Source organism: Primulina tabacum, chromosome 3 (assembly GCF_025594145.1).
Source record: "Primulina tabacum isolate GXHZ01 chromosome 3, ASM2559414v2, whole genome shotgun sequence".
NCBI classification, from domain to species: domain Eukaryota; kingdom Viridiplantae; phylum Streptophyta; class Magnoliopsida; order Lamiales; family Gesneriaceae; genus Primulina; species Primulina tabacum.
The window spans coordinates 16,909,733-17,169,841 of NC_134552.1; the positions used below are offsets into that span (position 1 = coordinate 16,909,733).

At 36.1% G+C, this 260,109-nt stretch overlaps 15 protein-coding genes and 4 long non-coding RNA genes across 27 annotated transcripts; 13 read left to right on the forward strand and 6 right to left on the reverse strand.

Moving 5' to 3' along the window:
- Positions 1–212: 212 nt before the first annotated feature.
- On the forward strand, positions 213–2,184 carry LOC142540861 (two-component response regulator ARR5-like). The gene is made up of 5 exons (XM_075647288.1): positions 213–578; positions 727–803; positions 1,137–1,214; positions 1,329–1,399; positions 1,708–2,184. The coding sequence occupies exons 1-5, from the start codon at positions 449–451 to the stop codon at positions 1,976–1,978; spliced, it is 627 nt and encodes a 208-aa protein (XP_075503403.1). The 5' UTR covers positions 213–448; the 3' UTR covers positions 1,979–2,184.
- Positions 2,185–8,177: 5,993 nt separating this feature from the next.
- On the forward strand, positions 8,178–10,783 carry LOC142540862 (formin-like protein 8). Its single transcript, XM_075647290.1, has 2 exons — positions 8,178–9,190; positions 9,279–10,783. Exons 1-2 carry the CDS (start codon positions 8,211–8,213, stop codon positions 10,570–10,572), a joined length of 2,274 nt encoding a protein of 757 aa, XP_075503405.1. The 5' UTR covers positions 8,178–8,210; the 3' UTR covers positions 10,573–10,783.
- LOC142540864 (uncharacterized) lies at positions 10,626–34,454 on the reverse strand. The gene is made up of 3 exons (XR_012819170.1): positions 34,342–34,454; positions 34,104–34,167; positions 10,626–10,811 (listed from the first exon to the last, which is right to left on the reverse strand). It is a non-coding gene; the product is annotated as an uncharacterized LOC142540864 (long non-coding RNA).
- On the forward strand, positions 16,217–36,377 carry LOC142540863 (protein EDS1L-like). The gene is given in 4 exon segments (XM_075647291.1): positions 16,217–16,723; positions 34,454–34,981; positions 34,983–35,231; positions 35,471–36,377. Coding segments are annotated over 4 exon segments (1,812 nt in total). The 5' UTR covers positions 16,217–16,393; the 3' UTR covers positions 36,176–36,377.
- Positions 36,378–47,509: 11,132 nt separating this feature from the next.
- On the forward strand, positions 47,510–50,808 carry LOC142540865 (TORTIFOLIA1-like protein 3). Of its 2 annotated transcripts, none has more exons than XR_012819171.1 (4): positions 47,510–48,518; positions 48,615–48,723; positions 49,257–49,854; positions 50,168–50,291. XR_012819171.1 is itself a non-coding variant. In XM_075647292.1 (4 exons), the coding sequence occupies exons 1-4, from the start codon at positions 47,709–47,711 to the stop codon at positions 50,486–50,488; spliced, it is 1,746 nt and encodes a 581-aa protein (XP_075503407.1). In that variant the 5' UTR covers positions 47,519–47,708; the 3' UTR covers positions 50,489–50,808. The 2 variants fall into 2 exon arrangements, 1 of the variants encoding a protein (XP_075503407.1); XM_075647292.1 differs by having other exon boundaries at positions 47,519–48,518; positions 49,257–49,762; positions 50,168–50,808.
- Positions 50,809–51,211: 403 nt separating this feature from the next.
- On the reverse strand, positions 51,212–54,655 carry LOC142540866 (uncharacterized). Its single transcript, XR_012819172.1, has 2 exons — positions 54,468–54,655; positions 51,212–51,508 (listed from the first exon to the last, which is right to left on the reverse strand). It is a non-coding gene; the product is annotated as an uncharacterized LOC142540866 (long non-coding RNA).
- Positions 54,656–55,040: 385 nt separating this feature from the next.
- On the reverse strand, positions 55,041–58,544 carry LOC142540867 (serine/threonine-protein kinase AtPK2/AtPK19-like). Its single transcript, XM_075647293.1, has 6 exons — positions 57,640–58,544; positions 56,560–56,642; positions 56,360–56,480; positions 56,052–56,225; positions 55,751–55,858; positions 55,041–55,541 (listed from the first exon to the last, which is right to left on the reverse strand). The coding sequence occupies exons 1-6, from the start codon at positions 58,318–58,320 to the stop codon at positions 55,245–55,247; spliced, it is 1,464 nt and encodes a 487-aa protein (XP_075503408.1). The 5' UTR covers positions 58,321–58,544; the 3' UTR covers positions 55,041–55,244.
- A 6,755-nt stretch (positions 58,545–65,299) lies between these two features.
- On the forward strand, positions 65,300–93,027 carry LOC142539043 (uncharacterized). Of its 2 annotated transcripts, XM_075644341.1 has the most exons (7): positions 65,300–65,402; positions 65,955–66,055; positions 90,373–90,435; positions 91,665–91,727; positions 91,811–91,858; positions 92,658–92,720; positions 92,807–93,027. In XM_075644341.1, the coding sequence occupies exons 3-7, from the start codon at positions 90,382–90,384 to the stop codon at positions 92,855–92,857; spliced, it is 279 nt and encodes a 92-aa protein (XP_075500456.1). In that variant the 5' UTR covers positions 65,300–65,402; positions 65,955–66,055; positions 90,373–90,381; the 3' UTR covers positions 92,858–93,027. The 2 variants fall into 2 exon arrangements, with proteins under 2 accessions (XP_075500456.1, XP_075500455.1); XM_075644340.1 differs by lacking the exons at positions 65,300–65,402; positions 65,955–66,055 and adding an exon at positions 89,943–90,043.
- Positions 65,827–66,206, reverse strand: LOC142539044 (uncharacterized). Its single transcript, XR_012818789.1, has 2 exons — positions 66,127–66,206; positions 65,827–66,095 (listed from the first exon to the last, which is right to left on the reverse strand). It is a non-coding gene; the product is annotated as an uncharacterized LOC142539044 (long non-coding RNA).
- LOC142538526 (uncharacterized) lies at positions 79,250–79,708 on the forward strand. The gene has a single exon (XM_075643840.1). The coding sequence runs from the start codon at positions 79,250–79,252 to the stop codon at positions 79,706–79,708; it is 459 nt and encodes a 152-aa protein (XP_075499955.1).
- A 1,674-nt stretch (positions 93,028–94,701) lies between the features above and the next one.
- LOC142539045 (uncharacterized) lies at positions 94,702–95,807 on the forward strand. The gene is made up of 4 exons (XM_075644342.1): positions 94,702–94,867; positions 94,992–95,164; positions 95,271–95,496; positions 95,597–95,807. The coding sequence occupies exons 1-4, from the start codon at positions 94,786–94,788 to the stop codon at positions 95,713–95,715; spliced, it is 600 nt and encodes a 199-aa protein (XP_075500457.1). The 5' UTR covers positions 94,702–94,785; the 3' UTR covers positions 95,716–95,807.
- An 11,507-nt stretch (positions 95,808–107,314) lies between these two features.
- Positions 107,315–115,084, forward strand: LOC142540868 (DDT domain-containing protein DDR4-like). Its single transcript, XM_075647294.1, has 12 exons — positions 107,315–108,346; positions 108,449–108,559; positions 109,317–109,403; positions 109,506–109,543; positions 109,661–109,742; positions 110,571–110,677; positions 110,861–111,017; positions 112,381–112,473; positions 112,662–112,785; positions 113,104–113,146; positions 113,241–113,429; positions 113,521–115,084. The coding sequence occupies exons 1-12, from the start codon at positions 107,768–107,770 to the stop codon at positions 114,275–114,277; spliced, it is 2,367 nt and encodes a 788-aa protein (XP_075503409.1). The 5' UTR covers positions 107,315–107,767; the 3' UTR covers positions 114,278–115,084.
- A 1,042-nt stretch (positions 115,085–116,126) lies between these two features.
- On the reverse strand, positions 116,127–120,534 carry LOC142540869 (hydroxyproline O-galactosyltransferase GALT6-like). Its single transcript, XM_075647296.1, has 7 exons — positions 119,352–120,534; positions 118,658–118,890; positions 118,296–118,586; positions 118,082–118,210; positions 117,833–118,006; positions 116,631–116,738; positions 116,127–116,550 (listed from the first exon to the last, which is right to left on the reverse strand). The coding sequence occupies exons 1-7, from the start codon at positions 120,283–120,285 to the stop codon at positions 116,341–116,343; spliced, it is 2,079 nt and encodes a 692-aa protein (XP_075503411.1). The 5' UTR covers positions 120,286–120,534; the 3' UTR covers positions 116,127–116,340.
- A 2,682-nt stretch (positions 120,535–123,216) lies between these two features.
- Positions 123,217–138,843, forward strand: LOC142540870 (bifunctional riboflavin kinase/FMN phosphatase). Of its 4 annotated transcripts, XM_075647300.1 has the most exons (12): positions 123,217–123,294; positions 133,178–133,272; positions 134,987–135,076; positions 135,649–135,835; positions 136,523–136,653; positions 136,725–136,794; positions 136,897–136,962; positions 137,254–137,408; positions 137,479–137,574; positions 138,036–138,187; positions 138,287–138,370; positions 138,556–138,843. In XM_075647300.1, the coding sequence occupies exons 3-12, from the start codon at positions 135,007–135,009 to the stop codon at positions 138,694–138,696; spliced, it is 1,152 nt and encodes a 383-aa protein (XP_075503415.1). In that variant the 5' UTR covers positions 123,217–123,294; positions 133,178–133,272; positions 134,987–135,006; the 3' UTR covers positions 138,697–138,843. The 4 variants fall into 4 exon arrangements, with proteins under 4 accessions (XP_075503415.1, XP_075503412.1, XP_075503414.1 ...); XM_075647297.1 differs by lacking the exons at positions 123,217–123,294; positions 133,178–133,272 and adding an exon at positions 133,282–133,374; XM_075647299.1 differs by lacking the exons at positions 123,217–123,294; positions 133,178–133,272 and adding an exon at positions 133,440–133,552.
- An 886-nt stretch (positions 138,844–139,729) lies between these two features.
- Positions 139,730–180,654, forward strand: LOC142538527 (transcription factor bHLH79-like). The gene is made up of 2 exons (XM_075643842.1): positions 139,730–140,082; positions 180,481–180,654. Exons 1-2 carry the CDS (start codon positions 139,795–139,797, stop codon positions 180,652–180,654), a joined length of 462 nt encoding a protein of 153 aa, XP_075499957.1. The 5' UTR covers positions 139,730–139,794.
- A 7,138-nt stretch (positions 180,655–187,792) lies between these two features.
- On the forward strand, positions 187,793–188,326 carry LOC142538528 (uncharacterized). Its single transcript, XM_075643843.1, has one exon. The coding sequence runs from the start codon at positions 187,793–187,795 to the stop codon at positions 188,324–188,326; it is 534 nt and encodes a 177-aa protein (XP_075499958.1).
- Positions 188,327–189,131: 805 nt separating this feature from the next.
- On the reverse strand, positions 189,132–191,216 carry LOC142539046 (uncharacterized). Its single transcript, XR_012818790.1, has 5 exons — positions 190,799–191,216; positions 190,603–190,705; positions 190,442–190,465; positions 190,212–190,259; positions 189,132–189,498 (listed from the first exon to the last, which is right to left on the reverse strand). It is a non-coding gene; the product is annotated as an uncharacterized LOC142539046 (long non-coding RNA).
- A 22,895-nt stretch (positions 191,217–214,111) lies between these two features.
- On the forward strand, positions 214,112–223,118 carry LOC142540871 (uncharacterized). 4 transcript variants are annotated; one of them, XR_012819175.1, is made up of 4 exons: positions 214,112–214,327; positions 214,925–214,972; positions 215,691–215,798; positions 222,850–223,118. XR_012819175.1 is itself a non-coding variant. In XM_075647301.1 (2 exons), the coding sequence occupies exon 1, from the start codon at positions 216,336–216,338 to the stop codon at positions 217,410–217,412; it is 1,077 nt and encodes a 358-aa protein (XP_075503416.1). In that variant the 5' UTR covers positions 215,805–216,335; the 3' UTR covers positions 217,413–217,464; positions 222,850–223,118. The 4 variants fall into 4 exon arrangements, 1 of the variants encoding a protein (XP_075503416.1); XR_012819173.1 differs by lacking the exons at positions 214,112–214,327; positions 214,925–214,972; positions 215,691–215,798 and adding exons at positions 221,257–221,484; positions 222,084–222,131; XM_075647301.1 differs by lacking the exons at positions 214,112–214,327; positions 214,925–214,972; positions 215,691–215,798 and adding an exon at positions 215,805–217,464.
- A 214-nt stretch (positions 223,119–223,332) lies between these two features.
- LOC142538529 (transcription factor BHLH094-like) lies at positions 223,333–242,145 on the forward strand (the record flags this gene model as incomplete). The annotated part of the gene is made up of 5 exons (XM_075643844.1): positions 223,333–223,482; positions 223,572–223,637; positions 232,390–232,458; positions 232,547–232,668; positions 241,639–242,145. Coding segments are annotated over 4 exons (315 nt in total), but the record flags the coding sequence as incomplete, so codon positions are not given.
- Between the last annotated feature and the right edge of the window lie 17,964 nt (positions 242,146–260,109).

A 260,109-nucleotide genomic window follows, 5' to 3' on the forward strand; every position in this document is an offset into this window, starting at 1 on the left:
TGGGACAATCTTCATTTCATGTACCTAACCAGGTTATATCCATTTTACTCTAATTTGTAATTTTTCTTGAGTATTTGTATTGTAATAAGATTATTATTATTAGTAGAAGGATGGAATATATTTTGGTTTGAAAAAGCACATGGTAGCAACAGGACATCATTGTCTCCTACATTAATAATCGAATCGAATAATCAAGAAATATAATGGCAAAGTCAGGTAAAGCGACAAGTCGGATACAATGGGGAGTAGATTTGAAAAGATCGCTCTGTCCCAGCTTTTAACCTTTCCTCTTCCCTAAACTAGATTTCCTTTTCTCTCTCTGTGATCTTACACAATAACCCAGATCCCAACCGACCCTATATATCCCTTAATGCTCACCGAAATGGGACATGTTAGTCCAGGATTTGGAATTGAGCATTTTTTTTGGAGCTGACCCCGATAGAGTCAAATGGCGATGAGAGATTTGGGTGGGGATTGTTCTGCGATTGATGCTCAAGAATTGCATGTTCTTGCTGTGGATGATAGCGTCGTGGATAGGAAGGTTATTGAGCGGTTGCTGAAAATTTCTTGCTGTAAAGGTGTGAGATCTTTTTTTGAACTATTGAGCTGTTTGCTGGGTTTAGGGGATTCTGGCGATCTGTTTCTTTGTTCTGTTTTCTATGTGTTTGCTGAAATGTTTATGTTGGTGGGTTTGTTGAGATTTTATTTGATTTGTGAGATTTGCAGTGACTGCTGTGGAAAGTGGGAGGAGGGCTCTGCAGTATTTGGGGTTGGATGGAGACCGAAGCTCTGTTGAATTTGATGTGAGAAATTTATCATTTTTCTCCCTGTTATTGGTGTCAGCTGAAATCTGAAAGTTGATCGTGTTACTGTTTTTAGACGGATGAAAAATCGAGAGAAAAACGCTTATTTTGTGCCTGTATCAGTTTAGGTGTCTTTCGTAAAATGGATTTGATATCTGTTGATGCACAAGTTTTAAGGCCTCTGGTTTTGTTTTGTAATTTAAAATATTGCAACAAATCAGGAATGAAATTTTATAGATTTAAGTTGGAGGGGCTCTGGTGATCAGAATTGTTGATTACATCACGATTCTTGTTTGTGGTTTGAATGATACAAATACAAGAATTTGAATGCAGGGAATGAAGGTGAATCTTATTATGACAGACTACTCCATGCCTGGGATGACAGGATACGAGCTTCTTAAGAGAATCAAGGTTGGTTTTCCTGTTAATTAAACAAGATTTGGAGATCTTCTTGGATTCAAGCTGCGATTCTTTACTTTTCGAATGAAAAGTGGTAACTTTTTATTCCTTTCCTGATTCGATCAGGGTTCCTCCAAATTGCGAGAAATACCGGTGGTGATCATGTCTTCTGAGAACATATTGACCCGCATCGATAGGTAATTTCTTGTGTCTCCTTGCATTATATTGCTTACTAGCTGCTACGGTGTTCAGGATTTTTTTAATTAGAGATTTTGATTATGTTGAATATATATCGAATCATGACATTTCCGGTTTATAATTTACTTATTAAGAATCCACAGCAGTAATTTTTTCTGAACACTGCATCATTTGAGGTAACATTGGAATTTTTCAACTCATGTTCTTTGAAAAATTCATTAGAATGATCATTCCACTCTGTATTTCAGCAACATTATCCGATTATTACCACACTTGTCTGAATTTACTCACCCGACCGATAAAACAGGTGTTTAGAGGAAGGAGCTGAAGAGTTTCTGGTGAAACCAGTAAAGCTATCTGATGTGAAGAGATTGACAGATTTTATACTAAGAGGCGACGATAACAGCCAAAGGAAAGGTTCACGGAAGAGGAAAACACGTGATGACTTGTGTTCGTCGACACCTCCTTCTGTGACATCTTCTCCTTCGACTCTCGGCCGTGGTGAGCTTCAGCTACCACCGAAGTCCATATCACCACGACCACTTGCCAAGCACCCGAAAGTGCAGAGCACAAATTGAACCATTTCCTAAAGATTCAATTTTTGGCAGCCATTTTTGTTTCATCTCGTGGCGACGACACCACATGTGAAGGAAATAGTAGTAGCTTAGAGCTTGTACATGTTTTTACATCGACGATTCAACATTTTGATACACCTGAGTGTGTGGCACACACAGGTAAGGGACACCACAAAAATCCGAGTCACTATATATATGATATTTCAACACACCTTTCACTTGTGTAAATCAACATAAAAACCATCGTCTCAGACCAAGTCCTGAGCTCATAGCATGAAACCATCACCTGAGAACCTGATCCGCCGAGCCCATACTGTTGTTCCTCTTCGGCATACTTAGAGCTCGGCATTTCGATTAAAATCGAACCGACTAAATTTTAATACTACAGTCGAACCGAAAAAAGAACTGAAGAAGATATATTTTTTATTTTTTTTTAAATGATTTTATTATTTAGAAAATTTAAGCTTGAATTAAAAAACAGTAAAGTGCTGTTTGACATAAAAAAAAATATTAAATAGATTGAGTTCGTGTAAATTAGATGTAGTTGTATAAACTCGTAACATTTTAATAAAACATAAAATGGTTATACTTTAATTAATTAAATAAGATAAAATTAACTTGTTTGTTGTTTTAAGTAAAAGATTCGCTCATTTTACAAAATCAATATTAATGAATAAATAATAACTTTTTTAATGAAATAAGAGAGCGGAAGTGCATTTAAGATATTTATTAAATCACATAACTTAAATTATGGATGCAAAGTCCGTGAAGTCGAAATTATGTTTGATGAATAACACACAAATCAATATTGTGATTAAGTGTTGTGTTTGCGTGTCATCAACACCGTCAACACAACAACAATACGTTTTGGTTTGAGTGGTTTGAGCGCTTGATTTCTTCCAAGTAAATAATCAATTCTCGTGATTACTTTCATGATGCATCTATATTTCTATGTTAATCCCATCATATATCTTTGATTATTTATAAGTTCATTTTTTTTTAATAGAATGATATAAGATATGAAAACTAGAGTTTTATTAAAAAATAAATTTTTTTAATTAAATCTATCGTTTATCAAAGATAATTTCGAAAAAATAAAACTTTATAATTTGATATGGTCGATGTTATCAAAAATAAAATTAAAGAATAATTATATTCTTTTCAAAACATAATATAAAAATTAAATTAAATAAATTTAAATTTTATTAATTTAAAAACCAACTATGACAGCAACAAACTCCAAGTCTCCAACTATGACAGCTTGACAGAGCCGTACCTATTGCGAGACGAGAGAGGCCATCGTCTCAGGGCCTGACCATCACAGGGGCCCAAAAAAAAATCTCATGTTGTTGAGCTCTGCACCTAAATAGTATGTGCATTGGACATTTTAAAAAAAAAATTGGACATTGACCCATTGAAAACATGATTAAATATGATGATTGTGTTCATTGATGATTTAATCAAATTATGTAGAGCCCAAACAATAAAACTCCCATTAATTAAATTTTTAAAAATTTTGTATGCATAAAATTAGGGATGGCAATGGGTAGGGTATAGGTCGGATTTCATACATCCATCCCCATACATATTTATTAAATTCATCCTCATACTCATCCCCATACCCATCGGGTATTGAATTTCATCCCCATCCCCATACCCATCGGATTATCGGATACCCATACCCTACCCAAATACCCTATTATCATATACAATTGAATTTTTTCAAATTTAAATTGTTTCATTGAAGTTATGAATATTTAAAAAAATATTTAAATGAACAATGAGAAAAATTATTAATGATAAAAATTTGCAAAATAAACTTTATAGGAAAAATAACAAAATATTAAAAATAGTTTATATTAGTTTAACAAAATTACTTGGATTTGAGAAGATGAATATTTAATAAATATAATTTATATATATATATATATATTAATTTAAACGGGTATTCGGGTCGGGTGTGGGTCGGATTATATCAAACCCGCCTCCATACCCAAACCCGAAAATCCTCATACCCGATTACCCAATTATTTAATCGGGTCTAAAAATCCCTCCATACCCTCTTCTATTCGGGTCGGGTATCGGATCCTCCAACGGGTTCGGAGTAAATTGCCATCCCTACATAAAATGGTAATGTTTGTCCAATATATTTATTATTTTATTCTGTGTCAATTCGTGTGTTAAACTTTTATATTTTACTTGTCGATTATTTGACCTTTTTTCTTAAATTTATGTAGTTGGACACATTTCAAAAAATAAAACACAAAAAATTATGATACTTACCTATTTTACATATCTTTATTTTTATTTTCTTGAATAAAATATTATATTTACTATTTAAAATAAATCATATATATTTACAATATTGGTTCATTATATTTATCATTTTGTATTTGGATAGTTTATATTGATCAATTTCAATTTTAGCAACATATCTTACAATTTTTGTCAATTTCAATCTTTTTCCAATATAATTATTCATATGACACTGCATTACGTTAGAGTTATGTTGATGTTGTGGCGCACGAAGAAAAAAATCGCAAAAAGATAAATATATAACTCGTAAATTATATTTTCCTTATATCTATTATTTGGTTATTTTTAATTTGAAAACTGAGCTTTACGGTTATTTATCACAACAAGATTTTTTTTTAACATATTGCCTCAGGCCCTGTGAACCAGAGGTACGGCTCTGCACCTTGATATATATGATTCCAACAAAAGAAGAAATCTCACGGAGAATTTGAATGGATCCGACTATACCAGAAGGCATAGAGTCAATGAGCTTAGCAGATACTTGTATGTTTCTTGTTCATAATATTTTTTTGTGAGATTATCATATACTTATTTCTTATTTATAAAATTTTTGTTAGACGGTCTCACGAGTCAATTTTGTGATGCGAATATTTTATTTGTGTCACTTACGAAAAAATATTACTTTTATACTAAAATTATTACTTATCATAGTAAATATGAGCATGGTTGATCCGTCTCATGGATTACAACATGGATATGATTGACCCGGCTAACGAATAAAAATTCGTGAGACCGTTTCACAAGAGATATATTATCTCTCATTTATATTATATAATTCATGGAGTAAGTCTCTTGTGAGACAGTCTCACGAATCTTTATCTGTGAGACATGTCAACCCTACTGATATTCAGAATAAAAAGTAATACTATTAACATAAAAATTAATACTTTTTCATGGATGACCCAAATAAGAGATCCGTATCACAAAATACGACCTGTGAGACCGTCTCACACAAGTTTTTGTCTAATTCATGCCACATTTCGTTTTTTCTCGATCTTTATATATTGACATAACAATTTTAAACTTAAGTGAGGGATGTTTATATATGTCATCATCAAATTTCATTAAAAAAGGTAAATATTACATAAATGCATCATGTTTATCTTCGTATTATTTATATTATATATAATATTTGAGTTACAATCGAAACAAAATAGAGTCTTGATGTAATTTATAGAATCATCAAAATATTCTTCCTTTTTTCATGAAAAATTAAATCTATGTTAAAAAATCATAAAAACTTATTACAAATAAAAAAAATAAACTAAATATTATTTTTTTAACGAAATACTTTTGAAAAATCGACTAAACATGCCCACAACGTCACGAGAGATAATTATTATTTCAGCGAAAGGCATCAACTCTTCGCCCTTTTAATGATACCATATAAAATTCAAATACTCAATTATAAGACAAAATTATTTGTGAGAAACATATCATCACACCTCGAAAACGTAAACACTAATTGCTATCCCAAATAATTTTCAACCAACCAAATTAATTCACTTAAATTCTTCTCACTTTAATGAACGAAAATAAAAAAAGAGTGTAAGCTTTTGATCGGCGAACTACTTTAAAAAAATGTCTGAAAACTTGTGGTTAGTGGTCCTTACAATAGTAAGTCAACATTAAATTGGACAGTTGTTGCACTTATCTTCGCCATGATTCACTCACTATTGGTTTATAAAATAACAAATGTCAAGCTTTACAAAATTAATTAATTTTGTAATACTTGATACTTCTCGTTTTACCAAAAACAACGGCTATTGATAATGATAAAACTCTAATATTTCAAACCGTACATTAACTCAAGTGTTTCGGTTCGATAACTCTCTAAGCAGAGTTGTATTTTTTGCGATCCATCAAAATCGAACTCGTGACCTTACCTCTGATATTGATTGTACGATTGAGCGATTGACGATTTACTAAAAGTTATATCGTATATTTTAAATCTTAAAAATCATACGGGATCCGATTGTTATTTGATCGAGAATAATTTTGCACCCAACAAATGCATCTGGGCAATTTTATTTTTCGCCTTTGATTATATTTTAAATTACTATTATTATCATCATTAATATTATTACATACTTTTTTTAAAAACCATTTCATTAAAATAAACATTCTAAATTTATTCCTAAAATTAGGCTAGTCTATCCCGTAGACTCAACCCCTAAAATATGATAACAAACCGAGATTGTGTAAAGTGTCATTAATAACATACTATATATTTCAAACTTTTATTTATTTATTTATTTTAGTAGGTAACAATAGCTCTATTAATTCTTATTAATATTTCCAGCTAATTGTTTTCATGGTGCCCTCAAATTCATTTTTAGTATGTCACAACTACCATATTTGGTCCCTCGGCAACTCAATAAATTTTTCTCAATTTTTATTTTTTTTATATAATAATACTGTCATGCGTTTAGGACTGTTTTTCTTTTTGCAATGTAATTATTTGTAAAATTTAATAAAAATTAAAAATTTGAAAGATAATATTATCCATTTCAAATAAAAAAATTATATAAAAGTCATTACTATGTTTTTTCTTCCCCGAAACAATGTTACATTTTTACATAGAAAAGTATTCTTGTCTAATATCCAAAATGAAATAAAAACCGACAATATTCATTATTAAATCTGAAAAACAATTAATATATGAAAATGACATATTAAAACTGCTGCAAATGGAATGAAGTGCTTTAGTTTGCTGACTTCCTAAGTTTGTACGCACGGTCGTATAGTAATTCACATATTTTAATCTTAAAGTTACGTCAATATTTAGCTTTTTAAGATGTATTTGAATTGATGGATTAAGCAGATGTTTCATAATTAATTAGAAGTTTGATTTTCTCTACCAATATTTTCTCAAACGAATCCATCGTACTTGCACTGAGGTTTGTCTAGTACGATTTACCTTGTTAACGTGGTTTAGATGTTACTGCGTTGACCCGAAGCTTAACCAATGTGCACCGAAGAGTGCGGTTGCAAGTTTTACAATCATACAAAAAGTTACGTCAATTTTTATGCATATATAGGGTATAATTTTAAATTATGCAAGTTTTACTTAGCAAGACATACAGATAACTAAGGCCGACTACGAAATCAGACCAACCAACCCTTTTGACTTTCCACTGCAACTGCTAGTTCAATGACATGATATGTATGTATTTTCAAAAACTGGGTTAAATTACGGGAAGCCCCTCGAGTTTCTGGATCACAGTATTCCTTGGCGGGGGACGTAGCGGTCATTTCTCAGCTTAAGAATTGACTCCAACCAGCTACCGTCAACTACTGCTTTGAAACTGTCAACAATTCTTTATGACTTTGATTATATCAAACACAGCAAAGACAATGATAATAATAACAACAATAAAATCTCATGTATGTTTATTTTCGATTGCTCAAAGTTGAAAGGTGGTTGGTTGTCTTTGCCAAATTCCCACTTGATTTGCTTCATTGGATCCCGCAAGAGAAGGCCAAGAATTATCCAGTCCTGGTCTTTCACACCGATTTTTCGATTTTCTTGATAGAATTCTGCAGAGAAACCGATTGTCATCCACTTCTGAGGTTCGGTTTTCTTATTGAAGTTCTGCAGGAGAAGCTAGATATCATTCATAACCGAGGTTTAATTGTATCGAAATATCGATTTTCTTGATAGATTCCTGCATGAAAAGCCAAGAATCTCTCAGTTCTGAACCTTAAATCTCGACTTTCTTGCGGGAATCCTCGATTCTCAGACCATGTAAGTGTATATCGAATGCTTTTGGTCAATGAGTCTCTGTCGTCTTCTTTAATCTCCCATTTGATTTCTTCATTAAATACCGCAAGGAAAGCCAAGAATATTTCATTTCTGAGGTTCCAACCCATCAAGAAATTAATGACAAAAAGCTGAAGTTCAGTATTTTAGATAAGTATGGCCACAAAGACAGTCGTTCAAGCAGTAGTAATCACAGCAGCTATTAGTCTAATACTAGCTGGTATACTAGCCTACGTCGTGTATAGATTCATGATAACTCGACGAACCGAGAAAAATAAAATGGGCTCTAGTTTTCGAAGAGAGGCCACCATTGGTTTGCCGTCCATAGAATTTAGGCAGCATGGTAGAGCATTGAAAGGAGTTATACTTGATGAAGAAGGATTGGATGTGCTGTATTTACGGAGACTTGAAGAGGGGCATTTTACGGGTTGTTTCTCAAAGGTTTGGTGTAACCCTTTAGATGAGGAATTTAAAAGATTGGAGAGTAGAGGGGATAAGGCTAATACATGTGAGCCAATTCAGGAAGTCCCATTGCTTCAAGAAACAAGAAGTGGATATGATTTTACAGTGACTAGTACAATTCGAGTGAGTTCGAATAGTTTACCTGTAGCATCTGAATTGGTTGCATCAGGCCCCGTTTCAAAATATGAAAATACAACACAGCCGCCGTTTCCAACACCACCGACAATAATGGGGCCAATCCCTCCACCAGCAACCCCACCAACACAGCCACAGGCTCCACTTCCACCTCAAACACCAAGAATGAGACCAAGCTCTCCACCACCACCACCTCCATCACCACCGCCACCACCACAGCTGGCGCCACCTGCTCCGCCACCCCTGCCACTTCTACCTAAAAAGGGATACCTTAAGCCACCACCAGTACCACCAGGTCCACCAAAGTTAAAACCTGTGCCACCACCTCCACCAGCAAACAGAAAGGGCCAAATTGCACAACATAAACCACCAGTTCCCCCAAAAGAAACGGGAAGCAGTCATGTGATAGGTAAAACTTCATCCATAAAACAAGAAAATGGAGGGGTTCAAAAGAAACTGAAACCATTACACTGGGACAAGGTTACTGCTAATGTGGATCATTCAATGGTCTGGAATGAAATCAATGATGGATCTTTCAGGTTAAGTGTTTCTTGATTCGTTCTTCTGCTTTATTATTACACGAACAATATTTATTGAAATTTAAAAGATTCTGTGCAATTTTATCAGATTTGATGATGACCTCATAGAATCACTCTTTGGTTACACAACCACCAGCCAGAAATCAGATGATAAAAGTAACAGAACAATGAGTAAAGCCGGTTCTAACACCGTAACATCAGCTCAAATTTTCCTGCTTGATCCTAGAAAATCCCAGAATACAGCAATTGTTCTCAAGTCTCTAGCAATATCTCGCCAAGAAATCATAGATTCTCTATTGGATGGCCGAGGACTGAACCCGGATACCCTTGAAAAACTAACCAAGATTTGCCCGACAAGAGATGAAATAACCAAAATCCTTCAATTTGATGGAAACCCCACAAAACTAGCTAATGCGGAGTCTTTCCTATATCACATCTTGAAACCTGTTCCATCTGCATTTCTTCGTTTCAACGCCATGCTTTTCAGGTCATCCTATGATTCCGATATACTGCATCTCAAGGAGTCTCTGCAGACTCTTGAATTAGGATGTAAGGAGTTGAGAACTGGAGGGATTTTCTTCAAACTCCTTGAAGCCATTCTCAAGGCTGGCAACCGAATGAATGCGGGAACTGCTAGAGGAAATGCTCAGGGATTCAATTTAAGTGCCCTTCGAAGATTATCCGATGTGAAAAGCTCAGATGGAAAGACTACTCTTTTGCACTTTGTAGTTGAACAAGTTATGCGTTCTGAAGGTAAACGACATCTGATCAGTAGGAAAAGTAAAGGAGACAGCTCCGATCATGAATCAGATTCCAAGAATTCAAGAGAAGACAGAGATGGGGAGAATCTAATGGCAGGATTATCAATAGTAGGAAACTTGAGTGCTGGGTTTGTTAATTTCAAGAAAGCAGCCACAATAGACCACGAAAACTTCATCAACATGCGTTCGATTCTTACCTCCAAAGTTGAAGAAAACAAACAACTTTTGGCACACTGCAGGGATGAATCAGGAGGATTCTTAAAGGAAATGAAAGTGTTTTTAGAGGATTGTGAGGAAGAGCTTAAAGTGGTGAGAGAGGAAGAAACAAGAATAATGGAGCTCGTGTTGAAAACAACGGTTTATTTTCAAGCCGGAGCTTCTAAAGACAAAGGAACAAATCCGCTTCAATTATTTGTCATTGTAAAGGATTTCTTGGTTATGGTCGATCAAGTTTGTGCTGAAATCACAAAGAAACTGCAAACAAAGAAGGCAATGACCACACGTTCATCGCCTCCATCATCACCTACACCAAGGTCTCCTATGAGATTTCAAAACTTGCAAGCATATTTGATGTCACAAAAGCATGGAACCAGTTCAAGCGATTCAGAGGATGATTTCTAATAGTGGCTGAGGGATCATTTTAGAAGATCAGCTAGATATTTTCAGAATAGTCCCAACACCATGTTATTAGATCGGTGAATTTCTGAAGATTTTGTACTTCATTTTTATTCTTTACTGTAATTACAGCGCATGTTGCATTATATATACTTTCAGCCCTTTGATTCTTTACTCATCCCAGCATTAAAGCATGATCACGTGAACGACACATCTTCGCTCGTTGTCATTGGCCGCCCAAGCACCTGAGATTCAAACAAGGAAAAGAATGTCTAAAGTCCCATCCGTTGATGCATATTCATGCATAAATATGTGCTCAAGCAAAGATGAAGCGTGACAAACGAAAGACAAGATTCAAGACAAGATTCACGTGAAACTCGATTCCTTCTTTGTCAACAGATTGTTAAGGAACATTTTGATTGAAACAGGCCCTTTCCATTCAAGGAGACAATCCTAATCTATTACTTGAGTAAGCTTTTACAGATTTCTATGCTCCAAATTCAGCTGCGTTACTTGTTTTGTTTGGAGCCAAGGTGTTAAAGTTGAGTAAATTCATTAATAGTTAGAAGCGTGTTTTCCATTCTTGTATTTTAGTCCTGTAGGCTTTAGTATAAATACAAGGTAGTTGTATAGTGGTATTTTGGATTTTTCCAGAAAGATTTTTCCTTCTCAGTTCAATGGAATAACCGGAAACTTCCCCACATTTCTCTTCCGTCTTCTTCTTTCCCTACTCGTGATTTCTGATTTCAACATGGTATCAGAGCTATGCATTCCTTCTGATCCGCGGATCTGATTACACACTTAAATTGTGTAAACTCGATTGCATAATTTCGATCGCATTCTGAATTTTTGATCGCATCCATGGCTTCTGCTTCCGGAATTCCCACAGCGGTGTTTGAGATATCTGATCCACTGTATATTCTTCCATCCGACACACCAGGTATCAACTTAATCTCTGAGCAATTGATTGGAGGCGAAAATTATGGAATTTGGAGTCGCGCCATGATTATAGCACTGCGAGCTAAGAACAAGTTAGCATTCGTTGATGGGAGCTGTCGTAGACCTGAATCGAGCTCGAATACACTGATGCAGTGGGAAAGATGCAATGCAATAGTTCTGTCTTGGATTATGAATAGTGTTTCGAAGGAAATCTTCAGTGGAATTGTCTACTCTACCGATGCAATGGTAGTATGGGCGGATCTAAAGGAACGTTTTGACAAAGTCAATGGTTCTAGAATTTTTATCTGCACCGAGAGATTGGGAAGTTTACGCAAGGGCAAAACACTATATCTACATATTATTCGAGCTTACGATGATTATGGGACGAGTACTCCTCACTTGTGGTTCTGCCTTCATGTTCTTGTGAATCAGCCAAGAAATACTTAGAACATGATCAACAGCATAAGCTTCTCCAATTTCTCATGGGGCTAAATGAAAGTTATGTGCACGTCAGGAGTCAAATTCTAATGATGAATCCATTACCATCGGTTGGGCAAGCATTTGCTCTTATCTCACAAGAAGAATCTCGTAGAGGGATGCTCAATATGGGTTCTATCCTCGGTGAAGCTCCTAATGCAGCCTTTTATGCATCTCAAGACAAGAAAAAGAAATATCCCTTGCATTGTGATCACTGTAACATGTCTGGGCATACCAAAGCAACTTGCTACAAGTTAGTAGGCTATCCAGAAGGCCATCGATTCCCTAGAATGCAGGGGAGAGGATTTGGCTACAATCCTAACAGAGACCTGCATCAAGAGAAGGGAAAACCGAGAAGAAATACAGCTAACATGACCGTTTTGGAGAATGAAGCAGCAACTCCGAAATGTGTACCTGAGTTCAGCTTCACACCAGAGCAATATGCTATTATTTTGAAGCTGCTGGACAAGGAAACAAGTCCTACTGCCTCTGTGCTCCCCTCCGCAAATATGGCAGGTACTTTTCATCCGTCTCTATGCTCAGATTGGATTGTTGATACAGGAGCTAATGATCACATGGTTGGACGAGATGCCCACCTATATAATGTTGTCTCTTGTGCTGGGTCCAATGGGATTGTCCAACTGCCTAATGGTAATAAGACTAGAGTCACACAATTAGGTTCAGTGAACATTACTCCCACAATTGCACTACATAATGTGCTCTATGTGCCTAGCTTCCACTTTAAACTGTTGTCAGTATCCAAATTTACCAAAGACCATCAATGTTTCATCACTTTTCATCCCACCTTCTGTTTTTTTCAGGACCTATGCACTGGGAAGATAATGGGGACTGGTAAAGTGAAGAATGGCCTCTATCATTTAGACACTTCCTGTTTTGATTTCAGAGATGTTAGATCTTCTCCTTTTCCTCCACGTTCTTTTGATTCTCATTGTAATACCTTAGTTGCAAACTCTGCTCTTGTAAATGAATATACTTGGCACCAACGGCTTGGTCATATTTCCTTATCAAGAATGAAATTGTTACCCTTTCTGTCACATGAGTTCACATTCTCGCATTGTGATATCTGTCCCCAATCGAAACAAACTAGGCTATGTTTTCCTCAAAGTACATCCACTGCTACCACACATCCCTTCCAGATAGTTCACATGGATTTATGGGGTCCATTTCATTCTACAACATACAATGGTGAGAGATATTTTCTCACCATTGTGGATGATTTTACACGAGCAACTTGGGTTTATTTGATGCATTCCAAACTAGATACGCTTTCCATGCTTAAAGCCTTCGTGGCTCTCATACGGACCCAATTCTCTACACCCATTCAAATCATTCGAACTGATAATGGCACTGAATTCTTCAACACTCAATGTACCTCGTTTATTACCTCCTTGGGCATCATCCACCAAAGTTCTTGTGCCTATACACCCCAACAAAATGGGGTGGTTGAGCGCAAACACAGACATATTCTGGACATTGCCAGGGCCCTCAAATTTCAAGCTTCAATGCCTTCCAAATTTTGGGGTGATTGCATCCTTACTGCTGTGCATTTGATCAACCTGCATACCCACTCCTCTTCTCTCTAATAAAACACCTTTTGAGCTGTTATTTCATCGCCCCCTTCTTACTCACACCTTCGTGTTTTTGGATGTTTATGCTATGCTTCCATCCTTCCTCGAGTTCATAAATTTGCTCCTCGGGCTACAAAATGCGTTCTTCTCGGTTATTCAAACACTCAAAAAGGGTACAAACTTCTTGATCTCACTAGCGATAAAATCTTCATTTCTAGAGATGTTTCTTTTCATGAAACAATTTTTCCTTTCTCTCAACAAGTGCCTCAAACCCATGTTTTCCTTCCCCAATCTTTTCTTGATGACCCTGCTCCTGTTCGTCCCTCTTCCCCTCATCAGTCCCCTTCTCATTCTGGTGCTAGTCCTTCCTCACTTATCCCATCATCAGCTCCTCAGCCTAGGCATTCTTCTCGGCTGTCTCGACCACCCATTTGGACACGTGACTATGCCTGCCCCTCCATTCGATCCCCTTCTGCTTCAATGCATCCTATTGCCAATTACATATCTTACTCCCATCTTTCTTCATCCTTCCAAGCCTTTTTAACTTCCATTTCACATATTAAAGAACCTAGTACTTACCATGAAGCAGTTGGTGATCCTCGTTGGCAATCAGCTATGGACGCTGAAATTGCTGCATTGGAGGCAAATAATACTTGGGAACTTGTCCCCTTGCCTCCTGGAAAATCTGTCATTGGCAATAAATGGGTTTACAAAGTCAAGTATCACCCTAATGGGAGTGTGGACAGATTTAAGGCCCGCCTTGTTGCTAAAGGTTACACTCAACTCCCCGGGATTGACTATCATGATACCTTCTCTCCTGTGGCTAAGATTGGCACGGTCCGCTGCCTTTTAAGCGTCGCTGCTATGTTGCAATGGCCTTTGTACCAAATGGATGTCACCAATGCCTTTTTACAAGGTGATCTTGAGGAAGAAATTTACATGGCTCTTCCCCAAGGATTTGGAAATCAGGGGGAGACATATGTGCGTCGATTACTCAAATCCTTGTATGGGCTTAAACAAGCCTCAAGACAATGGAATATGAAATTTGCATCCATTATGAAGTGTTCTGGTTTCAGCCAATCAAAACATGACCATTCGCTATTTGTCAAGAAAGATGACTCTTTCATTACCTTGTTATTGGTATATGTAGATGATATTGTCATTTCAGGGAATCATGAAGAGTCAATTCAAGCGCTAAAAAGGCACTTGCATGCAGAAATTCATATCAAAGATTTGGGAGAATTAAAGTACTTTCTTGGAATAGAGGTGGCTCGTTCTAAGAGAGGGATCTGCTTGAACCAAAGAAAATATGCAATGGAATTAATATCTGATTCGGGATTATCAGGAGCTAAGGTTGTTGATACACCCATGGAACAATTATCTGAGATTAACCACAAAAGAGTATGATGACAGTGCCAAACAAGATGAATCCGTTGATGAAGTATTGAATAATCCAGGAGAGTATAGAAGATTAGTGGGAAGATTGCTGTATTTAACCATTACAAGGCCAGACATATGCTTTGCTGTTCAAGCACTGAGTCAGTTCATGAGTAAACCCAAGAAATCTCACATGGATGCAGCCATCAGAGTTTTGAAATATTTGAAAGGGGCACCAGGACTAGGAATTCTCTTGTCATCGAAAAAATCATTTGTGCTTGATGCCTACTGTGATTCCGATTGGGCAACCTGTCCAATGAGTAGAAAATCTATTACATGATATTGCATCAAATTTGGGGAGTCCTTAGTGTCATGGAAAACAAAGAAACAAACTACTATATCTAGATCCTCAGCAGAAGCGGAATACAGAGCCATGGCTACAACAACGAGCGAGGTTATGTGGATCGTTGGCATACTGAAAGATATGGGAGTGCAGCTTGATCTTCCAATAACACTTCACTGTGATAGCAAGGCAGCAATGCAAATTGCCGCAAATCCGTTATACCATGAAAGGACAAAACATATAGAAATAGATTGTCATTTGGTAAGAGAAAAGATTCAAGAAAAACTCATAAAGACGAGTTACGTTTCGACGAACAAGCAAGTAGCGGATGCTTTTACAAAGGCTCTAGGAAAAGGACAGCACTGCTATTTATTGTCCAAGCTTGGTATGTTGAATATATACCAAACTTGAGGGGGAGTGTTAAAGTTGAGTAAATTCATCAATAGTTAGAAGCGTGTTTTCCATTCTTGTATTTTAGTCCTGTAGACTTTAGTATAAATACAAGGTAGTTGTATAGTGGTATTTTGGAATTTTTCCAGAAAGATTTTTCCTTCTCAGTTCAATGGAATAACCAGAAACTTCCCCACATTTCTCTTCCGTCTTCTTCTTACCTACTCGTGATTTCTGATTTCAACACAAGGTGTTCTAAAAATTACGATATATTATCAATAATTAAAAGATGATGTACCAAAGAAGTTATTTTAAATCATAAATTTTAATATTACAGCAATTGTTAAAGAAGACTGCATTTTAAAAAATATCGTTAAAAAAATGCCAAGAAATTTAAACAGCAGCTGCTCTCTAATTTTTTTGTCAATAATATAATATAAAATATAAATAATTGGTTGGGGAAAGTAGTCTCAATGATATAATGATACTTTCTAAATTCCACAGATTTCGTATCTCTTTCCAAGCCTTCCTTCCACAGCCAAGTCAAGAAACACTCAAGTCAATGAGGCATACACATTCCACACGACTCTAATCATGTATAAACCAAAACTTGATCAACTCATTCTGTCTCTGAAAACAAGAATTACACCAGAAAGCAAGCAATAAATAAATAACCAGTAGCAGATTTAAAAACAGAACCACGGCACAAAAGATGGCGGGAGGGAAGCTCGGAGAAAACATAGGGCTAAGCGAAGAGCTTATCCAGAAAGCTGCAAAATTGGCCATGAAAGCTCATGATACTTTCCCTGGAAAGCCATACATTCATGAAAAAGCTCGTGGTTCGACAGACGCTTTTTTCGCCTTTCCAGGATCATGGTGTGTGAAACACTGGTACAGCAGAAAGCCCTTTGGTGAAATAAAGATCGATGTTTCGAAATTTCCGTCCATGAAGAGTGTTGGCAATGATGAAGTTGCTCTGGTGAATGAAGCATTTAGTAGGAGATTTCAAGAACTCTTGAGCAATTCATCACTGGAAATTGAGGTGTTTCCAATATTGATTCCTATTCAGTTAATTTTTAATTTATCAAGTATGCTTTTTGTTTCTCAAGATTTTATTTGGTCAGTTTAATTCCGAAGCTATCCTTTTTGGTATTTGTGATGGTATGCTTTTCGTGTTCTAATTGCAAAAGCTCATGAACCTGTATAAACTTAGTCATAGGGGTGGGCGCGGGTCGGGTTTTCGGGTTCGGGTATCCGAAATTACGGGTACCCGACAAGTCGGGTAAGTGAATTTTACTGCCCGACACCAACCCGATCATGGGATTTTCGGGTACCCGGAAAAAAAATTAAATTTTTATTTTTTATTTTTTTGAAAAAATATATATTTTTTTTCACATTTCACCAAAAACCACGTCATTATATCGAGTTATGGCTAGTCATTATATCATATTATGACTAGCAAATTAAAAAAACACATGTACTTTTCACATTTCACAAAATATCATGCATTATATCATTTTATAATTAATTATTTGTTATTATATCGGGTTATGACCAGCCACAAAAAAATACATGTATTTTTTAAATGAATAGACGGATAGACTCATAATTTTTTTTTAAATTTTCGAGTACCCGATACCCGATCGGGTATCGGTAAAACCCGAATCCGAACCCGAAAATTATTTTCGGGTATCGGGCACCCGGCATACCCGATTCCCGAAAATAATTTTCGGGTTCGGATTCCGGTATTTTACCGATACCCGATCGGGATCGGGTAGTACCCGATTCCCGAAAATAAATGCCCACCCCTACTTACAGAGGACCCCAAAATTTCATAATGCCTACAACCAAGAATGTCCTCTCTAAAGAATAAAGCTACTCATTTTCATAAGCACGAGTTAATATAAATATACAAGAAATTTATTATTTCCTCGTTGATATTTGTTGGTATCACTTGCGGTAATTTGAGATAATAAATGTGAAAATAAAGAATAAACTGGACACCGAGATTTACTTGAAAAACCCCCAAAAATTATTAGGGTAAAAATCACGTGCAAGATGAAAAGAATTACACTATAATACTTTTATGGTGTACAAGTCACTCACTGTATTTCCAAAGAGAACACACTCTCTTAATACAAGAGAACAAAACACCTCAAATATTATAGAACTAAACACTCAAATGTTTATAAGATGAAAGAAAATTCGAAGAAGGGATAATTGAATTATGAATGAATGCATCTATTTATAGATGCAATTCATCGTCTGAACGCATCCTTCTGTTTCAAAATTTTTTTCGGCCATTCTGACAATCATTTAAAATGTGCGTCGACTTATTTTGACTCATTTAATGCACAATTGCCGACATTTCTCTCACTTGGAGATTTGATTCATAATCAAACACATCATTTCAATCATGCCATTACCTGCTGCTTATGTTTCTGCTAGGCCACATGAGTATCTACACCACTCAAACTTTTCAATGTTCACTAGTTTGGTCAAAAAATCAGCTATGATATCTTTGATATGGATCTTCTGCATATCCACGCTTCCTTTTTCTAATACTTCCTGCACAAAGTGAAATTGAACTCCAACGTGTTTCGTCCTAGAATGAAAAGCTGGATTTCTTGCGATATGCAAGGCGCTGTGACTGTCACAAAACAAAAGAACATTCTCTTGTTTGTGTGTGAACTCCTCCAATGACATTTTAATTCATATTGCCTCCTTGCAAGCTTGAGTAACTGTCATGTATTCTGTCTCTGTTGTAGATAACGCCACAACTGTCTGCATTTTTGAAACCCAGCTTACAGCTCCTCCTGCAAGTGTAAACACATAACCAGTAGTAGATTTCCTCTTATCTTAGGATCACCTGATTAATCTGAATCAACATAGCCCCTGAGTGTAAAATTTGATCATCCATAACATAATGCAGCATTTGAGGTACCCTTAATGTATCTAATTATCCTCTTGACAATGCTCCAATGCTCTCGTCCACGATTCGCCATACAACGACTAACTGCTCTCACTGCTTGAGCAATGTCCGGTCTTGTACAGATCATGACGAACATCAAACTTCCCACTGCTGATGCATATGGTACTCGAGACATATTCATCCTCTCTGCTTCACTGCTAGGACACATCTTGGAGGATAACTTGAAGTTAACAGGGAAGAGGGGCCGAGATTAGTTTGCTATCTTGCATGTTGAAGCGTTGCAAGACTTTCTTCAAATAATTTTTTTGGGAAAGCCAAATCTTTCTGTTACTTCTATCTCGATGAACTTGCATTTCTAGAATCTTGTTTGCTGGTCCTAAGTCCTTCATATCAAATTCTCTAGCAACTGTGCCTTCAATCCTTGGACCTGATCTTTGTTGGGGCCTAGATGTCGGTAATTGTGCATTAAATGAGTCAAAATAAGTTGACGCACATTTTAAATGATTGTCAGAATGGCCGGAAAGAATTTTGAAACGGAAGGATGCGTTCAGACGATGAATTGCATCTATAAATAAATGCATTCCTTCATAATTCTAAGCATTCGAGTGCTTAGTTCTATAATATTTGTGAGGTGTTTTGTTCTCCTGTATTAAGATAGTGTGTTCTCTTTGGAAACACAGAGAGTGAAGTCGTACACCATAAAAATATTATAGTGGAATTCTGAAACGTCTGCTTAATCGTTTTCTTAAAAAGTACTAAATTTTTTTTTTCCAAACCTCACATAGCATCCGGCCGAATCATAAAATATTTTGGAACCATTTTAAAAGTAAACAACCAACTATTCTATCAACCCAAAAACATTATTTGAAAAGTATAGCCCATACTATAACCTCTCAAAAATCTCTCATAACATAAATAAAAGTCGTAAAAACATCTTTAACATAACTTAAAATCATGAATCATAGCTAGTGCGGAAAACTAGCGTCGGTCCTCGGGTTATGTGCACCTCCAGTCCAGTCAGATCAACCATCAAGACCTCCATTAACATTATCATAATCACCTGCATCAATCACACCTAGTGAGTCTGAAGACTCAACACGTCATATCCTTGATAACAAGTAATACGTAATACAGTTAACATATAACAGTGAAAAATACTTGTACTTAAGATATCGTTTTCATGAAGATGCATAAACTTAAAACATAACATTTTCGTAAACATTTTCATGATGCATAAAAATATTTTCATAAAAACATAAACATACCCATATTCATATTCGTATTCATATGCATATCCATATTCGTATCCATATTCATATTCGTATTCATGTTCATGTTCGTGTTTGTTGAATTCAGATCGTGATTGTGACTCGTATTCTTGATCGTATTGGGTGATGGATCCATCTAAAAAAAACCACAGTACTGGGCGGCGGGGACACCAGCGACACTCTCACCCGTCAACTGGGCCTTGGCCAACGTATTAACATATTCGTATTCGTATCACGTATTCGTATTCGTATCCGTATCCAAGGAAACACGATCGTCGGGCTCCCACTGGGACCATAACTGTGGGGCCCTTAGCTCCTAATCGTTATTACAATGCAATCTGATTAGGGTTAACTAATTACAGAGGAAAACGAGTTTAAAATTTCTTTACAATGAGCCCGAAATATTTCTTCTATAATTTAAATACTAAAAATAGTATTTAATCTCATATCATAAACATGCCAACACCAATTCATAACCACTCATATACAAACAACTCATATCCTCGGGACATGCCCCGGTATATAGATACATATAAATATATACTGGGAACAAGACAAAACATAAAACCTCAGCCCAAGCTGTGGCTCCCTCCAGAAGTACCCTCTCCGGTCTCCTGATATCCTGGAGTACCTGCCATTGTCCACACACAAAGACAACAACAGCCCCCCTTGGGGGTGAACAAAGCTCCGTATGGAACAACCAATCATATATACCACATATATCTAAACAATGATATATGGTATGCAATGCATGTATGTCCGTGGAGGTATCAGGTCAAATGCCCATCCACTGAGCACATGTCAGAATCAATCGAATCGCTATCAAATCAATGCTCGAGCTGGCACACCGGCCAATATGGGATACTCGTATGATAGCGTCGGCAAAGCGCCATCAAATCCCAAATCTCATATCCAATCATATGGGGCCACAGTTGTCTATGCTTTACGGGTCATATAATACCGGCATAGCGATTGTGTTCACAAACCCCGGAATCCAATCCAATCATATCAAGGTATCCAAGGATCATAGCTCAATGTGCATGTCATGTATCGATGTATGCATAAAATGATGTGTGTTAACAAAACATTTATTTTATACATCGATATCTCAATCTCAATGTCATGTATGCCACATCAATCAACAAATAAGGCATATAGACACATAATCTCATTCCAATCAATCCGACATATATCATATAATACAGATACCTGTCGTATGTTACCCGGTCGCAACATACCTCAATTCTTCGTTTCCAGTTGATGTAGCCTGAAGATATTGATATTACACTTTATCTACATCAATAACATACTCATTCCAATCAATAACATACTCCAAAATCATTAATATGAGTTTCAAATATCATTTGAAACTTCAAAAATTCATATCAAATCAAATTCATATCATAATTCAATCCCGACTTTGAATACAAGTTTCTTGTCGGTTATTCTACTACATATCAAAAATTCAACTTCAAATACATGCTATTCCAGCACTTTGATATTTAGAACTGCTGGAACTAGAAGAAAATTACCTCAGTCAGAAGCTCTCGACGCGACGATCACAAATATATAATTTGTTTCGCGTTTAGACAGCGTTTCGAAGTCGATTTGGAAGAAAGAATTTCGAAATCTCTCGAATTCCCTCGAAGTTATCGTATAAGAAATGAAGAAAGAAAGAACAAAATTCTCATTCTTATCCTCATCCCTCTCGCGCTCGGGCGGTAGAATTCTCGCGCCCGAGCGCGAGACATTCTGCCCCCGGCTTTCAGTAGTACCGCGCTCGGGCGGTCACAAACTACCGCTCGGCGCGGCATGTTCTGTCCAAATGCCCCTTGCTTCGCGCTCGGGCGGTCATAAACTACCCTCGGGCGCGAAGTGCTCTGCCCGAACACAATTGTCATATACCCTGGCGCTCGGGCGGTCACTTTCTACCGCCCGGGCGCCACACGTTCTGTACAAATATTTATGTTTGTACTAAATTGGCGTCCGGCCTCTCCACTCGAGCTCTTACAAGGTCAATTCATATTCAATATTCATTTTCTCAATTTCATTGTCATAATATACATCAAATGTATAATCACATATCAAATTCCTGAATTATCGATAATCATATAAGATTTACGATAATACGATACACGGTCCTTACATTTCTCCCCCTCTTAAAAGATTTCGTCCTCGAAATCTCAAACATCTTATATACATAACATTGGCAAACATACATATGTCACCAGTTATAGTACATATCAAAGCTAAAATCAGTAAGAGGATCAGAATACATCGAATACAATGGAACAGATGGACTAGCATCAAATAAATGCGGATATGATTCTCGCATTTTGCTTTCCAATTCTCACGTCGAATCTTCAACACCATGCCGTGTCCATTGCACTCGTACTAAAGGAATCGATTTATTTCTCAATATCTTTTCCTTTCGATCCAGTAATACGAACAGGTTGTTCGACATAGGAAAGAGAAGGATCCAGTTTAACCTCGTCAGGTGCAAGTACATGTGATGGATCGGGTTCATATTTCCTCAGCATAGAAACATGAAACACATCATGAATAGTAGATAGAGCTGGTGGCAATGCCAATCGATACGCAAGATCACCAACTCGATCAAGAATCTCGTATGGACCAACATATCGAAGGAGATAACTTCCCTCGCATACCAAATCGAACCGTACCTCTAAAGGGAGATATTTTCAAAAACACTCTGTCACCTTTCTGGAATTCCAAGGGTCGTCTTCGTTTATTCGCATAACTCGTTTGACGATCCTGAGCAGCTTTCATCCGCTGCCGAATCAACTGAACCTTATCGTTCATTTCCTGTATCATTTCAGGTCCAGTCAATTGTCTCTCACCAATTTCATCCTAGAATAACGGTGATCTACAGCGTCTCCCATATAGAGCTTCAAACGGTGCCATACCGATACTCGTCTGAAAGCTATTATTATAAGAAAATTCGACCAATGGTAAGGCATCTTGCCATCCCATTCTGAAGTCCATCACAATCGCACGCAACATATTCTCTAGAGTCTGAATCGTACGCTCGGTCTGGCCATCAGTTTGAGGATGATAACCAGTACTCATAGCCAAACGCGTACCCATCGCTTCCTGAAAACTACCCCAGAATTTAGAAGCAAATCTGGGATCACGATTAGATACAATCGAGACTGGCACACCATGCAGTCTCACAACATTCTCAATGTATAAACGGGCCATTCTCTTATAAGGATAAGTCCGTTCATATGGAATAAAATGCGCAGATTTCGAAAGCCGATCAATAATAACCCAAATAGCATCACAGCCCTTGGGCGAACGAGGTAAATAAGTCACAAAATCCATAGCGATATGTTCCCAATTCCATTTCGGGATTTCAAGACTATGGAGCAATCCTCCCGGTTTCATTCTCTCGGCTTTTACTTGCTGGCAGACAAGACATTTCGAAATAAACTCAGCAATGTCCTTCTTCATATGTTTCCACCAGAATTGAGGTCTCAATGTCAAATACATCTTTCGACCTCCAGGGTGAATACTGTATTTGCTACAATGTGCTTCACGAAGAAGAACAGATTTCAAATCAGAATCATTAGGGACTACCAGCCGACCATTAAGTCGTAAAGAACCATCAGAAGAAATCTGGAATCCAGATTGATGTCCTGCCGATACCAGTTCTTTCGACTTTTGGATCTGAGCATCGCTTCGTTGGGCCTTTCGTATCTTCGATATCAAATTCGGCTCAATTTGCAATGCTGAGACAGTAACAGAATTCCAATTCGAGTGAAAAGTCCCGCCAGAAGTACAAATATCCTCATGTACCTTGGCGACACAAACAGAAGTTAAAACAGAATCATAAACTTTCCGACTAAGGGCATCTGCAGTAACATTCACCGATCCAGGGTGATATTGAATCTCACAATCAAAGTCCTTCAAGAGATCCATCCACCTGCGTTGCCTCATATTCAAATCAGATTGAGAAAAGAGATATTTCAGACTCTTATGGTCCGAATATATAACAAACTTTTCTCCGTATAAATAATGGCGCCAAATTTTCAGAGCAACCACAATGGCGGCCAATTCGAGATCATGAACAGGATAACGTGTTTCATGAGATTTCAATTGACGAGATGCATAAGCAACCACTTTTCCATGTTACATCAAAACACAGCCCAAACCTTTACCAGACGCATCTGTACATACCACAAATCCTCCGGTACCTGAGGGAATAGTAAGCACAGGTGCTGTGGTCAATCTCGTCTTCAATTCAAGAAAACTAGCTTCACATTCATCTGACCAAATGAATCGCTGATTCTTCTGTGTCAGTTGAGTAATAGGTTTAGCTATTTTCGAAAATCCTTCAATAAAACGACGATAATATCCAGCCAAACCCATGAAGCTACGGATCTCAGGAACATTCGTAGGTCTCGGCCAATTCAATACAGCTTCGACTTTAGCAGGATCAACAGATATGCCATGTCTTGAAATGACGTGGCCCAAAAATACCACTCTGTCCATCCAAAATTCACATTTGGACAATTTGGCATATAAATGACTAGTACGAAGAGTTTGAAGTACCAGTCTTAAATGTTCAGCATGCTCCTTTCTCGATTTCGAATATACAAGAATATCATCGATAAATACAATAACGAATCGGTCCAGATAATCTCGGAAGACACGATTCATTAAGTCCATAAAAATAGCAGGAGCATTCGTAAGACCGAAAGGCATAACCAGAAATTCATAGTGGCCATACCTCGTACGAAAAGCAGTTTTGGGCACATCTTCGTCTCGAACTCGTACTTGATGATACCCAGAACGAAGATCAATCTTCGAGTATACAGAAGTACCTTGAAGCTGATCAAACAAATCATCAATACGAGGAAGTGGGTACTTGTTTTTCACAGTAGCCCGATTCAATTGCCTATAATCAATACACATTCGCATCGTACCATCTTTCTTTCGAACAAATAAAACTGGAGCTCCCCAAGGTGATACACTCGATCGAATATATCCCTTATCGAGAAGATCTTGTAATTGTTCTTTCAATTCTTTCAATTCTAATGGTGCCATGCGATAAGGAGCTTTCGAAATATGCGCAGTTCCCGGTACAAGATCAATACTAAACTCAACTTCTCGATGAGGAGGAAAATCAGGAATCTCATCGGGAAATACATCCGGGAATTCTTTCGCAACAGGAATCTCAGATAAAGAAGACTCCTTCTTCGAAATATCAATAGCGTAGATAAGATAACCTTCATCTCCGCTAGTCAACAATCGGGACATTTCCAAGGAAGATACCAATGGAATTTTGGCTTGGGAACCCTTGCTATAAAAATTCCACTTGGGTCCATCAATCGGTCGAAATCGAACCACTTCATGACAACAATCAACAGTAGCTCGATTCGTCATCAAGATATCCATGCCAACAATACAATCAAAGTCGTGCATTGGGAGGACAATCAAATTCAAGAATATCACATTGTCCTCATATATCAATACACAATTATGCACAACTTGCTCAGACAAAATAATCTTTCCTGCTTCTGGGACGCAGGGCAGGCTGCTGAGCTGACACTTAAGGTGGAGGAGTATACTGTGGACCTCCTCGCCTAAGTCCAGCCTCGGCTGCCTTGGCTCGTTCAACTGCCTCTGCGTAGCTGGTAGGCAATCCAGAAACAATATAAGTATATATAGCAGGATGCAATCCATTCACAAATCTGTTATATTTTGCCCTCGCATTCCCAGCTACGTGAGGTGCATACTTCAGTAAAGTAGAAAACTTCGAAGCATACTCTGCAACAGACATCGTTCCCTGCTGCAGATTATTAAATTCATTCTCCTGTGCAGTATAATAATATGGAGGAGAATACTGCTCCAAAAACTGGGCCTTGAAGACATCCCATGTGACTTCAATCCCGGCTTCCTTCAGTCCAATCTCAGCGGCTTCCCACCAAGATTTAGCTCGGTCTTTCAGCTGATACAAAGCAAGTTTCAGTCTCCGAGCCTTAGAATACTCAACAATATTAAACAGGTGCTCGATATCCTTTAGCCAAGCCTCAGCTCTTTCAGCACTCTCAGTGCCAAAGAACCTCGGTGGTTTCAGATCCTGGAATCGAGCCATCACTACATCCATGGACAATCCTTCAAATTGCCCAACAATCCCATCAGTACCGCTACTCGCAGTTTCATTTGTGGGATCCATCTACAAATCAAAAGATGAATATCACAATTTCATAATCTCATCATCTCATATCATCAATCTCATCAGATACTTACTCGAATCAAATCAAGTAGGAGCAAGTAATACAAATAATTCAAACACAAGCGCACAATTCATTTGTGCCTATTCAAGTGTACACAAAACTCAATCGAGCATTCCCAGCTATGCTCTGATACCACTCTGTGTGGGGCCCTTAGCTCCTAATCGTTATTACAATGCAATCTGATTAGGGTTAACTAATTACAGCGGAAAACGAGTTTAAAATTTCTTTACAATGAGCCCGAAATATTTATTCTATAATTTAAATACTAAAAATAGTATTTAATCTCATATCATAAACATGCCAACACCAATTCATAACCACTCATATACAAACAACTCATATCCTCGGGACATGCCCCGGTATATAGATACATATAAATATATACTGGGAACAAGACAAAACATAAAACCTCAGCCCAAGCTGTGGCTCCCTCTAGAAGTACCCTCTCCGGTCTCCTGATATCCTGGAGTACCTGCCATTGTCCACACACAAAGACAACAACAGCCCCCCTTGGGGGTGAACAAAGCTCCGTATGGAACAACCAATCATATATACCACATATATCTAAACAATGATATATGGTATGCAATGCATGTATGTCATGGAGGTATCAGGTCAAATGCCCATCCACTGAGCACATGTCAGAATCAATCGAATCGCTATCAAATCAATGCTCGAGCTGGCACACCGGCCAATATGGGATACTCGTATGATAGCGTCGGCAAAGCGCCATCAAATCCCAAATCTCATATCCAATCATATGGGGCCACAGATGTCTATGCTTTACGGGTCATATAATACCGGCATAGCGATTGTGTTCACAAACCCCGGAATCCAATCCAATCATATCAAGGTATCCAAGGATCATAGCTCAATGTGCATGTCATGTATCGATGTATGCATAAAATGATGTGTGTTAACAAAACATTTATTTTATACATCGATATCTCAATCTCAATGTCATGTATGCCACATCAATCAACAAATAAGGCATATAGACACATAATCTCATTCCAATCAATCAAATCAATCCGACATATATCATATAATACAGATACCTGTCGTATGTTATCCGGTCGCAACATACCTCAATTCTTCGTTTCCAGTTGATGTAGCCTGAAGATATTGATATTACACTTTATCTACATCAATAACATACTCATTCCAATCAATAACATACTCCAAAATCATTAATATGAGTTTCAAATATCATTTGAAACTTCAAAAATTCATATCAAATCAAATTCCGACTTTGAATACAAGTTTCTTGTCGGTTATTCTACTACATATCAGAAATTCAACTTCAAATACATGCTATTCCAGCACTTTGATATTTAGAACTGCTGGAACTAGAAGAAAATTACCTCAGTCAGAAGCTCTCGACGCGACGATCACAAATATATAATTTGTTTCGCGTTTAGACAGTGTTTCGAAGTCGATTTGGAAGAAAGAATTTCGAAATCTCTCGAATTCCCTCGAAGTTATCGTATAAGAAATGAAGAAAGAAAGAACAAAATTCTCATTCTTATCCTCATCCCTCTCGCGCTCGGGCGGTAGAATTCTCGCGCCCGAGCGCGAGACATTCTGCCCCCGGCTTTCACTAGTACCGCGCTCGGGCGGTCACAAACTACCGCTCGGGCGCGGCATGTTCTGTCCAAATGCCCCTTGCTTCGCGCTCGGGCGGTCATAAACTACAGCTCGGGCGCGAAGTGCTCTGCCCGAACACAATTGTCATATACCCTGGCGCTCGGGCGGTCACTTTCTACCGCCCGGGCGCCACACGTTCTGTACAAATATTTATGTTTGTACTAAATTGGCGTCCGGCCTCTCCACTCGAGCTCTTACGAGGTCAATTCATATTCAATATTCATTTTCTCAATTTCATTGTCATAATATACATCAAATGTATAATCACATATCAAATTCTTGAATTATCGATAATCATATAAGATTTACGATAATACGATACACGGTCCTTACAATAACCTTCACGATATTTCCAACATATTTAGTAGTCACAATCCCTTCACGTCCTTTAACACGTTGTCATCACTTAATAAAAACATGCATAATATCATTTTTATTTTGAAACCAAGCATGCAACGTATCTTTTAAATGTCCAATTTAACCTTAAAATTCATAACATTTAAAAATCATAATTTAACATATTAAAATCATAAATATCCATAAACATTTTAAAATAAACATTTTTAACAGATTAAAAATCCGTAAACATTTAAAATAAACGTTTTAACGTATAAAAATCATAAAAAGCCATAAACATTTCAAAATAAACATTTTAACATCAGTAAACGTTCAAAATAAATATTTAAATCATAAACATTTAAAATAAACGTTTTAACATATTAAATCATAAAACATTTAAACATATTAACATCTTTAAAAATCCTATAAACATTTAAAATTGACATATTAACATATAAACATTCATAATCATTGAAAATAATCATATTAGCACATAAAACAGCATTCAGGACACTGCCATGACGTTTACTAATTTCTAGGTGTAAAAAGACCATTTTACCCCTGGACGTATAATTTCTCGTTTTTGATATTTTCTTAATTTCATTGACTCTAACATGTCCCAAATAATTATTTAAGCCTACATAAATTTTCTCATATTTTTATTTAGCCTAATTCGATGACTTTTAAATTAATCTTTAAATGTGACGTATTAATGCGTTTTAATCCCGAATTAATCCAAACCTTAATATAAAATTCCCAAATTGAAAACTTAGACTTTTAATAATTATTTAAGCTTAAATATAATTTTCCATAATTTTATAAAGCTTAGAACTAAGTGTTTCAATTAACTCGTTAATTAGCGTTTCGTGCGGCGATTAAATCCCGAATAAATCCAAAACTCGTTATTTTGATCCCAAATTTTAAACATAACATTTTTATTATTTATTCTACCCTTCCAAGTCATGAGCCACACCCGTGGACCCATGGTTTCAATTTTTGCCTTTTAATTTTCGTTTTTGACACCTTATCGAACATACCGAGCCATCTTCTAATTTACCCGAGCCACGCCCGAGCCACCTTGAGCCAAAACTTAGCCAACCCATCTAAGGACCCTACTGTGCAAGCTCAGCCCGAAAAACCAGCCTATGCTCGCTCAGAACCTGCTGAAACTAGACCCCATTATTCTGCATGTGTGCGTCAGTTAGTATCCTTGGTGTATTAGGTTCCCTTGTCAACTAGGACACCTCCAAGCCCTAACCACTCGACCCCTCACGGCACTAACCCTCCCTGGACCATGCCCAGCTCATACCCAGACCAACCCCAAGCTCCAACACCCAGCAGCGAAGCACCTAAATCAGAAAACCCAGCTGCGCACATGCTGCCTCCAAAGTGCTTCCCTCACGTTTTCTTGAACCAGCCGCCACAGCCCCTGCCCAGGCCCTTAAGCACCCTCCTAGGACCCTAATGACTCACTCAAACCCAGCCCAGGCCCCCTGGACCGAGCCCACAAGCCTGCGTAAAACACAGAACCTGCGCGCCCCTCCCTAGCATCTCTCGGGTAGGAGTCCTTGCTGTCAAGGACTCCTCCCAAGCCCCTTAGCTCGAGTCCTAGCATGGCTAGGACTCTTCCCTTGACTCCCCCATGACCCTGGCTAGCCCCTGGACCAAGCCAAAGCCCAGCCGGACCATGAAGAACAGAAAAACGAACCTAGACTCCATAAGACAGCAACCTAGCTTCCAGCTTTGCGTGTTCGGTTTTGTGCATTGTTTGTGGCTTATTTTAGGACTCTAAACTCATGTAAAACAATGTCTAAACCTGTCCTGATCATGGCAGCCCCTTTAACACATATAAAACATGGTTTTGGAAATTAAAAACACCAATTTAGAACACATAAGCATGTAGTTACGAAAATTTAACTTGTGTGCTGTGTTTTTCCTTAAAATTCATGCATAAACAAATACTATGATCTGATGATGTTTTGAAGGAAAGAATAGGCGTGTCCTTTGCGTTTTAAACGCACGAATAAACGTTGACGATTTGCGAAGAATGGGGCAAGACCTTGGCTAGACTTTTCCTTGCAAAACTCTCGGTTTTTCCCTTCAGTTATTGTAGATGTGTGTGTCGTGTGTTGGGGTGGGGGAGAGTTTTCTGAATTTTTAATGAGTGTGGGGCGTGAGTTGAGTGTGGGGAAGGGTTTTTAATATATTTTATAGTTAATTAATTACTAATTAGGCTTAGGCCCATTAAGCATATAATTAGACCCATTTAAGCTCATTAGTGATTAATTAAAATATTAAAAATAATTTTGCTTAAATAAGTTTGTGAATTTATTAGCCGGGTTGCCAAAACGTTTGCATTTTTGTTGAAAAACCAACACCGATAAAAATTACGTCCCGACGTATAAAATCACTGCAAAAACCCCATATTTTCAAAAATAAGACAAAGCATCACCCATATTTTAAAAAATAAAAAAACAATTATTTAATAAAAATATTTTCTATTTTTCAGCCCTCGGTCTCCGTTCCTCGATCGCAACTCGAATAACCTTTTAAAAATACATTTTAATGCGACCATGTAGAAAAATATGTTTTAAACATGCAGAATGCACAACATAATTAATTAATGCAATTAAAACAATTAATTAAAATACACAAGGAATTTAATAATTGTATGCATGTGGTTCGCGTGGACTCTTAAATTTTCGGGGCGTTACAAATTCTTTTCATCTTGCCCATGGTTTTTACCCTAATAATTTTTAGGGGTTTTCCACGTAAATCTCGGTTTCCAGTTTATTCTTTATTTTCATATTTATTATCTCAAATTACCGCACGTGGGACCAACAAGTGGTATCAGAGTCTTGGTTTAAAATTTCTTAAAATTCTGAGTATGCTCTGTGGTTGCAGCCTAGACTGATCTTCCACGTCAGAAAATATTTTTTTTGAGATTTTTTATTTAAGGCGGAATTATTTTGTCCAGTCTACTAAATTGTTGTATGCATAATGACGAGCAGGATATGAGATAAAAAAGTTCAATGGAAGCAATTTTATGCTGTGAAAAATAAAGATAAGAGCAATTTTAAGAAATGAGAATTGCTTGGCAGTTATTGGAGATAGACTGGTGGAAATTGCGGATGATGGAAAGTGGAATGAGATTAATGATAATGTTGTTGCCAATTTACACTTGACTATAGCAGACGAAGTATTGTCAAGTATCTCTGAGATAAAAACAACAAAAGTTATATGGGATACTCTGACAAAGATGTACGAGGTCAAGTCGTTACACAACATGATTTTTCTAAAGAGAAGGCTTTATAATCTTCGAATGGCAGAATCATCATCGATGACCGACCATATCAACACACTAAATACTCTATTTGCCCAACTCACTTCCATGGGGCATAAAATAAGGGAAAATGAACGTACAGAGCTTCTATTTCAAAGTCTACCAGATTCATATGATCAATTTATCATCAACATTACCAACAATATTCTTACTGGGCTTTCTAAAATTCAACGATGTCTTAACTGCGGTTCTCGGAGAAGAAAGCCGTCGTAAGAATAAGGAAGATAGGTTGGTAACATCAAAGCAGGCAGAGGCTTTACCAATGATAAGAGGAAGATTTATGGACCGTGACTCTAGTGGGAGCCAAAGGCGAGGTAGATCAAAGTCGAGAAGTGAAAAGAAAAATATTTACTGCTTTAAATGTGGCGGTAAATGGCACTTCAAGAAAGTGTGTACGAGTATCGAGAAAAATTCTCAAGGAAATGTGGCTAGTACTTCAGGCAGTTGTGAAATATTATTCAGCGAAGCACCAAATGTTGCAGAAGGCAGACACAAATTTTGTGACACGTGGATTATAGATTCAAGAGCAACGTGGCACATGACATCTCGGAGAGAATGGTTTGATCATTATGAACCAGTCTCAGAAAGATCTGTATTTATGGGAAATGATCATGCCTTGAAAATGTTGGGGTCGTTACTATCAAAATTAAAATGTTTAATGGCACCATTCACGCCATACAAGAGATATGACATGTGAAGTGACTGACGAAAAATCTTTTGTCCTTGGGGCAATTGGATGACATCGGGTGAAAAACTCGTATCGAGAACGAGATCATGAAAATTGTGAAGGGTGCGCTTGTGGTTATGAAGACGAAAAAAGTTGCTGCAAATCTATATGTACTTTTGAGATAAACACACAAAGAGGCAGAACTAGTTCTTGCATCAATTGGTTCAGGAGAAGAATTAAGAGTGTTATGGCATAGAAAGCTCGGACATATGTCGGAACGAGGGTTGAAAATTCTCTCAGAACGAAAGCTGCTGCCGGGTCTTACAAAAGTGTCACTACCCTTTTGTGAGCACTGTGTTACGAGTAAACAACACAGATTAAAGTTTGACACTTCTACTGCCAGGAGCAAAAGCATATTGGAACCGATTCATTCGGATGTTTGGCAAGCACCAGTTGTATCCCTAGGAGGAGCGAGATACTTTGTCTCGTTCAGTGATGATTTCTCTAGGAGATGTTGGGTGTATCCAATTAAGAAGAAATCGGATGTTTTCCAGATCTTCAAAGATTTCAACACGCGGATTGAACTTGATTCTGAAAAGAAAATCAAGTGTTTGAGAACTGACAATGGAGGAGAATATACCAGTGACGAATTTGATGCATATTGTCAACATGAAGGCATCAAAAGACAATTCATGACGGCTTACACACCTCAACAGAATGGAGTGACAGGACGGATGAACAGAACCTTGTTGGACAAAACAAGAGCTATGTTGAGGACTGCGGGTCTAGACAAGTCATTTTGGGCAGAAGCAGTCAAAACAGTTTGTTATATTATCAATCGTTCTCCTTCAGTAGTGATTGATCTGAAGACTCCGATGGAGATGTGGACCGGAAAGCCTGACAAATTATTCTCATTTGCATACATTTGGAAGTCATGTGTACGTTCTGTACAATGAGCAAGAAAGATCGAAGTTGAATTCGAAATTCAGAAAGTGTATCTTCTTGGGTTATGCTGATGGAGTAAAGGGGTTTCGCTTGTGGGATCCTACTGTTCACAAGCTTGTCATCAGCAAGGATGTTATTTCGAGGAATATAAAGTAAAGGGAGACAAAGGCACACTGAATTCAGAAACTACTATATTTCAGGTAGAGAATAAGACAGACTGAAGGTCAAATTTCTTGTGAAGCAGTACCAGAGCATGGAAAACAAGAACAAAAACATGTTGAGTATGAGGTTTCGAATGTAAGGCAGTCAAGACAGAAGACCACCAGGTTGGCTTTCAGATTATGTCACTGAAAGCAATATTGCATATTGTCTATTATCAGATGATGATGAGTCATCGAGTTTCCACGAGGCTACTCAAAGCTCGGATGTATCCTCGTGGATGATATCAATGCAAGAAGAATTGAAGGCATTAGACAGAAATACAACTTGGGATCTTGTTACACTACCACGAGGGATGAAAGCCATTGGAAACAGATGGGTCTATAAGATCAAACGTGATGGCAATAACCAATTGGAGCGGTATCGTGCTAGATTGGTGATAAAAGGGTATGCTCGGAAAGAAGGCATTGACTTCAATGAGATATTTTCTCATGTGGTTCGACTTACAACAGTCAGAGTAGTTGTAGTATTATGTGCGGTGTTTGACCTACATCTAGAACAGCTAGATGTGAAAACAACATTTCTTCATAGAGATCTTGAAGAAGAAATCTATATGCTCCAGCCATAAGGTTTTGCTGAAAAAAGGCAAAGAGAACTTGGTTTGCGGGTTGAACAAATCTTTGTACGGTTTCAAACAGGCGCCGAGATGTTGGTACAAGAGATTTGATTCCTATATCATGAGCTTGGATACAACAGACTGAGTGCAGACCCTTGTACATATTTCAAGAGGTCTGGTGATGATTATATCATTTTGCTGTTATATGTGAATGACAACATTAAATATACACAAGTCATTTACCTCTTTTATTCCCGGTATGTGCTCCCATTTTTCATGATTTCCCCGCCCCTTGGAAATGCGGTATCTACAATAATAATGGGAAATCAAGTTTTTAATTCTCATTTAAAAGTATGTGGATATTCATGTTTCAACCATAGAAACAATTGAAACGATTTCCTAAGAAATAAACTAGTTAATTGCTTTACATATAAAATGAATATATTTCAAAAGAAATACACTAGTTTGATGCTATGCATACCTCAAAAGTGTGGTATTCAAGTACTTTGCATCTGAAGTTTTTTTCTGTACGAATGTTTATCTTGCCTTAGCAAGTTGGAAATGGAAATGATTGATCTTAAACGGAATCTCAGGTGGAGAAAACGATATCAGAGAGAAAACGAGTAATCTTTGCGGGGCACTCCTCTGGCGGTGCAGTGGCTATCTTTGCTGCCATTTGGTTCTTTGAGAAATATATTAGACCAAATCATTACAGAATCTCTCCTTTTTGTGTAACCTTTGGATCCCCTCTTGTCAGTAACCATATCTTTTCACATGCTCTCAGGCGAGAGAACTGGGCTCGTTATTTTATACATTTTGTGATGAAATATGACATTGTCCCTCGAATAATCCTTTCCCCTCTTTCATCCATTGAACAAGGGCTCAAACACATACTAGACTTTATGAACCCAAAATCCCAATGTTTTCAGCACGAATCAATTGGAAAATCCGAGGGTGCATCAACTTTCTTGTTTTCTGTCATTAGAAATGCCTTATCTGTTACAAGTCACGCTGCCTGTAATCTCAAGGGATGCACAAATTTGTTAGTAGAAACCATATCCAGTATCATAGAACTGAGCCCTTATAGACCGTTTGGAATCTATGTATTCTGCAGTCGGGAATGGAAAACTAGTGGTTCTTAACAATCCGGATGCTGTCCTGCAACTGTTCTTCTTCTGCCTGCAGTTGAATTCAGAAACAATGAATTCAGATTTTGTCTACCGAATGTTTCAAGATCATCTGTGCTACGATAATGAATTGCAAGAGAGCTTAAATATGCAAGATGTTACCTATTTGGAAAACTTGAGAGATCTCCCTTTGTCTTCTGATGTCAGGACAAGTGATGCAGCAGCCCTAAATGATCTTGGTCTGGTATGTGCTCATTACTCCAAACACACAAACTCACTATGAGTGTGTTCATTTCAATCTAGGACCACATATAGACACATTTATAAATTAGTCTAATCCTTTTCAGTTATATGTTCAGCCAGATTAGGTTATTGTGTCACTTGAGTATTTCAGCTACTCCATGTATATCACCTGGCGTAGAGTTGGTAAAATCTTCAATAATTTGCACGTTTTAACTGGTTGGTGTTATGACTTACTGTCAGACCACTAGAGCTCGATTGTGTCTTCGGGCAGCTGGTGAGTTGGAGAAGCAGAAACTGGAAAACCAGGAAAAGCTAGATTCCAAGAAAGACATCATCAGGGAAGCACTAAAAAGAATACAAGAATACCAAACCAGCTGTGAAATTCGCAAGGTTGGTTATTATGATGCCTTCAAAATCCAGAGAGACACAAATGATTTCAACGCCAACATCAAGAGGCTAGAGCTAGCAGGAATATGGGATGAGTTGATGGAAATGATTAAAAGATATGAACTCCCCGATGGATTCGAGGGTCATAAAGAGTGGATAGAATTAGGAACTGTGTTTAGAAGACTGGTGGAGCCCCTAGACATTGCAAATTACTATAGGCACTCAAAGAATGAAGATACAGGGCCTTATATGGTAAAGGCTAGGCCAAAACGGTACAGATTCACGCAGAAATGGCAAGCACATGCAGAGAGGATGACCATGGAATCAAGCTCAGAGACAACTTTCTGGGCTGAGGTTGAGGAGCTGAGAGTTGAGCCATTTGCTGGTGTGAAGGATAAAATTTTGAGGTTAGAGGAAAATGTAGCGACTTGGGTTCGAAATAGATTGCTTGGAAAAGATGTTTTCTTGGATGAATCTACTTTCACGAAGTGGTGGAAAACACTCCCTTCGGAGCACATATCAAGATCTAGCATTGCCGGATACATATTATTTAACTGATGATTCGGAAGTCAGGAACCTATATTTTACTACATGATTTTCTTTAGTACCTTGCCGCAATGAAAAGTCAGTTTTGAGCACCCGTTTCACCAGATGTAATGGGACAAAATCCTGTCTATTCCTGTATTCCATTACATCAGACAATGTTTCACTTAATATTCTTGATCAGCGATTAAGGTTGGAATCTTAAAAAATTACTCAATACCAGGCACCAATGTACAAAAAGCCAGTCCACGCATCTAAACCTGAGGACAAATCATTTTATCCAGGAACACTGTATTCTGATTTTTTTTTCAATCCAGAACCATTATGTAAATGATAACTCGCCAATAAGCAGAAGCTCTAATGACAGCTAGGATCGTATAGATTAGCTAACTTGAATTCCTGTTCACATTTATTAACAAACAACAGATTCTGCCGTGTAAGTGCATAAGGCAAATTGCTGTAAATGTAGTCATTACATATCGAAATGAATATTTACCTGTCAACCAGACATCATTAATAAGTCGATCTGATTGATTCCCATGTCACATGTAAAACAGCATGAACAACCAGAGAGTCAGCAGGGTTAATATCTGAAACATCTTTACAAGGTTGACAAACAACCAACAACATGGTTAAACCTTCAATGCAGGATGAACCTTTCTCTATGCTCAATTAAGTATTTCATGAGCGAGACACTTCTAAATTTATGAATTTGAAGAAGAGTATGATTCATCTTCTACGTGATGAAACCAATTTGTGATAATTCTAGTAATAAGAAACAAAGCATATTAAAAAAATTCCAACCTCAGTCCATAATAGAACTGATAAAACAGAAGCTCATATATTACGAGCTAGAAATTACCGCAATGATACGCCATTTGACGCCCATAATGGGGTTCCTCTACCAATTTGGATTAAACTTTTTACAAAATGATAGGAATATGAAGCAGCTGCTACCCAAATCCATCCATATGAATGTGAAGCCATTGGTACATTAATTCAGCGCCTAAATGACTGCTTGTGTGGGTCCGTGGGCCCAAGGCATAACATTTATGATAGATCAGAAATTTCCTGTCATAGGCTCATAGCTTAGGGACAGCCACCTTGATGAAAAAAAATGAAGAAGATGCAAGAAGTTAGTCCAAATACAATTCAAATTGTCGGTTATCAACCCCTAGATGTCGACATCCCAAAACTGTGTTTATGAATAGCACACATAATGTTCAGAACACTAGAAGTAATCACATTCATTTGATTAATGAATCCATGAATGGTTTTAACACATTCCAAATTTTAATGAAATAAATTATATTAAATCTCGTGCACGAGCCTATGCAACACATTCCCTAGTCCCTACCCTGTATAATGTTTGCAATCTAAAATAACGATTATCAAACAAAGATATTTGTCTAGTTTTTGTATATACTGTATCGAACATTTTCATATCATATGGTAATCATGTGGAATTATCACACATTCTAAGTCAAAAATTAAGGCTACGTCAAGTGAACATAATATAGACACCGACTCCAAGAACAAAAAGAAGAAGATAGAAATTTTTTAATTTACTCGAAGATATGTAAACTTATCAAAAAGATATCATTCAATTGTATCACTAAAAAGTGTGTGATATATATTTATGGAAGAACTTAATACCATCGAATAGATTGTTCATATATCTCTATATCCAATATGGTACAGCATAACATATTGAAGAAAATTTATGCACTTTATTTCTACATCTCCTTATCTCTTTACCAAACACCATACAGCATAATCAATCTGAGAGTTAGATCGATTCTCCTAAGCTTCAAAACCACATTTCTATACAAATATATTAAGGTGTTAAAAAACAGCCTAAGAGTTAAACACGCAAAAAGAGACCCAATATACTAGTTCACTAAACAAGGACTCTTCCTAACACCTAATCGTTATGCTACAAGACCGGATCAGTGGAAATGACATGCCAGCTCTGTCCAGTGTTTCCTCTCCTTTAATGGGGTTGAAGCGATACTGCTTCCTGCAGCCTGGACAACGCCCATCTTCCTACAAGACCGGATCAATGTAAATGACATGCCAGCTCTGTCCAGTGTTTCCTCTCCTTTAATGGGGTTGAAGCGATACTGCTTCCTGCAGCCTGGACAACGCCCATCTTCCTCAAGAATTCTCTTGTGACAAACAAGGCAGTGCATGAATCCATATGAATATCGAAGAAAGCTCGAGTATGTGCAGTATAAATCCTCATAGCATATTGGACATGATGTGGGAACTGGCACAACTTTCTTGGGGTCCCAAGCAGACACTCCTCGGAATATGTGTTACCCAAAATGCTTAAATCGAAAATATGAAGGCCACGGGTAAAGAACAGTGAATAACAGCAATCTCGTGTAAGTAAAGACAAAACACCAAATGAAATAAATATACTATTGAAAGTATAAAAATCGTGTACATAAAGAACAACAAGAAACAGTAAATCAAACCGAAGACCGTAACAAGTACAGTTTCCTTAAAACAGATTTGTTCTCTCTGATACGTGCTTCGAGGATTAAGCCGAACGACTGTTTCCCATTATACAACGGGCAGACCTGTAGCACAAATCACCACACTGACGAACAAAATCAGTACCTGAACTTCACCAACAGATCACGCGGGAACCACAAGCGCTTGCGCGAGATATAAGCAGGAGAAAGAACGTAGGAACGGGGACAGTGTGGATGTTTTTGGTGTGTTTTCGAGCTTAGCACATCCTCTATTTATATAGACGGATTGCATCCATAAGAAAGGCCAAAGGTTGTTATCAATAGACAGACATATAAAGCACAAACAGCCAAAAAGATGGAGCACCAACAGTCAGACATATGGAAGGCCTCACAGGGCATGTGGAAGGACTCTTCTGGAAAAACAAAAAAAAAAAGGTGGCATAGCCTAACTAGGCGATTTTTGCCTTGATTGGTACACCATTCGACGCATCCAAATCGCGCTCGTACACTTGCACACAATTCAAGCATTTTCCAGTGCAAATCGGGCCCTTGATTTGCACCCCTGCGAAGAGGCTCTTATATATATATATATTTATATATATAATCCAACAATATGTTCCTGTCTGAGTTTAACAGGTAACTATACTGCTTAGACAGATTGGGAAGGATTTTAAAGGTGAAAAGCATAATATCAATGTTCTCCATGCCCGGCATTTTACTGGAGCACTCTGCACAGCCATGCCTGCATTTTCTGGATTTTAATTTGAAACATAAGCCCGTGATGATGACTGGTTTGACGGGCCTAACTGAGAATCGGATTGAGTGGCATTTCCGTGCTTCTCTGGAGAAGATGAAGTATGCCCCGAGTGGCATTTACCAGCACGTCCATTTAAGGCCTCCTCACACTCACCACCCTTGAACTCCATTGAAAGCGTTATGATTACAGGGAAAAAACTTCAACACAAACAACAACAAAAATAAAGTCTGATAAAAACATGAAAATCTTGCATGCAATTACATGGTTCTCAGGCAATCAAAAATAAATTGGTTTTAGACATACACAACCACATAGATGCAAACGCGCGTATTATAAGTAGAGCAGTGGCTTTCACAATATAGAGCAGGATTTTTCACAAACCTTGAGACCATCTCCAGTCATGGCACCAAGTTGGTGCCACACCATTGTGGTGCCATAATTTTTCACTCCAATCCAGCTGCGCCACAATTTTTTTTAGTTTTTAATTTGATTAATTTAATATAAGTGTTTAATATTTAATTAATTAATATTTTTTTGAAATTTTAATTATAGAATTTTTAATATTCTGATTAGAAATTAATTAAGTGTAAAAATAAAAAATAAAAAAAAAACGTGTTTATGGGAACAATATAGTAATTCGAATATTTAATATTGTATTTTTGTTGTATTATTAATTTAATATCAAATGAACGTGTTTTTTTCAATGATATTTTGATTTTATTAAAATATAGTTTGTATTAAATAATTGTACGTAAATCAAATAATTATTTTGTTAATATGAAATAATTAATTCAAATTTTAATATATAAATTAAAATATTTAAATATATAAATTATAATATTTAATTATCATTATATTATCAAATTATAAATAATTAACGTAAAACAGAAATATTAATATTGAAAAAAAAGAATATTTTTGGAATATTCTATTGTAGTGTAAAATGTAGTGCAATGTGGTTGGAGATGATTTTAGTGTAACATCAATGTAGTGCAGAATGTAGTGCAGTAGATTGAAGATGGCCCTGAGAAAGCCGCTGCTGACGAGGAGCATCAAGCTTCCACTGCTTCAATTTTGGGGAACGGTTCACCTAGGGTAAGAAGAATATAAAAACCCGACAAGAAAGCAGATTTCGAACAACTAGCTGTCAGATTTTATTTTAAAAATAAATTGTTAAAATAATTGAATAAACTTATTTTAAAAAACTTCATTTTTTTTATATTCTAAGATCTTTTTATTGGTATAATATTATGAGTATTGTAAGTAGTTAATTTAAATTGCTTATAAGTTTTACCTCATATAAATCTTACATCTTGTAAGTTGTTTTAGAAACTTATGATCTGTGGAGTAGGTCTCTTTTGAAACAATCTCACGAATATTTATCTGTGAAATGGGTCAACCATACCGATAGTCACAATAAAAAGTAATATTTTTTCATAGATGACCCAAATAAGATATATATCACAAAATACGACCTGTGAGACCGTTTCAAACAAATTTTTGTCTAATATGTGAGGTCTTATTTCAAAAATAAGTTGGTAAAATATTTGAAATATTAAAATAAGATTTTTTTTTAAAAAATAGTTAGTATCTAACTTTTTTAAAACATCTTACATGTTATCAAACAACTTATTTTGATTTGACATTTTATATGCAATTTATATATTTTTTTTCAAACAAATTATGAAATGAAAAGCTTTGTCAAACATTCTCAAGACTATCATTGAACAAATACTTTAAAATGTTTTTAATATTTTATAAGTTAAAAAAACTCAGTGTTTGAATAAGATATTTGTAAAAAAAAAATTGAAAAATATTTTCACAAAATATAGTTTTTAAAAAACAATTAAAATATATTCTTTAATGTTTTTAGAATTACAAAACATCATTTCAACTTTTAAAAAGTTTTTATATGATATTTTTTTCAATTACATATCTATTCTTAAAACTACATTTTATAATTTTTTTTGTAAAAAAAAATATTATAAAAACGTTTTATAAGTGTATCTCCAAACATGGCCTAAAACTCCCTTAAACTAACAAAAATCAGCAACTAAATCACAAATTATGCTAAAACTAAACCAATTTCTTTTTCACAAACATTAAAATTAACACCTTGATTCGAACATCGATTTTGTTTTTTTTTTTAAAAAAAATTATACATTTTAAACCAAGATTAGGGTAATACTGATATTTGAAAAATAGTCACAGTAAGAGACAAGTTAATTAGCATAGTAGTAGATTTTTAGTACAATACTATAGATCAAATCGATTTAGCTCGGGTTTTTTTAATTATACATTTTAAAAAACTCGAAAGTAACTCTTTATAAAATCAACTGTATAAACACGTAACAATTGTTATATATAAATTGCAGAAAACTTTCATTAATCACCAACGGAAATAAGATTCCTCCGGAGAAAAGGTATGGGGCCTCTCATTTGCCAAATATTGTGCTTTCACCGGAGAAGAAACCCAAACATTTGGGTTTTATTTTTCCAATTTTATTGGATTTTTCTTAAAAAAATTATTCACAATTCAACCAATTTAAATAATTGATGGATCCGTCCCTAGTCTAGCGCTTTATTAACATTCTCGTGGAAAAAAACACTAAAATTACAAAACAAATTACTAAGATCCACACTCAATTTTGACAATATATAAGACTAAATTACAAAGCGACAAATGTATAGTTTAAAATTATAATTTTCGCTAATTATATTCCACGCACAGTATATAATTTTGCCATTACATGTTACTCGTATGCCACCACAAACAGTTATACGTAAACACTGAAATTTCATCATCTCAAGATATGTCTCAAAATTCATACTATTTTACTAGTGTTTACGTATGATCTTGTCTTTGTCGCACATTATAAAATGTTATAGATCGTGATAACGTTGTAAGACAAATATTTTAAATCTTACAACGATTCAAACGTCATGTTTCGATTACTCTTTCAACAAAGACAATCAATGCACCAAACATTCCAGTTCATAAGCCAATAATTTGTTGTTCTCAAAAGCAATTAGCATTTTTCACTAGTTAACTTCCAACTCAAATATTATGATCCAAGAACTCAAGATTTACCCCACTTCAACCCCCAAGAATCCTTTGATATAGGTCCCATTCCACGCAACTCCACTTATGATCATGGAATGTTTAAATTATCATGTTTTTAGATATAAAAACTGCATGTTTCCAATCAACATACTAGAACACCATTTGCAACTAGATATCTGAATAAGGAGTAGGTCTCTTGTGAGATGGTCTCACGAATCTTTATCTGTGAAACTCTACCGATATTCACAATAAAAAGTAATACTCTTAGCATAAAAAGTAATACTTTTTTCATGGATAACCCAAATAAGATACATGTATCACAAAATACGACCTGTAAAACCGTCTCACATAAGTTTTTACCCTGAATAAGGTGCAACTGTAAATGTAAAAGGCTTAGGACATGGTATATATATCTTTAATCGCAAAACCTTATGTGAGACGGCCTCACGTGTCAATTTTGTAAGACGAATATTCTATTTGAGTCCCCGATAAAAAAATTATTTTTTATGTCAAAAATATTACTTTTTATTGTAAATACGAACATAGTTGACCCGTCTCACGAATAAAGATATTTGAGACCCTCTTACAAAAGAACTAATCATATTTAATTTGTCCTATGTGATAAATTTATACACACTCAAAACTTAGGAAATCTGGATAGGTGACACTTCAACTTAGACATGGACCCGTTGCATTGGATATGGATAATGACTCTCCACCAAGTATCTAATATGTGTTTCATGGACTAAGTACATGTATCAATATTTATAAAGATAACTCCAATTTCTATACGTAGACGATATCTTGGATTCGAAACTCAATTATAACAACTAACATTTCTAGCACAAAAAATTCCAATTTACAACTCTCGTCTAAATTAAATCAATATGTAAAAAAAAATTACATTGATCTAACTCGAGGGGATAATTAGGAGAAAATGTGTTTGACTATAGTATAATTTTAGCTTTTTGGGTCTACAGATTCTGTATATACTAATTCACTTCTGAAATATTATATAAAAGTATATATTATTATTAATTAAATTATTGTAAACTACAAAATGCATTTATTTCTGTTTAAACAAAAAAAAATCATTTATTTATTTTTTTAAAAAAACAAAAACAAAATGCATTTAATATTTCCCGCGTCCCAATAAATTGTCGTGGCACCTCAACTACTGCATGATGTACCACCTTCCCAAAATTACTCATATTAAAACTCATTAATTTTTTTATATCATAATAATTATATATTTTTAAGATTAAAAAGTTTGGCTATAAATTTTAACTTTTTATTTATTACGTTACATTAAGCCGAACTTTATTTTAATTTTCAGCCATAATTATTTATTAATTAGTAGAGGTTAGGATGCAATAATTGCTCATATTAGTTGATTGATCGAAACGTGGTGTTTGAGTTGTTATATGATTTAAAAGATTTGAGTTGCACTATTATCGTCAACTATAATTTTAATTAAAATGACATGCATTTGGTTCAACTCTTAATAAGAGGAAAAAAAAAAACAATTATCATAAATTATAATCCGATTTTTTTTAAAATTTTTGTGACTCATATTTTATTATTGTGAGTTAATCTCACTTTGAAAGAAGTTCAATTTAAATAAAGTTAAAGAGTCATTTTCTATAAAGAAAATTACATGAAAAAATGTATGGGTTCAGCTAATTGAACTATGTATATTGATGGATATTTATTATAAAATACATATTAAATATAGTACTTTAACTAATATATATATATATATATATATATATATATATATATATATATATATTGCATGTAAAAAAATAAAATTTATTGTTGAAACTCATAAAATACGAAATTATTAATTACCATCAGATTAAAACTCCCAAATTATTAGCATGTGGCATGTTCAATAGTATTTTCTTCATTTAATAAGATGGACATGTGCAATAATAGTTTTGGAAATTATTGTGTTAGGTGAAGCCAAATTTTTTGTATGTTTTTTTTTAATAAATTATTATAATAATATTTTATTAATTTGTTGTTTTATCAAAAGTTATAACTGATGATAATTATATAACTATAATATTTTAAATCGTATGACGATACAAACATCACGTCTCACTCGCTGTAGATAAAAAAAGTAACTCTAGAGCAAGAAACGAACATTTGTTCCTAGTAAGACCAGACCTAATCTATACTCAATGGTGATGTCAATATTGAACTCAAAACTTAATATTTAGCAATCAATTTTGGCAATTCTCACCAAACTATCCTAATAAGAATGACCAAAAATAATTTATCGGATAATAGTAACCTAAAATCGTTGATTAGGCGCATAAAAATTTTAACAGTACTACTAATTAAGTAGAGGAATGGAATAATTGAGATAATTAATGGAATATTTTTGCTTGATTAACTAGCAAACAACGCCTTAATGATCGTGAAAAGGTTATAACGCAAGAAGAAAAAGTAGGCATCAATGATGGAGACCATTGAAAGGAAGAAGATGGTGGAGTTTATTGGAAGAAATAATAATAATAATAATAATAATAATAATAATAATAATATACTAAATTATATATTTCACTTAAACTAACCACATGTATCTTGACCTTTTGATGTCAAATATTTCAACACACAAATGTATATATATATTATTTAAAAAGAGCATGTCTCTGGTGAGAATCCGTGAGACGAATCGACTCAATACATATATACTGTGAAAATTAATATTTTGACTTAAAAAATAATATTTTTTTATGATTTGGGTCAGATCGGATATCCTTCTCACAAAATTAAACTGTGAGACGGTCCGGTCTCATAATAGTTTTTTTTTTAAAAAAAGTAAAAATTTGATTTAAAGTAATAGTTATTGATATAATTCTTTTACTACACATGCAAGAAAGGACAATAGGATTTAAATGAATTTATGCTTGATAATTAAGTGAAAGAGAGAGATAACTTAATTCCTAAAAAGTAATGTAAGATTTGATTCGATAAAATGATTTAGAATAATTTATATTTATAGTTCTTTTCATGTTTTTTGTTGTAAAAATTGTATGGAAAATTTTGGCCATGTATTGAAATTAAATTACGAACATTGGTTATTTTAAAGGGTTCTGCTCCCTTGATAATGGAAATGGACAGGTGTACCTTATTCACAAATTATTTTAGCTTTCGGCAAACGAGATAATTTTGGGAGCCGTGTGTCACGGTCAGATGTATTTTATGAAAAATATTATTTTTATATTATTAAATGTATCAAAATTATTAATCAATGACGTCTCATAAGAGTCCTATGATTTTATTATTATTATTATTATTATTATCAAAAATAAATATAACATCCATCTCCGCCTAATTCTTTTATAATTTTATTTATAAGAAAATTTTTAATATAGATTTAATTCCCTTTTATTCTCTCTTCCAATTCAATTTAACGCAGAGTCCTTTATATTTTATTTAATCGTTGATATTTTTTCTTTTTAGAATTAAAAATAACTATTAAAGGAACTTTTGTCCATTTATAACATAATATAAAGTCAAAGTAAAATGAATTTAATAATTCTTAAAGGTATACATAATATTTCCAACAAAATGAGAATTATTTAAAATGAAGTGAAAAAATATCTTTCCGAATTCCTTTAAATTAGAAATGGAAATTAAATTATATTGGAATATTATTTTCAATTTGCTTTTTCAAATTGCTTATGGCTATGGATACAATAATATATTTCGACTCTGAGAGGCAGAAAGAACATTTTATATAAGGCAAACACTTGTGTGAGACGGTTTCACGGGTCGTATTTTGTGAGACGAATCTCTTATTTGGGTCATCCATGAAAAAATATTACTTTTTATGCTAAGAGTATTACTTTTTATTGTGAATATCGATAGGGTTGACCCGTCTCACAGATAAAGATTCATGAGACCGTTTAACAAGAGACCTACTCTTTATATAAAACTAATTTCACCATAAATAAAATAAAAATATGTTCCAAAAAATTTCGGTTATATATACGGACAGTGTAATAAATTTTATCATTTTTCGCTCACTTGTTTTCCGCTGCATTGGAGCGTTACGCACATTAAATTCTTGATATTTGGACCACTTTATAGGCCCGATACATCGACAATCCTACATTTTTACCTCGTTTTGAAATATAATAATATTTCACACAAGTATCATATCATAAAAAAGCCAAAAATTCAATATTCACGCCTTTGTGAACGTTCAAATTGGTAGAGACCTCGAGTAGATGAACATTTGATCAAATGTCACGAGTTCGATCTCCTATCATTATCAACATTTTGTTCGAATGAACTTGTCATATAAAATTTGTTAAGTTGATTTACCTAGTTAGCGTATCTACTGTATTAGCCCAATGTTATGTATGCATAGGTAACTTATATATAAGTAGCCATCAACGTTATTGTATTATGTGATTACCTAACTTGACTTTTGATCGAGTAAAGCTATAAAATTGCCTGTTTGATCATGAGTATGTAGTTATTTTAACCGAATAAAGTAAATCTCACAATGTCTCTTATTATATTATTTTATTTAATACAGTTATATATCCCCTCCAATGATGGCCACCTATTTCTCATTTCAATAATCCATCTATCTTTAGACCTTAATTACATATTTGATATAAATAATTACTTATATATACACATACATATATATATATATATATATATATATATAATGAATAATCTAACAGAAAAAAAACATTCAACATCTATTCTATTTTATTTAAGTTGAGGACATGATAGTAACTACCTAGAAAAGACACCAACTTTTTCTTCCAACTTTAACCTTATATGATACTAATATTACATTTTTGTTTTTTATTTTAAATTTTAACACACTTTTATTTTTTATTTCAACAATTTAAATATCAATTTAGTCTCTCCATAATTTATCAAATTTCACTTTAGTCCATCGATAATGATAAAAAAGACTGTATACACATGTATCGCTTTGCAAAATGACTAGTATACATAATAAACAAACAATAAAAAGAAAAAGAAAAGAAAAGAGGGGGAAAAAATTGATGACCATCTAACGACGCCGTTTATACACGTAGTAACCACCTTAATTTGTATATATATAAGTTGAAGAAATGTAGTGGCCTAAACTCCATTACAGCTATATGGGCTCATTAAGATCCACGACCGCCGTAATGCAGCCGGTTATCCCGCAGGCTCCGCCACCTCAATCTTGAATTCCCTTTGCATTCACCTTTTTCTTCAAATATGTCGGATTCTAAGTCCAAGAAAGCTCAGTTACGGGACCTCAAGCACCGCGTGCTCTCCGAGCTGCACAAACTCGCCGACCGGGACACGCATTCATCCGCCGCGTTGGAGCTGGAATCCATCGCCAAAACCCTTTCCGCTGACGCTCTCCCGTCGTTCGTCTCCTCCATCTCCGCCACGGACTCAGCGGACAAGTCCCTTGTTCGCCGCCAGTGCCTTCGTCTGGTTTCCATTCTTTCCGAGCACCACGGTGACTCCCTCTCCCCATACCTCTCCAAACTCCTCTCCTCCATCGTTCGACGTCTACGCGACCCTGACTCCTCAATCCGATCCTCCTGCGTTGCTGCCACTCTCTCCATCTCCTCCAACCTCACCAACCCACCATTTACTTCGATAACCAAGCCTTTTATCGAATCCCTCTTCGTTGAACAGGATTTGAACGCCCAAAACGGCGCAGCATTATGCTTGGCTGCTGTAATGGAGGGATCTAGAAACATAGACATAGCGAGCTTGAGAAAATTGTTGCCCAGGCTTGAGAAATTGGCGAAATGCGAAAGTTTTAAAGCGAAAGCCGCCTTACTAACGTTGATTGGTGGCATCGTGGGAGTGGAGGGAGTGCTCAGAAATTGTGGGAGCAATGCGATCAAGAATTTAGTTGCATGTTTGATGGAGTTTCTCAGCAGTGACGAATGGGCCGCGAGAAAGGCTGCTGCCGAGGCGTTGATGAAGGTGACGAGGGTAGAGAAAAACACATTGTCCGAGGAAAAAACTTCATGCTTGAAGACTTTTGAGGCTAAGAGATTTGACAAGGTTTGATCTTGAAATTGGGTGGATTGAATTGGAGACATCTTATTGTATCTAACAACCCGTGTTTTCTTGATTTGTTCGTGCGTCACATTTGACCAGGTGAAGTCGGTGAGGGAGACGATGAATCAGATGATCGAGGCTTGGAAGGAGATACCGGATCCGTGTGGTGCGGTTTCGCCACAACCCGAATCAGGGTCATCTTTCAAAGGTAGTGGCAATCGTCATTTCTCTTTCATGGTTGATGGTGCTGTAAAGTCACTGATGTAAATTGCCCTATATCTTGCTGATTCTTTCGTTTTCATGCTTGAATTTTCAAAATACATGTGAAATAAGTTTTATTTAAGATAAAAATTAATTCGATTATGATATTGTTTGCGTGCTATAGACTTTGTTTCAGCCATTGTCCGCTTGATTTTGTCTTCGTGGTTTTTTTTTTTGTATCTTCATATAAATGGTGGCCACAGTTTGGTTGAAACTGTGGATGGTCCTCACTCATCTATCCATGTTTGAGTGGGGTGTGAAATTCTTGATTGTTTAGTGTTGGTTGTTGGACTGATTCTTATTATAGATTTTCCCTTTATTCTGTCCTTTTGATTCATTCATTTGGATTATAATACGATGAATTCCATTATTGGCCTAGCATCTCTTTAATTCATTTTGGCCCACAGTTGCTTTTGTGACTGTCAAGTATTACACATTAGTTAACATTGTTTTTTAATGTTCCTTTTGCTTTGGGTACAGAAAAGGGTAGTACCGAACATTATCCGCCCGGCTCCAAAACTAATATGAGCTCCATCACTCGAGCAAAATCACGAAGCCCTCTTCAGTATCCTGTCGGTAGGACCAGTTTTTCTGATAATTCCCCTGCCCGGAAGAGTTCTTGCAAGAGTACTGAAAACAAAGTGGTTCCAGTATTGTTCCGGAAGCTGGATCTCAAAAAACTCTCAAATTCGAATTCAAAAAACACTTGGGATAAAGTTGAAAAGGATTTGGAGTTAATAGACGAGGTAGAACGTTCTGCAAGTTCGGAAATTAAATGTGCTCGCATCGATGACATGTATGATAAGCAGCTCTGCGTCTCTAAAAGTGGTGGTGAAGTTGTTCCATGTGGCGATGCTAGTGTTCTAACGAGCAATGAAACAGGAGATCTCTTTCCAAAGAGGAGAGAAAGTGAGGAGCTATCTTTAATAAGGAAGCAACTTGTTCAGATTGAAACTCAGCAATCCCATTTACTGGACCTTCTCCAGGTATAGACAGATACCTTCTACATGTACTAGGATTCAACTACATGCTACATGATGGTTGCCGAATCGACTCTTGAAATGCACTCACATTACAGGTTGAACACAATTTCTTGTTTTTTGGGTAGTCAGCCTTCCTCAATGTTGGATTTTTTCCTGCAAGATTCATATTTTTCGTAACTTACTTCCTTTTTTATCATTCAAACATCCGCCATCGTTAACTGTGTGACAGCATCTGTGATTCAACAATCAAATATATCTTTTGTACTAACATCTAGTTACGCACTTAGAGCTAAATGAAGCTTTACATAATTGCTGTGATCTATTCGATTCCCGTTGAGTGCTTAGTACACTTTCATACTGTGAGCCATTATACAGACTTATTTTTTTGGTTTTGTTTTCCAAATCCAGAGATTAATGGGGAGCTCGCCGAATTTTATGCATTCTCTGGAGGCACGTATCCGTGGTTTAGAACTGGCACTGGATGAATTTTCATTTGATTTAGCTGCACCAACAAGAAGAATGACGCGAAATAGTGCTGCTGGAACCATGCTTTGCAACTTACCTGGTACAGAATTCTTCCGCTCAAAACTATGGAGAAAAACAGGTTGTCTTTCAACTACCGTATCGCCTACGTCCCCCGAGGGGTTTATGAAAAGCTCTAGATATCAACTCCGAGGAGGACGTGGGCTCATTATGAACCCTTTGGCCGAAATCCCTACGGGCTCGTAGTGTATTTTAGAAGTTTCCACATGTGGAGTTGTAAATAATGTTGCCATTTGATATTGTGAAGGACATATGGCAGCAATTCTTTTTTCGTCAGCCAATACTTAGTCAAAGCCAAATCAATATCTCTAAAGAAATTGATGTCAGAAAAGGGAAGAAATTTGGGCAAGAGTATTCGTAGGACAAGGTTGGCTACTCTCTGCAGCTTGGTGTGTATACTAAAGAGCAGATGCACCTGTTTGCTTTCTTTTCTTTTGTTTTTTTAATGTATTGAGATTTCATATCCATTCTTCGTTTTTTTTTAAAATGACTTATTCCCAACTTTACTCCAACGCCACTCGAACCCATCCTAAGATGTGATTTCGCATGCTTGTATGATGAAAATGACATCTAACCTTCGATGAATGTTTTTGTTTAAGAAGATTGATGACGGACCACCAAAAATTTGATTGATTTACAAAGGGTGATGAAAGAATGATGAAACACCTAAGTCCTAACAACATTCAATGCAATTTTTCTGATAAATACACGCAAACATCGGTCGATTGTTATTCTCAGTCTTGTAAATGAAAAATTAAAGAGAACCAATATCTACACAGTATAGCAAAAGACAAAAGATAGGCCCATCTGTAGATAAGTATATCAAAAGACAAAAAGTAGTAGACTGAAATCGACAGAGCCGTATAATTTACCTCGAGAACCTCTAATTACTCAAACAGCCACCAAAAATATATCAAATAGTATCCTAAATTTTCATTCAATTGTCGTGTGAACATGAAAACCCTTCATTCAAAAACAACTCAAATCAAGTAGTCCAGCATCACGCCATTTCAACATTAATAATCAAACTTAAATGTTAACTATATCTGCTCCAACTTAATGTAACATATATAAACCTGGACCAGCTAGCTGCGGTATTTTTGGTTCATCGAGTTGCAAGAGCATTATCACAAAATTTCAGCCCGTGAAAAATGAACAATTCAGTACTCAGGCCTTTTGATCCGTCAACCCCTCTTGGTCAGCCTTCTGCAAAATAATTCAATAACACACAACCAAAGTTAAATATCACGAGGAAGATAGTGAATGTGTAAGTAAAAGAAAACATGAACAATGAAGAGTAGCTAGTGATCTTAAATTGATTATATCCAACTGAGGGATGCGTTTTTGTGATACAACTTTCAACCAATGGCAGAAAACTAGTTGTACACAAAAACATGATAAATGCGCAATTCTAAATACATGTTTAAAGCCAACTCTTGGAAAGGGAAAAAGAAAATGTTAGTGTCATCACCAGTGATGATTCTAACAGAGAATGTCAAATAAGAAAAACATTAAATAAGATTTTTGAAAGTATGACAAAACTTATTCGCAACAAGATTGACACAATTTAATTTGCTTGTCAACCCTTCAGGTTTCATCAACAAGATCATATACACTTAATTCAATGCTATAAATACTATGATTATGCATAACTCAATCAACTTACACAATACATACATAAATGCGAGAAAGTAAAGCATCATCCCTGTCTCAATTATATTGATACATAGTGTCTTTATGACAGCTATCAATTTTACAAATGTATATCAAATTATTGGGTCCACACAGATGACAGTTAGGAAAAAAATGCACTTTGGTTAACAGACCAAAGTAAATCATGCCTCAAAGCACATTACAGTTATAACAAACAAGGTAGGCACTCCCGAAGTGATCATCTCTAAGGTAACAGCCTCTAACTATAAATCCTCGATAATTTTCAGATGAAATTTCAGATCGAAGCGTACAAATGAGATTAACTAAGATGCGTGTTGACGCATACTAGTTCCTACTAAATTTTAACTTCACTAACTTTCAAGTTCATGGAAAGAAGAAATTCATTTCTTACACAGATATTCTTAAAGTTTGTTGGCCACTAACAATGACAACTTGGTTAATTGAATTATCACTTTTACACCTTACCAAGGAGCTGCTTATTGAGTTATTTGGAAACTCTATATCCCATCACTCACTCTCCATCAATTCAACCCGCATGGTTACTTTAAGGAACTTAAGAGCGTTAGCCACAGTAATAATATCGTGAACTAAAAAACCGCAGTCATTTGGGGTGTAAGAACAAATTTAGGGGCACACTTCCTCTACGTAATGCTCAATAAACAAATGAAAAAACAGGAAATTGTTCGTGCTCAGGATACCATCAGTAAGAAGCTTCAAATTACAGCAACAATCAGTAAACTTCTGCAAGCATTAACAAATTTTACGATTCTGCTATTATGACAATTATATAAATGTAGATGCCAAAATATCAATGCCACTTTGAGCTACACTAAAATAAAGAATTTTTTCACAACTATCTCAGGAAGCCTAAAATTTAAGGTGAACGGCTCATTAACTCAAAATACGATTTGTGAGCCACAAGGATGGATGTCCATCAAAGCCAGTGGGGGCAATTACATCCACAGGCATCTTTAGTTACACCATGCACGGTAAGCTATGTAGTACGGATACTCCTACTTTTTTTTAATAAAAATATCGGACACGGATATGACACGCCGAACACGTATATCGGCGTGTCAGATACGGCAAAATCCACATCATTAACTTTTAGTAGGTTTGATCAGTCGAATACGTTTTAACACGGCTAAGTTACACCATATACACAGAGGAGATACGCTTTCTGGATACGTTTCGGCAAAACAAATTGATTTTTTTTGTTTTTTCTTCTTAAATCACTCATCTAAAGTTGTACATTGTGTATGTATATATATATATATGTGTGTGTGTGTGTGTGTGTATATATATATACAATTTTTAATTTTTTATACTAAATTTATATAAATAAATATATATTTATACATAATATTTATATATATTTTAATAATTGTCGTATCCTAACCGTATTGTCTTATATTTTCGAAATTTGTCATGTATTCGATAAGATACCCGTACTCATATCCATGCAACATAAGACGGTGAGCCTAAATAGTCTTGAATGAAATCATGTTAATTTTGTATAATAGCCCCCTCAGAACATTATTTAAAAAACCACTTTTACGATGCATCTCAAGAAACCTATTTTTCATGGTATTTGATAAGCCCTCAGGGTTATGTTTTCGAGAAGAATGCTAATATTACATTAGGATAATGGATTCTACTGAAAAAATCGAGAATAACATTGTCTCTATGTTGCTATAGATTAAACATACAAAAAAATTGCAGAACGTATGCACATCAAAATATTTGCAAATCGCAGCTCCATGGCTCCACATATATTGAACTACATTTCAAAGTATTGAAATTGAGAGAGTATTCTTAAAATGTAACAAAAATCATTTTCCCCCTATTACTTTTTGTCTATTTCTTCTGTTGGCATATTATCATGTACAAAAACAAAGCACAAAGAAAACAGTTTCGTTTTTCTGTTAGAAAAGAAAATATGTATGGAAAAGGCTTATCATTTTTGTCATATAGTAATATTTTCCTTTTCAATTTTCTCAACAAAGTATGAGATCAGAGCACAACATCACTGCCACCTCTCGATAGCGCCATGGGCCCATGGCACCGCCACAGTCCACAGGAACCCTCAGGGCATATTTCACTCCCACTGAATCAATTTCTGGATCCTTTCTTAATGAGCAATCAACTTCTTCAACAGTGCATCAGACAAAAAACATGGAAGCCTTAGTATTCACACAAAGATCAACATCTCCATATATCTCTTCCTTTCTCATTCATAAATTTCCAATTAAAAAACCCCAGCTATTTATTATCCCCCATGAATTCAATTCACATGCATATCCCTCTAACTGAATTTTAGTTTTAAAAGAAGTATGCAATATTGCTACCGTCAGGAATTCCTCAATAACGTGAAAAACATCACAGAGTAGTTGCCTGCCTTTCAATCTAATGATAATAAGAAGACGATAAATTATCCAATTTCACAATTAGAAAAATAAAGCAAAACAACTAAAGTCCCGAGGTTTAATACCGATTGGGCGGAATGCCAGGCTAGACCACGGTAAACGTTGACAGAGAAAGTAGCAGCTAGATAAATGGAGGCGATGCCGAGCCCCGCCGTGAAGGCCTTGAATGTCCAGTCCCCTATTGTGCTCGCCCTCGCCATTTAAGCGATTCCTCTTCCTCTGCAACTCTCCAGGATATATAGTCTACTAATTTCATTTTTCACTTAACTTTAATTTAATTTTCTTTTTTAAAGAATTTTAATTTAACTTTCGTAGCTACTAAATTAATAGTTTTTTTTAAAAAAAACCAATGAGACCAACCCCACCCCCCCCCCCCCCCCCCCCCCCTTGAAATTTTTTTGGTTTTTTTTAAAAATTTTCAAATTTAAATTTTAATTATTAATAAAATTTATGAACTTTAATATTTTAAAATTATTATTTGTTAGTTATACACGACAGATAAATAAATTAATAAATAAACTAAAAAAAATAATATTGATAATAAAATACCAAAAAATTATGTGAAATAAAATAATAAGAATGATAATAATATTAAAAATAATAAAATCTTTATTGGAAAGATAATTATATAAACAAGATTAATCAAACCATGATGTGCTTAAAAATTCAGTCAAAAACTAAAATAATCCATCCATCCATCCATCCTTCAGAATTTGGAATACAGATATGCAGTAAATCCTGAACTCTGCTCAAATTTGGCAACAAGTACAAACACAATTGAACTAATTCAAGTATTAGCTTGCAAGATGAGACAAATCTGTTCAAACTTGGCCCTACATCGGCTACAAACTCGTTCTCTCAGATGATAGCCAGGGATTAGGCGCCACATATGTGTACCCTTGGAAATGCTCACCTGCTGTTGGAGTTGGAGCCGGAGAGTCGTCTAATGGCATCGCAGTCCAGCATCGATCAAAATTCGCTGTGCAATCTTTCCCACTCACATCTGGTCTAAACTTAGGCAGTAGTTCTCTTGCCTCCAATTTCTTCCAGTTTATAGTCCGAAACCATTTGTGATATTTCACTTCGTCTGCTCCGTTAGGTCCGCTCCCTAATCTTTGAGACGGATCTTTTTGAAGCAACTATAACGAAAAAGGGGAAATTCACAATCCAAAATAAGAAAAGAAGAGAGAAACATGTTGGGCTATAAGTCCAAGACGAGAGCCTTGGTCCAAGGAATTCTTTATCAGGTGTCAGAATCCCTCAAGCTTATAAATGACTGCACAACTTGTTATGAAGAAGATGTTGGACATATAACAAAAGATACACAGATTAAAAAACTTTGACGCACCCCTTTCAGTAAAGAGTGGGCTTCACTGCTCAAACGAGGCGGGAGCTTCATTTTTTCCTTGATGATTTTCTCCTGGAGCTTCTTTCTGTTTGCATGTGTGTACGGTGGCTGAAATAAAGTCAGCAATGGGCAATCAGAGCCAGAGATGGAAATTGGAATTCTGAGTTGATTTTTTGTGTACCAACTGAAATGACTAAAAAGACACATGTATTAACATTTATTTTTCTATTAATCGAAGGAACGTTTTCGATTGAGGATTCCTTGAATTTTTGGACTGTTAGTTAAAAACTGTGAATAATACCTTGCCGCTGAGCATTTCATATAAAAGGATTCCAATGCTCCACCAATCAGCATTCTTATTATGACCTTTAGATAGTAAGATTTCCGGAGCCATGTATTCTGTCGTCCCACACATTGAATTTGATCTGCTTGATTCATCGATCTCTTTGGCAAGTCCAAAATCAGTCAACATAACCTGTAAACAAGCTGCTAAATTAGTTTCCACAAGAAAACAATAGGGAGAGAGAATTAATTTGAACAGTGGGAACAAAGGATGTGATAATTTCATGCACGGTGAATGCACATAATAAAGTTATGCCATGGTCATACGTGCCCCTCAGCATCCATGAGAATATTTTCAGGTTTTAAATCTCGATGCACAATCCCGCTCTTGTGAAGATGAGAGACAGCGGAAACAATCTCAGCAGTATAAACCCTTGCCTGATCCTCACTAAACCAAGACATAGCCGAAAACAGAAATTAAGTTCTGGAAACACATTTATTGGTTATGAAGACAAATTCTAATGTACCTGAAAATCCCTTGTCTGTACAGATGATAAAAAAGATGGCCACCATTTATGAAGTCCAGTATCAAATAAAGTTTAGACTTGGTCTGCAGTATATGGAAAGTAAACTTGTAAGACATCAAACAGAGCGGGAAGGGGGAAGGCGGGTCAATAGCAAAGGTGTTAAAAGCAAACACTGAAAAATGCAAGCCAAGATGCAGCCTTATATTGAAGTGCACACCTTGGTGTGCCTAAAGGGCTCAGAACGTGCTTAAGCTCATGTCTTTTGTATCAGAACTTTCTTCATAAATATGCTTTACCAGACCTCACTTTGTCAAACACACACCTTCCCATGTATGCCGGAGCTCTAAAGCATTAATGCGCCAAACGGCCTAACAATGCAACTAAAATGCTTTGCAGATACAGGGTGGGGCTTTTGTATGGAGCCTCAATATATCATTATGGACCCTTCAGGCATATATCCCACAAGGAAACTAAAAAACTACATAATTTTACGGGGTGCCAACCTCTGTTTATCAGTTGTATGCGGAAGCTTGAAACTATCTTATTAAATTTTTGCCCAAACTAAGCTTAACCCTTAATGGCAAGAGAGCTGTTTCAAATTCTTATATAGTATGTGCTAGCAAACACCGATTCTAAACTCTCTTTTTTAGCGAACAATTGGGTCTCAAACCCATATTCTCGTCCCAAATTGGGACTTTAGGATCTCTACCTAGTAAATCTTTTTAAGTTCTTCTATAGCCTCATTTTTAAGTTCCTCTATGCATTTAATATTGGGAAATCTAGAAATACTGGAACGAGGCGATATATCAATCCTATAAAGGCAAAGGTCCAGTGGGTGGAAATTAGGTGTTCTCATTCATGAGGCGGTCGTACAGAAGAAGAATGAAAAGAACTGAAGTTTTAAACGCCACATACACATCAATAAGTGCATTTCAAAACTCACGTTAAAAATATTAGAGGAACTAAACATGCGACATAAATCCCACAAATAACTAATTCCAAATTAATTTCAAAGATGAAAAGCTCCATAAATCAGAATCGTCGATAAAAAAAGGAAAATGAAAAGAAAAAAGCACCAACTTGAAAGGAGTATCGCAGCTGAACAATGAAGGGATGAACTACTTTGGTGAGAATATCCCTCTCAGCTCTCATGTAATCGACATGATTGTTCTTGATTATGGTATCCTTCTTCATTACTTTCATCGCAAAAATCCCATCTCCATCATTACAATCACCATCCCCACCTTTCATCCTCACCTGAAAAACTTTCCCAAATGCACCTTTCCCAATCACCCTCATTGTCTCAAAATCCCCGGGCCCCACCTTGTTAATCTCCTCTCCTCCACCATTCTCCACCACCTCGCTAACCACATCATGATCACAAACAAACTCACTGAAGTTTTCATCTTTTCTACTCTCCACATCATTATTGCCCGTATCATCAGATGAAGAGTAGCATAATTGGTCACGCTCGAAGGGGGGAAGTGATTTGGAGAGCGTGAAACGGGGAGAAGGTCCCACTAAGGAGTGGGAGCGGTGATGAATGACTATTGGGTCACCCAGAAAGAGCGAAGAAGAGGAGGGAGGAGAAGAGGAAGGTAAGGGACCGAAGAGTTCGGAGAAATCGAAATCTTGGGATGGATCGGTGGAGGGAGAGGATGGGATGTGAAGGTGGGTTAGCCTCGAAGCTAACATGGAGTGAAGGGTCTTCTTGGTGGGGTTATGGTGGGACGTTGAAGAAGATGAAACGGTGTTTTCCATGGCTGATTTCTGCGACTCAAATCAGATTAGGCCAACCGAGATGGCAGGCGGAGATCTTACTGGGGTTACATTTGTGCGTGTATTCGTGTTTGCAGTTGCAGAGATTCGTCGAGAGAGAAACAACGGTAATGGCGACGGCGGTGGCTGGCCGTTGTTCGGAGAATTGTACAGGTACTGGTTGTATATATCCCGAGGAATATATTTAGTTAGAATTAGATTTTTATATATTTTATTATTATAATGCAAATTATATAAGATAAAAGATATATAGATATATATGTGTAATATAGATATATAAATTGACGTTGAAAATGTGAAAAATATTTGTGTAGAAAATTATAATGTTGAATGTTGAAAATTAGGTAAAATTAGGTGTTGAATTTTGAAAATTAGTGTGTGATGATGTATGTAATGATAAAATTGTTTTTGGATTGTTTTCCAAAGAAATCCTATAAATAGGTCTCCATTTGTAAAGATTTGAGACAATTGAGTTGAGAGAAAAAATATTATAAAGTGTGTAGTTTGATAATTTTGAGAGTTTGAGATTTTTACCTTTTTACCATAAATTTTTAATTTTTCATAACACGTTATGAGCACGAAGCTCTAAAAGTCTTCCATATTTTTCCAAGCTCCAAAATAGAAGAAAAAGGTAACAAAAGTAATAATATTTATTTTACTGTTTATTTATTTATTCTGTATCTATTTAATATATAATATAATGTTATTCGGAAATAATAAAAATAAATTTTTCAAAAACTTGTTATAAATCTTGGGAGGATGTTAAGACGACATCTCACACTCCCAGTAAGGGATACGACAAGTATAAAAGCCTATAAGATTTTTAAACAAAGCATTATAATAATGTGATATGATATACATAATTATTTAAACATGACTAATATTATATACATCATATTATTACCATAAAATTATACAAATGCATACATTTATTTTTTTGTACACCAACGGTCATAAACGGTAACAAAACGTCTAGTTTTTGCCCTATAAATATGATCTCACAAACACATTCAATCACTCCAGATTTCAATTCTTCTCTAAAAATTATTCTTCATCAAATTTTCGAAGAAGATGGCTTTCTCAAAGATATTTTTAATTATTTTGGTTATCATACTCACGAGTCTTGTATTTATTGGAGAATATCCCCCTCGTGTGTTTTTTTTATTTTTTCGAATGCTTGTACTTGTTTTTTATCCATTACTTTGTATTGCAATATTCATTAACTAATAAAATGCATCGTAAATTTTTTTTAGTACCACCATGACAAACTTGGCAAAGCTCGAATTCATTGCTCTTGATATTACGGGAAAAAATTATATGCCATGGACTCTCGATGTAGAAATGCATCTTGAGTCATTGGGTCTAAGTGAGACCATAAAAGAAAATGGCATATCGACATCACAAGAAAAGGCAAAAGCCATGATATTTTTGCGTCGACATCTCGACGATGGATTGAAATGTGAATATCTAATTGAAGAAAATCACATGGCTTTGTGGAAGGGATTAAAAGAAAGATTCGAACATATAAGGGAAGTTATACTTCCGACCGCCCGAGATGAATGGAATACGTTGAGATTCCAAGATTTTTAAAAAGTCAGTGATTACAAATCAGCGATGTATAGAATAATCTGCAATTGAAATTTTGTGGGCACGAGATTACTGAATTGGAAATGCTTGAAAAAACATTTTCCACTTTTCACACATCGAATATAACTCTACAACAACAATATAGAATGCGTGGATTTTCGAGATATTCTGAACTTATCGCCTGTCTCCTTGTGACGGAAAAGAATAATGAGCTGTTAATGAGAAATCATCAAGGACGACCCACTGGTTCAACGGCATTTCCTGAAGTTAATGTCGTAAACAAAAATGAATTTAAATCTGGAAACCAAAATCAAAGTTATAGACAAGATTTTGATCGATGACGAAATTGTGGTCGTGGACGTGGACGTGGAAGTGGTCGGGGTCGTGGACACGGCCGTGGTTTTGAAAATAATCGAGATAGTTACTTCCATAACTCATCTCAAAAGAGTGTCCCAAATCATCCACAGAAAAGATATCATGAAAATATGAGTGTTAATGAGAATCACTCAAAAAGATTTGAAAGTTTTTGTTTCAGATGTGGTACTCCAGGACATTGGTCCCGTATTTGTGGAGCCCCTGAGCACATTTGTAAACTTTATAAAGAACCAATAAAGAGGAAAGAAAAGGAGACCAACTTCACTGAACAGAGTGAACTTTTGAGTGATTCAACTCATTTTGATGCTGGAGATTTTCTGATTGATTTCTCAGACAATGATCAATTTGCTGGTGGAATAAATATGTAAAATATTTTATTTTTCCATTTACCCGTATGATAATGTTTTATCGTGTGCTATATTTTTTTACATATATATTATATTGTATTTTATTTTTATAAATGTATTGTCAGTAATTTTATTTCATTGCATTTTTTTTTTGAAGTTCAAACATGGAAAATGCTATGAACAAAGCTGAAGTTTGCATACCCGATAGTGGTACAAGCACACTATCCTCCGAGATAAAAGATATTTCTTGGAACTAAAAACCAACAAAAACAATGGTGAATAAAATATCAGGTCCTGTAGACTTGATTAAAGGATGTGGTAAAGCACAATTTTTGTTACCTAATGGTACAAAATTTTTGATCAATGATGCTTTATATTCACCATAATCGAAAAAAATTTGTTGAGTTTTAATGATATATATTCTCATGGGTATGATACTCAAATAATGAATGAAGAGAATGAGAAATATATGTGTCTTATCAAATATAAATCAGGAAAGAAATATGTGATTGAAAAACTATCAATACTCCCTACTGGATTGCATTATACACATATAAGTCACATTGAATCAAACATGGTAGTAGATAATTCTTCAATATTAACCAATTGGCATGATCGATTAGGACATCCTGGTTCAACAATGATGCGAAGAATTATAGAAAATACACATGGTCATCCACTGAAAGACCAGAAGATCTTTCAGAATAATAAGTTTCAATGTAAAACATGTTCTCTTGGAAAACTTATTATAAGACCATCACCAGCCAAATTCCAAACTGAATCACCAATGTTTCTTGAACGTATTCAGGGTGATATTTGTGGACCAATTCATCCACCATGTGGACCATTTAGATACTTTATGGTATTGATTGATGCATCCAGCAGATGGTCACATGTATGTTTATTGTCAACTTGAAATGTTGCATTTGCAAGATTACTTGCTCAAATAATAAAATTGAGAAATCAATTTTCCGATTATACAATCAAGAAAATTAGACTTGATAATGCTGGTGAATTTACTTCTCAGACTTTCAATGATTATTGTATGTCTATGGGAATCATTGTTGAGCATCCTGTTGCTCATATACATACACAGAATGGATTGGCTGAATCATTGATTAAACGTCTGCAAATGATAGCTAGACCAATGATTATGAAAACAAAGCTCCCTATTTCTATATAGGGACATGCAATTCTACATGATGCTGCATTAATTCGCATCAGACCAAGTGCATATCATAAATACTCCCCATTGCAGCTTGCATTTGGTAAAGAACCAGACATTTCTCATCTGAGAATTTTTGGATGTATGGTGTATATGCTTATTGCACCACCACAACGAAAGAAAATGGGACCTTAAAGAAAGATTGGAATTTATATCGATTATGATAATCCATCAATCATTTGATATCTTGAACTTCAGACAAGTGACATGTTCACAGCACGTTTTGCTAATTGTCATTTTAATGAGGAAATCTTCCCAATGTTAGGGGGAGAACAGAAACATACCGAAAAAGAAATTGCATGGTATGTATCATCATTGTTACATCTGGATCCAAGAACAAAACAACGTGAAAAAGATGTACAACAAATTGTGCACTTTCAAAGAATAGCAAATCAAATACCAGATGCATTTACAGATGCAAAAGGGGTAACTAAATCATATATACATGCTGTAAATGCTCCTGCTCGAATTGAAATTATGAAGAAACAAATTGATGATACTCATGATGTCATTAAACGCCTGAAGCGTGGAAGGCCAGTCGGTTCCAAGGATAAAAATCCTCGAAAAAAAAATTCATAGAGAAACACGATGATCACAAAATAGAGAATGATGTTCCTGAAGAAACACATGATGATGAAAATGTTCTGTCAGAACCACAAACTGACGAGAATCGTGAAATTTCTATCAATTATATTAATACTGGAAAAATATGGAACCGAAAAGATATAGAAGAAATTGATGATATATTTTCTTATAATGTGGCAATTGACATCATAAATGATAATGAAGATCATGAACCAAAATCTTTTGGTGAATGTAAAAATCGACAGGATTGGATAAAATGGAAAGATGTCATCCAGGTTGAATTGGATTCGCTAAATAAACGTAATATTTTTGGACCTATAGTTTTTACACTGAAGGTGTAAAACCTGTTGGATACAAATGAGTTTTTATTCGAAAGCGAAATGAGAAAAATGAAATTGTAAGATATAAAGCTCGACTTGTAGCACAATGTTTTTCTCAAAGGCCTGGAATTGATTATGAAGAAACGTATTCTCCCGTGATGGATGCAATTATGTTTCGATATTTGATTAGCTTGGCAGTATCTGAAAATTTAGAAATGCGTCTTATGGATGTTGTTACATCTTACTTATATGGATCACTTGATAGTAATATATATATTATATGAAATCCCTGAAGGATTTAAGATGCCTGAAGCACAAAGTTCAAAACCCAGAGAATGTTATTCTGTGAAATTACAAAGATCATTATATGGGTTAAAGCAATCCGGCCGAATGTGGTATAATCGGCTAAGTGATCACTTGATGAAAAATGGATATGTAAATAATTCAATATGCCCTTGTGTTTTCATTAAGAAAACAACATCCGGATGCGTAATTATTGCTGTATATGTTGATGATTTAAACATAATTGGAATGAATAAGGAAATTCAAGAAGTTGTTTCATACTTGAAGGAAGAATTTGAAATGAAGGATCTTGAAAAAACAAAGTATTGTCTGGGTTTACAAATTGAAAAAAAAAGAATGTGGAATATTTGTTCACCAGACAAATTATACAGAAAAGATCCTTAAACGTTTTAATATGGATAAATCAAATCCTTTAAGTACTCCAATGGCTGTTAGACCATTAAACATAGAAAAGGATCCATTCCGTCCATGTGAAGATGATGAAGATATTCTTGGTCCAGAAGTACCATATCTAAGTGCTATCGGTGCCCTTATGTATCTTACAAATTATACAAGGCCTGATATATCTTTTGCCTTAAATTTATTGGCAAGATTTAGCACATATCCAACAAAGATACACTGGAATGAAATTAAACATATATTCCGTTATCTACGAGGAACGACTGACTTGGGACTTTTGTATTCAAAAGATGCTAATCCAAATATAATTTGTTATGCTGATGCTGGATACTTATCTGATCCATACAAGGCACGTTCCCAAACTGGATATGTATTTACTCGTGGAGGCTCTGCAATTTCTTGACGTTCACAGAAACAAACACTCGTAACAACTTCATCAAATCATGCTGAGATTATTGCACTACATGAAGCAAGCCGTGAATGTGTGTGGTTAAAATCAATGACCCAACATATCCAAATCTCATGCGGATTATCATTCGACGAGAAGCCTGTGATACTATATGAAGATAATGCTGTATGTGTAGCTCAAATGAAAGAAGGATACATAAAAAGCGATAGAACTAAACATATTCCCCCTAAGTTCTTCGCATTCACCAAGTAGCTTGAAAAGAATAAATATATTGATGTTCGTCACATTCAATCAAGTAAAAACTCATCAGATCTCTTCACAAAGGCACTTCCTACGACAATATTCAGAAAACACATATATAATATTGGGATGCACAATCTACGAAATTTGTGAAGAATTGTTCATGTCAACATGAGGGGGAGTTTACGTGACTGCACTCTTTTTCCCTTACTATGATTTTTACCCCAATGGGTTTTTCCTAGTAAGGTTTTTAACGAGGCAGTAAAAAAACACGTAATGAAGACAATCATTATGATCATCATCACAAGAGGGAGTGTTGAAAATGTGAAAAATATTTGTGTTGAAAATTATAATGTTGAATGTTGAAAATTAGGTAAAATTAGGTGTTGAATATTGAAAATTAGTGTGTGATGATATATGTAATGATGAAATTGTTTTTGGATTGTTTTCCAAAGAAATCCTATAAATAAGTCTCCATTTGTAAAGATTTGAGACAATTGAGTTGAGAGAAAAAAATATTATAAAGTGTGTAGTTTGATAATTTTGAGAGTTTGAGATTTTTATTTTTTACCATAAATGTTTACTTTTTCATAACAGTTGATTTATTATTATATAATTTAAAATTTTAGGTTATACTTGGCAAAAACTTGGCTTATTTAGACGTATTCTTTTTCGCTTCTAGTTTCTAACTTTTGAAAGATACGGATATTCGTAGAATAATTTGATCAAATATTTTAAAAAAATGAGAATATCAATTCCAAATACATAGGAAGATGATATTTTTTAAAAAAATATTTAATCAAAATTATTTGATTGACTACCACCAAAAGATATTTATGTAACACATGAATTTCATAAATTTGGTTGATATTGATAAATCCCTAATTTTCACAAATGAGTCATAATATTATTTTAAAATTATGATTTATACGAGGAGTAGGTATCTTGTGAGACTAACAAATCTTTATATATGAGATGGGGCAACCCTATCGATATTCACAATAAAAATTAATATTCTTAGCATAAAAAATAATATTTTTTCATGGATGATCCAAATAGGGGTAACCCTATCGATATTCACAATAAAAATTAATATTCTTAGCATAAAAAGTAATATTTTTTCATGGATGATCCAAATAAGAGATCATCTCACAAACACAAGTTTTTGTCGTACACGAGACCAAACCATTCCGCTTGGGTTGGGCTATTCACGGACGCCTCTTTCCGCCTAAGCGCTAGGATGTTTTTGCGTTGGTGGCATTTATGGATTTAAGGTATGAACCTTTGTGAAGCATACAATTCTCTCATTTTTCAACAGAACCCCTCAGAGTTGTGATTTTTTCTTAACATGTAATGCATGTCATATGTTTGATGAAATGCGAATTTGGTAAGCTGCAAAATGGTAAAAGAGTTTACCGTATTTGATACTAGAAGTTTAAAACCACCGAAAGAGGTTAATTGCAAGCTTGTTTGCTTATTACTTGTATTTTTCGCAACTCTGCGCTAGCTGATATGAATTGCTCTTTGCTTTTATATAACAAAGTTTTTTTTAGCGACTTGGGATGCTTATGTGTTAACTTAGATGAACTTCAACAACTCTTGAGAAAGTAGAAAATGAGCACTAATTTAAAATATACATCTTTTTGCTTGGATTCATTTTTCATTTGCATGATTGAGCTTTTAATTATTTTTTTGTGATTATGCATTCTGGAGTACTCATGCAGGCATTTTTTGTTCTTGAAATCACTGAAAGGTTCTAGCTTTTGCAACTTTCCATCATTTTCTGATTGAGCTTTGAGGTGTAAGTTTATATTTTTCTTGCTCAGGTTGTGAGAGTGGAAAGCGGATATATAAATGAGATCGTGAACAGGTTAAACAAGACAAAGGTCGAAAGAAAACCTGCTTTGAGTATATTGCTAATCCAGAGGTAAACATTTGTAATTGTCTACCTGTGCAAGAGTGTTTACCTTTTGAGTACCTTATATGCCAGTCGTCTACTCGTTCTGATACAGCTGAGCTGTAGAACTTTTTGTTGTATTATTGAGCGACGAGACTAACAACCGCTGCACCTTGGTTTCTATCAAGTATAAGTTAATATTTAGTTATCTTGTTAATTGACAGTTAGATATTAGTTAGTGATGTAACCCGGGCGAAACGGACGAGTCGGGTTAGAAACTCTGCCGGGTAAACTATCAAGATATTGAAGGAAATAGGAGTTAGACGCTGGACTTGGATTGTAACTTCTCGAGCTCCTTGAAGGATCTGTGAACAAGAAAATAACCACGTGAATGGGCGCCGGAGGGGAGTCCGGCGTGGTCACTCCGATGCTTAAGTCAGCAGGGTACTCAAGCAATAAAACCAATATAGCCAAGTGATGGCTGTGATGATTGGTGTGTAGTAAATGAGAGTATTAAATGTGAATTAATATCTGAAAGATAGTAAATGCAAGTAAAGAACCTGATATTTATAGTAGAGGATACAATGATGACCTCGTTTTTCGTGTGAGAGCATTAATTATAATAGGGTGGCTGATTATACCATATTGTTCTGACATATCAAATCGCACAGTTGTCACATCCAGGCCACTTGATTTATTGGCCACTTGTAATAATGTCAGAGATAAATCGGCTATAAACACTGTTTATCGGCGGCATTAAATACTTCACTCATATCGAAGTGGTCAGGGTGAGGTATTCCTCGGGATTCCTTATAAGAACATAAGTGTATAACTTCTCAGGGATGTTATGTTTCGGGTGCTCTCGTGGCCTGGCCTCTGATTGACCGGCCCTTCCGTGGGTTCTTCCAGCCATCCTCTCGTTATCCCGGGTAATTTCATGACTCGGGTGCCGATCCATCCGATTACTTTATTGGTATGGTCAGAACCTTTTATTCTCCTGACCCGGGCACTAACCATGGATATTATCCATGACCCGGGAAGTCCCAGGGTTTATCTATGACCCGGGATATCTCGGGGCATCATCACTCATTCCTTAATTAGTCGGGCTAGAGTCCACTCGCTGTCCCGATTAGTCTCGTGTGCCCGGTCAGGAAAATTGTTTGCTTACTCGCTTATTATTATTATTATTTTTTTAGGCTGATCGTAGTATATGGACACGTGAATTATAGCTGACACAGGCCGTAGGATTTGTCAGAGACTCTTCTTTTTCCAAGAAAATGAATCATTATGACTCATTGATTCATGGACCTGTCTTTTCGAATATCTTCTCGCCTGTATGAATATCTTTGCACTATTTCCGATGGAGATCTGAGCCGTTGGGTCCATTATGGATTAATGGTGTGGATTGGCTTCACTCTCCTACATATATAACAACCCTTCCTTTGTTCAATGACACCAACACACTTATCTTCTAAAGAATACAATGGCAGGTGCAAGCGGCTCCAAGACTCCTGATATGGCGGAAGATTCATGAAAACAGCCCGGGAGAAACGAAAGCTGGCACTGGAGGATGAAGTCTTCCATAAAATTATCCACTACTGGGAAAAGCTTCAGAGATTGAAGTTTCTCTACGAGACTGGGGAAGCTAATACTCCTAGACTGGTGGTAAAGCTGAAGGAGTATCGGGAACGGCTGCACGTTTCTGAGACAGCTGATCTCTTCAAGGACGATTATGTCTACGAGCTGATGCTCTACAAGGAAAGGAAAATTCTGACGGACATCGTCAAATCCGACAGCTTCTCAAAACGTCTACTGGAAAAGTAAAGGGCTGGATGACCCTGTGGATGATGTTTGTAGAGGAAGCATATTATGATGTAGTCCGCAAGAATTTTTTTTTCTGAATAAAAGTTATTTTTGTTTTATATCTCCGTTACTTTCCCAGCACCCTTTCCGGAATAAAAATGCTTGTCCATTTCTAATTCTGTCGAGAATTTCAGTTTTACCAGATATTGTATTTGTATTAGGAACTGAATAAAATAAATCTCCCTAACTGAGATGCCGGGAGCTGAAATTCCTCGTGCTATAAAATAAGATACCGGGGCCTCAAATTTCCCCGGTTTTTAAGATAAGATGCCGGGACCTCAAACCTCCCGGGCTATAAGATGCCGGGGCCTCAAACCTCCCGGGCTATGATGTAGAATCATAATGACGCATGTATCAATATTAAATTCCTGCCGAAAAACGTTCCATATTTCGAGATGGATAAGAATGATGCTTCGATAACCATGAATGTCCTCTCGTCTACCTGATACTATTTACGAGGTGCATCCATTAAATGTCATGTGCCTATAAATAAGAGGATAGAAATGAAAGGTGAATATCAGTTCAACATGTCTTCAAGTGACTCCACTAATTGCAGCAGCACACACGTCTTAGTAACCAACGCAATGCGTCCTCATCTGGAGGAATTGAAGAAGACGATTGAAGAATTAATCTGGGTGAAGGTCATGTCTACCTGGTACAAGATTCAAGACCTGAATGATACCTACCGGAACGGTTTGGCTCCTACTCGAGCACAAAGAGCAAGAGCAAGGAAGTACACCCGAGAATTTGAAGTGGATAGAGTTACAGATCTGGCTACCGACCAGGTTCTGTTACACATGATGCTGTAGAAAGAATGGCATCAATTGGAAAAGATCTTAACTGCTGAGTCCTTCATCAATCTTCGGATTCATGAATTGACCGACCGGCTAACTGAATGACAAATTTATGTATCTTCAATAATGAATAATGTAACAGTTCGCCAAATCTTTCTTTAATAATAAAAAATTATTAATTATCGTGTCTTATGTTTCTTTATCTCCTGCACACAAATAGGTACAAATAACCAATAAACAATAGTATCCTGGTCTCGAAATCAAATGTCGGGTCTTCGTATCATCCGGGCTTATAAGAATATACCGGGGTCTCACATTATTCGAGCCTGTAGATAGTGCCGGGACCTTGCGTTTCCCGGGCTAATATGCTTCGTTGGTTAGTGTAACCGGGCAATCCATAAAGATTATTATGATGCATGCTTATTTATGTCGACGAACATCGTTTCATATTCCGAGGTTATAACACCTAGATATTCGTGTACGTCTTTTCATCTACTCTGCTCTATTTTCAAGACTCATCCTGACCGTTTATGTATTCATTCAATGGTGGTGATCAACTTTCCTTTTGGGTAAATAGGAAGGCGCTTCGACTGCCTAGGACCTCTTTACCTTCTTCAATATTAAATGTCACCTTCCTATAAATAAGACGATATGGATGAAATGAGTATTAGTTCATCATGTCGAGCTCAAGTGATTCCAGTGCCTGCAGCAGTACAGTCTCTTCCATTGGTGCACATAGCCAAATACCAGCCGAGCTACGTCCTTACGTGGAGAATCTAAAAAGGACTGTCGAAGAGTATATCGAAGTAAAGGTTATGTCCACTTGGTACAAGATCCAAAATATTACCATCGCTTACCAGAATGGCCTGGCTCTTACTCATGCACAGAGAGCAGTGGCGAGGAAATATAGGCGAGAGCTTCAAATAGCTCGAACTGCAAACCTAGCCACCGACCAAGCTCTGTTGCATGCTATGCTGTGGAAGGAGTGGCATCATTTGAACAAGATTTCAACCGCCGAGTCCTTCACCAATCTCTACTTTCAAGAGTTGACTGATTGGATGAATGAATGGCAAGATTATGTATCTTTTAGAATAGCTGTAATACGACGCCGACCATTTCCCTAATGAAAAATTTAACGTATCTTGCTACTTTATATCTTTTGTGAACAAGCCGGCATAGATTAATAATCAATAAACAAGAAAACCATAAGCTATTAATTGATCGCTGGGTCCTCGTACCACCCGCGCTTAAGATAATACGCTGGGGCTTCGTACCATCCGGGCTTAGGATAATATGCCGGGGCTTCGTACCACCCGGGCTTAGGATAATACGCCGGGGCTTCGCACCACCCGGGCTTAGGATAATACGCCGGGGCTTCGCACCACCCGGGCTTAGGATAATACGCCGGGGCTTCGCACCACCCGGGCTTAGGATAATATGCCGGGGCTTCGCACCACCCGGGCTTAGGATAATATGCCGGGGCTTCGTACCACCCGGGCTTAGGATAATACAGGGCATTGCACCACCCGAGCTTAGGATAATATGCTGGGGCTTCGCACCACCCGGGTTTAGGATAATATGACGGGGCTTAGCCTTCCCTGATCATTTAATGCGATGTCAGAACGACGCGTCCCCCTCTAACAAGCTGTCAGGAACTGTCCGTATTCCGAGCAAGTGAATGATTATGGTTCCTCGATTTGTGCACACGTCTTTTCAAATATCCCGCCCAATGATGCCGCTCAATTTCCAAAGCTGATCTGGTCCGTTCGATCTGCTTTAGATCAACGGTATAGATCACCCTCTTCCCCTATATATAGTATATGACTGGTTTTCAAAATTCACTTGCAAATTCCCTTGTAGCGAAGCTCTGCCAAATTCTTCTCTCGAGCTTTTCCGTCACGCGGGTGTTATTCCGGCGATCTTTCCGTTCATCGACAACCGGTCACCATCTCCATTTCTTCCTAGTAAGTCTCCTTTCCTCATTTACCCTTTTCATTATGTCAAACTCCAAATCTTCCACGTCCGAAAAAAATGTCAGGGGCCGATCGGAGGATAACTCCCCGACCCCTTCTGAGACCTCCGTTCGCCTTCCAGTAGGCATTCCCGTTCCCCATTCTCGACCCCTTAAAAAATCCAAAGCTTCTTCTTCTCGGCCTGCTGGTACCCAGGGCAAGGGAAAAGAGAAGGCCACAGGTCCCCCGTGGTTTTTCACTGTGACTTCTACCCTTCGCCCGGGTAGTATAGAGGAGTTGAAATCTTTGGGCTCCATCCCTTCTACTTATGACATCAAAATTCCCGGACCGAACGATCACCCAGATACCCCTCCCCCAGGCTATCATGCTTTCTTTCTTGAGCAACTTGATTCATTATGGGATTGGGTCCCGGCTTGAAGACCCCGTGGACCACATAATAGATGAGTTCACTCACCCCGGGTCGCAGGCTGGTAAAGTATTATCTTACCATTATTTTCCTTTATGTATCCTTCACATGCTTGGTCATCTGACATGCTGTTTTTGTAATGCAGCCGAGGACATGACCAGGGCGAGTTTCCAGGAGGCCGCGGCCAAGAGAAAGGCCGAACAAAAGAAAGCCCGGGCTGAGAAAAAAGCTCGGGAAACTCAAGAGGAGGAAGAACGCCAAGCCCGAGCGTTGGCTGAAGCCCGGGAAACTGAAGGACAGGGGGACGAAACAGAAATAATGGTTCGGGAGGAACCCATTCTTCCCCAGGAAGAATCCACCGTCCCAGCTACCGAAGAGGATCCAGCTCCTCTTAATCAGCGAAAGAGGAAGGCCATCCAGGAGCCGGTGGTGGTAGTAGAGGATGAAGTCGAGGAGGTCGTCCGGTCTCCTCCTATGACAGGTTCTTCTACCGGGCCCTCTGGGGGAAGGCCTTGGGTTATCCCCAACATTTTTGGGGAAGATATCAGCGCGGATCTTCTTAAAATGATCCGGGGCCTTCTTCGTCCTGAAGAGGTGGCACACCTTCAGAGACTCCATCCCAACATGCTTCTGTGCGAAGGAACGTCTCGGGTTTTTTCTGTAAGTTCAGGAAATTGTAACTCCCCCCCTTTTTTCTTTTCTCTCCCCTTCTTTCTCTCTCTTTTTTTTTGTAAGCTTTGTAGCTTTATCCCCAAGTTTCAACAATATTTTACAATATTTTCAGGGCCTGCAGATGCTCGTACATTCTTACGAGTGAGTAGCTAACGTAGCTAAAGGGGTCAATGCTCGGGCTACCTCGGCCCAGGAGACGCATGCTAAACTCCGAGAGGAGGTGGGCCGTTTGAGCGATCTTCACGAGCATGTGTTGGCTCGGGAGAGGGCTGTCTGGGAGCAACAAATGGATCTGATACGGGCGGAGCTGGCAGTGGCCCGAGTAGAGACACAAGCGTTAAGGGAGGAAGCCGAGTCCTCCCGTGCTCGAGCTGATGGTCTCCAGGCTGCCGTATCCTTTCTTAAGACTGCTCAGGAGGAGCAGATGACCAACTTTTTAAAATCTCCTGAGTTTAAGCTGATGTTGGCTAAGAAGGCCTTCCCGTACTTTGAACAGGACTTCAACAAGTGCCTGAAACAATTCGAGGAGGCGGGTTTGGTTCCAGCTGACCGGGAAGATTTTCCAGATTTAGAGAAGGCAGCAGCCTCTCTCCCAGACGAGGAGGAGGAGCAGAACAAGGAGCAGGATCCCAAATAAACCCAGTTTTTTTTTTTACTCCTGGGTTCCGGGCACTTTGTAAATATCTTCTTTGTTAATGAGATCTCTTCATCGCATTTGATAACGGCTTCCCCGATATTCCCCGCATTATCTCAAACTTTGTATTAACTCTGAATTTCATCAATCATTAACCGATAATTTTCTTTTTCCAAAACAAAAACCTGCGGGACCGATACAACATTAATCTTTACTAAGATCGATAGGCGACCAGGGTACGGGTTTCTGGACTTGGCAGATAACCGGGGTACGGGTTCCTGGGCCAGGGTGTAGGTCCCTGGACTCGAAAGTATAACCGGGGTACGGGTCCACCGGGCCAGGGTACGGGTCCCTGGACTTGAAAGTATAACCGGGGTACGGGTCCACCGGGCCAGGGTACGGGTCCCTGGACTTGAAAGTATAACCGGGGTACGGGTCCACCGGGCCGGGGTACGGGTCCCTGGGCTTTGAAATATTTGAACGCTTTCTCGAACAATCTTTTTATTTGATGTAGAAATCAGTAGATACAAGTATTTTCTACACATAATATCTCTTTAAATGAAAAGCATTCCATGGCCTCTTGAGAGTTTGTCCCAGAGAATCTTCAAGATAATAAGCTGCACCAGAACTGACTCTTTGAATTATTTTGAAGGGTCCTTCCCATTTTGCTTCCAATTTCCCTACATCGCCCACCGGTTTCACCTTTTTCATGACCAAATCCCCTATCTGAAAGTTTCGCGCCCGAACATTCTTATTATAGGATTTTATTACCCGGCTACGATAAGCTTCCATTCGAATGCTAGCTTTGTCTCGCCTTTCTTCAACCAGATCAAGTTCAATGGCCCGGGACTGATCATTGTGATTCGGGTAGGATTCTATCCGAATAGAAGATTGCCCGATCTCCACTGGCAGGACTGCTTCTGAACCATAGACAAGGCTATAGGGTGTTTCCCGAGTAGATGATCGAGGAGTAGTTCGGTAAGCCCATAAGACACTTGGCAATTCCTCCACCCAATCTTTTCCTTTCCCATGGAGCCGGGCCTTCAGTGCTTGCACGAGGATCCTGTTAGTTACTTCCGTCTGGCCATTAGCCTGAGGGTAGGCTACTGAGGTGAATGATTAAATAATCTTCATTTCATGACACCAGGAGGTGATCTTTTTTCCCTGAAATTGTCTTCCATTGTCGGAAATTAGTTTCCCAGGGATGTCATATCTGCAAACAATGCTTTTCCAAAGAAATTTCATAACTTCGTCTTCGGTAATCCTGGCTAATGGCTCAGCTTCCACCCACTTGGAGAAATAATCAATAGCCACTAGAAGAAATCTTTTTTATGCCTGGGCCATGGGGAAGAGGCCCACTATATCTAGACCCCATTGATCAAAAGGGCATGAGGCGGAGATTGGTTGCATACTTGCAGTTGGGCGATGGTGAAAATTGGAATGGTGTTGGCAACCCTGGCATTTTTGGACTAGTCTGGCGGCATCTTGATACATCCGGGGCCACCAAAATCCTGCTAATATGGCTTTCCGAGACAGGGCCATCCCTCCCAAGTGTTCTCCACGGCATCCTTCATGAATTTCTCGGAGGATGTACTCTACTTCACTTTCTGAGACACATTTCAATAGAGGACCCAAGTATGATCGCCTGTAAAGAGTGTTGTTCAATAGAGTGAACCTGGGTGCTTGCTTCTTTATCTTTAAAGCCTGAACTCGGTCAATCGGAAGCTTGGCATGGACTATGTATTCAATCAGGGGAGTCATCCATGAAGTTATTTGGGTAGGTGATGCCTCATCAACAGATAGTACCAATCGGGTAAAACATATGATTTCCCGGGTACTTACTTCGGACATAGAAGCGGCTAACTTGGCCAGACTATCAGCTTCCCCATTCTCTTCCCGGGGGATTTGTTCAATGCTCCAGTCGGTAAAAGTGGCAGCTCGGGCTGTTATGAGTTTCAAGTATTTGAGCATTTTTTCATCTTTGGCCTCGTAAGCACCCTTAATTTGTTGTGCCACTAACTGAGAATCAGAGTAAATAATTACTCGGGAGGCTCCAACTTCTTGGGCGACTTGTAATCCTGACAAAACAGCTTCATATTCAGCTTCGTTATTTGTAATCCGGGAATCGATTCTCAGGGCCAATTTTATCTTTTCTCCGAATGGGGCGACTATGACCACTCCAACTCCGCATCCGGATAGATTTGAAGCGCCATCAACGAAGACTCTCCATACTTCCTCCTCTGTCGGTTGGATCATTTCTATCAAGAAGTCTGTCAGAGCCCGAGCTTTGATAGCGGCCCGCGGTTGATACTCATGTCGTATTCCCCCAGCTCTATTGTCCATTTGACCATTCTTCCTGAGACTTCCGAATATGTCATTATTCTTCCGAGTGGAGAATTGGTGAGGACCACTATCGGATGAGACAAAAAGTATGGCCTCAATTTTCAGGCAGTCATTACCAGGGTTAGAGCTATTTTTTCCACTTCACTATACTTCAACTCTGCTCCTCGGAGGGCGTGACTAACATAATACACGGGCCTCTGATCTGTCCCTTCTTTCTTGATGAGAACAGAACTGACAGCATGTTCAGTGGCAGACAAATAAATCCACAGCTTTTCCCCCGACTCCGGCTTTACCAGAATAGGTAACTCGGATAAGTGTTTTTTCAAGTCTTGGAAAGCCTGTTCGCACCCTTCATTCCAACCAAACCTCTGGGCCTTTCTGAGGACTTGAAAAAAAGGATAGCTCCGGTGAGCAGATCGAGAGATGAATCGGGACAAAGCAGCAATCCTCCCGGTTAATTTCTGTACTTCCCGAGTATATTGAGGGGAGGGCATGTCAATCACAGCTTTTATCTTTTTCGGGTTGACTTCAATTCCTCTGTCTGTAACCATGAAACCCAGAAACTTTCCACTCTTGACCCCGAACACACATTTGGCCGGGTTGAGCTTAATCTCATACTTTCCCAACGTGGCAAAAGTCTCTGTCAAATCATCAATAAAACAAGACATTTCTCGAGTCTTAATCAAGATATCATCCACATATACCTCGATATTCCTGCCTATCTGCTTTTGGAAGACTTGACTCATTAGGCGTTGGTATGTGGCCCCGGCATTCTTTAATCCAAATGACATGACCACATAGCAAAATGTGCCCCCAGAAGTGATGAAGCTGGCCTTATCTTGATCTTCTCGGGCCATGGGGATTTGGTGATAACCCTGATATGCATCCATGAAACTTAGTAACTCAAATCCGGAAGTTGAATCCACCAACTGATCGATTCGAGGAAGTGGGTAACAATCCTTCGGGCAAGCTTTGTTCAGATCCCGGAAATCTACACACATCCTCCACTTCCCTGTGGCTTTAGGAACAAGGACCACATTAGAGAGCCATGTGGGAAATTGGACTTCCCTGATATGGCCGGCTCCCAACATTTCCTTCACATGCTCTTCTATGATTTTGTCTTTTTCGGGCCCGAAGTGCCTTTTCTTCTGTTTTATAGGTCGGGATCCAGGGATGATGTTTAATTTGTGCTCGGCTACTTTGGGTGATATTCCCACAAGTTCCTGTTGGGACCATGCAAAAATAGAGATATTAGCTCTTAAACAGGCTAGGAGTTTTACCCGGGTGGAGTCTTCCAGGTCTCGGGCCACTCGAATAATTTTTCCTGGTTTTATTTCGACCACCTCTTGCTCGTCCTCTGCAACAAAATTTACTTCATTCCCTTCTACCTCCTTTGCTCCCTGAGCCACTTTCTTTCCCCTGTCCTCCCTTCTCGTCCTTTTCTGATCTACTCGGATTGTTTCACCATAGCATTTTCGGGAGGAGGGTTGGTCTCCCTTAACCTCTCCCACCTGCCCTCGTATCGGGAACTTGATCTTCTGGTGATAAGTGCAGGCTACAGCTCTAATCTCGTTCATAGCTGGCCTTCCAAGGATTACGTTATACGAAGATGGGGCATCTACTATGGTGAAAACTGTCATAACTGTCTTCCTCAAATCTCCACTTCCAAGTGTTAGGGGTAGAGTGATTTCCCCTTCAGGGTATACAGCATGATCGGCAAAGCCGAACAGAGCAGTCGCAACTACTTCCAGCGGATATTCATGTAAATCCATCTGGACCAGGACTTCCTTGAAAATAACATTAACAGAACTCCCATTATCCACAAAAACGCTCAACACGTCATAATTAGCGACCCGGGCCTGAATGACCAGAGCATCATTATGAGGTAGACTGACTCCTCTGAGGTCTTCCGGACCAAAACTAATAACCGGCTCACTTCGATCCCTCCCATCAACTTCTAAGCACACTCTTCTACCCCTTGCTTTCCTGGCTCGGTTGGAATCACCATCAGTAGATCCTCCCGAAATCATTTTGATCACTCCCCGGATAGGGGGAATGTCTTTTCGTTCCACTTGTTTGCTTTTTTCTTCCCGAGAATTCCCTTATGTTCTCCTGCTTCCACTTGGGATGTCAATCGATCTCCTAGGAACATTCGGTCCAGGTCGTCGCGATACCCAAGGCGGCGACCTGGGCTCCTCCCGAGTAGGGCGAGATTCCGGCTCAGTGTGCTTCTTAAATCCCTTCCTTAGGGATCGGCATTCATTCGTGTTGTGGGAGCACTCTTTATGTAGGGTGCAATATCCGACCTTCTCTGATCGGACCGGCCGGACTGTGAGATTAGGGAGTGGGGCCACATCCGAGCTGCATTCTTGAACCTCCATACCCCGGGCATTTCTCAGGGGAACATGAGAAAGATGCCCGGAACCATTCCTCTTGTTACTTCTTTCCTCAGGCCTGACAGCCCGGTCTCCCCTTGCTCTCTTCAATGCTTCTCTCTTCTGGTGATGGGCTTCTTCCATATTGATGTACTTTTCTGCCCGGGACAAAAGATCTTCGAAATCTCCGGGCAGTTTTTTGGTGAGGGAGCGGAAGAAATCCCCTTCTAGCAATCCTTGCGTGAAAGCAGTATTTTTCGTCTCGGGCGCGCAAGCAGGCACGTCTAAGGCTACTCGGTTGAATCTTTTGATATAAGCTCTTAGAGTTTCCTCCGGGCGCTGCTTTACCTCGAATAGGCTAAAGGCGGTTCTTTTATATTTCTTGTTACTGCTGAACTGATGTAAGAACACCTTCTGCAAATCTTCGAAAGAAAGAATACTCTGAGGAGCTAAACCCTCGAACCACCTTTGAGCCGAGTCAATCAGAGTGGTTAGAAACACTTTGCATTTAATTTTGTCCTCATAACAATGCAACATAGCCATGTTTTCGAAACGAGCGAGGTGCTCTTCGGGGTCAGAACTCCCATCGTAGTCCTTGATTTTTGCCGACTTGAAATGCCCGGGTAATGGTTCCCAAACAATGATGTCAGAAAATGGGCAACCTTTTGCAACTGGAGCGCTGCCTTTAGAACCAACATGCCCCTCTAACACTTTCACTTTTTTCCTCAATTCTTCCAATTCTTCCGCAACAGTGGGAGACTTAGAACCCGCACTTGATTCCCCCTCCTCTTCCCTTCTCTCTTCCCTTCGCGGATGTTCACGTTGTTGCTCGGGATGACTGGCATGGTGAGAAGTGGCCTTCTTTGCCGTGGCCATCTTAACAGCATCAGTTATAATCTTCTGTAACTCCTCGGGGGTTAAATGAATGGTAGGCTGAGGACCATTAGGGGGAGGACCACCAGCACCAGAGATACGAGTGTTGTTTTCTCCCTGAACTCGGGAAGTGTCTTGATTTGCTGTTCTTCTGGTAGGAGCCATATCAACGTCTTAGAACTCAGAATTTCTCACAGACGGCGCCAATGATGTAACCCAGGCGAAACGGACGAGTCGGGTTAGGAACTCTGCCGGGTAAACTATCAAGATATTGAAGGAAATATGAGTTAGACGCTGGACTTGGATTGTAACTTCTCGAGCTCCTTGAAGGATCTGTGAACAAGAAAATAACCACGTGAATGGGCGCCGGAGGGGAGTCCGGCGTGGCCACTCCGATGCTTAAGTCAGCAGGGTACTCAAGCAATAAAACCAATGTAGCCAAGTGATGGCTGTGATGATTGGTGTGTAGTAAATGAGAGTATTAAATGTGAATTAATATCTGAAAGATAGTAAATGCAAGTAAAGAACCTGATATTTATAGTAGAGGATACAATGATGACCTTGTTTTTCGTGTGAGAGCATTAATTATAATAGGGTGGCTGATTATACCCTATTGTTCTGACATGTCAAATCGCACACTTGTCACATCCAGGCCACTTGATTTATTGGCCACTTGTAATAATGTCAAAGATAAATCGGCTATAAACACTGTTTATCGGCGACATTAAATACTTCACTCATATCGAAGTGGTCAGGGTGAGGTATTCCTCGGGATTCCTTATAAGAACATAAGTGTATAACTTCTCAGGGAGGTTATGTTTCGGGTGCTCTCGTGGCCTGGCCTCTGATTGACCGGCCCTTCCGTGGGTTCTTCCAGCCATCCTCTCGTTATCCTGGGTAACTTCATGACTCGGGTGCCAATCCATCCAATTAATTTATTGGTATGGTCAGAACCTTTATTCTCCTGACCCGGGCACTAACCATGGATATTATCCATGACCCGGGAAGTCCCAGGGTTTATCTATGACCCGGGATATCTCGGGGCATCATCAGTTAGCATATTAGTGAACAAGCCATCGTGTATAACAGATAAGACTCTCGCATTTTATTTCGATACACTCAATGAGAATGAATTGAAATGCTCTTCTAATCTTCACCCAATATGGTATCAAAGCTAAACCTTTCGCACAAAGTTTCTCGGTCGACGTCGGCGCTACCATCGGCGCATTGATTTCTGATTACGCTGATTCCCTAATTTTTTTTACTTCGGCAATTTCACGCTGAGTGATCTATGGCTCCTGGAAATCAGTCCGAGTCTTCACGCTCAATTGGTCAGTCCGCCATTGACGATCCCATGAGTCCATACTTCCTGCATCACTCAGATAATCCCGATCTCGTGCTGGTCTCACAATCACTCACGGGAGACAACTATTCATCCTGGAGCAGATCCATGAAAATAGCACTTTCCGTCAAGAACAAGTTCGGTTTTGTCGATGGAACGATTGTCAAACCATCGGAGGCAGATTCAAACCTCCTGAATTTTTGGACTCGAAACAATAACATTGTAATTTCTTGGATCCTGAATTCTGTTTCCAAAGAAATCTCTGCAAGCGTGCTTTTCTCTGAATCTGCAGCTAACATCTGGGCTGATCTCCAAGAACGTTTTCAACAAAGCAACGGTCCCAGAATTTTTCAACTCAGGCGCGACTTGATCAATTTGCGTCAAGAACAACAATCTGCAAGTATCTAATTCACGAAGCTTAAAGCTCTTTGGGAAGAATTGAATAATTTCCGCCCAATGTGTAGCTGTGGTCGATGCATTTGTGAGGGAGTTAAGAAAATGGACGCACACTATCAGATGGACTACATTATGACATTTCTCATGGGCCTCAATGATTCTTTTGCTCAAATCCGAAGTCAAGTTTTGCTACTCGATCCACTTCTCCCTATCAATCGGGTTTTCTCGTTGGTGGTTCAAGAAGAACGTCAAAGAACCATTGGATCACAATTTCCTTCCCAACCCTCTCCAGGACACATGGCATTTGCACTAAAGAATGATCAGTCACAAAGGCAAGCTCATGTACGGGGGCCACCAAGATTTCACAGAGAAAGACCTTTCTGTACTAAGTGTAATGTCAATGGGCATACAGTGGACACTTGTTACAAAATACATGGGTATCCTCCAAGATTTAAGTCTAGAGGAAACCTCATTCCTCTACCAAATATGATCACTGCAAATCAAGTCTCTGGACCATGTGACTCCTCCGATGATACTAAGGACAATGATAGCTCATCTCAGAATCTCTTTAAAAGTTTCAACAACACTCAATTGAACCAGTTAAAGATGTTATTCGATCAACATCTCTCTTCGTTGGACAAGAACAGTGCTCATGCCAATGACTCTTGTCATGCTCATACTACAGGTATTTGTCTATCTACACATACTTCGAATGCATTGTCTTCTTCTTCGTATTGGATAGTTGACTCTGGAGCATCCAGACACTCCAGTGCACATCTGTTTACTTCACTCCAATCGGTTATTGGCTCCACAGTCACTCTGCCTAACCACACAATAATTGAAGTTAAGTTCAGTGGCAACATTACACTTGGTGATTCCTTAATTCTTGAGGATGTTATGTTTATACCGGACTTCAAATTCAACCTCTTATCTATCAGTTCTCTTCTAACTACCACCAAGTCCATGATCAGTTTTTATCATGATTCATTCATCATTCAGGAGGCAACGACTAGGAAGACGATTGGCAAGGGTAAGAAAATAGAAGGACTCTATGTACTGGATACAAGGTCAAGTCTTCAGCAAGCTACAATCAATCATATATCAGTGGAAACATGGCACAGCCGCCTCGGACATCCATCTGTTAGAGTCATGGATACCTTAAAGGATCGCTTACAGTACAGCACACACAGTCTTGATAAGAATAAACCTTGCCTTATTTGTCCGTTAGCTAAATAGAGAAGACTAGCGTTCATAGCTCACAATCACATGTCTGATTCGTCTTTCGATCTCGTGCATTGCGATGTATGGGGACCATACCATGTTTCAACACAAAATAATCAACGGTATTTCTTAACTTTGGTGGATGATTGTACCCGATTTACATGGGTTTTTCTACTACAACACAAATCCGATGCATATAAATTTGTGTCAAAATTTTTCATTATGGTTGAAACTCAGTTCCTTAAGAAGATCAAAGCCTTCCGCACTGATAATGCAAAAGAGCTTGCATTCACAGAATTATTCCTTGAAAAAGGCATTGTACATCAGTTCTCATGTGTGCAAACACCATAACAAAACTCGGTTGTAGAAAGGAAGCATCAGCATCTGCTTAATGTTGCTCGAGCCCTGTTCTTTCAATCCCATGTACCTGATAAACTCTGGGGAGAGTGTATATTGACAGCCACTTACCTGATCAATCGGATCCCTTCTCCCACAAGTCAAAGTAAGTCACCTTATGAACTTTTATACCAGCAATCTTTTGACTATTCGTCATTGCGTAATTTTGGTTGCCTCGCATTTGCTTCCACTCTTGCTGCTCATCGTGACAAACTGTCACCCCGAGCTCGTGCTTGTGTCTTTTTAGGGTTACCCTCCAGGTATTAAAGGGTACAAGCTACTTGATATCAAGAGACAATAAATCTTTGTGTCCAGGGATGTTATATTTCATGAAGACACATTTCCATTTCTGTCAATTACTCCAACAGTCAACATTGATCCATTTCCCAGCATGGTTTTGCCATTACCATTGAACCCACCAAACATTGACACAGCCATCCCAACATCAGTTGAAGTTCCACACGTACCTGATTCCAGCACTTCCAGCACTGATTCTTCTTCACATATTCAACCTCCTGAACAGCCAGTGAGAGTACCTCATCGATCATCATCCCGACATACACAACCTCCATTATACCTCCGTGATTATCATTGCAACTTACTGAAATTAAACACTTATTCACACTCTGACTCCTCATATCCTTTGAGTTCTTATAAATCCTATGACTCGCTATCTCCTCCATATCGCCAGCTGGTGCTAAATGTATCATCCCAGTTTGAACCACAATTTTTTCATCAAGCCGTCAATCTTCCTCAGTGGCAGAAAGCAATGAGGGATGAGCTCGATGCTATGGAAGCTAACCATACATGGTCTATTGTTCCATTACCAACTGGAAAGCATTCCATCGGATGTCGATGGGTTTACAAGATCAAATATTCCTCAAATGGTCTAGTGGAAAGACACAAGACTCAATTGGTAGCCACAGGCTTCACCCAACAGGAAGGAGTAGACTTCTTTGAAACTTTCTCGCTCGTAGCCAAATTAGCAACTGTCAAAGTTTTGTTAGCACTTGCGGCCAGTCAAAATTGGAATCTTGTTCGATTGGACGTGAACAATGCCTTTCTCAATGGTGATCTATCGGAGGAAGTATACATGGATTTACCCCATGGATACACTAAACAAGTTGCACACAGTCCTTCGTCCCCAAAACTTGTGTGCAAACTTCATAAATCAATCTATGGTCTTCGTCAAGCTTCTCGGCAGTGGTATACCAAGTTTTCCCAAGCTTTACTTAACTCCGGATTTGTCCAATCTCAATCGGATCATACGCTGTTTACTAAATGAGCAGGTTCATCCTTCATTGCCTTGCTTGTGTACGTGGATGATATCATCATTGCAGGGCCATCTCCACAACTTTTACAGTCTTTCAAAACATTTCTTCAAGGACAATTTAAGCTCAAAGACTTAGGGCCAGTTAAATACTTTCTTGGTCTTGAAATAGCACGATCACACCACGATATATGTCTTTCACAAAGACAAGACACTCTAAAACTATTAGAGGATACCGGCTTTCTAGCAAGTAAGCCGGATTCAGCCCCAATGGAAACACACATTCATCTAAACACCACTGATGGTGAGCTGCTGGAAGATATATCCCAATATCGCCGTCTCATTGGACGCCTTCTTTATCTCACATTATCACGTCCAGACATTACATTTGCGGTACACAAACTTAGTCAATATGTGTCTAAGCCTCGTACACCTCATCTACGGGCTGTGCAACACATTTTACGCTACCTCAAATCAGCCCCTGGCCAAGGCATCTTTTTCTCCGCCTCTTCATCCACACAACTATGCGCATTCTTCGACGCTGACTGGGCTTCTTGTCCTGATACACGGAAGTCCGTAACAAGCTACTGTGTCTTCCTTGGTGACGCTCTTATCTATTGGAAAGCAAAGAAACAAGCCACCATCTCCAGATCCTCCACCGAAGCCGAATACCGAGCCTTAGCCAGCACCACCAGTGAGATTATTTGGCTCACTCAATTATTACGTGACTTGCAGATATCTTCGCCCTCCCCCGCGACTATGTTCTGCGATAACCGATCAGCAATCCATCTTGCCACTAATCAAGTCTTTCACGAAAGAACCAAACACATCGAAATTGATTGTCACTTTATTCGCGGGAAAGTATTAGATGGTTCCATCAAGCTGCTGCCAATTCGTTCCAACTCACAACTTGCCGACATTGTTTACAAAGCCCCTACCATCTACTACTCTTTCAAATTTATTATCCAAGATGTCTATCAAAAATATTTATAGTACATCTTGAGGGGGGTATATCAAGTATAAGTTAATAGTTAGTTATCTTGTTAATTGAATTGAAATGCTCTTCTAATCTTCACCCAATAGTTTCATTTTACCTCTACTAAGCTTTTGTCCGACGGCCTAGGAAAGTTTAGTTCACAAATTACATTCAATTGTACATCACGCAAAAGTTCTTGCTTGAAATATTAATGGTTAGAGTTAACTTTTTCATGCTATGAGTTCTGTTCTGTCTAAACATGCTGCTGCTGTCATAAAGTATAAAAAAAAGCCCATTTAAGGCTCTGGAAATATTTAATTCTGTTAAGAAGGAAGATATATATAGAAACAATCTGCTGACGTACAAACGCATGGCCGAGAAACTCAAGTAGTAACGGGGAATTTGATGCAATGGAAACTCTTATTGTTGGAACGAAGACGAGCGTATATAATATTTTTTATGTCAAATGTATTATTTCTAACGTATTCTTATTTGACATATAAAGTATTATTTTTTTTTGTAAAAAATATTATTTGTTATGTTAAAAGTATTAGTTTTTATGTCAAAAATATTACATTGTAATATATGCTTATTTGATATAAAAGACATTACTTTTTGGGTCTAAATCATTAGTTTTGTGCTAAAGTATTTTTTTGTCAAAAGCGTTAGTTTTATGAAAAATTATTATTTCTAATATATGCTTATTTGACAAAAATTTTTATTTTTTGAGTCAAAATATTGATTTTTATGCTAAATATATTATTTTTTATGATAAAAAAAAGTTATTTTATAATACATATATGCTTTATTTGACATAAAAAAATATTATTTTTGGGATCAAATATAATAGTTTTATATTAAAAACATTAATTTTATGTCAAACATATTACTTTGTAATTTTCTTTATTTAATGAATTACCGCAAACAAGTAGATGTATTAAAAGGAAATTAACTAGTGAGAATTCAATTGCGTTATTGCACAAAAGGTTGTGTCATATATTTGAAAAGAGAACAAAGAGACTTGTGTCAGACAAAATTTTCGAACTTTTATATTACACATATTTTAATAATTGTGTTAGTTGTATAAAAGAAATACAAACCAACAAAATGAGATTTGAAACCAACAGGAGTTCGAGTGTCTTAGAACTTATACATACTGATATTTTTGGATTCTTAGAATGATCAACACTATTTTATAACGCGCACATACGATTTTTCAGGACATGACTTCTTTGGTCTCGTGCATTAAAAGACACAGTCATTAGATATAGTCAAAAGTTATAAAGCTGAAGTTGAAAATCAACTTGTCTTAAAGAGTAAAAATGTTAGATCTGACTGTGGTGGTGAATATTATGGTAGATATGAAGATTCATGTGAGCAACATCTTGGACCTTAGATTCCTAGAGAAATAAGGTATCGTCCCACAGTACACCATGTCGGGTTCGTCCACTATGAATGATGTTGTTGAAAGACAAAACAGAACGCTTAAGGACATGATAAAGAGTATGTTTAGTCAGTTCTAGATTACCATAATCACTTTAGAAAAGACTGCAACATATATCCTTAACAGAGTTCTAACTAAGGCAGCGACCAAAACCCCTTATGAACTTTGGACAATGCAAAAAAACATAGTCTTAAGCATTTGGACATTTGGAAATGTCCAGCTGAAGCAGGGCCTTACAAGCCTGATGAAAAGAAACAAGATTCAAGGACGGTCAATTGTTATTTTTCTGGATACTCTGAAATATCTACTTGTACAAGTTTTATGATCCCACAAGTAAGTCGATTTTTTAGTTGGAAAATGTCTGGTTCTTTGATGATGTTGAGTTTGTGGGGTAAATACAATTATGGATATTGTCTTTGAAGAGAAATATGTAAATATTCTCATAGGTGTCTTGGGCATTGATCCTGATTGTATTCCTCACCTTGAACAAGACACGATACAAAAAGACAATATTGGAGATCCTCTCATTCCATATGAACAAACTCAAGCACCTCCAGAACCTATGTTATTGAGAGATCCACTAGAGAGCAAATAAATTCAATGACAGATGATCACATTGTATTTCTTCAAGAACATTAGGCAGACTATTAGAATTAAGAAGGATGATCCTGTCAACTTCCATCGGCCATGGAAAGTTCTAACTCCCAAAAATAGAATTATGACATGAATAAGGAAATAAAATACATCAAGGACAATGACGTATAAGATCTTGTCACATTGCCTTAAAACTGCGAAACCTATTTGTTGAAAATATATATTTAAATTAATATGGATTTGAAAGGCAACGTGGAAAGATATAAGTCTCGTCTTATTGTCAAAGACTTTATATAGAGAGAAGACATTGATTATAAATAGACTTTCTCTCCGATTTCTTCGAAAGACTCTTTAAGGATAATAATAGCTTTGGTAGCGCATTTCCACCTTGAGCTGTATCATATTGATGTAAAGACTGCATTTCTAAATGGTGACATTGATTAAATGATTTATATGGTGCAGTCAGAAAATTTTGTATCCAAAGACACAAATAATATGAATTGAAAATTAAATAAATTCATTTATGGATTCAAGCAGACATCTCGACAACCATATTTCAAATTTCATCAAGTGATGATCTCGTTTAGTTTTTCGATGAATTTGGTCGATGGTTGCCATAAGTTCAGTGAGAGTAAACATATTTTTATGGTTTTATATGTTGATGACATCCTACTTGCTAGCAACAATATAGAGTTGTTGCGAGACACCAATTCTAGCTAAGAATTTTGAGATGAAAGATCTTGGTGATGCATCTTTCGTATTGGGTATCCAGATACATCGGTATCACTCTCCGAGATATTTTTGGATTATCTCAAAAAGACTATATCAAAAAAGTTCTTAAGCGATATGAGATGCAAGGTTGTAAACCAACGTGTACCCATATGGCTAAGGGAGAAAAATTTAGTCTCAAATAATGTCCCAAGAATGATTTTGATGAGAATGAAATGCAAAAGATCCCATGCATCTGCAACATGGAGTCTAATGTATGCTCATGTTACATGTCCAAATATTGCATATGTGACATTAATGTTGGGAAGATATCTAAGTAATCCAGGAGTGGAACATCAGAAAGCAGAAAAGAGAGTTTTATGGTACCTACATAATAGAACAAAAGATTACATGCTCATATATTTGAGGTTGGATCAGTTTGAGATTATTGGGTATACTGACTCCGATTTTACTAGATGTCAAGATAGTATGAAATCTATTTCGGGATACATCTATATCTTTGCCGGAGGTGTCATTTCACGGAAGAGTGCTAAATAGTCTTTTATAGCCTCTTCTACCATGACAGCTGAGTTTGTAGTGTTCTATGAAGCATCCAGTCATGGAATATGGATGCAAAATTTTGTCGCAAGAATGCGCATTGTTGATGGCATTGAAAGCAACTAAGAATATATTGTGACGATAAATAATAATTTATTTATTCCAATAACAACAGGAGCTCGACGAAGTCAGAACATATTGACATCAAGTTACTGGTTGTTAAAGAAAGAATTCGGAGTGGCAAGTTTTCTATTGAGCATATCGGCACAAACTCAATGGTTTCAGATCTGCTTACTAAGGGACTGTCATCCAAACAGTTTCATGAGCACACTGTTCTTATGAATGTTATGTCAATTGATAAAATTCAGTTTTAGTAGCAGCTTGTTATTTAAATGCTTTTAGTTGTAGACATTTTCAGTTACAATTATGTAAATTTATTTTCTGCAGATATAAATTTCAAGTTAAATCACACTCTGATTATTTAGAGTTTGGTATCAATAAGGTTTAAGGAAGACCCGTCGGAAATAGACACGTTATGATCACATTGCATCAAATTTTCATACTACACATTCACTTCATAATCAATGGCATTCAGTTGTGTTGACATATATAACAATTTATGGGTCTATTTATCTTTAATGTAGTGAATACTGCTTTGATCATGTGTTGATGTGATTGATGGATCATATTGATTATAGATACATTTAGGAATGACAACATTTTTGAGCTTACAAGATTTGTTGGAATCAGAATTTCGGAGTTTGACAAATTAAGCGTTTGAAGATTACAGAACTGATCAACTCAACTGAACTGAAATGAATTGAATTAAAGTTGTCCGATTGTCAATCGAAGGCAACTAAACTGTGTATTGCAAACTGAACTATTAGTTAAGATTGATCAGTTACACAGTCAGTTCATCGAATCGGATATAGAGTCAATTGATAAATCAGCTTGACACGTCATCAGTTAAAGAGCGTAGCCAACAACTGACAATTTGTACAAGAGCAGACTGCAACTTGTAGTAGGAGCACCGCATATCAGAATACCACGGTGTACGATTGTCAGAAAAATGATGACGTGTCTACTCAGGACAAATCAACAGATATATGACATTTAAACGCATTCAATATTACCGTTGGGAGCAAAGCCTATAAATAGCCGAGAAGATCGGCTGAGAAGAAAAGAGTGACAATTACCAAGTTAGCAAGAACAAGAACAAGAACAAGCAAATCATTCTCAATTACAAAAAGCTCACGCTTTATCAGATATATTCATAGCTTTCAGGCTATATTTCGAGCACTAGCACAAGCACTTATTGTTACTATATTCGATCTTTTTAGATCAGTTGTGCTTAGAAAAATATATCAATTGCGTACTGATAAAATTTTAAAGATACTAACAATTTCAGTTTGTCAGCGTTTAAGTCCAAACTGAAGTGGGTTATTAAAGCTTCTGTAATTAATTAAAGTTTTTTAGTGAAAATCCTATCTTTGAGATAGAAGGGGTGGCGTATGAGCATTTGAAGTCTCCGAACATTCATAAATATTTGTGTTCTTTATTTCTCAAGTATTCAACATGTCTTTCAGTTTATTTTCACACTTTAACGTTAAATGATCGACATGGACAACAATATTATCGAATTCAGTTTATCACTAAACTGATTCACCTACATCGAAAAGATTTGAAAATCGTAAATTGTTTATTCAACTCACCTTCTAAACACTTTCACTCACCCAATCGATCCTAACAAGGTTATTTTCACAAACATAATTAAGGTTACACATATAGATCAAGTGGGAGATTGTCAGATCAATTTTATTTATACGAGCTTATATGTGAATAATTATGTGTTATGCGTTGTTTATGAAGTTAAGCCCAAAGTAAAATGATCAACTAATGTTTCGAGTTATTGGGCTTTAATCTGTCTAGTAGGTTGTAGGCTTTTAATGTGTAGAAACATTAGTATAATTTCTAATTTTATGATGTGATAAATCATAAATATCATAAGATAATAATATACATCATCTATATATGGGTTTTTTCTCTCATTCGTTAAGAAAATAGTTAAAAGAGAAAACCAAATGATTTTCTCAAAGAAAAGAGAGCGTAGATGTGGAAGATGAAGACACGTTCTAAATAATTCAATATTATGGTTTCAGATACGATTCTGCTTAAATTTTCAATCAAATTCTCAATAATTTAACATGATGAGTTTATGGATTTTCCCTAAATATATATATATATCTTGGTTTGAAGGCTAATTGTCACACTATGGTGTCATTTTCACTTCTTCTTAGCCATTGGGCAACGTTCATATAACATAATTGACTTAAAACTTATCCCCATTGATATCATATATTAAAGGAATAAAAAATTTAACAGGTTTCATTAAATTTATCAGAAAAAGGCTATACATTAATTGTCGAGTTGTAAAATGCGGCCATTTCATTATTAATAATATAATTGTGAAATTTATTGCTCAATTAATCTAGTTTTCTGGAAGTTTACAGTGGCGAAAAGGGATTGGACCGATCAAGTTCATTCGTATTGTCGAGTGCGTTGTCACTCTGTTATCTTGAACCCAATTTCACAGATAAATCATTTTCTCTGTGTTTTTTTGTTAAAGCATATTGTCATTTTTTTTTCAGACTGTGCAACGTAAAATAACATATATAAACATGCACTTGGCAAATAGGTGTCGGTGCCATGAAAGATTAATTAGCTTAATTATTTGAAATAGTGACCAAATGATGTTGATGTCTTAACAAGCTTAGCTAATATTAATCTTAATTATACTCCAATAAAGTCCTAAGTCGTCTAATTCATCTTTAGCTAGCAATATTATTTTATACCTATAGACACACACACACATATATATATGATATGCTGTTCACCCACACCGTGCCAACAAATTAGATTTCATGTATTTATTGGATGTGTCGAAGTATATCCAAATTTTACACCCGAATGATATCTCATCGATGAGTACGGAGGTAGACATGATAAATAGACAACGTGTCAAAATTATATATAATAATTTTATATTCTTGAATCACCATGTTACTCAACTTCCCTTATAGCCTTATATGACCGTCTGATATATGTATGTATATATCACTCTTTTTAATTCTATTTGTTTCCATCTCTTTGCTTGTTTTCTCTATTCTCCTCCGCTTCAAGGTAATGGGGATTCTCTGTATATTTTCTTGGAAATTTATTCATTTATTTATTTATTTTTTAATTTTAAATTTGGATTATTTCCATTGTCTGATGTTTCTTTCTACAAAATTGGCCTTTGGCCGTATATTTGCTCCATCCCTCGAACCATTTCCCTGCATCTCCTCTGCTTCAATCTTTATTTCTTTTTATTGGCAAAATTCCACATCTCTCTTCATTCTTATGTTCATATTTATCTCAAAACACAGAACTCGCACTATCTATATATCGATATATATCTATATATATATATGTGTGTGTGTGTGTGTGTATTGATTTGGGTAACGTTACAGGATATTGATATGGCTGGCTACAGTAGAAGCGAAGAGTCAGCAGCTTCTTCCCAAGAACATGAGGTAATATTGTTTCTTGTACGTATATCTCAGGTACTAATATTTTATTTTGGACATGATATTTTTGCCCATATAATTAAAATCAAGTTTATTAAAAATACAATCGAATTACAAGTAATTGTATATATATCTATCGTGTGATGATTATAATATTAATATCTTGATAATGAAATCGTATACCATTCCATATTCAAATATATGTTTTCACATTATATATGTATATATTCATATTAGATTACTGAGATAATTTCTTTCTCCTTTTATATATATATATATATATATATATATATATATATATGAGTAGATTTTTTTGTGAGAGATCTCACAAATCTTTATCACGGGTCAACCCTACCAATATTCAGCATAAAAAATAACACTCTCAGCATGTGAGACCGTTTCACACAAGTTTTTGTCTATATATATATATATATATATATTGCATTTTTAAAAAGAAATAGATGAGCATCATCTCATTGACAAAGACAAAAGTGAGCACGGTTAGTGGAGCATATCAAAACTATATATATAGTTTTTTAAATACTTTATTATATTAATTTTATTTAAAATTTTGACATAATATTAAGGTAATTAATTGGAGAACTTCATTGCAAACCAAAATTCTTACTAAAGAATAGAATTTATTTATAATAAATAGGTATTGTATATAAGTATTTTTATATATACTCATTCATTTCTAACTTTTGTACGCTGAGTTCGAATAATTTTGAGAGGAAAAACCAAAAATTAAAATATCAGATGTATATTTTTAAAAATAGAGATGACACCGCCCAAACCCGTGGTCCAATGTATTTTTGGATAGGATTAAGGTTTAAACCTAATTAACAAGGCTAATTAGCCACTCAATCCTGATTAGAAACTCCATTATAAACTTATAATTGTAGTTAAGGTTGTCTGCACAGTCCCCTAATTGCATGGGATTTGTAAACTTTACTGGTGGTTGGGCTGTCAACTAATCCCATATATATGTCGATATTTCTTTGTGATTGGCTTATTTTTCTCAAAAAAATAATATACGATTCAAAGAGATGACATGAATCGATCTGATCTATACTTATCAGGAAAGTAGTTTTTTTTTTTATATAAAATGTAATATTTTTTCATGAGTTGAATCTGGTCGAAAAATTAATATTACAAAATTAACTTGTGAGATGGTATCACAATCGTTTTTCTCATTTAAAAATTTGGTTTTTATTTTTAAATTTTAATTATAGACTTCTTCAATGGATAAAAAGTATGGAGGCTTGATGCCGAAGAAGAAACCACTAATCTCGAAGGTAATTAGTTTATTTTTAAAATATGTATTAATATTTATGTTTACTATTATAATTTATTGATTACTTAAAATTTATGAATGTAGGACCCTGAACGTGCCTTTTTTGATTCTGCGGATTGGGCTTTATGCAAGGTATCAATTTGGGTCAATTTGCTTTGAATCTCCCAAACTAAAATTAAATCTGCGCTCATTTACTGTCAAAAAAATATACGTTTGCACCCTCTGCACTCATATATATTTTTTTACGTATGAAAATCGATACAAAATATTAAAAATGTGATACTGATATATAATATTTGAGTATTAACTATTTTAGATCTGATACAAAAGATAAAATTTTGATTATTAAGTTGAAACAATTTTATTACTATCAACATTTGTTACACATGTTTGGGTACTAAAAAATCATTATATTAGAATCAGATTTGAAATAATATTTACTAAAATATCATATATTAACATCACATTTTCGATATTTTGTACCGATTTTATACTAAAAGAAAGATGTGTCATCAATGTCAATACTTGATATACATGTTTGAGCACTCAACAATCATATATTAGTATATGATATAAAACAACTGACATTCAAATATCATATGTTAGTATCATATTTTTAATATTTTGTATCGATTTTCATGCGAGAAAAAACATGTGAGTCTAGGGTCGCATAATAATTTTTCGGGATTTGAGAATACAAACACACAATATTTTTGACAACTCAAACTTAAGTTTGATTGTGTGAATTTAAAGCAAATTTACCGTATATCAGTTTCATTAACTGGACAAATAAAATAATCGTATTTTTTACCGATACATTGAATGAATATTTTTTTCAACGGAAAAAACCCAAAAATTAATATATATACATACATATATATATATATATATATATAATTTAAAAAATATATATTTGTTTCCAACTAATCAGCAAGGTGGTGGAGTCAACCAAAAAGCGATAGTGGACATAGAGACATTAAGGCCAAAATTACAGGTAATAATATATATATTTATTTGAATTAATTCATCAAATTTAATTTAATTATAAATTTATTTTTTTTTCTTTTTTTTTTAAAAAAGAGGACGCCTCACCAGCAATTGCCTCCTCGAAGACCTGCCTGTACATCTTAAAGTTGCAGCTGTTATATATATTACTATTTTATTTAAATTTTCTGTGCGGAAAAGACTTGTGTTGGCCAGTGGTCTGTCAGACTGTCACAATTGTTGGGGCTGTTTTGTAATTATTGAAACTTATGAGGATGCATTGACAAATAAATTTTCTTGATTTATCCACAAAATTGAGGGGGTCCCGTTGGACGGGTCATCCACGATTTTTTTGAGACGGTTATTTACCAAGATATATATTTGACAAAAAAATTATAATTCTCGTGTTTTTTTACTATCATTTTATGCTCCAAATCATGCTAAATTTTGTTAAACAAGTCATATTTGCATAAATTATTAAAAATTAAACTAACTAAAATTAATATATGAAAAAGAATATAATTAATGATTGATAAAACATTTGATTTATCAATTTTTTGAAAATAAGTTGACAATTTAACTTTAAACGATTAAACAATATATCAACGATTTTTAAAATTTTAAAAAAATGAATCAAATGTTTTTGTCAATGATCTATTCTATTTTCTTCGTGCATAGTGTTTATATATTAATTTTTTAATAATTTGTGTAAACGAGACTTGTTTAAGCAAAGTATAATATTATTTAGAACACTAACTCGGGAACCATATTATTCGTAGGGTATGCCAAACGGAGAAAATATAAGAGGATAAAGTGAAGGAAAAGATGCAAACAGGACATGTTAATTAAAAATTAAGTAAAGCATTAGATCATTATTGGTACGTAAATCACAGTTATTACTCGTTTAGATAGACAAATTTTGCAAACGTAACTCGTCAAATTATTATGGCAAAGATGATTAAGCTAAGTTTCACCAATTTTAAAAATGTAACTTTTTTTTTGAAGCTAAACAAGATATTTTATTAATAATGAGATAGATTATTACAATAATGACTTAGAAAAGAAGTAACACAATCCGGAGGTTCAATCCACACCATTGGACTAGCATAAGAACAAGCATGAGCACATTCGTTCGCTTGTCGACGAATAAACTAATTGAAAACTTGTGCTAATATCTAATTATATCTTTACAGCTTTGCACGATAGACCCAAATTCTAAAATACCAACGTCGGAAGATTTAATCGCCTCCACCACCACCTTTGCATCCATCTCAAAGTACACTTTCTTCAACCCCAGTCTTCGAATCCAAGATAACACTTCAAGAAGACTCATGGCCTCACCCTCTTTAACATTAAACACCTCAACAATAACACAGGTTCGGCACCTCAAAAACATATCATTTTCATCACGTAAAACGCATCCAATGCCTATCTTTTGATCGGAAGGGAAGAACGCCGCATCCACATTACACTTTATAGATAGTCGGGGTGGCTTATGCCAATCAGGACAACCACTCGAGAATGTTATTTTTTTTATCGCAATCTGATTGATATTCAAAGTATATAGTTGACTATGTCTGACTGGACTCTGGAGGCAGCTTGCAATAAAACAGACCTTGATATAAAATGCAGTTCAACATGAACTGAAAGTAGCTATCCTTAAATAGCCCGTAACGATTTGTTATCACCAAAATAAAAATAATTTTAATTCTTACAATTAGTGGCCATAAATTTAAAAAGAATATAAAATTTGAATTAACCATAATATAGTGTACAATAAGGCCAAAAAATCAAATTAACCATAACTTGTTATTCAAGGTGGATCGGTGTAGGTTTGATTTCTAGCCCAAAAATTTAAATTTGTTGAAGTTGGTGCAAATTGTCCAACCACCCATTTTCTAATTTGAGACACACGAACTTTCTTGATCAAGACTAAAATTCTTCTACTTCATAAAATAATAGATTACTTGAAAAATTAGCCATTCTCTCATCATAATCATCCTAACTGTACATTCTTGCCACATTCTTCTCTATATAACACATCGCGCAAATCTTGACTTGGATAATAAATTTCGATGGCATTCGCAACATATAACAAGAATGGTCCTGTCGTAGTTTTGGTTTTAATGCTCATCTCCTCTTCCTCTTGCAACTTTGGTAAGCTCGTTTAACTACGATTTATGACCATTGCTTTTCAACTATTACAAATTGTGTCTTTATTTTTCTAATATATGAATTGATAATATTGTATATTTCGGGTCGTGTCGACGTTCTCTTGCAGGAAAGGCATATGACTATCCTCATTTAGGCGCTGCGGGCGTAGTCGCAGACGAGTATTTGCTTGAGGCAGAAAATGAAGGAGGGTCGAGTGGGTATCTGCCTCAAGGAGGTGTTGGGGGCGCAAGTCCTGATCTTATATTCAACAAAGTTTTTGAATGTTTCGATGATAAGTATGTAAGTAACAAATTTTGCAGTTTTCCTTAATATTAATATTAAAGATGAAAAATGTATAGATTATGTAGTTTCATTCCAATCATTTAATCGTATATGTACGTCACAGATATATAGTAGCTGTAATGAAGCATACAGATTGACCCAAGGCGGCGAACTCAACGTGCCACACGATTACACGGATCAGTACTGCAACGGACCATGCATAACCGAGACACAAAACGTCCTAGCCTGCATCCATGGCATATTCGGTCAGTTTTTATTCTACAACAGAGCTACTCTAAGCGATATACGCGACACAATCGAATCCGGTTGCAGCTACGGACCCAAAAGAGGTATCATGTATATTTCATTTTAATTTCTTTATTTCTAATACATGATGTCAAGAAATTGGCGTGTGATTAAATTCTCATTTTATGTTTTGTTTAATATTAGGTAATTTCGATGTGGCTGAGCACATTCAAGCTAATGGGGCTTCTGCAGACAAGAGATTTAACCCTACTTTGTATGCTAGTATTTTTCTGATAAGTATTATGTACTGTGTGTTGTTCTAAGTTTCTGAAAAGGTAACATATGTAATAGTCTAAGTATATAACGCTTGTATAACCATATTATATTCATGTAAGTTGATATGTTTTGAGTTTTAGTTTCGTATTTGTCAAAGTTTGTTTTCATAGAGAGTTGGATTTTTTTTTGTTTGATCATTTTCTTGCCCGAAACCATTAAATCCATCGAATATGATTTATTTGACATTGATTTTTTCTACGTGAAATATGTGACGAGAATTGAGCTCATATTACTCAAACTAATATCCATCTCATAAAAAAGAAAAGGAAAAATAAATTAAAATGATTCACAATACTTCAAAATGAGAGGAAAAAGTTTGTCGTTTCCCATTTTTTTATATATATTTATTGTGAGTAATATAAACTTTATTCTTGTCACATGTGTCACATATGAGAGTATTGATAAGTCTAAATCTTCTAGAGATGTAAGGATTTTATTTGTGCTTATCTAGACTTTTTTATCCATAATTATGTGGTTAATTGAATTAATAATTGTAAATTTGAATAAAAGAGGAAAATTGATTAAATCTGAAATAAAATAAATTTACAAGACTTCAAAGGAAAAAAATACCAAAAGAAAGGAAATAAAATATTCTTATATTTTATTATCTTGATATTATCGAAGTGTTGGAAGAAAAATATGTGCATATCTTGATAAAGATCATAAAGCCTCATCTTTGAAAATAAAATTTACAATCTTATCTACAAATTTTAAGTTTGAGATGTGTTTAAAAGGAATTGAAGGAGGAGAATCATTTAGAAGGATAAAAGGGAGACAAAACGTACAGTGAAGAGAGAGCCGTAACAACAGAGGAAGATAAAGGAAGCACAGAAGTCGGAAGGAAGGAGGCAGAGGAAGGAAGTAAAGACAACAACGGTGCATAACAAAAGACTACAGTGAAGGGAAGATAACAGCGGAAGAAGAAGTGAAAGGAGAAAGATAAAGGAAGAGGGCAGAAGCAGGAGGAATTCCTCGACACACGCCAAATCACTGAGAATTCATTTCATTTCTTCTTAACTATGTTTTTTTCATTAAATTTAAACATTGATTTACACTTTCGTTTTAAATTTATGGAGTAGATTTTTATAGATTAAGATCACGATAAGACCGAAACAAATTATTTTTGATGTTTTGATTTTGATTCAATTCTATTATTTATTTTTATTCATTTATCGTTGTCATTTATCACGTGTTCTTTTAATATGGCCAATTAAATTGAATTTGTTGGTTAATTTAAAACCGGAAGACGATAGATTAATATTTGCTTCATACATCAATCAACACATGATTAAACCTACTAGAAATATTATTCGGTTTCAGTTTACGACTTTAGGTTGAAAAACTGAAATTTCACATCAATTTAATGCGGTTGAATCTAATTAAATTCAGTTAAGAATAATTGGACTATTATAATTTATTAATTCGAGAAATCGTTTAATAGATAATTTTGGGAATTTCGTCGTGAATTAAGTAATTAATTTATTGAATTTAAATTTGACACGTGAATTATAAGTTTGTCTCGATACCGTTGTGCACCTTAGTCGTTTTTAAATAATTTGAATTTCTATCTAAATTAATAGTTTGGGTTATTTTTGCTTAAGTTAATTTATTTAAATTGTTTAAAATAGCTTCAATTAATTTATCTCATCTCAATTGAATTTGATTTGTCTAAATTAAGAAAAATAATTCATATTCTAATATTTAAACATCGATATATGTGGGTACGATACATGGATTCATTTTCTAATTACTATTATTTGACCTAGTCCGCTTGCTAGAATTATTCCCAACCGAAATCTTCGGTCAAATATCAACGCCAAATAAGTAATATTCAAAAAATAAATAAAATTCAAGTTAACGTATATTAGTTAAAAAGGATTTTTAAATAGATTACATAACTGGTGCTAATAATAATTAGTTTTATGCATAAATTATATATAATTCATTTTGATATATATATAAACAATAGTCAAATATATAAATATATGAATTTTCACTTAAATTTTTTTCTACGATACCGCTTCTTTTGACCCACCTTCTGTCAGATTTTTTGGTTCCATTTTGTAGGGGGTTATAAATAAAAAAAAATTCTTATAATATATCATCTAAAATTTTCAGGGATGAAATTGAGGGGTTTTATCTCAAATCAAAATCTTGTTTCCATACAAGCTTATGAACATGAGATATATAATAGCTGCGATCAAGCTATAGATCGACTCATCCGATTACACGGATCACTACTACAAGAGGTCGTGCATAACTGAGACGCACCGCGTCCTCTAGCCTGTATCTATGACGTATTAAATCATGATCATTTTCTATAGCGGAGCTAATCTAAGTGATGTTGGAAAATTTGATGCTTAATGAATGAAAATTAAGCAAATAAATCAATGTATTTGATTGAAAAAATTCGAAACGAGATCGAAGCTTAATGAACGAATATTAAGTTCGGTGGTTCTGAAATAAACTCGCAACAAGTTCATCAAATGTTGAACGAACTTAAAACGAGTAGTCGGAACATGTAAGGGACGAAAATCGAAAAAAAAAGAAAAAAAAAACTCGGCATGAACAGTGGCAGGCGCGTACCCGCGCGCGGGTCTGCGCGCAGGTACTGGCAGGCGCGCGCCTGCGCGAGTGCGCGCGCCTGCGCGAGGGCCGGCGCGCGGGTGCGCGCGGAGCGGCGCGCATGTGCGCGCGCCTGCCGAGAGCTCTCGGCAGGCGCTGCCGAGCGCGCTCGGGAGCGTGCGAGCGGGCGTGCGCCCTTGCGCGCACAGACGCGTCTCTTCGGATTTTTTGGAATTTTCTGATGGTTTTTCAATTCCTTTGGCATTGTTTGATGCTTGTGATCAGTTACAATGGCCAAGAGACACCCCCTATGAATTAAAGATCATGTCTTTTCATTTGAAAAACATTAAATGCATGATTATTTAAAATCAAACACACATAACATCATATGCATATAGTCTTCTTCCTTCTTCTTCAAGAGAGAGTTCATCCATTTTTTTGTGAAAGAACTTGAATATTTGAGTGCTCATTATTCAAGTGTTGTAGTTGTATCTTGGGAGAAGATTGCCACAAACTCTAGCACATTGTGAGGGCAAATTCTTCTTAAGGACAAAGTGTTCAACATTTGCCTCTACAAAGTCATTTTCATTGTTTTCTTCTTGTTTTCCCTCATATTTGAATACCTCATACAACAATCTTAAAAAGAATTTTGTATTTTGATCATTTGCAAGAAGAATATCAATGGCATCATCATCTACAACACCACATGCAACCATTGCACAAGGAGAGAAACCGGAGAAATATTCTGGTGCGGATTTCAAGAGATGGCAACAAAAGATGCTTTTCTATCTCACAACCTTGAGTTTGTCAAGGTTTTTGAAGGAGGATCCTCCCACTGTTGCTGAAAACGAGACAGACACCAACATGAGGGCCGCTTTGGATGCATGGAACCAAAGTGACTTCTTGTGCAAGAACTACATCCTAAATGGGCTTGACAATGCATTGTACAATGTGTATTGTCAAGTCAAGACCGCCAAGGAACTATGGGATATGCTTGATAAGAAATACAGGGCGGAGGATGCAGGATTGAAGAAGTTCATTGTTGGGAGATTTTTGGACTTCAAGATGGTGGACTCAAAATCTGTGATGAGTCAAGTGCAAGAACTACAACTTCTCTTGCACGAGATTCATGCGGAAGGAATGAGTCTAAGCGAATTCTTCCAAGTTGCTTCCATGATCGAGAAACTCCCCCCATTGTGGAAAGATTTCAAAAATTACTTAAAGCACAAAAGAAAGGAGATGAGATTGGAGGATCTCATTGTGAGATTGAGGATAGAAGAGGACAACAAGAGCACCGAGGCCAAGGCAAGTAAAATGGCAGCAAGGGTGAACATTGTTGAATCAAGTTTTCAAGGGAAGAAGAGGAAGTTTGAAAAGCAACCACAACAAGGCCAACAACCACCAAACAAGAAGAAGTTCAAAGGCACTTGTTATAACTACGGAAAACCAAATCAAATGGCAAAGGATTGTAGGAAGCCAAAGAAGGAAAATCCTCAAGCCAACGTTGTTCAAGAAAGGTCGGTACCATTTGATTTTTCTCAACTTGATTTGACTGCAGTTATTTTGGAAGCAAATTTGGTGGAAAACTACAATGAATGGTGGGTTGATACGGGAGCAACTCGACACATATGCTCCAACAAGGGGATGTTCTCCACATACACTCCATCGACCGGGAGAAAACTTTACATGGGGAACTCCGCTACGTCTGAGGTGGTGGGCAACGGCAATGTAGTACTGAAGATGACATCGGGTTTGGAAGTAACCCTTGTTGATGCACTTCATGTACCGGACATAAGAAAGAACCTCGTGTCGGGGTCTCTGTTGGTCAAACATGGGTTTAGACTAGTATTTGAGTCTAACAAAGTTGTATTGACCAAGAATGGTCATTTTATTGGAAAAGGATATCTCGATGAGAACCTTTTCAAGTTGAATGTAATAGCTATACGCCAAAGTGTTGTTGAAAGTAATAAAGGAAAAAGTTCTATTTACTTGCTTGAGTGTTCTCATTTATGGCATGTTCGTTTAGGACACGTAAATTTTAATACCTTGCAACGTTTAATGAAACTTGAATTATTGCCTAAACACAACGTCGATCCAACACAAAAATGCGAGATATGTGTTGAAGCAAAAATGACCAAAGCGCCTTACCACTCGATTGAAAGATGTATAACTCCTCTAGAAGTAATACACACCGATCTTGGTGATTTAACCAGAGGAGAGAAAAGATACTACGTGACATTCATTGATGATAATACAAGATACTGTTACGTATATCTTTTGAGGTCGAAAGATGAAGCTCTTGAAGCATTCAAATGTTATAAGACCGAAGTTGAGAATCAACTAGGCAAACAAATAAAAAGAGTTCGAAGCGATAGAGGGGGCGAATACGGAGCACCGTTTGATGAATTCTGCACATCTGTGGGTATAATTCATGAAACGACTGCTCCTTATTCACCACAATCGAATGGAATTGCCGAAAGAAAGAATCGAACTCTGAAAGATATGATGAATGCTATGTTAATAAGTTCAGGACCACCCCAAAACTTGTGGGGGGAAGCAATACTATCGGCTAATCACATCCTGAACAAGATACCCCACAAGAAAAATGACAAGTCATCTTATGAATTGTGGAAAGGTCACAAACCTTCCTACAAGTACCTTAAAGTGTGGGGGTGTCTAGCTAAGGTTGAGATACCAAAGCCTAAACAAGAGCGGATTGGACCAAAGACGGTCGACTGCATATTCATCGGATATGCACATAATAGTAGTGCCTATAGGTTTATAGTGCACAAATCTGAAAATGCAGAAATGAATACGGGCATGACAATTGAGTCAAGAAATGCAGTATTTTTTGAAAATATATTTCCTTGTAAAGAGAGGAAAGAAAATGGTTCTAGCAAGAGGAAACTTGAGACGGAGAATGAAGGTCAAGTACCTACACATGATCCAACTCTAAATGAAAATGCTATACCATTGGAAGGTTCTTCAAAAGAGCAAGAGGCAAGAAGAAGCAAAAAGGCTAGAATCTCAAAGTCCTTTGGTCCAGACTTCCATACTTTTATGTTGGAGAATGAACCAAAGAACATACAAAATGCTCTGGCTAGCCCTGAAGCTCCTTACTGGAAAGAAGCCATCAACTTTGAAATGGATTCTATTTTGCAAAACCATACTTGGGAACTAGTGGATCTTCCACCAGGTACCAAGCCATTGGGATGCAAATGGATATTGAAAAGGAAAATGAGAGTTGATGGAAGTATTGAAAAATACAAAGCCAGGCTTGTGGCCAAAGACTATAAACAAAGAGAAGGTCATGATTTCTTCGACACGTATTCACCAGTTTCAAGAATAACATCCATTCGTGTGCTCATTGCTATTGCAGCTTTGCATAACCTTGAGATACATCAAATAGATGTAAAGACATCATTCTTAAATGGTGAACTTGAAGAAGAAATATATATGGAGCAACCTGAAGGCTTCATAGTTAAAGGACAAGAAAGAAAAGTATGTCATTTAATTAAGTCACTATATGGACTTAAACAAGCGCCCAAGCAGTGGCATGAAAAATTTGACAAGGTAGTATTGTCAAATGGATTTAAGATTAATGAGTGTGACAAATGTGTTTACATTAAAGGCACTCGAGAATCTTATGTGATAGTATGTCTGTATGTGGATGACATGCTAATAATGGGGAATAGCCAAGAGTTGATTAAGGGTACAAAGAAAATGTTGACAAAACATTTTGATATGAAAGATATGGGTATTGCTGATGTAATTCTAGGGATTAAAATATTTAGAACTCCAGAAGCAATAGTCTTATCTCAGTCTCATTATGTAGGAACAGTGTTGAAAAAGTTCAACGCTTATGACTCTACCCCAGTAAAAACGCCTTTAGACGTAAATGTTCATTTGGCGAAGAATCGTGGAGAACCAGTTTCCCAACTGGAATACTCCAGAATAATTGGAAGCCTTATGTACATCACTAATTGTACTAGACCTGACATCGCTTGTGCAGTTAACAAGTTAAGTTGGTTTCCAAGTAATCCTAGTGATGCACACTGGAAGGCGTTGACAAGGGTGCTTAGATATTTAAAGCACACCTCAGAATATGGACTAAATTACACAAGGTATCCTGCAGTACTTGAAGGATACTGTGATGCAAATTGGATTTCTGATACCAATGATTCCAAATCCACCAGTGGCTATGTATTTAGCATTGGTGGAGGAGCCCTCTCTTGGAGGTCATCGAAACAAACTTGCATTGCTAGGTCTACTATGGAATCGGAGTTCATAGCGCTAGATAAAGCTGCAGAAGAAGCTGAATGGCTTCGCAACTTTCTAGAGGACATTCCATGGTGGACAAGTCCAGTGCCATCAATCATGATACATTGCGACAGTCAGTCGGCAATTGCAAGGGCACCAAACAATATGTACAATGGCAAGTCTCGACACATTCGTCGAAGACATAATACTGTGCGACAGTTGATCTCTAATGGAGTTATATCTGTTGATTATATTAAATCAAAGGATAACTTAGCGGATCCGCTTACAAAAGCATTAAATAGAGATCAAATGTACTGTCTGTCAAGATGAATGTGTTTAAAACCTAACAAATAAAGTTTTCATAGTGGCAACCCAACCTTGTAGATTGGAGATCCCAAGATCTTGGTTCAATGGGACAACTAAATTATGAGAACTTGAGGAATCACTCCTCATTCCTAAGACGATGAGTGAAGTTGCCTACAAAGGTAGTGAGGTTAAGTATTGTACTTTTAATGATTCCGTAGCTTACAAAAGCGGGGTAAGTAGGATACCTTTTTACAAGGAGATCACCTATGTACGTGTGAGGACGGGCCGCCTCGATGAAACACGTATGAGGCCAAGATGTGTTCCATGGCCAAAACGGACACAACCGATAAAACAAAATGGAAATGGAAGAAAGGTTATCGTGTGGGTACAGTTGTCTGGTTTTACATGAACCGCCAAGAAGTTCAAGACATCATGTTCACTTCGTGGCCTAGTAAATCCGATTGTATTCCACTAGGGAAGGTTCAAAGCCAAAAGCCACTTCTCCTGATGAGATAATTTTTCGTATATACTCTCTCTTAATGCATCACGAGCATTCATGCATTATTTCATTCATATGGGGGATTGTTGGAAAATTTGATGCTTAATGAATGAAAACTAACCAAATAAATCAATGTATTTGATTGGAAAAATTCGAAACGAAGAACGAAGCTTAATGAACGAATATTAAGTTCGGTGGTTCTGAAATAAACTCGCAACAAGTTCATCAAATGTTGAACAAATTTAAAACGAGTAGTCGGAACATGTAAGGGACGAAAATCGAAAAAAAAAGAAAAAAAAAACTCGGCATGAACAGTAGCCGACGAGCACCCGCGCGCGGGTCTGCGCGCAGGTGCGCGCGGAGCGGCGCGCATGCGCGCACTCGGCAGGCGCTGCCGAGCGTTGCTCGGCAGCGTGCGAGCGGGCGTGCGCCCCTGCGCGCACAGACGCGTCCCTTCGGATTTTTTCGAATTTTCTGATGGTTTTTCAATTCCTTTGGCATTGTTTGATGCTTGTGATCAGTTACAATGGCCAAGAGACACCCCCTATGAATTAAAGATCATGTCTTTTCATTTGAAAAACATTAAATGCATGATTATTTAAAATCAAACACACATAACATCATATGCATATAGTCTTCTTCCTTCTTCTTCAAGAGAGAGTTCATCCATTTTTTTGTGAAAGAACTTGAATATTTGAGTGCTCATTATTCAAGTGTTGTAGTTGTATCTTGGGAGAAGATTGTCACAAACTCTAGCACATTGTGGGGGCAAATTCTTCTTAAGGACAAAGTGTTCAACACTTGCCTCTACAAAGTCATTTTCATTGTTTTCTTATTGTTTTCCCTCATATTTGAATACCCCATACAACAAGTGATACATATGTGGTACAATCTCCCCTCCCACATTTCATCGTCCCAATCGACCTCTCTTCGGATTCATTAAAACTGCATCAAGGTTTGTAAGAGTAGGCGTAAAAAATGGACAATTTTTTATTACCATTTTTCCACTTGGATACATGACTCTCACGTTGATTTTTAAGGATATTTATGTATGATTATATTGGTGTAATCAGGTTAGACCAAAGAAATTAGTAAAAAAACTTTATTGCTTTATATAATATAATAGTAAAAAATTATTAACTATTAAATTTAGGGTAGTACAATTATTATTATTATTATTATTATAAATAAATAAAATATTAAATTATGCATTAAAAAATTGTACTCGTATTTTAAAACCATTCCAATTAATTATAAAGTTAATTTTTCAAGTGGTACGGATATTATTCTTAATGCATAGAAATGATTTCGATCACTTAATTGTAAGCAAATTTATGTGAGTATAAATCATAATAAATCCTTCTCTGAAAAGACAATAAATTTTTTACATGCATGTAAAGTAATTGTCGGAAAGAAAAACAACAACGTCGTCCCAATGTAATTATTTATTAAATCTTATATTTAATGAAGTTAAATACATTAATAATTGTATATAAAAAATTTAGTTTTTCTCATAAATAAACATCTATAAAATTAAACTCAACTTTTCCCAAATTCATAGCTCCATGATCGATCAGTCTTTCGAAACTATTAATTTTAATTAAACGAGCAAGAAAAGAATATTAATCAACACAATTTTGATCAATACTCCATCTATATAACCACTAATTCACACATCTTTAGAACCCAAAAATACTAGCAATGACTCCATAGTCTTTTTCTTCTCAATAGAAACGACTATTTTTGGCGTCGACGTATAGGACACAAACTCAATATGTCTTTTATGAGACGATCTCACGAAACTTTATCTGTGAGACGGGTCAACCCTATCGATATTCACAATAAATAGTACTCTAAGCATAAAAAGTAATATTTTTTTATAGATGACCCAAATAAGAGATCTATCTCACAAAATACGACTCGTAAGACCGTCTCACACAAGTTTTTACTTTTATCTTCGAAAGAAAGAAAAAGACACATGCTCTTTGTTTTCCACTTCAGGAGCTCATATACGTTCATCTTTCCTCCATCGAATATTTATATGTGTGTGATTTCTCCCTCCGTTAAGCATTGATTTTTTTTACTCGATCAACATTCGCCACACCACTTCCTCAAAACCACGTAAACTTTTTAGAGGTCAAATTGTTGAGTATAAGGGTGGTATACCGTATCAAAAATTATATATATATATAGTATATTGTACCAAAAATTACAGTATAAGCAATTTTTTATTGATACCGTACCGAAATTTTCGATGTACCGAAACTTAATTACCGATTATATCGAAATTGTACGGTATACTGAGATTTCCGTACGATATCGATATACACCGTTTTATGCCGAAAAAACCTTACATTTTTTAAAATTTCTAAATTTATTATTTTAAAATATTATATTTTTTTTTGTTATTTCGGTATTCCGGTGTATACCGAAATTTTGAAATTTCATACCGTTATCACACCGAAAAATTCGGTATCATTAACGTACCGTATTAAAATCTTCGATGTACCGAAAATTCTGTCTTTTTTTCGGTACGATAATCTCAATATATTGAAAATTCAGTATTTTTTTCCCATCTTTAATTGAGTATACAATATTATTGTTGATTTCTATTTTTTTCCGCATTTTTAAAATTATCATTAATGTAATAAGTACACTGGGTGTCATGCAGGGATATTACCTTTTGATAATTTTTACACTAGTATAACCAAATATTCATGTCTTATGCTTGACAAAAATGAAGAATAATGAAGTTGAGGGGGAAGCTTCTGTTCAAACCCGATAAGTGCAAAATAACTTATTTCTTGCATTTTGGAGGCTTGTGCTAATTTCTCGTTGGGTAATAGAAAAAAGTAGTTGATTTCTTGTGGTCGGACTTTGGGGTTAACGTAAAAAATATATATATATATATAAAATAACCCCAAAGTCCGACCACAAGAAATCAACTACTTTTTTCTATTACCCAACGAGAAATTAGCACAAGCCTCCAAAATGCAATATATAGTTTTGATATGTTGTTAATCCACCATGTGTATTAATTAATGAGCTGATATTCATTTATTGAATATATGATTTGGATATGATTAGCAATTCATCACATCCAATAGATAAATGTTACCTCATTGGTGGGCAGAATGTAAACAACATATCAAAACTATATATATATGTGTGTGCGTGTGCGTGCTTGTGCGTGCGAGTGTACACATGTGTGATTGAACTGAATCCGACACCAATATTGAATTGGATTGAATTACTTGAAAAAATAAAATTGGAACATTTTAATTCTTTGGGTTGAAATCGATTTAGTAACATATTTACTTTTTTTATTTTTATTTTACTTCATACATAACTTATTTATGTATGGAGTTGTTGGCAAAAATGTTGATTCAACTTATGTTTTAATTTAGTTCATTTCAATTTTAGTTTCTGATTGAGTTATAACCTTAATCCAGTAAATCTTATCCGGCTCAATTTAGTATTAATTCTACAATACTATTCGAGTCTATTATCTCACAATCCACAGTTCTGCACCCAATTTAATCATCCAATAACATCTCTAAAATGTACCTAGAGATATGTGACAATAAGTTGCATATTTATGTAAAACTAATATTTAGATGAAAATGAGGATCGACAGCAACCAGGTGTCTCATAACAAAGAAAGATATGTGAATTCTAATCCACTTATATTATAATTTCTTTTAATACATGAAAAATATAATTGGGAACTAAATTCAATAAATTTTATACTTGAGAAAAATTGAATCTCAAATAACCATATTTACTATCCTTAAAATTATGAATATTTTCCACAAAAAAAATTGTGAATATTTTCCCCCCAAAAATTACAAATATTAACTTGGACAATAAAAAAAAAAGAAGACGAAAGAACTGTTACGTCATACGACACCGTACAAGGCTCATTGAAAACGAGTAAAATCTGAAAGCAGAAGTCTTCTCAAATCCAAGAAACCCTCGAATATTATTCATCTTCTACAAACTCAATTCCAGAAAACACAATTAACAATCACACACCCACGAAGACTCAGCTTTTAGGTCAAAATTAACCCCAAAATCCTGGCTCCACTCTCTTTTTTTACCCCCACAGATTATTCACGAAACCTAATTCGCCTTCAATTTCCCACTGTCCTTCCCTTTCTTCTCGATTTCACCTCTCAGTTACTCGCTCTCGCTCCCCAGACGGGAGGGACTTGAAAGCCAACGACAACTTTGATAACCCATTTTTATAATCCATTTTTTGTGTCGTATGAATCATTATTACGGTTATCTGGTTATCAAGTTTTCACCTTTTTTGTTACTTCTCGTCAATATCACTGTGATTATGTCATCAATGTTATAGTTTTGTGAAGCATCCAGCTTTCTTGCTGTCGAATTCCTGGGTTACATAAATGCAAGCCCATGATCTTTCACGTAACCCTTCTCTAACTTTTCATGCGTCCGATCTCCCCGTCATGTCCGGGCACTCCTCGCCGATCTGCTCCCCAAACCACCACTCCTCCGAGAACTTGGAAAACGTTGACACCCACATAGAAAATAACACCGAGAATGAGAATACTGAAGAGAATAGAGTTAAGAATAGCAGTTTTAGTAAAAATAATGGTTGTAGCAGTGAATTTGTCAGGCGGCAGAGGCCTTCCAGGGCGTGTACGCAGCGAGCTGCGGCCAGGATGCAGGCTGCTGCCGAGGCAGAGGCAGCTATGGTTGAGGCTGAGAGAAAGAGGAAGAAAGCTAAGAGAAGGGAAAGGTTGACGGCCAGGCTACTGAAGGAGGAGTTTGACGAGGAGGAATTTGGGGAGGAGGAGGGAGTACATGAGGAGAATGGGGACGTTGATGGCTCCACTTCGTCTTCCTTGGTGCAATGTAGTAAGATAGTGACGAAGCTTGTTGGGGATCCCGAGCCTTCTCAGTTTCCACGGTGGAGTGTACGGTCTATGTGGCAGTTGGCTTCCATTCTCAATTTCTTGAATGTATGTTGTATGTTTGGGAAATGATTAGGCAAGAAAGTTTCAAATTCATGTCGAATTTTTTGGTTTGAGGCTCAAATTTTGTTTCTGTGTTGTGATATGTAGGTGTTCAGACCTTTATTAAATATTAAAGTGGAATTTTCTGTGGAAGAGTTTGAGACGGCTTTGATTACTCCAAATAATACTTTGTGCGATATACATATGCCACTGTTGAAGGTTTGTTCTCTTAATTCTTTTCGATGAAGGTTTTACTGGTAATGTACTTATGAGAACTTTTATATGGAACTCTGTGATTGGGTTAAAATGAGTTGACAAGAACTTTTGTATGAACTTTGTGATTTCATTAGTTGCTTGAAAGTAATAACTCCATCTTCTGTATTGGTAAGATGCCTGAGTTTAATCTCTGCCTGATTGAACTTCAGAGAAGAGTATACGTAGTTTAGATGTTTAGACCTGTTGTGTTCTGTTTTCTCATGGCTATGAGGTTGACACGTTCTTGAGTGCGGTGTCCAAATATCAAAATGTGGACGTAGTTTGGTTTTCATTTCTAGAATTGATAGCGATGGTGATTAGTTGTTTAACATACTAGGACAGTTAATTCTTTTTCTGCATTTAATGTTTGACATGCAGAACTGAGAAAAAATGTTCTCAAAAGAGGAGATTTATTGAACTCAATTAGTAGAGAATGTATGGTCCTGTTTTGAGGTTGATCAGGCAGTTGGTTACGAATTATCGTTTAACTTTCATGTTCTTGTTTGGCCTTCTTCTCATTGAGTGTGTGCCATGTGAAGATGCTACTGTTGGATTGCTTCTCCCAAGAAAATCTTCACCTATGAAACACAGTTCCAATGTGTGCATGTGCTAATTTTTTTACTTCCTGTGCTTTGAAGAGTTTCTGAATTATTGATTCTTGGCGCTTATTGATACTATGACATAATAAGTGCTCTAATGAAATTTTGTTTGATTTTTCCAGGCAATTCCTCCTGTCACTAGAATGGCACTCGGATATGGTACATGGATTACTGTTTTATGTAGAAAATTGAGAGATTGGTGGCATTGGGTAATGTGATTGTTGACTCCCTTGAGCAGCTTTTTGATTCAGTCAGAACCACCAATGGTTACGTCAAAAGTGTTGAATTACTTAGTTTTTTCTCAATTTCAGGTTGCGGACGGGGATTTACCTATAGTTGCATCACATGGGTGAGTAGAATTTTTTTTGTGATAAGATAATCCTAAAATTTGATTATATCTGCATGAGACACAGATTTGTGCCTTTGTTTTTTGGCCTTTTTTTAGAGTTAAGTTTTGGCTTTTTAGGACTGAAGTTGAAGTTTACAATTCTCTTGATCCCGGGGTTAGAGTGGTGATTTTGAAGGCATTGTGCGATATACGTGTTGAGGTACTTTTAGTCACATTCACTGGTATTCTTATATTTGTCATGTGAATTCTACTAATCAAGATCTTGCTTCAATGGATCCCAGTATTAAGATAAGTTAACTCAATGATCACTTTCCTTGCTGTCATGGTGTTACTGCTTGTCAGTGACTAGATTACCAGTGCTGATCTGTTGCTAGATTTGGTGAAGATCCTACTTACTTTACAAAATCGTGTACATTAAAATTTTCTTCACATCATAGATACTGAACATCTTTTCTTTGTTAAAGTTCCTGTGGTATTTTCCACTGGTTTCTGTCGGGCTTCCCCGTCTTAATTTGGTGGAGTCTGTTCCATTTTACTCTCAACTAAATCTGGGTTAAATACCGTGAATGATGATAGATGAGGATGTTAATTGGGACTAAGGAGGTTTCTAGGAAGCTAGAAAGCTATTTAGGGCGGATATCGAGCCCGCATTGATGTGTTAATTGATAAATTTACTTTAATTTTAAAAAGGGCACGTCTCCCATCTTACGGCCGATCTTTGGTCATGTAGTAAGCCCGTTGTCTCTTGGCCTTCGTTTCTGGTCATGTCTCTACCGTTCCCTTTCTTTGTCTGATGTACGTTACGTCAAGCAAGTAAATGCTTGAGGAAAAATTGTTGTGGGACCTCTGGTCAGTCAAGTTCATTTCTGAGACAGCTTTCTGTTTAGACTTGAGTTTTTCCATTATACCAGTACATATCTTATTCAGGCAACATGACTTTCTTTTTTACATATTATAAATTGATTTAGCTTTCAAGGTCTGTTTTATTGTGTTATAGTACTGAAATTTGTTATGCTTGATTCTGCAGCAAGAAGATATACGGAACTACATAGACGACTCAGTAAAACATGGGGTTCAGCTTTCCACATTTCGCAAGGAACGCATAGGTGGTGATTCTCATGGAATCTCATATTGGTAATACTTATTTAATTGGTAAAGATAAATCATGTTTATGCGTCAGTTTTTGAATAGTTTTTTTCATGCATCGGTAATGTCAAATGCATCATGGTTTGAATGGATTATTTATCTTGTGCTCGACCTATGATCAACTCATTATATATTCCTTGAAGTTGACCTTTAACTTTTGTGGTTATGTAGGTATGAAAATGATCCTATCATTGGTCATAGGCTTTACCGAGAGATTAGGAAAGTTGAGGTGAAAAAAGGGAAAGGGAAGAATGTTCCCCCTATTCCCCATTCCTCTTATCAATGGGAGACAGCTGCAACTAATTTAGATGAATTCCTTACTGTTTCTGTAAGTGTGTGTGTAGCATTCAGTTCTTTGTATCCCATCTTTATGTCTTAAGAAAATGGTATGCATTTTTGTTTCCAATGGAAGAATCCAATTGAGTGGTGTTGAAAAGGGTCAATAGACCTCAACACAGGAAAGTATACGAGATGAATACTATGGTAACCTATTTAAGAATGTAGTCGTGGATTCAAATTATGTGATCCTCGCTGCTCTTTCCATACCAAGGAAGAATGTATCAGACCCATGTTCGTGGCCTGCTAATGAAATCAATTGTAACGTGAATCCAAAAATTTAGATGCATAATGTTTTCTTCTTGGACAAAGATTATTAGAATCTGGAATCAGTGCATTAGTGCAGGGCAACTATCTCAAAATATCAGTGGCCTCTGTTTCTGACTTATGCCAGATACTTTTTAAACTATTTCTTCTGTTGGATGTTCAAGAACCATTTATTCGCCCATTAGAATTGCATCTGATACTTCTCTGTCTTCAATGCTAGGAAACAAACATTTATTCCGTGATTGCTTCAGTTCTTGAATATTGTGCCTAGGTATTTTGCGTTTGTGACTATATAATTTTCTTTCTGAATAAGTTGGGAAAAAAAGTCTCTCAAGAGTTAGTAGTAATTCTCAATTCTAGGTTGTTGTGATGTCAAGAAACCCTAGGACACTTTTGAAACAGAACCTTGTGATGTTTCACAAGTAACAAAATGTGCATGTTTGTTGTGCAGTTGTGCTAGAATACTCGTGCTCAAGCATGGACCTGGGCAGTGATTATTGAATGTAGATTGATCTTATACGTCAATCGTTGTAGAGTTTTACTGCAACTAATACTGGTACATCTATGACAGTTCTTGAGCTGTAGAAGGACATCAAACTATGAAGTTTTAATAGGTGCTGACTCCTGCAATGCAAAAACGAAAAGTTTGTAATCTTGATTAGATGAGCAATCTGTGTACTAGGCAATTTGCTTGGTATACTGAGCTGTATATATCATATAAAAGCGTTTGTTTTGATTTTTGACTTGTGTAAGTCGATATCATCGACTTTTTGTAGTCAAAATGTGATTTCTGTTTAAGCACCGAATAATTTAAGCAGCCTCTTTTTTTTTTTCCAACAATTTAAATAGTTCACAGTTATGAGTTGGTTTGCTGTATCTTGCTATGCATTTCAATGGAGGAGGCAGACGTGCATGTATCTATGTTTTTACTAATCTGGTCTTGCCTTCTCTTGAAGTTTAAACTTTTGGTGCAAACTTGAGTTTTTCAATTTCTTTTGGTGCATCTTGGCATATGGAACTCATTCCTTTCATTATGTAGGTCATGTTAAAGTTGACATGCTTGTGACTGATGTATTAACTGTTTGCAGGAAAAGCTCTTTTCCAGTAAAAATAAATCAGAGGTTTCCGTTGGCAGAAAATTGAAAAACGACATGCTTCCTGAAATTGAGAGAGTTCACAAGGTAACCAAATTTAACTTGATTGAGACATTTGTCAAGCATTACCGTTAATTTTGATCCTATCCTCTTTTCAGTCTCAATGAGACAATGACGTCTCTTCTTCACCATCAAAATTATGATATATACATTATATATAGATCATTTGCACCCTTCTCTGAGCTGATTACACTGAGATGGGTTTTTTTTTACAGAAAAAGGAGAAGCTATTAAAGAAACAGCACAGACAAGCGCTTATGCTTGACAGCATGATAAACCTTGATGGTCTTGCTGCTGGACGCTCTCTTCGTGATAGAAAACATGTTACCTATACTTTTGGTACGTGTGACATATTGAGTTTAGTTTCCAAAGGCGTATTAGACAATTGTTATAAGAAGTTGGTGTTACCCCAAAAATAGCAAAACGAAATGGGATGGTGGCTAGTTGGTTTAAGATGACTCTTGTAGATGAATAGTTAAACTTTTTATTTGGTTCTCTGGCATGAAAGTTTCCAACGCCCCAACCTAAAGTTATCACTTTTTTTTCGTGCTTTATTTTTGGCAAGAGTAAAAGGGCATAATTCTTTATCTTTGTGTATGTTTCAATGTGAAAGTAAGTAAATGCTGAGCCTCATTTTATATTTGTTTTTCTGTGCAGATGATTATGATCGATCAATTAACGAGGCTATAAAGATCACCAAGTATGCGTTATGAAGATTTCGTTTGGTTTTATGAATATTTTGGATGAGCTTTCCCTATAATCTTTCTCCTTGTATTTATTTGCTACTGTACCAGGACGAAGCCGCCTTCTCCAGAACCTTTTGATACAAGAGATCCTGCAGTGAAACGTGAAGTTTCTACAAACGGTAGATGGGCTGGTCCTTCACAATATTCCCAGGATGTCACATTTAGTGCACTATCTCCACTATCATCCGAATCAGATGAATTTTATGAGGATCAGAAAACCGAGACATTGGATCGCAGGTACTCCATTCATTGCTTCTGGAGAACCTTTTTTTGGCACGCATGTTTATATTTTCTAAGATCCCTCACTATGTTGTCTTATGGCTTTTAGCAATCGCCGTCGGCAGAGACCTCAGCGGTATTCTGTGAATGATTTTGTTGAAGCTGTCTCTGATAACGAAGCAGATTTTGACAGCGACGATGATATTGTCGGTGAAGTGATTTATGATGAAGAGTATTTAAAAAAACGAAAACAAAGAAGGAAGATGTCGAGTAGCTCGGAAGGAGATGAAGAGTATAACTGGGATGAAGAAAATCATAAAGAGGAAGAGGAGGAAGAAGAAGAAGAAGATGATGATGATAGCTTAAGTACGAGTGAGGAGAGTGACGAGCCTCGGAGATTCAGAGCATTGCCAAGTCGTACTAGGAGGGAAACTAAACAAAGGTCAGTTGATGAGCTACAATCTGGACTCAGGCGTAGTAAACGAGCGACAAGAAATCCTATTAATTATCGACAGTATGAGTTGTCTGAATCAGAAAACGAATCTATGAAACCACCCAAAAAGTCGAATGTATTGGCTGAGCGCTCGAATTCGAGTGATAACGCCGAGTTCTCAATGGGAAGTCAAGAATCTGAGGACAACATCGAGAAGCAAGAGATGAATGTCAATCAACCTTCCGAGGAGCATCCTGAGATGGTTGATGCAAACCAAACTGCTAAACTTGGAGATCAGTCAAATGGGAGAGATCAAGAAGAATTTGGAGGTGTGCAAAAAAGACGTTTTCTTGATCTAAACGAGCTTGCTCCGGGCTCAGGATTTGATGATGGTCCGAGCTCGATGAATAATGAAGACAATGATGATTTCTAAAGTTTCCATTCGACAAAATGCAAGGATCACAGGTTCTCGCCTCAAAAGAATGATTTGTACGATAATTCCTTCTGTATTTTGTGATAAATCAACTCTATAAAGGAAGTGACTTGATCTTCCTATACAAAATTTAAGCAACATCCCGGGTACTGTTTTTCTGCCTGGAGCAAAAAATTCTGTAGCCTTAGTCAATTTTTTATCGTTTGAAAAGAACACGAACTAGGTATGGATGGAAAAGAAATAGTCAAACGGGTTCTTGCACAGTTACACCTGTGATCTGGTCGCTGTACACTACTACCCTTATATCTGATCTGATATTTCTAATGGGAAGTTTACATCTCCTGTCTTGTGGAGCAGCAGCTACGCTTCTGTTCTACCTCCTTTTTCTTTCAGTTAACTGCATTTCTTCATATATCTGCCTTCGCTCTCTCAAGTATATGAAACAGATTCGAAGAAATTTTTGCAAACATCACTGATTCTGGTGCCATTTTATTACGCAACTTCCCCTGGTGTTATTGTTATCGCAATCTCCTCGTTTCAGGTGAGTGAAATTCCTTAGTATTTGCAGAAAAGCCTGTAAGTTATTAGCAATTGGTATTTTCTTATGTTTTTGGTCATTTCATCCAAGCTTCTTTCTGCATAGTGTAAGGTGATTGAGAAGGAAAGATAATTTGGACACAAAGTTTGTGAACAACCACTGGATTTTTTGACTCCTTATTTTATGGATGATGTTGATCTTTAAGAACATAACGAATCTCCTGTTAATATTGAGTATATGTGATGTGGTAGTTTCTTTTACTTTTACCATTGAAGGGTGATTTGCTATTATATTTTTTTGGAAGAAAATGTCTGAATTTCTTTTTTTTTTAATTTTATTTCATGAACATGGTAATTTTTATCTAATTTTTTTATATTATCGGCTTTGAAATAAGATGATATATATATTGAATAGCATAAAGCACTTCACTCCTTGACATTATTTCGGTTGCTCGAGTTTCACCTCAAAAAGAATATTCTTCGACAATTTCAAATAATTTTGAATTTTCCATGGTATTTTAGCCATTTTTAGGAAAAAGATGCTAAATGGTTCTATTTTTCTCTTTTCCCTTTTGCCTTCTTTTTTTTTTTTTCCTTTTTCGATTTAATTAACCTGAGCTCTCCTCTTTCACATGCACCATGTGTGAGTATAGTTTGTCCAAGAAAGTGCCATTAGCAGCATCGGCAATCTAATGCAAACCAGTGTTTCAAAACTGAACTGGACTACCCGGTCCAACCAGTCAAAATCGATCACAACCAGCAAAAATGGGTCAAGAACCGATCCGACCGGTCCTTACATTTTTTTTAAAAAAATTTAAATGTTTTTTTTTTCATTTTTCTTTTAAAAAATTCTTTATATTTAAAATTTTATTTTTTGATTATATATATATATATGATTATTTTTATTTTGAATTTTATTAAAAATATTATTTTAGTAATATTTGATTGATTTATTTTTAAAATATATATTTAATTATATTTGATTATATGTATATTGTTTAGATTTTAAATATTTTTTTATTTATTTATAAAGATATTTATAATTTAAAATATATTATTTATTATATTATATTATTATTTTACATAATATAATGATTTTATGATCCGACTATGAGATGGTTGAACTATTTTTTAAGGTAAATCGATTCGATCACTAGTTTGATAATGAAAACATTGATGCAAACAATTTTATTCATGTAATTTTATTGTAGAAATATATATATATGAATTTCTTGGTTTCAGATTTTCATGTTATTTTGTATCTAATGCTACTATAGAAATGAAGTTATTTATATACGAATCAAGTATGCCTTCCATGTACATGAATACATATCAAATGGTGAAGTTCCGGAAGTACATAAAATCTAAGCAGTATCTATACAAGCCAAAAAAAAAAAAGAGGGACGACTCAACTCCAATGTATCATATTAACGAGAACACAAGAATTTACTAGACATCACATGCTATCACTGCAAAACTTGTTCATTCTACAACTAATGTAGCAGTCCCCATACATAAGGTACACGTTATCTCATGTTACAGCACAAAGGCCTCCCTCGCCGTCTCAGTTTATTCCAAAGGCATATCATTTGTCTGGGGGATTGATAATGAGCCGTATAATAGTCTTCTATGCACCCAAATTGGCAGAACTTTAAGCTATGAACATACTCGACTGGTCTCGAGGAGTTGACTTTCCCCACCCACATTCCCATGCTAACATCTTCCATTTTAAACAGCTGCAAAGCAAAGAGAATGTTCAAGTGTTGTGGGCAGAGCTTTTGTGCTGAGTGATTTGGAATATGGAGGTTATACTTACCCTCAGTTTGTGTTTTTCGAAATCCGAAAGGATGAGATTTGCAATGTCAGATGAGATAATGTAGCCTGGTCCATTTGCATAGGGTGGATACTCTTCCTCTGGCCACTCCTAGATCATCAAAAAATAAAAAAGAAGAGCTTTAGTCTCGTGGTAATGTACCGTATGCACGTCATTTTATTACAAGTTTGATTTACAGAGACCACGAAAGAAGAACAGGATTCAGGTAAGTCGAGATATAGGCGTCTTAAAAAGATTTTGGTGGCAGTGATTCAAGTACAGTGGATTACAACCTCTACTAATGGAGTAAGTGATTGTTAATAAAGTAGTTTGATTCGAGGAAGAAACATTGTGGAAAACCAATAATACTGAGGTAGAATGCGATCTCTTTGTTTTTCTAAACAATGATGAAGATGAAAAACGAGGCAATGTTTATGGTTTTAAATTCTGGAGAATCTGGACCACCAGGACCTGACCAAATTCGAGAGAGCATCAAAGAGAATGGTGAACAAGTCTGTTCCAATGTACGTGCCTTGTATTTTTTTACTATCACGACATCATTGGTTCTTAAATTTGGTGACCTGTCTGAAATAGGCGAAGCGTTACTCAACGAGTACTCTAGAATATTACTCGATGAGCACTCTAGCATACAGCACTAACACTCGAGCTCAACTTGAACTCTATTAAACTGAAGCTCAAATCGAGCTTTGACCAAGCCACTTGTGCGATACTCACTAGCACCCCTATTCTACAGCTTCTCGACCAAAATACTAAAAACTCAATGCACTTGTATTTCTGCTACTAAAAAATGACTACCTAGAACCTTAAATGATGACCTGTAGTAAAGATTCATCTATGAAAACATAGTTTTTGAAAATTATGCTAATAAAAATTCGGAGTTCAGGGAAGCATTTGAATCATGACTTCATTATTGAATTTCAAATTAGATTTCTAACGGTTTCTCATTGCCTAATGGAAATAATTAAATGAATCACACATTTGTGGCCGCACAATATCCTGTTTTTCTAAGTGCAGCATGATTTTAAGGTGAAATGAAGCCAAAATACCAAGTCTGCACCAAATGAAAAGGAACAAAAGTTCTTTGAACCAAAGCGGGAAAGATTGCATCTATAGCAGGAAAAGTATGGAAAAGAAAAAGGATATATATAAATTATGAGATGGACAAAGTGAAATCCGTGAAGTACCTCATACGTGACAGCCCATTTACCACTTCGTAAGGGCTTATTGTGGTAATTTATATTCCCCACATACAAGCTTCTGGTATTAGGCACTTTCTTCGCTTCCTTAATAATTGCATCAACTCTCACAAATGTGTCGTCATCGCCCTTCATGATATAATTTGCAGATAAAGCCCGAACCTGAGAACATTGAGAACAAATAATTAAAGCAGCAAAAGAAAAAGTCCATCTTTAAGTTCTTAATCAATTACTCACGCCATATTCACAGATGGCAACAGTTTTTAGTACAACGAGATCGTAGTTGTCCATGTATGGTACAATGACAATGTCACCAAAAAAGTTTGCTTCTTTATTGACTTCAACATTGACCTCCTTTCTCGCATGCTGTCAAAAATAAGTTTCGAATTGATTACTCGATTTTAAAGGAGATTAGTATTTTTATAAGAAACAGATCAGTTTTTTAACCAACCAGAGCTACAAAGAAACGTGCAACAACGATAGAAGATTTTATTAGCTTATGCTGCATCCAAGATTTCCTCATGGCCATTCTTTCCGCAAAGTGGTTGCCTGCGGAAAGAATACCGATGAAAAGTTCGACCGGCCCTTCCCGAATAGGGGGAGCCTTCCATCTTCCAGACAAATCAAGATGTTTCTGAGGAGCGAAACTCGGGTGTGATGTTGGCAAGGACGCAGCAAAAATATATTGAACATCGATATCGCCGTTCAGAGATAGCCCAGTGGCATCCTCAAGTGTAAATCCCTAAAAGTAAAAAACAATATTAAATAATGTTGGGAAAAAATATAATTTAAAGGAAGGGTCAAGTTAATTACGGTGCGATATGGAAACGAGGTGATATGTCTGCCATCTACACTGACATGGTAACCCTCAAGGCCAGCAATAAGTGTTAGGACAAACAACTTGTTTTCCACAAATGGGAATGGCCAATCGCCGGCCACTTTTTTAGTCCGTCCGATTAACCGGTTTAACCACCACATTGCCTTTGATTCCTCTGATCCATTATCATCATCCCGGATCCACTTCTCACATTTCATTAATCCATCAACTGCAGAAAGGCCAAGAATTGCCCATGATTTCCAGTGTCACCGCATAATTAAAGAGAATAAAGGACTTGGAAAACAACAAACAAAAAACTACCACAAGCTAAAGTAAAATTTCAGCAGATAAATGATTGAAATAAGCAATGCCCGGTAACCTTATTCATATCCATACATAAATAACCTAACTAAATTGGAATAACCACTTTTCACCTATATTTTGTTTAAAAAAAAATCTATTTTCATCGGCAACCCATAATCATAAGAACCTAAATCCATCTAATCCAATCAGAGGTGGACCAAAGGGGTGAGTTGGGTACTCCTAAAATGACAAGAAAGTTTGTATTTTATATTTTCTTTGAAACTAAATTCCTATTCAATCACAGAACTCTCTGGAAAAGTGAAAAGAACACATTAAATCCAAACCAAGCAAATGCCATAATCAAGAAAACAATTCATTCCCGCTCACCAGTCTCTTCATCAGCTCTGGACTTCCGACCTTCGCAACGGTGTGACGTCCCCCACTGCATCCTGTAACAGGTGTTCTGCTCAATGACAGGCTTCCCACTCCAATCCCCTTTCAACCTCGGATTAAAATGCAAAATCCTGGGTGGATCCTCGCCTTCCACAGCCCTCAGCCCCCGCAATTCCATCATAAACTGCGAAACCTTAACATGTTGGCCTTCGTTCAACAAAGAAATCTTCGGGTCCGTTTCCCAGTGTGCCAGCCTCGGCTTCGCCACCACTGTTATATGCGAATCTAAAGTTAGCCCACACGGCAACATCACCACTCGCCCATTCTTCAAGAAATCCTCGCCTGGTATCGATAATGAATGGGGGCATTCCTCAAATTTACTGCTACTGCTACTATCAAGACTAGCACCTCTGATATATTCTTCATCACTGCGATTTTTTGCCATTGATTCGAGCTCCTGCCAAAGCTTTCCGCCCAGTTCAAAGGCCACCTTTGCGGACTTCAAAATCCCATCTTTAAGACTCGAATTCAAGATGCCGCCATTGAAATTCAAGCTCGAGAGTGGAGTCTTTGCGAGCTCTATGATTCTTCTATCGGGTCGTGAATGATACGGAATATCTACAGGGCGAGCAGGGGCCACTTTCTCCTCCAAATTCTCCTCGCTTTCCAGCATAAAAGGTTTGGAATTCAAGAACCCACCATTTCCGCTGCTAGTAAAGTCTGTTTCAGAAACAAGAGAGAACCCATTTTGGTACACAAATGGAACTTCAAAACCCACCAAAAGTAAGTACAAAAGCCCCAACACAGTCAGCGCCCGAATCGATCGTTGCCGGCTCGCTAAAAAAAACAGCTCTACATTCACACTCTTCATCTTCAGATTCCTCACAAAACTTTCAAAAAAATCCGAGACATGCAACCTGAAAAACATGCAACTCAGACTCTTAATAAAAAGCTGGTGATCAACAAAAACTGGTGAGGAGAAAAAATGTAGAAGAATGCTGGCATTTATATGATTTGAAAAACGTAATAGAAAGCAAATCAAGAAAGAGATAGCTGCGTTAGGTTATCCACACACAACTGCAAGACGGGCTCGACAGACAGAGAAGAGAAAAGAGAAATGTGCCGTTGCCTGTACACACAACTATACAAGTGTAGAGAGAGGGAGAGGAGTTTGTTTCTAAAGCGGTCGCTTTTGCCAAAAGTAATGTATAATAAAATGAGAACATAAAATATTATACAACATTCCGAATGGAATTTGGTTCAAATTAAATTTTGGGCAATAAAAAATTTGTATTCCATCACAACTCCATGTTATATGTCGTTACACATTAAAAAAATAAATTACAAATTTTTAATAATAAAAATAAATTACAAATTAAATGAATCGTCGTCTTGTATCTTATCATAAAACAATATTCTCTAAAAAAAAAAAAAACAGATATCTTATAACACAAATCGTCTTGTTTTATATGAATTTTTGTGTTTTGTTAACATATTTAAAATATCATATGATTAGAATCATTAAGTTCCATTATTTATACATACATTGCATATGTGTGGTTGGTTAATATTGCATTAGGCAAAACAATATAATAATGCATGAATCACTATTTTTGGGAATGAAATTGTGTTACGTAACATTGTCTTTTACTCTTTTATAGGTAAGAACTGAAATTTATTAATAAGAAATTAATTAATATATAAATATTTATTCTTTTATTGGCTTTCAAAAAGATGTACCTAATAAATGCCAGCTGAAAATTTGAAAAATTTTGTTTTTAGCATTCATAGGCACAAGATGTGTAAAGTGTAATTTTATAAAGGTATTTTAATTTTATAAAAATTAGTTATTTAGACTACTCATATCTTATAATATGGTATAAATATTAGTATACATCAATGGATATGAAAGTAGCACTAGCTTTTTTCGAATGTCGTGGGAATATGCAACAGATGGAGTTGGACACCTATGAGACAGCAGTACTAGGTTAGTTATGAGTAAATGAATAATATACGTATAAAATTTGCATAGTGCAACAAGTGATTGCGCAGCGCATGAGATTTCGAAGCTCTCTTCAATTCACAAGCCATTTGGCGTAAAACCAACGTGATTTTGAACTGTCCAACACTTGGTTTCCTCCATATTACTTCCTTTAAATTTGGATACCTTTTTCAGTTCTCGTCGTCAATATCGAGCAGATTCTGAGATGATTTTTAAGAAGAAAATTAATAAAATGTTGATCGATTTGATAATATACTAAATGAAAGTTTCTTCGATCTGTTGAAGTAGCAATAAATTAACAGTATAATCTACACCAAATCTGTGTATGTATGTGGATTAATTTTATTGCATAACTGATAAATAATACATGCGAATTGTTTTTTTTTTTTTTTTTTTCCTTTTCTCATTTTAAATGGCCAACACGTATTGTGGGCTGGAAATTTTTTTTTTTTAAAGTTGGTATATTACAAGTTTGGCAAAAATTTGCATGAGGCGGTCTCACATGTCGTATTTTGTGAGATGAATCTCTTATTTGGGTCATCCATGAAAAAAATAATAATTTTTATTGTAAGACTATTACTTTTTATTCTGAATATCGGTAGGGTTGACCCATCTAAAAAAAGACATACTCTACAAGTTTTATATATTATCTGACTATTACTCAATCATTCAAATAACTTTGGAGTTTAAAGATTATGTTTATTCAATAAGCATATATGTCAAGATCCTTGCTTTTTTTTCCCCTTGTAAATAGATATCGATTTACAACCGATTTAGTTGGTGACAAAAAACTGGGTCGTGCTGTTAATTAGGGACCGATTTAACTAATCTGTCTCTAATTTAGAGACCGGAGCTACAGCATCGGTTTCTAATTTACACATCGATATGATAAAAGTGGTATCTAATTTAGCGATGGAATACAAAAGTACAGTCTCTAAATTAGAGACAAATATGATAAAAAAATTCGGTCTCTAATATAGAGATCGATTTGTTTTATTCCGTCTCAATATAGAAAATGATTTAGTAATTTCGGACTCTATCTTATGAACCCAATTTCCAATTTGGTCTCTGAATTAGAAGCCTAGGATCTTTTCGACTGCCTTAATCTATCCTCAATCCGAACAACCAACGGTCTAATGTTTCAGAAAAAGCCATACGGGACATAAATGCGCGCATTGTTTTCTCGAAGTATGTCATTTATAAGAGCTCGTATTCTCTAATTGCACCAGTACAAGCTTTCACTCAGCATTCTCTTTTCTCAACTCTTCTATAACAGATGATGTGCTACCTGGACGACCCTTGCCCGTAGAAGTAGACATTGCATGAGGAAACGTAACTTTTGCCTGGGAGCCAAGACCATGGAGGCGACTTTTCTTCATCCTCCCAACAACGTCATAATATATGTTGTTTATGTTATCATATGATGGAGAATGTGACTCTTCCCCATCTATAGGAGCTTGAGATGATTATATGACTTTTGTAGTCATGTTATTCTGTGTAAAAGAAAATATTATCTATTAATATGTAATATATGAAATATTTAGCATCTAAACTAAAAAAAAACATGTTAGCGACGGATTGTTAAAAAGTTGTCGCAAAATATGGCAATGGTTCTTTATATTAGCGACTTAATGAGCGACGGTATAAATGGTTCTTTATATTAGCGACTTAATGAGCTACGGTTATACCGTCGCTACTAGCGACGGCGTATTGAAACCGTCGCTACTAGCGACGTCGGCGACGGTTTAGTAAACTGTCGCAATATAGCAACGATTTATGTGAAAACTGTCGCTATTAGCGACGGTTTTATCATAAACGGTCGCTAAATGCCTATTTTGCGTCTCTCCGGCCTCAGTTTTTCACTGCGATTTCTTGTCTCGCTTCTATATCGGCGTGTTTGTGTCTTCTCCGACGACCCGTCTTCCCGTTTTTGAGGTATTAAACTGGAGATTTCATATTTTGAATCTTATTATATCTTGTTCAGATTTCTATTTATTATATTGTATGTTAATTAATTAAATGTTGGAAAATGTTTCAGATTTGTAGATTATGATATATAGTTTAATTTGTTTTATTGCATGTATTAATTTTTTTAATTGGAAAATATTTCAGATTTGTAGATTATGATGTATAGTTTAATTGGAACATTATTATTCTTGTAATGGATCCAAGCTCTCAGAATCTCTTGTAATCACTCGTTAACAGATCACACTTGAGAAATTACGAGACAATCAATCCAAGAACTCAACACAAGATAAGCAAAATAAAAGAAAATAACTCTCAAGACACGATTTACGTGGTTCGGTCATTAATCGACCTACATCCACGGGAGGAGCTCATCTTTATTCATCAACAATCTGAGTTTGAATTACAAAGAAAAACCAACAAGCACTCATACAGAATTCGCTCTCAACATGCACTCTCTTCTTCCTCAGAACACATGCTCTTGAATTCTCTCTTGGTGTACTTCTATTCCTTCAGAGATGACCGAATGAACCTATTCAAAGAACTGCCTTCCTTCAAGACTCCTTGCTTCTATTTATATGGGCATAACTCCTTTATTCAGTTATCCTATCTGTTACAACAAAAGCCTTCCTCTCCAGTTACTTTCTCGATCCCTCAGCTCTGAAGTTGTAACTTTGCCATGTCACTCATTAAATGCTGACTAAGATGGTTGAGTTGGCACAATGAAACCACAATTCTCCACCTTGACAATCAACCAGCTTAAACTGATTAGCTTCTCCAGGTTCCTTGCTTCTACGTCTTTTCCCCACTGGAAACATTTATCAAATTCAAACAGTGCTGAAACTTTGAGTTTGGAATAACCTTTGTACACATATCTGCAGGGTTATCTTTTGTACTGATCTTCCTTATTGATACAGAGCCTATATCAATCACATCCCTTACAAAATGCAATCGAACATCTATGTGTTTTGATCTTTCATGGAAGACTTGATGCTTGGATAAATGTACTGCACTTTGGCTATCACAGTGAACATTTATTGTCTCTTGAGCATATCCCAAGTCTTCCAAGAATCCTTTCATCCATAAGGCTTCTTTTACAGCTTCAGTAACGGCAATGTACTCAGCTTCCGTTGTTGATAGAGCTACCACATGTTGTAGCATAGCTTTCCAACTTACTGCTGTCCCATACACCATAAAGATGTATCCGGTTAAGGATCTTCTTGTGTCTAAGCTTCCAGCAAAGTCTGAGTCAACATACCCGGTTGCAATGTCCAAAGCCTCACCAGTATGTCTAAACATCAACCCAAGCTCAAGGGTTCCCTTAAGATATCTGAGGATCCACTTAATTGCCTGCCAATGCTCTTTTCCCGGGTTAGCCATGAACCTACTTGCTAAGCTAACTGCATAAGCAAGATCTGGCCTAGTACAGACCATAGCATACATTAAACATCCCACAGCACTTGCATATGGAACTTTCTTCATATTGGCTTTGTCCTGATCAGACTTTGGTGATTGGCTTGTTGACAGCTTAAAGTGATTTGCAAGTGGTCCCTGCACTGCCTTACAGTCTGTCATCTCAAACCTTTGAAGCACTTTTCTCAGGTATCCAGTTTGAGTAAGCCATAGAACTCTCTTTGTTCTGTTTCTTACTATCTCCATTCCTAGTATCCTTTGGGCAGCCCCTAAGTCTTTCATTTCAAATTGGTCATTGAGTTCATGTTTCAGCTTCTGTATTTCAGTAAGGTTATTACATGCAATTAGCATGTCATCAACATAAAGTAAGAGATGCATTTGTCTTCCACATTGAAGTGTCTTATGGTAGACACACCAGTCATGCTTATTCCTTACAAAGTTGTGATTCAACATGAACTCATCAAATTTCTTATATCATTGCCTAGGGGCTTGCTTGAGACCATAAATGGATTTTCTTAGAAGACATACATGTGGTGATTTTGACTTAAATTCAAAATTTTGTGGTTGCTCCATATAAATAAGTTCTTCAAGGTTTCCATGCAGAAAAGCTGTCTTAACATCCAGCTGTTCCAGCTCAAGATCCTCAGTAGCTACAATGGCAAGCACAATCCTTATTGACCTGTGTTTGACAACAGGTGAAAAAATTTCTTGGTAGTCTATCCCTTCAATTTGAGAGTATCCTTTTGCCACTAACTTGGCCTTGTATCTAGGCTTCTCAACTCAAGGTATACCTTCTTTTTTCTTGAAGATCCACTTAGAGCCAACAATTCTCTGATTTTGTGGCTTAGGGACCAGTTCCCAGGTCTTATTTTTTATTAAGGAATCAACTTCATCTTTCATTGCAGTATACCATGAGTGCCTCTTTTCTGAATTCATTGCTTCTTCCACATTTCGAGGTTCATCTTCATTTACTTGAGAGGCAACTGAAAAAGCATAAGAGACCAAGTCTGCATGACCATATTTCTGTGGTGGTTTAATGGTCCTTCGTTCCCTGTCCCTTGCTAATTGATAGTCATCCAGGTATGTGTTTTGTGATGTTGTACTTTCTGTGGAGTCTGGAATGACATCATCCTTTTCCTGTAGTAGGTTAGGAAGCTCCACCTTGATAGATGTATCATTGCTACTGGTACTGATTTCTGGAGTTGATATATTCAGTGGTTTATCTTTAAAAGGATACATATCCTCTTTGAAGGTCACATCCCTGCTTAGAAGTAGCCTTTGAGTTCCAGGTTCTATACACCACAATCTATAGCCTTTAACTCCTTCTGGGTAGCCGAGAAACACACACTTGATGGCTCTTGTATCTAGTTTTCCTTGTTTTATATGTGCATAAGCTGCACATCCAAACACTTTTAGTTCATCTAGATTAGGAGGTGACCCTGTCCACAATTCCATGGGAGTTTTAAAACCCAATGGTATTGATGGACTTCTATTAATTAGATAGCATGCAGTAGCTATTGCCTCGGCCCAGAAAGATTTGGGCATCCTGAATAGGACATGATACATCTCACTCTTTCAAGTAGTGTTCTATTCATTCTTTCTGCTGTGCCATCTTTGTTGTGGTGTGCCAGGGATTGTTAGGTGCCTCGAGATACCCTTTTCCCTACAGAATTCAAAGAACTCTTTTGAGCAAAACTCTAGCCCATTGTCTGTCCTTAGCTTCTTAAGTCTCTGTCCGGACTGATTTTCAGTGAGAGTCAACCAAGTTTTGAACTTATTTAAAGCTTCACTCTTATTCTTTAATGTGTAAACCCATACTCTACGAGAGAAGTCATCAATTATGGATAGGAAATATCTGGCCCCACCATTTGAAGCAACACGTGAAGGCCCCCACAGATCAGAGTGCACATATTGCAAGGGATCCTTTGACGTATGTAGTCCTTTGGTGAACTTTACTCTAGTAGATTTTCCCTTTACACAATCTTCACAAAATGCTAGTGGTGTAATTTGTTTATTTCGTATCAGTCCTTGCTTATGTAATTCTATTAAGCCTTTCTCACTGACATGCCCAAGCCTTAAGTGCCATAGCATTGTATTATCTTGGTCCTTTTCTATTGTAGCAGCAGATCCAACAATGGTACTTCCATCTAGAATGTATAAGCCATTTTGCTGAGTTCCTTTCATGTGAATTAGAGACCCTCTGGAGACACTTAATATTCCCTGAGCAGCTTTGAATGTATATCCTTGTTTATCAAGAGTGCCAAGAGAAATGAGATTCCTTTTAAGTTTTGGTACATAGCGCACTTCTTCCAAGATTTTCTCAGTACCATCTCTTAATCTCAATCTGATGTTCCCAATACCACTCACTCTACAGGTTTTATTGTTACCAAGAATGACTTGTCCCCCATTGGACTCATTTAGAGACTCAAACCAATCCTTATTAGGACTCATATTAAAAGAGCATCCACTGTCTAGTATCCAACATTTTTCCTTTTTCAGTGAGAGTCAACCAAGTTTTGAACTTATTTAAAGCTTTACTCTTATTCTTTAATGTGTAAACCCATACTCTACGAGAGAAGTCATCAATTATGGATAGGAAATATCTGGCCCCACCATTTGAAGCAACACGTGAAGGCCCCCACAGATCAGAGTGCACATATTGCAAGTGATCCTTTGACGTATGTAGTCCTTTGGTGAACTTTACTCTAGTAGATTTTCCCTTTACACAATCTTCACAAAATGCTAGTGGTGTAATTTGTTTATTTCGTATCAGTCCTTGCTTATGTAATTCTATTAAGCCTTTCTCACTGACATGCCCAAGCCTTAAGTGCCATAGCATTGTATTATCTTGGTCCTTTTCTATTGTAGCAGCAGATCCAACAATGGTACTTCCATCTAGAATGTATAAGCCATTTTGCTGAGTTCCTTTCATGTGAATTAGAGACCCTCTGGAGACACTTAATATTCCCTGAGCAGCTTTGAATGTATATCCTTGTTTATCAAGAGTGCCAAGAGAAATGAGATTCCTTTTAAGTTTTGGTACATAGCGCACTTCTTCCAAGATTTTCTCAGTACCATCTCTTAATCTCAATCTGATGTTCCCAATACCACTCACTCTACAGGTTTTATTGTTACCAAGAATGACTTGTCCCCCATTGGACTCATTTAGAGACTCAAACCAATCCTTATTAGGACTCATATTAAAAGAGCATCCACTGTCTAGTATCCAACATTTTTCCTTTTTGAGGTCTGCTGTGCACATGACATCCCCACTTTCATATCCTTCAAGTGTTGCCTCTGCCTCACCTTGATCTCGATGTTTTTCACCATTTCTTTTAAGTTCTGGACAGTTTCTTCTGATATGACCGGGTCTATGACAGAGAAAGCACTTGAATTGTTTTGTCTTGGATCTCGATCTACTTCGGTGTTTTGATCGAGAATCCTTCTTTTCAGTTCTGCCGCGAGAGTACAATCCATCTCCAACATCTTTATACTCCTTTTCATTGTGTGTTTGAGATTCTTTTGCCTTTAGGGCCTTTTGTATGTTTTCGAATGACAGGGACTCCCTTGCATACTTCATAGTATCAGAGAACACTGAGTAGGATCTTGGAAGAGCATTAAGAATGATAATGGCCTTATCTTCATCTTCTACGTCTGTACCAATATTTTGCAAGTCTAAAATGAGCTTGTTAAACTCATCAAGATTTTCGCATATTGATTTAGTTTCTGTCATCTTGAACCCGAATAGTTTACCTTTTAGATAGATTCTGTCTTGAAGGGATTTTTTCATATACAGAGATTCTAACTTGTTCCATATGCCAGCAGCTGTTTTTTCCGAGGATACTTCCCGAAGAACTTTATCGTCTAGATTTAGAGTGAGGGTGCTGAACGCCAATTCAAGAATTTCATCTTTCTTCTCACGGTCAAGTGTATCAGGGAGATTCTTTTCACCCAGTAGGGCTTTCGCAACTTTCTGTTGAACAAGAATGGCGTACATTCTCCTTCGCCATAAACCAAAATCTCATTTTCCGTCAAAACGTTCTACCTCAATCTTTGTACCCATCGCTTTGACTTGTACAGCTTAGAACCTGGCTCTGATACCACTTGTAATGGATCCAAGCTCTCAGAATCTCTTGTAATCACTCGTTAACAGATCACACTTGAGAAATTACGAGACAATCAATCCAAGAACTCAACACAAGATAAGCAAAATAAAAGAAAATAACTCTCAAGACACGATTTACGTGGTTCGGTCATTAATCGACCTACATCCACGGGAGGAGCTCATCTTTATTCATCAACAATCTGAGTTTGAATTACAAAGAAAAACCAACAAGCACTCATACAGAATTCACTCTCAACATGCACTCTCTTCTTCCTCAGAACACATGCTCTTGAATTCTCTCTTGGTGTACTTCTATTCCTTCAGAGATGACCGAATGAACCTATTCAAAGAACTGCCTTCCTTCAAGACTCCTTGCTTCTATTTATATGGGCATAACTCCTGTATTCAGTTATCCTATCTGTTACAACAAAAGCCTTCCTCTCCAGTTACTTTCTCGATCCCTCAGCTCTGAAGTTGTTAACTTTGCCATGTCACTCATTAAATGCTGACTAAGATGGTTGAGTTGGCACAATGAAACCACAATTCTCATGTTCCTAACATACTGTGTTTTCTAATAATATATTTTGTGTTTAAAAAAGAAACAAACTTTGTTTAAATAAGTATTTTAAAACTGTTTTTAGTGTTTTATAATAGAGTAAGTCTCTTGTGAGACGGTCTCACGATAAAAAGTAATACTCTTAACATAAAAAGTAATACTTTTTCATGAATGACCCAAATAAGAGATCCGTCTCACAAATACGACTCATGAGACCGTCTCATATAAGTTTTTGCCTTTCTAATAATATATATTGTGTGGTTATACATTTGCTGGATGTATTGAACATTTATATTCGATGACATAATCAAATCAATGAGTTACTAGTTGGCCAAACAATTTGTGGATAACTAATTAGCAGCTGTGTTGCAAACTTTTCTTCAAGTATGCATCCTCCTTGTACTTTAAATAAAGGGGAAGATCGAGAGCTCTCTCTGCGATTTCTCTGTCCTCATAAATCTTTGCTATCAGGGTTTCGAGTGACGGGAAATTGGCCTGTATGATCACAAGTCTGCTTATGTTTCTACATTATGATATATTTGAGATATTTTTATGTTCTAAATTACTATTCATTTAATGTTAGAGTGAAGATTTAAGCCAAAAGCGTTAATATCGCTTACATGAATTGTGAGAGACACGTTATCTTTTTAAAAATAAAATAATAAATAAATTTAATAATTTATGCGACATTATTACAGAGTAACATGTTCAAACATCGTTTAAATTTGGCAGTATACTCCCTGGAATTAGACATATGGAGGGTGAATTCCATGTGAATGGAGAGGGTCCGCTTGGGTGTTTGGTGTTGGGCATATAAGTCTAAATGATTCTTGGCAGGGGCCATGTTTATTTCAAGAAAGATTTAAAAAGATATATTTCTAAAGCAAGGTCAAAATTATTGCCATTTTTTTTTTTGAAAAATATTCACAGTATTTACTTCTGTCATGATGCCTAAAATTACTCAAAAATTAAAAGTCTACATTACGATTTATTTTATATATATACTATTTCTTTCTATAATTTTATTGAGTTCATATGTACCAAAATTATGTTTTATTTTTCAAAATTTCTTATACATTCTTTTAACTGTTAAAGTTTAAGTCTCATTAAAGCATGTTGGGTGAAAAACGTATTATTTATTAAAAAGTGAAGGATAAAGTGATATTAACATTAAAAAAAAATCAAAAAATATAAAGAGAACGAGTGTCTTTTTGTTTACGACTTCTTTTTCATAATTGGTTTTACGAAAGCTAATACACTAGAACCAGATTATTTTGTAAGAACACTATTTTTAATATACGTATGAAGTAATATTCTACGCAAGAACCATCGAATTTTAAGGATTGTGAATGAATGACTGGTTTGTTTGCTCTCAGAAGACCTGGGAGCTGGTTGTCTCTGTAAGATATTAAGAGTGTTAAAACTTATTTGGTTCGTAGATGTATGACACTAACGAGAAATGTAGATTTTGTTGATGCAATTCCATTAGTGTAGAAAAAATGTTGTACAATGCGAGGCTAATGAAAAGTATGCTTATTTCTTTTTATTCTTAATAAACGCTGCTGCTGCATCGTGTTGCTTGAATTAAACATGAAATATTTGTGAACATGCATACATATGATACATGTATAGATATAGATGTTAAGAGGAAACTTTGTGGAATGTTCACTACATAGCTTTTAATGTAATTCATTTGTTTAATTTTGCTGCAAATTCCTCCATCACAGTCACAAAGAAACTTGAAAAAGATCATATTAATTTGGACTCGTGTATCTGCGAATTCATGAAATAACATACTAAAAGACATATTGATCTTGGATGATCCATGTATTTATTTGGATTGAAATTTTTTAATAAGCAAGGCATTCTGGATGCTTTGTCACGCATTGCTCACTCTCATTTTACTCTCAATCGAAATCATAGACCATAGCTAATTCGTAACTAAGCTTTTCTAGAAACTCATTGTTACTAGTTACCCCAACTAAAAATAGATTAATATACCTTCAGTTAAAGAAAACATAAATAAAATTACTAAAATTTTAAAAAAATTACGCCTTCTCCGGCGGGGCCTTGTGCGGCAGCGCCAGCTTGACCTTCTCAAGGCTGCCCCTAATATATTATATCTGATGATAATAATACAACTCAACTCTTTTAATCCGTAAAATGATTTAAATGTAGTAAGCCTTTTGTGAGACGGTCCCACAAATCTTTATCTATGAGCCGTGTCAATCCTACCGATATTCACAATAAAAATTAATTCTCTTAGCATAAAAAGTAATATTGTTTCATGGATGATCCAAATAAGAGATCCGTCTCATAAAATACGACCCGTGAGATCGTCTCACACAAGTTTTTGTCATCTAAATGTCATGTTTTGATTAATAATGAGAAAAATAATTGTCATGATAATATTCAAATTTTTTTCTGTATGGACCATTTCCATCGTTGGAGGTGACATTGGGTTCGGACTGATCCAAAGTCGTAGTTCAAAGTGGAAGCATTCCCAGATAATATCGCTCCAATAATATAATTCGAATTTTAGATCTATTTTGGAAGAATATTGGAGAGTCGAGCTAAGTGTTAATCGGATCAATATGCGTTTACATAATATATATCTGTCATTTTTCTTGATTAGTTTATCATATTTTATTTAGACTTCGATTTATTTGTATATTCAAAATTTGTATTTTATATTCATAAACAATGCAAACTATTTAAGAGGATTTTAAAATGAGTAGGCCTCTTGTCAGACGATCTCACGAATATTTATCTGTGAGACGGGTCAACTCTACCGATATTCACAATAAAAAGTAATACTCTTAGCATAAAAAGTAATACTTTTTCATGGATGACCCAAATAAAATATCCGTATCACAAAATACGACCCGTGAGACCGTCTCACACAAGTTTTGCCTTTTAAAATACCACATATAAGATTTTTCATGATTATGAAATATGACTTGAATTTACAATATTAGTTTTATTCTCTTCAAAAATTTATTGATTTTGGAAAATATTGTATCTATATAAATGATATAATCTCAATTCGATGTGGCCTATGGTGGCCCTTTAAGACACTTAGAGTAACTATTTTTTGATGTCATGATCTGTTTTAATAATTATATATATTAATAAAGTATTAAAATTTTAATACAAGTCACATGCAGTTTAGTGGATAAAGTCTTTGTGTTAGAGACATGAAATTGTGGGTTCAATTTCTACTTGAATCTTTTTTTTTCTATTTATTTTTTAATTCATATATCAAAATTGCAGTGTGGATCTCTCACTATTTTCTTATATATTTTGATCTTCATTTAAATATAAACAAAATGAATTGTAAAAATATTAGGCGTGCATCGTTGTACTAATATGAATTAATCAACCATAGCACTAATAATTTTCTAAAGTAACAACCATTTTTCCAAATCATTAAAATCATTTTTAGATTATTAAACTTACTTTAAAATCATTTTAAAAACAAATTTTTTTAACAAAAGCAAGGTTAGATGCTCCAAGTAAAGTTAAACTTTGAATGTAAGTAGCTTGTAAATTATATCGATAAAGTAAATTATATCGGACAAATTCTAAGATTATTCTATGCTGTAATATTTATCTTTCTATATGATTTGCTCAATTTTTTTTGAATTATCAACCTATATGTCAATTTATAAAAAAACACGAAAGATAACTTGCTAGGATAATATTGAAATAGTGAAGAAAAATGGGAAAAAAATACGGTTCCATCCAAGGGGTCATCCTTCTCTTTCTTCTACACACAGTGTGACAGCAGCATGGACGGAAATATTAGGGCAATTTGGTGAATCGGCGGTTCCTCTCTTATTAAATCCAAGAAACGTTCAATTCCCGAATAAAGGTGATTATTTTTGCCGAATCATGCTCTGTGGTGCTAATCGTGTTCGAGTTTCTAATGTCTGCTTTGTCAAACATAGAACGTTGCATACTTTGCACACAAGGTGTATGTTTTATTTCCTGAACTAGGTTATCTACTTCTGTGTGGTTCTAGCGTTTATCCAAATGGGAGGAATTTGTTAGAATGCCTGAAATAATTTCTTTATTTAAAATTGAAGAGGAAGAGGGAGAAAAGAAGAAATAGAAATTACGCTTGCCAATATCTTTATTTGCAATTCTTGAAGGTTTGCAATCATCTATCAAATCGATTCATTTTATTTGTTTGAATGCATACTTGCAAGCATGGTTCGGTAATCGCGGTCGCGGAGACCGTCGCAGAAGTCACCGTTCCAGTTCTCACGATATTTCACGGAACCATTGCTCCGATGATATTATTTAAAAATTAATATAAATTGAAAATTTTGAAAACATATTTAAAAATATGTAAATCAAAATAAATATCATTTAAATAAATTATTTGATGAAAACAAGATAGTAATATATTTTTTAAATTTTATTCACACCTTATTGAATCACAAAGCATATTTTTGTTATATATCAAAAGTTTCACAACCATCTCAAAATTGAAATATACTATTAAGAAAATTTTGAGTTATAATTAATTAAATTTTTGAAAAATTTTCAATTGAGATACCTATGTTAACCTAAATTCGAATCATATTTCTTCAAAGCTTACTTTAGAGTTACATATTATTTAACATCAACTGAAATACTTAAATCAAAATAAATATTTTACAATCGATGACATTAAAATAGACCATGACATTAAAAGACAGTTATTCTAGAGTCTCAAATTTAATAATATAATATAGAATAATACAGATAGCATAGATATCAAAATTGGTTTACCCACATTTAATAAACGAATACGTTCAATTTTAATTTCGAATAAATCAATGTTTTTTTTTAAAAAAATTAGTTGAGTAAAAGCTTTGGAAGATAAAATAGAATTATTTAAAATATTTGTTAACATAAAATACAATCATTTAATTAAAATAAAAGTTGACTTTTATATTTATCAAGTAGTTAATTGATCACTAATCATTTTCAAAATTATTAATATCATGTTTTTTAATCATAAAAAATTGAAGGAAAAAAAAAACCAAAAGAAAAAAGTTGGCCCATTTCTCTCTCTCTTCCAAACTCTTCCTCTCTCTCACACACACTTTTCTCCTACACACAGCCCTTTCTCCAACATACATGGCGGAAAAATTAGGGCAAAATTAGGAAAATGGGGTAAATCGGCCGTTCCTCTCGCCAAAATCCGTTACTTTCCTACATAACGGCCGTTCTCTACCGTTATCGCAGTGATTAACGGAGCTTCAGAGCACCATCCGTTCCAGGTAGGAAATTTGTATCAGCCATTGAAGTTCCGGTTATGGAACGGCCGGAACATACCGATATTGCGAACCATGCTTGCAAGTAGATAAAATTTTGATTCTTTAGATAATTTTTTTTGCCATTTAGATGCGTCTTTAGGTAACTTCTCTATTCTGATGGTTGCTCGATTAGAATTTTTTGTTTTTATAGAAAACATGGTTTATGTGCCCCAGAAACTTACATGTTTTTCTTCAATCTAAAGACAATTTTTGAACTGAGTGAAGGGTATTGCAGTTATCTAATGTTGATGGAATCCTAAATTTGACTCTGTATTTTAGGTTTAAAGCGCGAACTGTCGATGACAAATTCTTTCAGGAAGCTTGTGTCTTGTGTTATTCTAGATTTGGATGGAACACTTCTAAATACAGGTGATGTTGTGCTGAATTAATTTGCTTGATCAATTATTTTGTTATGGTGTTTGTGGAGTTTCTTGCATCTCTCTTTTGATTTTATGGAAATCAAGTCTGTCTAATTCAATCATTTTACATTATCTGAAGGTTTGCGGCAATGAGATGTAAGACATGGTATTCTCACTTCATGTTGAAAACAGAAGGCCAATGTTGTTGATTATTATTATCATACCCATTCTTACCTTTTTTTCATTGCCTACATTAAAACTAGATAAGGTAATGACCCACAAATGGATACAGAAGGCCCATGCGTGTTGTTTATCATTGTCATACCTGTTCTTTCCTTTTTTCTATTGCCTTTGTTCAAACTAGATGAGTTGATGATGAGTCTATTGTCTTGCTTCAAAATAAGTATTAAGTAGTGAAACAAAAGTCATTCTATGATTGTGATGAAATTTTTGTCCAACAAGGGCAATTTGGGATATTGAACTTAAAGGTACTGCATTATTTCAGTGGTTTTATTTTTTGTTTCACAATTTTCTAAGTATGTGCTGGCTGTCCTGCGGTAAAGTAACATATATTAATTCCAGATTGCATTGTGAGTGATGTTTTGAGGGTTTACTTGGTTAAACATGGGAAGCAGTGGGATGGAAGAAGAGCTCATAGAATTGTAGGAAAGACACCCTATGAAGCTGCTGCCGCTGTTGTTGAAGATTACGAACTTTCCATATCCGCAGATGAACTTTTATCAGAAACTTCTCCAATTTTCTCTGATCAGTAATTTTACGAACCCAACCCTTCTCTATTTTAATCAGCTTTAATTTTTGGTTATGCAATAAAAGAAAATCATATCACTTCTATGTCTAAAATCTTCTTGTCTGTACTTGAGAGTTTGCAAAGAATAAATGAAAACCAAAAGGGACTTTGAGCAATAAACAATGCCAGGGCAAAAATATTTTAAAACCGGAATGATGTGGCATCACAGATGGTTCACTGTAATATTCGTCTGATTGTGACGTGGAGTGTTAAATGCTAATATGCTACCTTTATATCTAGATGTCATGAAGCGTGTCATTTTAAATGCTTATGAATTGGGAAATCACCGGCTGTTTGCTCTTACGAAAGTTTACAACCACTGTCTTTTATCTTGTATGTCAGTTTATTGTTTATTTGTCTTTTAATTGGAAAAATGAAGTCTGTTTCTCACATAAATGATTACAGTTTTTACGTTTCTTGTATATGGTGTTTGATACTTCTTCAAAAGAGAAGTGTTGTTCATGAAACTACTGGAGTGATTTCCTTTTTTCATTGTTTCTGTTAAAACTTTCTATAACCCCAGCTTCAACTAGTTCTACATGGTATTCATGTTTATGTAGAAATGGTAATGAATTATTATGTAGAAACTTTACCTGAAGATTCCTTTTCTTGTTTTTATACCAACCGCGTCTCTGAATTTTGCTTCAGATGGTGCAAGATTAAAGCTCAACCTGGTGCCAACAGATTAATCAAATATTTAAAAAGTAATGGGGTGCCATTGGTCCTGGCTTCAAATTCTCCAAAGGCAAATATTGAAGCCAAGATATCTCACCACCAGGGTATTTATTCTTGATTGTGATATTTTAAGTTGTGTTATTTTGTTCACTTCAGCTTCATTTTGAATTTTTAGGTTGGAAAGAATCATTCTCTTTTATCATAGGAGGTGATGAAGTCAAGAGTGGGAAGCCATCTCCTGAAATGTAAGTTGGAATGAGTGCAACTAGATCTTGTGCGTTGTAGATGTTTGTTGTACAGAAATTCAATGCTCATATTTTTTAGTTTGTGTTGGCATACTATTGAAGATATATTGAAGCAGCTGAAAGACTTAAGATGGATCCTTCCAGCTGTCTCGTAATTGAAGATTCATTGTAAGCATCTTATTCCTAAGATGTTTTTCTCATTAAAGGAAGTCTCATTTTAAACACTTTGCTCATTATACCTGTCCACTACTATGGTTACGCATAAGTAGACACATTACCAGCCAATCAAGCAAATTTAAAATGATTTAAAATAGCCCTTCTTAATTCTAGGTGGATTCATGACAAGGCATCCAGAATGCCTTGCTTATTAAAAAATTTCAATCCAAATAAATACATGGATCATCCAAGAGCAATCAGTCTTTTAGAATTTTATTTAATGAATTCTTTACCACTTGCTAGGCCCGGCGTTATTGCTGGTAAGGAGGCTGGAATGGAAGTGGTTGCTGTCCCATCCCTCCCTAAACAGTCTCAACTTTTCACCTCAGCCGATGAGGTCATCAATTCTCTGCTAGATTTTCGACCAGAAAAGTGGGGCCTGCCTGCATTTGAAGACTGTGAGTCAGCCGGGTTTTTTTCCGTGTCCACTTCCACTTCCACTGTGTATTGACCCTGTCATTGGTACAGGGGTTGAAGGTACTTTACCAATAGAACCTTGGTACATTGGCGGTCCTGTCATCAAAGGATTTGGCCGTGGCTCAAAGGTCCTTGGAATCCCTACAGGTTTTGACTTCTCAATCTCTTTAGACTTTCCCTGCTAAGGGTTGTATAGAAGCTCAGATAGACTAAACTGGCAATTCAGTTTGGCCATTGCAACTATTTTTCCTCAAAACTGAACATACCGAAGAAACCGAGAGAATAAATTTGTTTGTTTTGGTTATAAATTTTATTATTGCGTATTATTCTAATTATGTTGGCTTTGGTGTGAATCAGGCTGGTTAGCTTGGTCTGTAAAAATTAGTCGATTTGGATATGTTGAATTTAGTTCTGTTTTCGGTGGTTTGATTTGCTTGGTAACCAAGTACATACCTCCACAGCTGATAGTAATCTTCTATTTTATGTTAAGTTGCACCCACTCATAATATGTCATGGCAGTTTCAATCAATCGTGATTGTGATTAGGGTGGTCCAAAAACAGTTAAATTCCTCACTCAGTTTTTTTTTTGTTATATTTAATCATTCCAGCTAATTTGTCCACGGAAGGCTACTCGGCTCTACTTTCTGATCATCCTTCAGGAGTTTATTTTGGTTGGGCCCGTTTAGCCACCCGAGGTGTTTATAAGATGGTCATGAGCATTGGTTGGAATCCTTACTTCAACAATACCGAGAAAACCATAGTGAGCCAAACAATAGCTCTTTAGCTTTTTTTTAAACCTTTACTTGCTAGGCCTGTTCTCTATTTGCTGCGAAATTCTTGATGCACGAGATAACCACAGGAGCCATGGCTGCTTCATGATTTCAACAAGGACTTCTACGGAGAGGACTTGCAACTTGTTATTGTCGGCTATGTAAGGCCCGAGGTACCACATAACTTCATTTTCATATGTTACGTGCCATGCCTTACCTTCTCCTGTATAACCGACATTTAGTGTCAGATACATAAGCTCAATAGAATACAAGGATAGTTTCTTTAACTTATCTGGTCAATCCATAATTACTTATGAGATCGATGTTGGATCATAACGTAAGACTTGTGATCATACAGGCCAATTTCCCGTCACTCGAAACCCTGATAGCAAAGATTTACGAGGACAGAGAAATCGCAGAGAGAGCTCTCGATCTTCCCCTTTATTTAAAGTACAAGGAGGATGCATACTTGAAGAAAAGTTTGCAACACAGCTGCTAATTAGTTATCCACAAATTGTTTGGCCAACTAGTAACTCATTGATTTGATTATGTCATCGAATATAAATGTTCAATACATCCAGCAAATGTATAACCGGCAGAGCAATGGACACAATATATATTATTAGAAAGGCAAAAACTTATATGAGACTGGTCTCATGAGTCGTATTTGTGAGACGGATCTTTTATTTGGGTCATTCATGAAAAAGTATTACTTTTTATGTTAAGAGTATTACTTTTTATTGTGAATATCGGTACCCGAAAAGATTCGTGAGACCGTCTCACAAGAGACCTACTCTGTTAGAAAACACTAAAAACAGTTTTAAAATACTTATTTAAACAAAGTTTGTTTTTTTTTAAACACAAAATATATTATTAGAAAACACAATCTGTTAGGAACATGAGAATAATAATGTGCCAATCAATTATAAATATTTCTTCGAAAATATAATTAAATGCCAAATCATATGATGTTATTGTTTCATTTTTCGAATGTTCATTTCTCAAGAGGAAAAAGACTGGAAAGCTAAAAGGGCACTTTAGCACATAAAAAAGTTTGCATGAAAGCCAATCAAATGTCGACATTCAACAAGCAAAATCAAAGCTAATGATCCACTAAACATATGATGGATTTCTTGAATGTTGTCTCCATGTTTTATATTCTACTTTGCTATTTTGATGTAACAACAGACTGTCACATACCATTTTTCTTTAAAGGAGTAAAAATAATATTTATTTTAAAATTATATGAAACAATCCATACTATTTGTTATTTTATTTCACATTTTTATAATATGTATTTTTTGGTTATATTATTTACAAAAATTAGTTTAGATGATAAAAAAAAAAAAAAAAATTATATCATATCCATTATTTTACATACATCTCGTATGTAGTTTCAATTAAATATTATGTGCAGAGACGGAGTCAGAAAATAGAAATTGGGGACAAAAAAATTTAAATTTTTTTGAGAGTAACAAGAAAATATTTTTTAAAAAGCAAAAATATGAAATAACAATAATTCTCACATTTCCTCTCTCAGTGCTCTACTGTAATTCCACGCTAAACAGTCATTATTCTCCAATTATACTATTACTTCATGCAAGCCTTGGTCAACACTATTCACCAAATATCGGTAATGGACCCGTCGTTGATGTTTTCCGACAACCCGTCTTTGTATTGTTTGGCGGAGCTGATTTCGTCTCCGTTGGGCGGAGGAGGAGTTGAACTGGGGGCGTTTGGCGGCGGTGGCGGGGATGGAGATGCTTCGCTGGAGGAATCGACGGTGACCGAGCTGAGCGGCGGGAAGAGGATACGGGGAGTTGGGAATTCCATTGATGGTCTCTCCTCTAAGCTTGTTTTGGCCAGTAATGCTAATCATGCTGTGGTTAGTCGTTACCCTGATCTCTTTATATTACTTGAAAAAATAACTATTATTATTTGCTTATTTTATTGGGTTTTACCCATTTAAACTCTTAATTAATTAGCAACGATTTCTGCCTGATATGAAAGAGAGTTGATTTTATAATCGGTGATGTTGGCTGCTTTGGGTGTGATATTTGAGTTTATTATTTCTTGCTTATCCAGATTCAGGGTAATGTTAAAAATGCAATTTCATATAGGCACAAACAGTTGTTTATACTTGCTTTAATTTAATTCTACATTATTCTTGATCTGTATAGTTTTTCCTTGATTCTTGTCTAGTTAATTCATTTATTCTGAAAAGAAACAGATTTTAAATTAAAATGCTGGTTTTTTTTAAATTAAAGTTATGTGCAATAGAATGGACCAAACAGTAAAAGGACCAAAGTGTCAAGATCAGTGGTGGAAATTGTTGGCTCAAAAACAGGAGGAGAAACAAGTTCAGGGACAAGTATCAAGCCAGTCGATGAGACGAGTAAGTGTGAACCGCCTAAAGATTACATTCATGTGAGAGCAAGAAGGGGTCAAGCCTCTGATAGCCATAGTCTAGCCGAAATAGTAAATCTTTTCTGCTTTTTTTTTTATGTCCTTAGTGTGTGTTGTTGTAAGTAATGTAGTTTCTGATTAGCGCACTTATTTTTTCAGGCTCGGAGGGAAAAGATCAGTGAGAGGATGAAAATCCTGCAAGATTTGGTTCCAGGATGTAACAAGGTCTCCAGTTTTATTAAGTAATGTAGTTTCCCAAGTGACTTAACTTGTGAATCATCGCTCGAGGTTTCTACTGGGTCAATAAGCGATGGGCGAGTGGAGGGCTGGCCCTTGTAACGAAATCGCTTGCCGGTAAGGTCAGGGTTATACCCAGCCTGTTGTCTTGATCGTCTCAACGGTGGTCGTGGTGGATTCGGAAACCTAAACATAGGTGGATTTTCGAGGTCCGCAGGATTCCCTGGCTCTCCTGCAGCAATAACCTCCAAGGGTTCCGAAGTTAGAATAGCCGGAATGATATGGAGATTCTGAGCAGTGGGTGTGACTTCAGATGTTGCCGGAGGTGGGGAAACATCCTCCGTATGACCCATTTCACTACTGGATATCAAGAGGATCGTATCCTTTCCTACCATTTACACGAGTCAAATTGTGAACAGGGAGAATAATCGAAAAATTCGGAACGATAAGATTTAACAAAGAGAGAGAACAAAATATCGCCGGGATGAATTTCAATGCCTAGGGTTTGCAAATTGATAAGTAAGCAGATTATGAGATTTAAGAGGTGACTGAGAGAATTAAATCATAGCCCAACACAACAGTGTAATGGTAAAAAAAAAAACGAATCAATCCACTGAATTACTTCCAACAGTAATAAAAAAAGGCAATGATAAGAGCTTAACAGTTTTTCAAAAATTTCTGAGATAATTCAAGGCCAACATCTGTTCAAAATTTCACAAATAACCCCACATCGAATCTCAACTCCACTAGACATGAAAGATCACTTAAATTCAATTCTTCGTAAACTCTGGATTTTTATCAAATTTTCTTTGTCACGATACTCATGTCCGCGTGACACAACAATATTCACAATGTTATATTTATGCATGACTTATGTATGCCTAATAACAGAATGTAACAGAAATAGAAACATGAGAACAAATATGAGACATGTTCACAGATAAAGTGTTTTCGCAAATGTTGGCAACATCTTCTGACAACACGTCCAATTTCAAAAATTATTTCGATTTTTCTACACACTTAGAGACTTATCAACATTCTGATCATAGAAGTGGTAGCTCCCACACTAGAAGAACGGTCTTCTTTAGGACTCCTCTAGGTAGCTTTTTCCAATTTCGTATGTTTTCCTTTCTGTATTAAACTCAGAAGAGGTAGCTCCCACACTAAAAGCACAGTCTTCATTGGACTCGTTTATGTAGCTTTTTCCAATTTTTTCTTCTGATACAGAACATATGTAGTAGGCATAATTGATTTGACTTTCTACTCCATCTTTTCAGATCGCCTTTCGTATGGGACAATGTCATGGAGAGCATGAACATCCGTCAACTACTTTGTGATTTAATCAGATTGTTAAGCATATCCAAGTGTGTTAAATTTAGATAGAACACGAAATCGTAAGTGCACCAGAAGATTATACAACATTATTCCAACACATCATTACAGTATGTATGCAGATGCAATATGTCTAGGTCCTAGAAATGCACATGCATGTTAGGTGTTGTCCGAGATGTTGTAACATCTGAGACAACATCTATATATGATTATGCAGAACACATGCTGAGAGATTTCCTAAGGTTGGAGAATCTCTCAAAATCTAATGCTTTTGTGAATATGTCAGCCAGTTGGTTATTTGTGCCAACAAATTCAATTCGTATCAATCCTTTTTCTACTAGATCTCGAATAAAGTGATGTCTAATATCAATATGTTTAGTTCGAGAGTGTTGTACTGGATTTTTGGAAATGTTGATTGCACTAGAATTATCACAGTACACAATTAAAGTTTAACTCTTAAGTCCATAGTGTTCTATCATTTTGGTTCATCCATAAAATTTGAGTGCAACCACTTCCTGCTGCCACATATTCAGATTCAGCATTGGAAAGTGAATCACAATTCTGTTTTCTGCTATGCAATGATATCAAGTTATTTTCAAGATAAAAGAAGCTTCCAGAAGTGCTTTTTCTGTCATCCAAATCCCCAGCCCAATCAGCATCTGAGAACCCTACTAGATTCGAGTTGGTTTCGTGAGTATACCATAATCCTAAGTCAATGGTTCCGGCTATATATCGTAGGATACGTTTTACGACTTTTAAAAGAGAAATCTTAGGATTAGATTGGTATCTAGAACACAAACAAACACTAAACATTAAGTCTGAGCGGCTAGCAGTCAAGTACATGAGACTTCCTATGATGCTGCGGTATAAGGTGTTGTCAACAGTATAAATCAAAGTCTTCTAGTGTATCATATCCGATGAGGTAGAAGGGGTGACGAAGGAGCAGTTGAAGTCTCCGAACATCCATAAACATATCTTGTGTATTTAACTATTTAACTATTGTTTTCAAACTGTTTGGATCAATTAGAGTATCCGTCAGTTCAGTTGTCTCCATAACTGAACCGATGAATGCAAAAACTAATCTGTCTCTTTTTGGTTATTCGGTTTACATAAGATAAAATGTTTTCTAATATTCAGTCTTCTTCACAAAGGATTACTTTCGAGTTTCTTCTGCTTGGTTTTTAACCAAACTCGATTTAATTCATCGGTGTTTATATTCTTAGAACACGAGCTATTGCAGCTCATTGGAGAATATTTTGTTTGAAGCATCTCATAGATGCCCAGCAAGCGATCCTTCACAGCTCAAGCACCACGGTTCGATCGTTCTACCAAGCAGGGACAATTATTGCATCCCAACAAAGTTCATAGCGATTTACAAGAAGAGCTATTACCACCTAAATACTTAGGATAGTTGGATCTGGTGTTAAATATACAAAGATAAATTAAATTAAATCATACGATGCCCAAACATTTTGAAAGTCAAAACAAAAAATGTAAAACTTTCACTACGTCTTGAGTGGGAAAAAACGGTATGCCAACAGCTAATGCTAGAAACTTTAATTTTATTCGTTCGTTTAATTTTTCTAAAAACAAAAATATTTATGTATTATACTTTACACATCGTGTGTGCTTGGTTACTAGTATATCATTAAAAGTTATCTCCGAATAATGTAGAAAGATGAATAAAACGGCTCATTCTATATTACAAATTATCAATAAATATATTTATTTATTGGAATTTTATTAGTATGCAAGAAATTGCCATGATCATGTAGCAAGATTACATATTATGTATAAAAGAAAATCCAATAGTCAACTTCCTAGATAAATGTCAATAACGAACTTTACAGGTATAATTTGCCAAAAAAAGCTTTGAAAATTTTCATATAATCCACAAAGAAATCAACATATTCCATTCACCACCTACAATGCACTCTATATATATACACACATCAATGTCACAACAAAACACCACACAACCAAAAAGAAAGAAACCAAAAAATATAATGGAGTTTTCAATCAACAAAACCATCTTCCTCTTCGCGTTAATACTCGTCATCGACAGGTCTTTCTTCTGTAAACCAGTAGATGCTACTGCACTCGAAGACGTATGTCGTAAGACATTCGACCAGGATTACTGTTTAACCGATTTCGGGTCGAGTTCGAGCACGAAAACGGCTCCCATCCCAGCGCTGGCAAATTTAGCCATTGGGAATGTGATAGATAACATGAACATGACTCGAAATTTGATCAATCTCGTCTTGTATTTCACAACCGATCCTCAAATTCACAACGTAGCAACCAACTGCAAGAATTTTTATTTTCCTGCTTTTTCTTCCATATTAACATCAGCATACTATAATCTGAATCATGGGCAGTATCGTCAACTCGGTCAACAGGCTACGCAAGCGTTTAACGCCGCCGATCAATGTGAGAAAGCTTACACTACTCTCTACCAGAAGCCCCCTTTCGAGTATTACGTTTATAATTTGCAATGTCTATCTAATATTCTTGAGGTTATTGCTGATGACTTCTTATAAGTTCCAGGGGAAGAAAGAAGTTTGATAAGGTTTTTCCAACGTTGTGATAAACTCAAACATAATTGAATAACAAAAATAAAAATGTCGAAAAGTTATTATACATATGTTGTCTTTTATTTTGGATAATGCATTAAAAAATATTTTGATACACGACTATTGATTAATTGACAAACTAACATATGAACTATTGTAAATGACTTAATTGGTACATGATCCAACTAAAAATAAATTTTAACCTTAACTTAAATTGTTTTTAAGTCTAATTATTATTATTATTATTAGTAGATAATATTATTAATATTTTGAATTAGATATATATTTTTATTTTAAAATCATCTTAGTTATTAAATTTTTTAAAAATAGAATATGTATTTTAAAATTATATTATAATAAATAAGTGTCGTACTCTTTGTATTAAATATCAAAGTTATTAATTAATACGAATATATCTCGATAAATTATATACTCGAATATAAAATGTTTTAGACAAATTTATTAATATATATAATAATATTATAGTTTATGTTAATAAAATTACAATTCAATAAATAAATCATATATACTTCTAAAATATATTTTTATATATTGATAAAACATAATAAAACAACTATATTTGTTGGAGCCCGGATGTATTGATGTCGGACAATCGAAGCAACTGGAATCACTATTTTATTTTTTTCAAATCTAGTATTGATTTTTTAAGGAATGGGAAAAATGTTCAAAATGAAAAAAAAATTCTTCTGAAAAAATCTACACCTGGTGGCAGGAGAACTGACACAGCGACATGTAAATATCATGTATTATCCTGATTTGTGTGATTCCAACAATCAAAAGTTTATTCACTTTGTTTGGGAATTTCTAATATGCTACGTGGTTTTTTCGATTTGAACTTTAATTTAAATATAAATAATTATATTTATTTTATTATATTTGTATGAATATATTAAAATATATATTTATATTTTAATTTATTAATATAATTATAATACTATAATATAGATAGAGAAAAAATTCATTTTATTATATATTTATACTTTTTATAATGTTTTATAATTAAATAGATAATTTATTAGTTGATAATTTTAATAATTTTTTATTATATTTATTAATTATAATATAATTTTAATCAATAAAATAATCTTGAAAAATAAAATGTATATCTAGTTGAATTTAATAAAAAAATATTTGGACTTAAAAGCAATTTAAATTAGGGTTAAAGTTGCTATAAAATTGTGTACTTATGCATAAATTATAGGTTTAAGTTACTATAAAATTCATATTTTGTAATGCATCTCCAAAAGTACTATCAAATCAAATTAAAAAGAGGGTTTCATAATATTATGAGACCTTATACCAACCTAATTTTGTATGACTTTCATGTGACATCAATTGATTTTTACGTATATCCATCTATCAACAAATTCAAATATTCACAATATCCAATATACAAAGTAAATATTTAATATAGTTGTATCACTGTTATTCAAATAATAATTAAAATTAAAAAAATAATCATAAATCCTGTGTATAAATCAAGTATAAAAGAACACAATACATGGACAAGGTTGCTAGTACTAAATTAATGCTAGACCACCATTAGCCCAAAATAAAAAGCATTGTATTAGTTCCTTAGATACATCTTTACTATATTATAAAGCTTTAGCATATTATAGAAACTGCTTTAATCCAATTTTTTTTTTGACAGTTGAAATCTTGTAATTTATAAATATGAAGATAGGTCCGCAATTACAAGTTTAATCAACCACAAAGGAAAGGATCCATGCTCCCGAACAAAATGAGAGGAGGATGAAAAAGCAAAAGCAGCAACCGAGTGAGCCACCCGGTTAGCTGATCTCCTAACATGAGTAAGATGAGGGCTCTCGAGAGCCTCCATAAGAATGCTAATATCCGCAGCAATAGAGCCCGCATAACTAAGATCCTCTTCTGGCCTTGTGACTGCTTGCACTGCAAGAAGAGAGTCCGAGGTGATATGATGAATCTGAATGTTGTGCTGCCTTGCGATAATCAAGCCGACCTGGATGGCATAAAGCTCGGCCAATGTAACAGATTGGACCTTATCAATCAATTCTCCGAAAGCCAGAATCGGTTGTCCCTCATGATCCCGAATCACACCACCAACTGCACACCTGGAAGATCCCTCTTTATAAGCTGCATCCACATCCAACCGAAATTGGTTAGCTAACGGGGCAGACCAAGTGCTTGGAGAGCTGATCAAAGGTGACTTTGAGCCGCTCGTTACTGAATCACGTGCAGCACGGTAATCCCGGAGCAAATTTTCACACCAGTCGGCATCCAAAACTCGAGCTTTGCCATGACAATCATGAAGGAAGCGAAGTCTCTCGTTCCAAGTGGCCCAAGTGCGCATGACAAATAACTCGAAATCAGGTTTATTCAGCTTCTCCTTAATCCCTAGAAATATATCAAACACATCCAAGTGGCGAAGCTGCTTAAGAGATGACCAAATCCAGCTATTTTTCCAACAAGATTTCACAGCCGGACAAGAGAAAAGGGCATGACTGGAAGTATCCCAGTTAGACTGACACAAAGGACACCTTCCAGTAACTGGAACATGATGTGCAAGAAGATTTTGTTCCGTAGAGATAATATTATTAAGCGCTCTCCACCAGAATATTCTCACTTTAGGAGGGATCGATAAAGACCACAGGAACTTCCACCAATCCTTTTGGAAAGGGGCCGAAAACGAAGAGGGCTGATCATAGAGGCCTAGGGCAGCCTTATATCCATCCCGTACCGAATATTTACCTTTCTGGTCATATTTCCAAAATCTCGCATCCTTTCTATTAGTCAGAGTGATGGGAATAAAGGTGATTTTCTGAGCAATAAGTGGAAAGAAAATCTGTTGGATTAGAGGCACGTTCCATCTTCCTTGCACCATGAGGGACTTCACTTTAGAGAATGAAGCGTAGTCAGGAATCGGTGCTAGACAGGTTCTAGGACCCGGAAGCCAAATATCCTCAAACGTATTAATACGTGCCCCATCTCCCACCTTCCAACACAAACCTTTAGCAAGTAAAGAACGGCTCCACATCAAAGCTCTCCAGATGGAGGAAGGATTGCTGCCCATTTCGGCTTCCATAATATCTTGATGGCGAAAATACCGGCCACCAAAGAATCAGGTTCCGAGATAATACGCCAAATCTGTTTAGCTAATAGGGCCTGATTGAAAGTCTCCAACTGTATGAACCCCAAGCCACCCATGCATTTCGGTTTACACAAGGATTGCCAAGATTTCCAGTGCATACGATTTTTCCCTGCGTCCACTCCCCACCAAAAATTAGAGCATTCACGTTCTATCTCTTCACACACTGATTTGGGGATACGAAAGCAGGACATGGCATAAGTAGGGATAGACTAGAGTACCGATTTGATCAATGTTTCCTTACCCCCTACCGAAAAAGTTTTGTTTCCCCAACCTTGTATTCTCTTCACTACTCTCTCCACCAGATATCTGAATTGCAGTTTCTTACTCCGCATAGACACAGCTGGGAGGCCCAAATACACTGCGTGGGCGTGAACCACTGGGATAGCTAACACAGACTTGATATTCTCAGCCAGCTGCACATTAGTATTCGGACTGAAGGAGAGGGAAGATTTTTCGAAGTTAATAAGCTGTCCTGAAGCCTTCGCATATGATAACAGACAATTCTTTACCGCGAAACAGTTTGCCATTGTAGCTCTGAAGAACAAAAGACTGTCATCAGCAAAGAACAGATGAGTAAGAGAAGGGCAGGAAGAGGCCATTTGAACCCCAGAAATCAGCCGTTGTTGTTCAAGTGAGATGAGAGCAGATGATAAACCATGAGCGCATAGGACGAATAAGTAGGGAGAAAGAGGGTCTCCCTGTCTCAGTCCTCTGCTCGGAATGACATTCCCAACCAGATCACCATTCAGAGAGAAAGAGTACTTGACTGTTCTGACACATCGCATAACCTTCTCCACCCAACATCGAGAGAAGCCCAGTCTGATCATAATGCCTTCAAGAAAAGACCACTCAACTCTGTCATAAGCCTTGCTCATATCAAGTTTTAAAGCAGCGTAGCCTTTTTGTCCCTGTTTTCTGCTTCTAATCCAGTGCAGCGTTTCAAAGCTCAGAATAATATTGTCAGAGATCAGTCTACCTGGGATAAAAGCACTCTGAAACTCATTCACAGTATGTTTGGGTATGGGACGCAATCTATTCGTGAGGGCGCGAGCAACAATTTTATAACAAACGTTGCACAAACTGATAGGCCGATAGTCCTTCATAGTCAAAGGAGTAGCGACCTTAGGTATCAGAGTAATGGTAGTGGCATTCCAGTCCTCAAGAGGGGCTCCTTCATTCAAAATATTCAAGCACTCCATCGTGACCTCCTCCCCAATCACTTCCCAGAACTTCTGAAAAAAGAACACCGACATTCCATCCGGCCCTGGCGCTTTATCTGGATGCATATCAACCAGGGCCTTCCTAACTTCAATTCCTGTAAAAGGGGCACAAAGGGCATAATTTAATCGATCATCAACCATAGGGCAAACCTGACTCAAAATCTGTGCTCTGTCTTCCTCCGAGGGGTTACTAGAGGAGAACAAGTCGGAGAAATAATTTTGAGCAATCTCTGCCATACTCCCGGTGTCAGTGCACCAATCCCTGTGTGAAGAGACAAGCCCTTTGATATGGTTCTTAGCTCGACGCGCTGATGCACATGCATGGAAGTATTTGGAGTTTCTGTCACCATGTGCAAGCCAATTCACCCGACTGCGCTGCTTCCAGTAAAGCTCATCCTTAGTAGCTAGCATCTCCACCTCACGTTCCAACTGCCCAATTCGATCCCCAGCTAGAGCCCATTGGTCATGGGTGCGCAAAGCATTCAGCTGCCTGCGTTTGTTTCTGATCTGTAATGGCAACTTTCGAAAACTGTCTCCTGCCCAAGTCCTGAGGAGCTCCAAACACTTTACCAGCCTACTAGGGAGTGACAAGGAGGTATTCTGCTTGTTCCATCCCCTCATAATAACATCTGAACAGTCTGCTTCTGTGGCCCAAAGTTGTTCGAATCTCATACAGGCCGAGGACCGAGCTTGCGAGGGATGCGGTCCTCCTAGCTCAATAAAAATCGGTCGGTGATCTGAGTGAAAAAATTCCAGATTATGCACCCTCGCAGCAGGGTAAAGGATTCTCCACTCAAAAGTAGCCACATATCTGTCGATCCTTTCAAAAACAACATTGGGATGAGTACGACGATTGACCCAAGTAAAGAATTCCCCCTCAGCATGGAGATCTTGGAGGTTGGAAGCATCAAGCACCTCTCAGAACGCCCTAGTCTGCCCCAGGGGCCGTGGGTTACCCCCATGTTTTTCTGTGTCGAAGCAAATTTCATTAAAATCACTGCCAACGATCCACGGAAACCTGCTCAATTCATGCATGCAACTCAGACGACGCAGGAGCGTCCAAGAGATATGTCTGTTATTCGCCTCCGGGTGGCCGTAAAAGCCCGTAAATCTCCATCTCTTCTCCCCATGCTGCACTATACTATCAATATGCCCAGGAGAATAAGAAAGCACCGTGACATTCAAAGGCTCCTTCCACAACAGAATCAATCCTCCACTTCTGCCCTCACAGTTAACTACAAATAACCCAGAAAAACCCAAAACAACTTTCCAACGCTTGCAATTAAAGTCCCTTAATTTTGTTTCACAAAGAAATATGAGGGACGAGTTCTTTTCAGCGATAAGCCGCTGCAATTCCCGGAATGCCCGTTGGTTCCCAAGCCCCAGAGCATTCCAAACGATGCAACTCATGGATATCGGCGGGGTTGCTTAGCAACCACCGCCGCTGGAATACTATCAATAGGATTAGTGTCCTCTTCGAGCACCCGTTTTCTACCAAGGCTATTGCCCACCTGCCTCAACTCATTCTCTTTATCAAAAAACCCACTAACTCGATTACTGATAGACGCTCCATGATCCCGGGCATGACGTTTCCATCATTTCAATTTCTTATCGTGGTGCTGCCCATAAGACCCTACAACACCTGAAGCTTCAATAGCAGACAAGAGCTGGCCAGCCCCATCAACAGGCACCGTATGATGCCGAGGATGTTCTAAAATTATCGACGAAGGTGAGGGCTCAAGAGAGATCCCAGGGCATTGGGTGCAATCAAAAAGTTTACTGTGGGTTGCAGGTATTGCTTTGTCCCCCTTCAATTTATAAGGAGTGTCACCACCAAGGACAGAAGTCGTTGTCGGAGTGTGCTTAACCATAGCTGATGAAGAGTTACTGGCCTCGCTCAGGGACTGATCAGTACCAATCGGGGTCGCAGAGCTATGATCCTGGTTAAGACCAGGAGATGATCTCCTTGTTTTATCCCCTCCTCAAGAATTAGTCGCCCGGAGCCAATCCCCATAAGCCAGCTTCCCATTCGCAGCTAGAGCCATCTCGCAGTCCTTAAAAGGGTGACCTAAGCAGCCACAGTTATAACAAAAAGAAGGAAGGCGCTCATAGGCCAAGATGACAAAAATACTCTCCGAGTCCTTATTGACAGACACACTGATGGCTTTTTTTAAAGGTTTTGTAACATCAATACGGACTCTAATACGCGCATACCTCCCTATGGCATAGCCATTATCAAGTGTATCAATCTCTTCCACCTCTCCGATGAGGCTGCCAACTTTAAGTAATACATCCCTTTGCATGAATATAAGGGGAAAATTATAGCACTGGACCCATATTGAGATAGAATCAAACCTCAAGTCGCGATGGTTTTGAAACCCTCGTGGTTCTGCAAAGACAACCAAGTCTCTGAAAAAATTCCAAGGCCCCCCGACAATAGCCCGCCGACGATCCGCAACCGCTGTGAAATCCAGGGTAAAGAAGTTATCCCCTAGAGAGCCAATCTCGATCGACCGGGTGGCCTGGAGAATTTTCGGCATCTGCTGTTTAAACGTCACCACATTGATCAACTTAGGCGCTAGCACTTTGGCCACCAATCAGTGTTCCAGGCGTTTAGCACCAATACGTAAGTCCCCATCATCAAGGTTTAGGGTTTCCTTTTGAAGATGCACGCTAGACAATTTCAATTCTTCCACCAATCGAATCACTTCATCCGGATCCATCGCCAGAATGGACACGAAGAAGAAAGCAAGAGATCAGCACCACTCAAATCAGAAAAACTGAGAAGAGAGAAGAAAGCCCTACGAGAGGGAAGAAGCCCTACGAGAGGGAAGAAAAAATTTTCATATGTTTTAATCCAACTTCGTTACACCAATGTCGAATTCCATATATAACCCTGAAAATAATTATTGCTAACAAATAATTTGTGGAAAAATTGATAAAAAAGATATCTTCTTTCAAATTTTACTCTACCAACGGTTGTAACTTTCCACTAACATCAAAATTCATCAACTTCCATTCCATATAATCTCTATTTCTTTTATTCTCATTTTTTTCTAATTTGCTAATATTAGAGTAGGTGTCCAGTGAGTCAACTTGTGGTTTGAGTTTTATTGATTTTTATGTAAAAACAATTTTTATTCTAATAATATTTTATGGTTTTATCAAATTATGATATTTACTTTATCAGTATACTATTGCAAGTTGCATAGATAAAAATCCTTGAATATACAATAAGTACCATGAGGTCAGTTTCTCAACGTAAAATCATGAAACTTATTAAGAAGCGTACTGTATATTCTAAATAGTTCATAGTCGAGTCAACAGCATAAAATAAAGATAAAGATCGCGCGAGCTTGACACTAGCATATGTGATGTAAACACCATGTTTTATCAGTAAGGACATGAAATAGATAGATGATTATTTGTGATGCACTGAACAACCCTCCATCGTACTTTTCAAGTACTTATCACTTATCGAATATAATAATCTGTGATTATGATTAGTCCTTTGACCAGGACAACGTGGAAGCTCTATGTACTAGCATGCGACTCCATTGAGTTATCAAGTGGCGAGGTTGGTGTAGTTTTGCAATACGTAAGAGTCAATGTATTTTAGTCGGGGATTCACCGCGAACTTATGGGTGAAGATAACCTATGTGAACTGATTAATAAATAATGCAAGAAATCTCTGGCTAGAGTAAGACATGTGCATTTTGAAAAAGTGTTTCCTTAGTTGCACATATCATGTCACTATTATTACTCAAAGATACATCACATCGTTATCGAATTCATTTGCAACTCTTGATATACCAATGGTTGCATATCCAATCGAGATATATGAATTGAAGAGACCGTACTATACGTTAACTATAACTTACGCTTATTGCAAACACTATCAGTGATACGTAGAGGATCATGATGCGTGCGATGTTACTAGGCCCTCTTACCATGATCTGATGGCTGCAACCAGAATTGAGTTATGACGTTATTGATCAAAGGGTTGATGAAAAGAACGATGCTAATTAGGGTGAGCGGGAATAACAACAAATGTTGTTCTGAATCACATGAAGTTGTGAACTCACGGCTAGCTGTATCCCTGAACTATTGAGGGTCACATATTTATTAGATTCTGTGTTTCGTTGAGAGAGTCGAATTCAAGAAGTTGAATTTGATAACTGTAGTTTGATGGAGATTAAACAGAATGCTTGTATAGTAGTTTATAACTGGATTCAATTATTGTAAGTTAGCTTAACTGCTAATTAAGTGAACAGAGTGGAACTGTCTATATCTATTTTAGTGAAGGAGTTCGCAAAATTGACAAGTGTCAAAATGGGTAATTGGAAATTTTCAGCCTTCAAATTTATTATTTTTCATTTATGAACCAGATTTTACTCTCGATATATTGACGTTGTCTGATCATCGATTGGATTATAATGAGTTCACAATTATTTATTTAATAAATTTATAATAAACTAATTAAATAATAAATTAGTAATAGTGACTAATAAATTTAAGATTCTCATCAAATATTCTAAAAGAGTTTATAATTAATTTATTAATTGATTAAGTAATTAAATAATGATTATTTAATTATATCATATCATCTATTGTCAAAAATTAATAATTATTTAATTAATCATGATATTATCAAAAAATGACAGCATGAGATCATGACTCTTCCATGGATTAAATGATAAGATTGAAGAATCGTAATACAATTCTAACTAGTATAAATTCTAGTTAGATAAAAAAACCTAGTAGAGTTTTGACAAATAAATATATAAGTTAGAATACTATTAGGATTTTAATTCAAGAGTATAAAAAGATTCTAATTCAAGATTCCTAATATGATTCTATGTTAATCTATGAAATCTATAAATATAACATTGAATAACATATTTTAGATGCTATAAATTTCTTCTCCCTCACTTAACAAAAATGGCCCCCTTTCTTGGAAGCCCAAGACCGTGACTCCACGTACCGCCGCGTGATTCTGAATTCCGTTGATCTAATCTCGACGCATATTTCATGTGGTTTTCTGGTGCAATCTACATGATGAACATAGTCTCTGATCGTGAATATGATTAATGAGTTTGTAGAAAGTTCATAGGGATTTACAAGAAGAGCTGTTACCACTTAAACACGGGGATAGTTAGAGCCAGTGTTAAATACGCAACAGTAAATTAAACTAAATCGTAGGACGCCCAAAAATATTTTGAACGTCAAAACAAAAATTTTAAAACTTTCGCTATGTCTTGAGTGTGAGAAAACGGTATGCCAACAACTAATGCTAGAAAATTTAATTTTATTCGTTCGTTTAGTTTTTCTAAAAATGAAAAATATTTATGTATTATACTTTACACATCGCGTGTGCTTGGTTGCTAGTATATCATTAAAAGTTATCTCCAAATAATGTAGAAAAATGAATAAAACGGCTCATTCTGTATTACAAATTATCAATAAATATATTTATTTATTGAAATTTTATTAGTATGTAAGAAATTTCCATGATCATGTACCAAGATTACATATTATGTATAAAAGAAAATCCAATAGTCAACTTCTTATATAAATGTCAATAATGAACTTTACAGGTATAATTTGCCAAAAAAACTTTAAAAATAATCAAATAATCCACAACTAAATCAACCTATTCCATTCACCACCTACCATGCACTCTATATATATATACACACATCAATGTCACAACAAAACACCACACAAGCAAAAAGCAAGAAACCAAAAAATATAATGGAGTTTTCAATCAACAAAACCATCTTCCTCTTTGCGTTGATACTCGTCATCGACGGGTCTTTCTTCTGAAAACCAGTAGATGCTACTGCACTCGAAGACATATGTCGTAAGACTATTCGATCGGGATGACTGTTTAACCAATTTCTGGTCGAGTTCGAGCACGAAAACGGCTCCCATCCCAGCACTGGCAAATTTAACAATCGGGAATGTGATAGATAACATGAACACGACTCGACTTTTGCTCAATTTCCTCTTGTATTTCACAATTAATCCTCAAATCCACAATGTAGCAACCGAATGCAAGAATTTTTATGTTCCTGCTTTTTCTTCCATAGTATCATCATCATACTATAATCTGAATAATAGGCAGCATCGCCAACTCGGTCAGCAGGCTACGCAAGTGTTTAACGCCGCCGATCAATGTGAGAAAGCTTATGCTACTATCTTCCAGAAGCTCCCTTTCGAGTTTTACATTTATAATTTGAAACGTCTGTCTAATATTCTTGAGGTTATTGCTGATGACTTCTTGTAAGTTGCAGGGGAAAGAAGAAGTTTGATAAGGTGTTTCCAACGTTGTAATAAACTGAAACATAATTGAATAACAAAATTGAAAATGTCGAAAAGTTATTATACATATGTTGCCTTTTATTTTAGATCATGCATTAAAAAATGTAAATGACTTAGTTAATATATGATCCAACTAAAAAGTAAATTTTAACCTTAACTTAAATTGTTTTCAAGTCCAATTATTATTATTATTATTATTATTATTATTATTTTAAAATCATCTTAATTATTAAATTTTTTAAAAATAGAATATTTATTTTAAAATTATATGATAATAAATAAGTATCGTACTCTTTGTATTAAAATATTAAAGTTATTAATTAATACAAATATATCTCGATAAATTATATACTCGAATATAAAATTTTTTAGAAAATATATAATAATATTAATTCAATAAATAAATAATATATACCTCTAAAATATATTTTTATATATTGATAAAACATAATAAAACAAATATATTTGCTAGAGCCCAGATGTATTGATGTCGGACGATCGAAGCAACCCGAATCACAATTTTATTTTTTCAAAATCTGATATTGATTTTTTAAGGAATCGAAAAAATGTTCAAAATGGAAAAAAAATCATCTGAAAAAATCTACACCTGGTGGTAGGAGAACTGACAAGGGAACATGTCAATATTACGCATTATCGATTTGTGTGATTCCAAAAACCAAAATTTTATTCACTTTGTTTAGGAATTTCTAATAAGTTTCGTGGTTAATATAATTATAATACTGTAATACAGACAGAGAAAAAATTCATTTTATTATATATTTATAATTTTTAAAATGTTTTATAATTAAATAGATAATTTATTAGTTAATAATTTTAACAATTTTTTAATGATATTTATTAATTATAATATAATTTTAATCAATAAAATAATCTTGAAAAATAAAATGTATATCTAGTTGAATTTAATAAAAAAATATTTGGACTTAAAAGCAATTTAAATTAGGGTTAAAATTGATTTTTTAGGTAGATCGTATACTATTTAAGTCATTTACAATAGTTAATATACCAATTTTTCAATGAACCAATAATTCGTGTGCTCAAATACTTTTTACTCTTTAGATAATTGACTGTAAAAAGATTTATTTGTCGAGTTTTTAGAAATGATTAGGTGAATCCATCATTTTAACAACTAATTTTATTACTTCCAATATGTGACGATCGTGGAATCATGATGATCTAAATCCATGCAAAAAGGGAAACATGGAGAAAATTATTTTGAGATAGTATCTTGTACTATATATTACAGTTGAGGAGATCTTCGATCGGGTTACTGTCTATGATAATCCGACTTTGTACTAAGGTCTTATGAACCATTGTCGACATGCGGAGATCAATTTGAATCGAGGTAGGTCTCTTTAGTCTTCTCGACCTCCAAATGCTCTGGGGCCACAAGTCAAAACTTTCAAGAAAATTTCCTCTTCTTCTCCTTCCTCTGGATCTGGAGGGGTATTTCGTTTTGGGAAGAAGAAGGTCCAGTGTGAAAGTGCGGGAAGAATAACTCGTCCGATAAATACCGAAGACCCACATGAGCTTGTTTAAGATGTGGAGAGATTGGCCACACAAAGAAGGATTGTCTGACTAGAGAAGAATTCGTGACTGGTGTTGGATAATTTTGATGCTTAATGAATGAAAATTAAGCAAATTAATCAATGTGTTTGATTGGAAAAATTCGAAACGAAGAACGCAACTTAATGAACGAATATTAAGTTTTGTGGTTCTGAATTAAACTCGAAACGAGTTCATCGAGTGTTGAAAGAACTTCAAACGAGTAGTCGGAACATGTAAGGGACGGAAACCGAATGAAAAAATGTCATGAACAGTAGCAGGCGCGCGTGCTCCTGCCGAGAGCGTTCAGCAGCACGCGCGCGGCGCCTGGGCGCGCCCCTTCGAGTTTTTCGTGTCCCTTCGAATTTTTTGGTATTTTTTCATTTCCTTGGCATTGTTTGATGATTGTGGTCAGTTACAATGGTCAAGGGACACCACTATGAATGAAAGATCATGTCTTTTTCACATGAAAAACATTAAATGTTGATTTATTGAAAATAAAAAACACATACACATAATTTTCCAAGCATTTTGCATATTGTTCTTCTTCCTTCTTCAACAAGAGAGAGTTCATTAATTTTCTTGTGATAGAACTTGAATATTTGAGTGCTCATTATTCAAGAGTTGTAGTTGTATCTTGGGAAAAGATTGCCACAATCCTCTAGCACATTGTGAGGAGTAAATTCTTCTTAAAGAAAAAATGTTCAACACTTGCCTCTCAAAGCCATTCCTTTGTTTTCTTCTTGTTTTTTCTCTCAAATTTGAATACCACAAACAACAATCTTAAGAAGAATTCGGATTTTTATTCATTTGCAAGAAGAATATCAATGGCTTCATCATTTATAACACAACATGCAACCATTGCACCAGGAGAGAAACCAGAGAAGTTTTCTGGTGCAGATTTCAAAAGATGGCAACAAAAGATGCTCTTCTATCTCACAACCTTGAGTTTGTCAAGGTTCTTGAAGGAGGATCCTCCCACCGTTGCTGAAGACGAGACAGACACCAACAAGAGGGCTGTTTTGGATGCATGGAACCATAGTGATTCCCTGTGCAAGAACTACATCCTCAATGGACTTGACAGTGCTTTATACAATGTGTATTGTCAAGTCAAGACCGCCAGAGAACTTTGGGATATGCTTGATAAGAAATACAAGGCGGAGGATGTGGGTTTGAAGAAGTTTATTGTTGGGAGATTTTTGGACTACAAGATGGTGGAATCAAAGTCCGTGATGAGTCAAGTGCAAGAATTACTTCTTTTGCACGAGATTCATGCGGAAGGAATGAGTCTAAGCGAGTCCTTCCAAGTTGCTGCTTTGATCGAGAAACTCCCTCCGTTGTGTAAGGATTTTAAGAATTACTTGAATCACAAAAGGAAGGAGATGGGATTGGAAGACCTCATTGTGAGATTAAGGATAGAAGAGGACAACAAGTGTCACGCCCCGAGACCGGGGTTAGTCGACACCGGCGTTGCTCAACAATCACATAATCGTCAAACAACAAGCCTCGCAGTACAATATATACCAAAACCAGTTTATTTCTCATAATCAACAAAAGAATCGTCTTTACAACTTAAATACCAAAATAAACTGATTAAAATGTTTTAATAGTGCGGAAGCGATAAACATAAACTAAGCTTTAAAACTTCTGGAATAACTCGATATACCATCCCCAAAATTGCTCTTGCTTTTCTTCATCCATTTGCTCTTCGTTTTTATCTGGGTGGGGAGGAAGTAAGGGGTGAGTATTTTGGAAAATACTCAGCAAGTGGGGGCCGTTCGAGCACAATAAAACAACATGCATAATTTCGAAACACATGACTTGCATACATAATCCATAGCACATGCATAACATTGACCAGCACTGAGATTCATCTACTTTCTATGGTTTACTGATATAAGTCCCTAATTTTTACTCCTCTAAGTGGGCGAGGCCGTATAGCGGTTATATCCCCCACCGCGTAAGGGTACGTCATGGTTGGGATTCTCACCCATATATAGTCGACTCCTCACAGTGCTCAAAACCGTATGACAAACATAAAAAATGAGTAGAAGAAGAATTGTACTCGACTATTTTCGAAAACCGAACACATGCATAAATCCGAAAATTTCAAGTTTAAAACAAGTCCACTTACCTTAAACTGGAAGAAAACATGAAGAACTCGGAAACCAGAGAAGAATCATGCTTCGAAAATTCAACATCACATCTACCGAAAAATCAGCTGCCTTGTAAGATTCCTTGTACCTTATTGAACCATCGGATCGGGCTCAAACTTTTACAGTACGTTCACAAGTACGTTAAATAAATTATGAACGGTGGAGATCAGGTTTGGAAGTAGTTTTAACCTGCTTATGGAAGAAAAATCGTAGGTATGCTGTTTCTCGCCTAAAATCTGATCAGTTTTATTGCGAAGGCTATAAACAAAAAAATAACCGTTGGATTCTACTGAGATTTGGATATGTTATTCAAAACAAATAAAAGTATATTCTGAACGGTGGAGATCGAAGTCCGAGCACCCGAACGAGAGAAAAAAATTTCTAAACTTCGAAAGAATTTTGATGACTCGTGCAAAATTTTTGGGAGGAAATTTCGAAAATTCTTGGGAGCACTTGTGAGAGCAAAATTTCGAAAATTGCTTGCTAGAATGAGGGGTGAAATTTTGGAAGGCTTATGGGGTATTTATAGGTGTTGGGTGAGAATCTTACCCTAAACGATTGATTTTCCATAATTATTCCTTAATTATCGAGACATGTATTCCATTTTTATTGATATGCTTCCTTGTTGAGAAAAGCTGTCTTATATGTAATATTTCTTTCCAAATTTGATTGATATCCAGCTTTATTCGAAATTAATACATGATTTGTACTGAATTTTGAATTTTATGTATTTATTGGCTTTGAATTTCCAATATCATGTATTATTTAATATTTTCGAATTTATTATAACTCGAAAATAAATTCTTATACTTGTCTATATTTAATTAATTACATGAACAAAAATTTGGGTTCTCACAACAAGAGCACTGAGGCCAAGGAAAGTAAGAAGGCAGCAAGGGTGAACATTGTTGAATCAAGTTTCAAAGGGAAGAAAAGAAAGTTTGAGAAGCAACCACAACAAGGCCAACAACCACCAAATAAAAAGAAGTTCAAAGGCACCTGTTATAACTGCGGAAAACCGAATTACATGGCTAAGGATTGTAGGAAGCCAAAGAAGGGAAATCGTCAAGCCAACGTAGTTCAAGAAAGGTTGGTACCATTTGATTTTTTTGGACTTGATTTATCTGCAGTTATTTTGGAAGCAAATTTGGTGGAAAACCCCAACGAGTAGTAGGTTGATACTGCAGCAACTCGACACATATGCTCCAACAAGGGGTTGTTCTCCACATATACTCTATCGACCGGGAGAAAACTATACATGGGGAACTCCGCTACATCTGAGGTGGTGGGCACCCGAAATGTAGTACTGAAGATGACATCGGGTTCGGAAGTAACACTTGTTGATGCACTTCATGTACCAAACATAAGAAAGAACCTCGTGTCGGGGTCTCTGTTGGTCAAACACGGGTTTAGACTAGTATTTGAGTCTAACAAGGTTGTATTGACCAAGAATGATCATTTTATTGGAAAAGAATATCTCGATGAGAACCTTTTCAAGTTGAATGTAATGGCTATAAACCAAAATGTTGTTGAAAGCAATAAAGACAAAAGTTCTATTTACTTGCTTGAGTGTTCTCATTTATGGCATGTTCGTTTAGGACACGTAAATTTTAATACCTTGCAATGTTTAATGAAAATGGAATTATTGCCTAAACACAACGTCGATCCAACACACAAATACGAGATATGTGTTGAGGCTAAAATGACCAAAGCGCCTTACCACTCGATTGAAAGATGTACAACTCCTCTGGAACTAATACACACCGATCTTGGTGATTTAAAGTTTGTACAAACTAGAGGAGAGAAAAGATACTACGTGACATTCATTGATGATCATACAAGGTACTGTTACATATATCTTTTAAGGTCGAAAGATGAAGCTTTTGAGGCATTCAAATGTTATAATACCGAAGTTGAGAATCAACTAGGAAAACAAATAAAGAGGGTTCGAAGCGATAGAAGAGGAGAATACGGACCACCGTTTGATGAATTCTGCACATCTGTGGGCATAATTCATGAAACGACTGCTCCTTATTCACCCCTATCGAATGACATTGCCGAAAGAAAGAATTGAATTCTGAAAGATATGATGAATGCTATGTTAATAAGTTCAGGACTACCCCAAAACTTGTGAGGGGAAGCAATACTATCGGCTAATCACATTCTGAACAAGATACCCCACAAGAAAAATGCAAGTCACCTTACGAATTGTGGAAAGGTCATAAGCCTTCCAACAAGTATCTCAAAGTGTGGGGGTGTCTAGTTAAGGTTGAAATACCAAAGCCTAAACAAGAGCGAATTGGACCGAGAACAGTCGACTACATATTCATCGGATATGCACATAATAATAGTTCCTATAGGTTTATAGTGCACAAATCTGAAATGCAGAAATGAATACGGGGATGACAATCGAGTCAAGAAATGCAGTATTTTTTGAAAATATATTTCCTTGTAAAGAAAGGAAAGAAAATGGTTCTAGCAAGCGAAAACTTGAGACGGAGCATGCGGGTCAAGTATCTACACATGAGCCAACTCTAAATGAAAATGCTATATCATTGGAAGGCTCTTCAAAGGAGCAAGAGCCAAGAAGAAGCAAAAGGGCTAGAGTCTCAAAGTGTTTTGGTCCATACTTCCATACTTTTATGTTGGAGAATGAACCAAAGGACATACAAGATGCTCTGGCTAGCCCTGAAGCTCCTTATTGGAAAGAAGCCATCAGCTCTGAAATGGATTCTATTTTGCAAAACCATACTTAGGAACTAGTGGATCTTCTATCAGGTACCAAGCCATTGGGATGCAAATGGATATTGAAAAAGAAAATTAGAGTTGATGGAAGTATTGAAAAATACAAAGCCAGGCTTGTGGCCAAAGGCTATAGACAAAGAGAAGGTCATGATTTTTTCGACACGTATTCACCAGTTTCAAGAATAACATCCATTCGTGTACTCATTGCCATTGCAACTTTGCATAACCTTGAGATACATCAAATGGATATCAAAACGGCATTCTTAAATGGTGAACTTGAAGAAGAAATATATATGGAGCAACCTGAAGGCTTCATTGTTAAAGGACAAGAAAGAAAGGTCTGTCATTTAATTAAGTCACTATACGGACTTAAACAAGCGCCCAAGCAGTGGCACAAAAAAATTGACAAGGTAGATTTGTCAAATGGGTTTAAGATTAATGAGTGTGACAAATGTGTTTACATTAAGGCACTCGAGAATATTATGTGATAGTATGTCTATATGTGGATGACATGCTAATAATGGGGAATAGCCAAGAGTTGATTAAGGGTACAAAGAAAATGTTGACAAAACATTTTGATATGAAAGATATGAGTATTGCTGATGTAATTCTGGGGATTAAAATCGTTAGAACTCCAGAAGCAATAGTCCTATCTTAGTATAATTATGTAGAACAGTATTGAAGAAATTTAACGCTTATAACTCTACCCCAGTAAAAACACTTATAGACGTAAATGTCCATTTGGCGAAGAATCGTGGAGAACCAGTTTCCCAACTTGAATACTCCAGAATTATTGGAAGCCTTATGTACATCACTAACTGTACTAGACCTGACATCGCTTGTGCGGTTAACAAATTAAGTCGGTTTACAAGTAACCCTAGTGATGCAAACTAGAAGGCGTTGACAAAGGTGCTTAGATATTTAAAGCACACCTCAGAATATGGACTAAATTGCACAAGGTATCCTGCAATACTTGAAGGATACTGTGATGCCAATTGGATTTCTGACACCAAGGACTCCAAATCCACCAGCGGCTATGTATTTAGCATTGGTGGAGGAGCAGTATCTTGGAGGTCATTGAAACAAACTTGCATTGCTAGATCTACTATGAAATTGGAGTTCATAGCGCTAGATAAAGCTGCAGAAGAAGCTGAATGGCTTCGCAACTTTCTAGAGGATATTCCGTGTTGGACAAGTCCAGTGCCAGCAATCTTGATACATTGCGACAGTCTGTTGGCAATTGCAAGGGCACAAAACAGTATGTACAATGGCAAGTCTTGACACATTCGTCGAAGACATAATACGGTGCGACAGTTGATCTCTAATGGAGTTATATCTGTTGATTATATTAAATCAAAGGATAACTTAGCGGATCCGCTTACAAAAACATTAAATAGAGATCAAATGTATTGTCTGTCAAGAGGAATGAGTTTAAAACCTATCAAATAAAGTTTTCATAGTGGCAACCCAACCTTGTTGATTGGAGATCCCAAGATCTTGGTTCAATGGGACAACTAAGTTATGAGAACTTGAGGAATCACTCCTCATTCCTATGACGATGAGTGAAGTTGCCTACAAAGGTAGTGAGGTTAAGTATTGTACTTTTAATGATTCCATAGCTTGCAAAAGCGGGGTAAGTAGGATACCTTTTTTACAAGGAGATCACCTATGTACGTGTGAGGACGGGCCACCTCGATGAAACACGTATGAAGCAAAGATGTGTTCCATGGCCAAAACAGACACAACCGATAAAACAAAATGGAAATGGAAGAAAGGTTATCATGTGGGTACAGTTGTTTGGGTTTACATGAACCGCCAAGAAGTTCAAGACATCAAGTTCACTTCGTGGCCTACTAAATCCGATTGTATTCCACTAGGGAAGGTTCAAAGCCAAAAGCCACCTCTCCTGATGTGATAATTTTTCGTATATACTCTCTCTTATGCATCACGAGCATTCATGCATTAATTTCATTCATGTGGGGTATTGTTGGATAATTTTGATGCTTAATGAATAAAAATTAAGCAAATTAATCAATGTGTTTGATTGGAAAAATTCGAAACGAAGAACGAAGCTTAATAAACGAATATTAAGTTCGGTGGTTCTGAATTAAACTCGAAACGAGTTCATAGAATGTTGAAAGAACTTCAAACGAGTAGTCGGAATATGTAAGGGACGGAAACCGAATGAAAAAAAAAGTTCGTGAACAGTAGCAGGCACGCGGTTGCGCGCGGAACCGCGCTTGCCTGTCGAGCGCTGCCTGGAGCGCTTGGCAGCACGCGTGCTCCTGCCGAGAGTTCTTGGCACTCGGCAGCGCTCGCGCGGGCGCTTGGGCGCGCCCCTTCGAGTTTTTCGTGTCCCTTTGAATTTTCTGGTATTTTTTCATTTTCTTGGCATTGTTTGATGATTGTGGTCAGTTACAATGGCCAATGGACACCACTATGAATGAAGATCATGTTTTTTCACATGAAAAACATTAAATGTTGATTTATTGAAAATCAAAAACACATACACATAATTTTCCAAGCATTTTGCATATTTTTCTTCTTCCTTCTTCAACAAGAGAGAGTTCATTTATTTCCTTGTGATAGAACTTGAATATTTGAGTGATCATTATTCAAGAGTTGTAGTTGTATCTTGGGAGAAGATTGTCACAAACCTTTAGCACATTGTGAGGGGTAAATTCTTCTTAAGGAAAAAGTGTTCAACACTTGCCTCTACAAAGCCATTTTTTTGTTTTCTTCTTGTTTTTCCTCTCAAATTTGAATACCACAAACAACAACTGGTTCTGTTTTTGAGGCTTTCGTTCCGTGGAGAACTCAGGAACCATCGATTGAGGGTCTAATCTTTGATCTCGTGCCCAGGGTCAGGTGTTTGCGCACAATCAGGAACAAGTTGAGGCTGAGAATGAACGAGTTATCACATTCGCATTTCTTTTATGTGGTATACCTGCATATTTTCTAATTGATACTGTCGTATCCCATTCTTTTATATCTGCATGATTTGTTAAGCGTCACCAGTTACCTTATGTATCCCTAGACGTCTTTTTGTCAATTTCTACACCGATGGGTCAGTTTGTTCTTCCAAACATCTAGTGCCATGATGTTAACTAGAGTTTGAAGGAAAATTCTTATTAGCTAATAAGATTGATTTGATATTCAAGTATTATTGGCTGAGAGTATGTGACAAGGATATTTCTAAAACCATGTTCACACTAGGTATGAAAATTACAAGTTCTTAGTGATGTTGTTTAATCCACATTGAATATATATTTTTAATTAATATGATTTAATATGTTTCACACTAGGTATGGACATTATGAGTTCTTAGTGATTTCGTTTGATCCAGATTTAATATATTTTTTAAATTAATATGATTCAATATGTTTGCTAAATTGGTCGATTTTGGTTTGATCATGTAAACACGGTACTCAATTGGATAGATAATCCCTATTATCCAGCCAGCTATCCATTAAAATACACAAACACGCACCAAATATGGTGGTTTGGGTCGACGTGGACTCATTGCATATCATTATAAAATCATAAATAAATATGACGAAAACGAAAATCTTCATTCTACTTTACAAACCACCACCAACTATATTGCAATCAATATTAAGTACGTAGGAAATTCTCAGTTAACTAGACTGAATGTTGTGGTCATATTTACTGGCAAAAAAAATTCAATAAGTCTATCATGCATGCATGGTGAACCAATTGACAAGATATATATGTTATTATATACGAGCGAATAATGCACACGCGGCACATGTGTAAAATAATGATTATTACGTATATGAATCATGATCATTAATAGATCGAGTTGATTCATAAAATTTCGTTATAGTTTTTAATTATTATTTGGATAAGTTATTTTGTTAAATATGTGATTTGTAGAGATAATATGCAGATTTTTGAATTTTTAAAGTTGATTAGTTATTTTAATTATCAGTAAATTATCGTAGGTTAATAAGTATCTAAAATTACATATATAACAACTACGATTTAGTAAAATAAGAATTATTTATTTGTTTTTTGAAATTTAAATCTAGTAAGATTTCATTTCTAACTTTTCACGTTGTATTCCAAAGGTACTCGTACTCACATTATACTAGGGCTGTAAATGAATCGAGTCGGTTCATGAACTTTTTGATCCAGTTCAATAAATATTTTATTCGCATTCGAACTCGAGCCGAACTCGAAAATATTCGAACTTTTTTCTTAGCCGAACTCGAGCAAAAACTATTTTGTTGGATAATTTAAGACCCGCTCGTGAGCCTTAATATATTTTTATTATTATATAATTATATATTAAATATATATACATTTCGAATAGCTCGCTATTAGATTCAAAGATTTCGAGCCGAACTTCAACTTCCTTAGTCGAACTCGAGCTAAAAAATTAAAAAATTTCAAGTTTCGAATCGAACTCAAATATACTTAATTCGAACCTTAAATTTTACTAATATTCGTATCGATTCAATTGGTTACACCCTTACATTATACGATTAATGTTGTTTGATTAACCAATATAACAAATATTATTTAATTATTAAAAACAAGGAATATAACTAAAGTATTTTGTTAGGATCGGGAAAGAGTTTAGAGGGGGGTGAGTAAACTCTTTTAGATATTGACGTTTTTAAAATTTTTTTACAATCGTTTTTAGGCTGCTGAAACTTTTCTCGAACGGTTATAAATATGAACCACTTGAAAAGTACGAAAAACGGTGTAGAATTTCTAATGATAGTTACAACCGGTTGGCTAGCTTGTTAATAAGAAACTGTTCAAAAGTAAGCGTTTGCAGAAAGTAAAGACAATATTTTTATGGATGTCGGATATAAAACTCCTACGTCACCCCTTCTTCCTCTTTAGAAAGGATTCCAGATTCCACTAAAACACTTTGGCTTTACAAACTGTTGCAACAGCCCACTCCAATAAGGACTTATCACATTGTCTATTTTGGAACTCTTAGTGATCACTTTACACTTTTGGATATTTAAGAACCATCGGTTCATCAGACCACTTTGTAAATCAAATACCCAAATGTTACTGATATGAAGAAACAATATGTTTTGAGTAGCATGTGATTGATCCTTGAATGATCAGATATATTTCAGATGCGTGCATGCTTGATGAGCGATGAAGTATGGAACGTTTAGTACGCTCAAAATCTTCAAGTATGGAAGTTAGTGTTGTAGAAATGCAGCGGTTGAAAAGGTTGTAAATCGTATGCAAAAGTCAGTGATATTTCTATGCATTCTTCATCTCTTCATCTATATAAGCTATCATTCCAACGGTTGGAAAATGATGTGTAACGTAAACCTGTAGCGTTGAAATAATGTGTCACTATCAGCTGCAACAACATTTAATGTTCTCAGCAAATATTTATTGTTCTCTTTGCTTGTGCAGCTTTGAATCTCGTTCCTCTAAAGAAAAGCTGCTCGATATCCTTTTTGTAGTAACTGTTAATTCCATCAGAACTTGTAGGATATTTGAAAAATCTTTCCATTCTGGGATAGTGACATAAATGAAGATCTTTATCAGGACTTGTGCAAAACATGTTTGACTTGTAGCGGTGCAAAACCATTAATGTCTTGAGCCGGTAAGATAATGTTCTTCATTGAGTGTTCAATAAATAGCTCCTTTAAATTAAGCGGTTGAGGTCTTTAAGGTAGCCGGTTGGAACTCTTCTAATGGTTGAAACTCTTCAAGCTGCTGCAAGTGGTTGAGATCCAAGCGGTTGAAGTGTTCCTGTTATACAAGATAAATTGCGGCTGTTTCCAGAAATAGTTAGGTGCTGTTTTTATTTTGTCAATCACCAAAACTTAAGGATAATAGAAATATCATAAAAATTTTCCCCTTTTTCGTGACGACAAAACCCAGCTGCAGAGCTATACAAGAAATTACATAGATCATAAAAGTGTAATAAGAAAAAGAGTGTTTCATTGAGTTAATGAAATTACAAACTTCAAACGATACAAACAGTTACATTAACCCTGTGCATTACCCCTTCTTTTCTGCTTATCTCTTTTTCTATTCTTCAAGCTGTCTTTGGTATCAAAGCTTCATCAGCTTTGACACCCTCTGCAACTCTTTTCCTGATAGCTTCTTCAGCTTTCTAAACTCCTTCTGCCTCTCTCTTTCCCCCTTTTTGATATCACCATGCATAATAAATTGCATGATTTCCGTAAGTTGAGCTCCTTGGGCATCCATCCGCTGATCAACATGTGCTTGTAATCTATACATTTGCCCTGAAAGCTCGGTGCACATGTTGATATGCGTGGAGTTGTGGCGTTCTTGTCGGAAGGAAAGACTGCAATTCATTGCGAGAAATTCCTTGGAGAGGTCATATTTCATAGTCTAAAAAGCATCCTTAAGATCAAATTGCTTCCGGTTAAGGGCAAAAATTGATTTATCCGTAAGCTCCAGGCGGTCCAAAATTAACTTTTGGCTGTCTTCCTCAACAAATTCTTCTTCTGGTTTGAAGAGGTCCGATGAAGAAGTCATTCTAGCCATGATGGAAACTAGGCGGGAAGATGACGATTTCCCAGTTGAATTTAAAGGCTGTGTTTATCGATATCAGAAGCTAGAACATCAACCGCCTTGTCATAAGCAACAGAAGAAATATGAATTGCTTCGTTGAGGACTTTTTGTGCCATAAGACCGGTCGATGGATCCTCAGGAATAAAAGAGACTATAGGCAAAGAAGCAACATTTCGGTGTCATCCTTTGGTACAGCAGATGAAGATATTAACGGTTCTAGGGGAATGCCCTGAGCGGGATCAACAACAGATTCAGACTTAGAAGGAGAAGAGGTCTCCATATGGTTTGTTCCCTGATCAAAGTCATAAAGAGATTGCACAACTTCTTCGGTAGAGATGAGAGGTCCTTCAGACAAACCGATATGCGCCGAGAGAGGAGGTACAACTGATTCAGACTCTTGAATGGGTACGCCTTCCATATGAATCTCTTGCTGAGAGTCCGGGGACCCGGTTGCATTTTGCGTTGACCGTCTCAGTGACTGGAACATCCATTGACATAATGATTTCGGCGGTTGGTAGGATGTTGTCCACATCACTGGTTACAATGTTTTCAACCGGAACCTTTGGAATAGAAGAAGTAGTGAGCATGGTAGTAAATGAAGTTGGTGGTACCTGAATGGTATAGAGATCAGCGATGTGCTCAAGGGCCAGCACTTCATCCAGATTAAGTTCGCTATCAAACTTGCCTAATTGCCACTTGTAGGCAATTGAAGTTATTGCCGCATAAGAGTGATAACCGCTGAGAATTTTAGGGCATCAATTTAAAGTTGAGCTATGAAAGATGAGTCATTCTTTGCGGTTGGACAAGTATGAACAAAACTGTTCCTATTCAGTTGAATTAGTGCTCGGAGAACACTTTCCTTCAGCTATAATTTCAGGAAGTCTCTTCGGAGTAGAGCAGTTGGAATATCAGAGGCCTCTGTCAATTCCAATATTGAAAGCTCAAGTTTTGCAACTGCTGTGATTTTGTCGGTTTGAATAAGTGATTCGAATGTTGTGAATGTTCGAAATTCAACCAACTTATCAAATATCTCCATTTCTTTTGGACAATCTCATTGACCCTTTCGCTTGTGAGCACAATGGCAGTATCCATGTTGTTTGGTTTGGTAGGGTCTTCGATTAAAACTTTCTTCCCCTTTTCTGTAGGATGAAGGAGAAAAACGCTGGGGAAAGATGATGTGATCTCCAGTTTTGCGATTTGAATTCCCTTCAGACTCCTTACTTTAAGTGCAGGAATAGGAGGATGAATCAAGGTGCAGAGAGATGCTTGATCATCTTGACTCATCTTTGGGCTTTTATAACAGTTTCTTCTTAACGACTTGGGAGATCGGTACATCATCCCAAGACTCGTCATCAGAGCTGGATTTCAAAACCAGCTTTCTCTTGGTGACCTTGAGAGTCATTGAAGTCTTCTTTTTCTTAAGAAATTCAATCCCAGTATCTGTTTTGACAGGGACAATATCCTCATCGGTTGAAAGATTTTTCTTTTTGAAATTTTCAACCGTTGGTCAGTTGAACAACTCGGTTTTTCCAACCTGAAACAAGTCCACCGGTTGGACTCATTCCTACAGCAGTAGATGACATATTTGAACTGCAAAGCCTTGAGACTGATTCTCTTTCTTTACCATGGCAACCAGTGTCTTGAACATGATGTCAGACCAGTTGACGTTAATATTTGAAGCGATAGTGGCCATGATAAAAAATTTTTCCTCGGTGATTTTATCATACACACTAGCTTTGGCGAGAATCCATTTCGCCACTATATCAGCCAACAGTCTGAATTCAATTTTCAGATCCCTCTTCTGGCAATTTGGAGAAGAAATAGGAGAGTCAGAAAGAGAGAAATTAGTCTTCCAAAGCTCAGCATTGACATTTGGAAGAGTGGCGAAGTCTGTGACGCCAGTAACTGGTAACTTGAACAAATCAGCGAACATCTTCTGGGTAATGCGAATGTTCTTTTCCTGATCAGCACAGAAGATTTCACCATTCTCCATATAAACAGAATCAAAGAACTCCTTCAAAATGGTTTCAGAATATTTCTCGCTGCAACCCAGAAATGATCTCAGGCCGAAGGTGGCTAGCATTTGAAAAATGGCTCGCATCGGTTTATCAGTCATGGCAAGCACAGAGGCGAAGTCGATAGCCATGATGTTGTGTGCAATAGAAGCAGCCATTTACATGGTGAATGAAGAAAGTTTCACTAACACAATCTGCAAAACAACCTTGACGAGAAAAAATCAAAGGATAGTAGAGTGCTAAGATGCTAAATGCTTGCAATGGGGTAAAAATGATAATGTAAATTTGATATGAGTATATCTAGTTCGGGGAAGCACATATCAGTCCACGTGGTAGACTGTCAGTGGATGGGTTTTTAAAATTTGAAAAATCTTGGATGGCGGTAAAATGAGCAATTTTAAATTTTAAAGAGAGAACCGTCACGTCATATAAGGGCAGTCAATAAGTTGAGTGACTTTACGCAATGAATTGAGGAACATGCCCAAAACAAAAAAGAAAAATGAACCGGTTTGCTTTATTGTGATTAGCAAGTATGCGGTTGAAGTCATGTAATAAATATGGGTAGTCCACTCGTCAATCGCAAAGGTTAGAAACATGTTCTTTCTGACATATTAATTTATTGACTTAACCGCTATTTCCCCCTAAATACATGCATATCACAAGGTTAAATGAACTTAGCTTTGGAGAATGAGCAGTTGGCGGTTGACAAAAGTCTTTTCGCATTCTCCTGTCAAGCTAACAGTCTTCATAATGATGGAGACCCTTCATATGGTCTGAGTTTATAAATGAGAGCAAACAGGTTAGACATTAAATCATTGAAAACTTTTGAGAGTTAAATAAAATTATATCAAAGCAAGAGATGGATAGAGCAAGCAGTTCTTCAGAGCCAGATCTAGCTGAAGAGTTCTAGCGGTCCATCGTGTCCGGCCGCAAGCTGAAGTATTAGGATAACATTCTGTAGAAAACGTTGTCCACTTGGTCCAAGCTCCAGGAACTGCAGCTCTACATGGAGATAGGTCTCCCTCGTAGAGGACTTGTTGCCACAAGGAAACTTGTGGCGTGGGAGAGGAAGTACCAGCGGCGCCTCAGCATCCCCCATGCTGCAGACATCTTCAAGGGTGAAGGCGTCTACCTCTTGATGCTCTTCAAAGAGCAAAAGGTCCTGAGAAGGATCGCCTTCTTAGACGAATTTGCGAGGACCAGCATTGGTGGGATGGGCACCTGGATGACCCTCTGGAGGGAAGCTGTAGATAGAGAAATAAAAGCCCAAACAGAATGAACTAATATTGTTCTTTCTTAGTAGGACTAAGCTGCCGAATCATCCCTTTCACCAACCACGATGGTGCAAAGTGATTTTTCCAGCATTTTAGTAGTTTGTTTCCTACTGTACTGAAGTTGTTACTAGTTTTTATCAAATGTACTACTCGCAACGCCTGATTTAATGAATAAAAGTTTATCATGTTTATTACTTGTCTCATATTTATGCTTTCTGTTTATTCTATCCAACACTTAATCCCGAAAATAAACAACATATTAATATGCAAAAGAAATCAAGAAAAACCAATTAATCCAAGAATATTTCAAAAATAATGATTCCGTCCTTTTTCTTTACAAATAGGACAGGAGCTCTCCACGGAGATGCGCTTGGCCGGATTTGCTTCTTATCCAACAAATCTTGAAGTTGTTCTTTCAACTCTGCTGGATCCATTCGATATTGTTCTTTTGAGATTGGTGTAGCATTGGGTACTAAATTAATCTCAAATTCCACTTCGTGGTCCGGGACTATGCCAGGTAGTTCTTCAGGAAAGACATCCGGAAACTCTTATACTACTGGAATCTCTTCTAGTGCAAGTGTGAGTTCTTCCTTTACCTCACTTAACATCGCTAGGTAAACTTATTCTTCACTTTTCATGGCTTTCAAAGTTTGAGACGCAGAAAGAAGAGTCTTTTGTCTTTTGTCTTACCATGAAATAAAAGTTTCTCTTGGTGTGGAGGTTAGATGGTTACCGTCTTTCCATGACAGTCTACTAAATCATGATTCTTGACTAATCAATCCATTCCAAGAATTACATCGAATTCCATCATGTTTAATTGGATTAGATTTGATTTGAAATTCTGATTTTCTATGAGAACACTAATTCTGAGTTGTCAGCCTCTTCTTGAGTGAGAGCATAGACTCGAGCATTTGGCTTGTTCTCTTTAGACTGGTTTGGAGTTGTTCCACTGACTGGACCATTCCTTGGATCTTGAAAAAGGCAATGAGCAATGTGGTGGTCCATCCTTTCACAACGGAAACAAGCTCCAGAATTCTTACGGCATTCACCTGTGTGAGTGAATCCACAAGTTTGGCACTTGACTCCCTCTTTTCTTGATGGGGAAAAAGTAGTTCCTTTGGCCGGAGCACTGGTGAATTGATTGTTTGAAAACCTAGGCTTCTTGAATTGATGGCCCGGTTGGTACTGACTTGACTGAGGACGTTTGAGTTTGTTCTCACCTTCACGCCTCTTGATGTCATTCTCAGCCCTGATGGCGACTCCCATCAATTCATCAAAATTATTGGGCTCGATAATAGCAAGTGCAGATTGAATGCGGCTGTTAAATCCATTCTTGAAGCGATGTATCTTCAAGGCCTCGTCTCCCATGATGGTTGGAGAGTAAGTTCCCAATGAGTGGAACTTGGATGAATACTCCACCACTGTCATGTTTGGTTCTTGAACCAAGCTTTCAAATTCTGACAGCTTTTGCACTCGAACTGCTGTCGGGAAGTACTGTTTTAGAAATTCTTTCAACAATGTTCTGAAACTCTTGAATCTGAGCATCAGTCTGCTCACAATACAGATTATGCTGGTGCATGAGTTGGTTATTTTGATCCTTAAGCACTTGGATCTTCTCAACCAAGTTATCATGTAACTCGATTAACTCTGCAATAGTCTCTTGGGAGCTTTCGAACTCTTCTTGAGTTTTCCTATTCCTCTCTTCTGCTTTATGCAGATAGTGAGCATAACGTTGAGCATCATCTCTTAAGCATTCTGCACTACGCTGTAATTAATCTTTGTCCAGCTCTAAGCAATAGTTATGTCCTTTGAGTTTCTCTATCTTCTTCTCTAAGCTCTTAATGTAGCTACTTTAGTCAGCCATATTCTACATCCAAAACATGAGAGTCAAGGTTCAGAAATGATCTCAAGAGTACAATCCGAGTTATAGACAATTACTGGAATGAACAGAATCAGTACAGTCTATAACATTTAATAAAAGAAAATAGCTCAAAATTTTTCGGTCTTAGACTCGAGTGAAAAATTTACTAAAAATCCTTCACATCATGAACATGAAGTGTACCAAATTAGTGCAAAAATACTGAGCCGTTTGGAAATAAAAATTCTTCAAATTTTCGAAAAGTTGGAAAATTTTACGAAAATTATGATATCACTATCTAAACGAAGGATTTTGGGGTTTGTCGGTGGTGCTAGAATGAAATATTGGTTCTAGGTTAGGTTTCTTTCGTCGAGAGCTTTCCAACGGTATATTACAATAATCAAAATTCCTCCTGGACCAAAAATTATGGACGTTCGAAGTTTGTACGAAAAACACCTTAACTTCCATACCATTTGCAAGGTCTACTGCATGCGCTTTGCTTGAATTCACATTCAACTGTAATTCTGATGCTACTGCAATCAAGTCTACTATTTTACAGCACTGTTAAAACCAGTATGCTACTTTCCAGCACTGTTAGAACCAGTCTGCTGTATTTCGGGTCTAATGACCACGTCTTCTGCATTCAGATCTACTGATTTCCATCTGCTGATTCTGGTTTCGAACTACTGGTTTTGATGCTGCTGTTTTTCGGTCTACTAGTCTTGGTCTACTGTTTTTCCCAACTGTACGTATTTACTCTGTCATTTCAGTAGTCTATTACAATAGCCTATTTTCAGAAGTCTAGTAGTTTATCAGAACTTATTTTCAGAAGTCTGTCAGAACTTACTATTTCCAGTTCTTCCTCCCCAGATTATGAAACCTGGTTAGCTCTGATACCACTTCAATGTCACGCCCTAGGGGTTGGGTTGGTCGACACCGACGTTGCTCTCAAATTTACATTCGAAAACAACAAGCCTCAGAAGTACAAAATTCAGAAACCTGTCTTTTTATTCATAATACTGAATATTTCATTGTCTGATACAAACTCAAATAACTAATGTTTTACATCGGAAATATAAAACCCAGACATAACAACATCTTAATAGATGCAATGGAAAAAAAAAACATAAATTGGAACTGAGAAATAACAGTCTTCTTAACCAGCCCCATAACTGATTTTGCTCTTCTTCTTCTAACATTTCTTCCGTGTTCTTATCTGAGATGAGTTTGGTGGGTGAGTGATATAGTTGTCACTCAATAAGCGAAGGCGGGAATACTTCCTGTAGAACCCGTAAATCAGTTTACGTATAAGCCATGCATAATTCTAGATTTCTAAATTTAATTGACTTCATTGCATAATTATTTTAAATGCATTTCTTTGAAGTTAATTATTTTATTATTTCAGTTCAGTAGTTTGATTTTTAGCATTTCAGTTATTTCAGTGAGGCCGGACTGGAGTTGGAGTTTTGAGATAGAATTTAAGATCCAGAAAATATTTCCAGAAGTTAATTTAGCTAGCAAGTAAGTTCATTTAAGTTAGAAAGGGAGGTTTGAGGATTTAATTTAATTATTTGAAGTGATTAAGAAATAAGCTCATTTAAGTTGCATAATTAAGGGGTTAGCTCACCAAATTAATTAAAAGATTAGTAAAGTTTTTAAGGGTTATTAATTCACTAGATAATTATTTTTCTCTTCCTTTTATTTAGTGAATTTCGGCCACCCCCTTAGACTATTAAACAATTCATTTGCCTTGCCACCTTTGACCCTTTCTTGTATTTAATTAGGAAGATAATTCTTTGATCTTTCTAGCACCATTTAATGATCTAATTAGCATTATCCTATCCTAGTCTAGCATGTAAAAATCGGCCACTACCTCTAGAAACATCCACCAACTCATTTGATATCAAACTAGAATTCAAAATTTAAAATGAGAAGACTTGGTCTTGGATCTTCCTTATATCTTGCACCCACTTCCCTCACCCTCCTAACCATCTTTTCCCCCCTCTCCTTTTCGAAAATTCAGAGTGAATTCAGACTTATTTTCAGAGGTAAAAATCGTGAGGTACATAGCCAAAAAGAAGAGAGAAAAATCGAGAGCAAGGTAAGGTAGAAAAGGAAGCCACTCCGTCTCCTCCGCGCCGTCTTGTCTCTTCTTTTCGTTTTCATTTCAAACGATAACCAGGCATGTCTAGATTCTTTCAAACCTCAATCAAGTCATATTATTATTTATTTTTCAGTACATGATCATGTTTATTCAACCAGAAACCGAGATACATGTCAAAACATTTTGAAACAACACATGCAGAATTTTTGATATTCCTTGGCAAGCTTCACGTTTTTCTTGGTTTGTGAGTTTCAGGTGATTGGTTCGACTCCAGGCTCCCAAGGCGACTTATATACATGTAATAGGATGCATTAGGACCACATTTGTCCATCGGTTTCAGCCCATGCTCGCTGGAAAGCAAGAAATGACAGCAACACCATTTGTGTCCCTTTTGGAGTTCGAAAATTCAGTTTGGTTGTCAAGGAGGAAGGATCTGATCTTGGCTGCCCCAAGGGCCTATAGCCATGGTTGGATCACTTCCCTAGCATGTCTAAGACGTGACTAAGTCGCCCTTTTTGGTGGCTTGGTCCATGCCTCATCGGTTTTTAAATAATCAACAAGAACAACCCCTATATCCCTTCGGCCCCTTCCATTTTTCAACATATGGTTTCGTTTCTTTTGTTGCGTGGTATGGATCTTGGTTGGCCTATGGACCTTAGCCACGGTTTATATCATGCTCCTATATGTCTAGATCGTGCCATGGTCAATCAAATGGCCACTGGAACGACGCAAGACATCGATCTAAGCAAAACACTACACACGCATGCACGTTGGTTCTCGGTTGGAGTTTCGGTTGAGTTTTGGTGTGACGCGGATTGTGGCTGGCCTAGGACCCTTAGCCATGGTTCAAATCACTCCTTGGGATGTTGGTAAGATTCTCTGGTCGGTGGTTCACGCCCCAATGGCCGGTAGTCTCGAAAACAACACAAGTTACACGATTGTACAGTTGCTGGAAAATTACAGCAAGTTGCTGTGTCGGTTCGGTGGCTTGTTCGAGTTATTGGTTGGCTTTTAGCCCATGGCCTTGGACTGGACAGTGCCTCATTGAGTTAGGAAGGTCATGTTTTTGACCGTTTGTCATTCGGATCATTTTTGAGGTCGTACGAGAATTTACGGTGCGATGTGTCAAATTGACTCTCGAAAGAGCGTTTCATGTTTTGGCCTCCATTCCACCTAGATTTCGACCCTATCATTTTAGGAGCATTATTTTATGTTTTTCAGCGTATTTTAATCATGACTATACGTCGGTTCGGTGTCGGTTCAGGTTGGCTCGGAGTCATGATTAAATGCGAAGTCATTAGGCGTCATAGTCGCATCTTTTGAACGTAAATTGCATAGTTGGTCAAGTTTAAGCTATTGCATATTTTTCATGGCACAGTTAGCTTGCAGCGAGCCGGGGACGATCCAATCCAATCCAGTTGGTAAAATTACAGGATTTTTCATTACATCAGTTAATTATATTACGTGCATGAAAACAGAAAATGATTATTTTTGAGATTTATGCGATATGGCTTGTGGTTCATTCACTATGTGGGAGTGTTATTTTATACGGTCGCCAGTGACCGATCAGTTCAGTATGGTACCACCCGGTCGCCAGTGATCGGCCAGCTCAGTTCAGTTTCAGCCTCCCCGGTAGCCAGTTACCGATCAGTTCAGCTTAGTGCAGGGGCCACAGGCGTAAAACATAATCTCAACAGAAAATTTTATCAGTTATTTCAGTACAGGCTCCAAGGAGCAAACATTTTTTTTTACTGTGATTATCAGTTCAGTTATGCACGTATTATAATTGCTCAGTACAGATTATTTTCAGCATGCCTCAGGACAGGATATGTTAACTCATGCATATTTTAATTCAGATTTTTACTCGTTATCTGCGATATATGCATGCTGAGTCTTTAGGCTCACTAGACTTGATTGTTGTAGGTACTGATGAGGCCAGGGCCGAGGGCGGGGACCAGTGAGCCAGCTTGGGTCGGCAGTAGTGGCACCCGAGGACCTCAGTGCAGCAGTTGTTATTTTATTCCGCAAACATTTTATCAGTCGTTGGATATTTTTAAATTGTGATTTTTGGTAAACTTTATTTTCTTCCACTGCGATATTTTAAACATTGAACTTGATTCACCAGTGATTTTATGAATAAGGCCATTTAAGTTCTTTTAAAAAGAAAAATTTTAATTTTTCCGCAAATTTTCAAGCAAGAAGTTTTAGGGCACTTTACACTTCCAGTTTACAAAACCATTTTCAACATAAACAATAATACAAATAATATACAGAACTCTTATTTTCAGAACAGGAATCGGTATTCAGAAATAACAGGTTTCAGAACAGAAATCAGAACTTAAAATTTAGCAAGCAAGCACTGAGCACGTTTGTGAATTTCATGGCTAAACTGATATCAGTCCCCTATATGTTCTCTCATCTAAGGGGTGAGGCCAATAATCAGTAATCAGGAATGTTTCAGAATCTATATTCCTACCATGAGTTCACTAGGTTTCAGTGCTTCACAAATCAGAGATTAGAAATAAAAAATACAAATACTTCGCTTCAAAACAGAAATTATCAAACTGGTTTCAAGATATTTATACATAAGCCCACTTACCGTATTTTTCTTAGAAAATTTCGGTTGAAGTCTGGAATCTGCTTACTCTCGCTTCTGGATTTTTACAGCTCGAAAAAGGCACTCTCTTAGCTCGAATTTCAAGTGATAAATCAAGATTTGTTGTAACACCCATTCGGAGATTTGAGGGTATTATTTATAGGCAAAATTCTGACTATTAGCCTCTCAATTAATGGCCATAATCTACCATTATGTGCTATTAACAACCTTTATTTAATGTTAAGTACTTCAGTTACAAGTCATAAGCAGAATCAGTAGCTGTCTGCTGGAATCTCGCGCTACTGAACTCTTCTGCTGCTGGATCCTGTCTGCTGAAAAAATACCAGCTTCTGAAATATTAATTGCTGCTGAAATTGTTAGCTTATACTGAATTTTTTGCATTGCTGCTACATATTGCTAGCTGCTGCAAAATGCTAGCTACTGCTGGAAATTCAGGTTCTCACGCTCGCCCCAACGGCTCAGCCTAAGGTGAAGAAGAACCATGGACTTCTCATGGCTGCAAAATATCCAAATCAGTAGCTCTTTACGGAAATTGCAAAAATATGTATCTTGATGCTTTTCACCCGACTACCTTGCACATCGTCGATATGTGATCTTCCGGCCGTCACTTATGGTTGTTAAGCAGCCCATTGCTTCTTTTTCTTGAATCTCATTCACTTATTATTATTTTTTAATAATCATCCATCATTTCTTGACTCATTACAATATTAATCTACACAATTTTATTGTTACTAATTCGTACCTCATTGTAAATTTGTAATTGTTTCACCCAAGACTTTAAATATTTTCCGATGTAGTTGGATATATAAATCACTTAACTTTCAACCAATACCTCCACACTATGATGTCCTTTCAAGATAGCAAATGCATCAAATAGACGAGTTGGGTGGGCAATTTCTCAACCCGTTCAAATGATGGACCGTCTTACTGGCCATTTTATAATTCTAATCATAAGTAGAGATGACAATGGTCGGGTCTAAACCAGGCACGGGTTTAAATCCGTCTCGGCGGGACGGGTTTAAACCCAATCAAGCAGTCCTGAGATTCGATGGATCTGTCCTGTCGCTATATTCATATATAAATAAAAATATAATTATACATATACATGTACATATCTATTATCAAGAATTTGTTGTAGTGCAATAATTGTCTCAACTTTGTATTTAAATCGATACGTGGCTATCGAGCGGTTTTAAGATTTAAAATATTAGAATTGCACAATAATCATCAGCTATAATTTTTATTTATTGAATAATGCATATATTAATCCCTAATTTTAGCTTATAATATTTTAAGATTGAAATAATTTTATTTTATAATGATGTGTGTAACATAAAAATATATAATTAAAATTTTTATTTTGTTATGAGTTGAATATGAATTAATAGATTTAACTTGTGATATATTTTTTCATAAATACTATTAATATGAAGTTGGAAAGTAAATTTTTATTATTTATTAATTTTTAAAACTTTTTTATTATATAACGACTAAAATTAAAAAAAAATTAATTTTAAGTGGGTCTAACCTAGATTGGACCGACCGAGTTTCGGGTCTAGAGCTAGACAAGTCTAAAGTGAGGTGGGACGAGTTTCAGTTTTGGCTAAAACGATCTGAAACCTTTCTCATTGTCATATCAAAGCATAAGTAAAAAATTGGAGGTGTTTTTTTTTTTTTAAAAAAAAAACTATTTATTATACAATAATTATTGACTTTTCAGTCATAATAAATTGAAGTTTAAAAAATTTAAAAAATTTTTAAATTGTTGATTGTATATATTTAAATCTTCTTAAACCCATTAATTTCCCTACCAACTCAACATGTTTCATCAATCTTTCTTTGCTAAAAAGAAGTTTAAGTTTGGACAAGCACTTATAAAATCTTATGAAAGAGAGTTGATTTTATAATCGGTGATGTTGGCTGATTTGAATGTGATATTTGAGTTTATTATTTCTTGCTTATCCAGATTCAGGGTAATGTTAAAAGTGCAATTTCACAGACACAAACAATTTTTTATACTTGCTTTAATTTAATTCTACATTATTCTTGATCTATATGGTTTCTCCTTGATTCTTGTCCAGTTAATTCATTTATTCTGAAAAGAAACAGATTTTAAATTAAAATGCTGGTTTTTTTAACATTAAAGTTATGTGCTATAGAATGAACCAAACAGTAAAAGGACCAAAGTGTCAAGATCAGTGGTTGAAAATGTTGGCTCAAAAGAAAGAGGAGAAACAAATTCAGGGACAAGTATCAAGCCAGTTGATGAGACGAGCAAGTGTGAACCGCCTAAAGATTACATTCATGTGAGAGCAAGAAGGGGTCTAATTTAGTTTGAATATCAAACTTGACCAGTTTTTTTTTTTTTTTTTTTTTAACACTGCTACTTACTTGTTGTCGCTACAAAATAACGATTAGTCATATCTTTGTAAATATTTAGCTTATGTAGTTCGAGGTAATTATCGTGGGGAATGTGCTAAGAACAATGTGGAACATTATATTGGCCTTGTAATTTTAGTAAGTAAATTTACCTATATCCAGAATGATTATAGGAAAATGCAGAGGTGGACTCTTTTCAAAACTGCTCCGTTTTGATAAATGATTCAAGTTCTTGAATTATAATAGACTTCAGAGGTTCAAGACTTTTCAACTACACACTTTGATCTCGTTTTGGTAATATTTGAAAGGTATGTTACGGTTGGCAACATACGAGGTGAAATTATCATTTTTATTTTAAATTGAAAATTCTATGGTTCGATGAATTACTTGTGATTTGTTGATGATTGTTGTCTTGAGATGATCTTATTCTGATATCGAGATGATATTATTGATTTGCATCATTACATTGCATACTGAGCCACATTCGATTTCAGATTTGATATGGCGGAGGTCGCCTTGAATTGTTGGATGTATGGGGCTACAGTTGAGTTGACATAGTGTATGCGGAGGTCGCTGCTATGGCCTGAGCACTCTCTATAGGCGCACCATAGTCCTAGGATTGTAGAATACAACACCCACCCCGAGCGGTTGAGTCGGTGGATGTTGCTGGGGGATTATCTTCCCTTGGGTACCCTATGACCAGATGATTCACTTGATCTTGAGATATATTGATAGCCCACAGCTTATGATCATGCATTGCATTGTATTGCACATTTATGAATTTCATATGATGTATTTAAAATTTTAATTCTCATATGTTATTGATTGTATCATATTGTGTTTATACTCACTGGCACGTCGGCTACCTCTTGTTTTCATGTGCTTGACGGTAGGTAAGGCGATGCTTGGGATGCCAAGTCCAGTTCCAGGCGAGGAGATGCGAGTTAAAGTGGGATTCTCGGGTCTTAGAAGCTATTTTATGATGTTTGGATTATTTTGGCACTAGTTATTTTGGCATGTTAAAACTTATATTGTAAACATTTGAAAACTTTAAATTATTGTGATGATGTTTATGTCAGTGTGTGAACCATGGATTATATGTTTTATTCAATTATTTTGTTTGTTACAAATATAATTATTAGTATTAGATTTCGGACCCGGGGCCCCACAATACCCATGCAAGCTCCATAGATAAAGTCATTGAATATACAATAAGTACCATCATTAGGTCTGCCTCTCAACATAATATCATGAAACTTATTAAGAAACTTAATATATATTCTAAAATGGTTCAATCGATTTAGCTCCATAAAATAAATATAAAGATGGCTCGAGCTTGACACTAACATATGTAATGTAAACACCATGTTTTATTGGTAAGGGCATGTATATAGATAGTTGATTATTTGTGATGCATTGAACAACCCTCTATCGTACTTTCCAAGTGATTATCACATGTCGAATAGAATAGTCCGCAGTTATTATTGTACATCATTAATCCTTTGACCCCGGACAACGTGGAAGCTCTTCGTACTAGCATGTACTTTTATCCATTTACCGACTCCATTGAGAGTCATCACGTGGTAAGGTTTGTGTAGTTTTGAAATACATAAGAGTCAATGCATTGTAGTCGGGGATTCACCGCTAACTTACATGCAAAGATATCTTATGTGAGCTGATTAGTTAATAGTGCAAGGAATATCTAGCTAGAGTAAAATATGTGCATTTGGAAAGGTGTTTCCTTAGTTACACATATCATGTCACTATTATTACTCAAAGATACATCACATCGTTATCGAATTCATTTACAACTCTCGATATACCAATTGTTGCATATTCGATCGGGATATATGAGTTGAACAGATCGTACTATACGCTAACTATAATTTAAGGTTATTTTATACACTATAGTAATACCTAGGGGATCATAGGCTATGATACTTGGCACTTTTACCATGATTTGATGGGTGTAACAAGAATTGAGTTATGACGTTATTGATCAAATGGTTGATGAAAAGAATGAGGCCAATCAGGGTGAACCAAATAACGGTAAATGTTGTTCTAAATCATATGAAGTTGTGAACTCACGGCTAGCTGTATCCACGAACCATTTAAGGTCACACATATATTGGATTCTGTGTTCCGTTGAGATAGTCGAATTCAAGAAGTTGAATTTGGTGACTGTAGTTTGATAGAGATTAAACAGATTGCTTATGTAGAGGCCTGTATTTCGTATTTGAAAATTTGCGTAATAATTAAAAATTTTCCTTTAAAAGTAAATAACTTGCCTCATTCATAAAATAAACTGAATAAAAGTTTTAATGTTTAATGTAACAGCGGAATAAAAGTTTAAATGTCAAAATAGCAGCGGAAGTAAATATCTGTTTCAAAACAACAACTTAAAATAATTCATCGTGATAAAATGAGTTTGAACATAAAAATAATAAATGATAAAAGTGAGGCCTTCGGGTTCCTACTACTGCCAACCCAAGCTAGCTCACTGGTCCCCGCCCTCGGTCCCGACCTCATCAGTACCTACAACAATCAAATCTAGTGAGTCTAAAGACTCAGCATGCATATATCGTGAATAACAAGTAAAATATATCATAAAATTTCATGCCATGGAAAGATATCATATTGTAAAGCGTAACGTAAAAATCGTGTCTTGAATAATTATAAATACGTGCATAACTTAAAAATCGTACGTAAAATGTTTGCTCAATAGAGCACTGTTATAAAATAGCATATCATAATTTTCTGTTGAGATTATGTTCTACGCAAGTGGCCCATAACATGAATTGAATCGTCTGATCAGACTAAACCACAGTATACTGGGCGGTAGAGATCATCACAGCCCTTGGACTGGATATCCATACCCATACATGAACATGAACCGGTCAGTAGCCACCGGATGAAGTAATAATCCCATAAGCTGCAATCACATGAGTGTGAAGTGGCCACAAGACATATCGCATAAATCTCAAAAATAAACTTTTATAATTTATGCACGTAATATAATTATTATCCTGTTTTATTTTACCAATTGAGTTGGATCGTTCCTAGGCTCGCTGCAACCTAATTCTAACATGAGGAACATGAAAGTAAACTTAACTTGACCAACACTTCAAAATCGAACTAAAAACGAGACTATTACGCCCAACGAACTTAGTATCTAACCATGACTCCTACCTACCCGAACCATCATTTAGTCATGATTAAAAAACACCTAAAATGATGAAAAATAAATATAAAGGGCTGTAATATACGAAAATTGTGCATGGAGGCCAAAATCATGAAACGCTCTTTCGAGAGTCACTTTGGCACATCGCACCGTAAATTCTCGTACGACCTCTGAACTTGACCAAATCATGAACCGCCAAAAACATGACCTTTATAACTCAATGAGGTACTGTCCAGTCTAAGGCCATAGGCTAAAAGCCAACCAAGTACTCGTACGTGACCTCTGAACCGAACTTACAGCTGCTGTCAAAACAAATACAACAGCAGCTGTTGCGCTTCTTTGCTTTGTTTTCGAGACTATCGGCCATTGGGGCTTGAACCACCGACCAGAGCCTCTTACCAACATCCTAAGGTATGGTTTGAACCATGGCTAAGGGCCCTAAGCCAACCACAATCCAAGCCAACACCTGAAACAACTCACAAGCTTCACCCGAGAACACACCTCACACGCGTGGGGTGTCTTGCTTGTTCTTGCTGTCAAATGAAGGATCCAATGGTTATGAGGTTAACCATGGTCCCTGCTAGACATGCTAAGGCATTGCATGAGTCATGGCTAAGGGCTAGAAGCCAACCACAACCAACCTAACACCATAAATTCGAAACCCAACTCACACAACCAAAACCAGAAAAATGGAAGACCGATGGGGCGCTGTTCTTGTTTGTTTTAAAAACCGATAGGGACTTGAACCAAGCCATGAAAGGTCATCTTGGTCACGTCCTAGACATGCCAAAGAGGGGTTACAACCATGGTTACAGGCCCAAAAGCCAACCAAGATTCGAACCTCACCTTAGACAATCCAAACAAGAAAATCGAGACTCAAAATGGCATCAATGACAAGTTGCTGTCAAATGTGTGTTTTTGTAGCGAATGAACTCGAACCAATAGACCAATCTAGTCCTAACACACCCTATAACAATCCTAGGTGCAGCCTTGAGCCCCTGGAAATCGAGCCAACCCTGAAACCACAAAAACATCAAAACCTTGAGGTGCACAATTGAAGAGCCGAAAAATTCTGTACAATGTTTCGAAAGTTGCTTGACAAAATTTCGGTTTTGCTGCATGAATTATGAACATAATGTGGTTTAAAAGTATGTATATGACTTGATTGAAGAGCAAAAGATAATATAAACATGCTTCAGATTTGTTTGAAACGAAAACAAATCAATACGACGACGTGGTGCGGCGGAGACGGAGTTCTCTTTTCTAGCTTGTTTTTCTCTCTTATTTTTCCTCTAGCCTCTCACGATTTTTCTTGCTGAAAGAGACTGAAATTTCGAGAATATGGAGTGGAGGACAAGGCTAGGAAAATAAATGGGAAGGTTGCAAGATAATTGGAGATTAAATGGCAAGATCAATCTTTCTATCCTAGAATTTGTTAGATAAGGGAATGGTTTGATATCATAGGATTTTGAGAGATAACTGAGGGGGTGATGGCCGAAATCTAGTCTAGGTACAAGGTAGAAAATTGCTTAGTTGTTTAATTGTTGGTGATTAAAAGGTGGGAGAAATTATCTACAAAGAAAATATCAAGGAAATGAATCACATGGTGAGTTGTCAATCAATATTAAATCTTATCAAGAGGTGGCCGAATTCTTGCTTCAAAAATGGGTAGGAAAATTGCTTAATTAATAATTATTGAGGATTTAAAATGAGAGAATTATTCTACCATGAAGGGATAAGGAAAGATATAAAAAATGGAGAGTTGCCAACTATTTTTAAATCTAACAAGGGATGGCCGATTTTATGCTTATTAAAATGGGGTGGAAAATGTTGCTAAATCTTGTATTTTAAATCTTTAAAGTTTTATCTACCCATTAAGTATTTTAGTGAATAAATAATTTAATTTAGGATAGTAATTATCTTGCATGCATGGCTAATGTTTAAATTAAATTTACTAACATGTTAAGTTAAATTTTTTTAAATAAAATATGCGTAGATTAACTTATCTCAATTGGTCATATATTTTAATTTAGGCTTTTAATTATATTACTGGACATAAAAGAATTTATTTACTATTTATCTATAATTAAATTAAATAATCCTTTAAACATTCTTTTACATTAAAAATAAATTATTCTTTATCTTAAATTAAGTATAGGATTATTTTCTCATTATTAAAATTTATCTCATTACTCCAACTCCAGTCCGGCCTCGCTTATTTAACTAAAAAGATAAAACTATACTCATGCGATTTAAAATAAATAATCAAGACCCAATAACTTTAAATGCCCTAAAAATAAAGCAATCATTTTTTTATTTAAATACTAGAAATTATGCATGGCTTATACGTAGTCTGATTTAGCGGGTTCTACAGCTTATAAAAGAGTTTATAAATGGATTCTATTATTGGACGTTAGCTTAACTGCTAATTAAGTGAAGAGAGTGGAACTGCCTATTTTACCGAAGAAGTTCACAAAATTGATAGCTGCCAAAATGGGTAAGTTGAAATTTTCGGCCTTCCAAATTTTTATTTTTCATTTGTGAACGAGATTTGTACCCTCGATACATTGGCGTTGTCGATAGTCGATCGAGTTATAATAAGTTCACAATTATTTATTTAATAAATTTAGAATATACTAATTAAATAATAAATTAGCAGTAGTGACAACTAAATATAAGATTCTCATAGAATATTCTAGAAAAGTTTAGAATTAATTGATTAAGTAATTAAATAACGATTATTTAATTATACTATGTCATGTATAGTCAAAAACTGATAATTATTTAATTAATCATAATATTATCAAAAGTTGAAAATACAGCATGAGATCGTGACTCGTCCATCGATTAAATGTTAGGATCGGAGAATCCTAACACAACTCTAACTAGTAGAACTTCTAGTTAGATCAAAAAACCTAGTAGAGTTTTGACAAATGAAATGTATAAGTTAGAATACTAATAGGATTTTAGCTCAAGAGTATTAAAAAGATTCTAAGTCAAGAGTCCTACTATGATTCTCAGACAATCTATGAAATCTATAAGTATAACATTGAATATCATATTTTATATGCTATAATTTTCTTCTCCCTCACTTAACAAAAATGGACAATCCCTTTCTTGGAAGCCCACGACCGTGACTCCACATCACCGTCCTGTGATTTTGAATTCCGTCGATCTAATCTCAACGCAAATTTCATGTGGATTTATAGTGCAATCTGCACGAAGAACATAGTCTCTGATCATGAAGATGATTGAAGAGGTTGAAGAAAGTTCATAGAGATTTACAGGAAGAGCTATTACTGTCTAAATACCGGGGTAGTTGGAGTCGATGTCAAATACGCAAAGGTAAATTAAACTAAATCATATGACAGTCAAAAATAATTTGAACGTCAAAACAAAAATTTTAAAACTTCTGCTACGTCTTGAGTACGAGAAAACGGTATGCCAACGGCTAATGCTAGAAACTTTAATTTATTTGTTCGTTTAATTTTTCTAAAAACGAAAATATTCATGTATTATACTACATACATTGCATGTGCTTGGTTACTAGTATATCATTAAAAGTTATCTCTAAATAATGTAGAAAGATGAATAAAATGGCTCATTCTATATTACAAATTATCAATAAATATATTTATTTATTGGAATTTTATTACTATGTAAGGAATTGCCATGATCATGTATCAAGATTACATATTATGGATAAAAGAAAATCCAATAGTCAACTTCTTACATAAATGTCAATAATGAACTTTATGCGTATAATTTGCCAAAAAAGCACTGAAAATATTCAAATAATCCACAACTAAATCAACCTTTCCATTCACCACCTACCATGCACTCTATATATATACACATCAATGTGACAACAAAACACCACACAACCAAAAAGCAAGAAACCAAAAAATATAATGGAGTTTATATTCAACAAAACCATCTTCCTCTTCGTGTTGATACTCGTCATCGATGGGTCTTTCTTCGGTAAACCAGTAGATGCTACTGCACTCGAAGACGTATGTCGTAAGACATTCGACGAAAATTACTGTTTAACCGATTTCGGGTCAGGTTCGAGCACGAAAACGGCTCCCATCCCAGTGCTAGCAAATTTAGCCATCGGGAAGGTGATATGGAACATGAACATGACTCAACGTTTGATCGATCTCATGTTGTATCTCATAACCGATCCTCAAATCCACAATGTAGTAACCGAATGCAAGAATTTTTATGTTCCTGCTTTTTCGTCCATACTATCATCAGCATACGATAATCTGAATCATGGGCAGTATCGCCAACTCGGTCAGCAGGCTACGCAAGTGTTTAACGCCGCCGATCAATGTGAGAAAGCTTATGCTACTATCTTCCAGAAGCCCCCTTTCGAGGATTCCATTTATAATTTGAAACGTTTGTCTAATATTCTCGAGGTTATTGCTGATGACTTCTTATAAGTTCTAGGGGAAAGAAGTTTGATAAGATGTTTCCAACGTTGTAATAAACCCAAATATAACTGAATAACCAAAATAAAAATGTTGAAAAGTTATCATACATATGTTGCCTTTTTATTTTAAATAATGCATTAAAAAATATTTTGATACAGGAACTATTGGTTAATCGACAAACTGACATATGAACTATTGTAAATGACTTAATTGGTACATGATCCAACTAAAAAATAAATTTTAACCCTAACTTATATTGTTTTTGAGTCCCATAATAATAATAATAATAATAATAATAATTAAATTCAATTAGATATATATATTTTTTACATGAATTTATGATTCTAAGGAATCTCGGTAAAATTCTCATTTGTTTAATTTCTTTGGTATATCTTTTATAAATCTTTTTATGTTTTGTAAAAGTTCCAAATAAGAATATTATATTCATTATTATTCTGGAATTTAAATTCTTCCTTTTCTTAGCTCAGTATGAGTTGAAAATGGTATATAGGCTGGAAACCAATAACCTCCATGTGTGCAAAAGCCACTAAGGAAAAATTTGGTAAAACAATGTCACGTATCAGATTCACTTTGATTCCAAGCCTCAGATGGTATCAGAGCCATGGAAATAGTCTGGTTAATAATTTAGCACTTTTTATTCAAATGAATATGTGAGGCCCATTTACTCTAATGACAAATAATGATCAAACAATAATGGTTTGATTTAGATTTACAGCGGAAATGGTTTAAAATAATTTAAAACGGACCTCAGGGCCTAGAAAAATTTCGGCATGAACTCCCCGTAAATAGGACATCCCGAAAAACTCAAGCAGCAATTTATATCAAAATATACTCCAACTAGAGTCATTAAAACAAAACCAAGGTTAAACAACCTATAGCCGCACTGGCCAGGACTAAACAGAAATTAGAACTTACCAAATACTCACCAGATCATAAATATCACAGAGTCGATTCAGAACATTGCAAAAACAACCAAATACCACTACAGATACACGGGGCATCTCCCCGGCAAATAAACTACAATACAAGAGTGAAACAAACCCAAGACATACATATAGACTAACTGGGAGACTCCACTGAACAGAACCAAGCAATCCAACCTCAATCCCGAGCTCCACTGGCGGAACCTCGGCCTGATGCTGCAAAACGACTCGGGAGATCTACCATGGTGCTCAAAAGCAACCACAGCAGCCCCCCAGTAAACAACTGAGGTTAGGATTCTGGTAAGAAATAGTCCAACAATAACAACAATAACAGAAATCATGCATAATCATATAATGAAATGTGATATGCAATGCATGAAAGGCTCAACGAATAATCGGGATAACAGGAGCCAACAAACGGTACGATAACAACTGGAATAATGCTCGAGCAACAACACAGGGGAGCTACATCGTCATGCAGCTAAACCGCCCTGCCAAGTATGCGAGGTATGCCAAGCTGTGCTGAATAACACCCCTGACTCGGCCTCCATACAGCTGATACGCTATAACAGGATGGCACAACAGAAGGAACTAGATGACACAATCCCAGCGCTCACCTCAAAAGGCTGCACTAACCACGGGATTGTTCAATCACATCTACGGTCTCATGTGTATAGGCCTATCAGCCACACAATGATCCCGAGATAAACAACAGTGCCAGATAACACCGGATATCAACAGTGGGCTAACAAGAACGATATTGCTCAACATGAATGTCATAACAGTATGCCTGATGCTAAATGCCAATAATATGTCAAACTAATAAACATAGATCATAATGAAGGCATTTAACAATTTACAACAGCCAACAAGTCATACACCCGATCAATGTAACACAGATTAAACATAATTTATGTTTTACCGTTGTATGTTACCGAGCTGTAACATACATAAACCGACTCTAAAATCACAACAAGCTCAACTTTAATCTCCTCGACCTAACAATGATAAAAATAGGTCGAATAATTCACAATTCGCCAATAAAACTAAATTAATCCAACTTATTGATTTTTAATTATCAAAACTTAATTCCCAAATCAATTTCAACTAAATAACCGTAATTCTCCAAAATAATCACACGATTAACTCGATACTAATTCACAAACTCTTCGATTTATACCTCAAAGCTCTCCAACGATCGAACCTACAATATAAACCTAATATATACGTCAATATAATGCATTAAAATCGACAAAGCGAAATTAAATCGAAGCGAGTAAAATTACACTTCGGGGCAGCCTACTTATGCACCGAAAAATCTGGAATTGGATACAAAATTACCAAGATCGAAGTATAAACTAGTCGTTAGCGGTCCAATGTTGCTACTCGCCGGAAAAGACGTCGGAAAACACTATTCACGACCAAAAACCGAACTGAAAACTAGCTGAAAAACGCAGGAACAACAAGGTAAGATTTAACCTTCAAATCCTTGCTCAATATACTCCAAAGAACCAAGAAAAACCAAGCAACAGCTCACCTAAAATCGAACAAGAAACTCGAACAGGAGCAGTCCCGAAACAGGGTTCGATTGGGGCTAAAACGAGCATCAAAAGTAGCGATTCATGGTTCAAAACGAAGCTACTGATGTAAGGAAGAAAACCCCTCAAACCGTTCGTGATTTTGACGCTGGACGGTAAAGTTATGACCTCTCCAAAATGAAGGTGCTGAAAGTGACGAAAATTTTGAAGAAAAAAAAAAGGAAAGCTACGGGAATGGGTTTGGGAAATTGGCTTCTTCCTTCTCTCTCCAATAAAATAAGTTATGTGTGTATGTATATGTATATAATATAGTATTCATGCCCCTTTATCTCGATTTTTGCATTAATCTTGCTCCCGTGTGTTATTTAAACTCTATTTGTATTTTATATCGTTAAATTCTCCGATATTCTAAAATATATGTTTTTAACACACCTACAAAAATTATTTGGCATAAATAATTATTTTAATTTACAACTCAATAATTATTCTAATTATGCCAAAATTACAGGATAATTAATTTCTGGACCTTACAGAATATTTTTGATATGAAAGAAACTGAGAAACAGTTCATAACAGTTTAAATGAAGAATATGATTTACCAGAAAATTTATATTTATTGAATCAATGGACTATTCCTAAGATAGAATCTAAAATGATATATAAATTAGGAACCTTTGAAAGAATTGGTTTTAAACAGGTAGTTAAAACTACAGAATCTTCAGTACCTCTTCATAATGATGAAATGGTTATTAGACTGTTAAACAATAACGATATTTTGCCTTATAGGAAAAACTACATATTCATTCATATAGGTTTAATTCAAATTGCTTTTAGACCTTTAACTTTAGAAGGACTACCATAAAGCTTTATAGCAGCTTTATTAGATGGTAGAAATTTGAATTGGAAACAATCCCTTATGGGAATAATTCAATCTAGTCTGGCACATGGTCTAGTATATTTTGATGTTTATCCTAATTTATCTTTATCTTTGTCTGATATTAATATATTAAATTCTTTAACATTAAATGTTAAAACTCATGGTTATAATTATACTCCCGGTACAGAAGTAATATGTATCTGTTATCGTATTTATTATAAACCATTATTTACACTGAATCCTATGTGTAAAATAATAGATAAAAAAATGAAACTATTCTTATAGAAACTAATTTTAATAGATCTAATATTACAACTCGTAGGTCTATAAAATGGGAAGAAATTGAATTTCCAGAAAACTGGATAATTGAACAAGCTGTTCCTAGAAATTCTATAATAAATAGAGATTTACAACAAGTTATACAAAATAATGAAGGATCTGCTCAAATACAATTCAATAATGAACAAAGAATATTATTATCATCTTCTATCTATGCTAGATCAAGATCTAGTCATTCTTTTATTTCACCAATAGATTATATGGTGGATATTCCTCAAACTTCTAGAGCTTCTACTTCTCAGATAAGAGAAGATGTAGAGTCTTCTGTACAAGATACAGTAGATGAATTAATCATAAATCAAAATAATATTGTTCATAAAAGTAACTTTCAAAAAGTTAAAGAAACTGATACAGTTTCAGAAATGAATTTTAGTATTTAATGGATAGTAAACCAAAAATTGATTTTACTAAAGGATCTCTTACTAGAGCAAAGATCAATGCAGAATTTTATTTACCCAAATGAGAATCTTTTAGAGATTGGTACTTTAAAAGTTTCTCTGAAGAAGAGTTTGAATATATTGTTTCGGAATTTTACAAATATTGTGAAACCAGAATAAATTAATTCATTTTGTTCCTTGGTTTTTTAAAACATTTATTATAGATTATATTTCTATTCTTGAAAGAAATTATAAACTTTCTTCTGGACAGATTCAAAAATCTGTTCATCCTCCTCAACAATCTTTTATTATAGAAAAAAATTTTAATTTTACTGCTTTTCAAAATTATTTGACAATGATATGTTACAAATAACTGTTAAACATATTAATCAGATAATTGAAAAACAGAATTATACAAATTTATATCTTATAATAATAGGAGAGGAAATAGTTTCTCTTAAGGATCGTATTGATAAAATAATCTTAGCTATTAATCAAATTAAACCAGATGTTCATATACAGTCTAAAGAAGAAACTAATATTGTTTCTATTGCTACTTCTTCTATTCAATCCCCTCCAGATATAAAAAATTTTAAATTTAAGTCTTCTGTTTCTGATATAGAAAAATTATTAGAAGAAAAATTTAAAAATCTTAATTTAAATACTCTTAATGAAGAGTTTGAGAATATCGATAATCACTCTGATGAAGAAATTAATAAAATCAAATGGGCAGATAGACCTACCCAAACCAAATATTATTATAATAGACCTACTCCCATGGATGTTCTTATTGAAGAACAAGAATATATTTTTGCTAATAGTTACAATGGGAAAAGTATTTATGAATGGAATATTGATGGTTTTAGTGATAAACAAATTTATAATACTGCTCACAGAATGCTTATGTATAGTATTGTGTGTAAAACTTCAAGTAATAATGATAAAAATATTGCTAAAATGATTATATCAGGATTTACTGGCCAACTTAAAGGTTGGTGAGATAATTATTTAAATCAATCCAAAAAAAATGATATAATAAATTCAATAAAAATTGAAAATAATATTCAATCAGAAAATGTAGTATATTCATTAATAATGACAATGATTGAACATTTTACTGGCAGATTTACTGATGAGAGTGAAAAATCCGTACTTTATTAAGTAATCTAAAATGTAAAACACTTACTGATTTTAGATGGTATAAAGATACATTTTTATCTCGAATTTATGAGATACCAGACTGTAATAATAGTTTTTGGAAAGTCAAATTTAAAGATGGTTTACCTTTTCTATTTGCTGAAAAGATTAGAAAAGTCTTAAGAAAAGATGATATTAATATTCCATATGAAAATTATACTTATGAAAAATTAATTAGTACTTGTATTAAAGAGGATTTAGCTCTCTATAATGAATTAAAATTAAATAATCAAATTAAAAGACAGAATTTACTTAAGAAAAAACAATGAGGTAAATTTTGTGATCAATTTGGTATGGACCTACCTAATAAAGGTAAGAAAAAAATAATAGATAGGGATGAAAAAATTTATAGAAAGAAAAGAAATTTGTCTGATAGACAAAAGGATAAGAAAAAGAAAAGAAAAGAAAGTCGTGATTTACGGAAAACAGAAAATTATAAAAATAAGAATAAATTAATAATTTGTAGAAAATGTAAAAAGCCAGGACATTATGCTAATCAATGTTAGGCTAAAAACAAAATTAATAATTTAGAAATAGATGATAATCTAAAAGAAACATTATTTAAAATAATAATGGATTCGAATAATAATTCTGACAGTGAAACTAAGAGTTCGTTAGAATCTTATATTTCAGAAGAAATAATAGATAGTGAATCAGAGATTTCTGATTTAGAAGAATGTAATAACTGTATACAAGGAAAATCTTGTTTAAATCATATAGAGGATAATAAGAATCAAAATGATGAATTTTATAAACTCATGTCTCAATTTCATGATTTAAATATTAATGTGTTAACTAACAATAATATTTTATAATTCTTTAAAATGATTAAGGATCCAATATTAAAATCTACCATTATAGATCAAATGGAGAATACTGCTTCAACTAGCAATAATAATAACATTCTTGTTAAACAAGAACAAGTTTATTCTATGAAAGAAGTAAAAAATCTTCTACAACAAAAATATAGTAAACAAAATCCAGTTACTATACAGGATTTAGTTAAATAAATAGAAAATCTTAAAAAACAAGTAAAAATTTTACAACATAATAATAATAGTTTAAATTATCGTATTTCAATTATTGAAACTAATAATTCAGTTAATACTCCTGAAAGTTTTGATAATCTTCAAGATATTTCATTCCCTGATCCAAATAAAAAACATTTATCTGTTTTAAGTATGATTATATCTCAAAAATGGTACACTAATATTACTTTATTAATTGATAGTTCTTATAAGAAAAATTTCATTGCTATGATTGATAGTGGTGCAGATTTAAATGCTATACAGGAATGATTAATTTCTACAAAATACTTTCATAAAACTACTCATTCTCTTTCTCATGCAGGAGGAGAACCCTTAGAAATAAATTATAAATTACCAAAAGTATATATTTGCAAAGATAAAAACTGTATTCAAACCAGTTTTTTATTAGCAAAAGATATTTCTAGCCAACTTATACTTGGTCTTCCTTTTATTTATCAAATATATCCTTTAACATATGTTGATGAAACAGGTATTATAGGAACTTTTCAAGGTAATCCTATTTCCTTTAAGTTTATAACTAAACCTGTTTATAGAATTTTAAATGAATTACAAGAAAAAATTGATAGAAAAACTTTTCAAATAAATTCTTTAAAAGAAGAAGTTAAAATATTAACTATAGATGATAAATTAAATAATCCTAAATTACAGGAAAAAATTAAACTTATTTATAATAAGTTCTCATTAGAAATATGTAATGATCTCCCTAATGCTTTTTGAAATCGTAAGAAGCATATTATCTCTCTTCCATATGAAGAGAATTTTGATGAAAAGAATATTCCTACCAAGGTTCGTCCTTGTCAAATGAATTCTGAATATTTAGAATTATGCAAGAATGAAATTCATTCTTTATTAGATAAAGGTTTGATAAAACCTTCTCAATCTCCCTGGTCATGTACTGCTTTTTATGTTAATAAACATTCCGAACAGGAAAGAGGAGTTCCTAGATTAGTAATAAACTATAAACCTCTTAATAAGGTTTTAAAATGGATTAGACATCCTATTCCTAATAAAAAGATTTATTAGATAGACTTGTACATGCAATTATATTTTCAAAATTTGGTTTAAAATCAGGATTTTGGCAGATTCAAATAAAAGAATCTGATAGATATAAAACTGCTTTTAATGTTCCCATTGGACATTATGAATGGATTGTTATACCATTTGGCCTTAAAAAAGCCCCTTCAGAATTTCAACAAATCATGAATGATATTTTTTTATAATTATAGCAATTTTATAATTGTTTATATTAATGATATCTTAGTATTTTCTAATGATATTGAAACAAATTTTAAACATTTAGATATTTTTAAAAATATTGTTATTCAAAATGGACTTGTTATATCAAAATCTAAAATGATTTTATTTAAAACCAATATTAGATTTCTTGGTCATATGATTGAGAAAGGAAAAATAATTCCTATACAGAGAAGTATAGAATTTGGTTCAAAATTTCCAGACATTATAACTGATAAAACTCAGTTACAGAGATTTTTAGGAAGTTTAAATTATATTTCTCCTTATATAAAAAATCTTACTAAAGACTCTGCTATCTTATATGATAGGTTAAAGAAAAATCCTTTATCTTGGTCTGAAAGACATACTATGGCTGTTAAAAATATTAAAGAAAATGTTAAAAATCTTCCTTATCTTATGCTTGCTAATCCCCAATGGGATAAAGTAGTTGAAACTGATGCCTCATATATAGGTTTTGGAGGAATATTAAAACGAAAAGATCCTCAAACAAAACAAGAATTTCTTATTCGTTTTTATTCTGGCAAATGGAATAATGCTCAGAAAAATTATTCCACAGTAGCAAAATTTTTTTTAGCTATTGTCAGATGTATTTTAAAATTTGAAGATGGTTTATATAATCAAAAGTTTATTATAAAAACTGATTGCAAATCTGCAAAATTTATGTTTAATAAAGATTTTAAACATGATGTTTCTAAACAAATGTTTGCAAGATGGCAGGCTCATTTAGCTCATTTTGATTTTGAAATCATTTATAAAAAAGGTGAAGATAATCACTTACCAGATTTCTTAACTCGAGAATATTTGTCATAATGTTTTTATCTACAGATATGAATTCTCGAGGAAGAGGAGAGTCCTCTTATAGAGGGCGAGGTGGTAGGAGAAAACCCCCTAATATCATAGCACAACATGGAAAACAAAGGCTTATAGCCCAGAACTTATCTAGTTCATCAGCCAGTAATACTGAGCTAAATAATGAGTTATACAATGAGTTTCAAGAATTTTTGAAACAAAAGCAGAGAAGTAATACAGATTCTCAAGCCTTAGCATCATATGCTAACATCATAAAGGAAGATGATAATGATTCTGCTCTATATACAGAGACAACATATCATAAATTAATTCTTCTTATAAAAGAAAAAGACACCTAATGGGAGAAAACTCCATGGACTATCATGGAAAGATACTTAACCAATACATCATATGTATATGGTTCATATAAGCAAAGAGGATTTTATGAAAATCTTCTGTCATCTACAAAAAAGTGTTGATATAACTCACTTTTTCAGTAATACTCAGCAGAAAGGAAATTATAACTTCTCCAAGTTCATTATCAAAAAGATAATATCTATTGACGAATGGAGTATATCTCCATTGGTTGAAAAAGAATTTTATTCTGAAAGTCATAAAATGAGTTTTAAATTCAATTTTTGGGATTATATTGAGAGTTTTAATAAAACTCTATTTTATGAAAATGAAAAAAGGAAACATACATGGTTTCTAAAGATTTGTGAAAATATTTTTCATTATCATGTTCCAAATTGGTTTCTAATTTGGTGGAAGATATTTGGTCCATCTGCAAAGATTTTGCCAGAGGTTTTTATAAAACCTATGAATACTTGGTTAAATGTTTCCCCAAGTATTAAAAAATTATTTTCTGAACATTGGATTGATGGAAAGACTTTATGTCTATTCTTCATGGAATTTGGAATTCCTTGGATCTGGAAATGGCAATCAGAATTTGGATACACTGATAGACCTAAATTAATTGTGGCGATGAAAACCAAAATCAGCAGACCTTTCGTTAAAAACAGCAGACATACGAAAAGCAGAATTTAGCGTATCGATAAACCAGAAGCAGTACTCAGTTTTTAACAAAGTAGAAAATCAGAAGAAGTACTAAGTTTATCTAGACGGATATAGAATCAGAAGCAGAAGATAGGACTTAACGAGACTTAGTCTTAACGTAATCAGCTTTAAATGTTACCGTTACTTTACCTAGTACCAGCATTAATTGTAGCATTAATTATTGTACGAAGTCATTTAATATGCTTTACCGATTTTAGTATAAAACAGGACTGATTGTTTTGTAGCCTTTCTGCATGAACTAATTTTGGTAATAAAGCTGATTGTATCAGAAGACAGGAGACAATCTCTGATTATAGACGTTGGACTCAGTTACCTATATATATGGAACAAACCCATATAGAAGAAAAAAGCGCTGAATTATTTTCAATCCTACCTATCCAACATTTTCGAGCAAATCGCGAATATTTAAATATCTTCTAGCTCAACTATTAGAAAAGCAGCACACGCTTCATAGCATATATCCAATCTGATTGAGATTATCTTGTGCTACTGTTTCTTACACTCTTTAAGATCACTCAAATATTTACATCTTGTTGAGAAGAGTTTGTAATCTGGAAAAGAGTCTTTTCCAGAACGTTACTGTATTATATTTCAATTGTGTTAAGAAGCTAAGAGTTTCAGTAGGCAAAAGGTAAGCCATGCTGAAGTGGGTGTGTACAAGTGTTGTACTGTAATATCCAAAATCTTTTAGTGATATCTTCCGGAAACAGAAGAAGGGGAGACGTAGAAGATTTTATCTTCGAACTTCCATAAACAACTACTGTCTACTGCCTACTGTTATTTACTGTTATCAATTACTCCATCGGATTGTTTCCGCACTCGTTACTGTATTCTGCTGGAAGTATACACAACAAGATCAGCTAATATCTCTAGCAGGATTTTAGCATCTCCTTTTTGTGAAAAAGTTAGAGAAAAGGAGTTGAGTTTATTCACTCTCCCCTTCTAAACTCTACATCGATCCCCAAAAATTGGTATCAGAGCGGGATAGTCTTGTTCAAGAAAATCTACAACAGATGGCACACTTCAGCAAGGTCCCTATGTTCTCTAAAGAAGACTTTGACGACTGGAAGATTAGAATGCACGCTCACCTTGCAGCGCAGGATGATGACATGTGGTATGTCATCACAGATGGTCCATTGAAGATATTGAAGCCTAACACAGTTGTTGCTGTTACCGATGGTGCACCACAGATGGTTGAAAAATCAAGAAGTGAATGGACCAGTGAAGATAAGAAGAAGGCCAATCTTGATAATGTTGCAAAGGACATACTGTATAAAACTTTTGATAAGAACACCTTTAGCAAGATCAAGATGTGTTCTACTACAAAAGAAATCTGGGAGAAGCTCATTTAGATATGTGAAGAAAATGAGCAGACAAAAGAAAATAAAATGTCTGTAGCAATGCAGAAGTTTGAGAATTTAAAAATGAAAGCTGGTGAAACTCTAAATGAGTTTGATGAACGTTTCAGCAGCTTGGTCAATGAGCTGGCGGCTCTGGTCAAAGAACACAGCAACAGAGAAATAGCACTCAAGGTGATGAGAGCTCTACCCAGAGAATGAGATGTAAAGACTATGGCCATGAGAGTTTCTAAAGACTTAAACAAGTTGGAGTTACACGACTTGTTTGCTGATTTAAAGGCCTATGAGTTTGAACTAGAAGTGAGAAGCGGAGAAGAGTCCTCATTAAATCAACCTACCAAGGCTCTTGCTGCTACAGTTACTGCTGCTACCCCTACTGCAGTTATTCCAAGTGCATCACCTACTATTGCTGCTGAAAGTACTTCTGACAGAACTGATGAACAACTTAGCAACGATGCAATGTCTTTATTTGTGAAGAAATTATCAAGATTCATGAAGAAGAATCACAGAGCCTACCAGAATCCTAATCGGAATTTTAGAAAGGAATCACCATCTGGTGATATGGCGTGCTTTAACTGTGGAATGATTGGGCATTTCATTGCTGATTGCCTGAAGCCCAAGAAAGATGATCAAAAGAAAAAGGACCACAAGCGAAATGATAAGAAGTCCAGAAAAGATCGTAAAGCTATGGTCGCTGAGGAATGCAAGTCAAAGTGGGCGGAATCTAGCTCTGAATCTTCTGAATCAGAAAGTCAATCCAGTGACAGCGATGCAGAAGAGACCAAATGTCTCATGGCAGACACTGAATCAACCTCGACATCTGGAGAGGTATTTGACTTTGACTTTAATGAATTCACACGAACTGATGTGGTTAATGCACTGCATGACATGGTGGAAGAGTACTCGAGACTTTCTCAATCATTCAAGGAAGTTAAGACTGAAAATCAAAACTTAAAAGATCAGATCAGTAAGTTTACTTGCTTGCAAGAAAACAGCTGTAATGATCTAAAAAGTTGAGATAAATAAGTTGAAAACCGAGAATGAAAGAGTAAATACAGAATACCAGACTATGAAATCTGAGAATCAAAAGTTTTCACTACTGGTAAATGCATGGAACAAGTCTTCTATTTCCTTGGAGAAGATGCATGAGTTACAAAGATTATCTGGAGACAGGAGTGGTCTCGGTTTCAGTAACAATGAATGCACTTCTGAAATGAGTACTAAGTCAGAACTGGATAAAGGCAAAGGAAAATTCATTCACTTTGTTAAGTCCAGTGTGGTATATGAACCAGAAGTACCAACTGTTAGAGTTGAAAAGCCTGTAAATCAGACAAACAGAAGGAACCATTATGGTCTGGGCTACGTTGAACCGAAGAGCAGAATTCACCAGAATGCTGGATCCAGTAGAGGATTCAACTCAGGAGAACAACCCTCTATGAAGGTTAGAAATTACCAGTACTATAATTGTAGACCTGTTCAGAAGAGATACAGATCAGACAACAGAAACAGAAGGGAAGAACAACATTCTAAAATGCATACTGTTAGAAATAACAGACCTTCTATTGCACACACCCATGTGGATACTCGAAGTACAAAATCTCCAAGAATTGTACAAGTGTGGATTCCTAAGGGACTGATAAGGCTTGGACCTAAATAGACTGGGTACCAGTTACTAAAATTTGTGTTTGCAGGAAGAGAAGAAGAAAACCAAGATCAGCAGCTCTATATGGTATCTGGACAGTGGATGTGCCAGACATATGACTGGACAGAAGAATCTACTATCAAAAGTAATGAGTTGTACTGGACCAAAAATAACCTTTGGGGACAACTCAAAAGGTAAAACCGTGGGTAAGGGTAAGATTATACATGGTAACATTATCATAAATGATGTGCTTCTAGTTGAAAATCTTTGTTATAACCTGATCATTATCAGTCAACTATGTTACAATGGTTATTTAGTAGCTTTTCAAAAGCACACTTGGACAGTTAAAGATGTTAATGACTCTATGGTATTAACTGGGAAGAGAGAAGACAACACCTACAGAGTATCATGGAATACAAATCATGTCAATGTTCCCACATGTTTAGTTGCATCTCTCAGTGATAAACAATGGTTATGGCACAAAAGATTAAATCATCTAAATTTCAAGTCGATTAGTAATCTCAACAAACAGAATTTAGCTAATGGTTTACCTGACATTAGCTTTGTTAAGAATCATGTTTGCACTGTATGTCAACTTGGTAAACAAGCAAGATCTAGCTTCAAGAATAAAGGTAGTAAATCAACTTCAAGATGTTTGGAATTATTGCATATGGATTTATTCGGTCCAATCCCTATCATGAGCTTAGGGTGAATGAAGTATACTCTTGTTGTTGTTGACGACTTTTCTAGATTTTCTTGGGTAATATTTCTTGCTGGAAAAGATCAAACCAGTAGCCTTCTGATCAAGCTTCTGAAAAAGATTCAAAATGAAAAATCAGTTTCCGTCATAAAAATCGGAAGTGATCGGGGTACTGAGTTTACTAACAAAGTTCTTGAGTAATACTTGGATGAACAGGGAATACATCATGAATATCCAGCTGCCAGAACGCCTCGACAAAATGGAGTAGCTGAGAGGAGAAACAGAACTCTTAAAGAAGCAGCTAGAACAATGCTAGCAAATGCAGACATCTCTCAACGCTTCTGGGCAGAAGCAATCAATACAGCTTGCTATACTCAAAATAGGACTATGATTAACAAAAGAAATAATCAGACTCCATATGAAATATGGAAAGGGAGTAAGTCTGATGTATCTTATTTTCATGTATTTGGTTGCAGATGCTTTGTGTACAATAATGGTAAAAATTACTTGTCTGCATTTGATTCAAAATCAGATGCTGGACTATTTCTTGGATATTCAGCAGTAAGAAAAGCATTTAGGATTTTCAATAACAGAACTCTCAATGTTGAAGAATCTATTCATGTTATATTCGATGAAGATAGTAGTACTCCTGAAATTTCTAACAAATCAAATCTGAGCAACAGGTTAGACATGATTCATCTGGAATTGGACAATGAAGATGACACAGAACCAAGAGTTAAGGATACTCAAAATCAAGAACCAGACATCCCTGTGGTGGAACCAGTAGAACAGACACAGGACGTGCCAGAACCAGTAGTTGATATTTCAGAACCCACTACTGCCTTGACTGAACATGATCCAAACTCTTCAAATCATGAAGAAATTTCTTTAAACCCTTTCATTTGGAGAAAATCTCACCCTCCATCCTTGGTTATTGAAAATCTAGCAGCTCCATTGAGAACTAGAAGACAAATGCTTAATGAATATATGCATGCTGCTTTCATTTCTCAGGATGAACCAAAGAAAATTGAAGAAGCTCTTCTCGATCCCAGCTGGATTGAAGCAATGCAAGAAGAGCTAAATCAATTTAAAAGAAATGAAGTATGGTTTCTGGTACCTAGACCAACTCATCAAGCAGTCATTGGTACTCGGTGGGTATTCAGAAACAAACTAAATGAAGAAGGCAATGTAGTCAGAAATAAAACAAGACTGGTGGCTCAAAGTTTCAGACAAGAAGAAGGAATAGATTATGATGAGACCTTTGCACCAGTAGCAAGGCTTGAAGCTATCAGAATATTTTTAGCCTTTGCTGTCTTCAAAAATATTAAAGTCTATCAGATGGATGTGAAGAGTGCTTTTCTAAACGGACTACTGCAAGAAGAGGTTTATGTCGAACAACCACCATGTTTTATCGATCACTTCTCACCTCACCATGTCTTTAAATTACATAAAGTACTATATGGTTTGAAACAGGCACCTAGAGCATGGTATGACACTCTTTCACAATTTCTGGTTAATCATGACTTTACCATCGTCACGGTTGACAAGACTTTATTCACATTCATCAAAGATAAGCATATTCTCTTAGTTCAGATTTATGTTGATGATATCATTTTTGGGTCAACTAACCCCAAACTGTGTGAAAATTTTGCTAAGATAATGCAGGATCAGTTCGAAATGAGCATGATGGAAGAATTAACATTCTTCTTAGGATTAATTGATTTAACCTTGATTTTATTAATGTTATTATCTAGTTATTTTTTTTGTTAAATCTGTTCATTTTGCAGAAGAATAAAAAGACAACTTGCATTAACTACTGATAATTCATTAATCGAAACCATGTTAAATTAGACAGTTTATCATCTACAGAATTCTGCCACTCAGAAATCCAGTTATTCAACTCATGACTCCTAATCCATTTAAAGGACTCTGTGCTGGAAATTTTCTCAAGAAGATGTCACTCCTTCCAAAGCATCATCTGAAGCAGAACTCTGTCAGTAGCAAGCTCAGAGACGTGATCAACCTCAAACTCCTGTTTGTACTTTCTTGCTCTTGCCCTTTGAGCAGTAGTAGTAATCAAGCCATTCTGATGCACACGCTGTAGCTCTTGCACTTTGAACCATACGGACATAACTTTTATCCAGACATATTCTTCCATGGTTCTCTTTAAAGCTTCTAGATATGGAAATGACTCTTGTGTTACCAAGACATGAGTGCTGCTACATGCATCCATATTACTTGAGTCCGACATATCGAATTACTGCTTTCTTAACATTTGTTGTCATGTTATTTATAGACAGGCTGCATTTAATGATGAAGAAGCTGAAGAGACGGCGATTTGACTACACGATTACCAAGATTGATCTATTCTCTCAAAAACCATATCATCGCATTTATTTATTACATGACTTGAGGGAGAACAGTATCGTTTTTCAAACTGTCACTTTCATACCCTGTCAGAAGCAGAAAGGATGTTTGGCTTTTTCATAAAACAAGTGTCTACTAGTTTTTGTATCAATCAACTGAAAATATTTCAGCATCTTATAACTTCCAGTAGATATTATCATAAAACGACAAACCCTCTTCTGGTCTTTTTTAGTAACCATCTGGACAGCCCGCTCTTTTATATTTTCAAAATTTTGAAATAATTAGTGTCTCTCTGACACGCTCTGCATAACTTTTCAAATACTCAACCGTAAACATATTGACACGTGTCCTTGTGTTTACATTGGCGGCTGTACAATTGTTGAAAACTTCCTCTTCTTACTTTATCTTACCTTTACTATTTCAGATTACTTGCAATCTCGCTACTGCTTTCTCTTATATTTCTCTCTACTGCAGTATCTACCTAATTTGTTTCTACTTACAGAAATGGCCGGAGCATATACCCTCAACGCCTACCAAGTTAACTTTGCTTCAGTTCTCAAAATCAAAGATGAGAATCTCGTCAAAATGTTCCAAACCATTGAAAAATCCGGACTCAGGAAATTTTTGGAAGCACCTGCTGTAGTTTACAAGACTGCACTTCTAGACTTCTACGCCAAGGCAACTGTTCACGAAGGAAAAATCATTCATTGTCAGGGAAATGCATCTATCTCCATTGATGCCGCACTATTGGGATCAACCTTTTTCCTTCCGTGCTCAGGTATCTCTGAACTTTCTGATGTTTCTAAGCAGGAGATGTCAACTGCTCTCAGAACTTTCTCAGCTTCAGGAGAGGAACTCTCTCCATCTTGCTTCAAGAAACTTCTGAAAATGGAATATCAAGTGCTTACTAATATTGTCGCAAAGGCACTGTTGGTCAAGGCCGATACGTTTGATAAGCTGACTAAGGAGAAAGTTCAAGTGATGTTTGCTATCACTTCAGGAATTAAGATGGATTGGAGTAGCTTTCTGTTTCGAATGATGAAGGAAATGATCACAAGTAAGAGTTCTGGATTTGCGGTTCAGATCAGCAAAATGCTTAAGGATGCTAGTTTTGCGTTTACAACTGAACATGATGCTGGTTATGTAACAATGATTGATGCTGACAACGTACTCGCGTTAAGACCAAAGCCAACTGTGGCTGAATTTGTTGCATTAAAGAAGGAAATTGGGGATGCTGAGGTTAAAGGACCTCTTACGAAGCTTAAGAGGAAGAGAGTGGTTATTATAACTGATTCTGATAAAACCGACTCTGAGGAGTCTGCTGCTCCTGTTTTAGAATCTCTACCTACTACTCCCGGCAAGAAGAAGAAGCCTCGCACTGTTTTTCGCATCAAAAGAACAGCTAATATTGCTAACGTGGACACTGTCCCATTGCGACAAGTGTTTCCAGCAGCCACTTCATCTGCACCAGAAGTTGTCAATCGACCAGCAGCAACTTCTACTACTACAACATCCATCACTGCACCAACATTCAGACCCACTTTTGGGGTTGTTATTCGAGAATCTGCTTCAGGATCTTCTGCTTTCCGACCGATATTGCCTATTTCTTCCTCTGATAAGGGCAAAGGGAAGCTGATTGAAGAACCAAAATCTCTTGGAGCCAAGTCATCCGTTTTGACTGGTATTGATCTTCACATGACAGAGATCGAAGATTTTACTAAGAGAGCCATAAAATTCTTTGATGAATGGCATAAAGTTCGAGTTTTTCATCCATTCTCCTACTTCAAGACGGTAGGTGCTTATGGAAAGATGATGAAAGCTGAGAAGAGAGTGTTTGCGCTTGCAAAAACAGAGAATGTGATTGACGCCATGCGTCGACGTAGCTACATCTTTGAGCAACTAAAATGTCAAAAGCTGGAATTGGTTTTGAAAAATCTCGAATCAAATTTTGATCCAATGATTCTCACTGCTTCTCAAGACAGACAGGTTATCTACACTTTAACTGAGCGACTGAGACAGATGAGTGAGCAAACTCTTGCTCAAGAACAGGCTTTTGGAGAGCCAACTCAATATCATGAAGGCTTTGTTCTCGATTTTTCTCAGAATCAAACAGTTGAGAATCGGACCCCAGCTTCACCAGAAGCTCAAATTCCTAGTACTCCTGCAACAACGAAGCAGCCTACTCCAACCTTCTCTTTGCTATCGGTTCATGAACTGGCTTCCGTGGAAGAAGTCATTCAGTCAATTGTTCCTACATCTTCTACTGCACCAGCAGCATATCAAGATGTTGCTTTGGTTTAGCCGCCTTCTCCTCCAACATATCAAACCATGGCAGAATTAGATGCTATTCCATCTCCATTATTGCCAAATCTGGAGAACTTTTCTGCCGAATATCAAGCAGAAATGGATGCTCTTTTGAACCAGAAATCTGAACTTGTTTCTGTAGAACAGCCACTGGAAACTTCTGAAAATATTCAACCTGAAGGGAACCCAGTCCCTGATCTTACTGCTGCTGAAGAGACTGTCCCTTCTGGTACTTAGAACAACAATGCAGAACAACTCGTTCCTACTGCTCCAGAAGTAAGCATTGCTGAACCTGGCCCCTCTACTGATCCAACAGATGTTATCCCTTCTTCTGCTCAGCCTCCAGTTCAACCCTCTACTGCATTGGTATTATCCACACATGGAAAAACTGCTCGTGATGATCACCTTCCTGAGATAAGGCAACGTATGCTTGAAAGGACTGCATCACCAGAACTAGAACCATTTAACATCGAAAATGAGATAGATATTCTACAGAAGAATCTCAACAATCTCTCTGATATAGTCAGGGAACTATCTCGTGAACATGCCTCAGAAGTCAGTGGTTCTAAGTTCTTTCGAGAACGTATAACAAAGGAAATATTCAACATGGCAGAATCTGTAAGCAAGATGCACACTGAGACTATTGTTTTCAGGCAAACCATTTCCAAAGGCTACGGTACAATCGTGCTCGGTAACACTGATATTCTTCAACGACTCACTGATCATGATGCGCTTATTCGTTCCTTCTCCACCACCATGGAATCTATGAATGCCAAGATTGAGTCCCAATCTCAATCTCTCACTGCTCTTAATGAACGAGTTTCTACTCAGGCTCCATATCTGGAAATTTTGACGAATGGAATTCAAAACTTGTCTGAACACATGGATGATTTAATTGCTCGGGTCATTGCCAATGATGCCAAAAAGGGGGAAGCAGAACAAAAAGGAAGAGAACCAGATGAAAGGAGAATGAGAGACAACGCAGAATCATCAGCCAGACGAGGAGACCAGGATATCCAGAATGAAGATATCACATTCAGGGATATTGAAACTGATGATTAAAATTCCTGCTACTTTTAAATTTGTGCTCCTTAATTATCTTGATCTAATCGATATCTGCTTTATATTGCTTTACTGATATTGTCTAGGTTTTGGCATCACCACAAAGGGTGTAAGGCCCGAGATTTTATTCTGTTAATATGCGATTATTGATATTGATTTGAGATGATTATGAAGGAATATTCCGAGACATAATGGTGAGATTTGAGCACTGTAATTAGATATGAATTAATGGACAGAATTACAATTAATGAAGATTTTAGGGACTGAAGCGCAATTGATGAGATATGAATTGAAATGACGTGAGAAGACTTGGGTTAGATGTGGAGGACAGAACGTTGCGCGCACATGCGCGGAGAAAGGCGCGCATATGCGCAAGAAGCTTGATACCGAGGCAGAAGACCTCGCGCATATGCGCGAGGTGGTAGATATCATAAGTGTTAGGACAGAAAGCTCGGCGCATATGCGCGGAGATAAGTCGCTCATATGTGTGAGCAGCAAATGAGCCAAACGCCGAGACCAGTAGGTCTCGCGCATATGCGCCGCTGGTGGTCGAGCATATGCGCGAGACGTGCATATCATGCAACGAGCCACTTGTACCATTTCATGAAATATATATATATATATATATATATATATATATATATATATATATATGTATGTATCACCTTTCATTCTTCGGAGGAAATGAACGAAAGTCTCCGGGAAAGATTTTAGTTCTTATGCTTCAAATTTCAATCGTGTTAAATCCATTCATCTGATTTTGAATCCGAGTATAGCACCGAGTTCCTAGCGACAACAGCTACAACCGGACGTAAGTTCTATTGAATTTTGGTATCATTTGAAATTATGATATTGGGGAAATTATGATTTGACTGATATATGGTGTTCTGGTTATACTGATCAGTATATAATTGAAATCAGATCGAAGAACGGACTGTTTATGTAATTGTTATGATTTTCGGGAGTGATATGATTGAGATTGTGCATATTTGATATTATTACCTTTTATTATTGAAGATTATGATTCGTATTGATATCGATTATGAGTTGTGGTATTATATCTGTGATGTTGAGATTGACGGGGTTACCGAGACTGTATTGTTATGCCGTCGAAACATCAGTAGATTGATTTGGATCAGATTCAGTATGGATTAAGATTGTATCATGATATCGTTGATATGGATCAGATTATGTTTGATTTGAGTATTGATCAGAACAGGTTTTGAATTGAGTTATACATTGATACAGTGTATTCGATATTGTTATTGCCAGATTGATTTGATAGGCAGGGAGTTCGAGACTTCGACAGAGTCAGATCGACAGAACGAAACGAAAGGTATAAATTGATGTTGATGCGGGATTGCACAACTCGAGTTAGATTCGACTGGAGTTTCCCAAAATCACATACTTCATCTTATTGCATTGATATTTGCAATTGATGTGATTGTTATCTTTGGTCTATTGATTTATGTATTGAGTCATAGGCTGATGCATCTAGTCGTAGGCGATTGATCTCGTGACAGAGGTGCCTGATAGTGATAGAATAGTCGCTGGGCCATTGCACATTGTCACAGAGGTTCGGCAAGATATGCCAGGGCAGATGTGCCTAGTCTTGGACAGAACCGCCAAGACACCGGACGTTTGGTCATATCGATGTGACTTAGAAGAAGAGCGACTTCTATTTCCAATATTCGGTATAGCTAGGACCAAAGTCCGTAATAAGAACGTACCGTCACCATGACCGAGGGAGTAGGTGAGAGATTGTTACGTTCTTATTCAGATCGGGATCCCTAGATTAGGATGAGTCGAGTCAGAGTCTAAGAGTCACAGAGTGTGATTCAGAGTTTGTATTGATTCATGTTTCTGATTTTGATACATGTTGTGAATATTTGTTTCATGCTGTTATATCTGTTTATATGAAATGCATGTATACATGATTTATACTGGGAATATAATTCTCACCGGAGTTATCCGGATGTTGTCTTGTTTGTATGTGTGCATGACAACAGGTGGGACAGGATCAGGATCAGGAAGAGAATGAGATATTTAGTTAGCGTGGAGATCCGGGCCCAGAAGCAGAATAGGATTCAGCACTTGATGTATAGATGTTGAACCTAGTTGAGATAGAAACTGTTAGTACCTGATTTGTACTTTTATACTGACATGTATATTAAATAGATTACATTACGTTTTCGCATTTATAATTTAAAAAGAAAAAAAAATTTAGTCCCACTTTTTTTAATTGTTATATTTAACATTAATAATGATCAAGACTCGAATTAGCGTCCGGGTACCCACAAAGGGGGAAATTGATAGACCTAAATTAATTGTGGCGATGAAAATCAAAACAGCAGACCTTTCGTTAAAAACAGCAGACATACGAAAAGCAGAATTTAGCGTATCGATAAACCAGAAGCAGTACTCAGTTTTTAACAAAGTAGAAAATCAGAAGAAGTACTAAGTTTATCTAGACGGATATAGAATCAGAAGCAGAAGATAGGACTTAACGGGACTTAACGTCTTAATGTAATCAGCTTTAAATGTTACCGTTACTTTACCTAGTACCAGCATTAATTGTAGCATTAATTACTGTACGAAGTCATTTAATACGCTTAACCGATTTTAGTATAAAACATGACTGATTGTTCTGTAGCCTTTCTGCATGAACAATTTTGGTAATAAAGCTGATTGTATCAGAAGACAGGAGACAATCTCTGATTATAGACGCTGGACTCAGTTACCTATATATATGGAACAAACCCATATATAAGAAAAAAGCGCTGAATTATTTTCAATCCTATCTATCCAACGTTTTCGAGCAAATTGCGAATCTTAAAATATCTTCTAGCTCAACTATTAGAAAAGCACCACACGCTTCGTAGCATATATCCAATCTGATTGAGATTATCTTGTGCTACTGTTTCTTACACTCTTTAAGATCACTCAAATATTTACATCTTGTTGAGAAGAGTTTGTAATCTGGAAAAGAGTCTTTTCCAGAACGTTACTGTATTGTATTTCAATTGTGTTAAGAAGCTAAGAGTTTCAGTAGGCAAAAGGTAAGCCCTGCTGAAGTGGGTGTGTACAAGTGTTGTACCGTAATATCTAAAGTCTTTTAGTGATACCTTCTGGAAATAGAAGAAAGAGAGACGTAGAAGATTTTATCTTCGAACTTCCATAAACAACTACTGTCTACTGTCTACTGTTATTTACTGTTATCAATTACTCCATCGGATTGTTTCCGCACTCGTTACTGTATTCTACTGGAAGTATACACAACAAGATAAGCTAATATCTCTAGCAGGATTTTAGCATCTCCTTTTTGTGAAAAAGTTAAAGAAAAGGAGTTGAGTTTATTCACCCCCCTTCTAAACTCTACATAAATCCCCAACAATTGGTATCAGAGTGGGATAGTCTTGTTTAAGAAAATCTACAACAGATGGCACACTTCAGCAAGGTCCCTATATTCTCTAAAGAATAATTTGACGACTGGAAGATTAGAATGCAAGCTCACCTTGCAGCGCAGGATGATAACATGTGGTATGTCATCACAGATGTTCCATTGAAGATATTGAAGCCTAACACAGCTGTTGCTGTTACCGATGGTGCACCACAGATGGTTGAAAAATCAAGAAGTGAATGGACCGGTGAAGATAAGAAGAAGGCCAATCTTGATAATGTTGCAAAGGACATACTGTATAAAACTCTTGATAAGAACACCTTTAGCAAGATCAAGATGTGTTCTACTGCAAAAGAAATCTGGGAGAAGCTCATTCAGATATGTGAAGAAAATGAGCAGACGAAAGAAAATAAAATGTTTGTAGCAATGCAGAAGTTTTAGAATTTAAAAATGAAAGCTGGTGAAACTCTAAATGAGTTTGATGAACGTTTCAGTAGCTTGGTCAATGAGCTGGCGGCTCTGGGAAAAGAACACAGCAACAGAGAAATAGCACTCAAGGTGATGAGAGCTCTACCCAGAGAATGGGATGTAAAGACTATGGCCATGAGAGTTTCTAAAGACTTGAACAAGTTGGAGTTACACGACTTGTTTGCTGATTTAAAGGCCTATGAGTTTGAACTAGAAGTGAGAAGAGGAGAAGAGTCCTCATTAAATCAACCTACCAAGGCTCTTTCTGCTACAATTACTGCTGCTACCCCTACTGCAGTTTTTCCAAGTGCATCACCTACTATTGCTGCTGAAAGTACTTCTGACAAACTGCTGAACAACTTAGCAACGATGCAATGTCTTTATTTGTGAAGAAATTCTCAAGATTCATGAAGAAAAATCACAGAGCCTACAAGAATCCTAATCGAAATTTTAGAAAGGAATCAACATCTGGTGATATGGCGTGCTTTAACTGTGGAAAGATTGGGCATTTCATTGCTGATTGCCCGAAGCCCAAGAAAGATGATCAAAAGAAGAAGGACCACAAGCGAAATGATAAGAAGTCCAGAAAAGATCGTAAAGCTATGGTCGCTGAGGAATGCAAGTCAAAGTGGGCGGAATCTAGCTCTGAATCTTCTGAATCAGAAAGTCAATCCAGTGACAGCGATGCAGAAGATACCAAATGTCTCATGGCAGACACTGAATCAACCTCGACATCTGGAGAGGTATTTGACTTTGACTCTAATGAATTCACACGAACTGATTTGGTTAATGCACTGCATGACATGGTGGAAGAGTACTCGAGACTTTCTCAATCATTCAAGGAAGTTAAGACTGAAAATCAAAACTTAAAAGATCAGAGCAGGATTTTAGCATCTCCTTTTTGTGAAAAAGTTAGAGAAAAGGAGTTGAGTTTATTCACCCACCCTCTAAACTCTTCATCGATCCCCAACATACACTGATGAAGGAATCCCTTGCATATGGCGAGTCAGTTCCACTAAATTTTGGGACAAATTATTACGTGATGATCCAGAAACTGGAAAGACTTATGGCTATGACACTCTTCAACAAATGGAGGAGAAAATTTCGTTATATCAGAAAGAATTTCATAATTAACAAGAAAATGAAAAAGCCTCTATGAGTCCATCTAAGATTCTCACTCATAAATATTCTGAGATTTATTCAAAAGAAAAGATGATTGAGGTTTATATTAAAGAAATGAAGAAGGATCTTTTTCAGAATATTGGATGTTCTGATTCAAAATCGGATAAATCTATGGCGTCTGAATCCAGCGAAAATCAATTTATTCATCTAATGAAGATGCATGACGCAAAAGATCCAGAGGATGATATTCCTCAACTCTCTCAAATTGACGATATTTTTGAGAATTTGAAGAATTTCCTAAAGGATAATATTAAAGATGATTAAAGTCGTTGGAAGTGGAATCTCACTATTCAAGAGTTGGTGGAATAACACATCATGGCATATCATGAAAAAAGTGGGTGGCATATCACTATAGATTTTTTGAAAATTTTAAACATGTTACTATTTGCTTTAATAAATCATTTTACTATTTATATTTTGAGATGGAATCCGGGGTTTCATGTACGGCTCTTCTATCTATTTATAGGTTTATTCTGTGTTCTTAGAAAAACACGGTTGAGTTTGCTCCCCCTCTATTCTTTCTTGTAAACAACCCTTCTGAAGTATATCAATAAAAGCTTGAAGTTCTGATAACAACTTTGTAAGTTTTTATTGTTTTTATTTTCTGTTTTTATTTACTGTTTAAATAATTTATTTTTCATAGATTAGCCTGAATGACATGCTAAAATATTTGTGCTAAATTATTACCTTACTATGACATGATCTATATTTATTTGTAACTTGGAATTAAATTGAGATAATAAAAGATTTATTTAAATTTTTAGAATTTAATGTAATATAAGAGTCTTTGGTTAGAACATAAGGTAAAAAAATGAACCAGGAAATGGTAAACACAAGGTTCGAGTTTAACCAGGAAAAATAAATTCATGTTGTAGCCCTTCACCCTGCTTAGCCGAGAAATGGCGTTTAAGGCGTTTATGGATGATTTTTATGAATTTATGATTCTATGGGATCTCGGTAAAATCCTCTGTTGTTTAATTTCTTTGGTATATCATTTATAAATCCTTTTATGTTTTGTAAAAGTTCCAAATAAGAATCTTATATTCATTATTATTCTGGAATTTATATTCTTCATTTTCTTATCTCAGTATGAGTTGAAAATGGTATATAGGCTGGAAACCAATAACCTCCATGTGTGCGAAAGCCACTAAGGAAAAATTTGATAAAACAATGCCACGTATCAGATTCACTTTGATTCCAAGCCTCAGATGGTATAATTATTAATTAATACAAATATATCTCGATAAATTATATACTCGAATATAAAATATTTTAGACAAATTTATAAATATATATAATAATATTATAGTTATATGTTAATAAAATTAAAATTCACTAAATAAATATTGATAAAACATAATAAAACAAATATATATATATATGTTGATAAAATATATATATATATATATATATATATATATATATGTTGTTGGAGCCCAGATGTATTGATGTCAGACGATCGGAGCAACCCTAATCACTATTTTTTAAAAAAAAAAAATCTGGTACCCATTTTGTAAGAAATCAAAAAAAAGTTTAAAATAAAAAAATCTCCAAAGGAGGAGGAGAAACAAGTTGTAAGGCCCTGTATTTAATTATCCGATAATTTGACATAATTAGAATAATTATTGAGTTGCCAAATAAATTTTAGAAGTGTGTTAAAAATATGTATTTTAGAATATCGGATAATTTAACGATATAAAATACATATAGAGTTTAAATAACACACGAGAGCAAATAAATACAGACCGGGATAAATGAGCTTGAGTTACTATTTTAGTAACCAAATACACAAGATATATATATACATATACATACACATAACTTACCAAATAAAAGAGAAAAGAAACGAGAGAAGAAGGAAAAGGAAAGAAAGAGGAAACCCATTCCCGTCACTTGTGTAGCGGCTGCGGGAAAATCGCGATATCTTCTCCGTCCGGCGTCCAAATCTCGATCGGTCTGAAGGGGTGTCTTCTTAACATCCTAAGTTTCGATTCAAGTCAAAAATCACGAAGTTTGAGCAAGGATTCGGGTAGATCGAAGCTGCTATTCGGGTGCTCTGTTTCTGCGAGAATTCTTCCGATTTTGGGTGAGAGTTTTGGGTTGCTGCGACTTTTGTATTTTGAATTTGTAGAAATGACTTAAAGAACTTGTAGCTTTGTTTGTTAGCTTTTTATAGCCACTGGATGCATTGAATTTGGATAAGAAACGGAATTGATATGATTTTTCTACCAAAATGTGTCAAATCGAATTCTGAAATGGTGCTGTGCAGGACACCTACTGTAATTCGAGTTTTTGTCAATTATATGCTCGGATTCTGGACTTGTGATTCAAAAGAAAGTTGTAGAGATATGTGTTGTCTTCGTAATGATATAAAATTTGTTAAATTCCATTAAGAATTGAGCAAGTTATGCTTGTTTTTCTGGAACTGCTCAGTGTGTGAGATTCTGTCCGCGAATTCGTAAGTAGCAGTGTGTTCTTGGAAATTCTGAGAGTTATCTACTGAGATTTGGAAAATGGTTTCTTCTAGAAAAAGTTAGATATTCGAGTTATCTTTCATTTCCAATTGGCGGATATTGAATTGAATTAATATTGAGCGAGATATGAATTTTATGCTCTTTTGTACCAAATCGGACATTGGTGTGGAATGTAATTTTCACGATCGGCATATTGTGGTTTTGTTTAGGCCGAGAGTCTTGAAGTGAAGTGATATTGGATTGTCAAGTTGGTATAGGTATGTTACAGCTCGGTAACATACGACGGTAAAACATAAATTATGTTTAATTGTCATTCTGTGTTTCATTGATCGGGTGTATGACTTGTTGGTTGTTGTAAATTGTTAAATGCCTTCATTGTGATATATGTTTATGTTTATGACATATTATTGGCATTTAGCATTGGGCATACAGTTATGACATTCATGTTGAGCCCTATCGTTCTTGTTAGCCATTATTGATATCCGTTGTTATCTGGCACTGTTGTTTATCTCGGGATCATTGTGTGGCTGATAGGCCTATACACATGATACTGTAGATGTGATTGAACAATCCCATGGTTAGTGCCCTTTTGAGGTGAGCGCTGAGATTGTGTCATCTAGTTCGTTCTGTTGTGCCATCCTGTTATATCGTATCAGCTGTATGGAGACCGAGTCAGGGGTGTTATTCAGCACAGCTTGGCATACCTCGCATACTTGGCAGGGCGGTTTAGCTGCATGACGATGTAGGTCCCCTGTGTTGTTGCTCGAGCATTATTCCAGTTGTTATCGTACCGTTTGTTGGCTCTAGTTATCCCAGTTATTCATTGAGCCTTTCATGCATTGCATATTACATTTTATTATATGATTATGCATGATTTATGTTATTGTTGTTATTGTTGAACTGTTTCATACCAGAATCCTAACCTCAGTTGTTTACTGGGGGGGCTGCTGTGGTTGTTATTGGACACCATGGTAGATCTCCCGAGTCTTTTTGCAGCATCAGGCCGAGGTTCCGCCAGTGGAGCTCGGGATTGAGGTTGGATTGCTTGGTTCTGTTCAGTGGAGTCTCCCAGTTAGTTTATATGTATGTCTTGAGTTTGTTTCAGACTTGTATTGTACTTTATTTGCCGGGGAGATGTCCCGTGTATCTGTATTGATATTTGGTTGTTCTGGTTATGTTCTGAGGCGACTCTGTGATATTCTTGATCTGGTGAGTATTTGGTAAGTTTTAAATTCTGTTTAGTCCTTGCCAGTGCGGCTATAGGTTGAGTATATTTTGATATAAACTGTTGTTTGAGTTTTCGGGATGTCCTACTTACGGGGAGGTCATGCCGAAATTTTTCTAGGCCCTGAGGTCCGTTTTAAAGTAATTTAAACCTTTTTCCGCTGCAGCTTTAAGTCAAACCATTATTGTTTGATCATTAATTGGCATTAGAGTAAATGGGCCTCACATCTTGGTATCAGAGCGTAAACTGGGATACGCTCGAACTAGAGTCTAGGACACTCGAGTCTTGGCACTAAAATGGTTGTTGCGCATGTGTATGCTACTTGACAGAATGTTTATGTGATTATATGATCTGTTTACTTCCATTCTAATTGATTTGGTGTTTTATCGTATAGAATGGAGGGAGGTGGAGAAATTCATGTTGATGAGATTCCTCTAGCTCGAGGTCGTGGTCGAGGTCGTGGGCGTGGTAGACCTCGTGTCCGGGTTGTTGATGATGCTTTTGTGGAGCAAGCTGCTGATCAGTTAGAGCATCTTAGGATGGATGAGTTAGTTGCGTGTTTCCATTCTATGCATCCTCCTCGATTCAGTGGTTCAGAGGGAGCTGAGAAAGCTGAGTTATGGGTTTCTGAGATTGAGGAATTGTTCGATTTGATTGAGTATCCTCCAGAGTGTCGATTGAGATTAGCTGTGCATCAGTTGAAAGATCGTGCCAAAATGTGGTGGTCTACTACATTGATGACTTTAGATGCTCAGAGGATCATTCCATCATGGGATATATTCAAGCTGAAGTTCAAGGAGAGTTATTGTCCTCCATCATTCTACAGTTCTAAGGCTTCTGAGTTTCATAACCTGAAACAAGGCGATATGTCAGTTTCAGAGTATGCAGATTCTTTTTATGCTATGCTGAGATATGCTCCTCATGTTGCTGCAAGTCAGGTTGCTGTTATTGAGAGTTTTATTGAAGGATTGAACGATCATCTGCACTCTTTTGTTTCTACCGGTAAGCCACTGAATTATCTTGAAGTAGTGGAAATAGCAAAAAGGGCTGAAGCTAGTCTTAAAAGGAGTGGCAATCGAGTTCCTACCCAACATCATCAGTCGGGGAGGCAACAATTCAGTTCATCTGGTTCTGCATCTCTTCGTCCACGTGGGAAGCAATTTAAGAAGCCCGGTTCTAGTTCTTCGAGTTCAGGGAGTTCAGGGAACCGTGGTGGATATTGTTACAGTGGACCTTATTGTGATCACTGTGGGGGCAAACATTCCAGTAATCAGTGTGTTGGATTTCAAGGGGTTTGTGATGTTTGTGGTCGGCCTGGCCATTTTGCTAGAGTCTGTCCTAGTAAGACGGGGAAATCAGCCCAGGCAGGTAGTGGAGCTCCAATTAATAGAATTCCAACAGCGTCCCAGTCCTCCCATCAGCCTAGTCGCCCTTCGCATCAGAGCAGAGGGCAAGGTGGTCAACAAAATTAGTCATCTGTTCATGTATTTGCCTTGACTGAGGATGAGGCTCAGGCAGCTCCAGGTACTGTCATTACCGGTAATTGTACTCTATGTGGTTTTATAGCACGAGTGTTATTTGATACAGGAGCATCTCATTCCTTTGTTTCTCATGCATTCGTTGTTTCGCATGATCTTCGCACCACTAGTGTGAATTCCAATCTATCTGTTGTTACTCCGATGGGCAAAATGATTATCACTGATAATGTGGTGTTCAATGCGGTTTTGTTTCACGATGAAAATGTTCTATATCTGAATCTCATAGTCCTACCTATGCATGACTTTGATTGTATCGTTGGTATGGATGTTTTGACTGCAATTCGTGCCACTGTTGACTGTTATCGAGGAATAGTTCGTTTCAGACCTAGCTTTGCTCCTAAATGGAATTTCTATAGTCGTGGTTCTCAAGCCAAGATTCCTCTAGTTTCTGCCATTGAAATGAATCGATTGTTAGATTCTGGTCATGAAGGTTTTCTGGTTTATGCTGTGGATCTATCGCAAGATGAGCGACGGATTTATGATATTCTTGTAGTCCGTGAGTTTCCTGATGTGTTTCCAGAAGAGATTCCTGGTTTTCCACCAGAACGAGAAGTTGAGTTCAGTATCGAATTAATGCCAGGAACTGAACCCATATCTCGAGCACCATATCGTTTAGCCCCTGTTGAGCTGAAAGAACTGAAAGAACAATTGCAGGATTTGTTGAGTAAAAGTTATATTCATCCGAGTTCTTCACCGTGGGGTGCACCGATTCTATTTGTCAAGAAGAAAGATGGTACGATGCGGATGTGTATTGATTATCGGCAACTGAATAAGTCTACTGTCAAGAATAAATATACACTCCCTAGGATTGATGACTTATTTGATCAGTTGCAAGGTACTTCGGTGTATTCTAAGATTGATCTTCGTTCAGGGTACCATCAAGTGAGAGTTAGACAAGAAGATGTGCCGAAAACAGCTTTTCGCACGAGATACGGACACTTTGAATTTTTGGTTATGCCTTTTGGTTTGACCAATGCTCCTGCTGTGTTTATGGACTTGATGAATCGAGTATTTCGTAAATATCTCGATCGTTTTGTGATTGTATTCATCAATGATATTCTTGTTTATTCCAAGTCCGAGGAAGAACATGTTAAACACTTGAGGATAGTTCTTCGAATTCTTCAAAAGAAGCAGTTGTACGCCAAGCTATCCAAGTGTGAGTTTTGGTTAGATTGACTGGTATTTCTGGGCCATGTCATATCTCAACATGGTATTTCTGTCGATCCAAGTAAAGTGGAAGCAGTTCTGAACTGGGCACGACCGACAAATGTGCCAGAGATTCGCAGTTTCATGGGTCTAGCTAGTTATTACCGGAGATTTATCGAAAATTTCTCAAAGATTGCAAGACCTATCACTCAACTGACTCAGAAAAATCAGAGATTCATTTGGTCTGATGAATGTGAGTCAAGTTTTGTCGAGTTGAAGAAGAGATTGACTTCTGCACCCGTTCTTACCATCCCAAGTGGTTCTGGAGGATTCGTTGTTTGTACCGATGCATCTAATCGAGGTCTAGGTTGTGTTCTGATGCAGCATGGCAGAGTTGTGGCCTATGGTTCTCGTCAGTTGAAACCGCATGAGTCTAAGTATCCTGTTCATGACTTGGAATTGGTTGCTATTGTTTTTGCTCTCAAGATTTGGAGACATTATTTGTTTGGGGAGCAATTTGTAATCTATTGTGATCACAAAAGCTTGAAGTATCTGTTCTCTCAGTCAGATCTGAAGATGAGACAGAGACGTTGGATGGATCTTTTGAAAGATTATGATTGTGAGATCCATTATCAACCGGGAAAAGTGAATGTCATTGCCGATGCTTTGAGTCGTAAGGTTGTTGACGTCAATTTATCCTCAATTCATGTTTCTAAGTTACGAGAGGATATTTGTACTTCTGGGTTGGATTTTCAAATCCAAGGTAATACTGTTTGTGTATCTCAGATTTATGTTGAGCCAGAGTTGATTTAGATTTTAAAGTCAGCTCAGAAAACTGATGATCGAGTTCTGAAATCTTATGAGTTAGTATCTCAAGGATACCAATCTGGTTTCTCAATTCACTCAGATGATTCTCTTCGGTTGAATGGTAGATTGGTTGTCCCAGATATTCCTGAATTGCGTACAGCCATCCTTAAAGAAGCTCATTGTACTCGATATAGTATCCACCCAGGAGGAAGGAAAATGTATCATATTCTACGGCCTCAGTTTTGGTGGAAGAATATGAAAAAGGATGTGGCTGAGTTTGTGTCTCGTTGTATGATCTGTCAGCAAGTCAAAGCGGAACGAATGATACCGGGAGGATTACTGCATAGCCTTGAGGTTCCTCAGTGGAACTGGGAGCACGTAGCTATGGATTTTGTCACGCATTTGCCACGTACTTCTCGTCATTTCGATGCCATTTGGGTGATTGTCGACAGATTATCTAAATCTGCACACTTTATTTCGTATGAGAGGACATATTCGTATAATAAAATGGCTCGTCTGTATATTGAAAATGTTGTGAGACTTCATGGAGTTTCAGTTGCAATAGTCTCAGATCGTGACCCTAGATTCACATCAAAGTTTTGGACTAGTTTCCAAAAAGAAATGGGTACACGACTTGCGATGAGTACTGCGTACCATCCTCAGACAGATGGTCAGACAGAGCGTACGATTCAGACACTCGAGGATCTGCTTCGAGCTGTAGTCATGGATTTTAAAGACAGTTGGCAGGAAGCTTTACCACTAGTAGAATTTTCATATAACAACAGTTTCCAGGTGACTATTGGTATGGCTCCTTTTGAAGCTTTGTACGGCAGACGATGTCGATCTCCTCTTTGTTGGGATGAATTTGGTGAGAAGCAGTTGACTGGACCTAAGATTGTTCAGGAAATGCATGATAAAGTCCAGTTGATTCGTCAGAGAATGAAAGCTGCCCAAGATCGTCAAGCTAGTTATGCTAACAGACGTCGTCGACCTCTAGAATTTCAAGTTGGAGATTTTGTGTTTCTGAGAATATCTCCGTTTAGAGGTGTTGTTCGCTTTGGTATGAGAGGTAAGTTTTCACCTCGTTTCGTTGGCCCCTACGAGATTGTTGAGCGTATTGGGACTTGCGCTTATCGTTTGGATTTGCCCCAGTCATTGTCTGGCATCCACAATGTTTTCCATGTTTCTATGTTGCGTAAGTATGAGCCCGATCCGTCTCATGTGATTCAGCCTGATGAGGTTGAACTTGATCCGTCTCTATCGTATACTGAGTATCCTGTTTGTATCTTGGATCAGTAAAGATAAAGTTTTACGCAATAAAGTTATAACACTTGTACGTGTTCAGTGGTCGAGGCATGGTGTAGAAGAATCAACATGGGAAACAGAACAGAAGATGAGAGAATCTTATCCATATCTGTTTGATTCTTAGTAATGTATTGTTGGTTTCGTATCGTGTGTAAGATGTATGTGTATAAACAGAAATTTCGAGGACGAAATTTGTTCTAAGGGGTGGAGAAGTGTAAGGCCCTGTATTTAATTATCCGGTAATTTGGCATAATTAGAATAATTATTGAGTTGTAAATTAAAAAAATTATTTATGCCAAATAAATTTTAGAAGTGTGTTAAAAATATGTATTTTAGAATATCGGAGAATTTAACGATATAAAATACATATAGAGTTTAAATAACACACGAGAGCAAATAAATACAGACCGGGATAAATGGGCTTTAGTTACTATTTTAGTAACCAAATACACAAGATATATATATACATATACATACACATAACTTACCAAATAAAAGAGAAAAGAAACGAGAGAAGAAGGAAAAGGAAAGAAAGAGGAAACCCATTCCCGTCACTTGTGTAGCGGCTGCAGGAAAATCACGATATCTCCTCCATCCGGCGTCCAAATCTCGATCGGTCTGAAGGGGTGTCTTCCTAACATCCTAAGCTTCGATTCAAGTTAGAAATCGCGAAGTTTGAGCAAGGATTCGGGTAGATCGAAGCTGCTGTTCGGGTGCTCTGTTTCTGCGAGAATTCTTCCGATTTTGGGTTAGAGTTTTGGGTTGCTGCGACTTTTGTATTTTGAATTTGTAGAAATGACTCAAAACGAACTTGTAGCTTTGTTTGTTAGCTTTCTATATCCGCTAGATGCATTGAATTTGGATAAGAAATGGAATTGATATGATTTTTCTACCAAAATGTGTCAAATCAAAATCTGAAATGGTGCTGTGCAGGACACCTACTGTAATTCGGGTTTTTGTCAATTATGCGCTCGGATTCTGGACTTGTGATTCAAAAGAAATTTGTAGAGCTATGTGTTTTCTTCGTAATGATATAAAATTCGTTAAATTCCATTAAGAATTGAGCAAGTTATGCTTGTTTTTCTGGAACTGCTCAGTGTGTGAGATTCTGTCCGCGAATTCGTAAGTAGCAGTGTGTTCTTGGAAATTCTGAGCTTTATCTACTGAGATTTGGAAAATGGTTTCTTCTAGAAAAAGTTAGATATTCGAGTTATCTTTCATTTCCAATTGGCGGATATTGAATTGAGTTAATATTGAGCGAGATATGAATTTTATGCTCTTTTGTGCCAAATCGGACATTGGTGTGGAATGTAGTTTTCACGATCGGCTTATTGTGATTTTGTTTAGGCCGAGAGTCTTGAAGTGAAGTGATATTGGATTGTCAAGTTGGTATAGGTATGTTACAGCTCGGTAACATACGACGGTAAAACATAAATTATGTTTAATTGTCATTCTGTGTTTCATTGATCGGGTGTATGACTTGTTGGTTGTTGTAAATTGTTAAATGCCTTCGTTGTGATATATGTTTATGTTTATGACATATTATTGGCATTTAGCATTGGGCATACAGTTATGACATTCATGTTGAGCCATATCGTTCTTGTTAGCCATTGTTGATATCCGTTGTTATCTGGCACTGTTGTTTATCTCGGGATCATTGTGTGGCTGATAGGCCTATACACATGATACTGTAGATGTGATTGAACAATCCCATGGTTAGTGCCCTTTTGAGGTGAGCGTTGGGATTGTGTCATCTAGTTCGTTCTGTTGTGCCATCCTGTTATATCGTATCAGCTGTATGGAGGCCGAGTCAGGGGTGTTATTCAGCACAGCTTGGCATACCTCGCATACTTGGCAGGGCGGTTTAGCTGCATGACGATGTAGCTCCCCTGTGTTGTTGCTCGAGCATTATTCCAGTTGTTATCGTACCGTATGTTGGCTCCTGTTATCCCAGTTATTCGTTGAGTCTTTCATGCATTGCATATTACATTTTATTATATGATTATGCATGATTTATGTTATTGTTGTTATTGTTGAACTGTTTCATACCAGAATCCTAACCTCAGTTGTTTACTGGAGGGGCTGATGTGGTTGTTATTGGACACCATGGTAGATCTCCCGAGTCGTTTTGCAGCATCAGGCCGAGGTTCCGCCAGTGGAGCTCGGGATTGAGGTTGGATTGCTTGGTTCTGTTCAGTGGAGTCTCCCAGTTAGTTTATATGTATGTCTTGAGTTTGTTTCAGACTTGTATTGTACTTTATTTGCCGGGGAGATGCCCCGTGTATCTGTATTGATATTTGGTTGTTCTGGTTATGTTCTGAGGCGACTCTGTGATATTCTTGATCTGGTGAGTATTTGGTAAGTTTTAAATTCTGTTTAGTCCTGTCCAGTGCGGCTATAGGTTGTTGACTTTGGTTGTTGTTTTAATGACTCTAGTTGGAGTATATTTTGATATAAACTGTTGTTTGAGTTTTCGGGATGTCCTACTTACGGGGAGGTCATGCCGAAATTTTTCTAGGCCCTGAGGTCCGTTTTAAAGTAATTTAAACATTTTTCCGCTGCAGCTTTAAGTCAAACCATTATTGTTTGATCATTAATTGTCATTAGAGTAAATGGGCCTCACACAAGTTCAGGGACAAGTATCAAGCCAGTTGATGAGACGAGCAAGTGTGAACCGCCTAAAGATTACATTCATGTGAGAGCAAGAAGGGGTCAAGCCACTGATAGCCACAGTCTAGCCGAAAGAGTAAATCTTTTGTGCTTTTTTTTTTTAATGTTCTTAGTATGTGTTGTTATAAGTAATGTAGTTTCTGATTAGTGCACTTATTTTTTCAGGCTCGGAGGGAAAAGATCAGTGAGAGGATGAAAATCCTGCAGGATTTGGTTCCAGGATGTAACAAGGTCTCTAGTTTTCTCTCATCTGTTAGGAATTAATTAATTCGTTCTTTCTTATTTTTTGAAAAAATACAAGTACCTGCCATTAATAGCCATTATTATTGTTGATAAATTTTGAAATTGTCGGTGCTTCATTGTATCATAATGTGTTGACATACTTGGGAAATATATTATGCTACTTAGTACATACCATGTTCAGGTTATTGGGAAAGCTCTGGTCCTTGACGAAATAATTAATTATATACCAGTGCCAATATCCAATCCCAACAGAACACTATATGTGTCCAAGACATCAAGAGAATATGATGTAGATACACATATGCTCTCCTTTGGGACTTAGCTAATGGAACTTCCACTTGGTGCTACATTTCAATTGCACATATCGATAATTGTCACATGTATTAAAGATTTGTCATATGTATTATAAAACTTCAATTATTCTGCCAATGTACAACGACTTCTTGAATCTTGATCTTGGTTGTAAGATATCCATGTTAATTGTTGAAGTTAGATTTATCTTCTTAAACATTATCCATGCCCTTACTTCACGAACAATGAACGTGGTCGTGTTTTCGCAAAAATATAGATTCTTCACCACTTATTGCTAACTAACAATTTATGGAAAAAATGATAAAAATATATTTTCTTTCAAATTTTACTCCACCAACCATTGTAACTTCCCACTAAGATCAAAATTCCTCAACTTCCGTTCTATATAATCTCTATTTCTTTTATTCTCATTTTTTTTTAATTTTCTAATGTTAAAGTAGGTGTCCAGTGAGTCAACTTGTGGTTTGTGTTGTATTGACTCTAATGTAAAAATAATATTTATTTTAACAATATTTTATGATTTTATTCAATTATGATATTTCTTTATATGTATACCAGTAATGCCCAAATTTAAAAAAAATTGCAAAAAAAAAAAGTTAATGTTCATGGGTTACTATTCAAGCGTTGCGGCGCTAGAATAGTAGCGCCTAGGCGATAGAGCTGCGGCATTTTGGCGCTGCGGCGCTAGAAATGCGAAAAATCAATATGTAAGCCATCTTTCACCTCCTCCAATCATTTTCCTCCTCCTTCACGCAAACCCTTATCCATCTCTCCTCCATTTTCGAACTTCTTCCTCATTTTATGGGTGATTCTCTCAAGAAAAATATGAAATGAAGGTAGATTTGTGATCCTCTCGTCATGGGCTTCAAGATGATGTAAGTATTTCCCATTTTTATTCAAGTTTGGAAATGGGTTGAAGTTTAGAATTGATATTTGAGTTGATATTTGGGATATTAAGGTGTTGAAGATGTATTTGAGTTGGTTTGAATTTAAAAAGGGATATGATCATGATTTCTTTTTTATGTGCAAAGAATGATTTTTACACCTTCTGTATTTCGTGTATATGGGACAGTTATATTTGGATTTGGAGTTATGATCTCCATCAAACTTGTAGAGCATCAAGTTAGCTTCGATTTGGTTCTTGAATCACTCAATGCCATGAAGAAACGAGAGAGATATGTGATTTTTACTAAAACTGGTCTTGAAATCCGAGTTAGTGCAGATTTGCGTACATGCCTTCTGTTTATTCGAATTCTGGGAATTATTGGTTGAGATTCTGGATTTGATGTTCAAATAAGATTATAGAACATTGTATTGTCTTCGAAATGATACCAAATTGGCTTGATTCCATTGGTTATTGAGAAAGTTATGCTCAAAATACTAAAGTGTGCAAGAAATATATTGACACAGAATTCGTGGGAATTATGTTGTATGTTTCATATTATTAACGAATGGGTAAACAACTTCATTTGACAAAACTTTGTGAAGATTAATTGTTGGGCTTTGAGTTTTCTTGCATATCCAATTTGCGGATCTTGATTTGATGCAATATTGAATTAATTATGAATTTTGTACAAAAAATGCTCCGTTTTGATAAATGATTCAAGTTCTTGAATTATAGCAGACTTAAGAGGTTCAAGACTTTTAAACTACACACTTTGATCTCGTTTTGCTAATATTTGAAAGGTATGTTACGGTTGATAACATACGAGGTAAAAGTATCATTTTTATTTTAAATTGAAAATTCTATGGTTCGATGAATTACTTGTGATTTGTTGATGATTGTTGTCTTGAGATGATCTTATTCTGATATCGAGATGATGTTATTGATTTGCATCATTACATTGCATATTGAGCCACTTTCGATTTCAGATTTGATATGGCGGAGGTCGCCTTGAATTGTTGGATGTATGGGGCTATAGTTGAGTTGGCATAGTGTATGCGGAGGTCGCTGCTATGGCCTGAACACTCTCTATAGGCGCACCATAGTCCTGGGATTGTAGAATACAACATCCACCCCGAGCGGTTGAGTTTGTGGATGTTGCTGGGGGATTCTCTTCCCTTGGATACCTATGACCAGATGATTCAATTGATCTTGAGATTTATTGATAGCCCACAGCTTTTGATCTTGCATTGCATTGTATTGCACATTTATGAATTTCATATGATGTATTTGAAATTTTAATTCTCATATGTTATTGATTGTATCATACTGGGTTTATACTCACCGGCAGGTCGGCTACCTCTTGTTTTCATGTGCTTGACGGTAGGTGAGGCGAGGCTTGGGATGCCAGAGTCCAGTTCCAGGCGAGGAGATGCGAGTTAAAGTGAGATTCTGGGGTCTTAGGAGCTATTTTATGATGTTTGGATTATTTTGGCACTAGTTATTTGGGCATGTTAAAACTTATATTGTAAAAATTTGAAAACTTTAAAGTATTGTGACGATGTTTATGTCAGTGGGTGAACCATGGATTATATGTTTTATTCAATTATTTGGTTTGTTACAATTATAATTATTAGTATTAAATGTCGGACCCGGGGCCCCACAATACCCATGCAAGCTCCATAGATAAAGTCATTGAATATACAATAAGTACCATCATTAGGTCTGCCTCTCAACATAATATCATGAAACTTATTAAGAAACTTAATATATATTCTAAAATGGTTCAGTCGATTTAGCTCCATAAAATAAATATAAAGATGGCTCGAGCTTGACACTAACATATGTGATGTAAACACCATGTTTTATTGGTAAGGGCATGTATATAGATAGGTGATTATTTGTGATGCATTGAACAACCCTCTATCGTACTTTTCAAGTGGTTATCACATGTCGAATAGAATAGTCCGCGGTTATGATTGTACATCATTAATCCTTTGACCCCGGACAACGTGGAGGCTCTACGTACTAGCATGTACTTTTATCCATTTACCGACTCCATTGAGGGTCATCAGGTGGTAAGGTTTGTGTAGTTTTGAATTACATAAGAGTCAATGCATTGTAGTCGGGGATTCACCGCTAACTTACATGCAAAGATATCTTATGTGAGCTGATTAGTTAATAGTGCAAGGAATATCTAGCTAGAGTAAAATATGTGCATTTGGAAAGGTGTTTCCTCAGTTACACATAACATGTCACTATTATTATTCAAAGATACATCACATCGTTAATGAATTCATTTACAACTCTCGATATACCAATTGTTGCATATTCGATCGGGATATATGAGTTGAACAGATCGTACTATACGCTAACTATAATTTAAGGTTATTGTATACACTATAGTGATACCTAGGGGATCATAGGCTATGCTACTAGGCACTTTTACCATGATTTGATGGGTGTAACAAGAACTGAGTTATGACGTTATTGATCAAATGGTTGATGAAAAGAATGAGGCCAATCAGGGTGAACCGAATAACGGTAAATGTTGTTCTAAATCATATGAAGTTGTGTACTCACGGCTAGCAGTATCCACGAACCATTTAAGGTCACACATATATTGGATTCTGTGTTCCGTTGAGATAGTCGAATTCAAGAAGTTGAATTTGGTGACTGTAGTTTGATAGAGATTAAACAGATTGCTTATAAAAGAGTTTATAAATGGATTTCATTATTGGAAGTTAGCGTAACTGCTAATTAAGTGAAGAGAGCGGAATTGCCTATTTTACTGAAGAAGTTCACAAAATTGATAGCTGCCAAAATGGGTAAGTTGAAATTTTCGGCCTTCAAAATTTTTATTTTTCATTTGTGAACGAGATTTGTACCCTCGATACATTGGCGTTGTCGATAGTCGATCGAGTTATAATAAGTTCACAATAATTTAGTTAATAAATTTAGAATACACTAATTAAATAACAAATTAACAGTAGTGACTACTAAATATAAGATTCTCATAGAATATTCTAGAAAAGTTTAGAATTAATTGATTAAGTAATTAAATAACGATTATTTAATTATACTATGTCATGTATTTTCAAAAACTGATAATTATTTAATTAATCATGATATTATCAAAAGTTGAAAATACAACATGAGATCGTGACTCGTCCATCGATTAGATGATAGGATCGGAGAATCCTAACACAACTCTAACTAGTAGAACTTCTAGTTAGATAAAAAAAAACCTAGTAGAGTTTTGACAAATGAAATGTATAAGTTAGACTACTAATAGGATTTTAGCTCAAGAATATTAAAAAGATTCTAAGTCAAGAGTCCTACTATGATTCTCAGACAATCTATGAAATCTATAAGTATAACATTGAATATCATATTTTATATGCTATAATTTTCTTCTCCCTCACTTAACAAAAATGGCCAATCCCTTTCTTGGAAGCCCACGACCGTGACTCCACATCACCGTCCTGTGATTTTGAATTCCGTCGAACTAATCTCGACGCAAATTTCATGTGGATTTATAGTGCAATCTGCACGAAGAACATAGTCTCTTATCATGAAGATGATTGAAGAGGTTGAAAAAAGTTCATAGAGATTTACAGAAAGAGCTATTACCGTTTAAACACCGGGATAGTTGGAGCCGATGTCAAATACGCAAAGGTAAATTAAACTAAATCATATGACGGTCAAAAATAATTTGAACGTCAAAACAAAAATTTTAAAACTTCCGCTACGTCTTGCGTACGAGAAAACGGTATGCCAACAGCTAATGCTAGAAACTTTAATTTATTCGTTCGTTTAATTTTTCTAAAAACGACAATATTCATGTATTATACTACACACATTGCATGTGCTTGGTTACTAGTATATCATTAAAAGTTATCTCTAAATAATGTAGAAAAATGAATAAAATGGCTCATTCTATATTACAAATTATCAATAAATATATTTATTTATTGGAATTTTATTACTATGTAAGGAATTGCCATGATCATGTACCAAGATTACATATTATGGATAAAAGAAAATCCAATAGTCAACTTCTTACATAAATGTCAATAATGAACTTTATGGGTATAATTTGCCAAAAAAGCACTGAAAATATTCAAATAATCCACAACTAAATCAACCTTTCCATTCACCACCTACCATGCACTCTATATATATACACATCAATGTGACAACAAAACACCACACAACCAAAAAGCAAGAAACCAAAAAATATAATGGAGTTTATATTCAACAAAACCATCTTCCTCTTCGCGTTGATACTCGTCATCGACGGGTCTTTCTTCGGTAAACCAGTAGATGCTACTGCACTCGAAGACATATGTCGTAAGACATTCGACGAAAATTACTGTTTAACCGATTTCGGGTCGAGTTCGAGCACGAAAACGGCTCCCATCCCAGCGCTGGCAAATTTAGCCATCGGGAAGGTGATAAAGAACATGAACATGACTCAACGTATGATTGATCTAATCTTTTATCTCATAACCGATCCTCAAATCCACAATGTAGCAACCGAATGCAAGAATTTTTATGTTCCTGCTTTTTCGTCCATACTATCATCGGCATACGATAATCTGAATCATGGGCAGTATCGCCAACTCGGTCAGCAGGCTACGCAAGCGTTTAACGCCGCCGATCAATGTGAGAAAGCTTACGCTACTCTCTTCCAGAAGCCCCCTTTCGTGGATTCCACTTATAAATTGAAACGTTTGTCTAATATTCTCGAGATTATTGCTGATGACTTCTTATAAGTTCTAGGGGAAAGAAGTTTGATAAGATGTTTCCAACGTTGTAATAAACCCAAACATAACTGAATAAACAAAATAAAAATGTTGAAAAGTATCGTACTCTTTGTATTAAACTTTTTAAAATAGAGTATTTATTTTAAAATTATATTATGATAAATAAGTATCGTACTCTTTGTATTAAAATATTAAATTATTAATTAATACAAATATATCTCAATAAATTATATACTCGAATATAAAATATTTTAGAAAAATTTTTAAATATATATAATAATATTATAGTTATATGTTAATAAAATTAAAATTCACTAAATAAATCATATATACCTCTAAAATATATTTTTATATGTTGATAAAACATAATAAAACAAATATATATATATATATATATATATATATATATATATGTTGTTGGAGCCCAGATGTATTGATGTCAGACGAACGGAGCAACCCTAATCACTATTTTTTTAAAAAAAAAAAATCTGGTACCCATTTTGTAAGAAATCAAAAAAAAGTTTAAAATAAAAAAATCTCCTAAAGAAGTCTACACTTGGTGGCCGGAAAACTGACACGGCGACATGTGAATATCATTTATTATCCAGATTTGTATGATTCCAACAATCAAAAGTTTGTTCACTTTGTTTGGGAATTTATAATAAGCTTCGTGGTTTTTTCGACTTTTACTTTAATTTAAATATAAATAATTATATTTATTTTATTATATTTGTATCAATATATTAAAATATATTTTAGTCGTGTATATAATTTATTTATATTTTAATTTTATTAATATAATTATAATACTATAATTTAGATAGAGAATAAAATTCATTTTGTTGTATATTTATACTTTTTAAAATGTTTTATAATTAAATAGATAATTTATTAGTCAATAATTTTAGAAGTTTTTTATGATATCTATTAATTATAATATAATTTTAATCAATAAAATAATCTTGAAAAATAAAATGTATATCTAGTTGAATTCAATAAAAAATATTTGGACGGGTTAAAATTGCTTCTTTTTTTGGGTAGATCATATATAATTTAGGTCATTTACAATAGTTAATATACCAATTTTTCAATAAACCAATAATTCGTATGCCCAAATACTTTTTACTCTTTAGATAATTGACTTTAAAAAGATTTATTTGTAGAGTTTTTAGAAATGATTAGATGAATCCATCGTTTTAACAACTAATTTTATTACTTCCAATATCTGACAATCGTGGAATTATGATAATCTAAATCCACGGAGAAAATTATCTTGAGATAATATCTCATACTATATATTAAAGTTGAGGAGATTTTCGATCGAGTTACTGTCTATGATAATCCGACGTCGTACTTAGGTCTTGTGAACCATTGTCGACATGAGGAGATCAATTTGAATCGAGATAGGTCTCTTTAGTCTTCCCGACCTCCAAATACTCTGGGCCCATAGGAAACTTCAAAGAAATTTGCCTCTTCTACTCCTTCCTCTGGATCTGGAGGGGTATTTCGTTTTGGAAAGAAGAAAGTCCAATGTGAACATTGTGGGAAGAATCACTCGTCTGATAAATTCTGAAGAGCCACATGAGCTTGTTTAAGGTGTGGAGAGATTGGCCACACGAAGAAGGATTGTCTGACTAGAGAAGAATTTGTGACTGGTTCTGGTTTGCAGGCTTTTGTTTAGTGGAGGACTCAGGAACCATCGATTGGGGATCAAATCTTTGACCTCGTGCCCAGGGCCAGGTGTTTGCGCACAATCAGGAACAAGTTGAGGCTGAGAATTAACAGGTTATCACAAGATATATACGTTGTTACAAACCGGTGAACGATGCACACGAAATAATGGCTATTGCGTATATTCATCATGATCATGATGATTAATAGATCGAGTTGATTTATAAAATTTTTACTAATATTCGTATCGATTCGATTCGTTGCACCCTTACGTTATACGATTAATGTTGTTTGATTAATCAATATAACAAATATTATTTAAATATTAAAAACAAGGAATATAAATAAAGTATTTTTAAAAATATACATGTATATTTTAAAATTTTGATTAGTTCTGTTTTTTTTTAAATAAAAAAATTGGCCACTCCTTTGAAATCATCATGTATATTATTCATAAGTAGCCATGTGAAAGGATGTCGTTCCGAACTTCAATTATGTTCCCAAATCTAATATTCTCAATTTAAATTCAGAGAATATTAAAATATGAGATATTAATATAATAAAACTTAATTTATATCATTATTAAGGAGATCGGTCGCTATTCCAAAAGGTAAAAGGAAAAAAAAAAAAAAAAGAAACATATACGCACACAAAGATTATAGGATATATGAGTTAAGATATTACAAAATTAATATAATATTGAATTCTTTTTATCCATTCAAAATTTTTTCAATTAGTTTATTTAAATAAATTTATCCTTCCTAAAAAAAATCTGATTTTGCCATTAACAATATCACCCACACACAAAAACTCCAATAAGATCATTTAACGAGTCAATTTTGTGAAATGGAACTCTGATCCGAATGATGAAAAAATGTTATTTTTTATATGAAAAGTATTAATTTTCAATGTAAGTATGGATCGAGTCGATTCGGTCGCCTTATATAGACACTTTCAAATTAAAAACAAAAATCCTATAGATTAAGATATTTTTTTATTCATAAAATAAATGGTTATATTTTGTCTGATTTTGTTTCTAACTAAGTGTCAAGATCAGTGGTTGAAAATGTTGGCTCAAAAGGAGGAGGAGAAACAATATCTTCAGGTTATTGGGAAAGCTCTGGTCCTTGACGAAATAATTAATTATATCCAGTCACTACAGCATCCAGTCGAGGTAGCTCTTGTCTTTCCATTTGGGTGTTTATTGTTTTGTACGTTATTTAGATATATGATGTAATTCTGATCTTTTCAGTGGATGATAGTTTTTTGTCGATGAAGCTGGAGGCTGTTAATTCAGGACTTAACCACACAGCAAAAGGGTTTCCCTCGGAATATGTAAACTTCACCACATCTACCAATCATTTGGATCTGGTTAAATATTTTAGTAAGTAAATTTACCTATATCCAGAATGATTATTGTTAGAGTTGGTGCTTGTATGTTAGCATAAGAATTAATTCATTGACCAATATAAATAGTAAAGTTAGTTAGTCAATACACAATAATTTCCAATCGCACATGTACAGATATACAGCAGCTTAAGCTCTGCTTTCTTCATCAATAAAACTCTTTTTCCTAATATGGTATCAGAGGAGAAGATAGATCACTAATCGAACTTCAATTCATTAATCGATCTTCAATTCAACTGTAAAAAAGTTCATGAATTCCAAAGCCAAAAGTGATAAAGTTTGTTCTTATTTCAACTACACCAATCACACAGTAGATAAGTGCTACAGGTTGCACGGCTTTCCTCCTGGACATCCCAAATTTGGACCAAAACCACCTCTTGGGAAAGCACAAGCCTGCCAAACTTATGCATCTTCTGCATCTTTAGAAATTGCTTCGAATGTCTCGGTTGACTCTCTTACTCATGGCAATGTAATCAGCTCTTAGAGTTTTTGAGCTCCAAAATTCAAACAATGAATAACCCCATCATGGAACGACAACAGCAAGAGTCTTCAGTGTCCTGCTTCAATGTTATCTTCTCTTTACTCAATTCTTTTCCTGCTATTCAGCGCTTGGATTGGGTAATAGACACAGGAGCCACACATCATATATGTTGCTCCATGTCTCTTTTTACCACATTTAGACAGATCAACTCCAAAGTAATTCTTCCAAATAATTTTTCAATTAATGTTACCTATACTGGTTCGGTTCAGTTGGCCAGTGATCTTACTCTTCATGATGTCTTATATGTGCCACAATTTCAATTCAATTTACTCTCAATCACTTCCCTCACTAAGTCTATTTCATGTTCAGTTTCTTTCTTCTCTGATGTTTGTGAAATCCAGGATATCAATCTAGTCAAGATGATTGGGATGGGTAAACGTGTTGGAAATCTATATGTGCTGAGCAAGTTGGGAAATACCTCCTCTCCAGTTGTTTGTACTGCCTCTGTTGATCCTTCACATGTAACGTACCGTACTTTTACTACTTAAAATTTGCGGAAAAATTAAAAACTTTCTTAAATGTAAAATAGCCTTCCAAATTGATCAGGTACAAAGTTTGCTAAAGAAAATACTTGTTCAAAGCATCATAAATCAAGACATAAGATCAGAGTTTTTTGATCATTTCATAAAAATTTCAAAACGTGGGCGGTCCTCGGGTTTAGCCTCCCGCTAAGTCCAAGCCTGCTCCTTGGTCCCCACCTCCAGCCTCCTCATATACATCCTCACCTGCATCAATCAAGCCTAGTGAGTCTAAAGACTCAACACGTATAAACTGAGAATAACGAATAATACATAGTAAAACCACATGCAGCTTAAAAATAGAACATACATACTTGAAACTTGAACTTGAAGTAAACTTGAACATTCATACATATCTTAGACGTGCCATACGTAAAAACTTTCATAAACATGCTTGCATACTTGTACATACATAAACATACATGAACTTCATTATTTTGCGTAGAGATATGTTTCAAAGCGAGTGACCCATAATATAATCGCCTGATCAGACTAAACCACAGTACTGGGATGACAGGGGCGAACCCACTGCCACATACATGAGATCCCCGTTCATGCTTTAACGGGTGGATTGGTCCCCGTTCATGTTTTAACGCTTTCCAATCCTGATCTAAACCCGTTCATGCTTTAACGGGGTGGGTTGGTCCCGTTCATGATTTAACACTTTTCAAACCCATACATACATTGGTCACAAGACATTTAGCATACCTAAAAAACTCAAAAATATTTTCTTGCACGTCACATACTTACTTGGCGTTTAGGGATTCGTTGGACTTCGATTGGGGCCGTTGCTGCACATACTAACTGAATTCAAAATACTTAACTTGCATTGCTTAGACGTAGGTACACATGCTCACCACCAAACTCCATAAATAACTTAAGACGTTCTAAAACACTCGGGAATTGACCTCGTTTAAATCAATGTACTAAACCCTCACATGAAATCCCAAAGCAAACCATTAAGTTTTCCCAAAACATGAAGTACATGGACCCCGGGACTGGGTCTGTGTATGGGTCCGTGTGTGCGATCAAAGAAAGTACCAACAAAAGGAAGGGACACGGACCCCGTGCCCAGGTCCGGCTTCGGGTCCGTGTAGACTCGGTAAATTCTGTCGTGCAGAAGGGGGAAGGCACGGACCCCGTGCCCTGGTCCGTGTGGGGGTCCGTGTAGTCTCGGTAAAAATTCACTTCGAAGGATAAAAAGGCACGGACCCCGTGTAAGGGTCCGTGTACCTACGCAAATCGGAAACTCACGAAAATTTAATACATTCGATGCTTATTATTCTAGACTTTATTGTACGGACCGTGATTCGACACCCCGAGACTCATCCTAGCATGCCATAACATCGAACCAAATTCGTGCAAGCAACCAAAGCAACGACGTCCACCCTACTACACGTACAATTCATAAACGTGGCAATTGACACCTACTCGTTTCCTACGACTTCTAATGCATTCGCGTACCTATCGACACTAAACGACATATCAAATAATATCCCAACATCATACTACGCATACCTAGACGCAGCAACGATCATCCGTCGATCTCCAACGAAGCCTGCAAATAAAATCTTAAAAACCCATCAATACATAATTTTCTGAAAAACGAAGTTTGAGCAGTCCTACGAAAAACGACATAACTCACTCAATTTTCATCCAAAAATTTCTAATTTACTGTCAAATCGAAGGTATCAAAAAGTTCTACAATTTTTGTGTTGAAAGTTTTCTCAGAAACGCGACCGAAAAATCGCAGTATTTAAAAATACAGCAAAAAACGAAATTTTAGATCTAAAAATGGTTTCAAAAGTGTTCTAAACATAATTGCTCAAACTCCTACGCATCGCACATGTATTTTTACACATAAATAACAACACACGCATAATATGACAAGATCGATGCAACAATAACAGAATATACGTGCCTTTTGATAATTTGAAATACCGTAACGACGATACCGAAACGGGGAGAGATGCGAGGTTGATCCGGGACGATCGTTGCCCTCAAATCTTTGAAGAAAACACCCGAAAATACGCTGGAAAATCAGAGGGGTAGAAGAACCCTAGGTTTTTCTCTCTTTTACAATCTGAAAATAAGATGTGTAGGGTGTGTTGCGTGTTTTAGTGTGTGTAAAAATGTGTAAATGTGTGTGAGTGTGTGTAACGTGTGCGTGGGTTTTTAATTAGGAGAAATTAGTCCTAAATTAACTAATTAAAATACTAATTAAAGGTTAACACACACTAACTTTAAAAGTTCTAAACTCTTAAATTACTAACTACATAAATAAGGTTTTTTAAAATACTAAAAACTTAATAAATTATTTTAAATGCCCCATCCTTAACTTAAAATAAAATACCACATTTTAAATTGCTAAAAATCGTCACCGGTCTTTTCCACGATCCCGCCTCGAATAATCGCCTGAACACGAAACTCGAAAAACATTTTAACGTGCATCACATAAACATAAATAATTAAAAATAATGCATTTAAATAAATCATGCATGACTAAAACTCAATTTGAACTTAAATAAATGCTTTAATAATTAAATAAATACATGGGTTATACGTGTACTGAATTTGGGCACTACATCACACTTATGGCATTTTCGTACGGGACATCCTTCCTTTGTTAAACTTTCTGCTTTCAATAAATACTTGGGTTTTTCCCCTGTAAATCAATCACAAACACCTTGTTCAATTTGCCATTTATCAAAGAAAAAACGTTTGCCATTTGTTTCGCAGAATAATTTGTATGATGTGTCTTTTCAGCTTTTGCATATGGATGTTTGGGGTCCCTTTAATCATGTTTCTGTTGAAGGTCATAAGTATTTCTTGATCTTAGTAGATGATCACACTCGTTTCACTTGGACACACATGATGAAAGCAAAATGTGACGTCCAAACGATTTTTCCAATTTTTTATCAAATGATACATACTCAATCTGGTGTCAAAATTAAGGGGGTTCAGAGTGACAATGCTCCAGAACTCAATTTCACAACTTTCTTTCATCAAAAGGGCATTATCCATTTTCATTCTTGCGTCGAAAGACCACAACAGAATTCTGTGGTTGAGCGTAAACACCAACATATTCTAAACGTGGCTCGAGCTCTTCTTTTTCAATCCCATGTTCCCAAAGTTTATTGGACAGATTGTGTCCTTACTGCTGTATACTTGATCAACCGTACTCCATCGACTTTACTTGACAGTAAGTCACCCTTTGAGTTGTTGCATCATAAATTACCCTCTTATTCCCACTTAAGAGTTTTTGGTTGTTTATGTTTTGCTTCAACTCTTGCATCTTCTCGAGATAAGTTTTCTTCTCGGGCCATCAAGGCTGTGTTCATGGGTTACCCACCGGGTTACAAAGGTTATAAACTATTAAACATGGAGACTAATGAGTTGTTTATCTCACGGGATATCATATTCCATGAATTATCCTGTCCTTTCGCAGATACTACATCTGTTTCTGATTATTCTTCTATTTTCTCTGATAGTGTTCTGCCAGCTCATGAGTCTATCTCAACTATTCCCAATGACTTGCAAAAGCACACTAGATCCAATCGCCCTATTCATACTCCACATCATCTTCGTGATTATCATTGCTTCACAATTGCATCCAATCTTCCTTGCACAACAGTCCATCCTTTGGCTACATATCTTAACTCACGTAGACTTTCACCTTCTTTTTCTGCCCTTGTCAACAATATATCCTCCATCATTGAACCAGAACACTATTCTCAAGCTGTTGCTTTTCCTGAGTGGAGACAAGCAATGGCTGATGAAATCAGTGCCTTAGAAGCCAACAACACTTGGTCAGTCATCTCTTTACCTCCAGGCAAATCTGTTGTTGGCTGTCGTTGGGTATATAAAGCCAAGTTTTCTGCCAATGGTTCCCTGCAACGATACAAGACGCGTTTAGTTGCAAAAGGGTACACACAACAAGAAGGCATTGACTACCTTGAAACATTTTCTCCGGTGGCCAAGCTTGTGACTGTTAAAGTTTTGTTAACCTTAGCCGCTGTCCAAGGTTGGTTCTTAATCCAACTCGATGTTAATAATGCTTTTCTTCATGGTGATCTCTCTGAATAGGTCTACATGTCTCTACCCCAAGGATATTGCAGAGAGGGGGAGACTTTACCACCAAGTGCTGTGTGTAAACTCCACAAATCGATATATGGCTTGAAACAAGCATCACGTCAATGGTTTGCCAAGTTTTCTGCTACACTGTTAGATATCGGTTTCTTACAATCTCATGCTGATAATTCATTGTTTCTTAGGACAAGAGGAAGTATATTTGTTGCTCTATTAGTTTACGTTGATGATATTGTCGTTGCCACCAATTGCGAGAAAGAAGCAAATGAATTGAAGAAGTATCTCTTGACAGCAAGTTTAAACTGAAAGATTTGGGAGAATTGAAATACTTCTTGGGTATAGAGGTGGCTAGATCGCAATACGAAATCTCCATTTGTCAAAGGAATTATGCTATGAAATTACTCACAGAAGCTGGTCTCCTTTGGTGTAAGCCGAGATCCACACCCATGGATGCTAACACAAACTTTCTCTTGATGATGGGGAGTTGATCTCTGATCCTCTTGCATATAGAAGACTAATCGGTCGCTTAATATATCTCACAATTACTCGTCCTGACTTGACTTATGCTGTGAATAGACTGAGTCAGTATGTTTCTAAGCCACGCTCATCACATATGGAAGCAGCGTTGAATGTTTTGAGATATATAAAAGGGACAATTGGGCAGGGTTTGTTCTACATGAATGCATCTGACTTAAAACTCAAGTTCTTTTCAGATGCCGATTGGCGCTCATGCTTGGACACATGAAGATCAGTTACGGGCTTTTGTGTATTCATTGGTGAGTCTATGATATCTTGGTGATCCAAAAAATAGCAAACGGTCTCGAGATCATCTGCTGAAGCAGAATACAGGGCTATGGCAGCAGCTATTTGTGAGGTTATGTGGATTAGAACATTACCTAAAGATCTAGCAGTTCAAACCAATGAGCCATCAGCGTTGTTTTGCGACAGCCAAGCTGCTATACACATTGGATCAAATCCAGTTTTTCACGAAAGGACTAAGCACATCGACATTGATTGTCACATTGTGCGCGAGCAAGTGCAAGCAAGAGCTATTAAGCTAATGCACGTTTCTTCAGAGTTGCAACTGGCAGATTTGTTCACAAAGCCGCTACTCTCCTCACGTTTTAAAGATCTCCTGGCCAAGATGGGAGTGCATAACATTCACTCACACCTTGAGGGGGAGTGTTAGAGTTGGTGCTTGTATGTTAGCATAAGAATTAATTCATTGACCAATATAAATAGTAGGAGTTAGTTAGTCAATACACAATAATTTCCATTCGCACATGTACTGATATACAACAACTTAAGTTATGCTTTCTTCATCAATAAAACTTTTTTTCCTAATAATTGTTGGAAAATGAAGGTGTGGACTCTTTTAAAAAGTGCTCCCTGTATCATACCCACTTTGACCTATATGTTCTTCAAAAATTTCATTTACATTTACTTTTCCCTAATTGCATTGTGCATGGATAAATGCGTAAAAATACTTAAAAATCGGTGTGTACTTGTATTCTGAAATACTTAACTGAAGTTAATCAAGAGTTGATGGATTTCCAAAGTGACTTAACTTGTGAATCAAGACAATTGATGCGCTCGTTGTTATATATGTACCAGTGAAATTGTGTAAGATGTCGATAATTGAAGCTTAATAACTTTTAAGATCCCCCACTTCTCCCCTTGGTCCATGATCAAGGACCTCAACTCGCTTTCTTTGGCAACTATCATCTCGCATAATAACAGTCACAGTTACATTTGAAACTAGCATAATTTGTTTTTGTGTTCTGTTCATTATTGCCGTTATCAGTAAATTAGACGCATGTATTATATTTGCTTCAAATAAAAGACATATTTGCTTGATTTTAATTTTTTTCCCCTGACTGGAAAGCATGGTCTTGCAGCTACCAGTGCCAATATCCAATCCCAACAGAACACTATATGTGTCCAAGACATCAAGAGAATATGATGTAGATACACATATGCTCTCCTTTGGGACTTAGCTAATGGAACTTCCACTTGGTGCTACATTTCAATTGCACATATCGATAATTGTCACATGTATTACAGATTTGTCAGATGTATTATAAAACTTCAATTATTCTGCCAACGTACAACGACCTCTTGAATCTTGATCTTGGTTGAAAGATATCCATGTTAATTGTGGAAGTTAGATTTATCTTCTTAAACATTATCTGTAATGCCCGAGATGTGATTACTGTAATCTGAAATTGATTAATTGACAGAACTGCAATCAATGAAGGTTTTAGGAGCTCGAGTGATGAAGCCGGGCGTAAGTGCATTCAAGTCAAGATGTTGGACAGAACATCTGGAGCCCGAGCGGTAGGAAATAACCGCCCGAGCGCCAATGCACCATAAGAAGAGAATTCGGACAGAAATTATGGCGCCCGAGCGGTAGTTTTTGACCGCTCGAGCGCCAGTGTATAACAAGAAAATGTTTCGGGCAGAACATGCCGCGCCCGAGCGGTAATTTGCAACCGCCCGAGCGCCGATTGAAATGCTTGAAAACGAGACACGTTTCTCTATCATGCAACGTGTATATATATATATATATATATATACAAGCTTCAGCATTTGAGAATTAAGAAAAGGGACGAGAGAAAGCTACAGAAATCCTTACGCCTTTATATTTCGATCCGTCCGTCCGATTGTGAATCCGACTTCGGTACTGTGTTCCTATCAACGCAGGCTTCAACTGGACGTAAGTTTATTAAGTTTTGACATGCTTTGAAATTATGTCATTGTCAGAATTGAATAGATTCATATATGATGTTCTTGACATGTTAAATGTCATAGAATCGAAGTCAGATTGAGAAACAGACTGATTATGGGATTGTTATGATTTTCTGATTATATTAATTTGAAATCGGACAGATTTGGATTATGAATGAATTACAGATTATATCGGATATGAGTTATGATTTGTAATTGATGTCTGGTGATTTGATATTGACGGGGATACTGAGATTGTGTCGTTATGTCGTGAATTGGATTAAATCAAGATTAATCAGATTCAGTGTTGAATTGAGAATAGAATATTGATATTATGATTCTCGACATGTCGTTTCAGATTTACAGAGATAGTCTTGAGTTTAGAACTGATATTGCTTCAGACCGAGACTACAAACGGAAGGTATAATTCAATGTGGTATTGGGAGATCGACTTGATTCGGTTTAGACTTGAGTTTCCCTAAAGCACATACTTTATTTTATTGCATTGATATTCGCATTGATTTGATTGATATACTTGTTCTCTTGAATTATAGATAGCAGGCATTAGACGAGTAATCTTGTGACAGAAGTGTCTGATAGTGGTGGGATCGCCACGGGCACATTGCACGATGTCACTAGATGGTATAGAAATCTTGGGACAGATGTGCCTGATAGTGGCGGGATCGCCACGGGCACATTGCACGATGTCACAAGATAGGATATTGGCGATAGAGCCACAGTCCATGACGGTTAGGTCAGGACACTGGATGTCTGGTTATATCGACGTGGATAGAACTGGAGTCTTTTCTATTACTGTTGGTCGATATAGGAATGCCAACATCTGGAAACCGGGATTCCTAGACTAGGATTGAGTCTAGTCTGAGTCGTGGAGTCACGAGCATTGTCGACAGTTTGATATTGATTATGTTTCAGCTTTTGATATATATTGTTGTTATCTATCCATGCTTCTATGTTTATCATATGATTGCATGTTTCGTTGATTTATACTGGGATTTTATTCTCACCGGAGTTATCCGGTTGTTGTCTTGTTTGTATGTGTACATGACAACAGGTGGGACAGGATCAGGGTCCAGGAGATGAGGAGAGATCGTGATTAGAGTGGAGGCTCCGGACTTGGATTAGAGATAGGGTTGGACACTTGACATTAGTTGTTAAACCGTAGTTGAATAAATGTATGTGGTACAGGATTGGAACACCGAGGTACGACCATTACCTGGAATATGTTTAGAACTGAATTTTATCAAAGGTTCTTTCCAGTATCGTATAGGAAGGACAAGGGAGCCGAGTTCGCAAACTTGAGACAGGGCCAGCTAAACATTGAGGAATATGTGGCCAAGTTCTCTTCACTGTTGCGGTTTGCTCCACACGTGGCTGAACATGATGAGGCCGTTGCTGACCAATTTATTAATGGCCTAAATCCGGAAATATTTACGTTGGTAAACACTGGGAGACCGAACAATTTTACCGACGCCTTGAACAGAGCCAAAGGAGCCGAAGCCGGTCTGATGAGACAGAGAGGAGCTTCGTTTGTGCTTCCAGCACCGGGATCACAACAACCACCTCCTCGATTTGAGGGTGGCAGCAGCAGTAGCAAGAAGAAGGATTTCTTGAAGGCTAGAGGGAAGCAGTTCAAGAAATCCGGAAGCAGTTCGTCTAGCTATGGGAGTCCTCGACAGAGCCAGAGCTATACTGGACCTATTTGCAATACTTGTGGAGGGAAGCATCCCACTGAGCAGTGCCAAGGAGTGTTTGGCAGCTGCCGTATCTGCAAACAATAGGGACACTTTGCTCGAGTGTGTCCACAGAGAAGTGCTCAGGGATCCCAGGCAGCAGAGTCATCTGGATCAGTGGCTCAGACATGGAGACGACCATCTGTTGTTCATTCTTTTCAACCAGCACCGCCTACTCAGTCACAGCAGAGGCCGGGAGGAAGCCAGACAGTGAGCCAGCCTCCGAGACAGCAGGCCCGAGTGTTTGCATTGACTGAGAAGCAGGCACAGGATGCACATGACGATGTAGTTGCAGGTAACTGTTTTATTTCTGGTTATCCTGCATATGTATTGATAGATACTGGTGCATCACATACATTTATATCTGAGAGGTTTGCATTGAGTCATGCATTACCTATTGAGTCATTGTCTGCGGTAGTGTCTGTCTCTTCCCCGTTAGGGACAGGTTTGATATCGGTGAAGACTGTGAAATCTTGTATACTGCAGTACGATGGGCATACGATTGAGTTAGACTGTATTGTGCTGGGTTTATCTGATTTTGATTGTATTATCGGTATCGATATGTTGACCAAGTACCGAGCTACAGTTGATTGTTTCCACAAGATAGTGAGATTCAGACCTGAGATGGCTGAGGAGTGGAAATTTTACGGTAAGGGTTCTCGAGCTAGAATTCCTTTGATATCTGCGATAAATATGACTCGATTATTGCAGAAAGGAGCGGATGGATTCCTGGTATATTCAGTTGATTTACTGAAGTCGAGGCCATCATTGGCGGACTTGCCAGTGGTGTGTGAGTTTGCTGATGTCTTTCCAGATGAGATTCCATGATTGCATCCGATTCGAGAGATAGACTTCAGCATTGAGTTGATGCTAGGAACCGTTCCGATTTCGAGGGCTCCGTACAGGATGGCACCGATCGAATTGAGAGAATTGAAAGAACAGCTGGAGGATTTACTGGCCAAGGGATATATCAGACCCAGTGTTTCTCCTTGGGGCGCTCCAGTACTGTTCGTGAGAAAGAAAGACGGTTCAATGAGGCTCTGTATCGACTACCGGCAACTGAACAAGGCAACTGTAAAGAATAAATACCCATTGCCTCGCATTGATGATCAGTTTGATCAGTTGCAGGGTTCTTCGGTGTATTCCAAGATTGATCTGAGATCTGGATACCATCAACTGAGAGTCAGGGATTCTGATATCTCAAAGAGAGCATTCAGAACCAGGTATGGACACTATGAGTTTATTGTCATGCCTTTTGGGTTAACGAATGCACCGGCGGTATTTATGGGATTGATGAACCGTGTTTTCCAAAGATATCTGGATGATTTTGTAATCATATTCATTGACGATATATTGATTTATTCAAAGAATATGATTGAGCATGCAGAGCACTTAAGAACTGTGTTACGAATTCTGAGGGCTGAAAAGTTATATGCTAAACTGTCGAAATGCGAGTTTTGGTTGAGACAGGTAGTATTTCGGGGACATATTATATCCGGAGACGGGATATCAGTTGATCCCATTAAGGTTGAAGCCGTGATTTCTTGGCCGAGACCAACATCAGTGCCCGAGATTCGTAGTTTTATGGGTTTGGCAGGATATTATCGTCGATTTATCAAAGATTTCTCCAGTATTGCCAAACGGATTTCACAATTAACTCAGAAGAATGCTCCATTTATTTGGTCAAAAGACTGTGAATCCAGTTTTCAAGAATTGAAAAAGAGATTGACCAGTGTGCCTGTGTTGACGATTCCTTCAGGTACTGGTGACTTTGTCGTTTATTGCGATGCCTCTCACCGAGGATTGGGTGGTGTTTTGATGCAGCGAGGGCATGTTATTGCTTATGCCTCAAGACAACTAAAGCCCCATGAATCTCGTTATCCAATCCATGATCTGGAATTGGCAGCCATAGTCTTTGCATTGAAGATATGGCGGCATTATTTGTACGGTAAGAAGTTTGAGATATATTCTGATCACAAAAGCTTGAAGTATTTGTTTTCACAATCCGAGCTGCATATGAGACAACGAAGATGGCTCGATTTATTGAAATATTTTGATTGTGAAATCAAATATTATCCGGGGAAATCTAATGCAGCAGCTGATGCACTGAGTCGAAAGGTATGTTCTTTATCCTTATCGACTATGGGAATTTCGAATTTGATAAAAGACTGCTGTATATCTGGATTAGCTTTTGAAACAGATTGTCAGCCTCTGAGATTATATGCAATTCGAGCTGAACCAGAATTAATATTGAGAATCAAAGAGGCACAAAAAGTTGATCAGAACGTACAGAATTCGATTGCAATGGTCAGAGCTGGTCATCAATCGGAATATCAGGTTCAAAATGGTATTTTGTATGTGAATAATCGTCTGGTTGTGCCAAATATTTCAGAATTGAGACAGCGAATACTGACAGAAGCGCACAACAGTCGTTTTAGCATTCATCCTGGTGGCAGGAAAATGTATAATGATTTAAAGACACAGTATTGGTGGAAGCAAATGAAATCTGATGTTACTGAATTTGTAGCCAAGTGTCTGAATTGCCAACAGGTGAAGGCTGAAAGAAAGAAACCAGGAGGACTGTTACAGAGTTTGTCGATTCCTGAATGGAAATGGGATCGCATTTCCATGGATTTTGTGACACAGTTACCAAGATCCTCCCGAGGTTATGATGCGATTTGGGTCGTGATTGATCGACTGACCAAATCTGCATGTTTCATTCCATACAAAATGACCTACCAATATGACCAGATGGCCGAATTTATGTACGTGAGGTGGTCAGATTGCACGGAGTGCCGAAGTCGATTGTCTCAGACCGTGATCCTCGGTTTACTTCGCACTTCTGGCAAAGTTTGCAGCAGGCTCTAGGTACGAAGTTACATCTGAGTAACGCATATCATCCACAGACCGATGGACAGTCAGAGCGGACTATCCAAACACTGGAGGATATGCTGAGAGCCGTGGTGCTTGATTTTAACACTAGCTGGCAAGATGCATTGCCACTTTGTGAGTTTTCGTACAATAATAGCTATCAAACGAGTATTGAGATGGCGCCTTTTGAAGCATTGTACGGAAAGAAATGTCGATCCCCTCTTTATTGGGATGATATCTCTGAAGTTCTTGAGATTGGACCTGATATGATCAGAGATATGACGGAAAAGGTGAAATGGATTCAAAAGAAAATGAAGGCAGCACAGGACAGACAAGCCAAATATGCCAACCTCAGACGACGACCGTTGGTATTTGAGACTGGAGACCGTGTATTCTTGAAGATTTCTCCTTTCAGAGGTGTTGTCAGATTTGGCAAGAAAGGGAAATTGTCTCCAAGATATGTTGGTCCTTATGAAATTCTCGAGAAGGTAGGAGATCGTGCCTATCGACTCGCATTGCCGCCTTCATTATCAGGAATACATGATGTTTTTCATGTATCTATGCTGCGGAAGTATCTTCCTGATGAGTCTCACGTTATGCAGCCAGACGAGGCAGAACTTGATGAAAATCTGAGTTATATTGAAAAACCGATCCGGATTATCGATCGTAAAGAAAAACAACTCAGAACAAAAATGATTCCTATGGTGAAAGTTCAATGGACTCGTCATGGCACTGAAGAAGCTACTTGGGAGACTGAATCTGACATGAGACAGGAATTCCAGCACTGTTTCATTGATGTAAATTTTTATTCGACTTTAATTACATTCATTCTTAATGATATGATTTGACAATCTGTGATTTCGAGGACGAAATCGTATCTTAGGGGGGAGAAATGTAATGCCCGAGATGTGATTACTGTAATCTGAAATTGATTAATTGACAGAACTGCAATCAATGAAGGTTTTAGGAGCTCGAGTGATGAATCCGGGCGTAAGTGCATTCAAGTCAAGATGTTGGACAGAACATCTGGCGCCCGAGCGGTAGGAAATAACCGCCCGAGCGCCAATGCACCATAAGAAGAGAATTCGGACAGAAAGTATGGCGCCCGAGCGGTAGTTTTTGACCGCCCGAGCGCCAGTGTATAACAAGAAAATGTTTCGGGCAGAACATGCCGCGCCCGAGCGGTAATTTGCAACCGCCTGAGCGCCGATTGAAATGCTTGAAAACGAGACACGTTTCTCTATCATGCAACGTGTATATATATATATAAATACAAGCTTCAGCATTTGAGAATTAAGAAAAGGGACGAGAGAAAGCTACAGAAATCCTTACGCCTTTATATTTCGATCCGTCCGTCCGATTGTGAATCCGACTTCGGTACTGTGTTCCTATCAACGCAGGCTTCAACTGGACGTAAGTTTATTAAGTTTTGACATGCTTTGAAATTATGTCATTGTCAGAATTGAATAGATTCATATATGATGTTCTTGACATGTTAGACATCATAGAATCGAAGTCAGATTGAGAAACAGACTGATTATGGGATTGTTATGATTTTCTGATTATATTAATTTGAAATCGGACAGATTTGGATTATGAATGAATTACAGATTATATCGGATATGAGTTATGATTTGTAATTGATGTCTGGTGATTTGATATTGACGGGGATACTGAGATTGTGTCGTTATGTCGTGAATTGGATTAAATCAAGATTAATCAGATTCAGTGTTGAATTGAGAATAGAATATTGATATTATGATTCTCGACATGTCGTTTCAGATTTACAGAGATAGTCTTGAGTTTAGAACTGATATTGCTTCAGACCGAGACTACAAACGGAAGGTATAATTCAATGTGGTATTGGGAGATCGACTTGATTCGGTTTAGACTTGAGTTTCCCTAAAGCACATACTTTATTTTATTGCATTGATATTCGCATTGATTTGATTGATATACTTGTTCTCTTGAATTATAGATAGCAGGTATTAGACGAGTAATCTTGTGACAGAAGTGTCTGATAGTGGTGGGATCGCCACGGGCACATTGCACGATGTCACTAGATGGTATAGAAATCTTGGGACAGATGTGCCTGATAGTGGCGGGATCACCACGGGCACATTGCACGATGTCACAAGATAGGATATTGGCGATAGAGCCACAGTCCATGATGGTTAGGTCAGGACACTGGATGTCTGGTTATATCGACGTGGATAGAACTGGAGTCTTTTCTATTACTGTTGGTCGATATAGGAATGCCAACATCTGGAAACCGGGATTCCTAGACTAGGATTGAGTCTAGTCTGAGTCGTGGAGTCACGAGCATTGTCGACAGTTTGATATTGATTATGTTTCAGCTTTTGATATATATTGCTGTTATCTATCCATGCTTCTATGTTTATCATATGATTGCATGTTTCGTTGATTTATACTGGGATTTTATTCTCATCGGAGTTATCCGGTTGTTGTCTTGTTTGTATGTGTACATGACAACAGGTGGGACAGGATCAGGGTCCAGGAGATGAGGAGAGATCGTGATTAGAGTGGAGGCTCCGGACTTGGATTAGAGATAGGGTTGGACACTTGACATTAGTTGTTAAACCGTAGTTGAATAAATGTATGTGGTACAGGATTGGTACTTTATATACTGAGATGTATATATGTTTCTATGTAACTACGTTCCGCATTTTAAAAAAAAAAATTAGACCATGTTTTATAATTGATTAATTAGTCCCAATGATGATTAAGAACTTGATTAGCGTCCGGGTCTCCATATTATCCTTGCCCTTACTGCATTGGTGATAACATGTAAGGTAGGCTCTGAAGATTAGTACTAGAAAATCTTTTTATGTTCATGGTAATTTGACATAGGTTTGGTGCATTAATTTCGTAGTGTTTGAGAGAACTGTTATAGAACGAACCACAAAGTGAGCAAATTCGATCCCAAAACTTCGAACGGGTGTGTTTTAAAAGAGTTAAGGCTACTTCACGGGCAATGCACGTGGTCGAGTTTTCGCAAAAATATAGATTCTTCACCACCTTATCATGACGGCATAGCCATGTGTTGTGAAGATTATAACCATTGCATCTCATACCAATATTGTATTGTGTACTTATGCATAAATTATAGGTTTAAGTTACTATAAAATTCATCTTTTGTAATGCATCTCCAAATGTACTATCAAATCAAATTAAAAAAGGGTTTCACAATATTAAGTAAGAGACCCTTATACCAACCTAATTTTGTTTGACTTTGTGACATCAATTGATTTTTACGTAAATCCATCTGTGAACAAATTCAAATATTCACATTCTCCAATATACAAATTATATATTTAATATAGATGTATCATTGTTATTCAAATAATAATTAAAATTTAACAAAATAATCATAAATCATGTGTATAAAATCAAGTATAACAGCACACAACACGTGCACAAGGTTACTAGTACTAAATTAATATCGGACCACCATTAACCCAAGAATAGTTCTCTTGTGAGACGGTCTCACGAATCTTTATCTGTGAGACGGGTCAACCCTATCGATATTCACAATAAAAAGTAATACTCTTAGCATAAAAAGTAATAATTTTTAATGGATGACCCAAATAAAATACCCGTCTCACGAAATTGATCCGTGAGACCATCTCACAATAGTTTTTGTGTTAGCCCAAAATAAAAAGCACTGTACTAATACCTTAGATACATCTTTACTATATTATAAAGCTTTAGCATGTTATAGAAATTGTTTTGGTCCAACTCCGTTACACCAATGTCGAATTCCATATATAACCCTGAAAATAATTATTGGAAAATAATTATTGCTAACTAACAATTTATGGAAAAAATGACAAAAAATATATTTTTTTTCAAATTTTACTCTACCAACGGTTGTAACTTTCCACTAACATCAAAATTCCTCAACTTCCATTCCATATAATCTCTATTTGTTTTATTCTCATTTTTTTTCTAAATTGCTAATGTTATAGAGTATGTGCCCAGTGAGCCAACTTGTGGTTTGTGCTTTATTGACTCTTATGTAAAAACAATATTTACTTTAATAATATTTTATGATTTATCCAATTATGATATTTACTTTATATGTATACCCCTGCAAGCTCCATAGGTAAAGTCTTTGAATATACAATAAGTACCATGACGTCTGTTTTTCAACGTAAGATAATGAAACTTATTAAGAAGCGTAATGTATATTCTAAATGGTTCATAATCGATTCAACCGCATAAAATAAAGATAAAGATCGCTTGAGATTGACACTAGCATCTGTGATTTAAACACCATGTTTTATTGGTAAGGGCATGAATATAAATACGTGATTATTTGTGTTGCACTAAACAACTTTCCATCGTACTTTCCAAGTAGTTATCATTTATCGAATAGAATAGTCTGCAATTATGACTATACATCATTAGTCATTTGACCCGAGACAAAGTGGAGGCTCTATGTACTAGCATGCGACTCCATTGAAGGTCATCAGGTGGCGAAGTTGGTGTAGTTTTGAAATACATAAGAGTCAATGCATTTTAGTCGGGATTTACCGCTAACTTACCGGTGAAGATAACCTATGTGAGCTAATTAGTTATAGTGCAAGAAATCTTTGGCTAGAGTAAAACATGTGTATTTTGGAAAAGTGTTTCCTCGGTTGCACATATCATGTCACTATTATTACTCAAAGATACATCACATCGTTATCGAATTCATTTGCAACTCTTGATCCAATGGTTGCATATTCGATCAGGATATATGGATTGAAGAGACTGTACTGCACGCTAACTATAACTTAAGGTTATTGCAGACACTATTAGTGATACCTAGAGGATCGTGAGGTGATGCTACTAGACACTATTACCATGATATGATGGGTGCAACCAGAATTGAGTTTTGACGTTATTAATCAAAGGGTTGATGAAAAGAATGAGGCTAATTAGGGTGAGCCCGAATAACAATAAATGTTGTTCTGAATCACATGAAGTTGTGAACCCACGGCTAGCTATATCTCTGAACTATTGAGGGTCACATATGTATTGAATTCTGTGTTCCGTTGAGATAGTTGAATTCAAGAAGTTGAATTTGGTAACTATAATTTGATGGAGATCAAACAGATTGCTTGTAAAGGATTTTATAAGTAAATTCTATTATTGGAAGTTAACTTAACTGTTAATTAAGTGAAGAGAGTGGAAATGCATATTTTTGTGAATGAGTTTACAAAATTGGAAACTGCCAAAATGGTTAAGTGGAAATTTTCGGCCTTCAAAATTTTTATTTTTCATTTATGAACGAGATTTGTACTCTCCATACAATGACGTTGTCTGATCGTCGATCGGATTATAATGAGTTCACAATTATTTATTTATAAATTTAGAATATACTAATTAAATAATAAATTAGTAGTAGTGACTACTATATATAAGATTCTCATGACATATTCTAGAAGAGTTTAGAATTAATTTATTAATTAATTAAGTAATTAAATAATTATTAGTTAATTATACTATATCATGTATTGTCAAAAATTGATAATATTTAATTAATCATGATATTATCAAAAATTGAAAATATAGCATGAGATCATGATTCATCCATGGATTAAATGATAAGATTGAAGAATCATAATACAATTCTAACTTGTAGAAGTTATAGTTAGATCAAAAAACCTAGTAGAGTTTTGACTAATAAATATATAAGTTAGAATACTATTAGGATTTTAACTTAAGAGTATTCAAAAGATTCTAATTCTAGAGTCCTAGTATGATTCTAAGTCAATCCATAAAATCTATAAATATAACATTGAATATCATATTTCAGATGCTATAATTTTCTTCTCCCTCACTTGACAAAAATGGCCAATCCCTTTCTTAGAAGCCCAAGACCGTGACTCCACAGACCGCCGCATGATTTTGAATTCCGTCGACCTAATCTCGATGCAAATTTCATGTGGATTTCTAGAACAATCTACATGAACATAGTCTCTGTTTGCGAGTATGATTGAGGCGATTGAAGAAAGTTCACAGGGATTTACAAGAAGAGCTATTACCGCCTAAACACTGGAATAATTGGAGCCGGTGTTAAATATGCGAAGGTAAATTAAACTAATTCATATGATGACAAAAAACATTTTGAACGTCAAAACAAAAATATTAAAACTTCCACTACATCTTGAGTACGAGGACACGATATGCCAATAACAAATGCTAGAAACTTTAATTTTATTCATTCGTTTATTTTTTTCTAAAAAGAAAATATTCATGTATTTATACTACACACATCGTGTGTTCTCGGTTACTAGTATATCATTAAAAGTTATCTCCAAATAATGTAGAAGGATGAATAAAACGGCTCATTCTATATTATAATTATCAATAAATTTATCTCCAAATAATGTAGAAGGATGAATAAAACGGCTCATTCTATATTACAAATTATCAATAAATATATTTATTTATTGGAAGTTTATTAGTATGTAAGAAATTGCCATGATCATATACAAAAATTAAATATTATGGATAAAAGAAAATCCAATAAATCTATCATGCATGAGAGGTCATATTTGTTGTATACATGAATTAATATAATATTAGAGAAATCATTAATGATCCAATTTAATATTATGTAATTATATTAGCCATTGAAATCTCCAGTTTATTAGTTATTAACATAATTAGTTTGATTTGTGTAATTTTATCAATTGTTTTCCATGCAATTTTGTATATTTATCCAACAGCTGTGGATGGAAAATGTAAGGCCCGAGATTTTAATTACGGTAATCTGAGATTAATCTGAAATGATTTATTGATTAATTGATATGATTATAGACAGAAAAGATCAGACCGGGAGAGCCGAAAGAAGATTTGACATGAGGTGCAAGAAGAGTCCCCACGCACATGCGCGACATGTATGGGGGCACATGCGCGAGGAAGACAGAACCATGCGCGCACATGCGCGACTTAGATTCGCGCATATGCGCGAGAGGTTCAGAGAGTTGGGCGCACATGCGCGACCTCAATACGCGCACATGCGCGGAACGTCCAGAGAGTTCGGCGCACATGCGCGGCAGAAGGCGCTCATATGCGCGAATGGTGAAGGCACGAGACAGTAGGTCTCGCGCATATGCGCGACTTATGTGCGCGCATATGCGCGAGCAGTCCGATAGTTTGGATAAGGCTTCCGGCGCATATGCGCGGCCTTGTGCGCGCATATGCGCGCGACATGCAGATTAAAAATCAGCCACGTTTAATTGGCATGAGATTTGATATATATATAAGAATTGCACGTCTATCCCTCACAAAATTCAGAAAAGGGTCGAAGCTTTGGAGAGAAAAATCCTTACGCCTTTTAGATTTGTGATTGTGAGAAATCCGTCCGTCTGTTTTTGAATCTGACTTAAGTACTGTGTTCCTATCAACGCAAGCTACAACTGGACGCAAGTTTTGTTACGTTTAGATACGATTTGAAATTATGATGTTGTCAGAATTGAATAGGAATCATATATGGTGTTTCTAATACAGTGGACATCGTTTAATCGAAGTCAGATTAAAGAACAGACTGATTATGTAATTGTTATGATTTTTGGAATTGATTAATTGAGATTCGATATCAGATTTATATTGTTATTGAAATTGTGAGTTGCACCGATATTAATTATGAGTTCTGGTATTATATCTATGGTGTTGGAATTGACGGGGTTATCAAGACTGTATGGTTATGCCGTCGAAACATCCGTAAATTGATATTGATCAGACTCGGTATTGGTTGAGATGGTATTGTGGTATCATATGTCGATTGGCATTGATCAGATTATGTTTTGATTTGAGTATTAATCAGAACAGGTTTTGAACTGAGTTATATACTGATATAGTATCTATTCGATTGTCATTATCAGATTGGGTATGGACATAGTTGAATTCGGGACTTCGTCTTCGTCAGACCGAGAAGATAAATGTATAAATTATTGTTGAGTTGGGATTGCACAACTCGAGTGAGGTTTGGCTCGAGTTTCCCTAAATCACATACTTTAACTTATTGTATTGATTTGATTGATGTACTTGTTCTCTTGATTTATAGACAGCAGGTATTAGACGAGTAATCTTGTGACAGAAGTGCCTGATAGTGGTGGGATCGTCACGGGCACATTGCACGATGTCACAAGATAGTGTATTGGCGATAGTGCCAAAGTCTGTCACCGGATGATTGGCTATCGATGTGGATAGAATTGTAGTTTCTTCTATTACTGGTGATCGGTACCGTATCGATGTGGATAGAATTATAACTTCTTCTATTACTGATGATCGATATTATATCGATGTGGATAGAATAGGAGTTTCTTCTATTACTGGTGATCGATATTATACCGATGTGGATAGAATTCAAGCTTCTTCTATTACTGGTGATCGATACCCTATCGACGTGGATAAAACTGGAGTCTTTTCTATTACTGTTGGTCGATATGGGAATGCCAACTTCTGGAAACCGGGATCCCTAGACTAGGATTGAGTCTAGTCTTAAATGTGAAGTCATGAGTCTAATTGACAGTTTATATCGAGTTATGTTGATTATGTTCCTGAATATGGTACATGATGAATTATGTTCCTGATGATGGTACATGTTTAGAATAGGATTTATTCTTGATATGGATTTATATTCTGATTTGAATACATGTTAGACATATCTGTTATATGCTGTTACATTGTTTTTATGATTGCATGTATACATGATTTATACTGAGAATGTAATTCTCACCGGAGTTATCCGGCTGTTGTGTTGTTTGTATGTATGCATGGCAACAGGTGGGATAGGATCGGGGTCAAGAAGAGAACGAGGCTGGACTAGATAGCGTGGAGATCCAGGCTTCGAAGCAACTTAGGATTCAGCACTGATATATAGTTGAACCTAGTTGAATTCTTGTAGATAATACAAGATTTATATGTTTATGTTTAGTATGTAATCTGAATTGAATTACATTACGTTTCCGCTTTGTATTTAAAAAAAATTTAGACCCGGTTTATTATATAATTGTTTGAATTATTCCTAAAGACGATTAAGGAATGAATTAGCGTCCGGGTCCCCACAGAAAAGATGAGCAATTAGTAGTGATTCTTGAAACATACAAAATCATGCTCATATCTAATAGTCAACTTCTTATATAAATGTCAATAATGAACTTTACAGATATAATTTGCAAAAGAAAAAGATCTGAAAATATTCAAATAATTCACAACTAAATCAACATAATCCATTGACCACCTACCATGCACTCTATATATATACACATCAATGTCACAACAAAACACCACACAACCAAAAAAAAAAGAAACCAAAAAATATAATGGAGTTTTCAATCAACAAAACCATCTTCCTCTTCGCGTTGATACTCGTCATCGACAGGTCTTTCTTCTATAAACCAGTAGATGCTACTGCACTCGAAGACGTATGTCGTAAGACATTCGACCAGGATTATTGTTTAACCAATTTCGGGTCGAGTTCGAGCACGAAAACGGCTCCCATCCCAGCCCTGGCAAATTTAGCCATCGAAAATGTGATAGATAACATGAACATGACTCGAATTATGATCAATTTCCTCTTATATTTCACAACTGATCCTCAACTCCACAATGTAGAAACCGAGTGCAATAATTTTTATGTTCCTGCTTTCTCTTCCATAGTATCATCAGCATCCTATAATCTGAATCATGGGCAATATCGCCAACTCGGTCAGCAGGCTACGCAAGCGTTTAACGCTGCCGATCAATGTCAGAAAGCTTATGCTACTCTCTTCAAGACGGCCCCTTTCGAGACATATATTTATAATTTGAAACGTCTATCTAATATTCTTGAGGTTATTGCTGATGACTTCTTATAAGTTCCGGGGGAAAGAAGTTTGATAAGGTGTTTCCAACATTGTAATAAACTCAAACATAATTGAATAATCAAAATAAAAATGTTGAAAAGTTATCATAGATATGTTGCCATTTATTCTAGATAATGCATTAAAAAATATTTTGATACCCTAACTATTGGTTAATTGAAAAATTGACATATGAACTATTGTAAATGACTTAATTGGTACATAATTCAACTAAATAAAAAATTAACCTTAACTTAAATTGTTTTTTATTCCAATAATAATAATAAATTATTATTATTATTATTATTATTGTTATTATTATTATTATATTAAATTAGATATATATTTTTTTAATTTTTTTAAAAAAGTATTTATTTTAAAATTATATTATGATAAATAAGTATAGTACTCTTTGTATTAAAATATTAAATTATTAATTAATACAAATATATCTCGATAAATTATATACTCGAATATAAATATTTTAGACAAATTTATAAATATATAAAATAATATTATAGTTATATGTTAATAAATTAAAATTCAATAAATATATCATATATACCTCTAAAATATATTTTTATATATTGATAAAACATAATAAAACAAATATATGTTGTGGGAGCCCAGTTGTGTTGATGTCAGACGATGGAAGCAACCTAATCACAATTTTATTTATTTTTTTAAATATGGCACTGATTTTTTAAGAAATCAGAAAAAAAAAATTAAAATAAAAAAAAATCTCCTGAAAAAGTCTACACTCGGTGTCAGGAAAACTGACACTGTGACATGTGAATATCATTCAATATCTTGATTTGTGTGATTCCAACAACCAAAAGTTTATTCACTTTGTTTGGAAATTTCAAATAAGCTTCGTGGTTTTTTCGAGTTGAACTTTAATTTAAATATATGATATTTATTTGATTTTTATTAATTATAATATAATTTAATCAATAAAATAATCTTGAAAATTAAAATGTATATCTAGTTGAATTTAATAAAAAAATATTTGGACTTGAAAGCAATTTAAATTAGGGTTAAAATTGATTTTTCATGTAGATCATACATCATTTAAGTCATTTACAATAGTTAATTTACCAATTTTTCAATAAACCAATAATTCACGTGCCAAAATACTTTTTAATATTTAGATAATTGACTTTAAAAAGATTTATTTGTAAAGTTTTTAGAAATGATTTGGTGAATCCATTATGTGACGATCATGGAATTATGATGAGCTAAATTCACGCAAAAAGGGAAACATGGAGAAAGTTATCTTGAGATAATATCTTGTAGTATATATTAAAGTTGAGGAGATCTTCTATCGGGTTGGTGTCTATGATAATCCGACATTGTGCTAAGGTCTTGTGAACCATTGTCGACAAGCGGAGATCAATTTGAATCGAGGTAGTTTTTTAGTCTCCCGGCCTCCAAATGCTCAGGGGCCTAAGGTCCAAACTATCAAGAAATTTGTCTTTTATACTCCTTCCTCTGGATCTGGAGGGGTATTTCGTTTTGGGAAGAAGAAGTTCTAGTGTGAACATTGCGGGAAGAATCACTCGTCTGATAAATACCGAAGAGCCACATGAGCTTGTTTAAGGTATGGAGAGATCGGGCAGATGAAGAAGGATTGTCTGACTAGAGAAGAGTTTGTGTCCGGTTCTGGTTTGCAAGTTTTCGTTCAGTAGAGGATGATTGGATCGGTTTGGGATAAAATCATTGAGCTATAATAGCTCAGTTCTTGAAATATTGAACATCGATTAATTATATCGAGTTTGTTTTGCAAACCAAGCAGAAGACAGTCATAATAATCATTCCTAGAAACCGATTAAATATTTTGTAAAGCTATTAAAATATATGCAAGTTGAATGAGTAAAAATATTTTGCTTGAAGCATTTTATCAACACTTGGTATACAATATTTTGATATTTGAAGATCACATAAAATGCTTCAACAATGCATCTTTAAAACAATGAAAATGATAAGTAAATGCAATAAATAAATAGACACGAATTTGTTTATGAATGTTCAGAGATTAACAACTTCTACGTCACCCCTTATTCCCCTTATGAAAGATCCACTAGAAGACTTTGATTTATACTACACCTTGTACAAACCCATTTCAACTCTCTTGTATATGTGTGAGTGATTATGTGTGAGGAATTTATCATTTACATTGTACATCTCAAATGTATCCTCACACAAGGGCTTGTGCTCTCAACTAGCAGATTTCTTCATGCTAACTGCACATGCTTTGAATTCCCTTCAAAAGCTCTTGTTTGATCTTCAAGATGTTGTATTTATATGCACCAATAATGATATATGTGTTAGCTACAAGAATATGACCGTTTGGAAAGTTTCTGTACTGTTTCTGAAATTGCAACGGTCAATTTCGTCTTGCTAGACATTTTCCCGAGCCTAAACTAGTCAACTGGACAGCAGCTCAACTGGTTCAGTTCAACTGGTGAGCAGCTCAATTGGTGTGCTGAAATGAGCTTGTTTGTGCAAAATCAGTAGCTTCGTCGTCATTTAAAATACTACTATTTTTAAAAAAAAACATGTAACTCGAACCCTCATAAAAATATAAACCCAACATTTAAAAATCTTTAACTGCATAAAATCTTGTAAAACGTCCACCGTCAAAACGTACTTCAATTTAAAATAATCCGACTAAACTTCAAAACAAAACGTAAAATCTTTAAATAAATAATCCTCAAAATATTTACTTCAAAATTTAAATATTACACTAATGCGGAAAATAAAGTCTCTCGGAGTGTGCTGCCAGACTCGATCCACTCAAGCGACAGCTCCTCCTTCAAAATCATCATCGCCTACAACCATCCAAATCTAGTGAGTCAATATATAGGCACATGCATTTAAAATCATACTTTTATTTAAAATAAGCTCGCATAAATTTGTAAGCGTAAATAAATCATTAAATCGTAAGCTTTCCATCTTCGTATCTCATTTTGAGTGAAGTTTGATCCTTGAAAAATACTAGATGTAATCATACCATCATGTGGTCAACTGATCAGTTTTAGCTACACCAAGTACCTGAGGGCGGAGCGTTAGCAACTCTCGTCAGTGGACCGTGGCCAAATATGGAAATAAGATCGTCAGGCTCCCTCTGGGCCTTCTCCCATAAATAGGCTTCCTCTGGGGCCATTTTCCGCAGGACATCCCCAATCATATCCTTTTGTGTCAGAGTCAATTCACATCTTTCAAAATATTTTTTCTTTCCTTTTATTTATAAAAATATCGTATCCTTCACAAATGGTAAAATAGCATTTTTCGAGGAAAAATTGTAAAGCCTTTGCATATATCAAAAAATATCATATTTTCATCATAAAAATTTTAAAATATCATTTAACATGTATCATGATTCTTCGGGAAACTGCCAGACCTTTCAAACTACCCGGGACATAAAATGATCATTTTATCCCTAGACTCCAGACTTCCCGATTTTGATTTTTTCTTATTTTTCTTGACTCGAACCTATCCAATATCATCATATAAACTTAAATTTGACTTCTAATATTTTTCTTAGACATAAACCCGAGCTTCTCGATTTAATCAACTTAATAGCTAAATCGAAACACGTTTTGAACACGAATTAATTCATAACTTGACATTTTTCTCCCAAATTTGAAACATAAACTTTTCATCCCTAAACTACCCCCGTGAACTATGATTCGACCCCTGTAGACCCATGGTTCAACCCTTGCACCTAGCCTAAACCATCGGTCAAGCCCTTCCTCCTTTACAAGTCACGGCCCTACACTAACCCGAGCCCCTGTGAACCACCTTGGACCACGGCTGCACCAGACACCGTCCCAACCCCGAGTCATCCTCCCTAGACCCTTCTGGACTAGTAGCCAACTAAAACCAGCCGTGTGCCCAACCCCAAAATGTGCGCCCTTTTTGATGACATAGGACTCGCGCACCACCTATCATCACTGAGCCACGAGTCCAGCTTTTCATGGACTCCTCCTAACCTCTAATGGACTCCTCCTAACCTCTAAACCAAGCCACGCACAGGATTAGGACCATGGCTGGCCAAGCCCTAGTGCAGCATCCCCTAACCGTAGCCTTTCCTCCCAAGAAACCCTAGCCACTTCGAACCCTTCCATGCACAGCCCTTCTAGCCTCTGTCCAGCCATAGTCTCCCGCTTAAACGGCCCTTTTTCCAGCCCTTAAATGTCCCTAATGGCAGCGTGTCTCTTAGAAATCGTAGCGAGACTCAACCAGCGTTAAAACGTCAAAAACTTTGAAAAATATTCATCCAATCGTCAAATAATTTTTATGCATCAAACCATAAAACACACATAATATGATTTGAATAGTGCAAGAGGAAAATTTAAAAACATGCCTTTGTATTTAAAACGCTCGAAATACAAATACCGAAGCGGTGGAAAGTCGGTACGAACGGAGGACGATTTCTACCTTTTTCTACCCTTTTTCTCGTCAAAACCCCACCGAAAACCTACCTGGGAATCTACCTTAGGGTGCAAGGAAGTCGTGTGTGCGTTGTTGGAAAGAAGAACGAAGAAAAATGAAAGAGGAAAATCGAAGAAGCTAACGAGAAGAACAAGCCGTGCGGTCCCTCCCTGGACGTGAATGTGTGTGGGCGTTTTGTAGGTGCTTAGGTGTGTGAGTGTTTAGGTTTTAAAAAAAGGTATACAGAAAATGCTTTTTCCTTTAAAAACGTAATGTGCTAGATAAATTAGGTAGAAAAAAAAACCTTTAGGAATAAGTAGGGGTCTTAATTGCTACTAGTTTTTAATTAATAAATTAGGTCCATTAAAATTAATAAAATCATTAGGCCTCAAATTAAAAGATTTAAAAATAGATATTTCCAAAAATCCCTTACAAATTACATAAAATTCTTTGCTCTCACTAATTAATTTAAATTTGACCTTAAAAATGCTTCTTAAATTACTTAAAATAAATATTTTCTTAAAGTTAAATAAAAATTTAGTTTTTAAATCTTTAACATCTTAATCGTCTCTAGTCCTCTGTCCCGGCCAACCACCGATGTTCGTCTGAAAATCTTTAAATTAC

Excerpts from the sequence above, each read along its gene's own strand:
- LOC142540861 (XM_075647288.1), top strand. The coding sequence starts at position 449 with ATGGCGATGAGAGATTTGGGTGGGGATTGTTCTGCGATTGATGCTCAA. Across the intron at positions 579-726 it reads GAAAATTTCTTGCTGTAAAG|TGACTGCTGTGGAAAGTGGG; the intron begins GTGTGAGATCTT and ends TGAGATTTGCAG. Across the intron at positions 804-1,136 it reads GAAGCTCTGTTGAATTTGAT|GGAATGAAGGTGAATCTTAT; the intron begins GTGAGAAATTTA and ends ATTTGAATGCAG.
- LOC142540862 (XM_075647290.1), top strand. The coding sequence starts at position 8,211 with ATGGCCACAAAGACAGTCGTTCAAGCAGTAGTAATCACAGCAGCTATT. Across the intron at positions 9,191-9,278 it reads ATCAATGATGGATCTTTCAG|ATTTGATGATGACCTCATAG; the intron begins GTTAAGTGTTTC and ends CAATTTTATCAG.
- LOC142540865 (XM_075647292.1), top strand. The coding sequence starts at position 47,709 with ATGTCGGATTCTAAGTCCAAGAAAGCTCAGTTACGGGACCTCAAGCAC. Across the intron at positions 48,724-49,256 it reads ATCAGGGTCATCTTTCAAAG|AAAAGGGTAGTACCGAACAT; the intron begins GTAGTGGCAATC and ends CTTTGGGTACAG. Across the intron at positions 49,763-50,167 it reads ATTTACTGGACCTTCTCCAG|AGATTAATGGGGAGCTCGCC; the intron begins GTATAGACAGAT and ends TTCCAAATCCAG.
- LOC142540867 (XM_075647293.1), bottom strand. The coding sequence starts at position 58,320 with ATGGAAAACACCGTTTCATCTTCTTCAACGTCCCACCATAACCCCACC. Across the intron at positions 56,481-56,559 it reads TACAGACAAGGGATTTTCAG|TGAGGATCAGGCAAGGGTTT; the intron begins GTACATTAGAAT and ends GTCTTGGTTTAG. Across the intron at positions 56,226-56,359 it reads TCATGGATGCTGAGGGGCAC|GTTATGTTGACTGATTTTGG; the intron begins GTATGACCATGG and ends GCTTGTTTACAG.
- LOC142538526 (XM_075643840.1), top strand. The coding sequence starts at position 79,250 with ATGGCTCCTGGAAATCAGTCCGAGTCTTCACGCTCAATTGGTCAGTCC.
- LOC142539043 (XM_075644340.1), top strand. The coding sequence starts at position 89,969 with ATGTATATATCACTCTTTTTAATTCTATTTGTTTCCATCTCTTTGCTT. Across the intron at positions 90,436-91,664 it reads CTTCTTCCCAAGAACATGAG|ACTTCTTCAATGGATAAAAA; the intron begins GTAATATTGTTT and ends TTTTAATTATAG. Across the intron at positions 91,859-92,657 it reads CGGATTGGGCTTTATGCAAG|CAAGGTGGTGGAGTCAACCA; the intron begins GTATCAATTTGG and ends CCAACTAATCAG.
- LOC142539045 (XM_075644342.1), top strand. The coding sequence starts at position 94,786 with ATGGCATTCGCAACATATAACAAGAATGGTCCTGTCGTAGTTTTGGTT. Across the intron at positions 94,868-94,991 it reads CTCTTCCTCTTGCAACTTTG|GAAAGGCATATGACTATCCT; the intron begins GTAAGCTCGTTT and ends GTTCTCTTGCAG. Across the intron at positions 95,497-95,596 it reads CAGCTACGGACCCAAAAGAG|GTAATTTCGATGTGGCTGAG; the intron begins GTATCATGTATA and ends GTTTAATATTAG.
- LOC142540868 (XM_075647294.1), top strand. The coding sequence starts at position 107,768 with ATGCAAGCCCATGATCTTTCACGTAACCCTTCTCTAACTTTTCATGCG. Across the intron at positions 108,560-109,316 it reads TACATATGCCACTGTTGAAG|GCAATTCCTCCTGTCACTAG; the intron begins GTTTGTTCTCTT and ends TGATTTTTCCAG. Across the intron at positions 110,678-110,860 it reads TCTCATGGAATCTCATATTG|GTATGAAAATGATCCTATCA; the intron begins GTAATACTTATT and ends GTGGTTATGTAG.
- LOC142540869 (XM_075647296.1), bottom strand. The coding sequence starts at position 120,285 with ATGTTTTTCAGGTTGCATGTCTCGGATTTTTTTGAAAGTTTTGTGAGG. Across the intron at positions 118,587-118,657 it reads CCTCGTTTCCATATCGCACC|GGATTTACACTTGAGGATGC; the intron begins GTAATTAACTTG and ends TTTTACTTTTAG. Across the intron at positions 118,211-118,295 it reads CACGTTTCTTTGTAGCTCTG|CATGCGAGAAAGGAGGTCAA; the intron begins GTTGGTTAAAAA and ends TATTTTTGACAG.
- LOC142540870 (XM_075647297.1), top strand. The coding sequence starts at position 133,293 with ATGCTCTGTGGTGCTAATCGTGTTCGAGTTTCTAATGTCTGCTTTGTC. Across the intron at positions 136,795-136,896 it reads GGGAAGCCATCTCCTGAAAT|ATATATTGAAGCAGCTGAAA; the intron begins GTAAGTTGGAAT and ends ATACTATTGAAG. Across the intron at positions 136,963-137,253 it reads CTCGTAATTGAAGATTCATT|GCCCGGCGTTATTGCTGGTA; the intron begins GTAAGCATCTTA and ends ACCACTTGCTAG.
- LOC142538527 (XM_075643842.1), top strand. The coding sequence starts at position 139,795 with ATGCAAGCCTTGGTCAACACTATTCACCAAATATCGGTAATGGACCCG. Across the intron at positions 140,083-180,480 it reads GTAATGCTAATCATGCTGTG|AATGAACCAAACAGTAAAAG; the intron begins GTTAGTCGTTAC and ends TATGTGCTATAG.
- LOC142538528 (XM_075643843.1), top strand. The coding sequence starts at position 187,793 with ATGGAGTTTATATTCAACAAAACCATCTTCCTCTTCGTGTTGATACTC.
- LOC142540871 (XM_075647301.1), top strand. The coding sequence starts at position 216,336 with ATGGAGGGAGGTGGAGAAATTCATGTTGATGAGATTCCTCTAGCTCGA.